The sequence below is a fragment of the Pithys albifrons genome, chromosome 14, assembly GCF_047495875.1.
Source record: "Pithys albifrons albifrons isolate INPA30051 chromosome 14, PitAlb_v1, whole genome shotgun sequence".
Lineage (NCBI taxonomy): Eukaryota > Metazoa > Chordata > Aves > Passeriformes > Thamnophilidae > Pithys > Pithys albifrons.
In genome coordinates, this window is record NC_092471.1 from 12,855,969 (window position 1) to 13,128,470 (window position 272,502).

The window sequence follows — 272,502 nt, forward strand, 5'->3', positions numbered from 1 at the left end:
TGGTGGCAGTTTGGAAGAGATTAAAGAAAATCTACTGGCTTTGGCAATTTAATTTTGGTTTCAAGAGAAACTTGAAACCAAATTGCAGCATTCCTGCACTGGTTGTTCAACTGTTAGTTATATAGAGTGAAGCCAACATTTATTTATACAGCTATTTATATTACCTTGACTATGGTTATTTGAGAGAAGTAATTTACAATTTCTAGCAGGTCTTTAAGAAGTAAAAGAAAAATTCTGCAGTACTAAATCAATCTTTGTTGCTGTAGAATGCATTGATTAGACTGTACTGTGATTATGCATTGATTAAGAAAATTTTCAAGTGCTTATAAATAAATTTCTGCAAGCTGATAGAGGGGCACTCTTTGCATCTTAACAGTATTTGATTAAGAATGAAATGCCTGAGGGAACTGGAAAAAAGGAAGACATCCAAGACCTTGAAACAAGGAGAGGAAAGCAGAACAGACATTTTCCAAGCAGTAGCATTTTACTGTTAAGTATTTATCCAGTTAACAAAGTCTGAATCTTACATAAGCAAGCAATGTATGTCCTAACCTGTCCAGCACGTGCGAGTCACCAAAAGGCAAGCAAAAAGGGTAGGAATTGCCAAGGGCATCTCTCCTTACAATTAGCATCAAAAAATCTGCATTAGGTCTTTAATTTCTTATATCCAAGGGCTTGTCTAATTGGGGAAAATTAGATGGTAAACACTCTCTCTGGGAATGCTCTTAGTTCCATGCAGGAACCGTTCTGTTGGTTCAGCTGGTAAATCTCCTGCAATGTTACTGGGTTCCTTCAGGTGGGGGATGGAAGAAACTGCCTCATGAAGAGCTGTATGCCAGTGTATGTGGGAGTTGTTTGCCTTGTCTCATTAATGTTTGAGCTGTGTTAGTTACCACATGCTGGCTAATGACTCTTATTCAACTCTTCCTTTCTAGTAAAGCTAGAGCACAGAAATTTGTTGCTTCCTATTCTGTTATAAAGGCAGGTAAAAGAATAATGTTGGTTGAATCTATATTTAGTCCCAAAGGCAAAACTTATTAATACTACAGCTTCTCTTGCTGTGGTGCAACGAGTGATGGGAAGAAAAGAAAAAGAAAGTTTCATGCCAGTGCAATTCACCCAGTTTCAAAGGCTCCCCATGAGCTAAATGCGACTGCACACTCGGGTCCCCTTTCACACCGGTGCCTTTGGGTTGCTTATGCAGCTGGAACTGGATGGGCATTGCCAAACAGTTTCTGTGAGCACTTGGCAAAACCTCTCTGTGCCTGTGAGTACAAATAGACCAGTGCTGGCACCAGCATTTTTGGAAGTGAAGTGCTATTGAGAGGCATGAAGGAAGGCAGGAGAGAGCAAAAGTGCCAAGATTGCAACCTGTCGTTAGTGCATGATGTGCATAATTTTTTTTTTTAGAAAGAGCTCAAATTAGAGGCTGAGTTTAAACAATTGTGTGCTGACTTTTTTGTATGATACACAATCAATAAAGCATTATCCTTGAAAGTCTTAGGGAGGTCAGTTATGCTGGAGAGTGCTAAGGGAAGGACTGCAGGGAAGTTTCTGGGAAACAGGAAATTTACTCCCTCCAGTTGTAGTGAATGACAGGTTCTGTCACCAGGAGTGAATCCTGCACAGAGGTGGGAAGTTTCCAGCAACAACAACCTTGGGCAGAGGACTCACTGGGGCTTCCATCCCTCTGAAGCTTTTCGTTGTGCTTTTGTGAGCACCAAAAGGCAAATATAAGGCCTCAGGGAGACACTTGGAACATCTTGGGACATAGTGAAGAGATTGGGGAAGAACCAGCACGAGCAGGGGCAGCCTGACCAGCTAGGTAGCTGTGACTCTGACTTCATGGGAAGCTGGAGCTTGTGCTGTGCTGACCAGTGCACATGGAAAGCAAGTCCTGAGGTCATCCCACAGCCTCAGGAAATCCTTGGCTGCCGGGTATGTGTGACAGAATAGTCCTCACACCTGTTTTTTTTTAAATTAGGATGTGAGCGAGCTACTCTTTAAATCTACTTTTTTGCTGGTGGATGAGAGGCTGGACATGATCTGGCCACATGCACTTGGAGCCCAGACAGCCAAATTTGTCCTGGGCTGCAGCCAAAGCAGTGTGGGCAGCAGGTCAAGGGAGGACATTCTGCTCTGCTCTGGTGAGACCCCACCTGCAGCGCTGCATCCAGCACTGAGGGCCCCAGCACAGGAAGGACATCGACCTATTTGGAGGAGAAGGAGGTCAACAAGGTGATTAGAGAGGGACAGAGCACCTCTCCTACAGGGAAGAGCTGCGAGAATTGGGGTTGTTCAGCTTGGCTTCACGGGGACATAATTGGGGCCTTCCAGTACTTAAAGGGAGCCTACAGGAAAGATGGAAGGGGACTTTTTACAAGGGAGTGTAGTGACAGGACAAGAGGCAATGGCTTTAAAGTGACAGAGAGCAGATATACAGTAGATGTTAGGAAGAAATTCTTCCCTGTGAGTGTGGTGAGGCACTGGCACAGGTTGCTCAGAGAAGCTGTTGCTGCCCAGTCCCTGGAAGAGTTCAAGGCCAGGCTGGATGGGGCTTGGAGCAACTTTGTCTAGTGGAAGGTGTTCCTGCCCATGACAGGAGGGTTGGAAGTGGATGATTTTAAAGGTCCCTTCCACCCTAAACCATTTTATGATGATTCTGTGAAATCAGGAGAAGACATGAAGGCAGTACTACAGTAAGAGCTGATCAGCAAGTGCAGTCCCTATAGGTATGAAAGGCACTGTCTTGTTCCTTAATGGGATAAATTGAACAATTGGTAAAGTCAGCCAGTAAATAATCTGAAGAGCCAGTCATTGAGGACAAACACTGAAGGTCTTGCAGGTAAATCATGAAAATACTGAGACCCCGAGCCCAGCTTTTGTTAAGGCAATTGTAAAGTCCACTTTACACGAAACGGTGTTGTGTGACAGAAGCGGTGAGGCCGATTGCCATTTTATAATGTGAAGGGTAAATAGACAGGTTGCTCCCGGCTGGGTCTGGGGTGCCGTGTGGGTCCCCTTCTTGCTCCAGTCTCCGCGGCACACCCGGGAGCCAAACACCGCCCGTGGTGCCGTCTGTGCTGCGGGAATGGAGCCAGGATTGCCCAGGACTGAGCGCGGGACTCGTGCCACGGGCAGAGCGGCCACAGCAGCGCGGGCAGGGCAGGGGCGGCGAGCGGGAGCGGCACAAGAGCCTCTGCCCGCACCGGGGGCAGGGCCGGGACGGCCCGATCTCCGCAGCGGGGCAGCGCCGGGACCCCCCCGATCCCCGCAAAGGGGGTAGTGCCGGGATCTCCCCACCGATCCCCGCACCGAGGGCAGTCCCAGGGTCTCCCCCCGCATCGAGGGCAGTGCCGGGACCCCCCGACGGGCCCCGAGCGGTGCCCCCCCCGCTGCTCCCCCCGCCCCGTCAGCGCCGCCACGCGGCCGGACCGCGCAGGGCCCGCCGGGAGCTGTAGTTCTGAGACAGCGGCGCTGTGCGGCGCCTCCGGCAGCAGTGACTACAACTCCCAGAATGCCTCGGAACGGAGCCGCCCCCCGCTCTCCGCTCCTGGCACCGCGGCAGCGGACGCGGAGCGGGTCCGGGTCCGGGGCGAAGGGAAACGCCGTCAGGGGCCGCGCGATGTGGCTGAAGCCCGAGGAGGTGCTGCTGAAAAATGCTCTCAAGCTGTGGGTGCAGGAGCGCTCCAACCAGTATTTCGTGCTGCAGCGGCGGCGGGGCTACGGCGAGGAGGGCGGCGGCGGACTGGCAGGTACAGCCGAGGTCGGGGCAGGGCTGGCGGTGAGGGGACTCTGCCGGCCCTGGGACACCCGGGCAGAGGGGCCGAAAGGGCGCCTGGCCGAGTTCGGGAGCCCTGGACCCTCCTGGGTGTCTCATGGGGCTGTGCTGTCGCGGTTTTCCCCGCGGGGCGCGGCCGCAGGTGCAGCAGTGCCCGGCGGGGCCGGAGGGTGCGGGCGGCACAGCCCGCACAGCCCCGCATAGTCTGTGACAGCCCCGCACAGGCTGTGACAGCCCCGCACAGCTCCTCGGAGGTCCTCACAGCCCCGCACAGGCTGTGACAGCTGCGCACAGCTCCTCGCAGGTCCTCACAGCCCCGCAAAGGCTGTGACAGCCCCGCACAGCCCCGCACAGCCCTGCACAGGCTGTGAGAGCTCCGCACAGCCCCACACAGCCCCACGGCAGCTCCGCCTGCAGAACGGCTACTCGGCCTTGTTTTGGCAAAGTGCTCGTTTCCAAGTGCCTTTTTCTGTGTGCCTCTGGGGCTGCTGGTGATGAGCTCCTACTCAGGCATTTCTGACCACTTATTTTAAAAGCAGGTATATGATGTGATGGAGAGGTGGGTCAGGAAAGTGGCATTGAGCACGGTATAATAAACTTTATTCCACAACGACCTCAAAGTACGGAGCTGAGTTCCTGTTTTTAATTGTTTGTATCATTCAGCACCGCAGGGGCCCCTGCTATCATCCAGACCTCAGTGTGGCAGTGGCTGTTCTGACTAGCATTGACTCCTTCATAGCCTGGTGGAGTCTGGCATTGACCCTGTCAAGGAGTAAAGAGCTACAGGGAATCAGCACAAAGTTATTCTGTGGTGGATGTGGTTCTTGAGTGTTTTGCAGGAGTTGCATCCCTCTGGGTTCTCTGGGTTCTAATTGTGCCATCCTAAAGCAAGCTATGTTGAAAATGAGCCTGATTGTCTTGTGGAAACATTTATTAATTCTGCTGGGCAGAATCAAAAAGTCCAAACTTCTGACTGGTGAATTTCACAGGTAGAAATGGACCTCACAGCTGGAGGTGGGACCTTCTTCATTGGCATCTGAACCCCTGGCAGGGTGCAGTGTGAAAAGAAAGCATCCCAAAATCCCTGGTTGTCTTACAGGCATATCATAGTATTATAGATAGATAATGTCAGACTTTGGCTTAGAACCAAGGGTGATACATTGCAAGCTTGGAAGTCTTGTGAGGATCAGGCTTGATGGTCTGTTCTCTGCCTTGATACATTTGGAAGGCAAGGAAATGGATTTGATATGAAGGTTGTCTTTTTGTGTGATAAAATTAAGGACTGTGATTAAAATGGAACAATGAGAGCTGGAATTAGTTGTTCGTCTGAAAACCTCTTCATAGACTCACAGCTGGGCAGGCAGCTGAGTCTTCCTAGTGCCCTTCAGATTTTGGTCTCTGCTTTCCCATCCTTAGTGGCTTTTGGCACTGTGGGACAACACTCGGATGGGGTAGTTGCTGTGCTATGTTTTTTTTTATGTGGCATTGCATGGTTCATTTCTTTAGCTTTTCTTACAGACTTACAGATTTCATCTGAGAAAGTCAAGTTTTTCACTGGACAGAAACAAAAAGAATGAGACGTTCTTAAGAAAGACTAACAGGACAATAGGATAAAAATGCAGTTACATTTGTGATGGCAGGTTTTGAAATAGTCAAACCTCCTAGACAGATCTATGCCAGCATGATTTGCTGTGCCTAAGTTTAATTTAATGTTGCTGTGTGTCACTTGAGAAAATTAGCACTTCCTTCAGGAAAAAGAAAAGCACAGCTGTTGCCTTAGGAAGTCCTCACAAATGTGCAGTGAAATTGTGTTCTGAAGAGCACTTTGCAGCTGGTGAGACAAGGCTGGAGGTGACTGGTGAGGGATTAAGAGCGAAAGGGGCAGGCAGCAGTGCAAGACTGAGTCGTGAGGGAAGAGAGGGGCAGTGCCTCAGGACAGGAGTGGGGAGAAGGATGGGCAGTGCTGCAGGGTTTGAGTAGCAGTTGTGGGGACTGATTGAGGAGGTGGTAGCATAGGATTCCCAGAAATGCAGGAATACACTTGGTTGGACAAGCTTTAAGGAGGGGAGATGTGAGTTTTGAGGAAGCAGCCAGTGCTTGGAGAAGGGTACAGAGCAAGAAGGAAAAGATAAACGACAGCAGAGGTGCTTACCTGAGGGAAGGCTGGCCATTCCGGGGCAGTTCTAGGTGTGGAATGAAGGCTGCAGTTGGATTGGTTTGTAGGAGCCCTCTGGACTGACAGCAGGACCAGTTTGTGATCTGGAGGTGACACAGGGAGCTGTTGTGGCCTGAGTGCACACCCTGCACAGCTCTGAGCTGGCTCAGTGGGTAACACTGTACAGAAACACCTTGTGCAGGTTGTGCTCAGTCTCAACCCTCTTCCCACAGGTGTGCACCTGCTTAACTTTACATTTCATTGTGTTTCCATTTTAGACCTCCCCTAAGGATACAGATGCTGTACCCTGTCTGACTGGTTCTCTGGATAATTCATCACGTGATGGACTGTCCCAGTGTGTGCTCCTGCATGTCTGGCAGTGAAACTGTGTGGCTGTCCTCTGGTTGTTCTGTCTTCTGGAGAGCCACTCTGGGAGAGCTGCTCAGGTTTTCCAGAGTGTATGGATAAGAATATAGTTGGGAATGCATGTGGTAAACCAAGGTCTAGTGAGATTAAGCATGCTGGTCACAAAGCTTTTGCTTTGGTTTTAATTTAGGCAGGACCTTAATTAGAAGATGGGCATTCCAGGAGTAGTGATGTGAATGAGCATGTGGTGTCATAAAATTCCAGTATTTCATGTAAATGTGAGCAAGCAAATTGTTTGTTTTCTGCTTCCACTGTTTCAATTTGCCTCTTTCTGCTTGAGAAAGATAAGTAAAATGCAGGTCTAAGAGAAGAACTTATCAGTGAAATGTATGGTTGGAACTCATCTTCCCTGCCTGTTGTATATGCCATGCTTAAAAAGGTAGGGAAAAACCTGTGACTCTCCCAAGTCCTGGATCTCCTGGGGTGGTTATTGCCATCCTGAATCTGGGAAAGGCCCATGCTGGTGTTCCCACTGTTTAGAAGCTTGTTGGCTGAGCCCCTGCCAGCTGGCTTGCACACACAGGGATTTGGGAGAAAGGGGGACAGAGCTGGGCAGGGATGTGGGCTCTGGGGAGATCTTCCTTCTCTGCCATCTGATAGAAGTTGCCGTATCGGTTGTGGATGTCAATGGCAAGGACCTTGTCTAACAAAATTTCGTGGTGGACCAATTGAAAAAGTACTTGGTGATCTTGTACAAATGGAAAGAAAGTAATTTTGGTAGGAACTGCAGAATGGGAGAGGAACTTTGTGATGTAGCCAGGCCCAGTCTACAGCACAAAGACATTATTTCCTTTTCCACCCCCCCCCGTCTGGGCTGTGACATCACTAAATATACAGTGGTAGAATATGACTGAAATAATTTATACCTGCTGGTGCACACAGAGCTTTTGGTGTGGCTTCCTTGCTGCCAGCCCTCAACTGTGACAGGAATCAAACGGGAAACATACTGGTTAGTGAAGGTCTGAAACTATCTTGGCTGCATTTTTTTTTCAGCAGCTGTTGCAGAGATTATTTTGCAGTGCATGTATTGGTGAGACACATAACACCACTCTTTTAAGATTCATGTTTACATTTGGGGATGACAGGTGGAAAAATGACCAGCATGTGCTTCCCAGTTCCTGTCAGACAGCTTTTTAGCTGTACAGCAGGAAAAACAAAGAGGAGCTGTGAGACTTGCAATACTTTTCTGTGTACCTACCAAGTAGACCAATAGTTACCTTTTTTCACAGTTGTGCTTCTGATTTTCTCTTCTTTCAAGGATGTTTTTATTGCCACGTAGAAGCAAGGTAGGTGGCCACATGAGGGCTTGGATACACACCTTAGTTTAGTAGAATTACTGTTGTCTTACCTGAGTCATAACCAGTGACCATAATGCACTTGAGTTACTGTAAATGGACATGAAATCATTTGGCACTGAAGGCTTAAACTGACATGTTTTACATCTGAATTTACTAGGATTATTTCTGTCTTGGGCCATGCTCAGTATTTCCTTAAGCTGAAGTTTCTTAGTCATGAGATCAGACTCACTTAGGAAATAAAATTAAGTCAAAAAAGAGTTCTGTGCTTAATTTGAGAATGTTGGAAAAGGGGTATTATTTACAAATTGTTCACAAGTGTTTTTAATCAAATACACAGAGACAATGTCTTTTCATGGTTTAGATGCTCTGTATTTTTTACCTTTATTGTATGAAAACTGGGACTTCAGTCTATTAAAAAAAAAAAAGGAACCAAAATGCTCTGTGAAAGTAGTTCCTGTTACAGAGTGAAGCTTTATCCTGTCTCTGTAAAGAAATATTTACTGTAGTAAGGATTGACAGTTTAGGTCTCCTGCCTTGAATTTAGCAGTTCACTCTGGAGTGTTCCTCCCCTGGTGCTGGATCCTGCACTGGAGAAGCCTGTGTAGAAGTTCCGGTGCATCTGCTGTAGTTTGGTTTGGATGAACCTGCATTTTTGAGCTTCTGTCATATTTTTTCTCCCCCTGTTCAGCTGGTGAGGGAACTGATAGAGCACCTTGGTGGGTACGTGACATCGGGCCAGGGCCAGCCCACTGTGGCTCTCTATCACAAACTTGGTTTACAGTCTTTTTTCTTCTTTGGTTCTGCTGTGATGACCCTGTGAATTCTTCAGGTTGTAGAAGGGAGCAGTGTTGGCTGCAGCTGTAGATTGTCACTTTCTGCAGTTGTGGCCACTCAGGGAGACCTTTTACAGTATTTTCCAACAGCTCCTGTTTATGACGATGTAAATAAAGAGCGAGAACTCAATTGCACATCAACGTGTCTGCTGTTCCAAATCCTTGCTGTAATGGAGCTGCCCAGGGTTGTGCTGATAGAACATTTCTGTTAGTACAGAACTCTTACAGTAAGTCATATAAATATTTTATGTTCCTTAACACTTTTAATGTAGCAAATCAGGGGACTGTCTGATCCACTTTTAATGTAGTTAATTACTGACCTCAAAGGCACTGTTATGTATTAGAAGAGAGACCAGGCCTGTGCTGTCTTTGCTTCAGAAGAATGGTGCTCTTTTTAAAAAAAGACAGAAGCATGTTTTCTTTGCTTCTGATCATTCATCTGTAGAAGGAAACTGATATTAGTATTTGCATTACACTCGTCCCACAAGGAATAGGAAGGAGTAAGATGGTTATAAATAAAGCAGATCCATAACAGTAAAAAAGCTGGAAACTGATGCTATTCCAGGAGAAATTACCTTTGAGATTGTGAGTTGAAAATGACCAAAAACCCCTGCCAATATTAGTACTCTCTTGATGTATTTGTTGAAATAAATATAGAAGAACAAAGTGGTGTTGCTTCCAAATGGCAAAATGCTGGCTAGTTATTGATGAGTAACGTATCGATTTATTGTCCTAACTTGGTACGACTGAGAGCAGAATTCATTTGTGATAGGTTTGGGGGCATATCTCTGAGCAAATGTTGGTATTATGCTAATCAAGTCTTTTATAGACTCCAGGGAAGAACACATCCTTATTCCAAAGCTATTCTGGATTCCTAGAGTCATAGAATTGATTGGGTTGGAAAAGACCTCCGAGATCATCAAGTCCAACCCTTGGTCCAACTCCAGTCCCTTTACCAGATCATGGCACTCAGTGCCACGGCCAAGCTCAGGTTAAAAACCTCCAGGGATGGGGAATCCACCCCCTCTCTGGGCAGTCCATTCCAATGCCTGATTACTCTCTCTGGAAAGAATTTTTTCTGATCTTCAACTTAAATTTCTCCTGGCAGAGCTTGATCCCCTGACCCCTTGTCCTATTGCTGAGTGCCTGGTTCCTTGCCCTCTGTTTTGTTTCCTAGGGTATTTTATCCTATTTACTGAAGGAAACAGGGTATTTCCCAGTATTTTTACTCAAACAGCTATGGAACTGAAAATGTTTTCTAAAAGCAGAGTCCTTTTTCCATTTAAATGTGCATCACCTTCACAGCTGAAGTCATTCCCTGAGCAAGGCAGGAGGATGATTTAGGTGGAATCCTGGGGGAAACTGGGATCTTGCTTAGAGCAGAGATGAAAGAAAGTAAGTGACCCTCTGTAGCTTGTTCCTAAAGTTGGTTCCCATTGGGAAATAGCAATCCAATGAAGTGCTTTCTGAGAGGAACCCAAGAACTTGAGTGTAGAGAAACCCTGATTGGTAATAAAGTATTCCAAACTCATGGAACTTTCAGGACTAGGGTAAGGAGGTGAGGGAGCCTCTGCTTATTCCTCACAGTTGTGCCAGCAGACACAGCCATGGAATTTGTGCTGTGCTGAGGGGAGGTTGATTGGCTGAAGCACAAACCTGTTTGTTGTCTCAGATCCCATTCCTGGACACAGCAGCACTGTCTGGTGGGACTGCTGAAGTGACAGATACCCACCTGGCACAACTTATTGTGTCTAAAATCTGATGTCCTTACAAGTAGACAGAAGCTGTGATGGCATTTTGAGGAGTGCTGCTTTCTTTTTTGTAAATGCTCAAAAATATCCTTGTACTGTGTATTATAACAGAAAATGTTATTAGGAGAATTGTGAATGAAATGATGCAACATCTGCTGAAGCAAAGCCAACTATGAGATCCAATCACAGTCATGACCCATTCAGTGAGCCAAAGCTCTTTAAACAGACATGAATGTTGTTACTTATTCAATGTCTTTCTTCAGTCAGGAACTACAAAATAATTTTACTTTCCAACAGCAACTTGCAATCCATGAATTGCAGAAATACCAGAGAGTGTTTTTGTTTGAAGTAATGTACTGGTCTGTTTTGGGTTTTGTTGCTGTTTTTGTTTGTCTGTTTGTTTGTTTGTGTGTGTTTCTTATAATTTTTTACTTCTATGTGTTTGTAGAGAAGCAAAAACATTCTGGAACTTGGATTGTCATAGGAAGGTAGTCCCACAGGCTTTATGCTGGAAGTGTATCCTTAGGAAAACAGAGGATGAGTGTCTAGACTTCTCAACTTTGCCTTATTTTACTTTCTAGTATTCTTTCACCACTGATATTTTTCAGAATTTGAGAAGGCTTTATTGGAAGGATAATGGAATGCAAAGTACAAGAAGCCAACCTGAAATTTTTGAAATAACTTCAGGAGTGCATTTGAAATTGTCTAAATCTAGGGTCTCTATGGTATATTAAAAGCCAGAATCAAAAGATTATTTCCCAATAAACAGAGAAGGAATTTAAAGATTTGAAGTGCTATAAGGGATAACTTTGCATGCCAGGTCTCTGCCGTAATAACATTTTTCTGGGAATGCTTTGCATCCATGATCTCAGCAGGTTTGTGGAACAGATTTTACAGCATCTCTTTGGGTAATTTGTGTCATGCTTTTTTAGGTAATCTCATCTCTTACTGGGTTGTTCTTCTTCAGGAGAACCAGAGCCTTGTGTTGTGTTGCTTCAGGTGAACTTTCCAATTAGGAGGACACAAACATAGGAAATACAGGAAAGAAGCATAAAATCCTCTTGCTTGGATTTTTGTTTCTGTTGGAAGAAGAAAAGGTTTTATTGTGCATCAGGAACCTAAAGCTTGTATCATTTCTTCAGTATGGATTTTTCTTTTAGAATTCCCTGATTCTTAGATTTTAAAGGAACTGTTAAGATATCTGGGCTAATAATATTATTGCTGTGCAGCGAGAGAGAATGATTTTGCTCACCAATACCAAATGCACACTCATTTTCCCAGGAAACATCTCCCAGTTCTGGAGAGATAAAATCTGACAACCTAATGAAATTAGTGTATTTTGTTCTGAACTCTGTTTAATGGATGCTAATTCAACACTTAGTGGCAGGGAGGTGACATAGCCAATTACAGTGTTCTAAGGCTCTTTCCTGTGACTGGAAAACAGAACAACAGTAAATGACTAATTAAGAGGTGGTTCAATTACTGCTTGTGCTCACTGAAGGCTGGGAGCTGCCCTGTTACGTTTACAGTTGTCCTCTGGTTTCCCATCCTGCGTGGGTTTGCTTCCATAGGTGTCATATGAAAAACCTTCTTCACCCTTATTGTGTGTCTGCAAAGCCTTTTACTGGCCCTAAATATCATCAGCTCCCAAAGAAGTTCTTCTGGGAGTACTTTGCCCTTGACTTGGTTGTGTTGCTTATTTACTCAGAGTCCTTGCGTCCTTACGTGGGCAGCATTCCCATTCCTTAAGATACGAATCCGAGGGGAGTGTACCTTTCAAACCTTTAGTTTCACTGTGCTGTGTCCATTTTCTTGAATGCAACAGGTCTTCTTGTGGGAACGTTGGATGCAGTGCTGGACTCGACATCGAAAGTGGCCCCGTTTCGCATCCTGCACCAGACCCCCGACTCTCAGGTCTACTGGTCCATCGCGTGTGGTACGTGCTGTGCCCCCGGAGCCGCGGGGGCTGTGCAGGGAGAGGGGAGGGCACGTTTTGGGTTAATCCGCCTGTATCCAGTATTCATTCTTGTTACCTCTAATTGGTTTGAAATCATTTGTGAACCTGAGATTGACAGCAATGTGTGGTTCCAGTTGTTCAGAATAGATCTATGGACTCTTCCTATTACACCTTTTGATCTCCTTTCTGCAGGTGGTCCACTCCCTGAAGGGAAGTTCTAGCCAGGTGGGGATGGTCTCTTCTCTCAGGCACTCAGCAATAGGACAAGGGGGCACAGGCTCAAGCTCTGCCAGGGGAAATTTAAGTTGGAAATCAGAAAAAAATTCTTTCCAGAGAGAGTGCTCAGGCATTGGAATGGCCTGCCCAGAGAGGGGGTGGATTCCCCACCCCTGGAGGTTTTTCAACTGAGATTGGCCATGGCACTGAGTGCCATGATCTGATAAAGGGACTGGAGTTGGACCAAGGGTTGGACTTGATGATCTAAGAGGTCTTTTCCAACCCAATTCATTCTATGATTCTGTGATCAGCTACCAAGACCTTTGGGCACTGATGAATGATGGAGGCACAATCTTTTTTTCTGTACGCTGCAATTATAACTTGACACAGTTCAGGATGGACTCCCAAGGGTCAAGTTTATCCCAAAGTGTACTCTAGGTAGGGATAACAGTAGCTGCTTATCCAAATACTTTTGTCTGCTTTGCCTTTGCATGTTAAAACAAGCCAGGTTCTCAGTCATGGCCAGAGCTGAATTGTTGCTCCTGTAGTGTTAGAAGTTCTTTTTCATGTTGCATTATTAATCAGTAGGAGTGGAAAGGTAAATTAACCTTGAGGGTAGAGTATATGATTTTTTCTAGACCATGACTTTTGATAGAGTGCCACAGAGGGTTTATTTTGTTGTGTTGTTGGGAGATGGTTGTTTGCTTTGTTTTGATTTCTTTTTTTAAACTTTTTTATTTTCGTTTTAAGTTTTTTACCTTCTCCTGAAAATGAAGTCTTAATTGTATTATGCATGCTGCTTAACTAGTGGGTGTCCAAAGAGACCTCCATTCCTAAATTTGACAGGAGTCTTTTATTCTTTGCATTCATCATTGATTTTTCTTCTGAGTCATGGTCTTGTCTTCATATTGATATCAATTAATATTGACATGGGGTCTAATGCTAAAGAGTAATTGTTGTGGAATTAATCTATTTATTGGGCTTTTTGAAAACTCTGAATGCATCTACATTGCAGGGAAAGAGAACCATGTATTTTAATTAATTTTTCCATGCTTTGATGTTTCTTAATTAGTAGTGTTCTTTAAGGAAGCAAGACTCCATCTAAACTTTTCTGTGCTCTCAGCCTTCCTTTTAGTTGCCTGTGGCAAAAGATGAGTTTTTCAGGAAATCTCCCATTTTGCAAACACTTATGTGCATGAGTAATTGGATTTTGCTGTTACCTCTTTTTTAGGAATCTTCATTGCATCACCTTAAATGAAACCTTGTGCCTCTTGCTGTCTTTTGTATGTAGTTAGCTGTCTTCTAAATATAGATTTGTTCTTGTAGCTTTAATTTAATGTAATTCACTGCATGTCACTTGAAAAGGGCAGCCTTATGAAGTGGATGGAATTTGAACAGTCTGTAAATTGACAGTAAATAACATTTCAGGACCACTTCTGAGTTAGTCAGAACCGATGGTGACATGCTATCAAAAAGGTACTTGTTACGTGTGTTGGGAGTATATTCTGGGGAATTCCACTGCCATCAGGTCAGCCCTTGGGAAATGACAAAGGGTGATCTTCATTTTAGGACTGAATTTATATAAATTCTGTGCTGCCTAAATATACTTCACAAAAATGGCTAAATAATATAATTGTACTTTGTGTTGGCAAACAGATTGTTTCTTCCTTGCAGGAGTTGATGAGATGACACCGTTTCTGCTGTTACGGGTAAAGGATCCAAACAGGGCTTCTGAATAATTTAAACAATTATTAAATAGTTTCATCTTTCCTGTGTCATCTCTGTCTTTGTGATTCACACTGTGGTCCACACGTGTAGTCTGAGAAAAATAATTACTTTTGGTATTTAATTGCTACGTTAATTACTCTTCATACAATTTTTTAAGTGTTGTGCAAATCCACCCAGTGTAACACAGTCTGACTGTTTAACTGTATTTAGAGCAATTTCTATTTATTCTCAAGGACGCTTTAATTAATTCTGTGGAGTCTGTTGAAAGTTGTTTAATTAGCTTTTAAAAGTAAGCTGAGAAAAAAGCAATTGTTAAAGGTGTGTTCTTGCTTGGGGGTATGGGTAGTGTGTAATTACACTGACTGATTTGATTTGTGAGCATTCTTGTGGAGGATGAAGCTGCCAAATAATTTATATTCTAGAATGCTTTTTTTCAAACCTGTGTAAATTCTTCTCTTTCTTTCCCTCTCCTTGTCCCCCAGCATCTGATGGGGAGTCACTGTCTTTAAAGCACTGACCTGGGTATTGAATTTGCTCAGTCTCTGCTGTTTCACTCGTGTCATCTCAATCTTTGCTGCCTCCCAGTGATGTTTGCTTTGCATCCACACACGTGTTAGAAGGGATTTTGCACAGTGGGTCCCAGTCTTGAAGTTCTGCTCTGGAAACTGTTACGGGCCAGGGATCAAAGCTGATGATATCTAAGACCTAGATGTCGTTTTCCTCTGAGTCTCCTGTGTTTGCTCTCACCTCTCCCACATGCCAGACTGTTGGACTGGGAGTGTTGCAGTGATGCTGAGTCCGTGTTGGGGAGGCGCTGCTGGAAGGAAGGACCTGTCAGTCCAAGGGAGGCTTCAGCACTGAGCCACACAGTGTTGACAAAGCTACAATGCTTCTGGATCTAAAGGCCAGAAACAGAGCTGCATGAAGGACTTGAGAGATAAAAACACAGCATTGCACACGTTTAATGTACAATGAGTACCTTTGCAGTGCACACAAGAGGAACAAGGAATTTGAGACTTGTGATTTGGACTTGTGTATCTAAATTACTCTGCAACTGGGGAGTTTGCTAAGTGTTCTCTTCATTAATACTTCTAATGAAATGATTAAGGTCTATTCTAATTTTAAGGAATACTAATTTTCTTGTTTAATCAGGATCCAGCAGAGAAGAAATAACAGAGCACTGGGAGTGGTTAGAACACAATGTTATGAAGACTTTATCAGTATTTGATTCAAATGAAGATATTACAAGCTTTGTTCAAGGAAAGATAAGAGTAAGTAACAGGCACATGACGTCATTGGGAAAGGCTAAGTGGTTTTTTTCCTCTAACCATACATGAATAATATGTCCTCTGTAGAATATCCAAGGGCAGCATTGTAATGCTGCCTACTTCTGGTTGAATAGTATGTGATTGTTAACTTTAACATGCACAATTGTTCGTGTTTCTCTGCCCTACAACTAAGTTAGGTTGTTTGACATAAACTCCTCTTGGTAAATGATAAATGCCTTTAGATAGGTGTCTAAAATGGTTGATAAATTATTTCATGATAATTTAACTGTGCCTGGGAAGTATATGGTCTATTTTTGTGAAGGTGCAACGATCCACTCTATATATGCTGGATATTTAGCCTAGGAACTCATGGGATTAGGTGAGGAAAATATGTCTGTTTTAGAAGAGGAGGCCTGGGAATGTGTGTCTTGCTTAAGTTGTGTGGGAGGCTTGGTGAGTGAGTCTGAAATAGCACATTTGATTTGTGACCTGTGTTCTGATCCTTAGGCTGTTCTTCCTGTTCTGAACTTAACTCTCCTGTTTGGAGAATGCTGTACTGTGTGTGGGCAAGTGCATATATGACACCCACCCACATGGATGCAAATATAAAATAACAGGATTTTTTTCTTTTAGGGGTTGATTGCTGAAGAGGGAAAAGGTTCTTTTGTAAAAGAAGATGATCCTGAGAAGTTTCGTGAAGGTCTTATGAAGTTTGAGAAGTGTTTTGGATTACCGGAGCAGGAGAAGTTGATTACCTATTACTCATGCAGTTACTGGAAGGGCAGAGTGCCCTGTCAAGGATGGCTTTATCTCAGTACTAACTTCCTCAGCTTTTACTCATTTTTGCTTGGAGCAGAAAGTACGTAAGCCTGGATGCTAAGCCTGGTCCCTTCATGCTTTACTGCTGTCTTTCAGATTAGGAAGAATCTTTCCTAAGGGGAGCTATTTTGCCATGTGAGCAGTTTTCAACACAGAAGAGAAAAAAACTGCCAACATAAAATAATTTATGGAAATGAATACATTTGTGTAACCATTAGTTTACTTCCTCCATACAAGCATCAGGAAGAAGACAGACAGTTGCAGCTGACTGTAGCTAAAAGCTGTCCATCATCTTTAGTTCAGTCTGTGATGATAACAGTAACTTCTTCACACACAGGCTTAATATTTCACACGAGTGCACTGCACACTGGTGGTAATTCCACATACCTTGTTTTTCCTGTGTAACATCAGTTTTAAATGCCCAAACAAATGCCTCAAATATTGTGAACTATAACTGTATTTATGTGAAAAATGTAGAGCAAAAGAAAGTAGGATCCTTTCAAAGCTAATTTTGATCTGTACTAGGAAATGCCATAGCTAATGAGCACAGTTTCTCTACATGCCAATACATAATTGATTTAATTTAATTTAAGCAGCTCTCTTTGTGAGCTGTTGGAGGGGGTTGGCTCATGTGATGGGGTGTTGGCCATTTGCAGTTTCACATAAGAGCAAAGAATAGGTACTGTAAGCTTGTATTGTCATACATGGTCTGTCTTCTAATGTTTTTCTTTCTATAAAGCTATCTCTAATGGAATTATTTTTTAGGAAATGTGAGGAGAATGAGTTTTGTGCTTGTTAGTTTGTAGCCCTTTCCAAGTGTGCTTTCATTTAACTGTGTTTCTTAATTGTATTTTACTAGTGCTGCTGACTACTGCTTTGCTTCTTTTAATATAAGGGTAGTAGCTACTGGCAAGTGACTCACATCTCCTTATATTTTTATTTGCAGTAAAACTTATTATCTCCTGGGATGAAATATCAAAACTGGAGAAAACTTCTAATGTGATTCTGACAGAGAGCATTCATGTGTGCTCTCGTGGGGAAGATCATTATTTTTCCATGTTTTTGCACATCAGTGAAACATTCCTCCTCATGGAGCAGCTGGCAAACTATGCTGTTAGGAGACTTTTTGACAAGGAGACATTCGAGAATGATCTAGTCCTTCATGACCCTCTGCAGATCACCAAGAGGTAATCTTGGAGTTTATCTGCTCAGGGCCCACTACTTGTTTAGGCAAAGCAGAAGAGAATCCTTGTCTCAGGTTGATCTGTGAATCTCAGCAAAGGTGATGTTCTCTTAACCAAGTGTTTCATGAAAATGTTGGACCAAAGCCATGTGGGCAATTGTAATTTATTTTTACAGGATCCAAGGTCTATATGAAGGCAGGGTGTGATCAAACCTTAAGAACTGATTTTCCAACTGTAACGTTTATAGTAGTTTGAAAAGTGTGTTCTTGCAGCATTTAGGGTTAGAAAATTCAGAATGGAGCTACAGTGTCACCAGAGAGACCTGATGAGGAAGGATCAGGTGGACAATAAATCATTTAATAAACATGTCTAAATGATAAGTTCATGGCTTTTCTACCTCTGGAGGTGGGTGATGAAACCAATGAGTTGCAGATGTGTGCATGGCTGTCCTTATTTACAACAGTTTTTTGGGCAGTGGGAAAGCCATGATTGTAAATAAATAACTCAGTGGTCAGGGTCCTTGCTTCTCATGGAAGGTGTGTAATTATGCCTTGTAGTAGCTTTATGATTCCACTTCAGTTCTGGTTTCTGTTGAAGGAAATATTGCCTTTTCCTTAAAGAGCTGTTCAAATTCTCAGTCAAATGTTCTGGTTTTTATCTGTGGACTGCAGCTATTTACTGTGAAGTGTAACCAGGAAAAGAAAGTGTTTTGTTAGGTGATTTTTATATTCACCTAAGGGAACTAAACTGGAAAATGGAAAGGGACACTGTTGGAAAATGTTACCTATCTGCAAATTAGAAATGATGATAAAACACTTTTCTAAGAAATGTTTCTGCTTAAAGCTGCATGCACCTATGACATAAGAATAAAAAAGCCATTTAGTTTTATAGTACCAAGGTAGTAAAGCCTGGTTTAGGTTATGTTTCCTGGGTAATTGATCCCTCAGTTTGGTAGCAATGCTGGAGTGGGTTGTTTCTGTACAACCAAAACATCATTTCTGGGTGCAGTTATCTGTGAAGAATTAGCCCATGGCAGATGTTTACAACGTGTGCTACATTTCTGCCTAATTAACCCTCTGTCAAGCCAAAACTTGTTTTAATTTTAAATGGATTATTCTGCTGTGTGGGGAAAGAGAGCAGATTAGGCTGTTAGCATCTTTTTCTGCACTACATGTAGGCCCTGGTTCAGCAAAGTGCTTTACTGTGCAAGAACATGATTGAATTTATTCCTATTGAGTGATGTATTTAAGTGTTTTGTTAAGTGGCTGTACAGGTAGGTGTGGTCTTACTCTTTGTTGCCTCTTCACACAAAACATTGAACCCTCCAGATTAATGCCATGGATTATGGGAAAGCCTGATGTTTTACTGTCTTTTCCCAAGATATTTTTGATTTTTGTATTTGTAAAGGCATTTAAAAACTTATTTTTGCCCCTTTCCTATCTTTTTATTTTGTTTTAATCCAGAGGCCTCGAGAGCCGTGCCCACAGTGAGCAGTTCAGTGCATTCTTCAGGCTGCCTAAAGAAGAGACCCTGAAGGAAGTTCATGAGTGCTTCTTATGGGTTCCTTTCATTCATTACAACACTCATGGGAAAATGTGCATTTCAGAAAACTACATCTGCTTTGCCAGCCAGGATGGCAGCCTGTGCAGTGTAATCATTCCCCTGAGAGAGGTAACGTGAACTACAGGTCAGCCAGTTACACCACCAGTTTTGCACTTGTGCAGTTTGATGCCATTTTAGCAGATTTTTGTTAGAATCTTCTTGCTTTATGTGATGTCACATGTTTTCCCCTATCCTGGATACTGCATGTAGGAGTTCTGTTTGTAGGTTTACAGAACTGCTTTCATGTTTCAGATTTGTTTCTGTATCCTCTTTTCCTCTATTTACTTTATATCTGTAGGTGGGTACAGAATCCAAACTTTTTAAAAAAAATTTGTTTGTTCTTGAGTTACTGAGAGATTCTGGAGATAAAAAGTAAAGATTTGTAGAGGTTGGAGCATCTTGGAGATTAGTACTCACTCTGCCATGTTTCTTGGCTCAGTAGTGCAATTCTTTTTGCAGCAGCTGAGCAGTGCTGTCTGTTCAACAGTCTGTAGGAAAATCCAGTTGTCAAGTGACTAAGTAGCAATGCCATTACCCTGATAGTCCCAACATACTGAATAAGGACTGTAAAGTAAAGGACACAGCACCGGTATTTCTGTAGAGTTCTATAACAGACTGCAGAATGACTTGGGGGGAAAAAATCAAACAAGTCTCCATCCCTGTCCTGACTTCATGTGATCTGGAACATTGCCACAGTCCAGTCTTCCAGTGTTAAATGCTTTTCATCAATATCCAGATACATTTTACAGTAGCCTAGAAATTAATGAGGTTCCATAATTGCTTTGTAATTGCCTTACTTGCTCTGTGTACACACTGCCTGACATAAGACACCTGGCATAGGGGGTGAACTGTACTAATTCAGCAATACACTTTGTGTTCCCCACCTTGATAAAGCAGTTTATTTGATTATCTCTAAATAGTCCTGCAAGCAATACAGGCTTCCATAACCTGTGAAAAACAAGAAGAGGCTGCATGAAAGGAGCTGACTCTAAATTTATTTTTGTGGACTGTCAGGCCCTCACCATTTGTTCTACAGTACTGCAGGGTTGCCTCATTTCAGTGGGTTTCCATTCTTTACCTTTAGCAATGTGAATGCATCAGCAATGCCAGTCAGTCTCTATCTTTATGATTGTCACACTTGTACTTGCAGCATTAAAGTGTATTTAACTGCTCTAATCTGTAACTGTTCCATCATGGCAATTAAAGTCAGCTCCAGCTGTCATGTGTTATGACAGCTGCCTTTGACAGGCTGTTCCCAGTGGAAATTCAGTCTTGTAAAACTTGTTTCATTTGATTACTTGCAAAAGTCATGTTTTGTCTGCTTTTGGATGGTAAGAAAAAAAAGAAACAGCTTCAGCAGGTAGAAGGAGACAAGATTCTCAGGCTGAGTGCTCACAGCTGGGAAAACCTTTTTGAAGATATCTGGTACTCTGTCAAAAATCTATTTTGTAATACTTAGTACCTTGTGCTAAAATAGCTCCAGGCCACTAAGCTTTCTACTTGTAACTTGTGTTCCTAATTCTGCTTGTGTGGTGCTTCATACTATTGTTTCATTTACACATGTATTTTTAACAACTTTGTCTTTTAGAAGTAAGCTGGTAAAATGTCTTGCCTGATTTACGTATCCCTGGTTCATAGGTCACAGGGGTGGATAAGGCAGATCCAGCCACCAGAGGAGTCAGCATCAGTACCAAAGGAAAAACAGCTTTTCGTTTCACGGAGGTGAGAGATTTTGAACAGCTTGTGGCAAAGCTCAGAATGAAATGCAATGCAACTGCAAGTCCACAACACATCGTAGCTACCGAGGTAACTGCTCTGGTAATTCTAATCTCTTAAACCTGTTTCTAGGAGTAAGGTTATGTAGTCTTACTCAGAGTTTATGTATCATTATCAGTGTTTTGCTGTGTAATGCAATACACTTAGACTTAAGCCTGACTCTGGACACAAGATGGGTAACAATCTCCCTTATACCTCTGGATTTCAAGTTGTCTAAACTTTTTAATTTTCTCTTCTCAAAAACCATGTTCTCATTTCTTGCCATCAGACCATTTACATTAAAACAAAATTCCAGCAGTGTGATATAAAATTACAGATAACTGTGTTGGGTTTTGCCAGCTAACTATTGGACTCAGGAAGCTGACGGAATGACTGTAAGGTTGTTTCTAGATATGAAGTCTGTATGTGTAGTTTCATGTGTGAAAAATAAGAAAGCAATGATAAAACATCCCTAAGAAGCATTATTTATTATAGTTGCAGTATCTTTTCCTTGAAAAATTTACCCTGAAAAAGAATTAAGTATGATCAGCTGGAGTAGCCCCTAAAGAGACATTTGTAAGATTGCAGAAGTGAACAAATAAATACCTTTTGGTAGAAAATAATTAGTGAATCAGAAAGATCTCTGTCTTGAGGTTTAGATTCTTAAGGATTAAAAGCAAGATAATTTGATAGATATCAACAGAAATGCTGGGCTGATGAGGGTGCAGCAGAGCCCTGGACACCCAGGTGGTGAGGTTTGCTGCTCAGGGGTATTCCCTTTTAGATTACTTTATTTTGAGTTATATCTTCATTGTTTTGACATACTAATGCTAAGTGATGTACCTCTGGTTTGAAGATTTGGAAAAATAACTGTGCCCATATGAAAGAGAATGGGTTAAACAGTGGTGCTGCTGTGAATGCATTGTATTTTGGATTCTTTTACCTTGTTTTTCATCAGGTTTTGAAAACAATCCTAGTTCTAATGCTGACTTTTAAGTCTTCTCAGCTTTTCTGGATAGTTCACTGTATGAATGTTTTTCTTTTGGTGGTGATGTTCAGACTTCCCCGTGTATTTTTCCCATCATTTTTTCAGTTGTCATTGTCAATATTCTTTCAAAATTCAGTTTTTGGCTGTAGAGATGCGTTTTTTTTCTCCCAAGTCCTGCCTCCTAAAACCCACGTGTATGGAGCAGGAATTGCTGGTTTTCTGTATTTTGGAAGTCTGTATCTGGTATCTGTAATTTAATATAATAAACAGTGATGGTCTGGCATCAGTGCTGCTTCTTGGAGGATTGTTTGCCACTTATAACTACCACTGTTAAACTTTTTTCAAGGTTGCAGCTGGTTCTGCCTCTGACAATCCAAAGGATTTTGATGAAGGACCGTCAAAGATGGGTCAGAGAGACAACAGCAAAACTGTCGGTACAGAAGCCCTGATGACTGTGTACCATCCTCAGGATGCTGAGAATCTTGACTCTAAAATGGTAAGGGTAAAAACTGTCAACAGTTTTGGGAATCTAATTGGAAAGGACTGAAGTATACCGAGATGTATTCTAGCAAGGCTGCTGATTTCCTCTGGGGCTTTGCCAGTCTCCTTTCATCTGCATTTTCTGTGTTTGGAGTCCACAGGGTGCTTCTTCATAGCTCCATTCAATTTTCTGCTCATCTTGTTTAATAATGATATGCCTTATCTTCATGGGGCTAATTTCTCCTGCTCTTCCATCCCCCAGGGAAGAGTTGGCTGTTTGTTTTATGATGGTGAGCATGTTCTATTTCTGTATGAATTGTCAAGATACAAAGTCACTACAAACTCTTTGGGACCAAGAGAAAGTTATAAGAAAGTGACGTGATTTCTTCTTTACTTCATTCTTTTGCACTGCTGTCTAACAAAGTTATGCTCTGGAGAATGTTTATTTAATTGTTTTTGCTGTAGGACATCCAATTTTTGCTTTTCCATAGTGTGTGCAAGAAGACAGATTTTATTTCAAAATAAGTCTTTCAGTAGAACTGGGTAAATTAAGATATAATTTTTTTTATATTAGAAATATCAGAAAATAAACACCCTTTGGACAGGACAAAAGCGAGTAGAGATTTTTAAATTCTGCTTTTGTAGTATTTTGAACAAAAGTGGACAAAATCTAATTTTCCTTTCCACATCTTTAATTGCTTTAACAATGTTAAATCTTAGGGCTGCATGCACAGAAAATGTGTCAGTGTTCACCTGCTCTCGGCCCTGGAGCCTCAGATGAGCAGGGGCACCTGATCAGCATTTGTTTTGCTTCAGACAAATGTTTGTTTGCCCTTATTGTGCTGTGACACTTGTTGTTGGTTCCTGTCAGGTGGGAAACTGAATTAGATTTACCTTTTGTCTGAGCTGGTATAGACTTGTAATAATATACTTTAAGGAATAGTAGGTCATGTAGGAGATGGCATTTTGTGCCAGACTTGGGCTATGCATAGGCTGGGTTTTGCTGATTGACTTCACCACTCATTTCACACATCAATACAGATGCAACTCTGTAATTTCCAGTTCATATGAATATAACTGGGGCAAAATTTACTTTTTCTCCTGAAACCTGAGGAGAGTCTACCAGTGTACTTAGTGCTTGATGTCTTCTACTTTTCATAGTTGAAAGAAAAAATGAAGGAGCAGTCGTGGCACATCCTCTTTGCCGAGCGGGGACACGGTGTCAGTATGTTTCGAACAAAGAAGACCCGAGACCTGGTTGTAAGAGGGATCCCAGAGGCATTAAGAGGAGAGCTCTGGCTACTTTTCTCAGGTATTCCATAGCGAGTATAATTGATTCTTTTGGGAACTCTACTGTATGAATGTTCTAGTTACTGACAGTAGTCTAGTTACTGACTTCTAGTCTGACAAAAAGTGCTCTTACCTGTGGCACTTTGTCCAAATCTTTCTGAAGAAAGACACTTTAAAGTTATGAACAAGAATTTTCTTTTTTTACAGCAAACTCAATTGAAACATAATAATAGTAATACTTGCTGTTCCAGGGGACAGTCAGTTTCAGCAAAGCCTCTTGCTAAAAAGAAAAGCGTGTTTGTGGGACTGTTGTTTTGGTTTAAGCTTTCTGAGATGATAGTGTTACCAGACACACAGAAAACGTTTTGGCCCCAGTTACAAGCAGCTATTTGCTACATGCTTGATTTAAACAGTGAGATGTACAGGAATTTTGGGCTGTCTTATGAGATCTCTTGTTCACATTCTGAGTGTGCTTTTGTGGCCTGCTGCTGTTGAACACAGCTGTGTCACAGCACTTAACTTGAGGAAATAGAGGGAAAACACTGCTCTGCAACACCTCTGTGCTCTTCTGTTTCTGTTCATTGAACTACTTGGAAAAGCAGCAGCGACTGGCTTGATCAGGGTCACAGGAAACCTGTGGAGGTTTGGAAAATAAGCTGCAGATTTGGAAGAGCTGCCCAGGACTTTACCTGCTAACTGTACTCGGAATGTGTTCCTGGGAAGAGCTTTCTCCTCTTCTAGAGGATCTGTTTATTATAACAAATACATTTTATCCTCCTCATTCAGCCGACTGTATGGTTGTTCCTTTTGAGGATGTGTGATTGTGGAGCTGTCTTTGCTAGTGTTCTTTGAGAGCTGCATCAGCATTTATACTCCTGTTTCCAACCCAGTATCTCTGTCTTAGAAGGTGTTGACATAACAGATAGGGAATTAATTAGGTAAGTATCAGTCCTTTGCCTAGTTTTTCTAATCTGTTCTCAGTTCTACAAATGAAAATATATTGTGTCTGTCAGAAACATTGGGCAAAAATTATAGGTGAGGGGAAGGCCTCCACCCAAAACAAACCAACAATAAGTCAAAATCAACTTTATAATAGAAAGTGACTTAGATTTTCTCCAAGCTTTATTTTATTTTGCTTTTCTGTTTTAATTTCAGAGGACTTCCATTAAGTTCAGTAGAATGACTCTGTTAAATTACTACAGTAGTATCTGGAGGTTCATGAAGTACCTCAATAGTGGCCAAAACCTTTTCTATAAATTGCAGACAAGCACACAGCTCCTTTACTGTTGTGCTCTAATATCACACAATGCTGTGTATTGACAGGTGCTGTAAATGATATGGCATCCAACCCTGGGTATTACACTGAGTTGGTGGAAAAGTCCTTGGGAACGTGCACTTTGGCTACTGATGAAATCGAACGAGATTTGCGTCGCTCCCTACCCGAGCATCCTGCTTTTCAAAGTGACACAGGAATTTCTGCACTCAGGAGAGTTCTTACAGCTTATGCATACAGGAATCCTCAGATTGGATATTGTCAGGTACTGCAGTTTTGAGAGTCCTAGTGTTGGTTGTCAAAGTATTAGCCCATGATGGCAGAATAGTAGCACCTGATAAAGTCAGTCATAGAACGTGTAATGGTTTCTTGCTCATTGGTTCACTGACTTTGCCTATTTCATCCTGCTGTGTAACATGAGTTTTTACATTGTACTTGAATTTGTCATGTCCACTTCATATATGCATTTGCATTCTAACTAAACATGTAACACTTAAATATATTTTTATATAGTTTAAATACTTTGTTCTGTATTTAATAATACAGAAGTAAAAATCTTATACTGGATATGGCTGTAGGTTATCCCAGCACACTAAAAACACTCAGTAAAATGCTTTCAGAAATGTAAATTCTAACAAATGGTAACAGTTGTGTTTTCACCATCTTTCCCTGTAAGTGTTTCCTTTCTTGTTTAAATGTTACAGGCAATGAATATTCTGACATCAGTGCTTCTGCTGTATGCTAAAGAGGAGGAAGCCTTCTGGCTTTTGGTTGCTGTCTGTGAAAGGATGCTCCCCGATTATTTCAATCGTCGAATCATTGGTAACATCCATCTCTCTGTTTATCTGTCTAAAATTGAATGTAAATCGTCATTAATTAAGAACAAATGTAAGGAACGAGCTGAGGACTGACCACTGGAGAGAAACTGTTGCATTTGGTTCAGTATTGTGAAGCAGAAAAGGGAGGTTACAGAGAACATCCCATGGCTCCTCCTTAAATAGGAGTGGGTGTGATTTTCACATATTTTCATTACTCTAGGCATAACTACTCGGGAAGTATCAATTAGACTATTATATTGGGTTTTTTTAATTATAACTGCAATTCATACTATTTATTTGAAACTCAGACAGCTTAAATAAAGGAAAAGGAGTTACTCCAGGTCCAGACTTAGTCTTTGATCTCATATGCAGTTCTTATGGGTGTATATGCCTTTCTTCTAGAAAGTTGGATATGAAGTTTCTGTCTCATTGCAGAGAGGGTGTTTTGGCTGTCAGGAGAGTCACTGGAATTAACCACACACTCACCAAAGTGCTGACACACTTTAAGCATGGAGTGAGGCTCTGGACCCATGCGTGGAGTGCACAGCTTCCAGCTGGGCCCCTGTGTGCTTTTGTAACAAAGCTGCATTAGGACAGGGACTTTATTTCTGGCTGGTGCTCTGAGAAAAGTGTATTAAGATTTGGGTGGTGGTTTTGTTATCCTTTCCCTGCAGGTGCCTTGGTAGATCAGGCAGTGTTTGAGGAGCTCATCAGGGTTCACCTGCCTCAGTTGACAGACCACATGACGGACATGACTTTTTTCTCCTCGGTCTCTCTCTCCTGGTTCCTTACCCTTTTTATCAGTGTGCTGCCTATTGAAAGTGCAGTCAATGTGGTGGACTGTTTCTTCTATGATGGAATAAAGGCAATCTTGCAGCTGGGCCTTGCAGTGCTGGAAAACAACATGGAGAAGTTGCTCACTTGTAAGGATGATGCAGAAGCAGTCACTGTTCTGAACAGGTATCAGTGTAACTGTGATTCTTTTGGGCTGTGTAGTAGCTGTTATAATTGCATATGTTCTATAAGTCATTGTGGGGCAGCTGAGAAGACATCTGGTCAAGACTTCCAAAGGCTTCAAAGGAATTAAGTGTTATCTCTGGCTGAAATTCTGGAAGAGGTGGCTGGAAAGAGAGCCTGGATCCTCTGAAAATGTCATCCTCCATTCAAGTTCTTCTAAAAGCATTATTATTTTGTGAATTTCAAAGCAAATGCAATGTGCTTTTTACTTGGAATTTATATTATATATAGAAGGCAGTTTTCCTTATTAATCATAAGATAATCTAGAACACACTGACTATTCCAAACAGTTCAGGTATCAGTTTACAGACAGCATATTCTTCAGCTCAGTTCTTGTAGTTTAGGCTACTAAATCCTCTGCTGCTAATGGCAGTAAAATAATACCAACCCCCCCCCCCCCAAACTGATGAGGATTATCATGACCAGGTGTTTGTTCTGTATTAGCAACATAAAGTGCTTTTTAAATTGATTGCAAAGAAAAATTGCACAGTTTTTGCTACACTGCCTAAATTCTGTTGTTGATGCTGTGGTTGTGTATCATGGAGTGTTAAAACAGCAAAGCAACTGTGCTATAGGAGTTAAAGAATTATGACTGTTAAGAACTGGTGATAAGAATTTCTGTTTAGTGAGGCTTTTTTTAAATGTTACATGTTTGAATGGGGTAGGGGCTGTAGAATTATTCAGGAAAATGTAATTTCTGTTACACAAGGCCATGCAGCCTGGTTTGTTGTAAAATCTGCATCTGTTTAGGCTGGTTATGCAGGTCTGCCAAACAGGTGCAGATCAGGCACGTCTTTGGCTTATGAGTCTGGGGGAATTAAGATTGCCTCATTCACAGTTCAGGACAAGCCTTTTTCTCTCTCACAGTTCTGTAGTACAACTTTGCTAGATGGGTCAGAGAACCAGAGAAAGGGAAGGGACCTTGGCAAGAGTGTAGTTTAACTTTGCACTCCAGAGAGGATTACTGCTAGCACTGGATTACATCAGCCATGCTACTGACTAGCTCAGTCTTAAAACCTCCCAAGGCTGGAACCTTCTCTGGGTGGGCAGTTCTGATGTTTGTATATCTCTGTTACTATTACAGGACATCTTTGCTGCTGATCCTCATATTCTTTGCCATTTCCCATTCCCTGTGCACTTCAGTAGATGCCAATGCTGTTGTTTTCTGGTGATAAGCTGGTTCCTGCTGACTTCTCGTGTGTTTGCTTTGTGCAGATTTTTTGACAGTGTCACCAACAAGGACAGTCCTTTGCCTGCAGCTGTTCAGCAGGGCTCCAGCCTCAGCGATGCAAAGGGGCACCATCCCAAGGTGGACATCACTGATTTGATCCGAGAGTCAAATGAAGTATGTGTTCTTGTGGGTATGTTTTTGCATCTCATGCAGTGTTTGTTTCATGGGCTTATTTTTTTCATGCACTCTAAAAATAGTGCAGGTGCATTGTACAAACTAGGGTAGAAAATCTGTCTGGATTGGTTGAAATGGGGCTCTGTATTTTACTGAACCTCACTGAAATATGTTACAGGGATAGGTTTGCTTTTCAATTGCTTTGTGTTTTAATTGCTTGAGATGTGCTTTCTAGTCTGTCCTTTTTAGTTTCCTGCTGAATCTCAGAGTTCTCTAGATTCGTCACAGGTCATGCATTACCATCCCTCACTCACATTATTAGTATGTCAACTAAATGACAAGGTACAGGAGAAACAGCCTTTGCATTTACTAATTTGAGACTGATGACTGCACAGTGCAGATAGTGGTAGCATTTGATATAACAATGTGTACAGGAAACTATACTTGAGTAGTTACTGTATGGTTAAATGACCATATAGGAATGTGCTTGGTGAAAACCAGTTATGCTCTTTTAGCACTTTCTTTCAGTTTGCAAGTTTGGTGTATGCCATGTTAAGATTTGAAGCTCTGCATTGGGAAGGAAAGATACCCAGCTTCTCCTTTTTGTCCCCAGATTTTCATGAGGCATCCTTTTCCTTGGCACTATTTCTATCAGAATATTAATGTATGGGTAGATAGATTTCTGCTTATCCCAGAGCTTCTGCTCAGAAGTGAAAGGAAGATGAGAGAAGATTTGTTCACATTTTGGGTTTTTGCTATTAACTGGTTTCTTTTATCTGTATAATACTACTTTTCTTTTCTTATTCTTAGTCATATGTTTCTAGTCAAACATCCACATTACATCTCCTTTAGAAAAATGTCCTGACCTTGACTCAGAAAAGATTAACTGTAATTTGTATAATTTAGAAACTGTCCTTTTTGATTTTTTACTGAGAAGAGGGCATTGCTTTTAATGGCATGAACTGTGACAAGAATCAGAAATTCAATTTCTCTTGAACTGTCTTTGTAGCATTGGGCTAATCACGTGGAAGTCTGTTCTGCTGTCAGTATTGTTTTACAAGAATGTTATACTGAAAAATCAAGTTTGGAACATGCTTTAAGGTTCTTGAAGAAAAGTAAGAAACTATTATGGGTCTTTTTTGTCATGGTGAGATCTCAAAGTGAGGATGAATAACTTGCAGAATGGAGACCAGGGAAGGTCAATAATGAAGTGCTGTATGTTGCATTCAGAAGTGGAAGGTGAAGCTTTCACAGAGATGGAATCATGACTGAAAGACAAAGCAGAAGAAACTCCTTTTCTTCTTCCTTTGCCTTTGCAGGCAGGGAACTGCACCAAAGCACTAGTCTCTGATTTGGTGTGGCTTTTGAACAGTTTTGGGCAGATCTTCGAACTTGAATCTCCCAGTTCCAAGTTTACAGTCCTTCTCTTAGGCCCTGTTTCTCCCTCATAGCCCCTTTTTCAGATGAAATTTTTAATCTTCAGTGCCAGCAATTGCCACAATCTCGTGTTTGAGAACTGCTGATATGAACTGAGACTCAATTTCCTTCTTCCCATTTTGACCAGACAGTTAATTTCAACACAGTTCTGGTCTGGTGAAGGTTTTTATTTTCATATCACTATGGAAATAAAATAAAAGTCAGAATGGGAAGATTGCTGCAATGGAGAATCGTCATTCTGCAGATAGGTCTGGGTACAAATTACAAAGAAGTAAACAGAGATATTTTCTGCGATACTGTTGATTTGTGTGGGTGTTCTCAAGGTAAGTGAGAATATGTGAAAGGATAGAGAGTTGGATTTTAAAACGCAGTTCAGATTCATACCTTTGACTCAGGCACAAATGCAAGACTCATTCTTTGGCAGTCTAATCAGGAATGAAGAAGTCATGTTTAACTAGAGAACAGAAGGTTGTGTAACCTTTTATCACATCACACTAATTCAGAGTTAGTTATGCATCATATTTATACTCTTAGTAGGGTCGTTGGACAATATTGGTGCCCAGAAGCCAGACCATTGAACGAGTTATGATTTTCTCTGCTTTCTCTTTTTTTCTAGCCAGAAGGATGTTGATAGTGGTCTTCATAGGAACATAGGAATACATTTCTGGAAGAAAACTGCATGTCATACAGTTCAGTTCCCTGTTCAGCATCCACTCAGATATCCTTTAAAATGTCGTGTTATTAAAACACTTCAACAAAAGAGAATCTGCAAAAACTGTAGGCCATTGTAGGGTTTCTCTGCTCATGTGGGAAAATATCCTTATATCCAGTATAATTTCTCTTGGGTGCTTACAAAGCACTATTGGGAATATTCAGTTGTGGTTTTGTCCTCCTTGTTGCTACTGGGTTCATCATTTACCTCTTTAAGTCTGATCATTGAATCAGGGAATAGTTTGGATTGGAAGGGACCTTTGAGGACCATTTAGTCCAACAATCCTGCAGTGGGCAAGAACGTTTTCAGCTGCATCAGGCTGCTCAGTTGGAGTCTTCCCTCATCATGACTTTTAAAAGAGAAGAATGAGTCTTGCAGATTGCTCTCCCAAAAGGGTGTTCTAGATCTAACACAACCAGTTCCTCTAACCTTTCATTGACGTCAGTGTGCTCAGACTCTTTGTCTGTGTTGTGGTTTTTCATATCTGTTTAAAGTATGTTGCTGATAATGGGAACAAAACACACTGCAGAAAAACTTCTGAAAGTCCTGCCCAGTTTGGTTGTTTATCACTAATTTGTTCTCAAAGTTTGTTATTAGAACCAGTTGTGCCCATGGTGCATGGTGATTGTGGTTAGGCCATGTCTTGCTGGTTGCATGCATTGCTGAAGTGTGTCAGAAAATTTAAAACTTACAGAAGTGAAGTTGTGTCCTGTCTGCTGTTTCAGTTCTACACACTAGACTCAATTTCCTAATAGAAGGAAATTGAATTGTTTTGATATGGTCTTGAGAAAAAATATTGGCCTGCTTTGATTTATCAGTCTCTGTTTAGATTTTAGTTGTTTAATAATTTGTTGCATGATTTTCTGGGAATTTGTCTTTAGTTTTTGCCTACCATCCCACTTTTCCTTGAGTGCTGTGTTCAGTTCTGGGCCCCTCAGTTCAGGAAAGAGATTGAGGGGCTGGAGCGGGGCCAGAGAAGAGCAACAAGGCTGGAGAAGGGACTGGAGCACAAGTGCTGTGGGGAGAGGCTGAGGGAGCTGGGGGTCTTTAGCCTGGAGAAGAGGAGGCTCAGAGGTGACCTCATCACTGTCTAGAACTACCTGAAGGGAAGTTCCAGCCTGGTGGGAGTTGGTCTCTTCTCCCAGGCACTCAGCAATAGGACAAGGGGGCACGGGGTCAAGCTCTGCCAGGGGAAAGTTAAGTTGAATATTAAAAAAAAACCTTTCCAGAGAAAGTGCTCAGGCATTGGAATGGCCTGCCCAGAGAGGGAGTGGATTCCCCATCCCTGGAGGTTTTTAACCTGAGATTGGCCGTGGCACTGAGTGCCATGATCTGGTAAAGGGACTGGAGTTGGACCAAGGGTTGGACTTGATGATCTTGGAGGTCTTTTCCAACCCAATCCATTCTATGATTCTGTGAAAGGTAAATGTATTTATTCTACTCCAGTGCTCAGACACCTTCCCTGTCCTTCAGAAATTCCAGAGGTAGCTACAATGGTTCAGAAATTACTTAGCTTATTTCTAAATTTCACTAGAGTGAACTTCAAGCCCTGAAAACATGCATGTCTCAGACTTTGCTGCCCTGCAGTAGTAGTCACCTTGTGATAGCAGAGTTGGATATAAAGCCAACACACAGTAAAATCCCTTCCTTTGTCTTCCTGCACACTGAACTACTCCAGTTTCTTCTTTCTCCATCACTCTTTGAAACACCTTTTAAACAACCCTTTTAGAAGTTACACTGTTAGGGAGAAGATTAGTGCTCTAATAAATTATTTTTTTCTCAGAGTTTCTGGGATCTTCCTTTGTATCCATACTCGTATTGTACTTAGGTGCAAGAAAGGCAAGAATATCTGCTTAGATGTGTCTGGCAACAGCTGATTGCATGGAATGTGCTTTTCCTCCTAGAGATACGGTGATATTCGCTATGAGGATGTTGAGAGCATGCGCTGCAGGAACAGGCTGTATGTGATCCAGACTTTGGAAGCTACGACCAAACAGAATGTGGTGAGTGACTTGGAAGAGCTTAACCCTTCCCTCTGCTAAAATTCATTCCCTTTTGGAAAGTTCTGTAAAGAGGTACATTTTCCAGGGCCAAATATATAATTTTATAGGCTGAAGCCCCTCTTGTCTGCAGGGTGTCTGTTAACTGAGGTTTGGCTGTGACGTATGTGAATCACAGCATGACCTTCTGGTCTCATTAAAGTAGCAGCATCACTGACCACTTCTGAAGGCTGGAATATCTCACACTTTGCGTGGGTTGGAACAGGCTGACCTGTATTTCTATCTGCTGTTGCCAAATTGTAAATACATTTCTGTTAGAGGCATAGAGCACTGTACAGCAAAGCAATTAATCACCTGCATTTTTGCTGTGGGAAGCAGCACTGAAGAGGTTATTGTACTGCATTCAGCAGGGGTTGGTTGCTCTTTGTGTGTGATGTGTGTGGATGTCTGGTAACATGGCAGCTCTTCATCTGCCTGTATTATCCTTTGAGTTCACCCTGCTGGGTGAAGGTGGAGGTTGCAAGATGCTTCCTTGGTTTGCCTGTTTGCTTCAGTGGCTTGTTTCCAAAAACTGATGATAATACTAGTCTGTTCAACAGCCAGTGCTTCTTTCTGTAGAAAATGTGGCTTATTGCAACTGATACTAAATGCTAATGGTTATGCTAAGATGGTAAATGTTGTATTTCATTTTATTAAACATACATATTGTAAAGATGGAAGCTGGTCTTGTAGCAAACTTTGTTTTACAAGACTGAACAATTTTTTTCAGAAATGAGGATTCAGCTTCACTGTTGAGACCTGAACATGCATTTGTCCATTTAAAGGAATTATAAATAATTGAGTTTTATCTCCTGGCTTTCATAGTCCTACATGCATGCAAGTAATGTGACTTTAGTTTTAAGTTTTCTTTTTGAGAAATTATTTCTTTTGTTCTAGAATCTTCTGATTGCTTTTAAAAAGAAGTGCTATACTTACTTCTAACTGTAACATGCCAAAACCTGGAATGTGCAAAGTGTCTTTTAATATAATGTTAAGTCTCCCATAATTTTATTCTATGGGCTTATTTCAAAGAAGGAAGACTCTTTAATTAATTTTTTCTTAATTTCTTTTCAGCTACGTGTTGTGTCTCAAGAAGTAAAATTCAATCCTAGTGATCTTGAAGAGCTTTATGATTTATTCAAGGTAATGTGCCATTTTCCTCCCTTACCAAACAGCCATCTTAATGGTAGACTGGGAAATGGTTTTAATAAATTAAGGTCAAAGTTAGATTCAATACATGTTTTACATGCCAACTTTAAATCTAATTACATAGTTAACATCTCACATGTTTCACTCAGAGAGACTTCTTGTTTCAGAAAACTCCATGTTTTCTCTTTCCTTTGCAGAAGGAGCACTTTCTTTCCTGTTACTGGAATGTAAACAGTCCTGTCTTGCATCATCATGATGCCAGCCTGCCATATCTGGACCAGTATCGGATTGATTGCCAACAGTTCAGGGTTCTCTGTCATCTCCTGAGCCCCTGGTCACACTGTGCCAACAGAGACTCACTTGCATTGTGGACATTCAGACTGATGGATGAGAGCTCTGATTGCCTTATAAACTTCAAACAATTTGCCTGTGTTCTTGGTATGGGATCAACACAGATACGGGCACATTCACAAGGGAGCTCCATCTTGGGAGCAGTCCTGGAGTGTTTCATCTTGCACACACTGTAGAAAGAGCCTGAGGAGACTGGCCTCTTAACTTAGGGTCAAGTAGTCTGATTGTTATCATGTGACAGAATAATGCTGTTTGAGATTAAATTTAAATATGGCTTGGCTGTCAAAGTATCCAAAAATTAGGAAATGGTATGATCTCATCACTCAGCTTGTTTGGTTGATGATAAGTGTTTCCTCATACTAAGTAATTTCACACACAGATCATGCAAGATGACCAATGCCTCATATCTCTGGGGAGGTGAAAGTTTTCTTGACTCACTGCTCTGTTCCTCTCATCTTGTTTTCAAAGTGGTATTGTTCAGGAAACAAAAACTTAAGGGAAACTCTAAGAAGACATTAGTGCTATATTTATTTGGTGCTGTGGTTTTACTTTAGTAAGTCATAGACATTATTAGCGTCCTTTCCTCAGTGTAGGCAAACCCCAGGCTCAGCACAGGTGATACTGCTTTCCTTAAGCTTCATCTCTAATTAAACTCACTATAAGGAAGGGGACACATCCAGTTTCATTCTCTCTGGGTTGTACTTGTTTTGGTCAAGAGAGTGTTTTAAAGTTTGCTCCAGTTGAACAGACTGTCTTGCCTCTTTCCTCTAACAGATATCATGTATAATGGAAGCTTCACTGACAAACTCAAGCTTCTTTTTAAGTTGCACATCCCTCCAGGTAAGTGAGAGGCAGTGGCATTTCAGGAGAGCTGTTCCTGGCCTTTGTTGTCTTTATCACTGCTTTGCTAATGCTTGGGAGCCCCAAACCTACTTTATTCAATTATTTATTGCAGCTTTTACTGAAGTAGAATCTTTAAGCCCTTCCAAAGGAGATGATCTTTCAAAAGAGGAACTGATCCACTTCAGCCAACTCAATGGTAAGCCCCAGAGTGTGAGGCTTTACCTGCAGCATATTAGAAGGAATCTATTAATTATCTCATGAAAAATGGGGAGCTCTCTTATGAAAACTCTTAAATCCAGTAAATCATATCACCATTAACAGAATCCTCTGCAAAGACCTTCTGTAGCAGTTACAGTTTAATAAAGTAGCGCAGGATTTGTGGGTAGCTCATCCCATGGTTGAATTTAAAGGCCGCAGGTGTTTACATGGAAATGGAGAACTGTGTGTGGTCACTGCTTCTCAGCATAGTGGGCAGCCTTTGCTTTTGCATCTCAGGCATAAAGGGATGGTGTTTTACTGCCTCAAGAAATAAAATACCCAAATCCATAATGATTTTAAGGCACATAAGCAAGTGTTTCAAAATCCTTTGCTTTCATTTCAAAGCAAATGAGCTGACATTTTGTGGGATCTAAGTTTATGGCATTGATAAAATATTGTTTCAAATACTCTGTTTGGAAAGCTGTGTGATTTTACTTTGGAAGACAGATGCTTTTTGATTTTTGAAAACTACCCACAGTACCTTCTCTGTAATATACAGGTACTGATCAAGTTGTGGACCATGAACATTGTGCAGATTATTTGTTTGATATAACTGATGACAGTTTCTTTTGTGATCTCCTTCCTCACAATGGTTTCTATTTTATGGAAAGCATACAAAGCTTACCATATGGTTTCTTCTTGACCTAGTCTGTGCTTCCATAAGGAGGGCATTTGTGATAAAGGAAATTAACCATTGGTCCTCTTTTCTCAAATAAATAACTATTCCTTCTTTTTCTTCTCCTAAACTGTAGTTTCATCTCTTGGGGATAGCCTTGGAAGTGATTCTTTGAAGAGCAGCCCAGAAAAAGGTAAAGAATCCTGGTGGCACATTTAGTAACTGTGTCTTTTGGGGGAGTAGAGCTGGGAAGGTGTGTGGTGACAAAATGTGTTAATTAACATCATCCTTAGCATACTCCTAACATCCTATCCACTTTTGTAAGTACAGTCCTGGTGGGGAAAGGGTAATGTAAACTCTAATCTTGTTTAGTCCTTGGCCTCACTACTCTGTTGAGAGGGAATGACACTGAGGATGCCAGTTCCTTTTGCTCATCATGGGAATCTCTTAGTTCTTATTTGTTCAATTTTTTTTTTTTGGTCAAATAGCAAAGGGGAAGGTTGATATTCAGGCATATCTGAAGCAATGGCAAGATGAACTTCTTAAAAAAGAAGAAAACATAAAGGATTTGCCAAGAATGAATCAGGTAAACTATCTGTATGACTCTTATTTAAGTCTATTTTTCACTTGAAAATTTATCCTTTAAGTACCATTACAATATTTCTAAAGGATTTGTAGGATCCCATAAATTCCAGGCCTTCACATTAATCATTAGACTGTGACTTTCTTTTTAAAAGTGTTGTAACTTACAAAGAGAGGAACTTTGAGACGCACATGGGTTTATCAGGGCAGGTCCATGCCGTGCTGTCCTAGAGCAGCTGTACCAGGTGCAGCAGGCACTGCAGTGAGAGCACAGCGTGTAGTGAAACAGGATGGTTGTGTTGCTGTTCTCTGAATAGTCTCCTCCATATCTCTCTGTAGTCTCAGTTCATCCAGTTCTCAAAAACTCTGTACAATCTGTTCCACGGGGATCCTGAGGAGGAGCTGTTGTATCGGGCTATCGCGGTGGTCACCAGCCTCCTGCTGAAAATGGAAGAAGTTGGGAGAAAGCTGCAGTGTCCCACATCACCAGTCCAAAGTCCAGTTGTCATTACAGAGGTGCCTGCTGGAATCCCCAGGGAAGGGCAGGAGGAAAGCTGCTCTGAGCAGACTGAAGGCAGTGGAGCACAGAGTTTGAGAGGGAACCATGAGTGGTCTTTTGCCTTTGAACAGATTCTGGCATCCTTATTAAATGAGCCAGCCTTTGTGAGGTTTTTTGAAAAACCTCGTGACATAAAAGTTAAAATAGAGAGTGCTAAAAACTTACAAATTAAAGCAAGAACCAGAGTTTAATTTTCTTCATCTTTGACTGAATTAACCACAAAGCGCTTACAAATGAAGGTTGCAACTAAGGAACTCAAGTCTGGTGTTTACATAGGGAATGAAGTTTGCAGAGTTAGCTTTAAATATCAGATTACTGGTATGTAATGTAAATAAAAATAGTTTGAAGCACAATCACTTTCTTGCATTGTTCATAAGTTTCATTCCAAAAAAAGGGACTGAATAATAAACAGTCTTTACTATGTTATTGAAATATGCAACGTTGTGTGGAAATACTGGGTGTGACCTGTTGCAAACCTATCTGACTGTTGTTACAGTGTGTGCTCTTCAGGTTCATTTCTGTTACTGTGATAAGAGAAATTACTTCCTGCCATTTTCACTTAAATGGAGTATCAACAGCTTAAAGATTGTCTTCCACATCAGTTTACATAGCAATTTCCAAACTTGCATGTGGATTGGGGTCAAAGCAGGGTGAAGGTAAGAAGAGAGGCCATGGTAGGCACAAGAGCCTGAGATTAGACAAGGAGGTGCCCTGCTCTCAATTCCTGTGCTTTGATGATACCCATAGGCTGGACTCTTGCAGATACCAGCCCCTCATCAGCAGTTTGCAGACTTCATTCTCCCAGCCCACATCTGGTTTTGCAACTAACTGGTTTCCTGCCTTTCAGCCTACAGTTCTCTTTCCCATTTTCATAGCAATCCTCCTACAGTACAGGTGAAAAGGATGGAAGGTTATTTGGTCATCCAGGCTGCACATGGATGCAAAAGCTAATCTTGAATGTTGAAATCAAGGGAAACCAGTGGCTAAATCTGTCTGACTACATGGTGATTGTCCTTTATCTGGCAAGAGGAGCCGTTGTGGCTTCCTAGGAGCATGTTGATGAAATGCAGAGTTTTGCTGGTGTTTGCAAAGACCAAACACAGACCATCTTTAGCTGAATGCTAAAGGGACAGATTGCAGTTGCTCCTTTGCTACTCTAAGTCCATACCTCTACCTAGTAATTACTATTGCTTTTCTATAGCACTCTGGATTGTTGCTGCTGTATTATTTTCCATCTGCCAGGATTCAAGGCAGCAAGAAAATCCCCTTGAATCTGACATGAAATTTTAATAAATAAAAAATGTTGTAGGAGAGATCCTGTGGAGGCAAGCTCTGCCAGCATTAAACCTGAGAAATGCTGAGCTTGAATCTTTGGTACCTGGTGCTAGAAGGGGTTTAGAGAAAGGCTAGGAGCTTGTCTTTTAAAAACAACAGCAAAGTAAACTGGGACTATGTGCAAACTAGTTAAAAATGTCTGTTTCTAAAACCTCTATGACAATCTTTCTCTGCAGAGCAGCATTATTTTTATACTGTGCATGTTTTTTGTAAAGGAGAACAGGGATGGTATAATTCACTGAGGCTTTTCTTGCAATACTAATATGAATGAAGAATAAAATGAAGTTCTGACTTGTGTTACAGGCACTTTATGAAGCACTGTCATTGCAGTTGGTAAATACAGTTTTGACCAGAAGCAATGATGAATTATGTCTTACACTTTCCCCCATACACTCAGGTATTAATGTAAAATAAAGTTTTATTGAATGAACAGTAAGTCCAAAAGCTCTATGTAAGGAATGAGGAAGCTATTTCCAAAAGCCTTTACAAAGTAATTACATTTGGTACAATATAGGGCTGAATTGTATTTTTATGTGTAAAATATAAAACTAATTAATCCATTTATGTGGATATGAGTAAGTAGGGCCACACTGTGTTACTTTCTTTAAAATGTACTTACTCACTGTTTTCCCAGAGTTGCAAAGCAGATGATATGCAAAGAAATGCAAAGTAGATGATACTGCAGTTCTAGTCCAGAACGTACTCAGATAAGGTTTGATCAGTAATTCTTCTGCAAAGAGCTGTAATGAAATTAGTGGAGCCCCATAAGAATAAATACAGCTGCCCATTCCAAAAGCTTTTGTAGTTTTATGATGAATATTGTTTATGTCAAGAAGTAGTCAAAGCTCCAAACTCTTTGATGGGCAAGGTAACAGAGATAGGGAAGTCTTAAGGACATTTTTTTGATTGAGAGCCAAGATGTTACAATCCAAGTACACAAGACTGTAGTGAAGGAACTTGCAGAGTACAACAGCCCTCTGTCATTACCTGGTTATGCAAACTGAGCACCTTTTTACAACACCCTTTTCTATTAGTGCCAATCCAAGGGGTTGTGGAGCCATTGCCAGTTAGGCAGTAGTAGCTCTTGTTAGCTATCATATCTATGTATAAAGGGAGATTACCAGCACAGATATATGTGTATATATATATGAAAATAGATTTAAGATGAGAAGTTAGGATATATAGGGGAACACTAACTTTTATTAACTGCATGGATTTTCTGTTCAATTTGTTTCTATTTTTCCCCCAAAGTGTGATGTCTTTTCCATAATACAGGACAGCCTGTAGGTTGATCCACGAAGACTGGTCACAGTGGCCAGGCATCCAGTCTCAAGCAGGATGGAGGGTGGAGCAAGGTCACTTTCAGCAGGCTGACAGCACTCAGGCAACTGCCCAACAGGCAGGTTCTTCCTTTTGGAATATCTGGATTATGGGCTGATCCTTTGGGGAGATCTAGATGTAGCAAGTGCCAGTTATTTCCAGGGATTGTGACCCAGTGGTGTGTTTGCTGGGCTGCTTCCACAGTGAGGGACACTTGAGCTCTGTTTGTGACAGAGTAACTCTGGAGTTAGTGTCAGGCTGATTTCCTTCCCTTTGCTATTCTAGCCCCTTCTATTCCTATTCCAGATGGGTTGGCTAATGAATAAATGCTGGTTTAGTTGAGTTTGGTGGAGACACAGCAACAGCAGCTTTTTTCCTCTCCCCTCCCAAAGGCCTTGGCTTCAAAGCCCTGCCTAGGCAGGGACAGAGATCCCTGTGTCATACAGCATTTTGGCCAGCTGAAGTTGGTGATGCAAAGATGAGCCCATACTCACCTTGCATCTCATGAGGAAGCTGAGGTGTGACATTTGTGTTGCAGGAGGGCAGCTCCCACATACAGCTGGGAATTAGGCAGAAGTGCCATCAAGGAGTCTGGTTGTTGCAGAGCATCTGACTCACAATTACTCAGCTGCTTCCCAAGGGGGGGCTTTCCATTCAAACTGTAACTTGGAAATTTTTTGAAGTGTGTTTGAACTTTGAACAGTTCATTAATGACCAGGAAACAGCGTTAAAGTGAGTTCTGATGTGTTGCTTCACTCATCTGTGTTACCTTTTTCTGTAAATTTCCATGAAGTTTTCTGTGTTTTTATTTTTCTGGTTTACTCATAGGAAATAAATGAAGGTGCATCATTCAGTACAAAATAGACAGTTGTAGGTAGGGTATAGATTGCTAAAATTAGTGGTGCTCTTCGTATAGTTTGAGTATTGCACTACCTGCTGCAGCATCACTGGTGTCACTTGGCAGCGGTGTTGTGGTTACCCCAAAGCGTTGGCAGTGGCTGTTGGTGAATGCTGTGCAGTCCTTTCTCGTGGCTGGACTGTCACTGTTGTTGCTGTGCACATGAGATGCCTTTTTTCAGATGTAGTTGTTAGCCCAGGCTGTGATGACCCCTCGGTCTTGCAACACGGACTGTGCTGCTCAGGAGCCTGGTGCCATTGCCTGTGCTCCGGGTGACTGGTGGCAGCCCTGACCACCATGAGGAGCTCACTGTCTGACCTCTTTGTGTGCTGAGCTCAGGGCTCGGGCACACGAGGGGAGGGAATAGCTCAAATAATAAAAATATTGGCTCTTTCCACCTTGGGGAGAAGTGATGGCAGTTCCACTGGTAGCATTTCCCAGGACAGGGAAATGGCCACTGCCATGTCATACAGAAATCCACTCTCTGTTTCCATCCATTCTTAAAACAAGTCACTTGGTCATCAGTCTAATGGCTGGATAATAATGTAATCTTAGAATTCTGAGTTTGCTACCATAGTGACTAAGAAATAGCTGTGTGTTGATTTTACTAGAAATTTCTCATCCAGTTGTATCATACAAGGTTCTTGATTGCAATTTCAGTTGTTATCTGGACTAGACCAGAAGGAAATATTCCAATTTGTTTCCAGAAATACAGGCTATTTTGTCTTTTTTGCTATAGCTTTGTCACTTTACCAAGAAGGCAACACGTTTGTGTTGACAGATTGGCTTTTATACAATGTGTTGTATGAAGAAGTATTGTAAGACAAATGAGGTGTTAAATAAAGTATTGTTTCACTTAAGAAAAAACCCCCTGTGTTTGAGGCACTATTATTTCTTGTGATGGCCTGTTGCAAAAGTTCCTTCAAGAACATTGGTCATGTTAAAGCCACATTTAGTCTGAAACAAGGACCAAGGCAAAACCCACGCTGGTACGTCAGCCTGCCAGAAATGGAGGAAGAATGGAGACCCAGATTTTGAAGCCTGGGATTTGTTTAGTCTGAGCAGAGATCAGTGCCGAGATGGTGAGTGAGCAAGCCCAGTACTGTCCCTCGCTTTTTGCATCCAAATGAAACATTAACAGTGTGCAGATGTGTCTACACTGACCCTGATGTCTCGTTCTTTATAATTTGTGCATTCCCCTTATTGCTTCTGGCACTGGTCATGGAAATCCCAGTCTCCTTCTTGAGGCCCATCCCTTCAGCTGTTCATGCACATGAATACATGATGATACTGGTCTTGTGCTTCCTGGAGAGCAGGGGTCAGATTCTCATCCCTAATGGACCCCCCCACCTAGGGAGTAACAACAGTTCATGGTGTGTAAGAGGTCTTACAAGTATTATTTTATTTCTTCTTATTTTTTTTTTAAATACTATGTACAATCTGTTTAAAGCTTGTCAAAATGCACAGGTTCCCATTCAATGGAGCTGTGCAGGGTCATAGATTCAAAACAAGAATAAAATCTTTACTGTTCATCTTCATAAGACACTTTCTTTTTTCCCATTACAAAATACTTTTAAGAATAGTAACATTTATAAATGTATTTATATTCAACATCATATAAAATAAACCAAGATTTATACGCAATTCTAGACTTCTTTTCTTTTTTCTTCTTGTTTTTTCTTTTTGCATGGAATATATACAATATATACAGTAACTTTTCATTGTGTCTGTCAAACCAGCCTGATTATACCCACCAGGCTTTAGCTTATATGTACAAATACGCTAAAAGTGCAAGACTTTATTAATTAAAGCTGCCTGTGTTTTCAGAGGTCTGGAATTGTGTGGCCTATATATATTTATATATAGATATACATGTGCATACATGTATATGTATATTAAAAGTACGTATATCTATATATAGAGAGATAGAGTATGTATGTACTTGTGTACTAGAAAACCTCAAACATTAATGACTAACAGGTCGACACCAACACTGGAGCCCAACCCTGCTTGTAGGTGCCATCGATCCTGTTCCTGCCTCTGTCACCAACAAGTCACACTTGTGTTTTCTTGTTGCAGCTGGGGGTGTGTGAACCAAACTCACCAGCAACCCTCAATTCCAAATGAGTCCTAAAAACACAGGTCATAGCTAATACCGAGGTAAACAAATACAAATCAACCTGAATAAAGAGATTTATTTATCCGTATATTTTTTTGAGAGTGAGTGACAATGTAAGGCAAAAACCCCATGGCCCTGACTCAGCCTTCTCTCCAGCTGGAGGCAGACTGAGCAAGGACCAAGCAAGCCCCAGAAAGGGATGGTGGGATTTTGTCCTTTGGAGCATGTCTAGAAAACAAGGCTCTACCCGTGAGGCAGTGCCTGGGACTGTGCAGCCCCCCTGCCCACCAGCAGCGAGGGGTGAGCACTGGGACTGGGGGGGCACATGATAAAGTGCGTTTTTAGGTCTCTTGTTTCAGCAAGGCTGATCTGACATGTAAACATCCTCGCGAAGTTCCTGTGCTCCTTGCTGAGAGGCTGCAAGCAGGGGGCAGTGCCCCCCCGCCCTCCCTGCCCGTGCAGCCCAGTGCTGCCATCAGAAGGGCTGTGTCCATGGCACGGCCCCATCCAGCACACCCACCACCCCCCATCTCCCCCCAGCCCCTTCCCAACCCTCTTGTTTTCACTGTCAAAGCCACAGCAATGCTGAAAAACTGCTCTGCCTCAGCTACCTCCCGAGCAAGCACTGTTAAAAAAATACACCCCCAAAGCCCCCGACCCCAACCACCACCACGTCTGAGACAGATTTGGTTGGCACCTGCCACATCTGGGCTCTTGTGTGGTGATGGGACACTGCAGATCAGCCCTGGTGGTGCATTGGGATGATGCAGGTTTAATGGCCAAGCCAGGAAAATTCACAGCTTCTGCCTCCTGCCAGCCACCCCGAGCCACAAACCGTGCAATGGTGGACCCCTAACACAAAAGTATGTGTTTGTTCCCCTCTAACATTGTGTTCCATGGCAGAAAAAAAACCCCAACAACTCCTAAAAATACAGCAAGGCCTTCCTGCTCCAGCCTCATGAGCAACCCTACTGTCTTGGAATGGGGAGAGGGAGATTCTAAAAGTAATAGTGCTTTGGAAAAAAAATAAAAAAGTTACCTACCCCAAAGGCTCTGTGCTGGCCTTTCCTGCAGCACAAACACCAGGGCAGAAAAGCCCCCATGCTCTCCCCAGGGAATGCTCTAAGCTCTATGATCCAATGGATAAGGGAATATTATTTCAGCTCCAGATTGCTCTGCAAAGGCAGGTGATCCACATCCCACTACCAGCAGTGAGGTGGCCCTGGGCCATGGCTCTGCTGTAGCCACGATTTCTCTTGCTTTGAAATGGGGGGACAGGTTCAGGCTGTGACTGAGCAGCTGCTCAGCTGCCCAGTGTCCAGGGCTGCATGTGCTGGCTAGGCTCGGCCCAGCCAGCAACTGTGCTGACAACGAATGAGCCCAGGTATCATTCATACCCCCAGGGCTAAGGGCTGTTGGGCACCTCGTTGTCTTCATGCCATGTGCCACTATGCCCCCCAAAATGCAGCATGTGGCTGGGAGGCTGCACCTCCCCTGCCTGCTCTGCAAACCACAATCCATCACGTCTGGTACCCCTGGGAGCTGTGTGCCCAGTGTCCCAGTTAAAGCCAACCCGTGCAGATGGTTTTGCCAAGAGAGGGGACCTGTGGAAAGCTGGGGCTGGCACAGCTTCTGTTTACATGTCCACCCCTGCCCCAGCTAAAGCACCAAAGCACCCCAGTGCCTTACACCAGCCCTCTGAAAGCTCCTGGCTGCCCCCTGCTCCAGCAGCATGTCCTCTCACCATCACCACCCTGGGCAATGTGGCACACCAAAACCTTGCCCCTCTCCCAGGAAAATTGCTGGGAAACGGCTCCTGGTGTACCGGGGCTGGGGAAGCCTTGCTGCACCCTGCCGGGCAGCAGGGAGGCTGCCGACAAAATCCTGCCTGAGGCAGAGCTGTGCCGGTTCTGTTTCACTCCTGAGCTCCCCAGAAAACTGCAGCTGCCATAACCTTGTTCACTCAGGCTGAAACAGTCATGCTTTTCTGGCCCCAAGCTCAGCCTGGACCCAAAGTTAACAAAATCCTCCCAGTGGTGTAGCACAGAAAATGTGTGGCTGCTGGGGATATATAGATAGAGATATATAGACAGAACTATAGATAGATCTGTGCTTATGGCATTGGATAGCTCAAGGTACCATCACCTACGGCTATTGCTTTGACACGTTCCCACTTTCCTCTTCTTGAAACACAGGGCTGCTTGTGCCAAAAGGCTACTCCATCAGTAACACCAGTGGCACCTGCTGCAGTGCTACAAAGAGCCAAGCAAGCAGCTTGCACAAGGTAAAAAAGGAAACAAATGCCAAAAAAAAGGCAAAAAAGAAAAGCACAGTTTGCTTGGTTTTGATGTTACAAACTAACCCCTTCCTAACCTGTGCTCTGACTGCCAGGTGGAGCTTTACTGCTGGGTGGACCTGGTCCTAACTAATCCTTATTATGCAAAGTATTGGCCAAACCCATCTCCTGTGTTTGGGCTCCAACAGTGCCCAAAGTTAGTACTCAGCTACTAACGCCCCAAAAATGTACATTTACATTTTTCCTTTGGAAAGATACAAACAGTAGGGACACTTAACTATACACCCACTGAGGAATAAACTGGTTTTTCAATTCATAAATATAAACTTATAGTTAAAAAGTGACAATTTACAAAAATACAATTTATTGCTGACCCTATGGGCTTGTAACATCGCTTGTGTCACGATCATACATTTTTGGGTTTGCCAAATTGAAACATGACCTAGCAAACCCATAAAGTTTGCTGTCATATGCCAGTCTCTGCATGTTTGTTTGTTTTTATGTATAGAAACATACAACTACATCACTTGAAACAGAACAAACAAACAAAAAAAGGAGGAGTAATGATTCTTTGTCTGTAACCTGAAAAATGTTTGGCTACAGGGAATAAAAACCCTATAAATTTATCTGCACTTGTTAACCAAAAATAAAACATGACAAATATTGTATTAGCTGCGATGTGAGCTGGTATAACAACAGTAAGAAATTCAGGCAAAAGTGGTGTTATGTAAATTAGCAGCATTATCCAATCTCCTGGAAAACAAAAAACCGTGGGACTGAGGTATAGAAAAAATGGGGGAAAAGTTCACAATGGACCTACTACATCAAAACAAGTTATGTACATGGCAATCCAACAGTGTCCTGCGGACTGGTACAGTCTGTCTATGTGCTTCAAATGCTGGGCTTAAATTCACAGTGACTTTCAGCACTGAAGTCCTGACTGGAAAAGGATTTGCTCCATTGCAAACCAAGACTCATGGCAACCTGATAACTAACCTCCCTGCAGCCAGACAGCCACCGCTTCCACTTGTACCGCGGTGCTGGGCCAGGGCACCAACAGCTTCCGGAGCAGCGTCACAGACCGGCTGCATGGAAATCCCAACAGATGAGGTGCCTCTGGAGCCATCCATCCCCACTGGAGACTGTTTCTCCAGCCACCACCTTCCCACGGAGCCCGAGCTCACCCGCCCTGTGCTCTCACAGCATCGTGCACTCTGCGTGCGCCCGGGGTGCTGAGCAGCTGCAGCCATGGGGTCCCTGCCTCCCAGAGCCAACATTCAGGGCAGCTGCATCTCGGGCAGGTCAGGCAGGTTGCAGGGCTGGCCCTGCGTGTGGTGACTCTGCTGCTGTGGGTGGAGGAAGTAGCTCAGGGGGTTCTGCTGCGGGGCATGGGGTGGCTGGAAGATGCGCTGTGTCGGACCCCCAGGCACCAGCTCAGGACCTTGCATCTGTTGGGAGACAAATGAGACAGGTTAGACCTGCCCCATCACCCAGCCACTCCCCCTCTTGCTGCAGGGCTGATGCTGAGACTCCTACCCAGCAGTGTGTACTGAGGTCACCTCTACCTACTGAGGGTACAAGTTGTGTCCCTTGGGATGCTGGTACCTTCAGCACAACTAACAATAATGGAGAGTATGGAGGCAAAGCCCCATGGAGGGCCCAGCAGGAATGGAGACCTTCAAAAGCTACTGAGATGCAAGGTACAATCTGCAGGATTTGGAATTTTCATCTCCATGGGAAGGACCTTCAGGCAACCAATGAAGAGGTTGTAGAGTGACCTTGCCCATGGAACACCCCGTGGCCAATATCCTGAAGACTGAGACTTGCTGGTTCACCCCCTGTTAAAGGCACAGCAACACCAAAGCCTGGTTTTCTGCTGCCCTGGAACTATTTATCTTTCCCAGCATCATTCTGCCATCCATATTGCTGGTCCTCTGGACCTCAGTGCAGCCCATGAGGACATGTACCCAAAGTGGGGACACTCATGCCCACATTTGCTGACAACAACAATTCACTTCTCACTCTAAATCCAGTCCTGCTGTGTGGCTGCTTTCAGCTTCTCCTGCTTTCTTTTCTACCATCTTTGCCTGGAGGACTGTAACTTACCTTGGCCAGCCAGGAAAGGCTTGGAGAGTGTTACTAATTAAAGACTAGTTTCAACAACCCCCCTCCTTGGTAGCATCACTGGTTCAGCATGCACTGATGAAAACTGTGCTGGAAAACCAAAATCACCTTCTCTAGAGATCTGTGTTGCGAATACCCATTTATTAAAAGAAAGTTATGACAGCAGCTGGTAAAAAACTGTGCTCTGCTGAGACACAACAGCAGGAGGCATGTTTTAAAAAGAGCTTATTTCTTATCATGCTTTATGCCTACAGCAAGCTTCCCACCTGAGCTCCTCTGGATGAAAAGCTCTGTTTGAAAAACTGAATATTTCTTCTGGACACTACACGATAACTGAGTTTGTTGGAAAATAATGGCCTTTAGCGGGTGCAGAGTCAGCCTAGACAGACTGAGCATGTGGCTACATGCAGATACAATGGGAGTGGAGGATGTGCAAGTGCATTGGCCGGCTTTGATCAGGCAAGTAAGCCCCATTCCTTGAAAAAAAAACCCAACCATCCCCAAAGCCATCCCTGTGCCTCCTCAGAAACCTGCTGCTGACCTGAAGGTAGAGACGATGCTGCTGAACCTGTTGCTGTGGCCACTGGTGGAGGTGAACCGGTGTGTTGGCCTGGTGGGATGTGAAGCTGGTGTGTGGGATCATCAGAGATGGGGAGAAAATGGGCGACGGGGCCGGAGGTCGGACGGTGCTGCAGGTAACTGGTTGTACCTGCACTGGGGGAGGCAAGGGCTGCTGCTCCGCAACGAATCTGCCACGAGGAGGAAAATCAGGCATGAGAACCCAAACCCAGACCCACCACCAGAATGGGTGCTGAGGATCCTACAGGGTGCAGGAACCACACTGGAGCAGGACTTGTCAAACCATGCAGACTCTGGTGACAATAGACCTCAGATTTCCCCCTCTCCACCAAACGTGGACTGAAAATGCAGAAAATTAAGATTTTCAAGGTTGTATATCTCCTTCATGTCTTGGTAAAGCATTTTATGATTTGCAAAAGCCAGAAAATGGTTGATTTCTTTTTCTGAAGGACTTTATTTATCATAAAGTTCTTTGTAATTAAAAAATATTCTCATTATTTATTCCCCTAACCAGCTGAACTTTTGTTTCATTTCAGACTGAGACTGTTCGTGTTTCCATGATCAGCTACAAATTTTTCCAAGTCATTTACAGTGCCATAAAGTGCCCTGCTAAAGCACGGCAGGAAAACAAGACTCACTTTCCTTGCTGCCTGCTGGCACTGCTCTGCACAGCCTGGCCACTGCTGTTGGCTGTGGGCATCATGGCTTGGATGGACTGATCCAACAGCATCCTGCAGTGGAAGGAAAACAGAGGATGGTCAAGGAAGAGAGAGGTCCAAGGTCCTGTCAGTCTCTAGAAACAAATCTCTGAAAATCCTCCATGAAAGCAGGCAAATCACCACCTTGAAAACAAGCTAATGAAATAGGATGCTTCTTATCCCATCTCTCCTATGGAGAAAGGCTGAGAAAGCTGGGGTTGTTCAGCCTGGAGAAGAGAGGGCTCCAGGGAGACTTTTGAGCCCCTTCCAGTGCCTAAATGGGCTACAAGGGAGCTGGAGAGGGGCTTTTTATGAAGGCTTATAGTGACAGGACAAGGGGGGGATGGCTTCAAGCTGAGAGAAGGCAGTGTCAGATTAGATCTTAGGAAGAAACTTTTCACTGTGAGGGTGGTGAGGCACTGGGAAGCTGTGGCTGCCAAAGCCCTGGAAGTGTTTGAGGCCAGATTGGACAGGGCTCTGAGCCACCTGATCTAGTAGTGGAAGGTGTCCCTGCCCATGGCATAGGGGTGGAACTACATTTACTCCCCCTGGAAGTAGCAGGTGTCCTAAGGAGATCAGTGTCCTGAAGGCAGGGCTGTGGGTACCTGAGGCTCCTGTCCTGGCTGTAGTCGGACTGTGGCTGCCTCTCGCTGCTGTCAGCTGGCATCTGTGCAGCCACTGCAACGGGGTGTGCTTGGGAAAACACCATGGGGTTGTTGTAGAGGGGCACTGAAATGCTTGCCTGCCCTGGCAGACACGTTTGCTGGCCTTGGCTTCCTCTCATTAGCTGCTGCTGCTGCTGCTGCTGCTGTACCTGAAACAAAGACAGATACATCCACGTAAGTTCTAAAGCTCCCTAACAAAAGGCTAAAATAACTGCTTACAGTGTGCAGGTGGGAAAAGGAGAAGGAGCAATAGGGTAGTGTTCCTGAAAACAGCAGTAGGAATAGTGTATCTATTCAGGACAACCAACCCATTGGCATTTATCATCCCTGCAGGGCAGCTGCTGGCATTGCCAGCTGCAGCAACAGTCCTTTGAGAACTCAGAGTAAGGGTACAAGGGTAAGGGCACAAAAGGATTCAGAGGGATGAGAACAACTTAAGAAGTGTAAATCTGAAGTCCTCAAGGAAAGCACCTCATCTGTCCTTTAAACTAGCAGTTTTAACCTTTTTTGGTTTTTGGACAACTCAAGTCTTTCCCAAAGGAGAAGTGACTAGAAGTGACCATTTTAATAATGGATTTAGGTTTAGTGATGACAAGACAGTTTTTCAAAACTGCCTTCCAAGACTCCTCTGGCAGAGGAACATTAATCTCTCAAAACGATGCCTACTTTCCTGTGTTATGAAGCCAGAACTCTCACTTGGCTACAAACAAGCATCGTGTTGCAATCACAAACACAAGCAACTGAGAGCCCAGACTCAGTCCCTCCCCAGGGTCATCGGGAGGGCTCCAGCAGTCTCTGGGGTTTAAAGGCTTTTCAGCTACCTGGCTTTTACTTTCACAGTTGAAGTTGAATGACATCTCTTGCAATTGACTCTCAGCACAAATTCCATAATGCCAGCTACGCAGTAAAACCAGCACAGAGCGGGATGCACGGGACCATGGTGAGGAGGGATGTGACAGACAAGTATTTAGAAGCCAGGGATGGGAATGATGAAAACAACAAGGGAGGCAGTGACCTGGGTGGCCGTGCCGTGGGGGTCCCTGAGGAACTGGCGCGGTAACGACAGGTGGGTGCTGCAGTAGTGCTTTGTCCCCACAGGGCCTGGCTGTTGTGACTTCTTGGCTGTGGCCTGCCTGGGTGTCCCCTGTGGCGGTGGCCTCCGCGGGCTCGGGTGCTGCACATTGTTAAAGACGACAGGAATCGGCTGCTGCATCAGCATCTTTAAGTGAAACAGGCACATGAGTTGGTGGTGGTACTGCCTGGAAGAAATAGCACTGCAGCAGCAACATCTCTAAATCCAAGGGCAAAGTGAGCCATGAGTAATAGAAAATCAAATGTTAGCTTGTGTCAAATATTTATTCAGACCCATGACTGTTCTGGCTCCACCGTGTCTGCTCTGTTGTTCAGGAGTGGCACTGGAGATCCAGCAGCACTAATCAGACACCGAACCACCAAGCTTTTTGTTCAGATGGGACTTGGGATTAATTTGGATTTGCTTTTTTCTATATCATGAATATTACTGATTCAATACTTAGCCCAATACTCATCTCTTGGGAGACATCACTCCCATATCTGAGACCAAATTACCAATTTGTCCAGAGTTCATTTCTGAATGCTTTTGTCACAGACAATTTTGCTATTGATCTATGTGCTCAAAGGAAAAGCAAATGGTTGCCCTAGTCCCTGGGGCAGCAAGTACCTGCAGGTTGGAGTCCTGCACTAGCTGGAGCTGTTCCTTGATGACGTGGAGCTCTTCTTGCTGTGTCTTGATGTCAGCTTGCAGTATGCGAGTCCTCTCCTCCAGCTGCTCTTTCAGCTGATGCATCATCCCCAGCTGGGCTGGGAAATGGTACACTGGCTGCAGAGAACAGAGAAAAAGGATCACAGGGTAGGACCAGTCCTGCTACTCACATTCACAGTGATGTTGGCTTCAGAAAAAAGTACTGCTTTTCAGCTTTTGCCATAGAAAAAATGCTGACAAAAAATGGCAATTGCATATTTAACCAAAGTACCACAGTAGTTCCAGCACAGCAGCACATCTGGCTCACACTCAGAGCCTCCCTCCAGGTGTTGGCCTATTAAATTGCTACACAGATGCAGTGTCTATGCATGGGCAACACAACTGCTGGTTTTGGGCCACCGCATCCAAACCCTTGTCACACCTCCCAGCTGGGCTTTCAGTTGTGCTGCTATTGATATTTGTCAAATGTCAGGCCCAAGTTACACTGCAATCCCACCTGGGGATCCACCCTTCACACCTACACTGACCATCTTAAATTCCTGTTTTATAATCTGAATAATTCCTACACTGACAACAAAGCCCTGTGAGGATGGACCTCATCGTTAGGGTCCATGACTCCCATATTTTTCTCATGGGTTTTATTTTTTCTTTTCCTGGCCTAACTCAAACCTTTCATGAAATCCCCATCCTTTACCAGGAGAATAAAACTTCAGCACCGTATCAGCCTGTAGTTAGTCACTACAGATTCAGGGAGGAGCCTTCAGTGACCTCCAGTGCTTTTGACAAGTGTAAAACTTCTATGCTATTTCTTCGGGTGTCCCAGCTGCTCTATCTGCTCTCTGAAATAAGTGGTTGCAATAATTTGGTTGCAGGTAAATCTCAGTAACAGCAACAGAAAGGGCACAAGCTTGTCCCCACTCCAGGACAAGCCAGTAGGAAGGTGAGGGCATTGAACCAGAGCCACCAAGGCTGCCCCACTGACTGGTCACACCAGTGCACTTAACAAAGATAAACCACGTACCATGACAGGGTGCTGGGAGGGGACTGTCAGCTGAGTCACAGGGTGCTGAGGGAGGTGTTCACCAGGGGCTTGAGGAGTGGCTATGCCCTAGAAATGAAAACTTTGCCTTACTGAAGGTCCATAGCACCTCTAGTGCAGAGCTGGTGCTATACCAGCTCATACTGGAATAAACAAGTGCAGGGAATTAGACAACTCCATGCAGAGATCTGAGAACGAGTCTGAAGGGAGAATTTAGGCTTGTGCATGCCCCTGCTAATTGCAAGTCCTTGGTGTCAGCATCCACTTTTGATAAAGCCCATTTCATGGATACAAACAGAAAGAAAAACGGGTTGGCAGTGTGAGAAGGCATTTAGCCTGAAGGAGCAAACAGAATCCTGAAAGGAGGCAGCAGAGGAGCCTCTGGCATCTTTCCACTGGCTCTGCCACCAATGGTGCTCCCCACAGCCCCAGGAAATCCCAGCACACTCGCAGTGGGGGATCCAGCATCTCTGAGGAAGAGATCAAGGTTTCTTTAACAGCCTCCGAAAGGCCACTGACCTGAGCGCTTCCAACTGATGCCAGTCGCAGGGCTGCCTTCTCTGCCTGACCCCCTGGCACTGACGGCCGGGTGGGAGTGCTGGTGTCTGTGCGCCGCATGGATGACGTGGCTGGAAAAGAGACAATTCACTGGTACAGCAGAACCAGGCCTGGGTGCCCTGGGTAACCCTGAGATCTGCATACACAGATGAGCAGTGACCCAAAAGCTGCCAAAGTGGGTCCCAAACTGCTTCCCTGTGGCCCCTCTGGCTTCCTGCATGACTTGCTGGGGTCCCTTCTGATTCTAACCCCACGTTTCAGTCTGCCCTCCAGGGGTGTTTCCAGATGAGATTCCCACTCACCCCACAGCAAGTAATTCAAGAAAAGCCTCCTGAGTCCTTTCCTACACACAGCCCTGTATGGGCACTGTGGTCACCCATACAGTGGGCTGGGATGAAGATTCCAGCAAGGAAGAAATCCTTCTACAGGGATTAAGCATCAGAGACCGCATAATAAAATTATATTACCCCAAAATAAAACTTTAGTCAGTGAGGTTAGGGGCTCAGTCAACCGAGCGAGTCACCTCGTGTCCAATGAGCCACTGTAAACAGCCATGACCCTCAGCTGGTGACAGACCAGGGGAAAGCTGCTCTCACACTAGCAGTGGGCTCACAGGGAGGAGGTGGCACGTGGCCGTGGCTCTGGTTTTGCCCCATAACTTGATATGACACTGTATGTTGGTCCCAATGCTGAGCATTCCCCTCCCACCCCGACTCAGTCACTTCTAGCCGAACCCCAGTATTCTGGAGGCTGTTCTACCCTCCAGCCCACTCGTTGCCCCCACGCCGGGCAGTGCCCAGGCTCTCTGGCACCTACACGTGGAGTCGGAGAGGGCGGTGTGCGAGGAGCGCCGGGAGCTGTGGGATGACAGTGACACTCCCTCCCGGCTGGCGTCCTGGCTGCTGCCACACTGCCCCACATCCAGGTAGCTGCTGTGGCTCTGCGGGGAGAGAAGCACAAGCGGTGAGATCGTCAGCAGGAGGAGACGGCACTGGAGGGGACCCCCACCTGCCTGAGCCTCTCTTTGCAGAGCAAAACATCAGGCTGGGTGTGCAGCACCAAACGCTGCTCGCTCTGCCCCTCTGAGTTCACCCTAAAGTCTTCAGGTAGACAGGACCCTTGGAATCACGCCCGAGGCACCCCGGCTGGGGTGGGGCTGGGACACCCCTCTGATGGCAGTGAGCAGTGCTGGAGGGGACAAACGCCATGGGGATTGCTGCCTGTGCTCCAGCTGCCGCCCTCCTGCTTCCCCACCCTCAGAGCTTCTATAGTCAGCTTCTTTCTGTCCAATTTTTTCAGCAATGTCACAGCTCGTTGGCTGTGGCACACAGGGGAATGGTGGCAGGGGGGAATGAATGAAGGCAGCAGGAGGGACTGGCTGGGGAATGGTTTTATCCGTTGCAGAGATGGAGAGAGATGACTGGGAAGGGACATGGAGCAGTGGCATGGGACACCACCTGCAGCGCCGGGAGAACCTCCAGCAAATATCGCCTGAGGTGGCCAGATGGTGGGCAATGCTGGGAGCTGCAACCCCTCTCGCTGCTCCCTGGGGAGCATTGGCTCCCAGCAGGCTGTTCTGGGCAGGAAGGGGGCAGCAGGTCCACAGAGGAGAACAGCTTGAGCTCCCATAAAATAATGTTTGAAGAGCAGTGAAGCTAATGGAATGATAACTACACAACAATCCACTTGAAATGACTGGTCTTATCTGTAAACTACTAAGAGGGAGAACTTGAAAGTAATTAAAATGATCTTGTTAATTGGGCAGGCATGTTGAGATGCCAGACTGATTTAAGCCATGGAAATTAATGCTCTGGTCATGATCCTATACTTGATGTGATCCAGCAATAGAACTGAAATCTTGGATAAGCATTTTTCCCTTCACTTCCACTCTTTATCTGAGTATCAGTGATGAGCTAGCACTAGCAAAACAGGTACCCTGTAATATTGTCCTGCACCTGGATCCTCTGTATCTTACTAAAAATGACAGGCACAGCAATCCAGCCTCCATCTCCAGCTCTGCTTTTCTGTCTCTTAGCCAGGGCAGTTTAACCTGTTGTTTGTGTAACAGTCTCAGAAAGACAACACAGAGTAAAACAGAGCAATGTAACTGCTGAATTTGCAGTTATTATAGAATCAGAGAATGCTTGGAGTTGGAAGGGACTTTAAAGATCATCCAGTTACAATCCCCAGGCCAAGGGCAGAGACACCTTCCACTAGACCAGGTTGCTCAAAGCTCATCCAGCCTAGCCTGAACCAAGATGGGCAGTGTAGAGCTATGCAGAGGAAAACTCAGGGTCTGCCTGAGTCATAACCCAGCTGAAGGCTTGGAATGAGATGGGAGTAAAGGAGAAGGAGAACAAATCTTTTCCTCAGATTGGTAAGCAATTGCTCAGTTTGGTTTAAACACCTTCTTATTCAATTGTGAAGGGACATGGTACCTTTAGAGAAGAGGATGCCAGTTCAATTGATGACTCTTCAAGGTCAAGATCTCGCCTTCTCTCAGCCCGAACTTCAGCATAACTAAAAAACAAAAAAACCCAAACCCAATTTCAAATCCAGTTTTTCAGTCTAGATACTGGTTACTGTATGGTAACTATCCTACTACACAGGCCACTATGAAGTTTTCATGTTAAGTCCCAAGGTTTGCACAACACACAAACACATACACTCTCTCAATAGAGAAAGTAGTTAAAAGAACATCACATAGAGCCTCACAGTCTGTAAGTAATTCCACAGGTCAAAAGAACAGGGCAGGGTCACATTCCACTGCAGCCAGGACTACAGAGCCTGTAGGACTAACTGCACTAATCATTCCAAGCACAAGAGTGGACACTCCTCTGCAAATTTTGGCCCTGGATGCCTTCAAGTGAAACTAATCTAAAAGCAAAGTGCAGTTGGCTATTGAAGACAAAATAGGTGTCTTTGTCCTCAGTACAATTTTCCTAATAAAGGAGTTTCCCATTGAACATAATAAGGCAGAAAAGTGACCCTACAGCTTCTGTGCAGGTAAACTGCCACAACAGGAGTACATTCATTTTCTAACCTGATAAGGATCATGAATCAATTTTTCCTACATGGTACAGTAGTTCACTGATCCCTATTCGAGGGCCTTGAGGAGGAGGAGCTCAGGTCCCTCTTTCTGAGGGTGCACACAACATGCTTGCATCAGAGTTAACACCCTGCACTCCACTGGAAGCTTTGAATACAAACCAGCAGCTGTCCAGGTCCAGGAATCCCCAGGAATGTGCCTCTAAAAGTGTACATTTACCTTTTTATCTCTTAAATAATAAAATCTTTACAGTGAACAATGACACATGATTCACCACTGGGACAAAACAGAGAGGATGTTTTAAAGACTCTCTGAGTGCTCATTAGGTTTAAGAGGCACTGGAGCAGTTAGAAAAAACAAATTTATGCACAATAAAGTCAGACCTTATAGCGGAGCTAAATTCTCTAAAGGATGGCAGAAACAACACAACTGAGAAGCAATCTCTCTGTGTAACATTTGCTTATGTTAACATTTGACATGTAACAGATCATAGAATCATAGACTCAACAGAATTTGGTTTGAAAGGGACCTTAAAAATTACCTAGTTCCAACCCCCTGCTGTGGGCAGAGACACTTTCCCCTAGACCAGGTGGCTCAGAGCTTTATCCAGCCTGGCCTCGAACACTTCTAGGGATGGGACACCCACAGCTTCTCTGGACATGTTCCAGTGCCTCAACAACCTCACAGGGAAGAATTTCTACCTAATACCTAATCTAAACTTCCTCTCTGTCAGTTTAAAGCCACTCCCCTTGTCTTGTCACTACACACCCCTGTAAAAAGCCCCTCTTCAGCTCTCTTGTAGTTTAGGCACTGGAAGGGGCTTGAATGTCTCCCTGGTCTCAGCCTGCCTGTCTCAATAGGAGAGATGCTCCAGCTCTCTGATCATCTCCATGGCCCTCCTCTGACTCACTCCAACAGGTCCACGCCTTTCCAGTTTACTGGTGTTTGCTCTTCCAGATGTTTGACAAGAAAAAGCAGGGGAGCAGAAAAATATCACAAATTGATTACTGACAGTAAAGAAATACACAGGGAGCAGTAAGTTTACTCAAGTTAATAGAGCAAACCACTACGTAATTATCTTTTTCAAGCCCTTAGTAAATATATTCTCACTCTTAACACAGTCTTTTTTGAGATGGCAATGGTAATCAAGCAGATTTCCCCTCCAGGAGGTGTGTATCATAGAGCATCCACATATGCACTGCCTTCCAGAACAGGGTTGCACCTCATCATAAGCAGCTTTCCACTAGGGGGGGATCCTGGGCTGGATTTGGGAGGGTGAGGAGTAAGGCTTGAAAGGCAGCAGCTAACTTCAAGTTATAAATATTTAAAACCCTGATCAAAAGGTTTTGTAGGAGATATATGATCCCATTCATGACCATAAAACTGTCTGATTCTTAACACCTTTAATTCTTTCAATGGCCATGTCATCACTAAACATAAAAAGGGAATGTAACACACTGGTAAATCTGGCCAATGGTGACTTCCAGGCTGATGAAAAAGGAAAAAGAGTAATGAAAATACATACTCCTTGTCATAATAGTTTTATGGAATTACGTACCATCTTAGCATGTCAGTAGGCACAGCAAGTATTTGGTTAACACAAAATAGAAGTAGAAAAAGTAACGGCTGAACACTGAGACATACTTTGTGAAGGGTTTGGTGCTTGCTCCTACCTAACTACCAGGTGAGTGCAAACGATGAATTCGGGCTTGGAATTCCACTGGTGGTAGGTGATGTAGTAGTGTGTCTGCAGCCATATCCACTGCTGGCCTTTGGTCAGGAACCGGTAGTAACACGACTTTCCTTTTCCAAACTGCATCACTGTTTAACAAAAATAAAGCAATTTATAGCAAACAGGGAGTTCTTGGTGCAAAGGTGATTAGAAAAATCATTCAGTCCCCCACACCTCTCACAGACTGTGGCAGTGTCAAATTGGCTTTTGAGCTTTATAAACACAACAGATGATACACAACCATGCACTCAGCTTTTGTTTGGGTTCTTTTCCAGGAGTGCCCTTTGGTATTTTGAGATTGCTGTATAATTATATAACTAGCTATAATGTTATAACTTATTCGTGGGCTCCCCTGAAATAAACAGAAATAACATTATTAAACAAAGTATTTGCCTTTCACATGTCTATGAGAATGCATTTCACACACTGAAGGTGTGAGGTCAGAATACCAATAATGGTACAAACCAACAAGATAGTGGAGTTTTAGCAGTTTTGCTGGGTTTCCTTCCAAGAGATGACCTAAATACATCAGACCTGGTACATATTATCAGCCTATGTCCAGAAAAATCTCAAGTGCTGTAATACAACTGGAAAATAATGAGGGCAACTACATTAACCACACTAATTGTTCTGAACTCCTGAGACTACAAAATGAAACACGCTTGCTTAAAGGATTTACAATTAATTAAAGTAATATATGAATGTGGTTTAAGCAAATCCATTTCACTTGTCAATAGGCAAGATGTCTGCCCAGAGTGGCCAACCTGACAAACAAGCCACACTAACCCAAGTGTTTTTGCTCACTGTCACACCTATACTTTGTTAAAATATCAGGAGTAACTTCTTTAGTGATCGCATTAACAGTGTGGGCTTTAAACGAACCGCTTAGCAGAGATATTCTGGCTAACATGCCATGCACGGGATCCCTCAGCTCCTAGTCCTGGCAGAGAGTCCTGATCAACTTCTCTAATTCCCTTTGCCAACACCTTACTTTGTTCTCTGTGCAGTAAAATTAAAAGATTCTTTCCTATAGGTGTGTTGTGCAAATACACTTTTAATATGTAAGAGAAATCCACAGCTAGTAGAGATGTGGAACGTAAATCATCAAATCAATTCTCTGTTGAATGATCTGACCCACTCTCAATACAGTTTGTACCTATATCAAACTGCAGGCATACATTACCAAAAAGACACTGTCTGGTTAAGTGGATAACTTCTTTAAGCAAATGGAACTAAGAAGCAATGTACTTAAGAGCAATTAAAATGCTCCATTAATATTTTCATCTACACTTTGCTGCACTTGACACAACTTGCATCTACCCCTTTAACAGCCTCCTCCGTGTGCTCAGCCAGGCAACCCACCTCCCTGACAGCTGCTGTGCCAGTGCTTGGCCTTGACGGGGCAGAGAACTCAGCAGGGAAATGGAGTAGGGAAAGTTGACAATCAGAAGTAATGTTCTTCATACTCTACTAGGTCCTTCAGAACCTCATACATATATGTGGTAGAGGGTACATGGTAGAGATGGGGGTGGTTTGCAACTCAGAGATGAAGCAGCAGGTCTTGCTCCATTGGGCTGTGGAGTTTCTTGGTCCCTGCATTGCACTGCTCTGCATCTTAGAGTAATTACAGCATCCCACTTGCTCCACTCTCTGGGGTGTCCTTGTTTCCTTTTGACAAAACTCTCCTTTCAAGCAGAGATAACAGAGAGAAAAGCAGTTTCCCAACAGGAAACCTGTAAGTAATATTTCTTAGCAAAATATCTGATTACCTAGATGGATTTTACAAAGTATGTAGTTATTTTTCATTGTAGTGCTTGGCCATGCAAAACCACTGGAGGACAGACATAATTCTGGCTTAGCATCTCAGTCTGAAATGCACCTAATAAAATGGGAAAATCATGATCTTGGGGATAAAGCATCTCACATCTGGTAGGAACAGCACACTGATTAAGAGTAGACCACATGTACAGGCACCTTTTGTCCTGCCTCACATCAGTGCCAGCTTTCAGGACGTGGTTCTGAAACACTGCCATCATAATCCAGTGCAGTGCTCCTTGTACCTTGGCTCCTACAGGTCACACTGTTTCTACTTGCAGAAAGATGAACTTAATGGATCTTCCTTTGTGCTCACAAAGCAGCCTGAACTGGGACTCTTCTGCTTTGCTGCTTTAATTTCAGGTCAACCAAACAAGAGCTGCCTTCACCCACAGGGAAACTGCATTCGCTACTTTTGTATTAAAAAAAATCTGAATCTTCAGAAGCATTTTATTAATGAGTGAGTGAGGTTCACAACATCTAATTGCACAAGTAGGTGATCAAAATGCTGCTCTCAGAAGGCATTTTGGTGAGCTGAGCTTCCTGGCTAACTTTGGAGCCCAGAAGGAAGAGCAAGAACCCATGAACTGTGACAAGCAACAAAACTCACAGTGTTTGGGGCTACCCTCACAAACTGGGAGCAGAGGGGGGGAAATTCTGACTTCCAATCTATTAATCTCAGACAACCTGTGCTCAAACAAGCTATCTGCCAAATTAGGAAACCTGCACAGTTCCTGATCTGAGAAAATTCGGCGAATTTCAACCTCCTGGGTAAGTGTTAGCTGTGACAGTCTGTCATGGGAAGAGAGAATTTCCTGGTGCTCCTGAAGAAGATTCCTTTTGTGATGACAGTAAAGGGTTTTGCACAAGTGACAAATGAGATCAAAGAGAGACTGACTGCAGAGGAAGGGGAACTTACAGTGTTCATGGCACCTAGCAAGAAGCTCCAGGTCATCTGCGTGGTAGTAATCATACCCTGACGTTCCCAGAACCTCAAAGGGTAAATACCCTATAATAGGTGGAGCCCTAGAAAGGAAGCAAAGGGCAGGGAGTGAGCACAAAACCTGATGCTTTGACATCCTGGCAGATAAACTGTGATACCAGCGACAAAAACCTCTTTCATTCACTTGGCAGGGAAATCAGGAGTGGATTTTCATATACACAACAATGCACTCTCATATACAAACAACAAAAAAACCCAAAAAACAGTGAGACAGAGAGGTAAAAACTGAGAAAATGAAAAGGTGTGTGTTTACTGTTTCAAAGCCTATTCATTACGTGGGTGGAGAGAAAGGCATGTACGTATGTGAGTGACTCAATTCATTAAGGATGCTTGTGAGACACACAGCTTGAGAAACGCTACAGCTGCTCCTGTGCATAACAACTTGGAGCCAGAGTAAAATTATCCAGTAGGTTGGATGTAAATGTCATCTGGGTAGTAACTCTAAAAGAAAGAGTAAGTGGGAATCTGCAGTGTGTGTCAGGACCAGCTTGGATAAAAGAAAAATTATTTGTTCACATGGAAAAGCTTGGGAAACTAAAGCCAGCAAAACTTTCTATGTCGGTAGTATAGTTAGCAATAGGCATGGGGCTGATTTAGGACTGCTTTTGGTTTGGCAGCAGATAAGGAATCAGTGAAGTATTTAGATTGGCACATTGCAATGACCTAGCTCACTATTTTGCAGTCAATTCTAGATTTTCCATTTCCTAGGCAAAATATGAGATTTTTTTAAGCAGGTGTCCTAACAACACAGAGTGTGTGTAGAGCCTTCACTGGAGCCTGATAGCTTATGAAATACTAAAATGTGAGGAGACCACCACTGGTTTTGACTCTCCTCCCTGTGCCAGCATGCCCCCCTCCATCCTCCAGCACTCAGGTACACACACTCCAGCTTGCACCAACTGCACTCCCTCAGGGAGGTGGGACCTGTGGTAATGTGGCTCCACCTGTTTGTTCTGGCTGCAGGATGTGCTGATAGTGCGGGGCTCACCTGCCAAGCCAAGCTCAGCGTATTCTCAGGAGTGAGGTGGTGGTATGTTAGTGAAATGGTTAATGACTCAAAATGGGACGGGCTGGCAGGGACGGTGCCTATCAGTCCTGCCTCCCCCGCTGCCTTTCTCTTGGTGTGCTGAGTGCTCTTAAGGAAGGTGAATGCCACAAAGTGGCCAAGAATAGAAGCAAAAAGTGATTTAAATGTAGTACATTTCAACTGGGATGGATCAGCTCTGAGTTTCATGGTTATTAACGTGGGAAGTTCTCTCTTGACTGAGCCACTCAGCTCTACATTTGTACTCTTGAGAGACATGGTGCACATAGATTATTCAACTAAAGAGAGCCCAGACAGGCCTATAACCTCCTTCTTCCCTACAACTACAGGCAGTCTGGCACCAAATGGGAAACAGGGGGAAAAGGAGGACAGCTAGGGGCCTGCCCAACAGCAGCCCCAGGAGGATCAAGGTGTGAGCAGGAGCTCCTGAGTCCCAGTACAACGGGTTAGCTGGGAAAGCCAGTCCTCCACTCAACAGCAAATCTCTTGAAGCAGTGTGCTGAGTACACTGTGGTCTCTGCCACAATACAGCTTTATTTATTCAAGTAACTTTTCATGGAGCACTGTGTTCCTTTTCCTCACGTGACCCAGATTTCTGTTAATGATGATAATATGTGTATTTATTAAAGTGTCCTTCCTGGCTGTCTCTTTGGCAGAACACATCACTGTCTCTCCTATTTTTAATGACATGCTTATATTCAAGACAATAATGTCTTTCAGCTGCACATCAATAAACATTTAGGCTGATCAGTAAAGTATTGTGCTTTCAGGAATATTGCCAGGCCTCTTTATATGAGAAAGCAACCACAAAATGTTCCTCATCTGTCATTTGACAAGGAGCTGCCTTGCCTGTGGAGCAATTTAAAAATGTCTTGTTAGCTTAAGTTCCAGCCTTGAGACCTGCACCTTGCTGTGCAAATGGGAATGCACAGTCTTCAGAGAGCCTTTAGGATGCAGGCTTTTAATAAATGAAGGGAAAATAAGAACAGTAGCACAGTGCAGAAGAGAAACACATCATAATCAAAGCCGACAGGTTTTCTTTCTCTACATATATATACATACAGACCCAGAAAACAGATTTTTCCTATTTTTCTCATGTTTTTCCAGATCTATAGAATTCTTTTTGCACTATCCATCTTTACTCTGCTTTAAGTTGTGATCATGATAGCAAAGCCCCTGCCAGGAACCCTCTGCCCCTGCTGATGGCACATCTCAGCATCACGCAGCCTGTGTTGATACAAATAAGCAAGAAACAGCAACATTTCACAGTGTCCTGCAGACTGTACTGGAGAGAGGTTTGAATCGATGATTAAATGCGACAACCCCCATGATCTCATGCTCATTCTTTGGTCTGAGCTCCCCGCTGGCATCTGGGGTTGCCACAAACTCTACCTCAGTGACAATGGTTTCCTTGCTGGGGATATCAGTGGGACTGGAGTGGCTGCGAGCACCTGGCATGGAAATTCCTCTCTGAGTCATAACCCAGATTCATCAAAAGACTCTTTGACAGGTTTCACAGTATCTCCTGCTCACCTTAATCACAGAAGCTGCTGGGACACAGCCCTGTGGAAAAGCAGCTCACTCCATCAGTGAAGTAGGAGGCTTAGGGCTCCTCTACAAATCTTAACATTAATCAGTTGATTCTGAAAACATGCATTATTGGACAGGCCAATTGTCTAACAAAGCCAGTGCAGCAAGATTTCGATACACAAATAATGATATGACTGTCCCAAACCCCACAGCAGGGCTGTCACAGGGTCAGCTCCTCCATGCTTCAAAACATGATGTGTGAGGTACACATATGTACTACAGATATGAGTGATTACTAATTTATATTTGCTCCCAGAATTTTTATATGATTTCTTACCTGCCTAAAATACAGAAAAGAGTGAAGCATTTAAGGATGCCTAATAACTAAGTTCACAACATTGCTACTTACTCAATTGTCCTTAATTAGAACTATTCTACTTGGGATCTCAGGCAATAACTGCACAAAGTTTTCTATTTTAGAACTACAGTTTATTCATTCTTCAGTGACCAAAGCCAAATCTCTTACCTGTGGTCCAAGAATAAAAACTTCCATTCTAAACTATGCCTTGATGTAAATTCTTCACATGGCTCTTCAACGTTGCAGAGCTCCTGAAAAACAGTTGGCACATTCAGACACTTAATTTTATGAAATGACTAAAGCAGCCTGCTGTCAAGACCAAGGATGCACCTTGTTGATATAATAAACCATAGCAGAATATAGTGCTTTTAAAGTACTTGACTTATTTTCCTCTAAGGAATATATAGGCCTTTTTATAGGTATGCATGGACTGAGGAAAAGTGGCCGAATAATTTACCCTGAGCTGAATTTCAGTCCAAGGGTCTCATCTTGCACTCTGTAGGCAAAATTTCCCAGCTTTTTGCAAATATTGGTATTTGAGTATGGGTGACAGCTCCAGGTCCAGCCTCTCTAACTGAGCTGGCTAATGCCCTCTTGAGCAAGCAGTCCCTAAGGTCGTTATCCCTGACATCACTGCCCTGCACTATGGGACATTTACAGACCAGCAGAAAGAGTCCATGAAACATGGTGTTCATTGTGCTTCAAGGTGCAGGTGGCTTCCTTACATCATGGGGTGGGGGGATGTATGCCTTTCAAGGCTCCCAATTCCCAAGCTGGTCACCTTCTCTTGGCACTTCCAGGGCTGCCTGCACTGAGAGACCTCATCACACAACAACCTCTCCTCAAAAGCAGCTCCTGTTTTATACCTCATCTTTCCAAAATACATACTCATGTCGTCTCCCGCTCCCAAACATGGCCATGTCCTCTCTTCCTCACTAACCCTCTGCACAACCAACCTGTGCTGCCACTGAGAGGCTGCTGCAGCATGGCCCCCACACACCCACCGAGCGCCCGGCTCGTGGCACCCGCGGCAGCCACACCAGCTGAGCCCCAGCTGAGCCCCACAGAGAGGGGAGATGCAGTCACAGGGATCTCACCTTTAAGAACTGTGGTGTGACAAGACGAACAGTTGCTACGAGGCAAATCTGCTCCTCCGTGGCTGACCTGAAAGCTCGTGCAATAGCTGACTCAAAGCCATTACAGGAGGGTGTAGGCACTAGACACAACCAGACAATTTATTTAAGAAGAAGAGGAAGGAGAGTTTTCTTTTCATGTTAAGACAGATACAATGACTGATGAAACCCCAGCAATAAGTGCCTCCTACCCACAAAGTGATGCCACACTGATACACACTGACGTTATTTAAAGCATGACCCTTTAAGCTCTGAGTTACACAGCTGTAACCACCTACCCCTGATTTGCAGGGGAGCTTCATAGGACAGCTTTGAGTAGCTCACAGTGTGCAGCTGCAGTCTCCTTGTCAGCCTTTCTCCAGGTCAACATTTCCAAGATTCATGATTTTACAGATATCTCAAAGTATTTAAGCTTTGTAAAGTGTCATTTCATTGCCACGAGTAAAACAGAATAGCATATTTTACTGGTTATTTGAATAAGTAGGCTGCTTTACAATTGGCAGTGGGTCAAATGGAGGTATTATCAGCCTGGTATCAGCTTTAGGCACAGCATGCAAGAGAGTGCACTCTTCTGATCAACAGCCTCATCATCACTTTTGTACAAAGAACATATTCAATGTATCCACAGCTCGTTCCATCCCTGACAATTATGAGATGTTTTCAGACAAAACAAGGTCTTTAGGATGCTATGGATCAGGACATAATTTAAAGGAGAGACGTGGAGATGTAAAGGTAGGCTGGAGCAGTAACTTACCATGAGTAAAATATTTAAAATCCACTACAAATTTCACATATTCATACATCAGAGGTTCATTTGGATCTAAACTGCCTCTTGCTAAATGGCAGCAAAACTCTATTTGTTTTTCTGCTGAAACGAGAGAAAGAGAGGGAGACAGGCAATGTTACTAGAAGTCTGCACTTTAGTACACTCACATATTGAATTGATCTGGGTGCTTACACCAACCTTGTTGCTGTGGTATATGAGCACACCCTGCTGGGATGCTCCTGAAACCCAAAAGTAAATATATAAATACTGGGGGTAATTATCAGCTGGTTCTGTTTAAGGAAATGTATTCTCACCCTTTCTCCCATGGCTTTGCAGTCACTCCATGGGTGTGAGGCCCTGGCTATACCCATCAGTGGGATTTTCCCGACTTCACAGTTGTAGGATTTCATGCAAGGTAGTTACATGACAATGCACTACCCGGCTCTGGCACAGCTCAGTAGGACCCAGATCCAAAGGGCACTGAACTCACCCTAAGCCTTTCCATTAACAGTAGAGGGCACCATGCCAAGCTCTCATGCAATTTTCTGCCCCAAGTCTGAATTCTATGGATTAGACCACATAGCCTTCAGACAGAGGGAAACCACCCTCAGGGCAGAGCATCATCAGCACAAGGGCTGCTCAGTTTCCATGGATCCTCATGGGGAAGCAGGGAGGGAAAGCCAGTGCTTCTCAGCCATGGAAAACTCACTAGGAACACTGGACAATGTGATGCACCAAACCCCACAAATACAGCAAAACAGAAGTGGCAGCCAGGAGAATTAAATAGCTGGAGAACCCTGTGCAGGTTCCCCTGGGAGCTGTTTGCCTTTGGCAAACAGCCCTGACCAACAGAAAAGAGCAGAGCTTACCATTTAGAAAATCAGCTGCAACAGGATCTGTCATGAGCACGTGTGGAAAAAGGAGCTTGTACACTTCGCTCTGTTCCCGCTCAGGCAAAAAGTTTAATATATTTTGGTCCACCAAATCTGACTGATACAAAAGAATGCTTTGTCATGTTCAGCAGTACAGCCTGACACAATCACATGTCTTTTCATCCTGCAGCAGAGCACAGATGCTGCCAGTCTAGTGTGGTTGCCTAAGACAAGGCAACCCAGTCAATCTTCAGATGAATCTAGGGCAGAACACAACCCTTAGGCTATTCTGCCCCAGCATTACTATCTATTTGCAAAAGGTCCAATAAGTCCCAGAGCCTGCCCCCTCAATTCAGAGAGGTGTAAGCAGGAGAAGAAATCCTGGTGCCACAGGAATGTAACATGATGGCAAGTATAATTTCAAAATGAAAATGTGAGATGTTTTCCTTTGGAAGCATGATAGAAGTGGGAGAGCTCCTCCTCACATCCTCTGTTTGTCTTCTAGGCTGAACATCTGGCAAAATCAGCTTGACCTGCAAATGATTCAGTGCTGATCAACCCACACATCCTGACTAAAGGGGTTCTACCAAAATGTCAGTACAGATTTGTTCTTTGCACACCAGGACATTCAGCTGTGTGCTCAATTTTGCCCTCTTACATAGCACTGTTGGTGTCTACACTTGGCACCAGATAAATAGAAAAATGTTTTTGAGAGGCCAAGCTTAAATTCCTGCACCTCACAGCTCTCTTGTTTCTAGAAATTCTCCAGAAAACTCTGAGGCCACATGTTTGTTACTAAAGACTCCAAGTAGAAAAACCCAATGCCATTAGAAGAGCACAGATTCAGTCTTGAAATGATATTTACATTATCTAAGAAGAGCTTCAGCACAGATTTCACAACCATAAGATTTTCCATATACCTGGAAGGACAAATACCTCCCAGACCATCCTTTAGACCTGCAGCCATGTGATGAGTTATGGTACAGTGATTTTGCATAGTTGATTTTTTTTAGATAACTCATAGACTTTGAGAGAGAATCTGTCATTCACAGGAACTAGAGACACATTTGTTGGTTGACCCCCACCCAGAGCGAGTAGCCTTTGTGGTTGGACAAAATCAATCCCCAGCCCCTCACTGACAGGTTGCATTAAGGAGGGGAATGAGCCTCATATTAAGCGGTCAGGTCAGAACTTACCGGTAAGTGTCCCAGCAGAGATGAAACACTATCAGATACATAAATAATAATCCCATCAGTGGTGAGAGCAATGAGAAAGCCATCTAATGCCTAACAATAATAGGCAGACAAAAAGGAAGAAAATAAAAGAATTATGCAAGGTAACAATTAGAATATAATATGCTAATTGATTCTTTGGTGATGCTTCCAACAGCCTAAACTTGGCAGGAATTAACCACAGAAATGATAGTTCAATGTGGAAACAAAAATTATACATGTTGTCTAATTCAACATTCTTTTTATATTCTTATTTGCTGCTTATTATTAAATTGACTTACATTTTTCACCCAGTGAGTATTTATTTAACATGAAGCGAAACAGTGATGCTTAGAATTTTGACACCCACACAATCCCAGTGACTTCAGTGCCTTCATTATGTGTTCTGAGTTGCACAACAGTTAACAAACTCCGTGCGTAAGGAGATGTTAGATATCATCATGGCAAACCCAGCACTGTGGATGGATGGATGGATGGATGGATGGATGGATGGATGGATGGATGGATAAGCAGAGACAGAAGAATGATACAATGATGTATTTTTAGCAATTTATGGACAGTATGGAGAAGGTCTAAAGCCTTATTTATTTTGTCTAAAGCCCCGATTTGTAAGGCTATCAACAAAACAATTTTAAGGCTTGTTTTATGTCCCCTTTTTTGTTCACAATGGTTCATGTCCCAGAGTAAAAGCTCTCTGTCCCTTTTAAGTCACTGCTTGTTCTTTCCTTTTGGGTGTTCTCCCTATTCTTTACAACATCTCCTCGTACCATTTACTCAGTGTCTGTCCCTATTCTTCAGTAACATCAAGATCTGGGATGTTTAATAGCTGGTCAGCACCGTGCACAAAGCCAGCTCTTCTAACAACGCTGTTAGGCTGCTTTGCAACTTAGCTACAGGGATGCAGCATTCACCATCTCCCCCACCTCACTACCATACTCTGCCTTTCCTCAAAATAAGATCTCTCTGAGAAAAACCCACCAATTTTAAGCAAACTGCCTAACTGGTTAAATCTAACAAAGTCCAGCAAGCCAGCAGTTACTAAAGGGCTCGTTCTCCCCCGCCACTTCCAATCTAAGGGGGGAATTTGTTTTGATTCAGCTGGAACAAGCTAGCTTGTTTGGTGAGAGAGATTCCCAGAAAGAATGAGCAGACTTTTCCAGGGAGGTGAGTCATGACATCCTGATGAAAAGGAGTAGCTAAGACACTGCAGCACCTCCCAGCTTGGCCCAGCATACACCCTTATTTTGGTGGGGCAAAGCTGCCCACACAGGGGGCGAGATGTCCTTGCTAGAGGAGCATGAACCACAAACCCAGAGTCTCATCCTTAAGAAAGGAGAAATGTAAGCTTGTGGGGTATTTCTAGACCAGCGAAGCATTTTAGAGGTGGGAGTATCAGAGCTGTTCTCCTAAATGCACTTAAAGGCAATCCAAGCAAAAGAGACAGCACTCACATCACAAGTACAGCAGCGCACAGCAAGCAGCTGCAGAGGCAGCAGAGGCGATGCTGCCTGGCTAATGGGATGTGGGAGGAAGAGAGCTGCTCTGCTTTTTTCAGGTCCTTTCAAGTTTTTCCTAAAACTGCTAGCTCTAGCAACTCTTCTGAGAAGAGAAATTCTTATCCTCTCTCACCAGGCCGAATCTGGGCCAAATCAATCTCCATTCCTAAATGAAAAGCTGTTTATCTTTAAGGGGAAGCAATCATATTTTTAATTCTGTGTCTGCAAAGCATTTACCACAACATTGGTCTCTGTCAGATTTGTATTGTATGTGCCAGCAGAGTAGAAATCATTAGCATTTGGACCTACAGGTGAAAAGGAACTATACATCTCTGAACAACTCCATTGAACTGATTACTTCTCACTAATCTATGCAGCTTTAATTTCTTCTTACCTCTAACATCAACTGGGTGAACTCCTCGTTGCTAAGAAATGAAGGCTTCCAGTCTTGTCTAATCTCACAGGCTTCTGTCTGTGCTGTGATTTCTTAAAGAGAAAACATCAAAAAAGCAACATGACTCATGCTACTTGGACTTTTTTTTTCCTTTTCAAGTAACACTACATTTCTTTAAAGAGAGCTTTCAGAGAAATCATCCTCAAATCATTCTTCACACAAAGCTTTCTTGAACTCAAGAGTCATTTTCTATGCCATCACAACACAAATACATCAGAAATCAAGACAGGGAAATGGAGACATTTTGGGTCGTCTGAAGACATCTTTCAAAAATTATGATCAATGGGTTAATTTCAGACTGGTAGAACACTCCCATGAGCAGAGGGTGCCTGAGACTGAAACTGTTTCAGGAAGGCTCCTAGGAGTGCCCAGGCAGCAGGACAGGCTGCACCCAGTCATAATACAGGAGACCTGGGAGCATGGCATAGAATCCCCTTTCCCCTGGCTTCTGTAGCGGGAACTGTTCCTCAGCTCTTCCTCCCTCATGCTCTGAGAGTGTACAAAGCAGGCCAGGGGATCTGGAGGCCAGTGAGGGAAATGATATCTCTACATTAAAGAGCATATAGCACTGCATCTTTTCAAATCTATCTGTGTTTCACTGGTCAGTGCTGTATTCAACTCTAGCCCATTTCCTGAGACCAACTGCTGTGCCTTATTCTGCCCCTCACTTAAGCTCATGTCCTCTCTGGAGGTCTGAGATGCTTGGGAAAAACAGTTTTCCTTTTCTGAGTAGAAACTGGCTGCTGGGCAGATGAAGAGCCAGCATCCTCCGGTACCTTTTTGTTTCTGTAGGAAGTCGATGGTCCTCTGCAGTATTGTGGACTTGTCCATCTTGAGAGGGTGGCCATGACCCTGCAACATCGTGCAAAGCTCTTTAATGAGGACATTGAACTGGTCTCTCCTCTTCTTTTCAGATTTGTTGCGTGATGCCCTGGGCAACAGAAACATAAATGCCACTAAGCAGAATGAAAAACCTGCAGCTCAAACCAGGATGAGGTAAAGTGAACTGCCCCAGCAAAACACTTCAAATACAAGAATCTAAACTCTGCTGGGAATGTTCATTTGCTTAAAGCTAGGATTGTGCTTAAGTATTTTGCTGGTGTTTAGAGACTTGCAGCAGGACAGAACTCACCAGCAGCAAGGAACAGCTGGGGGTAACAAATAAAATTTAGGTTCAGTTGAGCAGGACCGTATCAGTACATACATTTCAGCAGCAGCTCCCATTGTTTCAAATGCATTGTCAGTGAAGGTGTTACGGCCGAAATTTCTCCAGGAAGAGAAAAATCCTGGCATCGACAGTATGTTCATGTTTTGCCCACTTAATTTGTATAAACTTTTGTTTTGCAGTTAGTACACACACACACACACACATATAAAGGCCAAAATGCGAAGGATTCCTCATTCCCTGATCTGTACTTGCAAAAGGAGCTTATCAATAGACAATACTGTGCAGAGACAACTCAAGTGCAGAATAAACTGTTGTATCTGGTTTCGAAAACCTGCTGCTGTAATGTATAAAACTGGGAATGTTAAGTCTATCTGCAGAACCACAGACTACTTTCCAGCCTACATTAATACAATTCAATAATGTTTTATTAGGGTTTTCCCCTCCATTAAAGACAATAAAGGAGAAAGCAAATGCATTCAGTTTCTTCCTAAGTGTTCTTTCCAGTGCTCGTATCTGAGATAACCCTATTCTCACACAACATCTTCCAGGAGTAATTAATTTGCTTTACAAGTGCATTCGTGATGATACATACTTTCTGAGATCTAGACTGAGTGTGGTATGCAGTAAGTATTTCCATTCATATTCAGGTTGGCATTTGGAGGTTCTCAGATCCAGCATTTACATTCACAGCCATCTCTGTTTTGGCACTTGTATAAGATGACTAATTAGAATTGAGCCAAATGCTCCTCTGACAGGAGATTAACTCATACCTGCGCTAAAGCAGGACTGCTCTCTAAGTTTCACAGGGAACTCTATCTCAGGTGGGCAGTACTGCTTGATGCCAATAAAATCACAGGTTAGGAGTCCTGCATCAAGATAATAAACAGCCATGGGAGAACACAAGATCCTGAGGGCACAACAATGTAATTTAGGAAGGACTCAGCTGATTAACTCATTGTAGGAGTAGTCAAACACTATAAGAAGCCTGAAAATGATGACTTAATTATGTTGCTTATGGTATGCTACACACAGCCTGTAAACTGCAGAAGGGCTTTGCCTCTGACATCAATTGAGTCAGGTACTTTGTTAAGCACTGGACAACACAGTATTTTCAGTTCTCCTCCAGGTTGGAATCCCAACATACCTCTTTGCCCTGTCCTTCTCATCTTCATCCATCAGTTCGTTTACACAGCACAGGGCTCTGGAGGGACAAGACAGAAGCACTTACTGAAATATATTCTCTGATTTTGCTAAGAATGTCAAAAGATGGAGCTTACTGGTTTGTACTTTAAGACATCCTGGATGCTTCAATCTTCCCCTTCCCAAACTCCACTCTTGTTATGTACTTTCTTGCTTGTTCAGTTATCTGCTGAGGCTTGAGAAGTGAAACCATTGCTACACACCCAAAGACAAAGCCACAGCAAGCACAACTCTAGACTTTAGAGGGAAAGAGGCCCCTCAGCCTGCCTCTATACTCCTCTCTGCACCACGATAGGGAATCCTACTGAAGCACTCAACTCTGCACAGGAATCAGCATCTTCCCTGCAGATGTGAGAGCCGATTTGACACTGATGTCTGTATCAGGCAGCACCTTGGCAGGTCCTGTTTTGGGAAATCACAGGCTGCTGGTTGAGTTCAAGCACTGCACTTCTTGAAATACACCTAAGATTTCTTCCCCAGTGGAAGGACATAGGAGACAGAAAGAAACTATGCTAATCCCCTAAAGGATTAGTACTAGGCAACAGCAGGGTACTATCAGGATATCTAAGAGATGATAGGACAGACAGGTTCATCCAAAGCATCCTGCAGCCAATGATCACTCCTTGCACTGGTGGATTTCCCCCACATCATCTGAGCTGCATCCTACCACTGGGATTCACACCTAAGACTTCAAATTAAAACTTCCTTACCTGGCACTGGACAGGGAAAAGGGAATGTGACCTGGGTTCCCTTAGTTCTATATATTCCTGCATCAGAACAGCCATTCTGTGCTGCTGTCTTCATCTTACCTGTTCTTGCAGCACAGGTAAGGAGAACCATTGGCAACAACTCCTATTAAGGACACAGTACTCTCAGGCCCCATTAAATTCAACACAAGGGTAACTTCTTCACTGGTGCCTTCTTTTCTGGGACTCAGCAGGGCTCAGTCTGAGGGATGGGGAGCCAGGTGAGACGGCTGCTGTCATTCCACAGTGTCACCTGGGTCAGTCCTGCTGGATTGCACCCCCCTGACACCTCCAAAGAGGAAACTGCACCCATCCCCAGCATCAGCACTAATCTGCCTCCATCTCTAGCGAGCACTTCCCCTGCAAAACCCTCCCAAGCTGCCCAGTACCCAATGAGCATTTTTCAATAGGTACATCCAAAAGATTTTCTCTGTTTTGAGACTACTCCAAGCTCAAACAACTTGTTGACTATAAAAGTAACATGAAAAAAAACCACCCACAACTGACAGGAAGCCAAAGAAGCTGCTCAAAGTAAAAGCTACAAAATTTTATGCTTCCTTCCCTTCTCCAGGGCAAGGATCTCTCTCCCTGTAGATAACCTGGGCAGAACAAACTGTATGAATTCCTTGGTTCCAAAATATGAACACACTCCATGGGAAAGGAGTGGTTGTCACTGCCCAAGTCAGCAAAAGCTAAAAGTCAAATTAGAAATTACCTGTTCTATTCCTCAGATTCATCAGTCCAGACTGACAGAGTGGGATTAGCACTTCTTATCACCATGTAAATAGAGATGGAGAAAAATTAATCCTGGAAGGAAAAGCAAGTCCAGTTAAAACAAAGTTGCAGGCAAGAGAGCCTACAGAGCAGCATCACGTCAAGCTGCAAAAGTCTACCACCACAAATTAGAAAGATACTCAAGTATGAGTGATGAAAACTCAGCAAAGCCTCCAGCAATGGGAGCTGGACCAAATTCTGGGGCTCCTGGCTCTGTGGGCACTCTCTGCTGCCACAGAAGCAGCCTGGGAAGGCCAACATGACTTCTCCTGCCCAAAAAGCCATGTGGCCCAGCAGGGTGGTGAAATGGCCCTATTAGCCTGGAATCACTCAGGATTGATTGGAGCTCTTCCAAAGTATGACAGTTTACCTGGTATGTGTGCTGTAAAAGCCAGCATGACTTGTACCTCATCTACCAAATCTTGCAACCAAAACCTCCTTTGAGACAAACATGATCAGCAAAAGTCAGTGCAAGCCACAAACACTCACCTATAGATTGACTTAAGGTTTCCCATTAAAATTTGCTACTGGTGGGACACAGAAAGTTTCCTTTTTGTTTGGGATTTAAATGCTTACTAATGCACACCCTGAACTCCTGGCCATAGCCACACCACAGGGCTGCCCTCTCTGAATCCATCACTGCTGAAACTTGTTAGGCTTCAGATAAGCTTCACTGGCATGGCATAGATGCAACCAGACTGTTCATGGCCGGCAGTAATATCTTCAACAACAGCCAAGTGCTGGGCTTCCAAATTTAACAAGTTTTTAATGACCTCGAAGGGCCTCCTCACTGTGAGTCCAGGTTCATGGCTGTTTCTCCTGTTACCATTTGCTCCAACATCAGCTCAGGATGCTGCAAAAAGCTCACTGCCACTACCAGGGATTGAATTTTTGTAACCGTGGTGGACAAGGAAACACACACCTCATTTTGATCATCTAAAGGATTTGCAAGAGCTTGCTTTTTCCTCCAACTAGTGAAAATACCTGAAAGGGAAGGACACACAAGAAGGTGGCTGGAAAATTGCTACAAGGGACACATGTCAGGTGAGCACACTGGAGAGAGCAGCTGGGACGGGGTGGGGGCATTGTATGACTGATGCTAAATACCATGAGCAACACAGATCCTGAACAGTGATACAGTGATAGGGCTCTGTAGGGGAGGTTTAGGTGAGTAACTCAAGACAACAGGCCAAATTTCTGCTCATGCCTGATAAATGAAATTATGTTGGTCCATGAGCTCAAAAAAACCCCAACATTGGCTTAGATAAAATGATACAGTCACTGTAAACAGTAATATGGAAGTTACCTGCAAGAGGTTTGAGCCTGCTGACAGAGCAGAACTACAAGGGTAAGATATAAAATACCTGATGTGTTTCACTGGTAAGTAAACCAATAAAAAATGCAGCTGGGTTGAAGGGATTATTTTCAGTTTGGAACATGAACTTTCATGGAAAATATCATGCAACTCTTGACACCCTCAGTGAAGCTGCAACTGAAAACACCTGTGCATATAGCAAGCTTAAAGTCAGTGGATGTGCTCTGTGTCTGTTCTCACAGCAGTCGTGTGCTGGTTGTTAAACACTTTTATTCCAGTTCAAAAGGAGCCTGTGATCTTATTTGTTGCCCTATTGAGCTACCATAAAACCAAGGTGCTTATCATAGTCACTGCTGCTCATTCATCAGTGCTGTTCTATCAAAATCATACAGCTGTTTCTCCTCTAGAAGAATGATCCCCACAGAAGTTTTGGAGACTTGTGATAAGTTCAGAGATTCATAGGTATAAAGAAAACTCTTTTTAAAGTAACACGTTAAATTATAAAAAAAAAATGCTTGTGGATGCACAAACAGATCTATCACAATGTTTTAGGGAATGTTCTTTGTATACAGACTTAGGCATGCAAAAATTCAGTCAAAGAAAAGGAGTTTTCCTGAGGTTGGAGTGCAAAGCTTTATGTAGAGACTTCCCACAGGTTGTCCAACAACTTAAAACTCCTGGGAAGCCTGGTGGGTTTTGTGCCTCATTCACATGGTTGGCCTCCCAGCCAGCTTGAAGAGCAGCAAGTTGAAGGAAGTTGGTTGGTCACCAAGAGAGTCAACAGTCCAGTTAGTGCTGAGTCTACACTGGGAAATGAAGCCCGGACTCTGCAGTCTCCAGCAGCAGCTCTCACCCCCCGCTGCAGTGCAGCTGATGGAGCTGCCAGGGGCAGGACAATGAGGCTTCCTGATGAACATGAGTGATGTCCTCAGACAACACCAGACTTGGAGGTGCTAACAGAATAAATGGCTATAAAAGAATTCACAGGCCCAAACACATAGAGAAGCTTTTTGCATGATGCAGCAGGATGGTGAGCTAGAAAAAGTCTTAGTAGAAGACACCTGAGGACAGAATATTCTTAATCGGATTAAGCACTTCAGGACTACATTTAGCTAAGTGCTTTTTGTCTTGTTATGAGACAGAGCTAAATATAGTAACCAGAATACTTAAGAATAGTTTCATAAGGGTTGTATATACTCCTCAGCCAGATAAGGCACTTAGCACTACTGACAGCAGTATGTCTGCAGGTTAAGAGTCCTTTAAATAGCTCCAGATAGAATCTCTTTGACCTTAGCTGTATTAACTAGAGGGATCAAAATTTATTTATTGCCTCCCGAAAATCCTCTCCCTCCTTTAGACAGAGGGATTCCTGAACTCCGTGGGCAGGTTAGGAGGAAGCTTGTCAGTGCTGCTGGCATTGCTTCTCACCCCACCTACAGCAGGTGAGGATCAGCTTTCTCACAAAGCAATGCACATACATCATGCTTAATGCCCTCTGCAAAAGGAAAAGATTTTTTTCTTTCTTTGTACAGGGAGTATCAAAAAACACTCACAGCTTTTTAAGGGCATGTTATGTTTTAGACTTTTCAGATATCACAGTATGTGAAGTTGTTTCCAGGGTTACAGAAAGGGTAATGCAGTCAAATGACAGTCTTAACAAGACAAATGGACTTCACAGACACACAGCTAATAGCTAAAGCATTACTCCGTCCTATCTGCAATATTCTGGCACATTTTTACAGAAGAGAGAATGGAAGGAGGAATTTATTTTTTTCTAACTCTTTGTCTTGCCGAACTGTCTGACTTCAGGAGCTACCTAAAACTGCAAACTTTTGACTAAAGAAAATGTATATTTGTTGACTTGCTGCAAATCATTAAAGTATTAACGTTACCTCAGGAAAACTCTTACTGGAACATCACATTAGTAACAATTATGCCCTGAAACCAACACTTCCTATGAATGCTTCATTATAGGTTGAATTTTAATTATTTGGCTTTGTCAGTGATGGCAAGGTAAAGATCATTCTGTGTATGATGCTGCCATTTCTTCGTGATCAGCAATGAATAAAGCTTTCATTGGTCACCTAAAAATGTCCCCGAACCCAGATACTTTGATAGCTTTTCTCAACTATAACAACTGATCTAATGAAAAACATTCTCTGTGCATCAATCTTTGTTGTGCTTGTATTTAATTTTTCAAGGAATTCTGCATTTGAGTAACATACAACAGTTGGAGACTCTTCAAATCTATTCTGTCAGAAATATTTTAACTGTGGAAATGTGCTGTGCTAATAATTCCCACAGATTTTACATTCAATGAATTCATCAGAGAGCCCTCAGTTACAAGATCCAGCACTTTGTGGCACATAAGTAAGAAAGTTAATACATTCCTCAGCGATATGGTTTATATGTCAGTATGTCAGTGTTTCGTTCTTCTTGAGGCAACAGGAGGGCATGACTGTGGCTGGCAGCAAAACAGCTGATGTAGTTTTTAAAAGGCAGAATTTAACCTCTTAAGTAAAGTGCTACTGATTCAACAATAAGATACTTAATGCAAATGGCATTTGAAAAAACAAACAGTGTGGCTGGATCTTCACTGGCTGTTTAGCACAGAAAGGATCAGCAGCTCTGCTGATGTCCAGGAGCACCAAAGCCCTGGCTGGTCCAGTGCCACCCACGTCTGGCACTCCCCTGCCACATGGAGGAAGGCAGCAGTTCTCACAGCCCTTCCCTGCAGAGGCCTTTCTCTTACACTGAGCAGTCTCCACAACAACCCACCCACATTTGGGACAAATGTTAGTCCCTGTGCCGTCCCTGTGCCACAGTGAGTGGGCAATACCAGTACCAGCTGCTTGGCACAGCTGTGGCCTTCCCCTCGGCCACAGTGTCCCACAGGGCACAGCCTCACCACTGCTCCGTCACAGCTCAGGTGAAAGCACCACACAGAAATGCAGAGACTAAAGCAGGCATGCCAAAGGAGTTTGTGATATTGGATCTACTTGCTTAATTTTTTCTGCTTGCATTTCACCCTCTCCTTTCCTTGCCATACCTTGCCTTCTGTTGTTCTTCACTCTTTCCGGCCCTTCTTTCACTTGTCCCACTTAACATTTATTGGATCACAATTCAGAGGATTGGATCCTTCTTGAATGTGGTTTCTCTCCATCCTGTTGTTTCTTATATCATCTGCCTTCATCTTTCTATTCCTTCTCCCTGTTCTTCACTTTGCTCTTCTCAAAAGAGAAAGAAAATGTTACAATGATCTCCGTTTTGACAATCACTCAGCCATTCCACTGTGGGCCCTTGGCTTGCTCAGGTCTGAGGCACACATGACTGTCAGGTTCTGTTTAGGGACACACTGCTTTGGGGATCGTGCTGGTGGGGATCCAGTGAGTGTTGGCTCCCATGTCACCTTGGTCCAGCTTCAGGAACACTGGGTCCTGTCCTGCCTGACAGCTCCCAGTCCCAGTTTCAGATTCTCTTTTAAGGAACTGGGATCTCCCTCAGTTCAGTGGTAGTGTTGTACAGCTCCAAACTTTACAGAAACACCACTCTATATCCACACCATGGGCTGGCTGAGAAAAGTGGTCCAGCACAGCACACCCCTCCATGGCAGCCAACAAACCCTGTCAGTCTTTTGGGGTGTCAAAGCAAGGTGACATGCCATGACTGTACTTATATTTTCAGACAGCATCTTTGTTTACTGGAACATGGGTGATGGTGTTCAGTGGGTGAGTGAACCAAATGTTCTGTGTTCCCCCTTTGTTAACCTGTCAGAAGTGGACTTTTTGTGCCACTATTGTAACTACTGCATCTCAACGTGCTCCCTTACCTACAGCATACTCTTCCCTGGTTTATTGAGCTCTAAATTTAGCCTGTTACCTGTGACAGATTTATGACTACATTCATTATAACAGTAACAGCTTCAGACAGAAGCTAAGAGGAGCCCAAAGAAAATGGATTATACAAAACAATTACACCATAAAAAAGGCTGTATTGGAACACTGTGATTCAGCACAGAAGTGAAATGAAAGATACAGGAAGGAACAGGGGTGATGTGTTGGGTTTTTTGTGGTTGGGGTTTTTTTACCAGTATATGGTGCTTCTGACAAAAGAAAGGCAAAAAGAGATTAAAAACTAACAGACACTTGAAATGAAAAGATGATTACTGGAACATTTTGTTCTCTAGGATTTCTGTCAGATCCTGGAGAAAATAGCTGGCCAAGTTTGTTCTGTTCTAGTAAATTACCAAACCTTGCAAGGTAAAGAGACAACATTGTAGAATATTATTCACAATGTCTCTGGGGTTTCTGTAACAAGAAGATCATGCATCTAATTAATTCTACCAATTTGTCTAATAGCCCCTTAAAATTCACTAAACATGGCAAAATGCAGAACTGCTGATTCACAACCCTAAGCTGTAGAAAACTATACTTTTCCTGGCACGAGAAGGGTAGGATAAAAACACATATGCAAATAATACTTCTTCTGCAGTCTTGGATGAATACCTGCACTCATTTGCAGCCATTCAGTTACTACAGGAAAGGTAAATGTGTACTGTAGTATGACATGATGATATCCAACTTATAAGCAATTCTTTTAACACACCTGACTCAGAGAGTCGAAGAATTCTCAAATAATAACATGGCTTTTCCTCATGTAAAATGGGAGCAAAACCAGTTGTTCACAATTAATCCTTCAGCAGTAGTTGGGATGTGTGTTTTCATGGGACTACTTCCAGGGAAGGTACACAGAGCTAAAGAGACAGCAGGAATATTAAAAGCGAATGGTCAGAAGTCTTTTGAACAGAATGTTCTCCAAAATCTGCAGCTCTTAAAGCTCTGCTTCTGTTTCTGGCTGATCCCAATGATGCATGTGTGTGCGTGTGAGTGCACAGACAAACATACAAACTCATTTTACTTCAGAGCAATATGCAAAAAAAACCCAAACCAAAACTGAGAGCAATTTCTACCCAGGAAAGCAGTGCTGATGTTCAGGACAACTCCAGCAGCACTCACCTCCTGGTGTCGGGAGTTAAGTAACCCTTCCTGCTGCGTGCATGGCTTGGAAGGGAGGTGAGCAGAGCTCCCTTTCTCCTTCCTCAGGCCACTTCCTATCATGTTCACTTCTCTGGCAAATCACAAAGGAGCAGGAGGTGTGGGAAGGTTAACCCAATAAATTTCAGCAAGGAAAACGGTGGTTTAACAAGCTAAAAAATCAGTCCCAAAGCTATTGATTCTGCAGCTTTAACAATTTGAACAGCATCTGATCATAAACCCAGTGTGAAATTCCAGTTCACTTCAGGGTTTCATTTGGAATAGTTTTACACTATCAGAGCATACCAGCTAGAAACATTTATAAAAGAAGCCAACACTGCTATGTCAGCAGTGTTATCTTCTGCAGAACTCCCTGTGAAGGGTGCTGGGCACGACACCTCCTGCTCTGTTTTCAGGGATCACCAGCTGGAGCGTCTCCCTGGGAGGTGCTGTGCGTTACTCCCACCAAGAGGACACAGTTTGCATCAACGGCATTGACGGCACTAAAGTGAGGTCATCGGCTCCTTTTTCGGGTTTGGATTTTGTTTTGGCAACTGTGTAGACACTAGGACAAACATTTAAAGCTGCCTTTTTGGATGCGTTACCCTGAAATTCCTCTTGCAATTCCTCTTCTGTTTACTAGGCAGAGAGCTACAGAAAGTCTGTATGTCATTATACTGCCTACTTTTATGCCTTATGCTCTCCCTGTGCACAGAATAAATGTAATCAGTAGACAGCAAAGAAAATCAGTGATCTAATTAAACTAAATACCTTCTCCTCTACTTTTCTCAGTAGGAGAACACTTCCAGCACCAGTTCATTGAAAGAGGCAATAGTGGCACTCATGTCTTTAGCTGTTCTTTTTTTCTCCTCAAAGCATACATTTTTGCTTTGTTTCTTTGCCTTTATTTTGTACATAAAATGCATTTCAGATGCTCGAGGATGGCATAGATGAGGAGATGAGCACTTGTGCTTTGTGATTGCTTGTGCTGGAGGTCGAACACATATTACAAAAATAAATGTAAGGCCCGAAGGCTGCTTGCCTTACACAGTAAAAGCAGGGGTCAGGAATGGGTCCTAGGTGGTTCCAGGAACACACTTCCAAAGTGCTCTGCTCCAGAAAGGGAAAAACATTGTGTATGACTTGGTTTCACATTCCATCTACTCCCGGCTTGCAGGACTAGCAGATGGTGGGAGCTATTTATGGACTGGAGGATTTTCTTTCAAACTTGAACATCTTCTGTCTACAATCATTACCCCCTGGCTATCACTCTATAAATATTCTTTAGCTCACTCCAAAGTCCCACAGCAACCATAGTTTTCGTGGAGTCAGGATGCGCCCATGGAAGTGATGTACTTATCATCCATGAAAGTAAGAAGAGTTTGGCAGCTCCACAGCCCATTTCATGAAAAGAGCCTGACACTATCAGGACTCTTCCACTACCTGACCAGGCATTTAGCACCGATGCTCCACACCTGCACAGCAGGTCTGCCCCTCTCTTGCATGCACAGATTGACTGTATGTGACACAAATCAGAGCCTGCTGGAGGCACGTGGCTTGCTACACCTGTGCTGCCCTGACCATAGTCAATGCTGTCTCTGGATCCCCCTTCCAAGAAAGGCAAATTCAGCTGCTCCTTTGGTGCCATTGGGCAGCAGGTGTGAAGGCAGCTGGATGGGCTGGAAGCTGCACAGACAGTCTGTAGACAACTGACAACCTTTGCTCTGTTATTTCTGCACTTCCTTAGATCTGCTTGGTCCTCTACACAGTCTGGGGAGCCCTTCAGCAGGTGAAGAGGGAGGTCTTGGAAGTCTGGTCCTTGTTCAGCATCCTTTGATTTCTCCTGAACAATGTCTACTTTTCTGATGCCTTACAAGCAGCTTCCTGCCATCCTTTTTGTCTCTAGTGCTTTTAACATCAGGAAGTCTTGGTACACTCTACAAACACAGTTATCCATCCTTGCTGCACAAGTGAGGAAATGGGCACACATTTTACTTCCGTCTCTTTTGTACAAGTGTCCCAGTTTTGGGAAGCTGAATTTGAAACAGTAAATGCAGTTACAGCCTAATTTTCAGTAATACTGGAGCCCAGCATAAGCACCTACAAACACTGAACATTTGGGAAAAGCTCAACCTAAATCATTGACCCAAGGTCACACAGCAGAGTTAAGAAGTGAATCCAGATGTCCTGATGATTAGCTCTGTCTATTGGCATTCAGTCAAGTCTTTGCTCCTAAAATAAGCTTCCTGAAGTATCTAAGACTACAGTCTTAGAACTCCCTTAAATATGCAGCACTGGTAAGACCTGATTTTCAAATGAAGGAGGGGGGAAAAAAGCCCAGTTCATTATTTTTCCCTCAAGTGATCACTGACCTACCAATCAAAGGGCAGCTCAGAGTCATTTGATCTCAAACTTCTTCCTATAAATAAAAAAGGGAAGATTCTTCTCCCTTTTCAAACAACATGAAGAAAAAAAATTCTGCTTCAGTAATCCTAGACCTGAGTAATTAAATCTGCTCTCTGTTGCAATCTGTTTCCCATGTATATCACCAGCCTGGAATTTCTGGAACTTAATACATAAGGAAGCTGTTCAATAAAAGGAAATACTATGGCAAAAGGATTATAGATAGGTCTGAATCAGACTGAAAGTCTCTCTACACCAGAGAAGAATCCTGATCCAGATTTCAACATTTTGATTTCAGCCAAAATCTCAAATCCAAAGACTGCCAAAATAATGGATCTCCTAGAGCCAGATCACCTCTCACCTCTTGTTCAGAGGCAGAAGAGATTAGAAAACAGGTTGAGGAGACCTGCAGTGGTACTGCAGCAGAAGTGGAACAGCACTAGGTGTCTGTACTCTTTAGCTGCTGAATAGAATGGAATGGAATAGAATGGAATGGAATAGAATAGAATGGAATGGAACGAAACAGAACAGAACATTTCAGTTAGAAAGGTGTTAAAATGATCATCCAGTCCATGTGTCTGACCAAAAGTTAAAGTATGGTATTACAGGCATTGCCCAAATGCCTCCTAAATGCTGACAGGTTTGGGGAATTGACCACCTCTCTGAGTGGTCTCTCTAGAAAGCCTCTTCCAGTGTTTGACCACCCTCTCCAGTCAATGTAAAAGACCCGTGAGAAAATTATAAAGAGCTTTAGTAGTTAAAATTCAGTCTCCCATGCAAGCTTACTTAGAGTTTTATCTACTTATCCATTAAATGAATATCAAAGGATTCACTGCAGCTGAGCTAACTGACCTCATTTTACATCTTTGGCTTCACGTGTTCAAGTTCAAGAAACTTCTTTACCATCTTGGTGTGTTTAATTCTGGAGCATTCCAGGTATAATGTGCACCTAAATCAAAAGGAACTCAAACAAAACCCTTAGATTTCACAATTTGTCTTATTCTCATTTGGCTCCCAGAATTTCAGCTGCTTTCCTTAAATGATCTGCTCACATCTGCTCTCCAGCTGTGCCATGTTCATGCCCCACTGACCTTACCGCTGCCATCCTCTGTAATCTTGCAGCTGAGAATAACCAGCAATGCCCTCAGTCCCTGTAAGCGTCAAGAGCCTTTCAAGAAGGAGGAGGTATAAAGAACCAGCCTTTATATAACAGGGAAAAGGAGGATTTCAGAGAAAAAACATTGTTCAACTAAGGTGAGTAATGGAAGCTGCACGCCTGAAGTGCCCTGGTCCAGGTCCCTCAGGCAATGGGAACTGAAGGCGTCAGCATCTTGCAGGATTATACTCTGCAATGGCAGCTGGCAGATATTTTTCTAATAGAGAGCACAGCAGCATCGTTCACACTCATTTGATTCTATTTGCTGCTGTTCCTATTCAAACTCAGCTAATCCGATCAAGTTATTTCTTGGCCTGTGCCTTAAAGCTGAGTAAGTAAACACCTTTCGTAAGGTCTGAGCCCACTTGTTTCAAGTGTATGCTTAAGGGCTAGACTTGAGCAGTATTGTGAGAGAATTCCCCTCATTACTCGCTGTTTCCAAAATCACTCATGGGTGTCTTGAAGTAGCACTTTTCCATCCAGTGTTCCACTTCCTGTACTACAAGTAAAAAATATGGTCGCAAAGGGGCCCAAACATCAAATACACATTTGTATTTCAGCTGCCCTAAAGAACTCCTCTGTGAGCTGAGAATAGCTCATAATGGCACCACTTACACAGTATGATGCAAAATATTTTCTGTGGCTACCAGACCTTCTCCACAGATGTCTCTTGTTCACTATGAAGAAGACAGATGATAAATATAGGTCAGCAAGTGCATTTTGGACAAAGCCATACTCATTTGTAGTATTTGCATTAAGTAACATGAGAAGACTTATGCAACAGAGAAGATGTTGATCCAACTGTAATTCCATTGCTGTTATACAAAGGATGGATTTGAACTATTGAAATTTACAAGTTTTTTTTTGAGAAGAATTGCTGCCACTTATGCTGATATTGCTAATAATATAACTGGTATATTGCTAATAATATAACTGGTATTGTATTAATATAACTGGGTTTTGTCCCTTTTTAAAACATCCACCCACACACACTTCTCTTTCTCTTTTCTAAAGCACTTCTAACTTCACATTCAATATTCTCTTTTGCACTACCTTGCCCACATCACTTCTCAACTAGCTCCTCAAAAGATGGTTACTTGTTTTGAAGGCTTCAGGAATAAAGGAATATTTAAACAATTAACTGCAATCATATTAATCATTCTGCATGGTACCCTTGATATGCACTAGAAATATAATGAGAAAGTAAAACTTCCCTTTGGAAAGAAGAAAAGAGAAGATAAACATCCACAGATCTCTCTCTTATTACTTTGTTATCTTTTTTAGACTGCAAATATGTCAGTCACTGGAACACTTTTCTACTAGGTCATTCTTGTTACACATATTATGCACAAAGACCCAAGGCCTCATTCTGTCGTTGATAAGCTATTCACACACATCCTTTTTTCTCCTCTGCAGTTTATTTGCATGGCTGGCTGGATAATCAGCCATAATAACAAAATATGACTCAGCATGACTGAATGTCCAATTTGCTCTGGGGATTCTCGTGAAAGTTGATTTTAGTTTGGTTTTTTTATAACTACTGAAGATTGGAAAAGATGTGTCCCTCCCAGATAATGTAAAAAAGATCTGAGTAAACACAGCGGTCAAGAGAAAGGGAATGGATCAAACAGCAACATTTCTGCTGCCATGCCCTCAAAGAGGCTCTGGTCTCATCAGCTGCTCTGACAGTGCTGCAGAGTGCAGGGTCCCTTGTCACCCACTGTCATGGACAGAGGGGGATTTGTCACTGATGGCCGGGGGAAGATGCAGGACAGACAACTGGTCATGTTCTGCAAGGGTGGACATCCCTGCAATTAAGGACACAGGTGTTTTCTGGACACCTAAGCACTGTCTATGGGTTATTTCTACGTGCAAGCATGCACAACATTTTAAAATGCGCTTTATTTCACACCTACAATAGTCTAGTACTAAGAATCCTCCTAGTATCAGTCAAAATCAAGACTCCAATAAGATCACTAAATGAAATACATGGGTCCATGTCTCCCAAAGAATAAGTCTCCTCTACTAAGTAAGCTAATGGCAGTAGCAATGGACAATGCCATCCTGCTGAACAATCCTGGCTGTGTGAATGTGACTGACAAGGATGGTGTTGCCTGCTTTTCAAGTAAGAGACCACGCCAGCAGAAAAGGCTGCAACACAAGAACATATTTCACCTGGGAAACAGTGAAAGGAGCATTGAAGAGTTTGGTTTTCATTTACCCAGATCCACTGGCACATGCCTCTAATTTTAACCATCTGTGTAACTCTTGGGTGAAATCAGCAGGATTTATTTGTGTTTTCTGAACTGTGGTAAACATGAATTTATTACCTAGGGCTTTCCTGACCAAAGCATGTTAAATTGTATGTCCATATACTCACAATGTCTGTTAGTGTAACTAACAGAATGAAATCAGACTGGCTGAGAAAATACACATTAAAACCAGTTAATGGAAAGAATCACACTGTAACTTACATGAATAAAAACCACATGGAGCTTGTTTCTGTGATAATCTGACAACGTAATACCACCAAGGCCAGCAAGATCCCTGTCAAATACCTACGCAGTAGTATGAAGCCAGCAGCAGAAGTTAAAAATGCCCATGACCTTTAGCTAGCAGTCCCAGTTTCCTCAGAATTCCACACCATGTTTGAGAAGCAAATATCATCTGTACTCCCAGCCTCCTTCCTCCATGCACTGCTTTTGTGCACATCTGCTAAAAATCACAAGCAAACTACACAGTAGTTTAACTGAAATTCAGACAGGGAAAACATTCAATTAGGCAGAGAGAAAAGCCAGCTTCCTCCCTCCTTTCCTTCCTCTCATTAGCCCTTCTGCAAAAGATCAGTAGTGAAACTCTTAACTACTTCACTGAAACTGGTATTACAGCGACCCTGATTTAATGCCAAAGTTTCTTCCAATTTAATTCAGTCTTGCTTTCAGCAAGTGAGAAGTGCAAAACAAACAAGAAATTAAAACTGTGTTTTAAATTTTTGCTTATTTAGTGCAAATGCTTCAAAGAGCCAGCAGAGATACCAAGTAGCAACTGCCTGAAGGGGCACAGAGCACCCAATTCTGGCTCAACCACTACCCGAGCACTGCGCTCACCACCAGAGCCTGGCACCAACTGGGCAGTGCAAAACTGAGGCCGAGGTTGGGCATTTTGGTGCTCAGGCTGTGATCTTCCTGCCAAAGTCAAAATTCATTTGCCATGAACATCTCCCAGGGCAGAATCTCCAGCTTGGTGCTCATCCTGTGGACAATTGCTCATCCTGTGCTGCACATTGTAAACTGAGATTGAGTTGATCGTGTTTATTAGAGTTAGGGATGTTAAGGATTGTGATTCTCCCCCTCTACTCTGCCCTCATGAGACCCAGCTGGACTACTGCATCCAGCTCTGGGGTCCTCAGCACAAGAAAGACGTGGACCTGTTGGAGCTCCTCCAGAGGAGGGCCATAAAAATTATGAGAGGGCTGGAGCACCTGTGTTATGGACACAGGCTGAGGGAGATGGAGTTATTCAGCATGGAGAAGAGAAGGCTCTGCAAAGACCTCACTGCAACATTCAAAGACTAAAGGGAGCTTATAAAAAAAGGGGAAGAGCAACTTTTTACATAGGCAGACAGTCACAGGACAAGGGTGAATGTTTGTAACTAGAAGAAAAGAGATTTAGATTAGACATTAGGAAGCAATTCTTCCCTGTGAAGTTGGTGAGGCACTGGCACTGGTTGACTAGAGAAGCTGTGAATGCCCCATCCCTGGGTGTTCATGGCCAGGCTGGAATGGGGCCCTGGGTGGAAGGGATTGGAAGGGGTTTCCTTTAGTGGAATGTGTCCCTGCCCATGGCAAGGGGTTGGAACTGGATGATTTTTAAGGTTCCTTCCAACCCAAACCTTTCAATTTTTCTGTGTTTGGCTGTCTTCAAAGTGAGACCCTGGTTATGATCAGTGCAGTCACAAACTCTAATTCAAAATACTTCCTTCTACACTAAAGTTGAAATGAATAAGAAATCAACTACAGCACCACAAAATGCTTCTCTTCAGCCTCAGAAGCTTGTTTACCATTGCCGTAGTAGCTGAATTGCTGAATGAAATATTTACAACTATTCATGCAATCAAACTCATTTTCCTTAGGAAATAACTGATTAGGTATCTCACATCTGTTCCTGACAATGATTTAAGCCTCTGCTGATCCCTATCTAGACCTGACATGAATGTTAATGTGTTAGAAACAGTCATCCTGAATAGGAGGGTGACGACAGACTCTCTGGGTCTGGCAATGATTGTCTGCAATGGGGAAGCTCTGCGTCTACAGGTGAAGGATGACACAATCAGCCCACAATTTTCTCTAACCTTATGACCCAGGGCTTGGGAAGCCTGGCAGGAGATAGAAGTTAGAGCAGAGCTTGACGCAGAATTATCTTGAGAATTATCTTCCTATCCATGTCAAAAGTTTTTAATATCTCCCAGATGATTCCTCTATGCAGAGCAGCAATCCTGCTCTGCCAGGCTCCGGCACTGCATGTCAACCTTCCAGCAACGCTTCCCCATCAGGGCCATTGGATTGAAATGCTGTGAGTGTTGCAAGGCTGGGAGAAAAATGAGATGTTCCTAAAGCTGATTGAGATTCCCTCACAAAGCATAACGTTCATGTTTGGAAACACACAAAAATAAATTCCATGTTTTTTTCTCAAATAAAAGCAATCAATGCCAATGCATTATTAGAGAGAGAAATCTATTGTTTAGTTAAACTGATTTAATTCATCCAGCAACCCTCTTTTCCATAGGAAACTTATCACAAGAACTTAGAAAAAAAACCTGGAAAGGATGCATTTATCTCAATATAATCTTCATTTCTGCACAGAACAAGGGAGAAATTCTGGTCTCTCCCAGGTCAACTGCAAAGCTCTGCCACATTGCGTCAAAGATGGAAACGACACAAGAGCTCATCTATGTTACTGCTCCTTCTGGTAAGGTGCATCAAGAGGGATGACAGGGCTTCCTAAATCCTGACAAGAGCAACTAGGTGAGAAGAAAAATTTTGGCAACACTTACAATCACTAAAACTTTTGCTTCAATGTCAAGGAACTAAATAAAAACAACTGAAGTAAATGAACATTTGTCTACAAAGGACCTTGTAGAGTTGTAATTCAAATAGAAATGAAGTCTGTGTAAGTATCTGAACAGTAATCTCTGGAACAGCCAGAAATGCCACATAAAAGTAGATTTCAAATACATTCCAAAGGAGATTAAACTGGCAATTCATCTCTCCTAGGACTTCTATACATCATAAATAGGCATTATGCCTTCTATGTAAAGCAGCTCATTATCTGATTTATTCACCAGTATATCTTCTTATTCAAACAATTCAATCCAGACTATATTAGAAAATGCCAGAATAGTTTCATTGGCACTGCAACTGTTGAAATAAGTCGATGATTTATATTTATAAAATTTTACTGTACAACCAAATTCATGTTTGTTAATATAATACACTATCTCTAAGGACAATTTTTAAGAAAGATGCTATCTCAGCTGGATAATTTATTAATATGCTTTCCTTCCAAAAAAATCAAAACAGAGTTGTTCTTCCTGGTGTTAGTCTTTTCATCATCCCTCAAGTGAAAACAGAAATCCCGCTCCAGTGACAACAGCCTACGACCAACAAACCAATCATTCTAACACTCCAGATCTTGATAGCTCTACTAGTTGCCTTTTTAACTATGAATATATCCAATATAAGGAATTCAGCTCCAGGTCCAAAACATGTGCCCTAGATAAGATGAAGTTCTGACTCAGCCTCATTTCTAGTTTCTGAATCGTTTAGTGGCAATTTCAGTCCATTGCATTTATTCTCCGATTTTAAACACTGGATCTTTCTCCTTTCCAGACAATATACCAGGACTATTGCAGAATCATATGCACTTTCCTACTCTAACAACCTTCTTCTGAGACCCTCTCCTTCCATACTCTGAATTATTTCTAGAAAGTTGAAAAGTAGAGTTGTAGACAATTTTCCCATGTAACATAATTTTTAGCAAGGCTTCCCAAGTTGTGTAGACTTCCCCAAATAATGGACTTCGGCTCCAGGCCCAGTGACACACCAGGAGGTCGTGCAGTTGAAAAATCAAGTTGCAAGAGATGTGGAGATGCCCCAGACAAGAAGGTGATTTAGCTTCACACAAGTCCATGCTTCAGCAGAATGAGCAATGAGAATTGTCTGTCCCAGGACTGGCACCCAAGGGCCAATGTGTGCTCCATCTGCAATTACACATCTCACATTACCACTGCCATGTGGGAGGTTGACACCAGAGTTCATGACAGAGAGAAAATACAGTAACTTGCTCTTCTTATGTGGACACATTGTCTCCACTAATGAAAAGGCTCAGCCCTCTGCCCAGGCAAAATTAAACAGAAAATGTGGGTGTTAAGATTAGCACAAAGAGTTTGTTTTATTAATACTTCCTGCTGTGCCCTTTCCATTAAAAGCCTGCCCCAAAAGGAAGCCATTATGACTATTCTGTTTGAGAGAAAAGGCAAACTGTTAATACTCATCTTTAATATATACATCAGTAGCGGAGTCAACCAAAGTCCCGCCTTTTTTCCTCATATGACTCACTTAACACACACTTAACACATCACTTAATAAAATTTAATTGGAAACAATTTGATCAGTGTGAATATTTTTAAGTCACTGTAAATCGAGCCAGTGTACATTGCACTCAGAGACAGGACAAACAGGTTTATGGTCAAACTTCCTCAGCAAGGGGTGTAACCCTCCCCAGCTATTACAGCCTCTCTAATTGCTGCCTTTGCTGTCACAAGCCAACAGTGGACCAAACACACAGCATCCTCCTCTATACATAAACATGTATTTGCAGTTTGAGCAGGAGAGCTTCAAACTGCCTAAACCCAAGGACTGACTCCAAGGGACATTTATTTTTCCCTTCAGCTGATACCTTGGGAGAGGTCCTCACTGCGCAGAAGCTGGTGGAAGTTCAGCCTCTGCCTTCCTCAGGGCCAGGGGTTCATCTCATCCCCTTCACATAAAGCCTCTGCACTGGCTTAAGAATCTTCCTTGTCTATGCAAAGTAATTATTAGCAATGGGAGCTCTTATCAGCTCATGTATTGTTCATTAATTACTAAAAAAAAAAAGGTTTACTTAGCATGTCGATTATGGTCAAAACTGTACTGTCCTGAAGCAACATGCTTCAGTGTGCCATGCGTTAAACCAAGATTAAAGCAGGCTGAACCCAGAAAAGAACAAACAAACCTTATTAGTTTTTTTAAGCATGTGTGTATGTGTGTGTTTGTGGGCTGAACACATGAAGCAAGAGAGAAGATTAACATTTTTATGGATATGATTCCTGCCATTGCTACACACTCAAAAATCTTGCCTAAGCTTGGGCAGTTTGTAAACAAGAATAAACACACCTACAAATATCTCTGTATTTATCTAGTCAATCAATTAATCAATCTGTCTATAGCTGACACTCAGCAAAGGACCTCACATTTACTTACAGGTGAGAAGGAAAACTAATTGTGGACAGACAGAGGCCCAGGGCAAGTGTCTGCTGAGCTGTGATGCTGCTGTTGGGTACAGAAGGGCTGAAACCCTGCCCAGAGCCAGGGCACAGAGAGCAGTGCAGGTACAACTGCAGGTACCACACAGTGGCCAGCCAAGCCCTGGGAACTCAGTGTATAACTCAGAAAACACACTTCTATTTCACACAACAGGCCACTCGCAGAGCAGCCCTCAGAGGACTGAGGTCCCAGAAGCTGATGGAGGATCAGATGCAGGGTGGCACAGCCCTCCATGCCATGGGAGTAGTGGTGCAGGGAAAACCAAGCCCTTTGCTGTCTCTGCCTGCTCAGGACCCCAGGTGTCAGGGATCCAGCATGAGGGTGCTGTTGTCCCCAGCCCATCTGCTCTGGCAAGATCAGATAGCACCAGTATTCAAGACAGTGATTGGCCAGTGTCACCTCTTCAATCACACCCAGAACATGCACATCACCAGCAAATGCCCCCGTTCACCTTCCACCACCATCAACAGGAGGCCAACTCCAACTGCTCAGATGTGCACTTGGGCATGTTTCTGTGCACACCAGTCCTCCTAAGGCAGAGCTCCAAGGTCTCACTCTGCCTCCTTCCTAAAGAAAGATGTATTTTGCAGTGCTCTCCATGGCAATGTTTAGTGAGCCTCTTGGTTACCATAGTGTTATGCACTAAAGGAATGTGGACAAATTAATCAATTATACAATTGTGTTTGCCTAAGTCACAGTCAGATGATTCAATGCATTTCAACAGCTCCATGGAGTTTGGTTAACACACTTCCTCTTCTACCACCTCAGTGTTATCCTCCTCTGCACTGCCTTTTTTCCATATTTCAATTTCCCTTTACAGGCAGCTTAGTAGGTGACCTGTGCTGCAGGCTAAGTTGAACTGCTTTCCTTTTCCTTGCCTGCTTCCTTTCTGTCTTATTTCTTTCCTTATCTCTTTCATGTAATAAGATGGTCACTATACATTTGACTTTCCTTTAACCATTTCTAAAATTACTGGGTTACCATCACTAATGGTCAGCAATCACTTCTTTCTTCTAGAGACTATTCTGCATGATTTACAGAATTTTGCTTTAATCAGCACCAGAGCAGAGCTGATATTAAGCCCAGGTTACTCCCTTATTTTACGAATATCAGGTCAAAAGGGAACACCAACACCAGCGCTCCAGTCTTGGAAAACAACGCTGTTAATGGCTCCTTAATAACATCTCTTCAACCTGCTGAGAAGCACCAGAAGGCCCAGAACACATCCTCATCATACAACAACCTTATGATACACATCAAAAGCATGCAAGATTAAACTGTGCTGTGACACAGCACAGCGCATGTGAAGATCACTGCCAGCACTGCCTATCCTTGCAGCCACACCAAGTTCATTAACGCTAGCAACAGATCACACAAAATACACCGTGAAGTACAATATGGTTATTTGTAACACAATATGAAGGAAAAACATCTCTCTGGCCCAAAATCTGATGAACAGGTTAAACGAAGGAGCATGCCAGAAAAATCTGCAGTCAATTGTGCCTGTCTAATGCTACAAGGAGTCTCTGCACTGCACATTTGCAATGCCTAGTGCTTGACAGGAAAGCAGACAGGGGAGAAAAAAGATTCAAATTTGCAGCAACAGGGAAAATTATTTATTTTCTCAGCTCCCATGAAAACAGCAGAAGCCTTAATTTATGGAGTTAAAAGTGTAAAGAAACCAGGTTCATTCTGCTTTCAACCCTACATTAAAAATATGACTATATTGCAGACCAAAGAACTAACTCTGCAAACGTAATTTCCTATCTCTGGGAACTTTCTAATTTAATTGTATAATCTCTTTCATAAGATTATCAAGATCTATCTCAAAACTACCCTAATTGAAAGACTCTTACACAACTCCAATCCTTAGGTAGCTGGAAGCTTTCTTCTAATTTGCCATCCAAATATATTCATGACCAATTTAGACAATTTGATCTTGTGCAGATGCTATATTTTACCTTTTTTTTTCTGCCTTCTTGTTATTTAGTGCCAATTGTGTGTAAAAAAAAATATTGTAACCTGTCCCTTCATTTGTTCAATTGGACAGAGCTAAAGAAATGATGGTGTTTAACCTCACTTTGTACAACAGATGGTCCGTTTGTGTAACCACATCTTGGGCCTCCTACTGCTGTAATTTAACATTTTCTTGACAGGGTGTCTGGAGCTATGCAAAATCCAATGAGCTACTCTATGAGCAATGGAAAGCTCTTGCACTGATGCCCCGTATGATGATTGGCACAGTGATCGTATCTCATTTCCCTGAATCTCTCAGACTATTTTCCATTGGTATCCAAAGATGTCAGTGGCCTCCTTCATAGCTGCGTATCACTGCTTGCTCACAGGTATCTCCGGAGCAGCCAGTACATTCACATCTCTCCCTTCTGTAATGGGCAGCTGATGAGCTCATATTTCACACTGGAAATCCTTGTTAGTGGTCTCCATGCTTTAAACTTCCACACTTAGCACTATTAAATGTCATTTTATGTCTATCACTCTGATCAATAAGACATCTAAGTTCCTTTCATATGATAATCTGATTGCATTGACAATATCTCCCAAGTTTTTTGATTCTGCACAGCTCCTGGACCCTGCACACAGGTCAGAGTGGATCCATTCAACAGTCCAACCCTCATTCCAATGGAGCAACACCACGAATTTCCCTCCATGCTGGTGACTTTCTCTGAATTCCTCTTTTCATACAGACAGTTTTATTTCCATGCAACAGTTGCATCTTTTCCTTGGCCAGCTCCTTTTCCAACTTTCAACTCTTGTCTTGAACCACCATCTTCATTTTAAGCAATAATGTCCTGTGGGGCATGGTATAAAATGTTTGGCTTTAGATAAATTGCGTTCCTGCCTTACCCCACCTAAATAATCTGCTATATAAAAGAGATGTGAGATTAGTTGAGCACAATCCATCTTCGATAAAATCTTGTTGCAACTTAGCCTGCTTCCTCATTATTTCCATGTTTAATTATTCTTTCCTACAAAATACGTCATCAGATGCTGGGTACTATTGCATTCAAACCAGCTGGCCTAGAGTTTCCTGCATTGCTTTTAATTTTTTGACTCCATAGTAACCCCCTATGTAGAACACAAATGTTTGCCCTCTTCTGCATCTGAATAGCCATGGAAGAGTCTTGTTGCAAGCCATGCAAGTCTTGTGCCACTGCTTTCAGTATTCCAGAACTGGGATTATTGGCACTTCTTCATCTGTCTCACTAAGATATTTAAGTTTTGCCTGTTTTCCATTTTTTTTAAACTTTGCTATGAATAGTTTTCAGTTGCCTGCAGATTTGTTAGTAATTACACTCTGTTCCAGATTCTACAGAAGGTTCTGCTTTCATGAGAAAGTTGTGTCATTATTTAGAGACATCAGTTCTCCTTTCAGTTTAGGCACATCTAATTTCGGTTCTGTGCAAATTGACTAAGTGCAGGTTTTGGTTGAACCCAAATAAGCTCATTCGAACCAAAATAAGAATGTCCTTATGCAAGGTCACATGAGGTTAATCAAATCACTTTAAAAACAGACTTAAACTAAATTGGTGTAATCTCCCCATGTAGACAAGGCCAAAGCCAATAAAGGAATATGAAGTAGGTCAAAGTCTCTCATTAATTGCACACACATCTGTGGTTTGACTGAATCTGGTGGTTCTGAAGCTGGGCAGATGCACAGTCAGCAAGCCCAGCTGTGCAGAAGGTGCTTCTTGGGGCCCACCATCACATCGACCTCACTTAAACCTGGGCTTAAGTGAGACTGGAGTAAGAATAAATAGGGTCTTGCAGGACTTCTGCACAGGGGCATTGCTCCTTCAGCATACAGGAGCAGGGCAAGAAATCATGCCATGCTGCACAGTCCTGTGAGCACCAAAAGTAGCAGAGAAACCAGGAAAAAAGAGAAATGGCCTCAGCCCGGGTGGCAGAATGGGGCAGACCCAGCAGGGCTGCAGCCAGGCGAGCCCCTCCATCAAGGCTGTGCCAATGGGCACAGAGTTGCTATTGCAGTGGGACAACGTGCAGCATATCGAGCTGAGCATGGCCCCAAATGAGCCAGGATTCACGTGAAAGAAGGGTGTCATCCAAGTCATAACAAATAAATACTGTTGTTGTTGTACCTGCCTGACTTCTTTAATAAAGATTCGGAATTGAAGTGAAAAGAGAGCTCTATCATTTCAATAGTACCAGGAAAGACTGCTTCATACTATTTTGGTTTTTATAGGTCTTATTATTTTGGTTTAAGCCATATTATTCCACTAGCATACATAACTGTCCCAGTAAAAGCCTAAATTCAGTTGTTCTGGTATAGGCACGTAGCCTATTCCTCCAGGCTTGAAGGAATGAGCTATGCTGGCATTAAACCTTTGTACCATTACATGAGAATCTTGGGAGGTTGCACAATTTAGGGCAAAACAATGCAACTTCTGTGCACAGACAAGCCCTGGCTCCAAACTGTAAAGACATCCTATCAATTTTTTGATACTACTAATGAGCAGAAATTGGATTCAACATCAGTATCTCTGCAATGTAATGCCACTTCCTCCATCATGAGACTTTAATTATGAACTACTCATTTGCTAATTTTAATCTTTAACTGTGAGCTATTTTTGTTTACTTGATGTGTGTCTTAAACCAAAAAATAATTTAATATAGACATACTGTCAGTGGCTAAAACACAGCAACCATCATGTATCTCACTGAAGTTTGCAGTTATAATAAAATTTCAAATCAATTTTACTTTTTCTTTTAGATCAAGTAACTGTAATCCACAGCTTGGTTGGAACAAGATATATGAGCAACAAACAACCACTCCAAAAGCTGTTTGCATTTTTCCTACTACATTTTTCAGAAAAATTCTAAAGATTCAGTAGTAAACATATTTAGCCCAAGAGATATCCATGCCTCCCTTGCACACAAACTTCCACTTTTGGCTTACTCTGGAGCCTCCTCATTAGTGGCTGCTGCACTTGTCAGGGCTCTGTCAGCTGCAGAGCCCCGACTGCCGTTGTTACGGTGCATCAGTGCACAGGGCTCTGTTCCTCATCGGTGCAGCACTGACACACTGCCTTACTCTGATTAAGGAAAATTATCTTCTTTTTCTTCTTTTTTTAAAAATATTTTTAAATACAGTTTCTAAAAAAACCAAAAAGTCCAAATGTATTTTTCTGACTGGATAACTATGGCGAGGCATTGCAGCCTAGGAAGTTTATAGAAATTCACAAATTCCCAAGTAAAACAGCATGTCAGCTTTTCAGTACCAAGACTTCACACTGTATACTCTTGAAATTATCTGCTGCTTCAAACATCTGTAGGACCTGTGAGGACTGTAAAGCCTACATATCAAACCCACGAAGCTGTCTCTTTAAGGCAAATTCCCATTTCCAGAGCTAGGGATTAGCCAGCAGTGATCCAGCAAAATAAGGACAGGGGAGCACTGGCATTCTGCTCAAAAATGAAGAGACTCCTAACATTTTCTCATGTCTACACCAGAACGTCTTATCCCATTAGTGAAACCAGCACCACCTGCTTTCACTGCACACAACAAAATAAACTTCAGGTAATAAAAAACCCTGCCCTCCTCGGTGATCCTGCACCTTCCCAGGGTAAAGCATGGCGCATTTCAAGAGCTTTGATTTCAGGGACATTATCTCCAGGACCACTTCACTACTGAAGGAGACAACTTCATTCAGAAATCAGGGGTAGTTGGCACTTAGGTGTCCCAACAGGGACTTCTCCAAAATCTACTCAAGAGAGACCTGCTCTGCGATGGCTCAGGATCCTCCTGCCTTCGGGGACTATGGCACCTTACAAAGGACAATAGCTCTCCGAAGCGCGTGTGACACCTCACTGATGAATCACACAGGGCTCAGCTCCGACCTGTGCTTCCAGTGTGAGCTACCCAGAGCAATCAGTTCACAATTTCTGCCACTAAGGACCAAGGCTTGGAGTTATCATTCACAAATCCAGGGCTGAAACATAGGAGGGACTTTCAAAGCCTTCGTAATTCCCCTTTTATAATGTAAACATTCTGTAAAATCAAACCACATAATAACCCTGGTGGGAGGAGTAACTTTTCAACCTGGATTTCAAATGCTATCTTTAGCCGCAAGACTCATTTCGGAGGTTTCCCCCCCACACTGTTTTCAGCCAAACATATTTCCTGAACGACGGAACTTGCCGACAGAACGAGATGACTGTGACCAGATCCATTTCAGACTCTGGAAAATCGGTTTCCTCCAACTCCAAATCTCCGCAGCTCTCAGCAGCGCTCAACCCATGGCTATTCCCGAGCCCCTCCATGTCCCAGGGTCCGCAGGCACTAAGGGACGGGGATGTCGGTACCCACACTCGGGATGCGCCGAGCTCCAGCATCCCCAGCCCAGAGTCCCCTTGCCGCCTGCCCTCTACAGCCAGACCCCCTCGGGCAACCTGCCCGGCGTCCCGTGCCCAGCTTGCTGATACACGGATTTTTTCAGGGAGAAATCAGAGGACCTAACTTGGGCTGTCAATTTTCCTCTCCAGAACTTACCTGGGACGGTCCTGGCAGTGCCGGACGAGGGCAGGGCGGAGCGGCGGGTGCCGCGCACCGGCCCTGCACCTCTCCCCGGGCTTGCCCCCGCGCCCCGCGGGCTGCAAGTGCGGGGGGACCGCCCCCCTCCCGCCCCCGTCACTCCGCCAAGGCCCGCGCCCCCCGCGGCCGTACGTACCGTCTAGGGGGATGCGCGTCCCGGAGCCACTCTCACTGCCATGCCCAGCCCCGGCGCGGTGCCCTCCCGGCGACAGGGGTTACCGCTGGCCGCGGGGTCCCGCTGCTCGGCGATGACATGGCATGAGCGCGGGCAGGGCAGGAGCGGCAGTGCCGGCGGTGCGTGGCGCGGGCCGGGGGTGAGCGCACGGCGGGCGCCGGCTGCGGGGCGGCCGCGGCGGGACTTGTGAAACTCGCCTGTCGCGGCTGCCGGTTGTGTAACGCGGAGGGCTGGGCCCGGCCCCCCAGCACTGCACAGGCGCGCTGCTCCCCCGCCCCGCCGCCACCGGCACCTCCGCCGCCACCGGCACCCGCGACGACAGCGCGGGTACAGCGGGGGGACAACGCCGGAGCGGAGCGCGCTGAGGGAGCGCGCACCTCCGCGGGCAGGGCCGGGCAGGTGGCGCGGGGAGCGGCGGTGCCGGGAGGAGCCGGCGGAAAGTAGGTCACCGCTGCCGGTCCGCGGGCACCGGCTGCGGGGTGGCCTCGGCCGCGGAGCCTGGCCGGGACCGGCCCTTCCTCGCTCCCTGCGCGGGTCTCGCCGGGCCTCGCAGCCGTTCGGCGCTCCCCGCGCGGCACCGATTCCCTGCGCGGCACCGATTCCCTGCGCGGCACGAGCTGTGCCCTGACGGGATTAGTCATCCCGTACCGTGACTCACCCATTTAACATTTGCTGCTTCCTTCCTCATAGTTTTTTGGAGTTTTTAAAATTCCCTTTCTCCACTGTAACTGTTTGCCCTCCTATCGAAGGACAGCGCGCTGCTCCTTCTCCCCTTGCCCAGGCGGGTGCGGACCCACAGCTGGCGGCGGGAGCAGCGGGTCCCACCGGCGCTGCCGCGGGGCCGCCAGAGTGGCGGGGTGACATCGCTTCTCACTCGTGCCATGGGGTCCTACCTATCTCCCGGCTTTGGTTTATGCCCCTTTTTGTATCTGGAAGCAGTAGGCACCAAAGCTGGGGCATCAAGACTGATCTGCAGCCCCTCCTCTCGCACTGCCAGGAGGCGCTGCGGTGGGAAACCACAGTTGGGGCGACCTGAGCGAACATCGCTTGGTCCCTAACCTCGGCCCCCGGCTGCTGCAAGCAGCTGCATCTCGTAATCGCCTTTCAAAACTGAGTGCGCTCTCTTACCAACAAGTTAGATTTTTTGCTGGTGTGTTTTTTTTTTTTTTTGGTTTTTTTTTTTTTTTTTTTGCTTGGTAATTTTCTTTGGGTTTTGTTTGTTTGGGGGTTCTGCGGTTTTTTTTGTTTGGTTGGGGTTTTTTTTCCCCTTCGGCTCCTCTTGGAGAGCTGTTCCTTAACCTATGCAATGCTAGGAAGATCAGCTCCCTCTGGGAGCACGTTACTGTCCACTAGCCCTTTCCCACAGCTGGCATCCTCGCCCCTGGTTTTCTCTTCTCTGCCAAATTTCCTGTTCCAGCCCTCGTTCTGCTGGAGGAAGGGGGCAGGCAGGCAGCCTGCATGGCCCCTTCCCCATGCGTGCCAATGACCCAAAGCACAGCACGGGAGACAAAAGCAGAACTAAAAGGAACAGCAGACCAAAGACTTTGCTTTGAATTTTTTAATATAAACCTCATGCCGGTGAGAAAGGGAAGTGACCTTGTTACAGCAATAACCCTGAGTAACATCAGCTGTTATTGATGAGGATAATCAAAGGGCACCTTTGCATGCAGTTAGTATTTCTTACTAATTTTCTTATCAGAGGCAAAGCAAATAGCTTGGTTGTGCTGCCTGCCACAAGTGGCAAATCTCTTTTTCCCACTTAATGTTTTTTTGAGGCATGCAGCCTTGTCACACAAAACACAGCAACCCTTTCCTCGTTCATGTAGGAAAAATCCTTCTTGTTCCTTTTCAGGCAAGATACAAACAGGTATGAAATGCTGCATTTCTCTCCACTTTGACTGGATTTAAGCTGTGTCTCTGCAGCCTGCAGTGCAGCCCTGTCACCCCTGTGACATTCACTGAGGGGATGTCATTGCCCCCTGTGTGGGCATAGAGATACACATTTGGGGTAGTAGATTGGGAATAACGAAAACACCGCACTCTGCAACTGAGGCACTTAAGATTAAGCACCCACAGACGGATGCTGTGGGCAGCACAGGCAGGCAGGATGTGGCCCCAAGGGGGCTGTGCCAGGTTTCCCCACAAGGTACAAGTGCTACAGCCATTGCCCTGAGCTGTGCTGGCAGCCGACTAGATGTGCTGGCACTGCTGGGACACTTCCATGGCCCTCAAGCATGGCAGGCACAGCAAACAGCATCGACACTGATCTAATACAGCAAACCACGCAGAAATACCATGTTACCAGATAATGGCAAAAAACCTGACTAGAAATCGTGTTTTATTTGAGGGGTTTCAGCCAACTCCCTTGCAGCCCCCAGCAGAGCCAGCAGGCTGGGCATGCATAGGGGCCTCCTCCTCCAGCAATGGTGAAGGAGTTTTTATGTCAATTACTTTAATTATCTCATTTAGAAAAACACACTTTCTGCCAAGATCTTTCCAAAAGCTAGAAAAGAATAGGGAAACAGACATTTCTGCCACAACAAAATTCACACACTGCTAAGCAAGTTGCAGTGTTGGGTAGTTTTGGCTTTGCTCAGTGATGGTTGGCATAGCCTCAAATTTGTTTATATTGTTAGTTTTTAACAATGCTGCATTGCAAAGATATATCAGCAGCAATAAAACCAAGGGAGAGCTGATTTTGGCTGGAAAATAAGAATAACAAAGACTATACATATATAGATATAATCTTTGTTGTTCTTATATATATTCTTATACACATTGTTTTATACATTCTTGCGTGTGTATATATATATATATATATATATACACGTATATATATATGAAATCTAGCCTGTCCATGCTGCACTCACCCAGTGGACTGGTGAATCCTGCAGGCTGGCAGGCACCATTAAGGACTAATACAAATAAATGATGAACTAGAAGGATAACTTTGGTTGTATTTTGGAAGATCATACTCTCATTCACAACCTCATCTGAAGCAAAGCGTTGTCCAAACTAGCTTTTAAATTACACACTGCAAAAATTTTGGCCCAGGAAATTCTTGCATTGAGCAGTGCTAAGTCAAGAACCAGGTCTGAATCAGAATCAGCTTTGCCTCACTCCAAAGTGTGCCCCGATGTTTTCCCTTTTCTCATAGTAGTAACCATGAGGCTTGGGACAATGCAGACTAAAAGGAAAGAGAAGAATAGAGATAAAAATATGGAAAAAGCATCCTTGCCTTGCTCCGAAGTGGCTGGTTTTGTGCAGGCTTCGCTGTGGCTCTGGGATGTGGCAACAAGTGGAGAGCTGGAGCGGCGGAGCCCACCCAGCGCTCGCCATGGGAGCAGGCGGGCGAGGCCAGAGGGAACCCAGCTCTACCCAAGGCAGGGACACAGCGTTAATTGTGTCAGTGCTATTGCACAACACTGTTGCCTTGACACTGTGTCATGTAAAGATTTTAAACTGCCTCTTTATTAGTCATCCTCTATTCATTTTAATTGTGCCTGATAAGCAGGGCCATTTCACCTTTGTGTTCTCTGTACACACTTATCGTGCGTATTTATGTCACCCAAGAGACTTTCAATCTCTTCCTGTACCATCGGTAGATGCAGGGGAATGAGGAGCCATTGCCATCAAAGCCTGCTGGGGTTGCTGCCTGTTTGCTTGCTGCCTTTTCAGACCCCTGCTCTCCCAGTGTTGACATCTCCACAGGTCCTTGCTCCTGGCATGGAAAATGTTCAGGCAGAAGCTTATATTAATGCATGGGAACCAGTAAGAAGGGATAGGCTGATTGAAACATGCACTTAATTTTTTTCAGGATCAAGTACTGTAGGTGTGAGCTTAACACCACAGGACTCACTTTGATCTTCTCCAAGGGCAGAATTTTCTGTGGATTAAATTCTTGAGTCTGAATTACAGTATTGGTTATTTAACAAAATCAAAGCTGGAACATGAATAACTAAATATTGGATTTAATGTAAAGAATATAGTCAAAGTTTATGGAACATTTTAGTCTCACTTGCAACATAAAAACATACTGCCCGTTTGAACTCTGTTCCCTGCAATTCCTTATCTAGCCTTATCTTTGTGAAGTCTGAACTTTCACTGAATACTCCTGGAAATAGAAGTATATTTTCCTTCCTGTGGTATTATGACCTTCTCCTCATCCTAAACATCAATTACACTTGTAGTGCGGAGAAGGAAGGGCACTTTGGCACTGCCACCTGTAAGCACAGCGCAGTCAGGTGACGCAGCAGCTTCCCCAGCACCCGGAGCGCTGCTGGCACTGCTGCTGTGCTGCAGGGACTGTTTGCTTAGGGCTCCTGTCTCTGCTTCAGGCAACACCCAATAGTTATTACAGTCCTTCTCCATCTGGAGATGTATCTGCACTTATTTAGTTTCACCTTAATTTTCCCCACCTAAAAAGACTCAAAAATAGAATTCAGGTCTGTGCCACAGTCATGTGAGGAAATGGGTAAAATCCCATTCTCATTTAAGTTCAGAAAAAGGAACGGAAACTCCATTAAAAACAGAGCAAAAACCACATTTACTCCAGTGTGAACAGGATTTCCCCCTTAGCACAAAATTTTGCATCCCTGTGGGCTGGAAGGACCTACTTCTTGTCCTACCCAGCATCTTCGAGGGCCACTTGGAATCTTCATACAACTGCTTTAAAGGATTAGGAATATACATAAGTTAATCACCATTTAGGACAAAATTCTACCTATTTTGAGAACCAACTAGCATATTAGCATTTCCATAATCCAGCACTTTATTCTGTAGAAAATGGTTTAAAGAGTTCTTAAAGAGGCAAGACTGGTATCCAAATTCTGTGTGTATTTAAGGCCCTGTATTTCCTTGTGCTGGAGTAATACCATGACCAGATAAATGAATGTATTTATCTGGAAATCTGAGAGGTGCCCAAGTCAGATTTTTGGCCTGGAAAAAGCGTAAAGAATAATTTTAATATGGATGACCATACTTCCAACAATAATTACTATTTTTATAAAGGAAAAAGTGTTCTCTCTTAACCGCAGTACAATATTTTTAGATAAGTATGGTTGTGGTCTGTTACTTTACCTAACTCCAAGAAGACAGGGGGGAAACTTACACAAAAAAGAGCTTGGCTGCCTTCTACCCATATTCTTTCACAAAAGCGTACAACCTAAAGCTAAAGCTCTCTGACCACATTTTAGCTTGATCCCATAGGATAATGTACCTAAGAATTAATTTTTTTTGGTGCTGGGTTTATGTCTTCTGAAATCTGTGCTGAAGACAAATTCAGACTGCTGCATTTAAATATGGGTTAAGTCACCTCTCATTAGTATAATCAGCTACCAAGGGGCCTCTTGAACAGGGACGCAAAATAGAAACTTAATAATAATTATGTTAAAGGCCCAAATCCCCCTGAATTCAGCAGGCAGAGGACAAATGGCAGAGGGAGCACCAGGCAACAGCAACAGCTGTAGTATTGCACATGGGTGAAGCACAGAGGAAGAACAGACAAGTCAGTGCAGAATTACTGTCCATCATCTGCAAGTGCATCCTTCCTAATAAATCACAACAGTTACTACTTAGCATATTAAATCCACATTGATAAACATGGATATTTCCTATTAATTCTCATGCTGATGCTAAGATTTACCCATACATGGTGGTAATGCTTCAAAGCTTCTCTCCTGTGCTTGTCCATTGGTAGTTGCTTGATCCCATGCATAGCAACTGGCAATTGTGCAGGTCAAATATTCTTTGCACTGAAAGTTTCCACTTCTCCTCCTGGGTCTTTACCCAGAGAAGATGCAATAGTAAGATCATCATCTTCTGGAGTTTTCAACATCTTGGGTTAGAGCAGCAATGACTGATTTGAAGGCAAGATCCAGTGGGCTCCTGACCAAATGTGGCAGAGGGAAAGCTGTCCTTGTCACCTGAACTTCCTACTATAGCCCAAGGTCTGACCAGACCCCCAAGTCGGACATTTAGGTAACAAAGGACACACGTGTTGGGAAGCCTGTGCTGGGGCAGGAGTTGCCTCCATCCATACCTTCCCATCTACTGCCAGCTACTGCCACTCACCTCCTCTGTTCTGCCTGGACCGGGCTGCAGGCAGAGGGCTCCCAACTACATCCTAATCTCCTTCTAAAATTGGGTAACAGAGTCAGAGAGTGGCATTATGATGGCTGTGACTTGCAGGCACAAAGTATGGCTGTTCCAGTGGCCCCTTGTGCAGCCTTGCTGGTGGGGGCACCTCCTTCAGCAGAACCACCTGCAATGGGGGACTGAGAGAAGCTACTGCCTGATTTCACTTGGTAAGGAAAGTAACATCTTCCTTTCCAAGACAAAGTGACCAGTGCGGCCCTTTCCCAGCTCTGTACAAGAAGACATTAAAATCAAGACTCTTGAGGATGACAGAAGGATGCAGCAGAAAGCAGACAGGGCATTTGTGTTGAGAAGATGGTGGGACTCAAAGTCCTTCTACCACACCCTGATTGGGAAAGACTGAAAAAACAATGTATACACACACACACACACACACACACACACACACACACACACACATATATATATAAATAAATGTACCTAACACCGTGCACACTCACCTCAAACAGCCACATGTATTTAACCCCTATGGAAAGACCAGGCATAGTTTGACAGTTGGATACAGCTGGATTGTAAATGTCAAGCAATGGCTTTTTAAGTACAGGCTGTGCAGGTGGTTCTTTAGAAGAACTAAGCAGCCTGATTGTCTTGAGGGACCACTGAAAACACAACCCAGACACTGAAAAGGACAGAAGCCTGGAGCACAAGCCCCAGGGCAGACCTCTCTAAACACCTGCCTTAATGGTCAGGAAAGAAAATGTGTTCTTCATGCCAAGTACACCAAAGTCAACAGGGTTCTAGGGTAACTTCCATTCCTTTCCACTGGATTTTTTCTACCTTTTTAAAAAACACAGAAACCTTCTAAATAAGTTCATGAATGCATAAAACAAGTGACCTGACATTCAACAGAGATTTTACCTGGGAGGCAGGATGGACTGAAATCATCACATGTTGCTGAGGCTGTGCCACTCTGCTCATTCCTAAACAAAAGCAAGTTAAATTGCAAGTTTGTGAGACTTTATCACTGTATTGTACCACAAAATGATACTGAAATGTGTCGAAAATTATTCAGAACTGTGTGGGATGTTACTGTACTCTGTACTCACAGAAAAGCACACGGTTTTTCTGGGCACAGGGGAGGTGCTGAACACCATCAATGAATTGACTTTGATACTGGAAACTAATATGTGACAGTTTTTCTACAAGCAGTGTTGCAAAAAGTCACTCCTATTAAGTGGAAATGAACCTCTAACTAACCTGGTGAAATCAGGTTTAATTATGCAGCTCTAGGTGGATCTCTGTGTGTCTATAGAAAATTAATATACAAGACAGTTGGAGTTTCCTCATCTAAAGAGGAATATAAGATCCATTTTGGTCAGGGGTTGTGAATGAAGGGCTGGGATTGGAGAGAGGAGCTGCCTAATGAACATGCTTGTTATGAAACTTGGGAAATGTATTGCAGAAGTAAGACATGTGGATTAAATTTTTTTTCTTTGAAGAACTTGTTTCTTTACTTGGCCTAGATATGGTGGTGACCATGTGGGCAGTTACGTACTGACACACTTCTCATCCTGACCCCAAACCTTTCATTGCACCTCTGACTGTCTTAGCATCAAGTTCTTCTGGTCCTCTCCACATCAAGAAATCCCTTCTGCCTTCTTACTCCAGGCAAGCATCCATTCTCTCTGGCGAGCCAAGCAGCACCTTCCTGGTACACTGGCAGGCAGTCAGATGAGCCTGAGGAGGTGAGGTTTGGGTTGGGTTGGGGTTTTTATTTTTTTGTTGCTTCTTTTTTGCATTCAGCAGAGTATACTAACAATGTGGTTCTGCAGAGCAGAGAGCAAGGGTTCTCAGAGCACTGAAAACCACTGTTTAGGAAAATGCTACCTTACAACAAATTACTTTTCATTAAAGCAAAAGACTGTTCTTCTTTGGAGCATCATTGCTGTCATAGTGACATTTAGTTCCCCCAAATTTTCATCTTTCCCTTGTCCATTTAAAACATCTGCCTGGTGGCAGTGCTGGTTCACAGAATAAGTAATTTCAACCAAGGGAAAACAAGAGCGAGAGACTTTGAAAATAAATTTTTAAAAGTACATTGTTTCTTGTAGAGCTTCACTCCTTTCACTTGGAGAACTTCGGGTGACCTGCATTAGACAGCACTCACACAAAGCTCTACAAAAGCAGAACTCACTGCGGGTTTGCTGCCCTGTCATCATCTCCTTCAGTTAATTCAGACACCATGCAGTACTACATCCATGGCACAGATAGTGTCGCTAGCGCAGCAGCTGCTGGGTGAATCATAATGAAACCATGAAGAGGAAACATGTCACAAGCCAAAGGAAATGCTTGCTTTTCAGTGGAATGTTTCATCTCCAGAAGAGTGTTGAAGTTAAGGATACTGATGAAAGAATTAACTTGCGCACTGGTCACTAAATGTAGCTTTTTATGCAGTTATTTACTGGTTCTGTTGCCATGGTAAATATGAATACTTGCCATGACAACTGAAGCTGTCTGGCACAGAATCCACTTCACACAGAGCATCTTCCTAAGGACCTGCTCCCATTCATACATCGTACAAAATTCTGTGTCCTTGAGAGCAATTCAGTGTGGGTGTTTCAGGCACAGTGATTAATTCTTCTGCATTTTATGGTGGGATATTTCCTGGTGTCTAATATTATTTGGTGCTTGTATACCCTTTTCAGTATGACATCTGAAAGTACTTTGCAAAGGTAAACCTTACAAAAACCTCTGCTTATTTTATGATGAGCAATTCAGGTAAAAAAAAATCACACGAGGCCCCACAGCACCGCCAGGTCAGGGCTGGTATTTGCACCCACCTCTTGGGCCAGTATCTGAGTGTAACAGGACATGGCTCTCACTGCAAGCAGATGGAATGAACTCTGCAGCCAAAATCTGCACCATCAGGGCAGAACAGCTGCTGGGGAAAACTTCACTGAGTGCACTGCATCTGTACCTCTATTTAAACAGGAACAACTCACCACAGTGCTCTTCTTGAACTCCTGTTTGTGGTCTACCCAGGTGGCTGCATGACTGGTGGACACTGTAGACAGTTTGGGGATGGAGAACACTCCCTGTGCCAGCCAGTCCACTGCAGGGAAAGGATTACATGCTCTGCAGCATTTTTTCCAGAAGATGCTTCTGAAAACATCTTTCCCCATTCTCACGGAGAGGTTGTGCATGCTGCTGCCCATCATTGCTGTGCACACTAAAACAAAGCACGTGCTGTGTTCATCCTGGTCAACCTGCAGCTCCAAACACCCTGGAAGCCTGTGCTTCCCTTTGACAGATGGGCTTCCTCATTCTCCCCAGAAGTCACAGCCAGGGACACAGGGTTAGCAAAAGCCACCAAGTTCTATTGAGGTTTGCATTTACTTTATCATAAGAACTCATTGAAGTTCTGCCCTGCCTGGGCCACCGGTAGAGCATGGTGTTTTCTAAAGTTATTTGCCTTAAAATAATTTCTGGAGGGAAAAAACCACAATGAATTGTGATCAAGAATTATGAGTAACCTGGAACACCAAGAATGTGCTCAGAGTAAATATGTGGCTGAGAAAACCATTACCAACTCAGACGATAATTATTCTGTCTATTTACCTCTTAACCTTGCCAGACATGTTCAAAAGTGCATAGCAAGTGACATCTCTCCTTTATCACAAGGTTTAGCCCAGAGGGAAATTCTCTCCCTTTTAGTTACCGACTTTAATGATGTTTCTTTTGGCTTTGGATCTATTTCCTTACTTTAAAAAACAGCATTGAAAACTTTTTTCCACTGTTTAATTCACGTAGTCACAGTAATTAAATATGAATCTTCAAATATTTCTTGACATACTGTAGATTTATCATCAGTGAAACAGTCTTCTGCCCATTTCCATAATTGCTGCTGTTCAGAACAAAATGGTTATGTGCTGAAAGACTGACAATTTTCTCCTTTTGGTTAAGTTCTCGGTTGTTTGCCCTTTTGGCAGTGCTGTATAGAAGTTTCATTTCATAATCAAATTAGTTTCTACTCACATATGAAAGCAATAGTTTACAATTTTTTTTTAATTTTGAAGTGTTTCTTAAGATGTGGAGTCCAATATATACTGCAAGGAGTCAACATATCCTTTAACAGCATTTTAGGAATTGCTGCTCATTTGTGGCCCCACATGAGGAACAGAACCATATTAATCACTTAGATATTTAGGTTGAATACAGTGGCCTTGATGGCCAAGAAGGAGTTTTGCCTGATCAGTGTCTTTGACCCTCCCTGCTTCCATGGGTGGTAAATTTTGCAAAGAATTAACAGTGACTTCAGGCCCTTATTCAGGTTGAAAGGTTGGGGGTTTTCCATCTCCACACTGAACACTTTTACATGATGACTGCCCACCAGCTCCGTGTGTTTGCTTTGATTTGTATGCCCTGGACAGACCAGTTTTGCAGTGAAGAGGAAAGATGAAAGGAGAAATACTTTTGGGCACTCATAAACCTTGGCAGAAGCAGCCTGTGTGCTTTCCATGCCTCAGAAAGTGCTGGGACAAAGTGCTCTCCACCCCAACTCCCCAAGCAGGTGGCTGACTAAATGTTACCTGTCCATCAATCATGCTGTTACACAAGCTGGTCTAATAGTCTCTGCTTAACTGTTCACACATTACTGTCTGCTTAGAAACCCTTCTGGCTGTCTTCCCTTCTGCAAACAAATATGTAGCTGCTTGTGAATAAAGACTTATCAGATTGAAGAAGCCTCTTAAGACTTGTTGAAGAATGAGAACCAGTACAAAAAACTGCAGACAGGTAGAAGAACTGAAAGCCATAAGAAGTCCCAATTAAGTTTTACACTGAAAATCAGTGTTTCATTCTAGGGGCCAGGTTACCCTTTTATCTATAAAGATGAGAAAGGAACAGGCTGCTCCTGTTGCACATGCCTTTCATAAATCCTCAGCAAGGACAGCTCTCTGTGTCTCACCACCCCACTGTTTCTGTGCACTCCCAGGTGAGCCCCAGTATGGGAGCTGCAGTCACTCCTCAGCACATCTGGTGACAGTGCTGAGAATGCAGGTGCCTCCAGGGACAGTGGTGGAACTGAAGAAGAACAGAGTTTAAATTATGACCATTATGTTATGAGGAAGCAAAGAGTTTTTCCCAGCCATAATTAAGCCCAAACTTTTCACTGCCTGCCTGCATATACCCAGGACCCACTGCAGGTGCCTGACCTGGAGGAACAGCCCTCCTGATTTGGCCAGACCTGTAGCTCCTGCCCTTCTGGTGGCAAGATACAGCATATGGTCTCATGCAGGAGCTGCACTCCTCATCACATATCTCAGGGTTTCATCACAGCCCCTGAGAGCTCGGAGAGCATCTCTTAATTTCACGGAAGTCAGATCAGTCCTCTTTGAAAAGCAGCTTTCATCACAGGTTAGTAACTGTGAGACTACAGCTTTGTGTTTTTTTGTACCTTCATACTTCAGTACAGGAGAGGTTGGAGCCACAGCCAGTGGTGAGGATGGGCAAGACAGGTTTCATCTAAAAGAAGGACTTACAGTGTGAGGTGCTGAACTGTCTTTGTAATTTCCCGCTTGCCACAGGCAAAACCCACTCTCCATGTGAACATCAGGTGCTTTTGCTATCAGTGACCAAAACATGCTGAGGCCAGGGAGCAATGAGATGATCTCTGAGTAAGGCATCCTCCTCCTCTCTCCATGAGGACATGGAGATCTCCCTGGGCACGGCCAACATTCAGCTGTGCGTTTCTATTTCAGGTCTGGGCTGCTGGAGCTGGCTGAAGCAGTTGATCGGCTTACCTACTGTCTTGCCAGGATCAGGGCTTGAATGAGGGCAAGCTGGCTGTGACCCAACCCAGATAAGTCTAAGGGTGTGCTCACAGGCTGGGGAAGAGAGGGAACTGGGAGAACTTCTGCTCTCCATGACAATTATTTGCTTTCTATTGCTTTGATTTTCAGCCCCAGGGATCTTAATGTCCTGGCTTCTGCCCACCAATTAATTATAAGAAGAATGAAAGACGGTCTGTTTGGGTTTCTTTGGGGCTGTTTTCTGGATCAGAAGGTGGAACCCACTCTTCTGAATGTGGGTCTTTCCTATACTAAGTCACCTAGAGAGTGGACTTCAAAAGTCCAGGCCACCCTTCTGCACCAGGAGTGATGAGAGCTTTCCTCTGCCCAGGACAAAGCAGCTGTTTGAATGTGCAACTTCCCCTGCTCACAGTGGCTGCAGCACCAACACAGAGCACAGTAAATGGAAATAAGATGCAAAATCACTTGGATCCTGTGCAGTGGGTGTTGGAAATCCGGATATTCACAGGACAGGCTCTTCATCCTGAGTCTGACTGTCAGAGCCAAGACATCTCAGATAGTGCTTGTTTGTCATCCTTGAAGAATCATTGCCTCCTTTTTGTAGCTTTTCTGCTGCTCACAGCTACAAAGGGCCCTTTTAGCAAGGCCTGTTGTAACGGAACAAAGAGCAAGGGCTTTAAACTAAAACAGCCTTGACTGAGACTACAAGTTTTTTACAATGAGGATGGTGAAACACTGGCACAGGCTGCCCAGAGAGGTGGTAGGTGCTCCATCCCCAGAAACATTCAAGGTTAGGTTAGACAGGCCTCTGAGCCACCCAATCTACTTGAAGATGCCCCTGCTTAGTGCAGGGGGGTTGGACAAGATGACCTTTAAAGGTCCTTTGCAACCAAAACTATTCCATGATTCAATGATCCTATGACTTAATGTCTCTGTATGGTGACCTTTCCTCATTCAGATGAGTGTATGCAAATGAACATTTTTCTTGATCTAACAAACAAGAGCCTGGATGGAAATCCTAGAAACAAATACTGATTTTTTTTTCACAGAGCAAAACTGCCTGGGTGGGATTCATGGCCTCCTCATAGTGGCTCATTTAAGCATGACCTCTAAGGCTGAAAAGAGTTGCCTTGGAGAGTGTTTTGGAATAATAGACATTACTGATCAGTCAAGGTGAGACACTGAACTTTGCATAAGTCTGACACTTGTAAAAATGAAGCTGAATTCCTAGAGCGAGAGAAGAGGTATTCCTTCCTTCATGAAGTCTGGTGGGGACAGAACTTACTCATATTTTCTTAAAATTCTCTCAGAACAGTAATAGAAGGGATCTTTACTTCCATGTTCTCATAAAACATATAATGGTCAAAATTTTAAAGGAAACTTAGACGTTGTGAATATCAATTTTCTTTCCTGGTGAGGGGAGATAACTGTGCTGTGAAGAAGCTCACTTCTTATGCTCCCCTGCATGTTGGAGCACTGGATTTAATTTTTTGGGACTGCAGGGCATGAGTTGTATTTTTAGATTACCTTGGAAGGTACAACCAAGATTTCCAGCCAGGCATATGACTGCATTTTGTATGCAGTTCAAAATGGGAGAAATTAATGCTATATCCTTCGATGGAACAAAAAGACAACAGAAATCTTCAGGCAGAATTCTCTTTTAGATCTACCTACGCTGTGCACAGTGATGGCAAAGAACAGCATCTTCAGTGCTGCCTACAGGGAAAATGTAGCTTGAAAACAGATGCCCAAAGCACATATCTTAGAAGAATATATTTAGCCTAGAAGTGTTTCAGACTGAGAAGTGATCGTGCAAAATACATTTTCCTTGCCAGCATAATTTTAGTAAATAAGGAGGAAAATTTTATCCTACTTACTATCATAGATAATCTGGTAAAAGTGGGATGAAAGAGTAGCTTTGGGTGTGTATTGGAGATCATATAGTCCAACCCCCTTGCTAAAGCAGGTTCACTCAGAGTAGGCTGCACAGGATCACATTCAGAACAGCCCTGAGCATCCCCACAGGAGACTCAAGCTCTCTGGCCAGCATAACATAGATTTAGAAAAGAACACACATTTTCCAGTTATTTGATCCACTCCATTACAGAATAAAGCAAATAGACTCAATCCAAATATGTCATGGATCAGGCAGCACTGTGGCAAACCAGAAGTGTAGGGTCTGGCAGAGAAGCAGCATCACTGAACATTTGAAAACTCAGCTACGTCAGGAAAACATCCTTTCTGCTGGTAATAGAGGAATATGGTGAGGTTTGGCATGATAAAATGGGCTGGTTTGGTTTGGATGACTCTTCATCTAAACACATTAAGTGGTCTGGCAATTGTATTTTTAGCACTCATTACATGTATTGCTCAAAAGTTGCTCCCTTCATCACTGAGTACTGTCTAAGGGGATACTCCACCAGACCCAGCTCAGGAACTTCTGCTGCTTAACATCCATTCTCCAAACCAAGAGCCAACCTTCTTTGCAAAACCAGATCACTTGCACACCAAGAGGACTTGGAGCTGCATTTCTTTTCCCTTTGCCAGGTCTCTGGGGATCTCCATCTCCATGTGCCTCCTAAGTCAAACTTGCTTCCCAGCTCCACTGGGGAAAATGATTACACTACATAGGGAGATCCTGGGTTTCCCTGCTCAGGCACTGCCTGTGCCACAGGTGAGTGCCCTCAGCCAGAGGTGGCACTTCCCATGCTCCATCACTTGAGCAGGTTCCCAAATCTTCATGTCCCACCCGAGTGCGTAACAGCCCTTGGCACAGCATCTGCTGCATGCAGAGTGGCAGGGAAGGAAGCAGTTTGCTTCATGTCAGAAAGTCACATGAATTTGCAGGCATTTAAGGCACCATGCACAGGTGGGGTTTGCACTGCTTCTTCACCTGCACCAAATGACAGCTGAAGTGTTTGTGTTTGGACAGATCCATATGTGCCCAAAAGACATCACAGTGAAAAATCAGGTTGGGGGACTCTGGGCAAACCACCATGTGAGTTGTGGGGTGGCAAGTGACTGTCAGCTTTATATATTACAATATATCACTTGCCAACACTTGACACTTGACATTATTCTCTAGGATAAACTCCTCTCCTCCTTGATGATTCTGCAAACACTTCCTGGGTGGGAAAGTGGATTTCAGGAAGACAACAATGATGCATATGATTAAAGCAATTTATGAATTGCTTAGCATAGAGTGAAGGACACAAGTACTCATATGAAGATTGAAACAGTACTGTAATAATTAAGAACACAAGTCAGAGGAGTCTTTTCCTTGTATCACTGCAAAAGGCTTCCTGTCTATCAGATGGCTATGTTAAAGTCAGTTTTGCACTGGGAATGGCCACTGGCAGGATGACAGCCAACACTTCGCTCCTTAATCTGATTGGCACACTTAGTTGGCCAGAGTTTAATTAATACTTGATGGATTCATGGCTGCAATCAATCATGAAGGACATGAAAATTCTAAGAAGGACTTGCATAGTGTAGACCCATGAGATTTCTTCTCATTTTTTTTGTCCAAAATTACTTTCAAAGCCTTCAAACATCCCTGACCACTCTGGGTTGAAATGTGGAGGCAGTATGACTCCATAAATGCATTGGGAAATAATACTTAGTAATGGACAAACCTGAATCAATGTGTCCTCTCAGCTCCTTTGGGATGTGGGTTAGCCAGCAGAGCCAGAAATTGTGCAATGCCCTGGATTGCCTGGCTGCAACTCTGCCCAAGCCCAGCATGCAGGAAGGTTTATGCCTGTGCAATGGGGAGAAGTGTCCATCCTGGATCAAATTAAAAAGCTCCCTCTCAGCACTTCCAGGGCACGCTTGGTGATGACTGTGCCTGATGGCTTATGCACAGCTTTGAAAGCGGGTGGGACAAACCTGGGAAGGAACTGACCCACAAGTGCCCTTGCACTATGAGCGGTGCAAGTCAAACCCCAACGACAGCACCCTCCTCTCTGTTCCACGTCTGTGAGTGATGATACCACCAATGGACAGCACAAGTACCAGCCTAAACCCCAGCCACTCCCTTCCTGCTCGTTCCCCTGACTGTGCATCCCCATGTCTGATGGCAGCTGTTTTTTTCAGTATTACAGCACATACAAGTGCCCTGTTGAATACAGATGAGATGGACAGGGTCCCAAGTATACCAGCCTTATGCATAGAAAAAAGTGAAGTTGGTTCTACCAACCAGCAGAGGTTATGGTCTGAATAATTCATTTAACTACAGCACAACTCTACTGTGACATGGATTTCAAGCCAATAATGAGTAATGTTTTGAAGGGCCTCCATGGCAGGGGAACTTGGGTTGTCTCTGTAAATCACAAGGGGCTGCATCCGTCTGAGGGCAGGGATGTACGTTCTTCTGAGGAAAGAAAATCGTTGCTTTTTGGAAATGTCACACATTACTTTTGCTTTTTCAAGCACATAAAGACACAGCCAGAGAAAGAACTATCTAGGAGGAAAATTTTGACTATGTTGAAAACTGTCTAGCCAATAGCGTCTCATATAAACAGTTATTCAGATATGCCCTGTTCACACCTATCACCAACTAATTGCAACATGACTATAAGATCACCAGGACCGTATTGACATGTGAGGAAGTGATTATGAACACAGAGCTTCCTAAGAAGCAAGAGCTGTCCCACTTTTCACAATGATGTTGAAGAACAGAAATCTCTGTGGAGCTCTAATGGGCTACAGGGGTGAGCTGACAATAAGCACTCTTTAATTAAGCTCTTTGAGAAAGTCAGACTCCCACTGGGCTTGTTGTGAGAGCAGCAAAGCTCCTGATTTATAGCAATTCAATGCCCAAGCTTCCTAATACTGATGTAGGACACCAAATCACCAAGACCTCTCCAGTATAATTAAAGGCAGGATGTGCTCCCGGTTGGCATATCACAGCTCCAAATGGGAATGTAGTCAGGTATACTCTTGGGGTTTGTCCTGTATCTTATATGGTCTATGCTACATAAAAGGTTGTATTGATGATGGTAAAAGCTCAGTTAATTACAAAGGGGGAAGAAGTATTGATGGGAAGATTATTCAGGATCTGAGTTTTGACTATGCCCTAAACTTGATGCAAAGTTTTGAGAAGCCTGAAGTTTCTCTTTTTTAAATCAAGTGGAAAAAATAATTAAGCACATGGGTATGGAGGGGTTAATTAGTTATGGCTTGATTTTTGGAAATGCTAAGGAAATTTCAACTCATTCTTGACACTCTTTATCTTTGAAAAAATCAGGCCAAACAGTGCTATATTTCTTGCAGCATTTCTTTGTAAAGGGTAATATTGCTCCTGTAACCTAAATCTATCTTGGCCATCTCATCAGGGCTCCATGCATTGATGCAGCACATGCAATGTCTGGATTGACGCCTGTCTAAACTAGTGCTCAAGCACACAAAGAGTGTTAGAAATGCCACCAGTCTGTGTGGCCCATGACCCATAACCACTCTATGCTGTCCTTATGTGGAGATACATGAGGTGGTACTGCCACTGTCCATGGCTGGGAGCACCTTGGAGCCAACCACCAGCATGGCAGAAAGTCTGTCAGTCTGCCTTGAAACTGCCCTGCGAGTGAGGATCTCTGATGAGCCACAACAATCTGTGCAAATTGAATTTATTTAGGAATTCTAACTTCAACTTCCAGCCACTTACTCTCATTATGCCTTTACATGCTAAACAGGAGGACTCCCTGTTCATAAGAGTTTATCCTTGGGAATATTAGCTCTTTTCTAGACTGCAGTCAAGTCAGCCCTAAACCTTTCCCTTGGCAAGCCAAGCTGGTGGAAGTTGTGCACACCTTCACCAAAACATGAATTTTCCAGTCCCTCTGTCACTCTTGTTCCTCTGCAGCTTTTAATCATCCTTCTTGAATTAAAGGAAGGCTTGCACCAACAGAGGTAATGCAACTTTACATCCCTGATTGGAGTCCTTCTGACTAATGCACTGTGACTATTTAACTGTGACTCTTAAAGTCTCATTCAGAGCCATTACTTTCAATTCTGTGAGCCTGCCTTCCCATCTGTGCCCTTTGATGCATGACTCTCTATCAGTCCATACCAAAACAATAGCAATGTGTTTGCCATAGGTAGCTATTCCATATGTATTATCATTCAGGGCTGAAAAAAACCAAGAAGAAAGTAACTGCACAATTTGAAGCACTATTATTCTTACTTTTTCATCAGAAAAACTGAGTCAATATTTTTTAAATAAAATAGATTTTCAGTTTTCTGCTTTGGTGCAAAAATACCATAGGAACGAGAATGCCGACAACAAAAATATCTAGATACAACCCTCAAGGTCACAACTGTGCTGTAGAGGCAGTGGGACGCTTTAGAGGGTGAAGTTACTCCCTCTGTGGAGACCAATCTGAGGTCTTTGTCCCCCAAACTCTTCAAAAATAAGTTCCCCTGCAGCAGGTAGGTCACTCTTTTACTCAGGATGGAATTTTAGTCTGTATGCATATCAGATGAGTAAGATTTGATTCAATGAAAGAGTCTGAAGGGAAATTATTTTCAATCTGTGTGATGTGCAAAAACACCCAAACCATCAAGAAGAAAGACATGAAAAAAACAATAGAGACACCAAAAGCATAAAGGAGGAATAAAGACATCCTTTGGGATAAGGCAATGGAACACGTGTGGGTGGAAAAGCACGCAGGAGAGATATGGAAAGTATTCAAAGAGAAATTACTGTATGCCCAATGGTTATGTGTGCCATTGAGCTATAAATACTTCAGGACTGGAGACAAGGGTAAAATTTATACAAGGAAGTGGAAAAAGTCATCTGATGTAAGGAAAAGCTTTCCAAAAGCACAGGAAAATTTACAAAATTGAGGTGGAGAATGGCAAAAAAAGGACCTGTTATTGATGCAAAGAGAGCAGGACCAAAGACACATTTGGTTTTTCTACCTATGGGTGTTTATTAAAATTCTACTGTTTGCAATGCTGATGTCACTGTGAAAGAGCTTATTTCAGAAGGAGCTGTATCACAAAGGCTTAGCATAGTCCTTCAGAGCCACCCTGGCCAAACCTCCTGGCCATCCTGCCTTTCTCCCATTGCTCACTGGATTCATCACTGCCTCCAGCACCACGTTACATTTGACATTCCGGTGGGTCCTGACTGCTGTTCTCTACTGTGTTTGCTCAGCATCAAAGGAGTCCAGTGCCTCCATGCACCAGAGACCAAACAGAGCTACAAATCACACCCCCAGTGCCAACGCTGGCTCTTAGCATGTCCACCGCTGACATACACTCATTTCTGTTTGTCCAGCAACATACCTGTCTATTGATACTTAATAAGCAGGAATTTCATGTCCTCAGGCGATGGATGTGAGTATACAAATAAAATGTTGCAAATCCTGTAACTACCACTACACATTGAGAACCATGTACAAGACCTATGCTCAGAGGTGTGAATAACTTCCAGCAAGGGTAATTATGCATTACCTCGAGTAACTCAGCTTCCCCAGGGCACGATTCATCTCAATCAAGTTCAGTTATTTAAGAGCTCAGTGCTGACTCCCAGCTAGTTAGGCTGGCTTGTTTCTAGAAACAGTGAAGGGAGGGAGGCTCCTTCAAAGATAGGCTCCAATGTGAGGATATAGATTGCCTGAAAGGGTCCATCTCTAACCCTGGACAAGCAGTTTTTTGAGCAAGGCATGGGTGACTTCACCCTCATTGTAGGAAATTCTGTTTTCCAGAAATAGTCGTGCTGTTGTAATATTTTGGGAATGGGTGCCTTGAGCTCAAAAGGAGTATTTTACACAAGGGTTTGAACTATACCTTCACAACACCCTTGACCTACCACAAGCAGCTGTGCACTGAAATGCTGTGAAAGTCCATCCCAACAGGAGGCATTTTCCAGCTGCTGTCATTTCACAATGAGCAGATACATTTGCACTCTTTTTAGTCACACAGACTCTGATGGGGGTATTCGGCCCCCGGTATGGAATGAATGTCAACCACACGTGCAGTTGCGCTTTGTGAGGAGTGGGCACTCAAACACGGGCATGACTGCCTGCTCCCTCCTCTGTCCTACTTGCTCTGCCACGATTACATAAGCAGCATTTGCCTCGCTCCTGCTTTCTCGTTTCCTCCACTTGTTTTCTGATTTTTAGGACACTCTTTTGCTCGAGTTACACTGACCTCTTTTGCGAGAGAGGGTACCATATTTTCTGACTAAAGCCTCTTATCTTTAATAACCCAGCACATTTACTGCCCAAGTCAATAGTTAGACTTGGGAATTCTCTTCATTAGAAAAGCAACCACTCTAATCAATAGTGAAATCTGAAAGCCCCATGTAACACAGAAGCAGCTACGCAGAAATCTAGACCATCTGCAAACAAGGCAGACACCACCAACAAATATCACACTCATTTTTTCCTTTTCATTCAGCAGTGGAAAATATGTAAACGTATTGCAGAGCATCCAAATGACCCTAAACACAGTCATCTATGACGAGTTCTGCTTTAGTTATAGTGGAATAAAAAAATGGCATCACCACTAAAAGAACTGCGTGCCAGTTAATAAATTCCACAATGCTTCCTCCACTCTGGCCACTGTGGTTTAAACCTGTGGCTGTGGGAGACCACTGGGAGCACAGTGGCTTATCTGCCATGGCTGGGAGCTTACAAACATGAGCTGAGGGTTTCCTTCTCAGCTCTCCTCAGATATGTGATATGAGTGGCAGCTGATGCAAAGGCACAGGTAGCCAAACTTCCACTCCAGACATCTGGCATGGCAATGGATTTTCTCTTTAATCCATGACAGAGCCAGGGTAATTTAAAAACTATTTTACTGAGTATATAAGAAAACCTTTCATGTGGAGGGCAGAGGTGAACATGGGAGCAGAAGACACGTGGTAAGGGGAGACAGGAGAGAAATGGATTAAATCAGAAGGTAACAAAGTGCAGAAGGTACAGCTTGGTCCAGAGTTCTCCATCTCACCCCACCACCCATCAGGCAAGCAGCACAGGGACCCAGTGCATGCAGGGCATATGGGTCATGCTTTGTGTACATCCTAGGTACATTAGGATGCCAGAGGATTGCTTTAAAATCTAGTTGTCATGGGCTTCTATGGAATAAAATCTGTTCCCCCAGGTTTAATCTAAGGAGCTGCCAACCTCCTGACTGTCAAAGCTGAACACCAACACCAGGGATTTTGCTTGCAAGCCTTTACAGAGGACACTGGTTAGTGAGTGCTGAGAACCTTCTGCACCTAGCCCAGCATGATGGTGCTTCTCTGCTCAAACAGAATGGAAGATTAATCAGATGTTAAAAATTACTATTCAAAAGACATTCTGTGACATAAATACCCAGACTTACATCAGAGCATTCAGCAACATGTCCAAATCCCCTTCCTCTTCACGAGAGGAACAGAAACTACTTCTCAAACAAATAAGAACAAGAGTTTTGTTTTGCTTTGTTACAAGGAAGAATCAACTGATCATAGCAGACATCAAAAACCCAATCCTGCTCTTAATTATAATCTTTCTGGAGCAACCAGGATGGCTTTAGATTATTTTACATAACTGTGTTAAATCCCCCCTGAGAATTATTCGCCTCCTACACTCCAGGGTGCCTGAGCTTAAAAGATGGTCAGTTATTTAACAGGCTTGTCAGTAGCTTAAAAATGTACCAGCACTTGCTGCAAAAGAACAATTGTGAGTGGGTTACTTCACTATCTTCACAGACCCCTTGTGATGGGCAGAAGAGGGCTTTTTGATGGTGCATTTTATTTTGAAATGCATATTGCACTTGTGTATTCAAATTATTATGAACATAAAAAAATATATATGGCCAAGGATTGGAGTCTCTGTTTGAGCAGAATTTTCAGTAGCACCCTTACAAACCTTTACTAGTCATCTTGCATAGAGACAGCACTTTTTGCTTCTGTAATTTGGAAAAGGAATATTTTTCCTACATTGCCTTTCCAGAAAAAACAAGCCATCTGACTATTGAATAGGCTACCATTTTGTTGGAGACTTAGAAATGCAACCGGGAAAAAGTGACATGATTCATCCTCCACTGTGCTGTGATCTTTCCCTCTTGGGTTGCATTTATTTCTTTTGATTTTTGGTCTTTAAGGTGTGTTTTTAACCACAATTCTCTATGTTCAGTCAACAGTAATGATGAAGATACATAGCAAAGTTAAGGAGTGAATTTTTGTTCATAGACTTTTAAGCCCAGTAAACATCCAAAAGAGTTTACATGCAGACCTTTGTGCCACTCAAGTATCCCCACTAGAAGACAAGCCTCTTGCTGGGCTTGAGCAGGCAGAAGGAGAATTTATGTTTTCTCTCCCTTCTCTGGGCCGTTTTTTCTGAGTAAAGACAGGACTCAGAGAAGGTAAGAAAAGGATTAAGCAGTGCATGTGCTTTAGCATGGCCCAGGCATTCTCTTCACTGCCACAGAGGTAACAAATGAGGGCACTGGTAACGTCTTACTGTTCCTTTCCCACTGATGATGTGGCAGCAAAGTATGTCTTCTGTTAATTAAATTCTCAGTGAGGTACACAGGGACAAAAGTGGCTATTGGCTGCAACCATGAAGATGGAAGAAGTGCAAGGTAAGATGCAGCAGCTCTTTCTCAGCTGCTGACCAACCCAAATGTCCCTTGGAGATGTAAATGGGAGCTGAAGCCCTTCCTCAGCATTCCTGCACTGCCTTCAGCACCCTTGGTACTGCACCTGTGATGGCTGCAGAAGTCTTTTCTATTATAATTTTTCATGGCTAATTCATCTGAGGGTTGGATGAGTGGCATCATGCTGATGGCAGCCAGCCAGCCCCAGGAGTAGTCTCTGGAGTGACATGATAAAACTGCCAGCACTGACTCTCAGTTCAGAAATCTTTTCATATAACCACAGCCCTAACTTCTTCCAGCAACAAGAGAGCTGTAAGGACTGGAGTTATTGCTGCTGCCCTCAGGGTTAAATCTCACACTGGGAGGTTCAGAGGAAGGTCTCTCTGTGCCTGATCATTTCAGTCCCTTCCACCAGGCCCCTCCATCCCAGGAATCTCTGTCCTGCTCTTGCATAGGGAAGCTGGAGCAGGTCAGGGAGTGGAAGGAGGAGTCATTTTGTGCAGTCAGTGTTACCTCTTCTTTATGCCCTGCTGCTACATTTCCTGTGCTTGTGGCAGAGTAGAAAGGAAAACAGCCCTGAGCATGATGACAGCAATCCTTGTAACTGGAGACTGATGTGAAACCTTTAGCACCGAAATTAAAACCAGAGGATCCGCAAGCTGGTCATCATGTGTAAAAACAATCCTCTGCAAACTGGCCAGAAAGGAGCGTAGAGCTCAGTCACTAATTAAAAACCAGCTGAGAAGGACAGAAGTTCATCGTGTCCTAGGCAAGACTAGACTACACCCAGTCAGCATCCCAGAGCAGTAGATGGACTCCAATGCTTAGCAAAAGGGTGAATTGAACCTTGATGCAAACCCAACTGTATGGGAACCCGCAGGGTCATGTCTGCTGCAAGGAATCCCTTGGCACTGCAGCACTGCAGATCAGTGCTACGCCTCCCTTCACGCTTGGTTGAAGCTGTTCAAGAGAATGTACCAAAACATGGATCTCTAAGCTCAGAAGGGAAAAAGTACAAGCAGAGTTCAAACTGACAGAGAGACTATGCCACAGCAGCTGAGATGAGCACCAGGACAAATGGAGGATGGGTTGGAGTGAGAGTAGTCCTGTGGTGAACAGTGGACCAGGCAGTGGCTAAAATGCAGCCCATTTCTCGTGAAAGCTCTTTGCAGAGCTGGAGATGGCAGCAGTGGGCAGCTCACTGAGCTGGCTTAGATGAATGGATGAGCAGCACGAAGGGACTGATCAATCCACACTGGGACTTACATCACGATCTTGGAAAATGCCACTGTCTGGTCCCCACATCTCTCTGCTTCCTGACCCATCCCATATACTGTGGGCTGTGTCCAGCTCTGCGCCCCAACTTGCCCAGGGTCTTGAGACTGTAGGTAGGAAAGAGGAACTTTCCTATCCTTTCTCTTTCTCTGTACTTGCAAAAAATTTCCTCTGAAATAATGTAAGTGAACTCATCTAGAAACATGAAACTCAAGTTTTCCGAGAACAGTTTGGAGAGATTGATTTTGTGTTTCCGAGGGTGTAAATTTGGGCTTTGTGACTTCAGCGGAACTATTTTGAATTTGCCCCATATAGTGAAGCTGGCCATTTTTGAATACAAATAGAAAATACCACAATTGATATTAAATACCTTCAATCCTATTTTAATGAGCTCTGTATTTCAGAGCTGGGATAAGTGCCTTCACTCTCTGCTGTTAGTATAAAAGCTACATGACTATCCAGTATTATTATATGACAGAACTGATAGGGGGTAAAAAACTTCATCATAATTTGTAGAAAGAAATTTAAAAGTACATAGTTGATGAACTTATTCACCCTCTGGGTTTGCCACTTATTCATTTCAGGGGAATATAAACATACACCATTTACACTTGTAAGTACATTATGTCCTTTCTTCCCCTTAAGTCAGTCTCAGTAGGGAGCACGGCAACTGAGTGCCAAAAAGAAAACTTTGGGAAAAGTCAAAACAGACAATTTTAAAACTTGAGTACATTAAAAATCTACATTGTCACTGTGACAGATTTGTACTTTATAAATCAGGCTTCTAACTAGCTTTTTAAAATATAATGGAGCAGTCCCAATGACTACTGGCAGCTCAGTGAGCAGGGAGTGGGGCTACGTGGGGTACCACAAGAACAGTGCTAAGACCAGCCCGAAGCAGCTGCCCCATGCAAGAACAACATCACTGCCACAGCACCTGTGCCACTCACCACAGGGAAAAACCTGCACCTGGGGTAGCCATAAAGTGCCTGAGGAAAATTTTAATCTACTCTGCAACTTCTCAAAAAGAGTTCTAGCAGCATTCCAAAAGTCAGGTCCTGTTTCTCTGAAATATGCTGCCCTGCCATGTGGCTGAGCTGAGGCTTGGGTTTAAAATAGGAGAGGCAATCCATCCCTCAGTGGGAAGGTGCAAGTGGCCTGGTTGTCTCCCCTTTTCTCTGTAGTCACCTGGCAGGGATGGTCCAGGAAAGCCTGCAAAGGGACTGTCACTGGGACGCTGACCCAGATGCAGACTGTGGTGAGGCCCTGGGCATCTGCTGTACCAAACCCAAGAGGATCACCAGCCCAGGGCTGCATGCTGTTACTTCCCTGCTCAGAAACAAGGAGATGGGATACACTCAAAGCACATACTCCAAAAAGCTAATTTAGGTGGTCGCCTGTAGTACATGGGCACCCAAAGTATCTCCATTGGCCAGACCTTAAAAGGCTGAAACACAGAGTCCATAGCGGGTGCTGAAGTTGATCTCTGGTAGCATGAAGACTGTTTAAATAAGTGTCAAGGAGAAAGGACTTCTAAAGGATGTCCTAAAATCATCCCCAGGTGAACTAGATGAGATGAACCAACCAGGTTGAGATGATTTCCATAGCACAGAAGGAATACCATCCCTTCCTCAGTACAACCAAATGCTACACCAGAAAATAAAGTTGAAATGTTCTTGAGCACTAGATGAGTAGTGGAGGGTTAGGCTAGGCAGGTGAAATTTCCATTGAAAACAATATATTTAATGTTTATGTAACTTAAACTTTGCTGCTGTTCAATGGACTGAAGAGATTAAAGAGTAAAAAAAAAAACCAAGAACCAAACCTGCATCAAGCCATCTGTGCCTACTGTCTGTTCAGCGTGGGGTAGAGTCTTAAAGAAAGATTAATGTGTGGAAATGGAAAGAACCTTGTACAGAAAAATGCAAATAAGTGGCAGGACTGCAGAGCCAGAGCAGGGGCTGAAGACAAATGGAGACAAATGGATAGGGTGGCTCTTTCCTGGATCATCAGGAGTCAAACTATGTGTCAACTAAACCTTTCCATCCATGAATTGAGAATTAAGGAAGGCCAGAGAGGGAGAGAATGTCGTTCTGCACAGAAGAATTGCATCTCTCAGGCTGCAAACATCTCAAGGCTGGGTTATGGGAAATGTTAGGAAGGATGCAGGGAAAATAGATATAAGGAACATATATATAAGAAAGGCTTCCCTACAGCACCTTTTCCTAAATGGGGACACAGGAGACCTGTGTAGGGACCTTGGATAAGGGCATGGAGTGATAGGACAAGGGGCAGTGCTTCAAACTGAAAAAGAACAGGGTTAGATTAGACACTGGAAGAAATTCTTTCCAGTGAGGGTGCTGAGGCCCTGGCACAGGTTGCCCAGAAGCTGTGGATGCTTCATCTGTGGAAGAGTTCAAGACTAGGTTGGATGGGGACCTGAGCTACCAGATCTAGTGGAAGGTGTCCCTGCCTTTAGCAGGGAGTTAAAACTAGATGATCTTTAAGGTCCCCTTCCAATCCAAACCATTCTATGATTCTATGAAAGTGTCAGGAAAACAACAGAGAGAAGAAAAACTTTTCCTGCTCTGGGCCTGAACCTCATGGAAAGACAAAAGGGACAAATGACCTGCAGGCATCATGGCATCACAGGATACTCAGAACAGCCCCTTGCTAGTGTGGAGCTGATGTCTGTGTGAATCACACCTCCTGCAGAGCCAGTCCCTCCTTGCATCCTCCATGTATTGCTATTCGTATAAACCATCCAAGACCAGCCTCATTGTCCAGGCTAGAAGAACCTGTCCTTACTTCTTCATGGGGCATGTGTAGAAATAACAAAAGAACATTTTTACTTGAAACCTAAAGCAAAACTCCATGACATCTTTTGGTTACATTTCTCACTGAAAAGTAACAAACCCAACAAACCCATTTCCATGGCACTGAGGCTCAGTTTAATTTGTTCCCTTTCCCAGGGAAGCTCTGACCTCAAAATCCCCGAGGGTTTTGGAACTGATCAGGATCCGTATTTTCCAGGAGAATGCCTTATTTAAAAAGCATCTGAAAGCTGACTCTCAGCTAATCCCTTCACTACAAAAAGGCACCTTATTTTAATGCTTTCTTCTCTCTGCTATTTTTTCTCTCTCCTTGCCACTTCCTACATTTTAATTTATATCCAAATTTTCTGATTCCTCTCTGTCCCCTTCTCTGTGGTCAGTTCTTACTAAAACAGTAAGTAAAAGACATGGGTATTTTGTGCTCCTTGGGATGGGCAGACCACAGGAAAGAAAGAAGTGGGTGAGTGAGCCATGCATCCCCTCTTCATCAGCAAGCATTTCAACAGGATGGCACCTCTGATCTCAGAGTACAGAAATACCAACAGCCACTGTCTGGAAAAAGTGAATTTTCCTAAAGGCTTGGGTAAACCAAAGGTTTTGGAGCTGTTATTAATAGACTGGGATAGCTGGTAGAAAACACACTGTACACACTAACGAAAACGTGTCTAAGTACTTTGGGGCTGTAAATTTCTATTTTTAGAGGATGTGGGTAGTTAAGTAACCCCTGCCTGCTTGTGTCAGAGCAAGAGTGGCAAATGCCCTGCCTACAGAAAACCCCAGGCCACAGAGGACTGAAATAATGTCCTAAAAGACTGAAACAGCCTTTCAGCTGAGGGAGACCCAGAGTGCCATGAAAAATCTAGATAGAAGGACAACCACACATTGCTAGGGAAATTCCAGTTAAGTCTGGGGTAGAAGGCAGCAGTGAAGTAGCAGAAATGCAAGATGCACTGACCTGGGGCAGGAGGTGTGGGAGAGCTGCTCTCCCATCAAAATCACAGGGGGCTCTTCAGTAGGCACTGTGCAATAATTCCTATTGAGATTCAGGCACGGAGCTGTAATTAACAGCCCTTCCTCAGCCAGCAAATCCTGCAACAAGCCAGAGCCCATCAGTCCAGGAAGAGCAGGGCTTCACCAGCCATAAGCTGTTGCACATCGGCTTGGTTGTGGCTCTGGAAGCAGAATGTCCATGTGCAGCTTCAGAGGCTGCAGCCCTCTAAGTTGCACAGTCCACCTTGAACTCATGCCCTGAAGGCCAGACCCATATCAAACCTTGTTATCAAGTAGCACAAAATTGAAAAGAGAAGCCAGAGTAGAAAAGAGAACAATTTCTGTAATTTCAGGTGAAATATAGATAAAACTGGCTTTTGTTGCCACACAGGGAAGAGGCTCTTCAGGCCTTGCTGTGCTTGGCTGCAGAGAGCACAGTGTTCACTTCTCCTTAGCTGTGGGCCTTGGCAAGTCTGGGGTCAAGGTGACTATGTTCTCCAAACATGTTCAAACACTCCTGAAAATGGCTGATTTGCCCACTTTCCAGGTAACCTTCCTAACTTGGTGTCTCTTGGGGGACAATTAAATAGCCATAAGCAACAGCCATGAAGACAGCCTGCTGTGGGCTCTCAAGACTTTTCTACGAGTCTAGTATTTAAATGATTAATCACTCCCTGTGGTGGCCAAAAACCACCAAAAAGCCGACTGTAGAATTCATTTGCCTCAATAATTTCCTATTCATAAGACACCCAGACCCTCCCCCCACCCTCCTCAGCCGCATCCCACTGAAATATATTTTGCTGCAATTAAGAGAATGTGGCTCATGTTCAGGCTTGGCTTTGTCCACTTCATTCACCTGGAGCAGTACCACTGAGTGCCTGGGGTGCTGCAGAGAGATGAGCAGGCCAAGTGCTGATAAGAATCTGGGGATTTGATCTGTGTCACAGTTTTCTTCAGTCTTTAAAAAGAGCTGAATGTTTTACTAAGGGCATCCAAGAGGATGCCTGTGACCCTTCTGTGTACAGTGCAGGTGCTTATCTTACGGGTATCTCTGTCCATCATCAGCTCAGACTGTTAAACACAAAAAGGGAAAACTGCAAGAGCAGCCTGAGAAGTCTCTGTATGGATGGGTGGATAGCAAACCCAGAAAGGAAGAAAATCAAATCTCTAGTTCATTCAAAGTAGAGATTATCAATCTCCTCTTCTTTGGCACCTTTCAAAATATGAAACAAAAATATTCAGTGAGGAATTCTCCCTCTATAGATATTCATTATATTCTGACGCAAATTCTGCAAACTCTCTCCCACACCATAGACAGATATTCTAGGCATTAGCTGACTTGCATTTCAAACACCAGAGAGGAAGTGGACATAGTGGGACTCCCATCTTGAGGAGTATCACTCAGCATCATGTCAGGTACCTGCAGGCAATCAATCCATGTTTGGGATTAGCCACACTGTGGTAATGGAGGCAACAGGGCTCCTGTCTACCTGCAATATTTGGATCAGGCTCAATTTACCTTCTTTAAAAAGTTTTACTACTCCAAGTACAGAGTCCTGGGGAGCAGATGGAGAAGTGGAACAAGACCAATGAGTGGGTGCACCACAGAGATAATTGAGGTGCTGGGCATGGAAGCAGCACAGATTTGGTGTGGCCACTATTGAGCTTAAAACACAAGGCTGAATCCAGCCTTGATTTCTGCAAAGTTCCCAAATAAGCCCATGATTCCTCCTGGGATTCAAAGGTAGGGCAGGGTTTCTCCATGTGAGAAGACCTCACACAGCTCCAGCAGTCACCATGCTCTGCACATAAGCTAATCTTTTTCCCTGAATCTGGCAGGTACACCAGGCCAGTGCTTACATAAAGAAATGACCCAAAGCAATTTGTTAGAAACTGCTCTCTATAAACTTAGGGAGGTTGTATTAGCTACTGCCTTCACTTGCTATAACAGGGTTCTTTGTTACTAATACAGAAGGAAAACACTTGCCAATTTTTAGAATATCACAATGTATTATAAATACCTGGGAAAGGGAGATATCTCCAGCTCTCATACCTTGCTCCCATGAAGCTAAAAGTTCTGGGCCAAAATTTGAGGTCCTAGATGACAAATGGTAACACCTCAGTAACTGTGGAATTTACTGGAGAGCAGGGGCAGCTGTGTCATGATTTTAATCGGTGTGAACCACCACGACCAGACCAATAGCAACACACCTCAGTCAGTGATCTGGCTCACAGATTCTGTTTCCATTTCCTTCCTGCTAGATTAAGGCTGTGCTGATGGACATGCTGGTGCTTGTCTGAGAGAGGACGTAAACTCTGACAAAAGAATTCAAAGCTCTCAAAGTCATTGAGAAAAGGGAAGTGGGAGATCCCTACTCCTGCTGGTCTGACATGCCACTTTGCAAATGTTCCTTAGGACCTATGTCTGGCAATAGGAGCAATGTCCTGCTACTGTAATATTTCCAGTTGGAGGGAATCTCCCAGGACTGAGATCTCCATTGAGGAAGACACTGTTCAAGAGCTCTTTGGAATTGGCAGCCTTTGCTAAAATATTCCAGGCAACTGGGGTTCAGTCGTGTCCTCTCTTTCCCAGCTTTCCATTTTCCTCCAAAACTGGTGATGTTTCACAGGAGCCTGGAGTTGGGTGAGGACTGTGGCAGCAGGCTGGTTTGTGGGTAGCTGTGGGCTGGGGAGGTCAGTGCCAGGCTCACCATCCTGCTGGGAGGAGCAGTGATGAATCCTCCTTGGTGTTCCCAGCGGGGTGGGGGTAGGTGACAGAGGAACCAAGATGGGGCTGCCCAGCCCCTTAGAAGCCCCAGTTCCCATCGCTTAGAGGGGACTGTTCAAAGCACATCTGCAAGTCACAGACCTGTGTTCAGCTTGCAGAGAATTTGAATTCTGTGCTTGACCAGCCATTGATAACAATGGTCTTTGCTGCTATAAAATTCTCTCAGACACAAACATCTGTGTGTGAACATTAGCGTGGCCTTGTTTTGAGGACAGAAAAAGAAAATGCTTCCTTCCCCACAGCTCTTGTCACAGTGAATGGTAACTAGGGAGCCTTTCACACTCATTGGCTGTTTTCAGATGGAAAAAAGTAAACCTTAGCAAGTATAAATAAATGGCAAAGATAAATATATATATATATATAATATAAAACTTTGGCATAAATTAACAGAATACAAACATGTCTGTGTCTGAATGAAAATGCAGCAATAAGTAAAGGTTTTCTTCATTCTCTCCCATTTTTTTAAATAATTCTTGAAAATAAATATTTGGAGTATTTTTCATATGAGAAACAGAAAGAGAGGAAACCTATGCATCATACTTTAGGAGCTATTATTTTTATATGCCTAAATAGCTGCTGTATTAAGAAGCCAAGAAAAAAACAACTGTATATTTAGTCCCAAAACAAACTCAGTATGAGTAGAGCCAGTGCTGGCTGCTCTCCCAAGGGCCTCACTCTAATATACTTCAGTTTTGGTTTGGAAAACTGTCTCTAGGGAAGGAAAACACCACAGCCCCATGTCTGCCTGGCTGCTTGCCTGCCTACAAACAGCTGGCCATGGTGCTAAAGAAGGCAGAGATGGGATTGCAAAAGAAGTTTCCCCACTTCAAAAGAAAAAAAAAAAAGAAAATAAGATATCCAGCAACCTCAAACCTGAAAAGTTTATGCAGTGGTTGCTGAGCTGAGGCTCCTTTTGCACAGGTCACTGACCAGACATCAGATGGTAAGACCTTTTAATTGCTAACGGCCTCGTCTGGATTTCAATGCAGGACACAGAGATAAAGGACTCTATATCCTATTATCAGTCCCCTGAGACACTGTTGCATCTTATTAAGTGTAACTGTAGATTCATAGGTCAAAATCCCTTACATGGAGAGTATCATGGAACCACAGAATGGTTTGGGTTGAAAGAGACCATAAAGATCATCCAGTTTTAAAACCCCTGCCAAGGGCAGGGACACCTTCCACTAGACCTGGTTACTCAGGGCCCCATCCAACCTGGTCTTGAATACTTCCACGAGTGGGGCAGCCACCGCTTCTCTGGGCAATCTATGCCAATGCTTCATCACTCTCATAGGGAAGAATTTCTTCCTAATGTCCAGTCTAACCCTGCCCTTTGTTAGTTTGAAGCCATTCCTCCTTGTCTATCACTCCATGCCCTTGTCAAAAGTCCTCCCCAGCTCTCCTGCAGCCCTTTCAGCTACTGGAAGCTCTCCATGGAGCCTTCTCTTCTGCAGGCTGAACAGTCCCAGCTTTTTCAATTTGCCTCCAAATGAGAGGTGTCCCAGCTCTCTGAGCATCTTTGCAGCCTCCTTTGGACTTGCTCCAACAGGTCCATGTCCTTTTTAGGTTGGATGACCAAGAGCTGGATGCAGCACTCAAGGTGGGGCCTTACATGAACAGTGTAGAGGAGCAGAATCATCTACCTTGACATGCTGGCCTCAATGCTTTTGATGCAGTCCAGGACACAACTGGCTTTCTGGGCTGCCAGCACACGTGACTGGCTCAGGGCCAGCCTCTCATCTACAAACTTCCCCAAGTCCTTCTTGGCAGGGGCTCTCAATTAATTCTCTGCTTGTGCTTGGGATTTCTCTGAACCACGTGCCGAACCTTGCACTTGGCTTTGTTGAAATTTGTGAGGTTCTCACAGGCCCAGTTCTCAAGACTGTCCAGGTCCCTCTGGATGATATCCCTTCTCTCCAGTGTGTCAACCACACCACACGGCTTGGTGTTAGCACACTTGCTGAGGGTGCCCTTGATCCTGCTTTCCATGTCACCAACAAAGATGTTAACCAGCACTGGACCCAGCACTGAGCCTTGAGAAATGCCACGCATTGCTGGTCTCCACTTGGACACTGAGTCACTGACCACAACTGAGCCATTGACCACAGCTCTTGAGTGTGACCATCCAGGCAGTTCCTTACCACTGATCCATCCACCAAGTCCATATCTCTCCAATTTAGAAAGCAGATATATCTTCTTTGACGAGAAGCAGAGTATTATTAGGACATTCCTATAATAATGGTTTGTGAGTTCCAAAGCAGAACTTTTTTATCAGGCTTTGATATTTTTACTTTCATGTTACAGCTGTTGAAGTGGGCTGGAGAGCTATTTGTGCTGTAGGAATGAAGAGCAGACAGAGATTTCTGCTCTTTTATGTCACTTTCCACACCAATAAAAGGATAGGTAAAAGAACTCACGTAGTGCTGTCGTCACTGTTTTTCAGAGAGAGAAATCAAGGCCAGGCACAGCTACAGGCTTTGCATAAGATCACATCCCAAAGCAGTGCACGGGCAGAAGCAGAAGTGAGCACATGTGCTGTGGCAGCACTCTCTAATCAGCAGACCATCACTTCCTTCACTAACCCTGCAATGGGACAGGAGAAGGCAGGATCAAGCTGCACAGTGTCTGCAAACTGACCGAGGACTTGGAGCACAAGGGAAAGATGTGGGTTTTCATACAGAACAACTTCCAAGACAACTTAGCATCAACATGATCCCCTAAGAACCCAGCATCCCATAAGAGACCTGCAAGGATTAATGCTGGGTATTTTGTACCTTAAATGCGTGCCTCTGCTTAAAGCTTTAGAGCTTTTTCTTCTCAATAGACACCTGTCCAGATTCTGCACCAGCATCAGCACAGCTCTGCTAAAGGCAACAGAGCCATGTCTACTTTTATCAGCTAAGAATCTGATCCAGCCTTCTAAGAAAGAGGGGGCATGCAGGGGGTGAGCTGTTCACCTCCTTGCTGCCTCTTGTAATGCTGCTTCCTGCACCAAACACTGGGCACCTCACAGGACTGGGGTCTGTGGGGTGAGGCTTAACATATATTCTCTGGTAGTAGCTGAACTGATTGCCAGCAGAGAGGGAACTGTAAGTCAGCTGTGATAACCAGGGCCCTGCTGAGCCATCGCCAGTGGGGGACCTTTGCAACTCTGAGAGGCTGATAGTCTCATAAATAACAGGTCTTCTAAGAGGTGCTGCAGTTTGAGTGCATTTCGTTAACTGGTAAGAAAATGAGGTGATCCCTGCTTTGAAATATGGAGATTTGTGGATGTATTAGGTGCATTACTCACCTCACCCTTCTTTGAGCAACACAGTTTTCCTCCAGTTGTAGAAAGTCAGATACTTTCAAGCTGTGGACAAGAAACATGAAGAGGCATGTGCAAACCTCAGTGCTGAGGGTGGCCTTTATGGGCTGCACAGACCATTTTCTGGGAGTGCTGCTGATGCATTGTGATTAGATGCCATTTTAGCTCCGCAATGAGCATTAAGAGATGCTGTTCTTTCTCTGTCCTGCTGCATCTGGTCTGGCAGCAGAAAGCTCTCTCTGATTTAAGACAGAGATTTTGAGGGGTGCAATCTCTTTGAATTTTGCCTTTTTTTTCTTTATTTTTTTTAGAAGAGTTTTTGGAAGCACTGAAAGCTTGATGAATCACTTGACTGAATGGCCCACATAGTTTCCTCTTAAGTCAGCTTTGGCAGTGAGCCACTGAACATATTTTGAGGCTTTACTTTGAGTAATATTTTTGTTGGTGAGATTATTCAAATATTTGAAGCCAGGCCACCCATCCCACTCTTTGCACTTAACCAGAGGGAGGAGTACTGCAGTATCAGAGTCTAGAAATCTGGGAACAAAGGCATTGAGCAAGAGGAAAACTTGCCTCCTACCCCAAAGAATTTCCTTTGGATGTAACATTGTATGTCCAGCTGCAAGGCTGGGCAATCCAGCTGTGTGCCACTGCTGTTAATGGCAGCCGGAGGCAACCAAGCCCAGAAAGGGCTTATGCCAGCCCTGCAGATAAAGCTGCTGTTGTCCTCACACTCCACTCTTTGGGTGATGGAGCCAACAGCAGCAACAGGATGAGCAATCTGCTCCCAGGCTGCCATCACCCAGCACATGAGAGACCATGGGCTCTGATGCCTGGGACAGGTACAAACCCTCATGCAGTCTGAGTCAGCTGCACCTCTGCAGTCATACAAACATATAACATTTAGGATGCAGCTTTAGAATTTTAAGATCATCAAGTCTACCTGTCATCCTCCTGCCCCTGTACTCCTGCTGGGAAGAAGGCTGCAATTCCTTGTCAGGTTTCCCACCCTCAGCCTGGCACTTTACTCCCTTTCAGGGATTCAATGTTGTCAGCAGCTGCCCTCTGTCCTCATGCCCTGCAGCATGGCCTTGAGCTCTGGCTTTGGGGAGGCTTAAAAGGACAGAACACCTGTGGGGGGAGGATGCAGTTCAGTGGACAAAGGAGTGCAAAGATCTGGGAGGCATTTCAAACTGATCATAGCCAGAATCAAAACTCCATTATTCCAAAATTCACTGTTCTGAGCTAGATTCCAATTCTGCAGATGTCCCAAGGGATGTTCTCTAACACAACTCTGGATCTGGAAGTAAATTCTCCTAGTACTGAATTCTGTGTGACCTCACATCTCTTCACTCTCCAGTGAGTTTAGAAAGTTTTTTGGCTTCAAGCTAATAATTTTAAAAGGATGGTCTTTTCTTCTAGCCACTGGATTCCAATCAGCCTTACTTTTCCTTTCAAAAAATGAAACCACCATACAGAAAGCATCCTGTGAACTGATAATCTGATGCAAGTACAGAAGGACAAGTTCAATCAAACCCATCTCTCTGGTTTGAAGCGTTGCTCGCGTTCATTTTAGACTCATTTCAGCGTGGCAGGTCACAGCAGTATAAACATCACGGGGGAAAAAAAAGGCCAAGCTGGCAAACAGTCAGAACTTGCTGTTCCTGACCCAGTAACCTACTTTTGGAGCACCACGTAACATGAAAGCCACCCCTAGCTCAGACTGCGACGTCACCTCTTACTTAACTTTTTAGAGGGGAAATAGTGGGTCCAGTTGGGAAGAGTTAGATGAGATGGGGTCATCGTTTTTTACTTCATGCTGACCACAAAAATCAGTTTGGGTTAGACAGAAGCACAGAGACCTCAAGTCCTTGACAGCCACCACCTGAGCATGTATGTTCCATGCAGCAGAGTTTGGATGTGGGAGTCCATCACGCCAACACATGGAGCAACCCTGAATTTTGTCTACAGCACCAGTGCCACCATCAGCATCACAGCCATAGGCATAGAAACTGTCCAAGGAAACACTTCATGAGGGACACCTGTTTCATCTCTGCAGTGCCGCTCTAGCTGTTTTCAATCCAACTCCCTCAGCCTGACCTGATGAGATGTTCAGAGAGCACATAGCTCAGTCTTTAAAGGCAGAGAAGACATAAAAACATCTGTGAGCAGCAAAAGCTGCTTTCTGTGCCTGTTTCTCCCTTCAACTGGGCAACAGCAACAGCCATCAACACCTAGAAGTCTGGCAAAACCAAATTGTAGCCACAAGACTTCCAGGAGTGCCAGGGTACCTCAGCACAGCCCCGACATTTCAGAGCTTAATGAGGACCCAGCCCACAAAAACATCTACATTTTCAAAGTATTTAGTTTTCCTAGAGCCATCAGGAGTTTTCCAATCAAAAAACAACTGGAGATGGACTAGGAGTAAAGTTTGCAGGCAGTTTTCTACTAGAAATAAAAGAAATACAGAAATTATACTTATCCAATGCTCTTTGCAACTACATTTGCTGCTGTGAATGTCCTTAGAAATCAAGTTTAATACTTGCCATTAAGAAGCAAAAGATAAACAAAAAACTAAACTCAAGCTTAACTTTTGAAAGGATTAATATTTTACTGTACATCAGGGAAAAGAAATAAGAGTAGTAAGACAGAGTGAGCAACATTACAGAGTGAGCTCTTTAGGGAAATGACTCTTAGCCGGAATATGCCTGTTTTTGCAGGCAGTTGCTTCCAGTGCATCTCTCAGCTGAAACACATGCACACAAAATAGGAAGAGGTGGAAATGAAATCACTTTTAGTTGAACATTCCTGCTACATGCAAAAAGAAGTGGTGAAATAATCAGAACAAAATGTCTTGAAGTTATTCCACCTTCCAGCTGGCTCAAACTGACTAAGATTTTATTTCTGTTGACACTTGCACTTCCCCGTTGCAGAGCAGGAGAGGACAAGGCACTGCAGTATCTTAAAAATTCTAGCTACGTTTTCTTGCATCATCACAAACAATTTTCCCACCAGCTCCTTTTACCAGCAGTTTTAACCTAACCTAAGATTAAAAACATATGGAAGTATTTCACTCTGGCTGACATAAACACAACACAAAAGTAAATGTTTTAGAAGACATAAAAAGTCATTTTTCTTTACCACAATGTCTAATTTAGATCTCTGAAATTGTAAAATTAAAATCTATTCTAATCCATACTTACACAAAAAACTGCATCTCTAGCAAATTATAATATCTAACTGCTTATTACACAAAGATCTCAGAATGACTGTATTGTAAAAAATAATAATTGCCTAATTATGAAATCTTGATGATAAAGACACCATTGTCATGAAAACATCTGGGCTACCAGCCCCTCAGAATCCATGAAATTTCAATAGGCAGAGTGAAATCAGAAGGCAGATGAAAGAGGAGTTTTAAAGAGGTCCAGAGAAAAACCATCATCCACTGCAATTTCTCTGTCGAAGTGCAGGGGATGGCTACAAACAAACCAATCAGTAACAACCTATTCACAGTGGCAGAGTAGTAAATATGTACGGGGAGATGAGGGACAATTAACAAACACTGTGCCTATTCTTGCACAACCCTGGAGAAAATAGGCATCTACTCTACTCCTCTATAATGACAACCTGGAAAAATACTCATTGTATCAGGGTGATAGAAAACTATTTATCTATCTGATGCCTTAGAATGACAGAGTTGACAAATCTGAGCATACAGCAATCAATAGTGTTTCTATAGCATTTAACGTGCACAAAATACCGTTTAAATTATATTTGAAGCACAAAACTTGAAGAGGAATATGAATGAAGGAGGCAGAAAGGTTAGTTATGTGCAAACAGAAGTATTGAGAAAGGTAAGAGAAGTTTGACTGTTCTGTTCAGCTCGGCCAAACAGGGCTGATCATGAACAAAAAACCTGTTTCTTGTTGTTAAACCTGTTGTAAATGTTATGCTAATAGTGACGTTAGTGGCTGTGCATATTTTAGCTGCTTATGAAATGATGGAAGCTCTTCTTGAAAAAAAGGGGAATACAAACACATTGTTATCTTAGATGTAAGATGCTACAACAAAAGGACTAGAGAAAGCGTGAGAGCATCTCCAGTGGACCGGGAGATGCAGTCTACGGAGAACAGACCTTGCCTGTGAGCCAGGATATGATCACGTTGGAGGGACCCCTCTCAAAGCAGGGCTTTTCTCCTTTCTAGTTGATTCCAAGTCCTGAAGACGCATACATCTACAGGAGATAATGAGGACTCCTTGTTCAGATAGTTAAAAGTTCACAGGGCAGCATTCACAGTAAGGTGTGATTTTTTACCTCTAACTAGAGCTCCTACCACTGGCAGTGACTTTTCACCACTGTTCAGCTCGTACCTTGGAATTCCCAATGGAAACCTCACATGTAAACAATCTGCAAGGCCCTGGAACCAGACTCTATGGATGAGACATCGGAGGATGATACATCACTTATGGGATATGACACATTGGTTATGGGAGCAGTTACACTGCAGACAGCATCAAAAGCACAGTAACCTTCTCACATGGTTGCCATCTGTGGTTCTCTGCTAAAGGTTATATTAGGACTCTATTGCAAAATGCTGCTGGCTGAGACTTATAATTCAGTGGACAGCCAAGTCCTTAGCCAAGAAGTCCTTCCAAATGAAAGCAGCTCAGTTGTGGATATTCTGCTCATGTTGGATATTTTTGATCACTAACACGATAAAATGCACAAAGCAGTGTCAGCCAGTGTATCTGACATGTTTTCCATAAACAGCTCTGCACAACAGCCAAACTGATGAAGCTGATGATCTCCTTCAGTGTTGCTCATTTGCGTGGTGTTCAGATGGTAGGATGAAACTCACTCCCTGTACAAAGGCGAACCATGAGATCTATACAGCACTTAATTCTCTCTTAAGCCTGATATTTGGGTTTTCAGGGATTTAAGAAGAGTGTGACCTGCGGAATGGACTGTAGGGTACCAGTGAATAGAGTTGCATGGAGTACAAAAAGCTTTCACATCTTCTTCTAAAGAAGCAGCACTCTCCTGCCAGGTAAATAAAGATGCACCTGCTATTTACTTTCCAGCACATATTGCAAAGCTCACATTAATTAAACTCGTAAAACATACAGCAGAATAAATCTTCATTGACGTAATGCCAACAATTTATATATGAACTCTCCCCCACTATTTACTTAGCAAATATTTGCTTGGAAAGAATAACTTTCGCTGTCCTGGACAAAGGACAAGCCAGTTAGGGCACTGGAGCCAAGAGCATCCTTTCTCCTCTCCTGGGCTCCAGACTTGAAACTCTAGGATCTTCTGAGTCAGTTTACACTGAGTTCAAACACATTAGGAAGGAGACAGCCAGGAAAAATCCCACAGTCCTGGTGCCAGGCTCACCTTTACAGTGGCCACTGGTAGCTTTGTGGCACCAGAGAACTTTGGTACAACATTAAAGATCTTAGGGTTTTCCCTGGGTGGTTTGTAGGATGTAATATAGGGGTATGTCTCTGGTTGAAAGGATGATTCAAATAAAAAAACATCTCCAAAGCTCAGTGTACATCACAGCAAAAAGTCTTGTTTTCTTAGAGAATCCAGTCCTTTAAAATACTCTGCAGCTCTCAAAATCCAAGCACTAGAAACCTAGGAATATTGAGTATTTTACTCATTTACCTTTAGGTGAATTTCTAAAGTATTCCACATATGAATAGATTTCTAAAATCGAGTCTCCAAACCCTTGTTACTCACAAAATAATGCACAAGAAACCCCAGTCAAACCTTGCCTGACATTTACCAGAATGCCCTTTAGGTAAGTCTAGTCTATTAAGGCAATTGCACTGTTAGACTATGCAGTGAATAAGTACCCTTGTTAATGGCAAAGCTGCCTCTGACTTCAGCAGATAGAGGTTCATCCCTAAAATCCCATGAAATGTCAATCTGTTAGTATTTCTCTTATTATTAATATACATATATTTGTTTTTAAAGCAGATGGACTAATTGCACAAGGCTGAAAAGTTGTCCAAAAGAGAAGTGTCTTCTACTGGGGAACAGAGTATAAGGCACAAACACTCCCAAAATATGTCCCTCATGCTGGCAGGCTATCACGGCCCTTTTCTAACATTGAACCAAAACAAGCAGAGATCCTTTTCCTTGGTGTCAAACTGTATTTTATTTCTTGCCAATTTTCACTGGCCATCTACAACTTGGTTCAGACAAATTCCAAGAAAATTGCAACTATACTAACAAACCCTCTTAACCTTCACATTGACTCCCTGCTGAAGTACATGCAGAGATACATACCAGCAAAAAAAAAAAAAAGAAAAAAAAAGGAAAAAAATATTATTTTAAACTCACCTGTTATTCAGACTCTCATACATGTCTTTCAAATACAGATTACATAGCATTGCCATCCTGGACTAGAGGGTCTGGCACTTTGTTAAAGTTTCCAAATAACTGTCATGAGGAATTGCTTTTAGTTGGTTTCTTGTCCTCTGTCATCCACAGAGATAGTGGATACATGCAATGCTGCTTATCAAAATACTATACTCTGCACCTACATCTGAAAGACAGAGGCATTACTATTGCTTCCTCTATATGAATAAGATAAACACAGATTATAAGAAGGCATATTTACATAAGTTTTGATGACTCATGCAACAGACAGAGAATCCCTAATGCACGTTTTTCCTCTCCTACACACTACCTGTGCTCAGTGCTTTGTCTGGAATTATTTCAAAGAATATCTTAGATTTTTTTTCTCCCATAGAAGAGCTGTTCCCAAACACCAATGGTAGCTTCTATCCCAACAGCATTGACATGCAGTGCATTGTTACTGAGCTGTTTTTCAATGCAAATTCTTTGCAACCCACCAAATTTTGGCACTAGTGGGTGCAAAGTGAATTCTTCATTTTGGTGCTGCAATGCAATGTGCTTCTGTGCTTGAGAAATACAGCACTGTATTTCCTACATAGCTGAAGGCAGTTCTTGCATCAGTTATTACGTGATGTTATTAATTTAGACCCTTATTCAGCAAGTGCTGTAGTGAAACTTGAACTCATGTTTAGGTTCATTTCTGTTCAGCAAAGTGCTGCTGCACAAGTTAAAAATTCAGTCACAGCTTTTCACAGCTTTTGTGTTTCAGCAGTTTGTCTTCAGCAGAGGCAAGATGGCAAACGGTACCTGTGTTGTTTCTAACATGGCTCAGTTTCCTTGGTAAGCACCTTTAAGGAAGGAACCTTAACCACAGCACCCAGATCAAAAAGATCAAACCCACCTCAGCTATTCTCCACCAAAACAACCCAATAAAAACACTCCAAATAAAATTAACAGCTTTAGCATGCATTTATGGGTAGCTGGAGGATGTTAGACTGTGAGAATTGTTGCAGAAACACCCTCTCGTGGAGCCCAATGAGAACTTACAGCTAAGCGATAAAGATGAGCTGCAGAACTGTCCCCTGCAACACAGAGGTGGGAGAAGGGCCTCCCTACATAAGGGGAGAGCCATGCTTGTGAGAGCCAGCAGTAGCTCACATGCAATCCCTTCTAACAATGATAAAGATCTAGATGGGAAATGTTAGTTAAAACTAAATTCCTCCAAAAACCCCAACACCCACGGCCAGATTCACTTGAGATAAATAGTATTAAACTTCTGAAAAGTGGCTCAGGACATCCCAACTGAAGTGTCTCAAAAAGGCCCAGTTTCCAAGAAGTCACTTATTTGTGTGGATCTCCTGTCTGGTACGTGGGCTAATCTGGGGGGTATGTTTTAGCCTAAATGCCTCATTAGATCTCTCCAGTGGCAATCCAGCTTGCTCAGCCTCATAGGCCTTGTACTAAAGAGTCATCTAAAGAGTATTCAAAATCTTACACTGTCCATCATCTCCTAAGTAACTGCCATTCAAAACCCCCCACTCAATTCTACGGAGGTGACGACTGCAGAGAACACAAACCAAATATATAACCCTACTGAAAACATTTTTCTACCTTCAAAAAAAGTTACATGTACTCACAGATACCATTCCAATTAGAAATGTCTTGAACTTTGGGAAACCAAAAGGTAATTTCAACATATACTTTCTCAGGAAGATAAAAATAAGTGCTGTGATGGCAACAGAGCTGTGTTTTTCAACAGCTTCTGTATTACAGCTGGTTAAAGCTACCAGTGATGGGCTTTCCAGTAAGACACAACAAACTTCTTGAAATTTGGTAGGGTGATAATACAGCTCCAGCTTTGCTATGTTTAGCAGTCAGTAACCAAAACACATCCCGAGGTAAGCACCAGAGGAGCCAGGCATGCACTTCCCTGGGGCTCCATTCTATGACCCTCTTTAACTGATGCTATCGCTGTAGCCTCATTATAACACTTCAAGAAAGAACATAAACGTCTTGTACATTAAAATGCTCTTGACTTTTACAAGCAACCTGATTCAGCAGCCCTCAGGGTACACTTTTATGACCAGCTCAAGCAAATCTTTCCCTTGAAAACACACTTCTGCCACTCCCAAATCCTTTGTGTGAAAAATCTCACTTGCATGTTTGAAAGCCAATGCTTGGAGAAACATTTTAAAAAGTCAGCTTTCAGCTACTTTGCCATTACTGTGCCAAAGTGGTAGAGATTGAAAGGAACTGAAGACAAAACTGCCTTCTTTGGTCTTAAACCAGCTACTCATGACTTGTTATTCTTGGTGGCAAAACCCATTGTCTGTGATGGCCACCAAGGAGTCTCATACGCTCCCTAGTATCTGCAGGAAATGGAGGGACCTTATTTCTGTATCTTGGAGGCATGTGATTGTTGTTGGCATCAGTGGGCTGACTGCCAGGAATTCCACACTGAACCTCCAGCCCTCCCACTAAGTAATTTTAATAAGGCATTTATCTTCCACCTCCTTTTCCTCATAGCATTAAAACCACTTTCCTATCTTGTTTTCTTAAGCTTTAATTCTTGAAGTCGCATAGGCACATCTCAACCTTTGACTGTTGTGGATTTCCTTGTGGGGACCCACAAAGCTAAAGGTCTCCTGAAGCTCATTCCAAGCATATTTTGTATAGCCACATCATTGCAAAATGCATATTGTAATTGACAGCTTTCAAACTTTATGCACAGTCTACTGTCCCAGCTTAATACAGCATCCCAACTTCATGTGGAGCTTCTCACGCAACTACAGGAAAGATCACAGTACCAGCAAACACCCTCACGTGGAGCACTGTGCAAGTGACAGGATAATTTCAGGGGAATGAGGATATTCTTAAACACTATTAAATGCTGCTGAAGATTAGTTGTCAAAGCAGATATAAAGACCTGTGAAGAGGAAACTATTCACAGCATTCAGCACTGAGTTTTATTGCCCTATAAAGTTCAGCCCTGTGCCCCATATGCTGCAGCGTTATCTGAAGAAACTGTAGCTACAATCTAATGTTTACATGTATAAATACTTCTGTAGCACAAAGGTTGCCAAAGATCAAGGAGCTGATTCAGCAACACACTTAGTTTAATATTAAGCACCACTTCCATCAACATGATTATTTATCTACTCAAATGCAGGGAACTACTATGCACTTTGGCCAAATGAGGCCAAAATGGGAGATTACTTCTGAAAAATATGTTGGGTCTTGTGATACATGGGTGAAGTCTCACCTGTAAAAAGAGAGGAAGAAACATTGTTTTCCTACTACAGATGCATGAAGGGAGAGTCAAACATAGCAACAAGGAAGAATGACCTGGGGCTGAATGTCAGTGAGAGGTGGTGCAGGAAGTTGTCAGCAGAAGCTGGTGCCCACGCCTTTCTTCCTCCCTCCCCAAACTCATCCTACAGCCACCACAGAGCCCATAGGCTGCACTCAAAGTACTGTGAGGTCCCAGTGGGATCTCTAGGTTAGGAATTGGCATCTTTCTCCACTGGAAAGAGAGATAACCAAGAGCCTCTTTGCATGCTACTTTCCCAGCTCCCACCCATGAAAGCTTTACTAGGAGTCCTGTACTGCTGATCAAGTCTCACAGTATTCCCCTTTTCTATATAAGAAAATCCTCAGATTTGCTTGCACATCTGTGCTGCATTGCTAAGAAATGTACAAAGATATGTTTTCTGACAAATTCTATGCCACTTCTATTCCTTGGAAGTTATTTTATCATTGCTTAGGGATGAGGGTCTAGAAGCCTTTTAGCAGACACATAGATGGAGTTTATTCAGCAAAGCAAATGCTTGTTCTGCTCTTTAGCCTTCTTTGTGCCTCTGATACAACAGTTTCCAAGGGACAACTACGTTCTTGAGAAAAGCAGACTCCACATTTCACTTTGGGTAGAGCCCTAAGGTAGATTAGACTGCCATTCTGCCCACCTTCACTACATGCTGTAAGCAGCTTACTTGCAATATGACAGATTTAGCAAAAGCGACAGTTGCTTGCAGTCCAGTATCATTAGCTATTCCTGCCACGAGAGCTCAGACATGATGCTCCATCTCCTTATAGAATCAGCTTATTAATAAACATACAGCCTGACACAATATTTTTCAGACAGCTGAAGCAATGCTTTGGGCAGGGGGTTGCCCAATCCACCCACCTACGGAGACTCAAAATCAAATTCTAGCCAAGATGAGGTCAGAACAGAAAATAGGTTCAATAGACTGGCATGTCAGAAGGACTGGGATAGCTAAGCATCTGTGCTTACCTTTATTACTTATCATTCATTTAATTACCTTTATTACTCTGGTCCATGAGTCTGTGAAGGGAATGGCAATCTAATAAAAAGGCTACCAGAGTCAATGAAAACAATGCAGCTTATTGGTGTGCCCTAGGCTCAGCTGCCCAAGGTGTCAGACAACATCAGCGCTCCCTTTCTCAGCTGACAGGGCTCAGCTCCCTCCCCAAGGTGCTCTGCAGCAGCAGTTAAAAGCTGGACTGCTCTTGCAGGTAGGCAGAGAAGGATGCACACAGAGGAACACCTCTGCTTCCTGTGTATATGTGTTTGTGTTACAATGCTAAAACAAATTTGGTATTAATAAAGTATCTGTTAATTTCTGCAACAAAATACTTTGACTAGGAAGAAAATTGGCTGAATCAATCAGATTGTGGCAAACAATACCATTTATAGTAAACCCTCCCTCTTCTAAAAAGTACAAGTTAAAGAACAGAACCAGTTTTCACTGCTGATGATGGAAAGGTTTACATGGAACCCCAGTCTAATACATTTTTCTCCTTTACAACCACGTGGGCAAGACCACATGCTGGACTGCTGCCTCCCCTGCTATACAAAACCATGGACCAGTGTGGCAGTAGAACATCTCATGTAGGGCAGCCCAGGCGAATGATTTCCCAAAGATCTTCACAGTAATCCCAAGACCTATATCTATAATCACTCCAAGAGAAATGTTTTTATTTTAACATATACCTGTGGGAAAAGAACATCCAACTATTTTACATTAAGCTCTTTAAAGATATCCTGGGAAATTTTCCAAGACCTACAATGAAATGGAAGAACACTTATATACTTTAGGAGGCTTAGTACAATGTTTGGAATAATTCTCGTTCTCTCCACCTCCCCCCCGCTCCAAAAAAAACCCAAAACAACAAAAACCAGAAACACCTTTATTTACTTTTTCTATTTGACAGATCTGGCTCTGATTCTGCCACTGAAGTTGGGATGTGGAGAGTGCCACTTTGCTGCAGCCTTGGAATTTAACTCTGAGGGCTCAGCCTGCCCCAAAGGCAGCAGGGGGACAGTCATAGGGGGGCACAGATCCATCACTTCATCCCAAGAAACTCAAAGCTATGTAGAGATCCCATGGCCCTTGCCTTGGCCAGGCTCCTCCAACTACAGCTGATCTTTGCAGGCAGTTTCTGTTATAGCCACAAAATCGAAAATCAAGGGCCAAAATGTTCAGCCTAGGGACTGAAAACTGGTGGGAACCATGCACACAGGGCTGTGTGCTGGTTTCTTGCTGCAGACTTGCTGGGCTGGTTTCCTCCTTGGGGCACAGAAAGTCAAAGTTTCTCCACTGGGCATCTCTCCTCCAGATGGAAGAAAAGGAAACTACCTGCAAGTACGTTTGGTAGGATGGCTGTCAACTTAACAGATGCAGAGATACATCAGCCCTGTGCTGTAACACAGTGCCATACCTCTGCTTTCTCCAAGCACTATTCTTGCAGCTGCACCAGTGATAGAGATTGCCCAGTGGCTTTAAGTTATCTCCATGGAGATTTTCTCAGAATGGGTACCAGTGTCAGGAAGTCAATGGAGTCCTCATGACCCTTCTCTACATCAAAGTAACCCTCCTTCAAGAAGCAACAGTTACTCCTCAGGCAAAGCACTGCTCTTGCTGAGGTATCTGCTAGTAGGAGTTTTAACCAGGCTAAATTTCTGTCATTAGAAAGAGTTGCTGACACAGTCATATCCAGGCAAGTCAGTGCCAAACAACATGAGCCACATCAGCCTGCTCAGAGAATGTTTACAGCAGGGAACAACTTTCCAGTGGCAGAGCTCAGACAAATTTGAGTCAGCTTTGCCAATAGGAGACTTGCAGTTGGACTGCAAATCCCAGCTCCACACCACATAGTAATGACATTTTAAATTTTTTATTACCATTTCGTAATTAAACACAGGCATGCACACAGAGAAGTCTGCTTGATATATAGGGCAAGGCTCATCATTTGCAAGTGGCAGCCAGGACTCTGTGGGCTCAGCTGTGGGGCTTCAAAAGTTCCAAAGCCACCAGCACCCCAATGATCATGTATAAAAACCTAGGAAGCTATGTGATATTTCTCTACTTATGGTCACTTACGGCCTTCTACTTAGCCTCAATGATACACCCAGCACTCAAGGACTTGCAGCATTAGATGGCCTGGCCTAACTCCATTGCTGTCTTTGCCATTCTGGGGGTACTGCTGCATTGCTTATGCACACAAGACTAACTTATCTCTTCCTTCTGGAAAGGAAAAGCAGAGGTTTTTGCCCATCCTCCTGCCCAGCAAGACAGAAATTAGCAGAAAGAGACAGTGGAGCATAGTTTTTGAGGCATGGTTAACTCTTGGCATCTATGTTTCAGTTCCCAACAAGGCTGCCCACCACTTCCAATTATTAGAATGACTTTTATGACTATGTGCATTTAGCAGTCTTTGTTTGCTGTCCAGTTCTGTCCTGCTTCTATTCCATTATACCCTATCCCAGAACTAGAGAGCCTGGTAGACTGAAGCTGAACTTTCCAGCTTTGGTGTCACTGAAGCTGTTGTGGCTCAGTTTTAAGTCAAGGACCAAACTGGATGATTAGCTTCCACCTGGCTTAAGCCAGCTCACATGGAGAAAGACAATGTGGATGAAACAGAGGCAGCATATCCCCAAGTACCTCCTTTCACTGTGCCAAAGCACAGCACCACTTGAAACCTCAACGTAGTCCACTGCTCCTGGTTTCTACATCTGGCTTGAATGATGTGTGATGTAGCGCAAGTGAGGGAGAGACAGAATGGTCAGGAGGGTGCAGTATGACACCACGCCTTGGGCTCTGGGAGTCCTTCTGGGGAACAGGTTTAACAGCTACTAGTTTTCAGTTACATGGCTATTCCAGATCAAAAACAAACTGTGTTTTGTTTCAGTGTGGGTTTAGATTAAAAATTTTAAAAATCAAACCAAGCCAAAAAAACTTCACCCAAATCCATCCTAGTTCCTGCCTGGGGGATAAAAAAAGCAACAATCCCAGCTAGCTTGTGGTTCAGTGACATCCTATAAGCACTACCTAGGAAGAACCCTGCTCAGGGTTCTGTTCATCTGAACGGCTTCTTCCATTCTGTCCAGTTCTGCCCATAGACAGCTGTTACTGCTGTAACCTGAGCCATTAAAACTCTTGCACTTTGTTTGCCTGTGGCTGGTATCAGTCAGAAACTGGTCAGCGAGCGAGATCTTTATATATAAATGCTATTCATATTTTCAAATTTGGGATCCATTTCTGGCCCAGACAATGAGCCCAGTGAGATTCAGAAGGGACCTTCAAGCCAGGTCATAACAGACCCATCATGCCATATATGTGGTTATTCCTTGCCCTTCTTCCCTACCTTTTGGAGCACAGCAAACGCTCACGAGGTGTGATCTGAGGAACACATTCAGAGTAATAAAAGCATGAATTGCACCTTTCCAAATGGTATTAGAAGTACCACGTGCCCACTATCCTCCCTAGGGCATAATCTAGAGCAAGCAGAGGCCCAAACAGGGTCATGCTTGTAGGCCCGTTGTGGAGCAATCTTTATTGCACCATATATAGCTTGTAGTAAGGGAAAGTTCCTGCCTCAACCTGCCTGCAATCTTCATGGTTTTTACTAGTTGCACCCACTTAGAGTGGACAATTAACAATCTATCCCCAAGTGATGGGGTGTTCCTGCAGCACAGAGAAGCCACTTCCCCTCGTGCAAAGACATTTATATGCCCCGCTTGCCACCAAGGTGGGACTTCATCTGCTCATTTCCCTTCCTGACATCCAAGTCCTGGGCACTGCAGGCAACAGTCTCAGCCAGCCCTGCCACACCCCTCCCAGGGTGGGGGTACAAAAGATCAGGGAGCTGCTCCCTGCTAAACTTCTGCAACAAAGCAGAAGCACTGGCAATGGGAAGATGCAAGAGAAGTGGCCACCACATATCTGACTGCCCATAACCCCCAAGACCCTGTGTGAATTGTTTGGCCACCAGTCCTTGAGCAGCCCACCTGAGTCTGGAACAAGACACCACTCTCGGGTTAAGTCCCCTCTTCTTACACTCATCTTATTACACAAGGGCCACACAATCAACCATGGACCAGCCAGATCCATGGGGCCACTGGTTTCATACCCAGCGAGAGAAGGAGAACAAAGACGAAATAGGATGTGGGCTCAGCAAACTGCTATTCCAGCTGAATATTGCAAGGAACAAATACAAAACCCAAAGTGACAGGAATTGTGGCATCAAGTACCTTTTAGATAATAACAAAAAAGAGTCTAAAAATTCAGTACAAGAGATTCACAGTCCCAGGGGAATACAAGCCTGCATCTCATACCAAGTGATTTTTCTGTTGCACAGTTCATTTTAGGACAACACTCACCCTCACAATGCCAGTCCCACGGCCTGAGGCTGCTCCGGATTCAGGCACCTGACTGCTGAGGAACAAACACTTCTGTTTCTGAATAATTCAGATCCCTCACTTATTTAAGTCCATTTAAGCTCCATTTATTGCTGTTTGAATCTTTTGAGCTTACAGCTAACAGGGCTGTGGATTCACAGCCCCAGTCTACAGCCCTTTTGTCTCTGTAAGGCAACCACCAGTTTCCCCAGTAACTCCTGCATACTTTAAGCACATACAGCACTTAGAGTGCAAACATAATCCCAAATGCTTAGGCATTCTCTTTGTTCATCTTGCTGCAAACCAAGACTGCTTTCTGCTCTGAGACACACATTTGACAGGAGCTCCATGAGAGTGCTACTCTCATGAGTAGCTCTTCCCTGACAGAGGTACGCACATCCAGATCTATAGTTCCAGTCTTAAATCAAAACAGACATGGATATCCTGTACTAATGAACACAATCATCCAGCATCCACTCACCAGTCAACATAAACATTTGCACTCAGACAAACAAATGTAGCAGCTGAGCTGCAAGCAGACACTGCTCTGCAAGTGCAAAAAACAACAGCAAAGCCCCAGCAAGTTACATTCTGAACAGTGTCAGCATCTTGAATTGTTAGATATAAACCATTTCACTGCCTGAGCACAGCCTTTTCTCACAAAGTATTATTACCACTGTTAAGGGAAAGCCATTGTGGCTTAAAGACAGCTTATTCTTAATTGTGTTTCAGGCATGTTAGAGGAAAACAGACAAACAACGCAAACAAGTTACAGAGCTCTTTCACAAAGCACCAATACCTTTAAATGATGTGTTTCAGGCAAGATGATAACTATGCAGAGTAGCTGGGTTTGCTTGAGGTATCATTGCCTGCACTCACATTTCAGCTCGTAGTTCTGGAGCATCTTTTCAGCACTGTACACACTCACACCTGTGTGTGTACCCCACTACACCCCCCACCCTGAGGAACACTCTCTGACTTACCCTTCAGCCAGCCAGCAGCCCAAAACCCTCTGAAAGCTCCTGCAGAAGAGTTGACAGAGTTTCACCTCGTTACCCAGCGAGGGCGTTATATAACCGGCACCGTTTCTGCAGGCAGCGAGGATGCACCCCGTGCGCATCCCTCTCCTTCCCATCCCACACGGACACATCTCCCAACAACCACGGACAGCCGGGGGGGCAAGGTGGGCTTCAGGGTACTTGTGAAAAGCAATGCTAACGACATCAAAGAAAGTTCAAAAGGTGCCTGACGTTTATTAAGAGGCATTGCTACTATGAAAGGAAGCGGTGCAATGGTGTAATGTTCCTCAGCCTGCTGAAAGCAGCTTGGCCTAGATTTTCCTGTACCATTTGATGTGACCATTCATGCAAACAAGAGTAAAACTTTCTCTTGGCTTTTAATTAAGCAACAAAACAAACAAAACAATAAAAAAAACAAGGAAAGAAAAAGTGACACATACAAAAGGCCTTTTTTTGCTGTCATCTGGGTCTTCTAGGCTACTGTCAGATGGAGAATATGCAGAAATCAGCCCCATTGATTAAACTATTATTAGCAGCAAACAAACAGATGTGCACAACTAAAGACAGGACAAACCCCACGTCTGGTACTTCTGGACTAGATACAGAAAAAACCCTCATTACTCTAGAAAAGGCTTATTTGTTTCTTTTCCAAAGAATTCTCTAGCACAATGTGCAGAAGCAAAGCATACAGCATTTTAATATGCAGTAATTAATATAAATAAATAACATTACTGCCTTTTTACTATTCCCAGAGACAAAACCTCACCAGTTGCAGAGTACTGGTCCTGTACCTGAAATAATCTTAAAATGTGGTTTGTAGTCATTCAGGACATTCTGGTGTCCATGAATCACTGGCAGACACAGAACACAGTGCACAAATGCATAGGGGCTGTAGCTTTAGTACAGACATAAAACTCTTATGTAAGCCATAATCCTCTCACAGACTCCTTATTCAGTGATTTTAAGAACCACGCTGTAGGACCCTGCTGGCATCCCAATGGTTTTTAACCAATTTGACAATGGGGAGACTCCAGCCCCAGCACAGTCCCCTCTCTGACACCCGTGCTACCGTTGGTACTGGGACCTACCTTGCAGGGTTTTGGGGTGCAGAGCATTGCTGTTCACTAATATTTTGGTCCTCCACAGAGCTGCTGCTGTTGCTTTCTGTGCTGAGTGAATCACCAGGATTAATCTCCTGCAGAGTTCACTGAGGCTAATGATAATCAAGTTAAATTTACACTACATGATCGGAGTTTAATTAGGTACTGTTATACAACTCATATTAATTACAGCGGTAATACCCTTATGAAATACAGATGGGAGGGTGGGGCTGTGGTCAGAGGGGGTTTGGCCACTCAGATGATTTCAGGAAAAAGCCCCATTAAAATGCTCTGTGTGTACCTTTAGTTACCTGCTTGTCTGCCAGTGCTCAAGATGAAACAAAAAGCTTTGAAAACCATTATAATCCTACAAAATGTAATAAATCCAGAAGATTAAAGACCTCCCACATGCTACACTATCACTTTCCATTTATGCCAAGAAGCAAGAATTCCATTTTAAATCCCAATGTGCCAGAGTAATTATTAGTTTGCTCTGCTCAAATTCCTATACAGAGAAGTCCCAGGTGACAGAAGTTAACTACTTTGCACTGAGATATTAACTCACTTGAAACCAAGGCAGGTCTTCCTAGTATTAAAAAAATAAATTTCTCTTTTCCTCCCCTACTTTCCTCTTCTGGATTACCTAGTAGGCCAGGGAGACATCAGCTCATGCTCTTTATTTACTTTGTACTATCACAACCTCCCCTGGCACCCAGACCTACCTGTACCCAGGTACCTCCTTGTCTCTGTGCCCCTGTAGTGCTTGCAGTGCATCAGGAGAATGCTGTGGAAAGACACAGCTGATCTGAATCCCTTGATAAATTACTTCATCTGGAAACTGGGGTGCCTCTGCCAACAAGGTGCAGCTGGGGAAGCGCTGGGTCTTGAGAGGCAAACTCCAGCTTTCAGTGCACAGTAGGGCCTGCATTAGGAGACACTGCACAGTGTGTCATTCCAGGTCCAAGGTGGTCTTTGCTTTTGGTAGGAACAGCAAAGCTTGTGGCTCCCATTAGCATCTGCTATATATGCCATTGGATGTCTTTGGTGAAACCTGCCAGGGATTGTGTACTGTTACTGTTACTCATGTGAAAACACCCAAACCCTGGCCTTGCACCCACATGGTCAAAGACACAGGTAAGGGTCTCTTCTTCATTAATTAAAGTAAATCATCAACACAAAGAGTGAGCTTGTTAGCCAGAACAGATGCTGCTCTTGAAAACAGACACTTGTATGAGCCTTCTGCACCCAGGCTGCCTCTCTGCAAAGTGGTTGCTCAGTCTCAGAAGTCCGAGACTTTGCAGCCATTGCTGCCACTGCAGATAATATGGGAAGCACATTTCATTCTTCCTGTAGGACTTTTCACTCTCTCTCCACCAGACAGCAACAAATGAGCACACCTCAGCACTCCCACTTTGCAGAAGACACATGTAAAAGCAGCAGGTATGCCACAGCAGATTGTATGAAACATTAATTACCAAACCCTGCCAACTATAAATACCACGTTAAGTTTTGGCCATAGACACTGAATTGGCCCTTTACAACACAGCCTGGAGGACACAGCTGCAAAGCATACAGGAGCAGAGTCCTCTTCATGAAGGCCCTCTTGGTCCCACCCCACCATTACAGACAGCCAAAATGTACATGAAGGAGTTATTTTGATCAAATGGCAATTTCAAAGCAGTCTGCATGGCCCTGTGTGTGTGTGTACTCTGAAACCCCTCTCTGTCTCTCGATGGAAAGCACAGGAACTCCAGCAGGAGTGAGATATGATTGTTTCCTCACAGCTCCTTGCTCTGTAGGCAGACTGAGGTGGGCTCCAGGCCCATACAGTTCTCTTACGGTTCAGATGTGGATGCTTTAGTCTCTCTCAGCTCTGGCAGTTCCTAGCCAAGACTATGAAAGGACTTTTGCTTTTCTGAAAGCACAGGGCTAGCAGAACACCTCGGATCCTTTGCTGGGATTTTTGCTTGATTTAGGCACAAAGGACTCACTATTTCCCTTCATTCCTTGTGCATTCCACCATAGCTGCTAGGACTAGGGCATCCCCCAAAAGTGATGCCTTAAGGATCTCCACATTCTGATCTCAGCACAGTAGTGCTCTGAGAGGAGAGGCAACAGGCTCTGGACAGGACCTTCAGGCCTTTTTCTGCTTTTGTGACACTTTTTGATCCCTCACTGCTGAGAACGGCACTTGTGACACACTAGCGGGAGCGTGGCTCTGCTTCTGCAGCAAGGCTTTGATTTAGGAAGCAGAGCTGCTCAGCCCACTCTGCTCTTGCTGATGTAGTGACCTGGTTTTGTCAAGACTGTTTTTCTCCTTTCATCTTTGATGTCATTTTGGAAGGCAAGTCATGAGATTTTCATGGAAGCATTGACTCAAAGTTGGACTAAAACAAAGCCAATCATAATACCATTATAAATGAATGAGGTGCAATTTCCCCTTAGAGGATTATTACACTATTTAGGGTTCTAGCACATTTATTTCCACAGTTTAGTAATCACTTTCATCCTTCTCATCAGACTATAATCCATTTATATTTTAATGTAACAAGTTACAAGGATGATCAGCTCATAATAAATATGTTCATCCCCTAAAGCATTTAAACAGCCCCTACACTTTGTAAAGAAGATCTTCCTTAATGAGCAGACACTTACAAATGAACGAGGAAACTAATATTGTGTTATATGGAACACTATCAAACTGAAAAATACATGCTGGTTAATTTATTTTTCTGTGAAATTCGGTATTTTTCAGCACACAGATACTTTGAAATTACTTTTATCACAAGAGAAGCTTTGGAAGTCTCCAAGATTGCCTTTTGCTTTGGGAATTTACCTTGTGTTCTTAAATTTGGAATATTACATTCAGACCATGCACAGAATTATGTCAAACCAACATATCACTCATGAAAATCAAAAACTAAGGAAAGGTGTTGACATCAGCTAAGGGAAATCCAGCCAAAACAACCCCCCCTAACTTGCACTTAGGTCAGTCCTAGTGCTAAAGTGCCCATGAAATGAAATCCACTCTGTTAGGAGAAATGTAAAAATCTCTCTTGGCCTACTGGCCTGCAGTCAATCACAGTATTTTTCTCTTGTATCTGTCTGGAGATGGGGTGGAAGAAAGGAACCTGTCAATCTATAAGGACATTCCTTGCCTATTCATAGAGCTGTCTAACATTTTTTGGCAGAATTGTCTCACCTAAGCTTCTGGTGCTTGCTGTGCTTGCAACCATAATCCTAACTGAGTTGTAAGGCAGGAGTGTGACTTACCTTATGGGGCCTTCAATCTTTGAGCTTCAATGCATAGTTCAACTCCCCATTTCTGCCATGGTGCAGTTTCTTCCTCCTGTATGCTGTGTCTACTCAAAGTGTTCTTCTCCATAAGAAAATGTGAAGTTGATGGTGTAGGTTGCTTGCATCCTTCATTCTTGCAGATGCATGTTCTGTTAACCCTTTGCTGTACAAATTGCTGTTCAATCACATGCACTTCTGCAGGTTCATCTGTCAAGAACTCCATAATTGCAGTGGAGAGTTCCACAAAAACAGAAATGCTGCAAACTCTCCAAAACCCTTTTAACAGGAATCCATAGATAGTCTGGCGTTAGTCGGAGTTACACAGGAAGGGGCTTATAGCTCTGGCTGACTGAATGGACATGTCTATTGTGCAGTCTCTGTAATTTCAGCCCATCCCTCCCACCCTAGGGAAAGGTGAAGGGAGGGGATAGTTACTGTGAAGTTTTTATTGTTTCTAGAAAATCAGTCTCATGTCTCTTCTTTGTTAAGTACCAATCATCTCAATACCTGCAATGCAGTATTGCACGTGCAGTGTCCAAATAGGAACAAGCTGATGCACAGTGTGAAATTCTTTCTGGAAATTCTTTCGCTGTACTTCTCCAAACTTCACTAAAAAGGAGTACTTCAATGCTCAGAAGATTTTATTATTTAAGAAAACTCAATGCAAAATCGACAGCTTTGCAGAGAAACTGGTTATTTCTTATGCAGTGAATTGTACTGATAAGGCTAAACCCCATCCACACCATGGAGCTGTAAGGCCATACTTATTTTAGCTTTAAACACGTATAACATGCTGCATTAACATGGAATCAGCTCCAGCTAAGGCTGCCTTCTCACCACACAGGGATTCAGCAGCAGCACTGAGTTGTAGTACCTGTACCCATCCCCATGTTCCACGCTCCCTTCTTAGTTACAGCAGCCCAATCCTTTGCAGGACTGTTTCAGTCAGCATGAAAATAGAGGGTGTTTTGATCCTAGATCAGTGTAGCATCTTGTGCATCCTGATACTCTTCATCTGCAGGATCAACAGGCCCAAAGACAAACTATTACAGGTCTCTGCCTTCTGCTGTCTCTTTATGTATCAGCCACAAACCTTCTGGCATCACCATGAAGACTTACAAACACACCAGACTAGTTTCACTATAAATGTGGGCAATGAATTAAATCTAATGCTGTTTTCTTCACTTGGGGAGCAAACTTTGCAAAGCTCCTTAATGCTCAGAGAGCAGTTTTACTGTGGCAAGGAATTTTTCTCTTGCAAACTCCATGTTCAAACAAGCTCCCTGGTGAGGTAAGCACAGGCTGTCTTTTAATACAAACACAAAACTCACATTTAACTTATTAGCTGGGGGAGGAATACAGATGAGGGTTGGATGAATCTCATGAGTCATCATTTCTGTAGGATCAAAAGCAAGCTTGTCTCAAAAAAATCAATTCATTTGTTTCTATTGTGTATTGCAGATAGAAGTGCTTAAATAATAGAAAGATTAATAGAAACACTCCAACCAATTGTTCTAGAAAAAAATGAAAAATAGCTTTTGGATTATGAAAGAATATTCTTTAAATACAGAAAAATAAAACATTTTAAATGAAACAATGTTTTGGGAGAAGGAGACAAATGCAGATTAGTCATGCTTGAATGTACTTTCCCAAATAATACACTGCTTAGAGCCAAGACTAAGACATCTACATAGTCCAAGGCATACATGAAAAATTATGGTCTGTATATTAGTCTAATTCCTTTATCATTTGCTCACTGATGTATTCTTCCAGTCTTGTGCCAACCCTTCCCCTAGATATTCTGCATCCTGACCACTGAACTCATTTGCAGCTCAAACTTTTGGGCAAATGAAGTGATGTGCTCTTGAAGTGTGAGGCAGGACAAAAGCACATTGAAAGGATAATGGAATCATACAGTTCAAGTGCAGCACCATGCTCCAGTGGTGTGCAAATTTCAATAAACCTTTTTTATTACTTTTATTTAAGATTTTAGAAGGAGGTGGAAGGAAATGATGAGGCAGAAAAAGGTATACCCAAAAGAAATGCAGTTTAAAGCCAGCTGAACAATGTCAAAAAAGTGCTGAAACAGGGGTTTAATGGAATACTCAGATGAACAGACAAAGAAGAAAAGCATGGGCTACAATGTGAGCTACACAGACTTTGAAGAGAACATCAACTGCACAAAATTAAGTAACAGTCGAAGTAGAGACTAACTCAAGAAACAATCCCTAGAAAACCTCTGTGGATGGATGGAGGTGAATGGTAGATATTTCTAGCGGAGCAGTGGGTCAAAAAGTTCCAGTCCCTTCCCCCATCTGCCCTTCATTTCTGAACCTGGGACCCGCCATAGCAGGGTAAGCAAGGTGAACCCACCATACTCTGCGAGGGTAGATGTGCTACAGCTCCCACGCCAGGCCCAACTACCCCAGGAATTTACCTGCACTAAACGCCTCTCTACTTCCACTTGGGCATGTTTGCTGTGTTTGATGCCCAAAACCCCTTTAGCCTGACCAATGTCATACGGTGACTTCTTCAAGTGAGTGATCATCTCTCCCTGTGCGCTCACAAAGACTGAGTGCAGCTGGATCCCACCTTGTTCTTTGGGAACAGCTGCAAGAAGAGCAGACAGTGCATGCCAAAGAAAGCACTACAAAGGGTGGTATCTGGATACCTTGTGGTATCTAGTAAGATTAAATACCCCGTTGCAACACAGTGAACCTGAGGATGCCAGCACACAGTATTCTGTGAATATTCACCCTCTTTTTGCACAAAAGGAATATGCAGGGTATTCTGAGAAAGAAAATGCATCAAAACCATCACCTGTTTTATCAAAAAGCTCTTTTTTTTTAGTTAAAGCAGCTTAAATTTGTACCAAGTCTCAAAGGCCTAGTTTAAGCAAAGTCTCTTTCCTGGGGAAACATACAGATTGTGTTTTTCAAAGACTGTTAAGTGATGGCTTTATACTGATTTCCCAGTGCAAATGAGAAAAAGAAGAGTCAGGTGTCATCCTATTACTGTTGGGTAACTTTACTTACCCATCCAAACCACTGTACCCCTGGAATAGTTATCTTCAATGTCTCATTTTCTCCATTTCAATTGTCATCTGATTTGGGACCAGCCCTTGTCTATTCCCCCAAAGCCAGTATCACAGGAGAGGGGACTTCCATTATGATGCAAAGCCTCACCTGTTCTTCACAGGAACAAAGCCTTACCTGTTCTTCACAGGAATATGGAGCACACTGGCTTCTACAGACACAGCAATTCCTTTTACTGGTCAATCAGTCTGTACAGGCATCTGAGTCTGAACAAACTGCTGAGGTTGAAGTGAAATAAACTGTCCTGGCAGAATTCAAGGAGACAAGACAAAATAAATTACTCTGTCTGCTTTACTGGTCAATCAGTTCACATATTATATCCACATACAGATGTGATCAACTGAACTTGTGCTTATGTTAAAAGACATGTTATTGCATTGCTTCATCTTTAACTGACTAAAATTGTAGCAAATTAGTTCTGGTGCTGTGCAGAATTACCTGCTGTGATGAATTACCTGTTCACTCTTTGAAAAAAACTCCATAAAAAGCACACAAAAGTAATTTATCCCATCAAATTGCAGTTTGGACCATGCAGCTAGAGCACAGTTGACCTGAGGTAGAAAGTTCACAAGCCACTCAGCTCTGCTTCCAAAATAATCCCTTGCATAAGTCTGATATAAAGCAAACACAGCATTCTGGCACGGGCAAGCTTCTTGAAGAGCTGCATCCATCACACATTCCCAAGGGGCTCTCTAAGATTTCCCAACCAAAAGGCTCAATGTTGTTTTCTTTCAGAGCCTAGATCCCACTGCCAACGCTACTCTGTGTACTTACGTGTTCTCAAGGTTTGTAATATGCTAAAATAAAACTCTATTTGACTACAGAGTTGGACTGTTCTGAATCTAATAAGCAAATGACAACACAGAAACTTGCTGCTATTCTGGTGTTGTTAATTACTCCTCCAAAGGCCCATGAGAAATATAGGAATTGTCTACAAAATCAGGAATTTTTTTCCTCTGACATTACTGTTTTCATACCTCAGGTATCACAGCTGATAGCACAAACAATTCTGAAAGTATATGGGTAGGAAAGCAAAATCCCTACTAAGTGGTACAACCCCCTTATCACTCCCTTCAAAACTCAATGTAAACTTAACTAAGGATCACAGGAGATCTCACCCTACAGAAAATATTTGGTTCCATGGAAAGCACTTGGTATGGAAAGGTAAAAAAGGACAAGTGGTAAACAGAGTGAGGAACTTGCTGCTGCTTGTAGAAGTATAACAGGTTAGAAATAGAAGCTATATAGGAATACAGGTACTGCCTTAACCTAAGATAAGAGTCATTACCATGTGGAGAGATGCCTTTATAATTCAAATAGAAAAACCAAAGTCCGGTTTTCACCTAGTAAAACTGGGAGCTATGTTAAAGCCACTAAGCATTAAGACAAACAGAAGATTCCTCTATTAAACACAAGGCACACAGAATTCCATATCTACCCAGCAAGTCTCTGGGATGTTGTGAAAGAGCCATCAAAACAGTTTCAACATCAAAATCATCAGAATCACCTTTGGTTTGGACTTTTTGGGGAGGGTGTACTTGACACCGGAGAAAAAAAACACTGTATTGCAAACATAACACAAGTTTGTAAAGAAAATTGCTCTACTATAATGCTTTACATTAAGACTTATTCAATGCTTGCTAATGCTGTAGGAATTATTCTAAAAAAGAGCTCAAAGTGTGACATGGTTTGAGAGCAGTGGGTTCTTCTGTCTTCTCTTTCAGACATGAAACCACCTACATGTCAAAGACTCATTACCTTGAAATGAGCAGTATGAAGCATTCCAGCTGTAAAGCTGAAGTTCCAGTTGATCTCCAACATCAGCATAACCATGTTAATGACTCAAGCATTCTAAGAGAAACTGTATCTTGAGGATGAAAAATTGCAAAAGTATTAAATGGCTCCCAGTGGTGCCTGCAGCAGGAGCCCACACCCACAGCAGTGTTTGTTCTTCAACTCTGACTGCTGTTACTCTCACTCATAAATCATCCTTCAATTAAAAACAGTTTTAATTAATAACATAAGCCCTATGCCTATGCCCTGGGCCGTTTCCACCAAAACTATAAAACCACACTGTGTCATATGCCATCTATAAGCATCAACAGCTTCTTTTGCAGGTCCGTGACTATTTTGTACTGTTGTACAAGCACAGTTGCAGATAAGCACCTGATCACCCCTCGAAACACTGGGCACAGGGGAATCACCTTGGCAAGCAGGACAAAGAGGGTTGTGAAGTGACAAAGAGGGTTGTGACAGCAAACCAGCACCAAAAAACCTCAGCCCTCCCCATTCAGCCAGTCACCAAATTAACAACAATTTTCCTAGCTCTTCACCCTGGGCATCCTGCCCCATAAAGCTTCCCAGCCAGTATCCCTGCCTTCTGAAAGAGGATGTCCATTGGCTCTGTCTCGTGCTTTCAGAACTGGGAGACCAGCACCTAAAAAAAGCTGCTTTCTGCAGAAATCCACACACATTTCCCCCAGTGCTTTTTCTTACTGCTTTAGGTCCAAACAGAATTCAAGTCCCAAGAGTTTACCTCCATCTTTTGTCTTACAACTATACCTCAGCATTGTCACAAAACACAGTGATTTGTTTCTCCCAACAAAGAGCCTCAAGCTCTACTTCACCATCTGAGAAATTCAGACACTGGCATATCTTTGGAGAAGAGAAGGACTCTGGGGGCCCTGAATCACACAGCAATTTCTTGTTGTAAGCCCCATTCAAGTGCCTGTGGGCCTCCTCTTGCAGTGACACAGCAAGCACTGCTCTCTGTCAACTTCAAACAAGCAGCTTCTATGTTTCCCTTAAACTGACAGTTGATTGGAGTTAATGAAACATTAGAGTGGCAGTTGCTCTTTAGTATTTTTCAAAAAATATTTACACTCCAAGGGCTTGACCCTGCCCTGAGAGATGACTCAAAACTAGTAACAATCCTCGTTTGTACAAGACAAAATGAGTAAATGTGTCCCAGATCTCACACAGCAAAGCTGTCAACTTATTAATAACTTCAGCTGGAAGTTAAAAATGGAATTAGTTAAAAATGATTTACATTTGATATTTCAGATCAATGGTTCTGCATAATCCCCTGGAAAAGTGGAATAAACACTTCCAAACAAAACATATCGTGCCTCAGTCATCATGTCTCAAGCCATGCAAGCACATTCCAACCCTCACCCCATCTTCACCCCATCTCCTCAAGTGGCATCTTTTCTTCACAGGACCCCTTTCTCCTCTTGCCCTATGGGCTGCAGTTTATCTAAATTTCATTCATACCCATATTAGGCTATTTTATAATAATACATGTGTGGCTCAGTTTGCTATTTAAGAGTCCTTTGCTTTCCCATCTCTTACTCATCTGAACCATCACCAACCATACCTCTGCCTGAGGCTCCTGGCACACAGTGCCCCACTTTGTTGACTGTTAGAAGCCTAAGCAGTTTTTAAACTACAATAATAATTGTATACAATAATACAGCAGTCTAAAAGCCATCACAATTGCAATAACATCAAACATTTTACTGACCACCAAGGTAGAGAATATAGTTTTACATCCAGCACCACACCTTCCCTCGCCCATCACGGTGATCAGGGAGCCAAGCCTGCCCTCTAGTTTGTCCTGCTGCCTTAGCAGTGTGGCAGAATCAGCCTTAGCATCAGCTTCACAGCGAAAGTAACACAGGAGGTTGGGCCTTTTGGGGAGGGGCCCTTTGTTATTTTTGTGTTAGGCAATTTTCTTGAGGATTTGTTTGGGTTTTTTTTTAATCTTAAGTGAGAGTTATTACTAGGCTCTCTCTTGCTAAGCAGAAAACGGGCAGCGTTTTATTTTGTTTCAATGTATTATAAAGACTGTTTCAAGTTCTTGTACCTTCAGCAATGCTAGGACATGACAAAAAATTCCTAACAGCACAATTACCAACATCACCATTCATTCTACAGACTTCCTACTCAGTGCTGGCAGTTTACAGTAATGCTTTAAGTCAGGCATCCCTAAGCTCAAGCCAAAGCCACTCATCTGTACACTTCCACAGACTTGGTATTCACCAGGACAACGTCCTGCAGTTATTTTTAAAAATAGAGAGATGATAGGAAGTACAGCAGACAAGAATCAGTGAAAAGTCACTGATATTCCACTTCTCAATCCCCTCACTGTCTTCACTATTTATAGTGTTGGAAAACATTCCAGAAAATTTCTGCCACAATCTGTCTCAAGGTATCTTGCTTTAGCTAAATTGCTTAATTGTCAACCTATGCAAACACATGATGGACCACTAAATGAGAGGCAACTGGGAAGTACTGAATGGCTTAGACAATTTCCCCAATTTTGTCTTTTTAACTGTTGTCTCAAATCCGTTCCCAGCAATAAAATGAACAAACTTACAGCACAACTTTGGACTACCACCCTATGAAAAATTTTACATCACCAGTAAATAGAAAATTAAAAAATCAAAGCAACAAGAATACTGATCTCTCCAATTTTTATCAGTTTACATGTGGTGGGCTGACCATGTGCCCATCAATGTTGCTCTGTTGCTCCCCTTTCTCAGCTGGACAGGGGACAGAAAATATAATGAAAAGCTTGTGGGTTGAGACTAGAACAGGGAGATCACTCAACAGTTACTGTCATGGGCAAAATAGACTTGGGGAAATTAATTTAAATTTATTAACAATCAAATCAGTATAGAGTAATGAGAAATAAAATCATAACCTACATTCCCTCCACTCCTCCTCTCTTCCCATGTTCAACTTTAATCCCAAATTCTCCACCTCCTCTCAAGCGGCACAGTGGGACAGGGAATGGGTGTTGTGGTCAGTTCTTCACACATTGTTCCTGCCAGTCCCTTCCTCCTGAGCAAGAACTCCTCACACGCTTCCCCTGCTCCAGTGTAGGGTCTCTCCCACTGAAAAATCCCTCACGACCTGCTCCAGGGTGGGTCCCCATCGCTGGCAAAGATGGAGGGAAGAGAACGCTCCCCATGGACCTCCAAGGGCTGCAGGGGCACAGCTGTCTCTCCATAGTCTTCACCATAGGCTACACTGGAATCTCTGCTCCAGTACCTCCTCCTCACTCTCCTTCACTGACCTGGGTGATTGCAGAGCTGTTGCTCCCATATTTTCAGTACTGTCTCTGGCTCCAGTTGCACAGGATTTTTTCCGCTTTCCAGAAGTGGTATAGCCCCTACCACTACCAAAACCTTGAAATGCAAATCCAATACAGTACAGTATGATTTAAACACTAATACAATGACCATTCAACAATTTTAAAATTGCCGTGACAATCAGCTTTGACATTAACAGGGACATCCAGTGCATGAAAGGAAACTCAACCTAAAGATGCCACATCAAAGCTCTTGAAATATAATACATCTTAGTAACTGTAAGGCACAACAGGAGTCCCAGCAGGGTCTCTGCTCAGTGTACTCCCCACACCACATGGCTGCAGTTTCTGTTCTCTGAGCTCCCCCGACATTCCATCATTCCATCGGTTCAGGGACTGTTTTCATTGCCCTGTTCGCCTGAGTGGTTTTCTCCACTCCCAAGCACAGGCAACATCCAACGAGCACCTGGCTGTGACTCTGCAGTGACTCAGGCAGTGCCTCCTATCCTGAGGAGAATGTTGTGGAGCAAAGCATTATCTTCAAAGATCTTCAATGAATGGATTAATGCGCAGCTTGTTATCCCACAACTGCTGAGACACTGTAGTGCCTATCCTTACAGCAGAGGTCAGATTTTTGTAACTAACCACTTATAATAAGGAATTATTAATTCTTAGGAAATTAATTTATTGTCTAGGGATTCTGCTACATGAAACATAAAATAGATGTAGAGCACAGGACCCAGCTAGTAAAGCATGACAGGTGTGCTCCCACTGACATCAACTTCGTAAGAGTTCTAGAACATTCAGTTTTTCTGTTACTGTCTTCCAGCACAAAATAAACCTTTTACCTTAGGTTTAACTCTCCATTTATTCTGCACTGTGAGCAGTGCTATATATTTGTTTTATGCTGTTATACATGAGAAGGATTAAACACATTATTCAGAAACTGTTACGCACAAGGCCTTGTTTACTGGATCTTGTATTGTGGGTAGTTCTTTATTAAAAGGCAGTATTTGTTCCTACAAGGTACAGTTCACACACTGGAGAATGGGAAGCCAATAAGACCACGTACAAACTAACATTGTATTTCAAGTACTCTGAGACGATTCTTTAGTTTGCTGGCAGCAACCTGACAATGGGGCTCAATGAGAAAAGCAACATGTCAGAAACAAAGTGTAAAAATTGATTTGCATTAGTGTGACACGGTGTGTATGATTGTGAACACCTGACACTGGGGTGGACAAAGGAGGAATGAGACTTGGGAACACGTTCCTCAAGACACTGGGCACAGACAACCAATTTTTGTCCCATTTATGCCTAAGTTTTACCAAAGACACGTGCAGCACCAAAACCATGCCAAGCCCCATATTAAGCAAAACACTTTCAAAAAAGGCTAAACTAATACAACAAACTGGAAAACTCAAACTAACAGAACAATCTCAAGCACAACAGCTAGCAGCCACCATCAGTGTTGGGAAAGTTTTATGCATTGCTGGAACCTTCAGAAAATGTTTTATCCAGAGACTAAAGAGCTTGCTAACAACAGCACAGAAGTGGAATGAAATGCACACAAAAATCTCACTGTGGTTTGACTACAGAAAGTTCTACATACAACCAAGGAAAAAAGAAAACAATCAACATATTGAATCATTTCACAGTGTACAAGTATTCAGGAAGAGAAGCCAATTTTTCATGTGGTCACTTGTGTTCTCTGCTTCATAAAGGGCACCACTTGCAGATGGCTACAGATTGTTTCCAATGCTCCTTCTCCCACCATCCATTCCAGCAGCCTACAGCTGTTACTGACAGTGTTTACCAAAGAAATTCAACTGCAACCTTTAGCAAGTATCAAGGAGACACATACCTGTGTAAAGACATACAAAAAATATGCTATGCCCTTTCCTTTGCATCATAAAGGTAAAGGAAATTAAAGATTGAATTTTACACTGCAATAAAAAATGTATTTGAAAACAAACAAGTAATTGTATTTCACATTAGAATGGCATCACCTGAGTTTCTAAACAATTCTGTTTTTGAAATTACTCTCAACTCAGAAATATATTAATTATGCCTGTCCCATTGTGATAGTTTTGGCTGGGACAGAGCTAATTTTCTTCATAATAGCTACCATGGGGCTGTGGTTTGGATCTGTGCTGAAAACAAACACACCTGAGTGTGCAGCTTTTGTTTTACCTATTAAACTGTCTTTATCTCAACCCATGAGTTTTCTCACTTTGCTTTACTTCTTCCTCCACTCATCTCACTGAGGGGTCAGAGTGAGTGAGCAGCTGCACTGTGCTCAACTGGGGTTAATTGACTACACCCATAAATCAGGAAACTGCACAGCAAAGTGAAGTTCCATCTTTTCCACTGTAGTTGAACAGTAAGTCATGTAGCTTTTTTAACTTGCAATTTAATTCCTTTAAAATGTAATCCTTGCTTCATGCCAGTATTATTTTTGGAGCAAGCCAGAAAAATAGTAGGAATGGCAGACATAGCTATAGGGTTTTTCAAAAATATGTAATTATTCCATTCTAATTGCAGGTGAAGACCTCCTCAGCTTGACATAGTACAGTCTAGTTAGAGAACAATTTCCATCAACATTAAACACTGGTACACAGTCCAGATGAGCACAAGTCTTACTTTAAGCACAGCTGAAGCACCAGCCTTCTTTTTGTACATGCGTATCATACATTTGGAAGAATGATTTTCCTTCAGTTCACAAAAGATTTGATTTACAGTCTGTAGACACCAGAGGACATGATCTTGGTCCTAGTCCTGTTTGCCTTCCCGCCACTGCCGCGACCCCTCATTCCACGCCACGTACACAAAGAGAGCCAGTACCACGTGAACAGTAACCACGGCCACGATGGCAGCGTAGAAATAGCTGTCTCTGTCGGACATTCCCAAGGAACCTGGGAAAACAAAGAAAGGTAAGAATGTCAGTTATTAGGAATTCTGACATGGCAAGTCACAATTTTTCCTAAAGACCAAAGTTACAACTGCTCCTGTTGACTGAACTCAAAACAACTCACAGGAAAGAATCCACAGTTAAAGGCCTTGAAACTGCAACACTGCAATATTCAATATTTAAGATAAAACACCATGGATTTGACATCAACAGCTTAGAGTTCTACAACACTCATTGTTTCTGTTACTATCTTCCAGCACCAAATAAACCTCAACATCCTTTTTTTCCTAACTGTTTTTACGGGGCAGGAAAAAGAGGGAATGGGGACAGAGAAGAAGGGAGAGAATTCTGTAATTTATTTGCCACTGTAACAGGAGAAAATAGTAGAACAATTAAAGGACTGTTACCTTCTATATTTAGACTGTAAAACAATAATTCCCCACCAGTTAAATTACATGAATGCATCTCATATGAAATAAGCCTTCAAATATCAGAAGACCAAACACTGAAATGCTGTTTCCCTTAATTAACTTTATAAAACCTCAACAAAATCCCCCAAAGAGCAAAACAAAACCCACATATTACAGCACTTCAAAAATACCACCCTTCAAACACAAGCTCAGTCCTTTCAGTGCTGACAGATCTTGTCATTAACTGACACAGTGAAGTTAAGGCTCAGTTTGCTACACCTCAGATAAAGAAAAAAACCTAAAAAGGATCTTGGAAGTTGCTTAACAAGCTTTGAGCCTGCCATGTGCTACGCACAGCAGAACACACCAAAGAGAATAGGCTTGGAAAAACTCAGTTACGTACAAACTGCTCTTAGAAGCAGCTGCTCCCTCCTCCCCACTGCTGAAGGAGGTAGCTTTTAGTGTGTGGCTCGGCTTCCCTGAACGAAGATTTGGGAAGGGCTGTCCCCACGTGGGTGTGCCTTTCCAGCCTGCGCAGTGGATGTTTTAGGTGAGGCTCAGCGTGCACAGAACTGGCCCCACCGTTTAAGTCCTGAGGTTCAGCTGCCACGGCCGAGCGAACTTGGATGGTGACAGTGAAGTCCTCAGGACTAGAACCTACAGCACCCGGCATTTCCCAAGAGGTCTCCCATCCAAGTACTAATCCGGGGCTGACCCTGCTGAGCTTCCGAGATCTGACGGGATCGGATGTCAGGGAGGCATTTAACTGCCTTGGTAACTTTTAGTACTGCAGGAGAAAAGTATTAAAGCCTTGCAGAATTGAGACTACAACATAACTAGTTGTTCAAACAAAGAGCACTTACAAATACAGATACATTTTAAAAAACAAAAAACAAATGCTGTAAACAACATTATTCTGTCTTGAACACACCATTAGTTTGCAGCACCTGCAGGAAACACATCCATGGTGATTCTGACAAAGGTCTGCTGCAGTGTGGTGTTAAGACACCCTTTAGGTAAGGGGAGCAAGGCACCTCTGCACTGTATAAACCACTGTATAACAAGAAGCAAATACTGGATTGCAGACCACAATGCAGGGAAGGATGAACTGACCATTGATATAATTTTCTGTTCTAATCAGACATTACAAAACCTTACAAAACAAATATTCAAAACAGGAAGAACAAAGATACTATTAAAGCATTGTGCTTTTCCTCCTTTTTTGGTAATAATAATGCTAATTGGCAGAAGCAGAATTACCTTCAAATACATAAGCCTTTGATGAAAAATACAGCCCAACAGGTAATGTAATCATTAGAGCTGTGAAGAATAGAAGCGTTCTTAAAGTTGATGTTAATGAACCCTCATTTCTGAAATAAATAAGAGAAGTTACACAAAGAAAGTCACAATAAACATGCCTGAAACAGGACAACAACTTGTCCCAAACCAAAGCCCACCACTTTTCAAGACCAAACCCCTTTTTTTGCCTTCACAGACCTAAACCCAGAGAAACACCATGAAAGATTAAGTACCTGGTAAGATCTCCCTGAACTAAGTGTATTGTTTGGAAGAATAAAGACTTGGAGTTTGCATTTGTTGGCTGTGACAAAAATGACAGTATTCAAAATAATGTAATGACTCTGCCAGTCAAAGCTCACAAGATAAAAGCAATCCTTAGAATTTTACCTTGTTATTGCTTTCCAAACATTAACAACATAGGGGGGTTATGTTAATATGTTTGTCAGTGGCTATTACATAATTATTAAACATCTAATATTAGATACACATGCACTTGTCACATGACAGTGTTTTACATTAAAACTTGCCAAGTTCTTTTTTTTTTAAATAACTACAAGTCTAGGAAAATGACAAATCCTACAAGCGAGGATATAGTGGGAAGTGCACAGAATTACTTTAACTGCTTACTACTGGAAGTTCCTTTTTATTAGGTATTGTTCCTCTTTTTCAAAACAATTTTTCAGCTGCCACTAAAAAAGCTGGAATAACAGTAGCAACACTCAGAACACAAAGCCAACAATCCAAAGCCTTCTTTTGCCTTCACAGACCTAAACCCAGAGAACCACCAGGAAGGATTAAGTACATGGTAAGATCTCCCTGAACTTTATCAGCTAGAACAGGTTTTGTGTTTACAAAACACCACATACAGCTTGTTTTGTGTGTGCTTCCGCCAGTTCTCACTCACTCTGCCTGGCTGACCACATCATTTTATGCTCAAATAAACATGCCAGCCAGGCAATACCCTTCTGACTTTCAAAGATTACCCAATTCAAGGGCATGTGTCCTTTGGGCTTTGAAATACAAATATGTATAAAACCAAATTCAAGACAGGGATTCATAAATCTTAAAAGTCTCAGGCACCTTGAAAGCACTTTTTGCATAAGTAGCTTCAAAAGTTTTATCAAGACATATTTGTGCCATAATGTATTGCCTGAAATCACATTTTAACCTTGACATTTCTCTGAAAAAAAAAGTGGAAGTGGGTAAAAGAATTCTCATCCTCTGACAGTCACGTGCAGCCGTGCACAGCTTCTCCACTGCAGCCCACAGCACCCTTTGCTGGCCATGGATTGCCACACATTTATGTAGCAGAAAAAGACAAAATCATTCAAAATCTTTTCCTTTACTGGCGTCTGCCTCGGGGGCTCGGAGTGGAGAGCACAACCCCAGTAAAGATTTCCCTAAGGAAATCAGAAACTATTCTATCAGCACTTACCCACAGCAGAGTAAGACGACCTCCAGCTTACCACCAAAGTTAAAAACTCCACTGCTGACAAATACTTTCCTTACACTGACATACTCTCATCGCTTTCCCCACGCAGCAAAAACAAACATTCGCGTGTAAGCCCAGCCTAGTTCGGAGCTCAGTTTAGCTGCGGCTGGGCAGCCTCCCCGCCCGGGTTTCGAGGGGTCTGGACAACCTCGGGGCCTCCTCCTCTTCCTCCTCCTCCCGTCGCTGCGGCTCCTCCAGGCCCTCCCGCCCCGGGGCTGGGCCCTCCCCGCGGGCCGCGGCCCGAGGCCACAGCCTTCCCTACGGCCCGGTCCTCCCGCCCCGCCACCGCCGGGCCCTCCCCCTGCCCGTCCCGGCACTCACGGCCTGAACTCGGCCACGGGCACGGCGCTCACAGGCCCGAACCGCTCCATGGCGGCCCCGCCGCGTCCGCGCCGCAACACCCACGGAAGCGCCAAGCGCGCCGCGCATGCGCGCCGGAGGCAGCATCACCGTAGCCATGGCAACCGCGGGGGTGGCGCGGCCTAGCGGCGGGAGGTGGGAACTGCAGCCTGGAGGTGGGGATGGGAGGGAGGGAGGGAGGGAGGGAGGGAGGGAGGGAGGGAGGGAGGGAGGGAGGGAGGGAGGAAGGAAGGAAGGAAGGAAGGAAGGAAGGAAGGAAGGAAGGAAGGAAGGAAGGAAGGAAGGAAGGAAGGAAGGAAGGAAGGAAGGAAGGAGGGAGGGAGGGAAGGAGGGAAGGAGGGAAGGAAGGAAGGAAGGAAGGAAGGAAGGAAGGAAGGAAGGAAGGAAGGAAGGAAGGAAGGAAGGAAGGAAGGAAGGAAGGAAGGAAGGAAGGAAGGAAGGAAGGAAGGAAGGAAGGAAGGAAGGAGGGAGGGAGGGAGGGAGGGAGGGAGGGAGGGAGGGAGGGAGGGAGGGAGGGAGGGAAGGAGGGAGGGAGGGAGGGAGGGAGGGAAGGAGGGAAGGAAGGGAAGAACGCAGGGATAGAGGGATGCAGGGAGGGATGCAGGAAGGGAGAGAGGGATAGAAGGATGGAGGCATGCAGGGATGGAGGCATGCAGGGATGGAGGTATGCAGGGATGGAGGCATGCAGGGATGGAGGCATGGAGGGTTTCAGAGAGGTAGGGATGGAGCGATGCAGGGATGGAGAGATGCAGGGTTGGAGGGAAGAATGAGGATGGAGGGATAGAGGGATTCAGGGACAGAGAGATGCAGGGATACAAGAATACCAGAATACAGGGATGGAGAGTTGCAGAGATGGAAGGATAAAGGGATTCAGGGATGGAAGGACAAAGAGATGGAGTGATCACGGGATGGAGAGTCAGAGGGATGAGGGGATGGAGGAATGGAGGGCAGCCTGGGGTCTGGACCACGACAGTGGATTTGGCTGGACTTAAGCAGGGCTGTCTCTACAGGGAAAAAACACCCTGTGCATGTTCACTGCTGGCTTGAAACGGCAGCACAATCAGTGCCACTTTGCAGGTACTTTCCTCGAGGGAGATGGAGAGTGCCTGTGCATGGAAAAATTGCTGTCAAATGTCTTGGGTAAAGGTCGAGGCTTTCCAGTGAATGGCAGTGGCCTCAGAGCCAGTAAAACCCATGGTATTGACACATTTTAATGAACTCACCACTATGAAACACTATAAAGATTTAAATATTTTCTGCTCTTATGGCACTAAATCAAAATTCTTTCTCCAGACAAAGAAAAAAATTCTGGACAAAATCTGAGAAAGAGTCCCCAACACAACTAGCAAGTGCTGGAAATGAGAGCCCAAGGACTCAGACAGATTTCACTTTCTTCTAGCCTGCTGGGCAATAACCCCTTCCAAGGTGACACAGTGTTCAAGCTATTCCTTCATGTTCCTGTTGAAACTGCTCTACTTAAATACTCACCAAGGGATGGACTTGAACCCAGCTTTTCAAAGGAAGCCCAGAGTATTGCAGTTTCTGATACACAATCAGTCTCATTTGCAGGGGAACTAATTGTTAATACTCGACAAACAGCTTTAGCAGGAAACAAAGCCTTGTGAGCTTCCAAACAAAAGCTCTGGAAGCCGTTTAATTGATGTTGCCATTTAATTGAATCTCATTTACCACGGCAATAACATACTTGCCCCTTTTATGGTAAAACCAACTTGCTATTTGCCACTCAGCCATGCCAAATCTTAATTGTGTGAGTCACTAACTCCACACATGACTCCTTCCTCATGTTTTCCTGCAGTGTGCAGATATCCAGCATTCCAGCAGCCCAGCATGGAGCCTCTGCCCTGCTTCTTGCTGCAGTGCCACATAGCATGTGGCATGGCAAAGTGGCCTCTTCTTTCCCTCCTGGGCCAGCATGGCATCCTGCTGCCCTGTAAGAGAAGAAATATGAGAGGGTTATTTTCCTGGCAATCAGTAAGCTCAGGAAATGAGCACTTTGTTCTTGGTAGTTCCTGCTTTGAGCTTGCCCCTCAGACCTTACTCAGAGTGACTTTCCCCTGCCTGTTCTGGAGGCAATGGACACTGACTTGCACTGGCAGCTGTAGAGTGTAGAAGTGGAAGGCAAGGAGCAGCACTGTCTGCAGCACTGATTTGCTACTCTGTGATGCTGAATAGTGAGGCCCTTTATTATGTTTACCCCAGTATATGTGAGAAAGAAGGTGAATATTGTTAGAAGCATTTTTTTTCCCGGCAGTGAATGTAGCTCAGCCAGCCACTCCCTCCTCGTTAAGATGCAGCACAGTTCAGGCACAGTGCAGGCTGTTCAGCACTTACAGGGTCAGGGCTGGCTCTTGTGGGCACACTTGCACTGTAAACTAACAAATTTTATGCTCTTCTAAAATAGAACAGTTCTCCTCATGTTTGATTCCACTGCCAGCTGAGCCAGAAGGAGAGACAGTTTGCATGAGGAGGGAGAAGGGGCCTGGTGTGGACAAGGGGGTGGCTTTGTAGCCCCCACTCAGCTGGAAAGGGACACAAAGAGGGTTTGCTGTGTAACATTAGCTTAAAACTTCCAACTACTTCTTCAAAACATCTAATTAAATTCTGACTAGCCACTCACAGAATTCAAACTAAATGGAGGAGCTAGTTTTGTTTAGTCAACAAATTGAGTTTATTTCTCAAAAATAAAAATAATTTATCAAAAAATAATCAGTGAAGATATAAATCAGATGACAGAAAAAGTAAGAACGTGGTTGTGGAGAACATTTAATTGCTAGATTATCTTTTTCCCACTTCTGGTTTGACTTTTCTGTCCGTTTCCCCAGAAGAAAAAGCAATGACATAAGATAGTTTAATAACAAAACAAGAAAACAAGGAAACATAAAAGTGGAATAAGTCTCTCACCATATAAACTTACCATAAAGATGGGCATTAAGAATTAGAAAGCAGTGAAACCCTTAAGACTGAACAGTCCAAGTCATTAACTTTAAACATAAAATTACTTCATATCTCATCACACTGATGTTTTCATCTACTAGACTTATAAAAATTTTGCTGAATGACTTCCTGTCTGTTGAGCTGCTTTTCTTTTTTGAGCACATAAAGGAAATACAAAACTATTAGAAAAAATTTGCAACTGTGAGAGAAACAGAAGCTTTTTATTTACATTTTCATGTTAGTTGTTTAAAAGACCCAAAGCATACAAAGTTTTCTCTGTTTGCTTCAGGTTTTATATCTGAATTCTGAAATTTCAGGCAGACCACAGACCCGTCTTACCCTCTGGACTGCAGAGCAAATAGAAAACTTGCCCTTAAGCAGAAACTGTGCTGCAAGCACAAGAAGCTGCCAATTCTGAGACTAAATATCTGGTGTTCTAAGACATTGTCCTCTACATTTTCCAGGACACGCTTGAAGAATATAAAAAATAAAGCCAGCTCCTGCTTTTCTGGGGGTCTGTGTCTCACCAAGGGTGCAGAGCAGGTGAGAAGGTGTCTGCTGAAGCAACACCATCTAGTGGCAGATGGGGATAGACAATCCCCCCAACACGAGCAGAGCTGCAAAGATGGAAACTGAAAAGACGGTATTCAAAACCAAAACCACCTGCTTGTGAATATTTTTTTTCAAGATTTGTTTCCATGATGACGTATCAAAAAGGAAGATGACCAGAATGAAACAGATGGCCAGAAAGGAAACAGGAGCAGGGAACGCACCGTGGTTACCGAGGCCAGTAACAGGCTCAGGTTACATGGCCTGATCTTGCAGAAGTGCCAAGTGATCCAATGGGCTGGGGCTTGAAATGAGATTTCCCAGCAGCAAACAAGCAGTGTAGTGCAGACTCAGCCTTGAAACTGTTATCCAGTCTCTTAGAGTTGGTAAGTGTTTGTATGTGGTTAGATCTTACCCTCAGGAGATGATGTAGAACAGCAGAAAACTGTCAGGCAGGGCTTCATTTTAAGTCATGGTTTGCGATGGCTGGGGGAAGGATATATAATGTTTATGACCAGAATTGCAGTGTAGAGGGACAATTCCTATATAAGAAAACTGGCATTTGTAGGGAGCAATAAAGTCTTTTACTACCCTATCTGATAGAGTTTGGACAACTGTAGGAACCCTGAGTCTCTTTTGATGAATAATGAGGACTTCTGTGCTAGAACACAGTCTATTTTTTTAACTGGTCTAACTAAAGATGTTGGCTTTTCCTACCAACTCCCTTCTTTTTCAGTTTCTTCATGTTTTTGGTTCCAGCATTACTGTAAATATTCAGTTTATCTGTTCTGTTAACCTCTACACGGCAGAAAAAGAGGTTTTATGAAAAGAGAAATGAATGGATTGGCTGACTCAGCTTAAAACTCTTCATAATGATCCAGGCTGAAGCCCCAACAAGCACAGAGCATGTTGCATACTTGGCCACCCAGGTGCTGTAGAAATAGAACCACGGTAACCTTAATGCTTGGGGTCGCAAAGAAACCATTTATTTAGGCATTATAGGGCTATATTCCCTGTTATTGCACATTCCAGGATAAGTTAAAACGAGGAGTTTAGGCATCTCCATTAGCTAATGGAGCTTAGAAGTCTCACAGTGTAATTTTCACCTCCTGCTATTATTGATGTCATTTTGCAATGAAAACATTGGGCTACTGATGGAAGCGGCTGCCTTCCACACGCATTGTGAAATACCTGAGGCACCTAAATTAACAGAGTGGGAAAGGCTTCGTTCCCACAGCTGATTCAAGTCAACTAATACTTACACATTTCAGGTGAGACCCTAGATACTGAATAAAAAAGAAATCCTCTTTTTCTGTAGAGGCAAATGTAGTATAAGGCTTACATGTTACGTGCAATTAAAGCAGTATATGACATTCTGTACCTCTGCCCAAACAGTGCTGACTACAGAGTTGATGTTGTAAAATGTTTTTGCAGCATTGAGTGGGTGCTTTACTAAGAAATAGTGTATGTTAGCACAAAACATACTAGCTATTTGGGCTATAGTTAGCTTTGGAAAATACAAAATGTTTTTGTGAAGATGGAGAGTTATAGGACTGATATTTCTGATGGCCTCAGCCTTGACCAGTAGTGGGTTCATCTTGGACCTGGCAGGCATTGGCTTTGTTGGGGATGGGGGAAGCTTCTGATATCCTTTACACCTGCAGCCTCCTCTCCCAAAAGTTTGAAATGCAAACCCAACACAACACAATATTATTTAAATTCTAGAAAACTTAAAAAGCCCATTAAACAATTTTAAAATTGTCACGACAATTAGCTTTGACATTAACAGGAAAATCTGGTGCATGAAAGGAAACTCAGCCTGAGGATACCACAACAAGGCTCTTAAAATATAATAAAACTTGCTATTTATAAGGCATGACAGGATTTTCAGTAGGGTCTCTGTTCTGTGTACTCCCCACACTGCATGGCTGCAGTTTCTGTTCTTGCAGCTCCCCAGACATGACATCATTCCACTGGTTAATGGATTGTTTTCATTGCACTGTTCACCTGAGTGGTTGTTTCCACTCCCAAGCACAGGCAACATCAAACCAGCACCTGGCTGTGACTGTGCAGAGACTCAGGCAGTGCCTCTGGTGTGGAGCAAAGCATTATCTTCAAAAAGGATCTTCCAATGAATGGATTAATGATGCTCAGCTTGTTACCTCTGACTGCTGAGACAATATAGCACCTATACTTATAGCAGAGGTCAGACTTCAGATTTTTGTAACTAACCATTTATAATAAGGAATTATTAATTCTTAGAAAACTAATTTATTGTCTAGGGATTCTGCTATGTGAAACATAAAATAGATATAGAACACAGGACCAAGCTAGTAAAGCATGACAGGTGTGCTCCCATTGAACTCTACAGCTTAGGGTTCCATAACATTCAGTTTTTCTGTTACTGCCTTCCATCACCAAATAAACCTCAGCATCCTTTTTCCAGGAGTGTGATTCTCTTTGTGGGGCAGGGAAATGTGGGGTTGGTGGGGTGGATAATTCTATAATTTATTTGCCACTACATCAGGATAAAACAGTAGAATAACAACCACTTAGTGAAATTCTACTTGGTCATTTGATGAAAATTTGTTCTTCAGCTGTAACTTGATAATTTGCAAAAAATCCATGTCTGACTAATTTGACACTATTAGATTGCACATTGATTAGACAAAATTTCACACTATTGTTTACCTGACACAGACCACAAACACTGTCCGCCTTTGCCAAAAGGTTTAGTCACAAAGGGAAGATTATTTTTTAGTTAACAGTAGAAATTTTCAAAAAAAAACCCAACTTCAGCAAGTGCAGAACAATTGGGTGTCTCTAAGTGCGCAGAAAAGCAATAGAAAACTGTGGAGATATTTCTACTTTTATATACAAACACAGAAGCACAAAACTGTTCGTCTAGGGTTATGTGGGATCTTCTATGTTTATTCTTTCTTAGGTGTTTATCTTCCTTATCTGATTCTCTAAGACATTTACCTGCACCTATACTAGAAAACCACTTAGGACTGAGGCACAGGCATGAGCTCTACCTGCCATCATCCCTGTTACATCTTTGCCAAGCTTGCTCCTCCACTGGGTAGTCCTGTGGCCACCAGCACTCTGCAGGTACCAGCTGGGGACAGCTGAGCAGCACCAAGTCCCAGCAGGTGACACAGTACCTGCCCTGTTCTCTTGCTGAATTCACAGGCACCATTGGAAGCAATACAGTGGGTAGAGGAAACACAACCAGACAATACCATGAATCAGCAGAGCAAGTTTTGGGGTTGGCATGCTCAGCCCTAGGCTGGCAGGGATGTGGCCAGGGCTGCAGTGCACTGGGAGCAACAGGGGAAGAGCAATCCACGTCTGGATAGCAGGAGATTGTGCAACAAACATTAAGTGTGTTCCTCAACTCCATTAATGCAAATAAACTGGAAAAGCAGTCGTTCCCTGGACAGATCTAGAGACACATTTTACAGAGGTTGGAAACATATGCATGGGTTTTATGGCTTGAATAATGTCTGCTCATAAAAAGGATGCTGTTTTTATGCAATGGGAATTGTAATACTTTATGCCTACTAGCTCTGGGATGACAGACCTTTTCTTTCGAAAGATACCCTCAGCAGCTCAATTGCAGCCATTCCTCACTTGCAGGTGAGTGCAGAAGAAGCAGGAAGAAGCCCAAGGCCCCAGTAAGTTCTTCAGAAGGGCTTGGTGTGAAACCTTCCCCTTGGCTTTGAGAGTAATACTTTTAGTGGAGAATAAGAGGGAAGGGGTCCTTTGCTATGGGGCAGGATCATCGCCATATCCATGTGGCTTTCCTTCTGTTCCGGAGGGTATTTCTGGTGTCTGGCAGTCAGGTTGGACAAGTGGTTACATTACAGCTTTCTTACCCAACACCTGGGGTCATATAACAACAGTCTGATGCTGTTTGCATTCCCTTCCCCATGGTACATCTGACAGTGCAAGACTCACAGCACCCAAGCTGCTTCAGCACTGGCCCTCAGGATCTCATACTGCTATTTCAAGAAAGAATTAGACAGTGTCATGTTTGTCTTGCAGTGCTGGAAACAAAACAGAAAAAATCAAAACCTCACATACTTGAAAAGGATAACTGAAAAAAACTGATGGTTATAAAAGTGACCTGGTGAACAAAAACATTACTTCTCAGTGCTATGACTGTAGTCAATCAGAAATGGGCTGAGTATGAGAGTGAAAACAGAAAATAATCCAATTTATGAAATAAATACACCATTTTGATTAGCTCTCAAAGTCACAAACTCCTTTAAAATTAATTAGAAATCAAAGGTTTCTGGCTCTAACCATGTCTTATCAGACCTCTTACCATCTTTTTACAACCAGAATTGAGGAAGTCTTTGCCCAGGTACTGTAAGTAGCTGACACTTTAACGAGTTATTAAGGGAGCAGTCAAACCCCAGCAAATTCAGCTAAATACTTCAAGGACCCTCATTCCCATATCTGATACTAAAAAGCCTGCCCAAGTCATAGAAGGTTGTCCAGATTGTGGCAAAGGAGGAACTTAAACTTGCATTTTTCATGTCATGGTTATGTGCAGGAAATAGAATTTTTTTTTCCTTCAATGAGAGGGAATCAGTCTTCTGAGGACCTTTTACCTGAAACTACTGTGTTAATGATAAATAAGTAAAAACAAAGCAAGTAGAATAAATGCATGCATTTAATTATTTTTTGCCCCTGTTTTCTGTTGCTGTCCTTGAAGATAATTTTGCATATATGAGATAAAGTTAGGGGCTTTGAATATTCGTATGCAGGTGCTAAACATAGAAGGTAGGGTGGAAAGAAAAGATGCTGTATTCAGAGTAGCCCCTGCAATAGTCATTGGTTGATTTGGTTAGTCACCAGAGTTCAAACAATTAGGATTACCAAGTGAGATCTACAAACCATCTGTGTCCATGCTGTATAGACAGTCAAACTGGGAATAAAGCTAAAACAAAATAAAAATCACCCTGTTTGGCTGACCAGGTAAAGAGTGTGCTTTGCGGGACAGTGTTTCTATGCATCACCATAGAGAAGAAAGAATTAAAACTGTCTCCATGCTCCAGAAAAAAACTTGTCAGAAATACAGATTTCAGATTCTCCTAGGCACCACAGAGCTGGATTTCTCCACTTTCTAAAACCTTTGCCTTTGTGGTGGAAGTATCCACTCCCAAAAGAAGAGAAAGAACACCTTCAGCTGAGCAGTAGCTCTGATGTTGCTGGTCAACATTCCCCTTGGTGCTGCAGCACAGGTTGAGTGCAGGAGAACCACAGAACTCTCAAGCCAAGCAGAAAGATTTGATTTAGACAGAAGATTGATAGATACAAACACATATATACATGTGTACTCTAAACCAGGGATAAGCAAGACAGTGCTTGGGAGTAAATAACACTGTATCACAACAATTAGTGATACTACTATATAACTGCATTTGTGGGAGGATTTAAAAACCTGTCACATCGTTGTTGGAACAGTCCTAAAACTGAGGAATTTCTGATAAGCTTCACAACATCAGTTACATGAAAATTGCTTTCCCTTCTCCCTGCTCCAGAGAATCTCTATGTTATTTTAGCTGCAATAACACAAGAAATAGTCCCTGTTCATCCTGGAAAGCATTGCAGAGATTCAACTCACTGGGCCATCCACATAATAAAATTTATAAACTTTTATAAAACTACCAGCTTTTCCACCATCCTGTTACATGCTAAGCCATCCATCAGTATGACAATTATGTTATTTGCATTCTCCAGTAAAATGAATGGTAATATTCTAAGAGCCATACAGAATGCCAGCAGTTTATGATGTAAGCCAGACTTCCTCAACTCAATTAACAGAGTAGCTAAATTTTAACTGACACTGTGGCTTCAGTTCTGTCCTTTACATTTGGCACCTTAATTAACTAATAATATTCTGCAAGGTCAGCTACAGAGACAGAAGTTCTTTGTTTGAATTCACTACTCATCCAAAAGATGATTGCAGCCAGTTAGAGCCTCAGTTTGGCTTTCAGATGAATGAACTTCTCAAAGCAGCACACTTCATATTTTCTCCACCAAGAAGGATGGAGAGGTGCAAGTCAGGCTTCTGTCTCTGCCCAGATTTCCTGTTAGGCACAAGGAGGAGCAAGTCACCAGGAGATGCTGCAGAGTGAATCAACAGCATGTCCTTGCTCTCAGTGAAACTCTTTGCTTTATCCAAAGAACACATGTTTGCTTTGCTCCAGGAAAAAGGCAAGCACAGAATGTGTCACTGAGCAGCAGCTGCTGCACAACTGTGATATGAGGGTGATTTGTTTCTACACTTTAAAAGTGCAAATATGTCTCTCATTTTTAACCACAGAAGGGATATGGAATATGAAAATCTGGATCTTTAGAGATTTTTATATCTGGAGATATCAAAAAGAGAGGCAACAGTCACCACTTTATCTGCACATCAGAACTGGTGACCCTGTCCCTTAAATGTGTGGAAGCCCTGCCTGGAACTCCTCTGAGAGCTCATCAGGGACACAAGTTGCAGCCTTTAAAACTTACATGGGAAAACAGCTGAAATCTCAGATGGTGCCAGGATTCAGACCTAATCTTTTCTGATTTTCTACATAAAGTACCAAAAAAAGACAAAATACTAAAGCCTGCCACTGAAGACCCCTTGATGAACACAGGGACAGATCTTTGGAGCAGCTCTGGGCAGGCAGTGAAGGACCATGCTCCACAGACCCTGGCTGGATGGGATGCAGTCACAAGGAGGTATGAAGGGGGGAAAGTACCCTGAGTGCTGCAGTATTTCTCAACCTTTCCTTTAGATGTGATGGCCCCTCCTTTCAGGTGAAGACTTCTCATTATCTCTAGTCTCAGCACACAGGCAAACACATCAGTGCTCCTCTGTAATTGGTTTGCATGTAGGGACTTGTGTGTTTTGAGAAGCTGCTAAAGAACAGGGAGCCTTAGAGGATCTGGAGGTGCAGAAGTCTGGGCAGGATTCTGTTTGCTTTCCAATTGCATAATTTTCCATTACCTCATGTCTCTGCCCCATGACTTCCCTCCTCATACAGGCACACACTCCTGCTATCCGTGTGAAAATGAGAAAACACCCCTTTCTCTCTGTCAGGCCTTTCACCAAAGGATCGCTACCCCTTTTCCCCATCATCCACAACTAAACTGGCTGCTTCAGTGGCAATAGCAGCCCCACAGTAGTTACCCACTCGGTGCTGTGTGAAAGGTCTCTGCTCTATCATCCCCACATGGTAAAATTTGCAGACATAGTGAAGATATTAATTTTAAGCATGTTAGAAAATATAAAACACAAAAAGCTTTGCTTCAAGGCTGCAATGAACAGCACCTGCCTCCTTCTTACAAGATGTTTTGCTTGCTGGTCACTCCTTTTGTTGTTACTATTTCTGCTGAGGTTAATAGGAGTTTGGCCATTAATGAAATCTTATGTTAAGACATGGTGACTCTTGCATACAGAAGAGAAAAGGTCTCTTTTTCTGACCAATGCCACAGGATTTCCTTTTTCTTTCCCTTCATGCCACCGGTGAAAGGCTGCACTATCCCACTCCTCCCCAGAATCCAACATTGTTAATGTTTTCCTCCCCCTGAACAGGTTCGTGGAACATGAGCAACACAGAGACTCCTGAGGAGCTGAAAAACAAGGTCCTCCTCAGAGAACCTCAGACCTGGTTCTCACTAAAGTCCTTTCTACATAGTCCAACAAAGAAAACCATACCAGAAACTTTCCCCGTCAGCATCCCAAGCCTCACTATGTTTAACCGTAGTAGGTCACTATCTGCAAAATAAGTGGCCCTGAAGACACCAAAGCTTCACCTTAGCTGGAGCTCAGGAGGCACGGGGGTGACTGGCTGCTGTGCTGCCAGAGCCCAGCTGCCACTCTCCTGTTCCTCACTGTAAGCAATACCTCCTCTGAGGGGGAACTGCAAGCGCTCGAGCCTGCTTCCCAACTCCTGGATTTCACAGCTCCATGAGGGTCAGGGGATCAGAGGATCAGTGTGAATCGCACCAAATGAGGCTCAACTCGAGTTAAGCCTGTGTTGACTTAGAATCATAGAATTGTTCAGTCCAACCATTAATATCATAGTGGCATGTCCACCACTAAACCATGTCCCCAAGCACCACATCCACACATTTTTTGAACACTTTGAGGGATAATGATTCTATTGCTTTCCTGGGCAGCCTGTCCAATGTTTGACCACCCTTCCAGTGAAGAAATTTACTCAGATTAAGCTCAAGAAGAGAAAAGAGGGAATTCCTCTAAGAGCCCATGTCCAGTGCCATTGCAAAGTGAAGTCACCTCTGCCTGCCCAAAACACTGCATCCTGTTTGTGCTTTCCAGGCTCAACTCCTGCTGGCTGCAGCACGTTAGATAACAAAGCCCTTCTCGCTCCCGTGCCCCAGAGCAGGGCTGGAGGCAACTCCAGAGCTGGCACATTGTGGGCCTTCTGCAGCCACTTCATCTCCGTGCCCAGAGCAGAGCCCTTTCCCGGAATCCTGCTGTTGGGAAATGCTGGGCTCTGACTGGTCCCGGGCAGGCAGCAGCCCCTAGATGGAGCTGCGCAGCAGGGAATGAGTACCCTGGAATGGGGAGCCCACCCGGCAGCATCCCACTCACCCACCCGTGTCCGCGATCCACCGGCTGCGGGGTCCTGTGTTCAGCATCACTGTGCAGAGCCCTCTGCTTGGGGGCCGTGAAAAGTTCAGCAGTGGGGCAGCCCTGGGTGGGAAGGATACCTGGTCCTGGGAGTTATTTAACTCTGTTTCATTAACAGCCCAGTTTTAAGGCTGTTTCTAGAAGCAGGCTGCACTTTTCTGAAATTGTTCTAGTAAGAAGGAAACTCAGGTGAGTCCTAGTCAAAGAAGTTTATTTCTGGCTACTAAAGGGGGAAAAAAAGGTTTGTTTAATTGCATAATATTTTATAATCCAGCATCTATTTTTCATTTTCACACTGAAGCTTACCTTCCCTGCTCATCAGTGAACTGGGAGATAGCCAAACACAGGCTCAAACTGCAGCAGCACCTGTGAGGACCCAGCTGCCAGCAGAGCCCCCAGCACGTGGCTGACCTTGCACTGGGACCGAGCGTGCTGGGCACAGCCATTTCTGCAGCAGACCTGGGGCACGTCCAGGAGTGCCAAGGAAAGGCTGGACATGAGTTCAGAAAGAGCAGGAGCTGGTGATGTTCGCATCAATTCAGACTTCAGTACAGGTAATTATCCTGTATCTAAATTATGTCTGTGTTTTGCTGGAATACTAATACTTTTTTAATGAAGTTTATGCTATATAATGGAAATCACAGTGAGCTTTGAAGAATCTGCATTAGCATCATTTGTCAGGCCAGAATCTGACCTATAGGCTGTGAAAGCAGAGAAAACTGCTGTTGCCTTGGGTGAACATTGGCAGGTTGCTACAACTACACTCTGGGGGAAAATGGTACTCTGCATGAGCTGTGTGAGAGCAGCCAGCCTGAAGGTGACAATTTCCCAAGACAGAACATCTCATCTACCCAGAGACTAGGTCGGGTGTAAACACCCTCCTCCCTTGAGACACAAAAGCATAATTACAGTCCCTGGAATTGCTCTGGTAAGAGCACTGACTCTCCCCTGCTAAGAAAATGAAACTCACAGGAATGCCTTTTTCTTCTCCCTTTGTTCCATAAAATGAGGGCCAGAAACTCCCTCAGATATGTATTTTTTCACTCAGCACATGCCACTTCAGATCAGTTGGGCTGGATCCATCCACAAAAGATGCTGAACAGTTGGTGTTTAGCCCACACAAAATCCTATCCACATCCACAAAAAAAGGTCTTCCTCTGCTTTTCTCACCTACAGGACTCGATTCAGCTGATATTTTCAGAACATGCAGAAGCCAGAGAAGCAAGTATTGTCTTCAGCCCATTTACCCAGTTTCAGTGGTTGGATGCTCATCCCAAACTGAGAAGAAATGGGCTTTTCTTCTGGGATACACTGTTAAAGTTCAATTCCCTCCTGACTCCCAGGGCACTGTCCACAGGTATGCAGCAGCAGATGAATCTGGGATGGCTACTCTCTCAGGCACTTCACTGTTCTGTTGATTTTATGTAAGGAATTACTTACTACTTTTAAATTTCTAGCATTTCCCCAAGAAAACCTGCAACCCACTGAAAGATTTTTCAGAGAACCAAGATTTGTCTTACAAGTGTGAAGGTCTAAAGATCACCAAGAATGTTCCAGTAGCACTTCCAAGTGCCGCATTCCCTCCTCTGTAGCCACCTCCAGGACAAGAGCAGAGAGAGGGGTAGCACTATTGGAAGGGAAGATTGCATGTCCAGATGGTACAGAGTGGAAACCACTCCTGAAAATATAAAAAGTATGATGTGTAATCCAAGCAATGCAGTGAGAGAAATGAACCTTTATTTTTTTTCTCTACTATATGGTAGTTGTGAAATTTTTTATAATCGAAAGTAATGACGGTGGTGTCATGCCTCATTCAACACACCATGCCCCAAATACTTCAACTTGTTCCTCTCACAACAGCCAAAGAAACATTGTGTTCTGCAAGTCAGGTTTTAATTTTGCTGCCTCCTATCCCAATACAAGCCTGGGCTGGTTTTATGAATTCTGATGATGTTGCAGCCTAATGTGGCAGACTGAAGGAAGGGAAGGGGGGATTTAATAGCCCTGGCCCAAGCACTGAGATGGTAATGAAGAAGGGTTGTTATTAGTTTGCATAACATAAAAAGGAGATCCAGATCTAGGCTTAATAAATTCTTCCTTGTATGAAATAACACAGTTATAGCCATTTCTATAAAAATGTCAAAGCCTTTATGTGAAGTAAGTGTTCCTTCAGAGCATAAAATACAGTTCTACGACTCAATAAAAATCACTTGTGTCACTACATGGATTCTTTGCAGTGTCACTCAGAAGGCGAGGGGTGTGAACTGAGGCATCGTGCGCATTCTCACCTGAGGTGTGAGACAACATGGGGACAAGAAGAGCTAAAGTTAGGGAGCAAGAACTAACTGGGGGACAGTGAGGAGCAGGCATGGGGAAGCAATGCCCTGGGTGTGGATCTACTAAAAAGGCATGCTGCTTTTCCTGTTCTGGTTGTATTTTGGCCCTGCAAAACTTTAGGTCATCCCCCAAGATTAGGAGATAACAATGGTCTCAGAGGTGGGTCAAACCCCAGCCAGTGGGAAGTGGATGGATTGGGTGGCCAGGCAGCAAACAGCAACCCAGCACTGTGGAGTTTGTTTTTGGTACTGGGCACAACCTACAGAAGACAGATTCAGGTCTGCCTCAAAGACAGCTGGTTATGTTCCATGTGGAAAAAGTCACCACAGCAGTGGGGAAGGTGCAGCTGCAAGCACCCAGACTGCATGGTGGTGTCACAGGAGCCTCAGCCAAATGTTTCATGTAGTTCCCTGTCTGGCATTGTCGCCTTGGAGAGCTGCACATGCCCCATACTTGGACCAGTGTCTGTCTGGGTTGGTATGCAGTGCTCTGATCCCTTCAAGCACAGCTCCTGTGGAGTAACAGGAGGAGCTCGGGAGGTCTGGCCATACCCTGCACAGAGCCCCAGGATGGCCGTCAGCACTAGCACAACGGTCCACGAGTTTCATTCATCTTCTCCTTGGGCAGTCCAAGGAGCTGAACCCTGTCTGAATCACAAGTAGCAACTAGTTTCCCTTGAAGACAGATACAATTTTCATACTTTGAGATGTTGAGACTCAGGGATCATGGTGACCCTGGAAGAATCATCACACCACAGCAGGAGTGTGAGTGCTATTTCTCAATGAACTAGCTGAGGTGCCAGCAGCTGTGTTAAGTGCAAATTCAGTGTTCCTTTTGGGTTATAATAACCTCTGAAAGGGTATGCACAGCTGCAGAGCAGTGAGCAGTTTGAAGAAGCAATCGTTTGTTAGCTTTGTTAGAAAAAACTTTTACCAAGGGGAAAAATAGACGACCTGTAATTTTAAAAGTAATTTTCTCTAGTCCTGTAAGATATTCTCAGGTGTAATAATACTCCAGCAACAAGGTCATGCTGCACACTACAGAGCCTTTCCATCCCAAGTGCCTTAAAAGCTGCTTCACCCTTCTCTGTCCCCTCAGATTCTGGCAGAATTTCAGACCACACAAGGAGAACATGGTTATTTCATCCATCCCATAGTCAAGACCCATGGCTGGGAGGTGGCCAACTGGAAAGCAAGTCATGACTTTGTTTGGAAGTGGACAGACTGAGTCCAGCTGTCTGCCACGCACACAGGCCTGTTATTACATTCACAAATATTCAGAAATCATGGGGGATTCAGGCTGTGTTCTGCAAGATGTGAGAAATTTGTTTTTAGGTTTAATGAAAAACAACACAGTCATTCAACCCAGCCCAGTGGCTGGGTATCAAGCTAGCCAGCCAACTCCGATCTGCTCAAGACTTTCCAAGGAGTGACTTTGGAATAGAAGATTTCATGCCAGATTGAATACCAGCTGTGGTCCTGTAGCCAGCATAAAGCACAGAAGTTTAACACATGCTTGCATGGATATGTGTGGCATTCGACTTACAGTATCTGGAATGGAAAAAGTCCTGTCAGAAGTGGACTGGTGAAGGAAATGAAGAAGCTAACTAATGCCTTAAAAACTGAGGTCTTTAATGTTGTTTAAATGGACAAAATGGAGTCTATTGCTCTTTTTTGCTAAATCACCCTTCTTCCCAAAATCCCCTGAGTTACCCTTATCTTCCACTTTGGAATGTCTGCAATGTCCTTGAGGAAGGCTCAGAAAGTTTTCTCATTGGCTTATGTCTAACCCTTTCTATTGGTTGTTAACCCTTGCATTCTATTGGTGAAAATCCAAAGCCCCTCGGGATCCCTGTTGGTCAGATTCTGATCCTCCTTGAACCTATAAATATCCTCTTCTGTTATCAATAAAGCTCTCTCTCTCATCCTTCTCCTGTGGTACCTGTGTGGTCTTTGCAGGCTCCCTGGGGGCTACATGATCAGGGGCAGTGGTGGGAGCACACCCCTCTAGGTAATGGGCTAATCCCTGGACCTGGAGACCCACTCAACCATTGCAGATATGCTTGTATGAAGACACTTGACCATGGACAATGTTCATCCAGTTGGAGATCTGTAATCACGCGGATCCAATACTTAACTGAAATTTTCCAACATCTTGAGTTCTGCTCCCATGTACCACACAGAGTATAATGAATTTCTGTGTTCATATTTGGCTGAGTTTGAGGAACCTGAAAAATAACAGTCTGGATTTGACACAATTTCCATAAATAATCCTGTACTCCAAAATGCCAGCCAAAGTGAAGATTTTCAGGCTGTCCCAAAGCTTGGAAAATCTTCTCGGACAAACTGCATGGCTCCAATGAGACGTGTGCTCCTCGTTTGACTAAAGAATGCTGAACCAGTAATTTTCTCTCCTGCACTTTTAAAAGGAGTATGTGTAAAACCACATACACACATGTAAAGTATAGCTGTGATTAGCACCACAGTGATTAGCAGATATTCTGTACAAGAAAAGAGGAGAACACAGCCAGTTACATACACACTGACTTCCTCTTGCGTCTAAGACATCCTCTTTGAAGGGGGAATTATGGTGCATGGGGAGCATAAATCATCCCAGGCATATCTGGGGATGTCCCATACTCCCTCACCACTCCCTCAGGAAACAGAATGTAGAGGAGCTAAAATAAATTGGAGAGATGAGCAGTAATTTATTTTCCCGTCTGGAAAAGATAATTTAACTACTCAATTAAACATTGCCTGAAGCCATACTATTAGAGTTGCACATCCCATCTGTAATACAGATGGATTTTGCTCTCTTATTACTGGCCTTCATGCTGTCTGGTACTTAAAAATTCTGGTTTAATTAGATGACACCTTCCACAAATGCTGAGCTATTGGCACATAATTCAAGTAGTATCTAGGAATTTTTGCAATTCAAGAAACCTTCTGTAGGAATCATATGTTTTCATATCTCTGACACATAAGAGTAGGTTACAAGCAATACTGAATAAACTGATGATATCTTATTTCTTACTTAGTGTTATTTTTAAGCAGAGGGCTTCAGTCTGGGCTCTTTTCTCTTATTTTTCAATAGTTTCAGTCCAAAACCATCCACAAATCAGTTTTACAATGTATTTTTCATTGATTTTTCTAAAGTGTTGATTCAATATTGAAATAGATTTTAATACTGAATTAAGAAGGAAGTATCCCCATTATAAGGAGATTTCATTACAATTGCATTCATTACACCCAGTTATAGCTGTCTTGAAACTATGCAGTCATTTGGAGAGTTTGTGAGCGATGACTGGATGGGCAGTCAACTCTTTGATGTGCTGAAATGTGTTCAATCATTTCCCCATCAAGTGTGATGCTGAGGAACTCCATCAGTGCCTTAAACCAGCACATCTAACACACTCCTTAAAGACTTGCTGCAACACCCTTTCAGAGGAGGTGTGCTGGGCAGCCTCCCTCACTGAGAGCTGCCAGCAAGCACAGAGCAGAAACACCCTTCAGCCCTGGAGTACCACCAGCTCTTCACCCACTTCTAGGTGAGACCAAGCAACCTCATCTTCCTACCACAGCTTCCCTCTGGGTAAGGACTGGTATGTGTGGAGTACTTCCCGAGTGCCTGGCAATGCCCCAGTCACCTTGCCTGCCTTTGCCCCCTCTGTGTCCACAGCACAGCAGGCAGCTCCCTGCAGCAAGAGCAAACCATGCAAGTTTAAGGAATTAAAACCCACAAAGCTTCCTGGTGGTCCCACCTGAGACATGGAAACAACTGAGACGCACAGACTTGTGGATGTGTACTTAGGGACATGGCAGCACTGGGTTAAGAGTTGGACTTGACCATCCTACAGTTCTTTTTCAATCTAAATGATTCTGTGATTCTATGACTTCTGCCTGAAAAATTCTGGGGAATTTACATGTGGTTGATAATTTTGCACCACAACTGAATGAGTGGGAACTCTTTGCTTTTACGTGGAAAGCTCTATCTATCCAGGAGAAGCACTTTGTGCCTCAGATCACCATGGCATCTTCCTAGCTCAATGGGGAATTAAACGAGTATCACTTTATTCTCTAACACGTGGCATTTCCCCTAACCCTTTTAGTCTAACAACTTTTTCCAGGATGGGAGATTCCCTTGTGCTGGGTGCTCTATGAACATAACACAAGATCAGTGTTTATAAATTCCGTCTTGATGAAGACACTGTTACTTTGGGGAAAATGGAAGGAATTCCATACATGATGAACAGCTCTCCTATGACCACTGGTCCTGGATGCTTTATATTAACTAGCCAGATGGGCTATCAGTGACATCTTTAAGCATGAGAGCAGTTTTCTTTATCCCATTTAATCTAAACTATAACTGCAGATTTTGTTTTCATTGTCCACCCTATTTTTGTAGCTCTATTACATTCTTTACCCTAACTACGTCACCACTGGATGCACAGAACACTGTGATTTCTTTATGCTGTACTACTTTTATGAGTCATAGGAAGCAGACAGAGACCAAAAGGATGATGGTGCAAAAACATCTGTACCATCTCTGTGCACCAGTCTCTGTAGGTTTCATTAAATCCCATGAAGACAAAGCTGAGGCTGACTTCCCTGAAAGAGCCTAAGAGAGTTTTTAAATAAATGAATAAAAAAAAATCCAAAAGATAATTCCTTCACTGTTAGATTTGTAACAGAAACTCATCACATATCAGATCCCTAGTTACATATGCAGATGTTTCAGCCATATGCAACAACATATGGCACGTTTCTCACAATAACTAGTCTTTTTTTCCCTGTGTAAGGCTACAAAAACAAACATAGAGTGTCTCAGCCTACTTAGGACAGAGTATCTCTGCTGGCTCCATCTTCCCCTGCCAGACCAACTGCCCACCAGCAAACACTGGTTCAGCTACCCCTTGCTCTCCAGTCCACTTCCCAGTTATCCTGGTACAAGTCAAGCTCTGCAGCAAGGATCTTTCTCCCAGACCAGGGTGCCAGTTGAGTCACAGAATGGGTCAGGTTGGAAGGGACCACAGTGGGTCACCTGGTCCAAACTCCCTGCTCAAGCAGGGTCATCCCAGAGCACATTGCATAGAGTTGCCCCCAGATGAATCTGGAATAACTCCAGTGAGGGAGGCTCCACAGCCTCTCTGGGCAGCCTGTTTCAGTGCCCAGTCACTGGACAGAAAATATGTTCTTTCTTGTGTTCAGGTGAAATTTCCTGTGCTTTTCCTAATGCACCATGGGATACCTTCAGCCTTTTTGGCACAAGGGCACTGCTGGCTCATGGAATGCTTGTTGTCCACCAGGATCCCCAGGTCCTTCCCTGCAGAGCTGCTCTCCAGCAGGTCTGTCCCCAGCCTGTACTGGTGCCTGGGGTTATTCATCCCCAGGTGCAGGACCCTGCATTTGCTTTTTTTGAATTTCAGAGGATTCTTTTCTGCCCATCACGTCAAGGTCCTTCTGAAGGACTGCACAGCCCTCTGTGGTACCAGCCACTCCCCCCAGCTTTGTGTTGTCAGCAAACTTGCTGGGGAGGCATCTACGCCTTCATCAAAGTCACTGACAACTAAGTTATACAATACTGGGCACAGTATTGAACCTTGGGAGACACCACTAGTGACAGGCCCCCAACTAGGTCCTGTGGCACTGATTACAACCCTCTGGGATGTGCTGTTCAGCCAGTTTTCAATCCACCTCGCTATCTACTCATCCTGAAACCCAAGGCATTCTCCTTGCCATCTTCCCACATGGTATGTGAAGGTTTTGTCCACCACAACAAGCTCAGCTATGTTATTAGCAAAGGAAATTAGAAGTAGGCACCTTTTATCTTGGTTGAACAGCCTGGTGTTTTATCACAGTGTCTGGTGCCTCTGCTGGAAGATCAATAGCAACAAATTAAGTGCTGGTTAAGCTCTACTGATCAGATCACATCCCTGCCCCAGATGTTCCTGTGGTGGAAGAGGTTGATTGCAAATACCAGCTCACCTCCTTCCCAGGTACCTCTAACAGCAGCATATGTTGAGAGCCACCAGCTTAACAAGTCTCACCATATGCCAAACATTTCTCTGTCTGATTAGTGACCAGTTTTTGCACTTGTGAAAGTTATCTCTAGGGCAGTGAGTTTTTTTCTGGGTGCTGAAGGAAAAAATTGCTAACTCAGATGGAATTCAGTACAAGTACTTGAGATTGAAAAGGCCATGGCTGTTAGAGTGGGCAAAATTTATTCCTTTTTGGTTATAACAGCTGCAAACATGGAAAGAGAAACTTAGAGGTTTCAATCTGACTTGCAAGGCAATAAAGACAAACTTACAAGATATTTTAAGCTAATAAACCAAAAAGCAGATCACTGTGCTTGGTGATACAGGATCACAGAGAGATGTTTCAAACTGTTCCAAAATTCCCAAAGCAGAGAAATTCAGAGCAGCTGTTGGAATAGGGAAGGCCTTTGTCCAAAATAATGCAAGTGGTGAACACATCACATATATCAGAGAGGATGGAAGACTTTACAACCAAAAGCCTGTCAGGAGGGTCCCTGCTCACTACAACAAAAACTTGTGGTGGCTTCAAGAAGCTGAAATTTAAGAGTGTGGAGCATAAGTCTGATGAGGAATAGCTGAGGGAGCTGGGGGAAGGCTCAACCTGACGAAAAGCAGGCTCAGGGGGACCTTATTTCTCTACAACTACCTGAAAGGATCATGTAGCCAGATAAGTGTTGGTCTCTTCTCCCATTTAGCAAGTTTTAGAACCAGAGGAAATGGCCTCAAGTTGTTCCAGAGAAGGTTTAGATTGTATATTAGGAAAAATTTCTTCTTGGTTGTCAAGCATTGAAAGAGACTGCTCAGGGCAGTTGTGAGGTCACCATCACTGGAGGGATTTAAAAGATATGTAAATGTGGCACTTGGCAACAAGGGTTAGTGGTGAACTTGGCAGTGCTGAGTTAATGGTTGGACTTGACAATCCTAAAGGTCTTTTCCAATGTAAATGATTCTATGATTCTAAGCATGCATCTTCAGTCAGGTAATAGTGGGTGGCTGATGGATGTGCCAATCAAAAAGTGCAGCCCTCTTAAAGTGAAACATTTCTGGATATTTTGATTCACAAAACAGTTATGAAATTTTACATTTCCCCACCCCCCACTCCCCCCCCAAATATATTAAAACTTTGCTGCTATCCTGGGATTACAGTTCCCTTTCCCACTTGCTCTACACGACTTGCAACATCAACATTTTGCTTGCTACTAAACAGTTTGACAACTCCATAAACACAAAATTGTCATTTCCAGGAGAAATGCGAATGCAGCATAAGCACAGCTATAAAAATCATGAATCTTTGAGAGTTTTAATCTTCAAAGTATTGCTTTTTTCACTGCAGAAGAAGGGGAATGCTTTACTCACAGACAACTTTGTTTCCTAAACGCCTGTCTGAAGCAGGAATTATTAAAATAATGTGAATTTCTGGAGAGACATAGCTATTTCAGACCTCTGCTGGAAGTTTATTGAAGGAAATATTGGTGTTTACATGTAAGAAAGAATGTTTGTTTGCATAAGTAATCAGATATGAAAGGATAAAACCTGTTTATTTTCAGGTTTTGCTTCTCAGTTCCTTGTCCAAATAAAGATTCTGCAGCTCTAAAGGAACATGACAGTGAGGCCCTGAACCTCTGCCCACTTTCTCTCTGATCCCAGCAGGAGAAGTAGCTGTGGAGGACATGGAGCTGTGAATGAGTACTCTTCTCATTTGAGAGCTATGGAGGAACACACTTGGTTATGGAAATTGGACAATATCTCCAGCTGGTCCCCAGCCCCAACAACTCATAGGGTGCAGTCTGGAAGGAGCCCATCCTGTGTGGCAGAGCCTGACAGCTCTGGCACTATTTTCCGTGATTCTTTTCAACGGCCAACCCCTTGCTTTGAGCTCTTTTTGGGAATAATGGAGCTCTGCAAGCATCAGCTCCAGGGCACACACTGAGCTCCTGAGGGGAGCAGGACTGCAATGCCAACTCTGTGCCTGGTTTAAAATGATTATTCTATTATTTAAACTATTTAATTCTTTTATGACCTAGAGGCTTAGCAGTTTACTGTGCTAGATGAAGAATGCCTCCTTCTATTACAAAACAGAAAAAAAATACCCCAAACCCACATATTTCACTTTTCTCCTGAGTTCTTCTTGGCAGCTTTGCAGTTGCTGCCTTACTGAACATATGTACTAGGGAAATTCAAGTTTATCTTCTTCTTCTCCTCAAGAAAAATACTCCATTTCTGGCTAAAGACCTGGCCACCTTCTGGGTACCTAACTTGAAGCAGGCCACCAAACGACAAACACCCTTTTGCCCAGGAGCCAACATGCCACACATGCCACAGGTGACAGAATGATGTGAAGGGCACAGAAGGCTGACTGGCATCCAGGGAAAATATCCAGTCCTCTAGAAGATGATGATGGCAAATAGAGCAACAGCTGGCAAGAAAAGAACAATAAAAATGTGATGTTGGGGGATGAGAGGGGAAAAGATGGATATAACAATCTATGTTTTTAGAAGTTTGGCAGCTGAACTCCATATTCTGGAAAAGATAAAAATACATCCAGACTTGAAGTGTCTCCCCAGGGGATGCTACACCCAATGGAGTGACAACTAAGAACTCTGCTCCATGGGCTCTTCTGAGCAAAGTGACAGGATAAAATTCAAATACAAGCAGTTTTGTTTAAAAGTTAAATCTTTTGTTTATTTTTTACTATGAGGGTAGTAAAACACATGAACTGGTTGCCCTGTCTTTGGACATACTCAGCACTCAAGTGGGGATGGCACTGGACAGCCTGCTCTAGTGGTTCTGCTCTGATCAGGGCTGGACTGTCAGACCTCCAGAGGTGCCTGCTCACCTCAACTGTTCTGTGATGCTAAATTAGACACAATCCATAGAACAGCCTAAGGACAACCTCTTGCCTGGCATGTATATGCTATACCATCTTTTGAGAGAGCATGGAAGGCACCCTTCACCTCTACTTAGACAAAGAACAAACTTAGTGAAAGACATTATTTGCATATTGAAAAAAACCCCTTCCACATCTTCTGGGCATACTTTGTTCTTCTCAGTGAGACAGACAAAGGCTTCAGAATAACCAGTGAAATCAGAGACCTGATTTCTTCAAACAAAACAGCTCAAATGAGTCATCTCATATTCCTGGCACAAACTGCTGCTAGCTCTTGGATGTTAAGTGAGATGGGCAGGATATACTAGGCAGTAGCCTGACTGTACATGAATTGAGAGCTGGGTTTGATCATGCCAATTATTTTCAGAGATTAGCCTTTGCAAACACGCTTTCTACAGCCAAATCAATTGCTGTCCCTGTTCAGGCATCCTTGTTCTCTCACCTCCTCTGTCAGCCACCATCTTTCAGTAAAGCAACCAGCCTCTTCACACGCTGTGCTCATCTAATGACTATCTCACCTGAATTTTCATTTCCACCTGTGTCTCTTTGCAAGCTAGTACATACCTAGCACAGAGCTCCTATTTGTTTTAAATGCTGTCTGCTGTATTTTAACAAACTGAACCCAGAGCACACAAAGGCAAAGTCTTCATTCTGGGCAGGACAAAGACATGACACATTTCTGTGCTTACCATCAACCTTTGCACGCTGACAGTAATAATTTACATTTTGTCACTCTAGAACAAGAATAAAACAAGTCAATGACCCCTGTTTGACTCAAAATTGTTTTCTACATTGTCAAAACACACAGATTTAGAAAGATAATTACCCCGCTACTTCTGGATGACAATCTTGAGTTGAACTACAAGATCTCTGTGGTCCATTAATCTCTTTGCAGCTGAACTCACTCCCGATGCACATAAACCAGAAAGACAGAAAAGGAGGAAGGCTCCACAGGGCTTGTTCCTCTACCTCTCACTACAGAGAGGAAGGGCCAGGTAGTACCCCCATCCATACAGGCAGTGTGAGTGTGAAAGCTCATGCAGCCTGTATGGCCCTTGAAGCACACACATCCTCCCATGGCACCGCCACAGCTCTTTCACAAAGACCAATCAGCCTGACTGCCCTGTGACAGAATAGGAAGAGCAAAGCTAAAAAACATCCACCTGCTGAGGTCATCTTCCCAGGAAAACTGCTAGAAAGACACAGACTTGCACTTACCTTACTTTCTACCTGAACTTGGGGAGCAAATCTTATCCTCACTCCATATCTCTTGGCTGCTGGCTGAGCTGATCCAGAGGAGCCAGGCTGCTGTGGAAGTGTGACAGCTTGCAGGGCCAAAGGCACCCCAGGGTGTCCAGAGAGCCAGGAACCCCTAAAAATGCCACTATAAAATGGCAGAACAGAGTAGCCCAAACAAGAGAAACTGCAGCCCAGCAAGCAGAGCTTGCCAGTCACAGAGCCACAAACCTCCAGCTGCCCCTAATTAAGTGAAACTCATTTAACAAGGAGCAATAGGGGAATTTGCTGGGTCCAGTTTGGCTAATTAGGGCAATGGTGTGAGTAATGCAGATAGTGAGGAATAGGTTGGAAACTTGGAGTCATTTGGGAACCTGACAGAGGTTAAAACCAGTGCTGCCCTTGAGCATTTTCTCAAAAATTTGTGTGACTCACTAGTTGTCTGTTTTTCCTACAGGGATTTGGGCTCCAATAAACCCAGCCCTTTCTCTGAGTGCAGCACAGCTCAACACCTCTTACCATGCCTCTAGCAATACTTGTTTATGTGATCTTGCAGTTGCTTTCTGTCAAGTAATCCCTCATCAGTGTCATTTCTGCAATGGGTTGTCACTGAGATCTGTCCATTCAATCATTCTTTTATCGGTGAGAAAACATCGCATGTTCTTGCATAGGTTTGTCAGGTGTGGAATCCGACCTGGCACACTCTGTCACAGTAGGAGTGAAGCCAGGAGCCTCTGTGCAGGTCACTGCAAGCCATGGATCCAGCTCAGAATGCACGAAACCATGTCCAGACTCCCATCTTCTTGTTAGATTCACTGCCATGCACCTCACCTGCTGTCAGAGCCCCAACCTGACATGGTCTATACCAAAAGGTGCTGAAATTGTAGGTAATAATCCACACATAGAACAACTATCAGCCTCCAAATTGTCACTTTTAGCCTCAAAACACAATGCGTCACCAGCTGTCACCTTGCCTGAGTCGGAGCTCACAGATGTTCAGCATAATGGTACACATGTAGCATAGATACGTATTTCCCTTATTTTTTTCTATCATAATTGTAGAACAATTAGAAAATAATCCAGGTATGTTTTACTCTAGGTAAAAACCAGCACTTATCAATACAAGCAGGTATGATATGTCTTTCAAGAAAAAACTGGTTTCAATTCAGTTTTTTTCCAAATTAGGAAATGTATCCTTACATTTCTGCTGGACCCATATGGAAGCCAATGAGAGCTAGCCCTCTCTATCTATGTTCCCTTATTTTGCTTATAATATATTATTGCAGTCTGCCCCTTAGCCAAGGCCAAGATGTAAGGTGCTATTGTGCTCTCCTCAGGATGCTAATTCTGCCCTGAGTGCTCTTGCTAGTGCTGCACAAATCAGGTGGTCAATCACATCTGAGATAACTGGTCTCAGGACTCCCAGGGATGGAGCCACCTTGTTGTTGTTGTTGGGGAATTTTATGTTTTGAGGTAATGTAGCAGGGTTGGATGTGGAACACTGCAGAGATTAACTAGGCTATTCACTGTTGGACATCCAGCTTGAGGGTGAGCTGTGGAAAACCAGCGCAATTAACCAGCGGTAATCTCTGACATAAGATCTGAGACCAGAGGCTGATTCAGGATTTGAGAGTAGGAAGAAATATTTCTTTGACTAGTGAGCACAACATTGGTCTGGGCTCTGAAAACATTTGAAGCCCTTTAAGATTTGTGTTCCAAAACAAATATCTGCTTCTGAGTTCTGGAGCTGAAAAGGCCAGAAGGTGAGTCTGTCCCTCCGGCGAGCTGCCCACACAGGGACAGACCATGGGGCAGGGTGGCCAACAGCTCACTGATCCTTCACACACAGCACCATGTTTTGCAGTCAGAACATCAGTGATGTCAGTATCTTCCTGCTGCCCTTAGATAGATAAATAAAACTTTTTTTTAATCCCTTCACTCAATTTTTTTTATTGCTGTACAATGAAATTTTCTGGTTTGTTTCAGTGGCCTTAACATTTAATTACTTAAATTAGGGAAACATTTTTACTTCTCTCTTGGATAATCAGCTTTCTTTGAACTGCGAGGCAAAGCAGAAATGTCCTGTGGGGAACACCAAGAGAGGATGGATTAGATGAATGCTAAAAGGTGTAGCTTTGGGATCTTTTTCTGGGATTTGCCCATTGCCCTTCACTAATGAGGGATGCAGGAGAGATCATATTGTTGGTGTCATGAGGAGCTGAGGGACCCTTATGTCACCATCCTCAAAGTGTTCAAAAACCATGTGGATATGGCCCTAGAGGGTGTGATTTAATGGTGAACATGGTGGTGGTGGTGCTGGGTTGGTGGTTGGATTTGATGTCTTAAAGGACTTTTCCAACCTTAACAATTCCATGATTAGAAATGAGCTCCACTTGTTCCCCTAGTAGTACCTACTGTAAATGTTTTTGTTTTATTATAGGCTCTAATTATCTGCTTTGGTTTCAGTTGTGTTGGTGATGATTGATACAAATGTGTGATTACCATCTTCCAATGCTCTGTCAGCAATCTAGCCCTGAGTAAAATATCTCTCTGTTGCAAAACCAGGCTAGCACTAAAGCAGTCTCTACTTTAGCTCTCAGAAACACAACCAAAAAGTGTCCAAACACACAATGCCCATAAAGAACACCTTCCCCATCCAGTAAGGATAAGCATCACGCTCTTGCCCTAGACAGAACCATTTAAGTAGTTACTGATCTGCAAATAAAATCCATAACAGCTTTTAAAACGTTGTTCAAATTAGTGCTTGATTATCTACCATCCTCTTGGAGATCAGATCACATGTTTATTGAATTATTCCTTTAGAAAGGCTTTAAATGGCCTGGCAGTCTGGAACACTGAGGTTAGTGGGAATTTTGAGAAAGAAAGCTGGAAGAACAAGCAAATGCCAGGATTCCCTGGGAAGGGCTGTCCCTCTGTGGCCACCAATCCCCTAGAAGGACTTGGTCTTCTCAGTGGGTGAAGTCCTGGCCATGTCTGTCAGATGAGTGGCCCAGCCCTGGCTGCCACATCCAGGTGCCACAGGAAGGTTTGGGTAGAGGGAAAACTACTTCTTTCATTCATATCCTTAAGCTGCCTTTTCTGAGAGCAGTCCAGGGGATCCTCTTCCTCTGCTGGGGTGCCAGTGTGTCCTCTTCCCAAGGGTGTGGGAGGTGGGTCCTCACAGTTTCCACTCACCCATTTGCTATTTTTCCCCTCCTGGCTGAACTGGAGCAGTTGTGATTCACAGCAAAGGGGGTATCAGCAGAGCAACACATGCCTGGAGGACACTCGTTTTGAAGAATGTACTCCAGTTCCCAACACAAGTGAGGAAGCTGAAATGCAGCATTAAGCTGCTTGCGTCTACCATCAATTCCCATTAGATGCAGTCAAGCTATTGACTTAAAACCTCAATTCCCCTCTTACGAAAAAATGAAGCTGGAATTGGAAGAGGAAAAAGAAATCTGCATTTTCATGAGCCAGTGCCTGTGATTTTTCAGTGCACTGATGAAAACTGAGAGGAACGCAGTGCAATACACCAGGAGAGGAAACAGCCCAGTTGTGAAGTTGTCATCAGGAAAACCTCAGGCAAAGGTTGTACAGCCTCTGCAAATCTGCTGCTGCCTCTCCAGTGAGAGGCAATGAGGTTCAAACAACCCATGAAAAGACATCAAGGTGATGACAGGGAATTAAAAACAAGTCTGGAAGACGAGTGAGCCGAGGAGAGACCTCAGATGTTCTTTCTGCCTGTGTCTGGCCAGGCCTCTGCTCTTGGCAAGGAGGCTGCCTGCTCCTTGCCTGGTTTGGGTCTGTTGGGATCCTCAGAGCTCTGAGATGATGAAGTTTCCATGGATGCCTGTAACTGGATCCTAATTCCTGTTTCCTCCAGAGTGTGGGTGGGAAATTTTAATAGTTGTGACAGCATTTGGGGTATTAATCCTTGGGAAATGATCACCCCACAGTGTTTGCAAAATCCACCATAGTCCATTCACTTGAGCAGATTATTCCTTAAAAAACCCTATAACCTGTATTCTTGTTTTATGTTACACTGAAATTGATGAATCTAAAATATCTATATAGTAACTGCTATGATTATTCCACATGCTGGTATAGAGCTTTATATTTATTTAATATAAAATTTTAAAAGGTTCCAAGAAGACCCCAGTGGAGATATGTGTCTCTTAGCAAACTGAGGTGTGACTAAGATTTATGCAAATTAAATACAGGAATAAAGTCCAGAAAGTAATCAAAAGCATATTTAGTGGGCTCTCAGATGATTAACCAACATGTTCACAGAGCCAAACCTCTATATCAGTTTTTTAACTGGTTCATTAGTTTCTCTTGGCATGAACTAATTTACAAACCTCTAGCTGACCTTGACATTTGAGAAGAGTGAATTCTGACAACTCCTTTATTTATATCAAGAAAAATTTATTTGTCAGGGAGTAGTTTGAAATAGGGATTCAATCATTGTTGCTTTTTTCCCCCTTCAACCAGAATTACAGAATGAAAGCATCACTGTCCTCATACAGCACATACAATACTATGAAAACGAAATTGTTGTGAATTAAAGGAACATTTAATGCAAGGTATTTCTTCTATTTAATTGCAATAGCTAGTTAATTCAGAATGACCTGGTTATGAAACTTTGGCACTGAGTAAGGAGCTCTGAAAGTGCATGAGTAATTTCTGTACCCTTACAAGCAGGCTCAGAACTTCTTACCTGTATTAGTAAAAGTGTTGATTGTGCCCTGTGCTTGTAACTGAAGTGGTATAATGCTGGCTCTCTTCCTTGCCTGAATGAAACTTGCTGCTGTTCAAGGTAGTCTGTAACAACTACACACACTACCTGAACTTTCTTTTCACCCCTGGTGGTATAAAAAACACCCGGAAACCATGAACTTGAGTTAAACCAAATTAATCCAGCATTGCTCACCACACTCTCGACATGCTAACACTCATCAGGTAAAGCTGCGTAAGTGTGAGTCCAAGCAAAAACTGTGCTGGAATATATCCCCTATTCAATTTTGCCTAGTACAAACCCTACTTTACAGAAAGCAGAATATTGGGCAACCCTGAGCAATGCTCAATAACTTCCTTCAAACTCAGGATTTAATGCAGGACAGTCTGCCTAACCAGAAAATAGAGTTTTAAAGTGTTTTGCAAAATTAGGGCCTAGATCCTACAACTGTTCAATTTCTGGTCACATCAGTTCATATTGGATCTATCTGACCATATTTCTTTAATCGTCTTGTATTAGGTATATTACTTTGATAATATAAAATTATCTTATATTAGTTTCTCATAAATATAAATTGCAATAAAAAGCCAAACTCTTTATATCACTTAAAGTTCTTCTGTGACAGCATACGCTTCCCTATCTCATCATTTAGAAAAAATCCAGGCACTTATGAACAGGAAAATTAATAATTAAGGACATAATAAATCATATATGCCAACTTAATAAACACATTAAAAAGTAGAAAGCACATTTCAACTCAGTGTAACAACCCAATTAAAATTTCAAGGGCAGCTTATGGTTGGAGGTGGCATTATTTCTACCTTGATATCTGTGTTACCCACGGCCAGGCAGCTGCAGGGCCCTGTGACAGCCTGGAGGGTAGGGGGGGGTTTCCCCTCCTGCCTCAGGGGGCTGTTGAGGAAATGCAGGTGATGTGTAGGAAGCAAGTGAGGAGAGCTGAGTCTGATCTCTTTTCTGGCCACTGCATCTCCCCCAGGGACCTGTGACAATGTCCTCACCTGCCATTGCCCTGAGCTGGCTGTAGGTGAGTCTTTGTTTCTGAATACGCAGGGCCAAGAGAGGACATAGCAGAGCAAGCTGGTTTAGGGCACAGAGCCTGTTTCCCCTTTCAAGGGGACACACCAGCTTTCCCAGAGTGTGAGATAAAAAGCAGCCTGGCAAGCATAAAAGGGTCTGGGACATCATGAAGAGAAGGAGAAGTGTTTCATTGGAAAGGCTACCAGGAATTGTTTTGCATGCACTGCAGCCCTTTGTAAAGCTCATTGCTATTTTTAGATTAAAAAAAAAAGATATTTCAGACTCTTAGGAGGAAAAATAGTGGATAAAGAAGCTCCATTTTTTATTTGAGCTATTCCTATAATTGAAAAGATAAATAAGTTTATCCAGATAAAGCTTTAGAAAATATCATTGACTAATATGCTTCTTAGGTTTAGCTGAATTACCCTTTAATTAATCAGGTGACTTGTCATTGCTGAGAGCAGTGAAGCAGGAATACTCAAAAGACCTCTCTGTTTTGAACAAGCTGTTTGAGTTACAGGATTGCAACAACACACTCATCCCCACGGGCAAACAAAACCCACACACTGTGATACCCACTCTACTGCAGCGAACTGCAAGGTTCCCTCTCGTTTATCTGGGAAGAGATTTATACTTTAACAAGATACTTGAGGCAGGAAGAAGCTCTCTGGAGGCCAGTTTTGAATCCCCAGCCGGGATTCACCTTAAGTCATGAGTACTTATGGACACTGCTAGAGCCATCTGACAGAGATATGGGTAAAAGTCGAGGTTTTTTTCTCTCCAAGCCAAAAACATAGCTCCTGATGGTCAGAGTGGGAGCTGTGTCTGGAGGGCATGGTCAGCATCTCTGGGCCAGGGTAATGTCCTGCAAGAAGGAGGAGAACAGAAGCTGGAGGAAATCTCTGCTGGTTGCAAAAGTTACCCATGTGCAATAGACATCTTTTCCACTGCCATAATAGATTATAGAGACTACATTTTCCTTGGACTGATGAAGTGCAATTATTTTTTTATTTATTACTTTTGGACAGTTCCATTTTGCTGTAACAAATCACTCCAAGGTAGACATGGTAAGGACTATCTGCTGGCTAATTTCTGCCTTTCACAGGACTGTTTGGGGCAGCTTTGAACAAGAGTTTCCAGTTCTGCATGATAAAGCATTCAGGCTAAATTTAAAGATGAATCACTTTGCTATCACACTTAAACCATTTGAAGAAATCTTGCTAAAAAGATTGACTGATGTGGGCATACCTAGGCAGCAGAACTGTGTTCCCACTTAGCAATATAGGTACAGTTCCAGTAGACACCAGAAGAGAGAGAAAATTAAACTTATGGGATAAACCTTACTTTGCCACTTCAGTTCTCACCATGACAAGCCTTCTGGCCTCCACCTCAAGCCCCCATTAGAAAGGAGCCTGAACCATACACATGTGCCAGGGTGTGTTCCCAATTTCAGAAAAGTTATTTTAGAAAATCCAACCAAAAACCCCAAAGAAAGCCAGATGGGAACCCTGATTACTTGCACAAGGCAGCCATCCTCAACAGAATCTCCTCTTAAACATTCATCTCTTGTAAGCTCTTTTCATAAGCAGATGGAAAATGAGAAAGATATCCAAGTGTGGCTTCGACACCATAAGAGCTTATTAAAAATGATGGGGAGGTTACAAAGAAAACCACCTTATTAAAAAGAAAGGACAAGTCCTTTTGAGAGCCTGCCACCACTCCTAATTCATCAGCACATTTCCCCTTTCTAAAGCAAAGCTACCCCAGCACTCCTCAACAGGACACAATGAGCAGCAATGCCAAAGGATTGCTGGATTCCTTGCCTGAAGGTGGGCAATGAGTCCCTCATCCTCAGGCTGGCACTGCATAGCCCAATAGCTGAATGAATCTCAGTAAACTGCAGCCTAACCTAGAAAACACCTGCTCAAGGGACCAAACCAGCACCAAATAGGTGGCAGGAGGGATGGGAAGGCCACCGTATCCTGTCTCTGCTATGTGTGGTCCGAGCAGATCTGAGCCCAACCTCTCCATAAAGTGCTACAGACCCAGCAACAAAACATAAATATCATGGAAGGCTGGAGGAAAGGTGCATAAACTGTTTAATACTTCTCCATAGGCAGGCTATGAAAGGCTTGAGTTGCTAACATCATCTCCAGAACATTCTTGAAATGACTCAAAGTAACCTTATATGGTTGCTGAGCAGGGTGGGAAGGAGAGAGCTTGCTCAGCACCCAAAGCCAAACCTGTCCATGGATAGCTGCTGATCCCTACCTCCTACTATCCCTCCATGCCTGGGATGCCTACACTGCTGGTGGCAATCCTGAGACTTTCCAAAATGAGACCCAGCCAAGCACATTTCCACTGCCTGGCCACCAGCAAGGGTTCACTCTTCAGCCTTCACTGTGCCAAAATACAACAATCCTGCCAAGCAATTTCTCGCTTCCCAGCAATTTCAAAGCCCTTTAATTAAATTCTGAAAAAAAAAAAAATTGCCTCAGAAATCCTTTCTGGTACCCTTGAACAGGATTGAGTTTGAAATGCTGCTATTTTATCTCCTCATTTGTGGGCATTTTTGCTAGCCTGAGTTAGACACCCCCATTCCATATCTGCTCCCAGCCACGGTCAGGCAGCCAACAGTTTAGTAGGGCTGTTGATTACTGCTGATGCTGTAACAACTCAACCATTTCACCAACTGCTTTTCAATAACTTTTATTTTATCTTTTCCCCAGAAGTCTACACTTGGGTTTCATTACTTCTTTCTAGTCTCATAAAGTGCTGCAGGTTAAATACCTTCCCCTCAGAATCAGGCTGTAGATCACACAGCAGAAGTTACCAGCAGTTATCAGATAATGTACTTGATCAGCCAAATGCTGCTCTAACATATGCTTTCTGACAGATTAGCCACCATAAATTTTAATCACTTGGAACTACAATCATGCCAAGTTGGCCTTGAGCTGTGTCTGAGCCCTGGGAAAGGATGTCTAAAAGCAGTCTTTGAATGGTGTGCACGTTTCAAAAGGGCCTTTGGGGAACTGGGGAATTACGGACTTTACCAAAACTTAAAGATGTCATTTCCCAGATAGAAAGGGGAGGTGCAGGGAAGGGGTTTGCCATTAAATTGCAGATTAAAAGCATATGATGCAAGCAAGCTCAGCATCAAGTCCCATGGTACCCAATGGTACATGCCAGCAAAGGGACTTAAGAGTTTTGTCCCATCCAGCCACAAGACTCAATCCTGTTCCAAAATTAAATTACAGATTTTAATCAAATGAAGCAGCCCCATTTCATTCAGTTCTCACTTCAACTATTGCAGTAATTTAAACTGTCACTTGCTTTTTTTTTTTTAAACCAAATGGTAGATTTCAATTAAAGGGTATTTGGGGTTGTTCCAGGAGCTTCTGTTGGGTGTTGCTCAGGTGAGAAATGTCTGCCAGCACCAGAACAATATTGGCCCTTTAAGTCCCAGAACCCAGCAGCTGAGTCCCTGCCCATGTGCCAGGACCTGACCTTTCCATAGGAGCACTGCCAACAGGATCCAAAGAAAATCCTTAGGTGTAGGCTGTGCAAATATTTCCAGCTCCTGTGCAGCTGCCAGAAGCAGCATTACTCACCCTCTGGTTAAATTACCATATTGTTTTACCTCACAGTACCATTTGAGAACTCACAGGAACCTTTGGCAGGTGGCCATTTCACATTTCTTTAGTGTCATAAACAAGAAATCTGTCTGTTTGCTCTTGTTTCAGGCATAATCCCAGCAGTTTTAAACTCTGTTCTTCTCTTTGGCATTTACATACACTCATTTTCAAAAAGCAGCAGAGTTTAGTCTCAGGACATTATATTCAGAGATTTCAACTCAGTAGGAAGAATGGTAACTTCCAAAACATAGAGACCAGTAAACCTGCAAGGAGCCTATACCACATTATTAACTGCTTCATAAACATTACATTGCTCTCAAGTTAACTGAAAGCATCCTAAAACCTGGAGTCCTTTTCTGAAGTTTGCTCTATTGTTTACTAACTGTTCTATAGTACTACAGCTTTTCCCAGTCCTCTCTTAGGGAAAACCTCCTGGCAATGGAAAAGCAAAGCAAGGAAATATTTGGTAGCATGGCAGGAGAGATTCTGGAGCAGTTCTGGAGCAAGAGGGTTCACATCACACCTCCTGGGAGACCTTAAACTTAGCCCTCAGCCTGACATATTCTGTGAGCTGAGGTTGTTCTTTCCAGACACCCTCTGAGCTGCAGAGCAGCAAGTTCCCAGACTGGACAGTAACCATAGGTGAGTCATTAGTCGAGTCCATAATACGTCATAACGGCCCAAGTCATCTTCACCAAAAAAGTGCAAAAATAAACACATTTCTACAGAACAGTTATGATTTGTATATCAATTTTCTCTGCACATTCTTGGTCCAAGGGAAAAGGTTCCTTGTTGGGGAACATACAGTTCCTCATGTGGCAATTCTACCACAGTATTTCTTGGTTTAGGATTTATAACAAATTTCTAGAACAGGTGGGGCCTAAACTGTGATAAAGAATGCTTTGAGTCATGAGAAAAACACACTCACGAGGCACAGAAGGGCAGAAAGAAGTGGAAGGCTGTGTCTCATGTCCTGTGACATGTGGATGAGAGGGCACATCTGGAAGGGCTCTGACTGGTGCTGTTATGCTGCCCATGGCTGTGCCTGTGTGGGCAGTGGTGGGACTCCAGTCATCCCAGGGGAATCTTGGGCCAAACACAATGCATCTCCATTAAGGGTCTATACCAGTTTATGTGACCTCTTGGTGGGTTAGAAGCTCAATTTCAGAGAACATTTGTTGTATTTGTTGAAGCACTTCCTGTAACATAGCAGGGATGTGCATCCCTTCCACTGGCACGCTGGAAATACTCTATACCCTGCTGAGTAGTGATACTTATGAACACACCCTGTCAGTCACAGGCCTATGGACCCTCCTGCACCGTGGGTAAGAGGCTGCACTGGCAAAGGAACGACAGGCTGCTCACTTTTTGCAGCATTTCTGTTCAGTTCTGGTGTGTATCAGGCACTAAACAGAGGTGGCTCCAGCCTTGCAACCATGCTGGGACCAACTCCCAGCTGCACAGGTAGATTTACAGTAAATACAAAAAATGTGGCCCTATATGGATGACATGCTACTTTCCATATTTAACTTCTATTAGGAAAATAGGAGAAGACAAAACAAGGGCTTGCAGGTGTAAACCTGTGACTTTCCTCATCTTGGCTCATTCCTGCCATGTCCCTGCCTCAGTCAGTTCTTGATGTGGCTCATTCCCAGCCCATTTCTTTCCCCACAGCTCACCCACACCCTGTCCCTTCACTCATCCAGTGTCAGTCTCCATCCCACAAAGCTTAAATCATTAATAAAGCAAAATTCTCCTGAGAGTCTGCCTGCAAGTGATGAGCAGAGAGGCCCTGGGAAGTGGCAGCACTCCCAGGGAAAGGCAGCAGCTTCCAGAAGCTGCTTGTACTTTGTGTGGAGCAGATCCAAACCAAAGGAAGACAAACTCAGACCTTCTGCACCCCAGAGGCACCACAGCATTACCAGCCAGCATGGGACAGTGTCACAGTGCCTCCTGCTTTCCCCTCCACTATTCAATTTTTGAGGAAACAGGATTGTCTAAGAGAAGGAGCATGTAGATGCTGGTTTAGCAGAGTTCCTGCATTCTGGCAGGCAGCCTGGTATCTGCATCCCCTTCTCAGGGAGCCTTGTCCAGTACATCCATTGCTTGCTGTGAGGGCACAACCTTGGCTGTCCACTGTGCTGCACATCCTGGGGCTCAAGAGAGCAGCTGAATTTTTTCTATCTTTGACCCCTACGTGGGTTGGATTTTATGGAAAATGAGTTAGTTTAGCAGTTAGAAAACAAATGGGATTTTATTATTATTATTTTAGAGCAGTGTCAACATACCTATCTGTGCACAGGCACAGCAATGTCTGCTGGCAGATGATGAGTCTGCGGCTGAAAACTGCTCCTAGGAGAACCTTTTTGGGCAGGGGGAGAGCAGCAGTGTTCAAGGTGATTGCCAGACTGAGGAGTCACTGCCCTTGTCTAAAGCCCACCTAGCTGTTATAACCAACTCCACAGTTCTGAAACAGACGGTCAATTGAAGCACCAGGGCTGAGTGGGAAAGAGTTTCCCAACCATATTGTATTTGAGACTTGGAAGATTTGCCATATTCCAAGACCAAAGACAGTCAAAAATTTCTGCAAACTAAAAAGTCAAAAAGTTCTTTTGCAGCCTGAAACTGATTAATTCAAACTGAAGCCCTAACAAAATTACTGAACATTTTTACTTTGACCTTGGAAGTATTCTTTTTCTTACTTCAAAGGCAAAACATTATTATTCCCACTATTTCAAAACAATTCCTTTTAATTTAAAGAGCTGCCATTTCCCCCACACACTGTCTTAACATTTGAATGATAAAGAAATTTCAGAAACGCCAATAATCCAAATAGCTCACAAGCTTTATTTTTAGTTTGCAGAGAGATTAAATATCCTTCACATTAATGAATCTTCTATGTTTTACTCCAGTTCATACATTTTCTTCCCTTAGTGAATAGCAGGCCTCTCAGAAATCAACACAGCTTGTTAGAAAAAAGACAAAATGCCTATTAAATTATCAAGTGTGTTTCTCATCAGAGTGCAGCCATCATTCTCTGTAAAGAAGCACTATAGCTTAATTGACTTCCTAGAAAAAGCACTGTTTAGGCAGATGGTACTGAGAATCATCTGAGTGTTATTCTTTAAATTGACGTGGTTAAGTGATGGGAACATTTGGGAAACATGGGAAGGCAAGAGCAGGAGCATCACAGAGGATTTTTGCATGATGTGGTGGGGCTCAGTGTCCACAGTGTGGCATGGAGCTGGGCAAAGAGCAGGGGCTGCTGGGTTGGATAGGGGGACAGACAGGTCACTGCTTTAAAAATGGCAAGTGAACTTTTTCAGAAAAATAAATTCTGAAAAAAATCGTACTTCCATCCAGCTATGAAATAAAAGTCTATGAAGATAGATTCCTAAGGGCCTGAGGTGGTATGGAGCTGGCAGGCTGTAACTGAGCCAGCTGACCATCTCTGAGCACTTGCATGCCCAGTTTGAAGCAGGACACTCAGAAGTTCAAATGCTGGTGCAGGGACCTGAAGTATCCCCTTGAGAAGCCTGTGTGTCCCTCTGCCACCACGCAGAAATAACCTGAAGCATTTCCCAGCAAAGAACAACCTTTTAACTGCTTGTTCATCTAAAAACTAAAGATGCTTGAGGTAAATTAAGATTTAAGGCAGGTGAGTTAAAATAGAAATCCTATTACCAAACTTTTCAAGGCCCATTCCTAAAGTGAATATCAATAACAGACTCATTAACAGAATTCTGTGGAAACAAAGTCCATTTGCTTCAATTCTTTTAAATTTCATTGTCATTAATCTGGTTGTGCATTCTAATTATATAAAAAATAGAAATAAAATAAATCCTCAACAATTTTAGACTTGTGACTTTTGGAGAAGTGCTGATATTGGTGATCAACTCCAGAACTTTTTTCCTATGATTATAGAAACAGAAAACGTTTCTTCAAGTTACAATTCTATTAAGAAACTTTTCAGAATAAGAAAGATAGCTGCCTTTGAATTATTTAGGCTTAGCCTTGCTGGGAAATTGAGTGGTAGAATCAATGGTAAGCACAGAAGAACAACAATATTTTAGGATCAAGGGCCATCCTGCCCTTTTCCTGCCACTTTTCACTGCTGAAGCTGCCAGAAGAGCCTGTCAAACAGCTAAGGCTGTTGCTTAGGACTGTCTCCCTGCAAAGCAGAGAAGAAATCCTGTAAATGGGATTTTAAGAGCAGTTGGAGTCAGACCGCAGCTGCTGAAACACTTTTATGGCAATGTGACAGGTTCAGTGAGCATCAGGAGATGTACCAGCCAGCACAGGAGCTTCAACTGGGAGCTGGTAATGCAGGCAGGGTTACTGGGATGAGACAACTGGTTGCTTGTCTGGTTGCCAAACCACCCAATGGCTTTTATGATGTGCCAAAACAAAGCTTTTAGAGTGGCTCAGGGAGCAAGATGGAAAGAACCCTGGAAATTACTCCAAAAATCTTCCTTCTCAATGCACTCCACAGCAGCTTCAGTTACTGTAATACAAGCCTGCTCTGATAAATGTCACACGTGGCTTTGCAGTACAAAAGCTGAGCTTACCTGGGTTTGAAAGATAAGGGCCCAGGCACGGACTCTTATTCAGGCTGGATGTGCTCAATGTGTTAATACGTAGGCAAACCCAGGGAATCACAGCCAGGACTTGCAGAGAGGTGATGAGCGGCTGGAAGCAGGTTGAGGAACAGCAGGACAACAGGCAATGCAAGGCTGCCCTCGCTGGACCAGCAGCCAGATGAGTCCCACTGGACTCTGCTGGGATAGACTGAACAGCAGTGGTGCCACACACTCTGCCCTGTGGCATGGAGCCTGCTCCCCAGCAGGGAAACAGTGCAGAGGCTGGCACATTTTAAAAAGCCTCCCTCCCTCTGTAAATCTGCCTGGGCTGTGGTGAAACATTAGAGACAGCTAAAGATAGGCACAAGAGGCTTATGACACCCTTTTCTTAACCTAGCTTTACTCTGTTTGTTGGTGACACTTCCAGAGTGCCCATCCATCAGTGGGCATGGGGTCTTGGATGAAGATTGCAAGGATCTGACAACCAGGCTGCTTTCTTCTTCCCAAACCCCAGCAGGTAACACTTGCCAAACAGGGCTCTCCTCAAACAGCAGCTCTCCCTATCTGTGACAGCAGTAACAAAACACAGGAGAAGCACCATCTGTTCATCTAGATGGGTACCAGTGGAACCAATCTTCACTACAGCAGTTGCAGCCTTTAATAAATACATATAACTCATTTTTTCTAAGTATTGGAAAGGGCATAACCACAGAATTGTTATTCCAGCAGGATATATTGCTATTTATGTTGCACCAACAACCCGCCACTGTAAAGAACATCCCAGGCTGGGATAACAGTGTTAAGTGAGTCCTGTAATAAATCTTTAGTGCTCAGCTGCCCACTCCTTGCTCTGTGCCCAGGGCAAGTGGAGCGTGAGATGTGGAGAAGGTGCTTCTGCTCCAGGTACCACCACCAGCAGCCAGGAGAGGAGACATTCCTCTCCAGAATCTTTCTCTCACAAAACTTCACAGCCTGGATCTCATGGGCACCTTGTGTATTCTCAGTCCTGCATGCACAGCATTCTTTCTTTGACCCCAGCACTCTCATTGCAGGGAATTTGGATTGTTTCCTAGTTTTACAAATGTCAGCAAAAGCCATACAGACTGTAGTTATTTTGGAGTAGAGAAAAATAAAGTCCCATCCTAAGCTGCCAGGGTTGCTCTCTACATTCAACCTCACTGGCCAGCCAGGAAGCAGAGCAGAGTCTGTCCTGTGGCCTTGTTGCTCCCTGGAGTTGGCTGTAAGACAAGCACTGTTTTAATGGAACTTTTTCTGGCAACAGTGATTTGCTCTAAATAGGGATGCGAGATTAATAACCTTGCCTTGTTTCCTGAATCTTCTCTATAAACCACCCACCAGAGGTGGACTCTAGTGGCAGAGACAACAACAGGTAAGTTGAGGGTTTCACACCCCAAATTTACATAGTTTGGAGCAAGTGGGGAGCATTACTGAAAGGAAATTTGGGTCCCAGTAGCCAAAGCAGGGAGCCGTGAGGCCAGCTGTACCCTCAGATACTGCTATTTTTCTCGCTTTACTAACAGATGGTACCTCAGGCTTTTGAAATAAATAATGTTTTGTTGCCTAAGCTACAAATGCTGGCATGAGCTTTAAAATAAAAAGAAAATACCCATATATGGGGCTGTACTATGAGTATGTTTTAAAGATGCTGGAAATTACCAGGAAGGGGAGGGCCATTCCATTGACAGTAGCAGGGATTGCTGAATGGGCCTCTCTCATCTGACAGGTGCTGAGCAGGGCTGGCTCCAGGAGCACAGGATGGCTGAGCAGGGCTGTATCCACCAGACTGCTCACTAATGACAGACCTACCAGATAACTGTGTGGGCACTGCCTCATGGCTGTTTTAGTCTATGAACCCCACTGGGTGAAACTACCAGCATGTTTATTACAAATAATATTTGACAGGATGAAATTAGCACATAGAGGCTCTTATGTTGGTTAATGAGGTCTGAAATACAATCCTATAAATCATCAACAACAGCCATCTGGTGACAGACAGATGAAAAGAAGAGCAGGCAGCTACAACACATCCACATCACTGCAGTGACGAGGGTTTAAAATAGCAGCGTACCTTTATGCAGGACAGCACTAATTAGGAAATGATCAGGTATGTACCCTGGTTGCACAGTTTCCCTTTCAAGCACACATCATGCTGGGAAGCTGGGATGCAGTTCACAGCTGCTGAAGCGATTGAACTTTCCACCACTACATCCAGATGCAGCATGATGGGTCCTTCAGTTGCACTGTTGAGTGAGAAAGAACCGGTTATGTTGTCCCTCCAACAAAGAAGCAGCAAGTTGCATCTGCTCTGGCTGAATGGGCTAGATTTGCGTTTACAGAGTCAAACAAAGACAAGTCTCTGTGTGCTTCCCAACCCTAACCGTGCAAGGGTTAAGGGCCTATTAAGGGCCCTGCTTTGGTACCAGTGAAAATAAAGGAAAATCATGGCCAGTCTAAAAGTGTTAAACATTTACAAGAGAGGCATGCTTTAATTTGCAGTATTTATTACCCAATAGAATTCCTCATTCTCATGATTTAGGAGGCAGTCAGGCTTTCCAAATGTACATCTATTCTTATCCAAGTTTTATAGTAAACACAGAAGGAATGAGTAAATTATTTTATTACAGCAATTTACATTTACTGTCCCATATTTTTTATACAGGAAGTAAATCTACTTGGAAGACCCCCACAGGTAACAGAAGAACAGGAGGTAAGAGTGTGTAGGAGGCATCACAACCCCACTCCACCTCCTGCATACAGCTGAATCACGGGTGCAAGCAGATCTTGGCACAGAGTTCTCCTCATAGCTGGGTTTGTTTTACAGGCACACACATCTCCTGCTTTAATACCCAATTCGCAACATATTCAGTGTTGGGAGCAAATTCCAGGACTATTTATTTATTGGTTTTATTTATGACCTTCAGTCATCACCTGGGGTCATATTGGACTGTTCTAGACAGTCCCTTTCCACCTGCCTCTCCTAGCAAGCATCACAATCTTTTCATAGAGGGTAAACAAGCACCTCCTGACTTGTTTTCTCACTTAGACAAGCAATTTCCACAGAAGTAGAATATTCCCTGTAGGCTGGGTTCTGGGAAAGGAGTATATTGTAAATATTTAATATATGACTAAATGCTGTGTAAAAATTATATCCCTGAATCTTTTCTCACTGCTGCTTCCCCAGTGCTTTAAATTATCCTATGATGGAGTTATAAAGTATCCATACATATTTAAGCTTTCTCCTAATTTGTAACCTACTACAATCTTCTGTATCGCTGCAGTTTTTACTTCAATTTTAACTGTTCATTTGGTTTTCCCACCTATGCAAATGTGCTGCTTACAGTTCACCTTGCCTCTGTCATTTCAGTATTTAACAGCATCCTACAACAGTGTAAGATTTGCTATGGTGAGTGAGCTGGGGGTGTTAATCCTGGAGAAAAGAAGGGTTTGGGGGGATCTTATTCATCTCTACAACTGCTCAAAAGGAGGTTGTAGTGACATGGGAGTCAGTCCCTTCTTTTAATTAGCAAGCAATAGAGTGAGAGGAAATGGCCTCCAGTTGTGTCAGGGAGGTTTAGATTGGATATTAGGAAGAAATTCTTCACAGAAAGGGTACTGCAACAGGCTGCTCAGGGAAGTTGTGGAGTCACCATCCCTGTACGGGTTTAAAACACATGTAGATGTGGCATTTGGGGATAGGGTTCAGTGGTGGACTAGGAGGCGCTGGGTTAATGGTTGAACTCAATGGTCTTTTCCAATCTGAGTCTATGAATTTTGACAATAACAGATATATTTACCCATTCCTTATATATTCCTCAGTACTTCGGTATTTTAAGTCATGTCAGCCTCCCATTGGGGACCAAAACCTCTAGGCTGGATGCTGAAAGTATTTCCCTTGGAATCAAACAGGAAACACAGGAAGAATGTGTGCAAATTACTCATATGCACCAAGCAAATATCTGTGCTCTGAAAATTTGGGATAAAGTAATATCTAATAAACAATACTCATTTCTGCAAAAAAAGAACAGCCCACTGATGCACTGCACTATTCTAGTGTAAGATTATAAGTGCTGTCCCCATATTATAAGAAAGAAACATCATTTCAGGTCTCCAAGAGCCAGCACATTACAGCAACACCTGTGACTATTCCTCCTACTTAGTGAACTGGGAAACCAAACATAACTGGGTGTGTAAGAGACTTTGTACTCTAGGTAATTTTTGAACTTCCCCTGCTTGGCACTAATAGACAGCAAGAAACTTAGTACCAGCAGTTACAGTAATCCTGAGACTTTGACCCTGGAGTTGATCTTAAGTGTATAACTGCTTTATCATACATCATCAAGCAAGGGCAAGCTGATCAGACTTCTCACACAAACTACACAGAAGAACAAGAAACCTAAGAAGAAAACAAAAATGTGTGACACATGTAAAACCACTGTTGAAGTGCAGAACTTCAGATAGGGGCAGAGCTGCAGAAGACCAGGTGCATCAGCCTCAGTTTATGCAACTCTGGTAATCCCCTGGGTGGCACTCAGGCTTTTAGGACATAGGCAGGAACTAACTTAAAGTGCCAGGAGGTGCTTGGACTGTGGTAAATGAACCGTCAGCAGTGGCAGGAAACATCCTTGAAAAAGCTGGGCACTACTTCCAAGTATGAGGCACAGAGAAAAGAATGTGATCTGGTCACATTTTTTTTACATCTAGATATCAAACTGCCTTCCAACCCACAAACAATAATAGATTTTGCTCAGTTGTTTGCTCTGCTGATCCAACTTTATCACTTCCAAAACAAAGTGCAGAGATGACTTTGCTGCTGCAGTCACTATCCTTTACAGCAGTAGTTATATGCCATAAGATTAACCTCCAAGCATTCCTTGCAAGTCTTTTAATGCAAATAACACACTCCTTGCAGTCATTTCATGGAAAACATTATATTTACAGAAAGATACAGGGCTTTAAAACATTGTCACATCTTGCAGTATATGGATGCAATGTGTTTCTAAGTCAGCTTTGTCATAGAAAGCAGACACAACATTCAATTACAGGAACCTGCCACTGTTAGTTTTAGAGGTGACAAAAAGAGGAATATTTTCCTTGATATAAGACCAGAGGGAAGAAGAATTCTGCTCAAATCATCATTTCTGTGCATGCAGTAATGCTAATGAGTCACAAGTGCACTTCTAGGAAAATGTACCCTGACTTAGCAAACAGAGAGCTGTGGTGATCACCCAGCTGACATGGAGAAGATCCTTGCTTGGCATATGAAACGTGGAAGAGAACCCACTTCCCACTCTGCAGGGACAGTCCTTGGGATTGGGAAAGTCCAGCCTCGGTTCTCGCACCTGGGATGTCACTACTGCAATGATCCCCTGTCTGTCATCCAGTATTTGGGATGTGCTCTGACATTCCTAATCCTTACAGAAGTCTAGGATTCAATTCTTCTTTCTGGCCTTCACAGGCTTTTCTGTGGGCCCCATCCCCCAGAACTGATCACTGCTGTTTCACAAAAGCCACACCTTTAAGTATTTGATCACCTAACCTCAGGAGAGCCTCAAGATCACAGCAATTCTCAAAGCTGCAATGACTGCCTCTGCTAGAGAGGAAAAAGCAATTACTCAAACTACACTGATGGCAGAATATTCAGGCTGAATATTTAAGCAGTTTTAGAAGCTTATCAGTGATCTCAGTTTTGTGACTTGTTTTCAAATTTCCTCTGTAAGTCATGTGTCAAAAAATGCAAATAAACAATGAAAAAGATATTGAAAATATTATTTCAGTCAACAGTAAAATGAAACAATGCAATGGAAGCTTAATTTCCCCTCAGAGCATACTGAGTGATGACACAAATACTCATTTCAAAAGATGCAAAAGGCATTGTGCCCCAAAAGATGGAGCGTGATTATGAGCTTAATGGGTTGTTTAACTTGATAAAGTGCCAGTTTCTAAATAGAAACTGTGCTTTAAATATTTAATCACATTTTGAACAGTCTCCCATTTTATCTTTGGCTAAAAACAGACACCAAAAAATTGCATTTTTCTTTAAGCATCCAGAAATGTTGGTACAGAAATCAGTCAAAAGGAAGATTTAGTTAAATTTGAACCTATTTGGGTGCCTTATAGTCAAAGCAGTGAAGCTTCAGCACAGATCCCAGCCCCTAGTCAAACACATGCCACCCAATAAAGGGATTTACCTGTGCCTTTTGTCTTTCCAATGGCTTACACACCTGCAAGTGAACACATTAGGGTCTATTCCTTGCAGCCCTATGGATGCAATGCCTCACATCAAGCATCAGTGTGGTACCACAGCCCAGTGTCCTCTCACTGCCCTTGCCCAGGGAATTGAAAGCCCTATCATGAGGCTGGCAGCAGGACATGCCAAATTCACTGCATCCCACTGTCTGTGTGCTAACTCCACCAGGCAGGGATTCTCTGCCACCAAGCACAGCTTCTGCACTGCTGCCCTCTCCCATCAGCTTTAGTTTCCACCAATATTTCATTCCCTTCTCATCTGCAGCCCCATGGCACTTCAGGACATCCCCTGTCTGTCTTCCCTTCTGCCCACATGAACATTGGAAAACCTATGGATTTCCATCAAAAGATGTAGTAAATGCTTAAAAGAACTAGAAAGGAGATGTCAAACATTCCTGCTGGAACCCAAACCAAGGCTGTTGGCTGCTATTTCATCACCTTGAAAAAGACAAGGTAAAAGGAGGATGGCCAAGAAGTCTGAAGGCCCCTACAAGCCAAAGGGATCCTCAATCTGCCTCTGAAGAACCTGGGTGCCCACATTGTGCAAACTGCAAGCTGATGGCACCAGAAAGTTCCTGGTTGCTTTAGCTTTGAGCCCGCCAGGGCTGGATCACCTACACTGACATGCCCACACTCATTGTGTCAACTCTGTTGTTCCCTATCAGGTTCTGGCCAAGGACCAGGGTACATCACAGCAGCCCAGCTCCAAAAACTCAAGAGGCTTTTTCCTATCCAAATATTCCCCTGTTCCCTCTCCAGTTTTCACTTCCCATGAGAGAGAAAAGCTACTGTCCTTTACTTTCGCTGAGGTCACAGCATTGCACTTTGAAAGAAGGAAACGTCTTTGTGGCTGCGGGATTTATATCCCAGTGACAGACTGCAGATCCCTGACTGCAACAATCCAAAGTCCCCGACACGTGCCTCCAACCTCAGCCTGGCAGAGCAGGGGTGGGAACAACCCCTGCAGCAGCCACAGGGCTCTGCTTTTTGCAGAGTTGGGTCCTTGGCAGCCAGGAACAAATTAACATTCAAGTGAGTCTGTTTGGATAACAGAAAATGCAAAAACGCTGAATGGCAAGTGATCCCTTTTAGAGCAGCATTACAAGCCTGGCAGTTGTCCAACTGGCACAGTAGCTCTGAACAGCAAGCACACACCACTTAGCTGGTGATGTGTAAAGGGCACCTCTTAACAATTTCTGCCTTGAAAAACTGTCTTGTGAAATTTTCGAGCTTGGTTTGTATTCATACATCACCCGAATCAGCTATATATCATTCAGCATAGCTGTTAGTTCCAGGTTCTAAATAAATCTAGCATCTGTGTCACTCACCAGCAGTAACAGTGTGACATTTCTTTTTTTCAGTTTGCCTGTTTTCCCTTCTTTTTGCACAGACAGCTGGTTGATGAAGTTATGGATACTTCCTAGAGTGACTATTTTTGCACTTTTCATTGTTTTAGCTGTCAGAAGCTTCCTGTGTCTGAAGCTATAAAACCCAATGCATCTCCATCTTTAGATTAAGCTTCCCTAAAAGCTCCCTTTTCCAATTCCACTTCCACTAATGCCTTCACTGTATCAAACTCCACAGTCAACTATCTGAGGTATGTTGTTCCCTTGTTTTATCACAGAGTATTTGAACCAAACAATAGGTACCTCACAGCCCAGCCTGACTTTCATTGAAGTGACCTGTTGGGATCACATCTCTCCTCCACTGAGCTTCATGAGCACAGTAGGCCAAATCCAGATGCAAGCATCCTCCACAAAGCAGTTGCCTTGAGCCCATGTTTCCTTTCCCAGGTGCCAGAACACTGGCCATGCTCCTTATGGCAGGAGTAAACATTCATCTTGGAGTCCCATGTAGACTTGACTTGCTCCTGACTGAAGGCTATCACTTTTAATTTAATTTAGACCTCGAAGTTGTGTAGAGAGGCATACACAGGCAGAGAACATAGCAAATGTGGCTTTTCCTGCTGGAAGACGCCACAGGAAAATGTCAAGCACAGCATGGATCCTTCTTTGCCTCCTGATGGTAGCCCAGTCTCAGCTCTCCCTCTAACACTCTTCCAACCCACAGACATTGCTCTTGGAGTTGCAGCCCAACTCCTTCACTGCCAGCTGGACCTTGCTCTTTCCCAGTAGGTTTTGTTCAGCTTTGCACTCCCACTGCTTTTTAGGGTCCTTAGGAATTTCACAGATCAAACACAATCAAAAACCAAGCAATCAACCCAACCTCCAGCAGTAGCTTATTTTTCTCTGCAAAGAGGTGGTGAGGGGGATTTTGACAAATCCAAATTTCATTGCTGTCACAGGGTTGTGGAACCCCACAAGAGGACCCTGCCATTTAGAGAGAAGAGAAAAAGCTGATTATCTCTGCATAGGCAGAGATGTCACTCACACAGGTGTAAGTGGGACACAGTCATGCAGAGTAGCTGTGGAGACCTCCAACCCCTTGGAGCATACTGACAGAGGGAACCACCATCGTTCAGAAAGGCTGCTGGGAGACAAGGAATTCCAAACAAGAAAACCAGAAGCATATTCTTCTGTAGGTCAGGTTGCACTTACACTGACCATACTCACCCCATTGATACCAGCAAGGTTTCCTACAGGATAAATTCCTGATTGGCATGAGCTGGAGAGAAAATCTGCCCTTCATGGTTTTTTTTTGCCACTGTTTATCTTTCTGGGACCTTTTTCACTTCTGATCTCAATGCTTCTATTCTGGAGCCCATTATTTTCTCTTGACTTGCAGCTATCCTGACAACAGCCAATTTAAAAGACCAAAAATTTAATGTAAGTGAAAAAACCTCAAAAATAACAACTGGCAATCTGAACAAAAGAAAAATTCTAATGAAATATCTATATGCAAATAAGAAAAATACTGAACTACCTTATTGTGCTGGCCTGATCAAGGCTAATGGGAGCACATCGGGAACAGTCAGAATCACTTATATTTGTAGACATTCAAGCGCAGGAGGAACGTTTACTGTAAGTGCTGTTTAGGATTGGATTTAGAGCACAGAGCAAAAGGGCACACAGGGTGGTGGCACTGAGGGGACACCAGATCTGATGGTGAACACAACAAATGCAGAAGCCACTCTGCTGGGCTGGGAAGACTGGGCTCCTGGCAGGGGCTGCCTGCACAGCCTGGTCACAGACTGCACCGCCTCCCAGAGATAGATTTTCTCCTGAGAGCATATTTGAGCTTGTTTAGCTAAGTGCATCAAAAGTAAAAAATAATAGACAAAACCATCAAGAAATATAAGACAAAATTAGTTAGGATAAAACCTGTCTGATGGGTGGCATTATAAATACCCAGGAATAAATACAGCCCACCCAAGACTATTTTCAAAGGAAAGTAGCTCAGCTTTGATGCCTTTGCAGTCCAAGGACTTTGGCTCCTTGCTTAAACTCCTTCCATTGTGTTTCATGTTTTCTCAGGGGAAAACACCCTTTTTAAGTAGGCTGCAGCTGAAGAGATGGCTTCATCTCCCGTGCAGAGATAAGAAGTGCTTTGCTTTTCAAGAGGTTGAAGTAAACAAAAATCAGCAATCAAGGGAATCAAAGTGCCCAGAGTCTTCGCTCACTGCTTGTCGGTGCTGAACAAGTTCCATTAAAACCAAAAAAACCCAGACCAAGCCACAGTTCCAGAATCACAACAGATGTTCAGGCACTCACGCTGCCGTCTGGCTACTAGAATAAAGGACATAGCAAGAAGAGGTGCTGAAGTGTACTTTTTCCCAGGAAAATAAAAAAAGCTCTGTGAGAGACACATGCAAGACTTGCACCCTGTGGAGCACAGTGGGAACGCTGCTTGTGCTCACCACTCCATCTCTGTTCCCCAAAGTCCTGTGTGAGGATGCATCAGGAGTCTCAGGGCTTTTCTTCCTCTTGTGAGGGCTGATGTTTATCTCCAGACCCTGCTCCAACTGCATGTTAGAGGTCCCTTGTGAGCTGTGACTATTGCTCACCCTTCCATCCTATTCCCCCTGTGGTGGTAAAGGTTTGCTCCTGGCCCTCCAGTGTCACTACATTCTCCCACACCCCTAACCATCCCCACATCCCATCCCCAGTTGCCACTGTACCCATAGAAGCCTCCAGGCTCTGGCTTGGACAATTCCCAGCAGCCCTCCCACAAACCATCAGCCTTAGGTTGGAGGCCACACGGGGGTGAAGGGGCAGGTTGATGACACCCGAGGGCTCATGGGTAGCACTCAAACACTCAAGCAAGGAGCAGGCAGTGTCTCAGGAAGCATGACACGTACCTGGCCAGGGGCCAGAAACGCGCTGGCTGCAACACTAACTTATCAGCAACAGACAACTCCACAAGCAGCCAGCAGACAACCTTCTGTGTAAATCACAGAGCCTCAGGCAGGGTGAGGAACCCCAGCCACAAGGTTCAGGGCAGTGAGGTGCTGCTTCCTAAGCAAGGCAAGGCTGCAGACAGCAGCAGCAGGCAATGGGAGCAGAACAGCCCTGGGAGCAGCAAGCTGGGGGAAGGTATGTCAGAGACCTGCCTGCCACCCCCATCCTCCCAGTAGAGTTGGACTCCAGTTGCTGAAGTCCAGCATTTGTATTTTGCCTTTGTATTTTCCCTAGGCTGACCACATTCTTATTTCCCTCATAGAAACACAGCTCCCAGGTTTGTCTCACCTCCTCACAGTGCTTCCACTAATAAATTCATATTGCACAAACCTCAGCCACTGCTGCAGACTACAAGCCAGTGCACCCAGACAGCCCTGGAAAAGCAGCAGAAGGATAAAATTCTCTCACTGCTGTAGCAGAAAGACTACAGAATAAGTCAAGCCCTGCTTTATCATTCACCACAGGATTTGCTTCCACATCTTCAGGCAATTCAGATTTCAGGTTTCTGCAATAATCAGACAGACTGTGATATTTTTTATGATCAAATGGAAGTATCATGCAGGGCCCTTTTAGATAAAGGGGCATTCAATTAAAAGGTTGTTTCTAGTTCTGTAAATGATGGCATTATTTGAAATAGGATAGTTACTAGCAAACCTTTGTCAATCAGCATTTAATGAATAAGAGCACAAGAAAACTATTACCATAATTATCTGCTGTGGTAATTTTACATTTTCTTTTACTAAGTGAATGAAAAACAAAGTGTCAACTATTATCTGAGATTTTAAGTGGAGTCTTGTGGCCCTACCACAATTACTCAACTACATGATGCTATAGTTTCCCCTGGCTGCACAGATGACAAGAGGAGGCCACTCTGGGGTGCAGCACCACTTAAAATGCATAGACAAACAGAAAAGAGAGGCAGTTTTACCTACCACAGTGTATGGGTACAGATATTTTGTAGGCAGGGACCAGATCTTGTCTTCACCAGCACCACTGAGCTCCAGTGAATTGCCATCAGCTTAAACCTGGTGCCAGCCAGAATATACCATCAGTATATACAGTCAGTGCCATCAGTAATATACAGTCAGTGCCAGTCTCCTGGGTGGCAGGTGGGCCCATGCTGGCCCAGAAACACTGCAAAGCTCCCGAAAATACCCAGGGAAACAAGGACATCCCCTTTCAGCAGCATAGGACTCTGCTAAGCTGGAAAGATGTCAGTGAAGGGAGTCTCCTCAGTTGTGGTACATGTGATACCACATGAATTAAAGGTGACTCCACTGCTGTCTCCCAGGAATGCCACCATGGTTATCAAGGTTGTGCTACTGCAGCCAGGAGGGCACTGAAACACTCCAGACTTCTCTGTGGTGAAGTCTATAAACCCAGTGACCTGGCACTGTTTGACAGACAGAGAAGACATCCAGCATATTGAGGCTGTTAGCAAGAGCCAGGGAACAACAAACAGCATCGTGCTATGAAATTAAATTGAAATGCAATAAAAGTCCCACACGGAAAAATATGCAGATCAACCTGAACTTTGTCACTTCACTGAATTACAGCACGTTTCATGACAGAGATTGCTTTTCAACTGGAAAGTAACAGATTTTTCTCTCTGATGTTGCTGAAATCTGGACATAAAAAGCAGTTTTCTTGGGAAGTGACAGTGGAAATACAATAGAACTTCTAGAGGATGTTGCTTCCTTTCATTCAAAGGGACATCGTTTTTAAGGAAAATTGAAGTTTTAATCAAAGATCTTTCTTATGTTTGTCAGAAGCAGGGAAAAGTGACAACCGCTTGTTGGCTGTGAGCTCACGCTGAGCCAACCCTTTGAATATTATTCCAGTTGATTAAATTTGCATTGCTAATAGGGGAGAAGCCATATGTCTCTCACACCTGTAGAATACAGCTCTGGGTTCTGAAAGGTTATTAACACACTATTGTGTTCAGGCAAGGCAGGATTTCATCGGAGTGGGATGAAGAGCTGCTGGGAGTGCGGAGTGTCCCCTGTTGCTGCTCCCTTTCCATGCTGTGCAGGTATTGTCTCCATGGCTCACCCCACAGCCAGCTACAATAGTGTAGCAGCAGGGGAGAGGAGAAACCTGCATCTTCCTGGGCAAAAACCTTTAGGCTTTAGCAGGAAAGTGTCTATAAGGGCAGCATGAAATCTCATCAAGAAAAGGAAAAGAAAAGGAGCATGCCTGAGATTTAAATCTTACAGAATGGCTTATAAAGATAATGGAATTGCTGCTCTCTGTCTGGCTTCAGCTCAGGTTTAAATGTCTTGGGTAAAACTGAGGGGTTTGTTTTTCCTCTTGTCCAGTTAAGGTTTTTATCATCACTAGACATTGCTGAAATTATTGTTTTCTCCTCCAGGTTAAATTCAAAAAGCTAAACAGATTACTCCTACTCTCCTTAAGACTGTGTAGAGGGATTTTAGCCTGATTAAAGCATTAAAAATTAATGCCACTCAGACAAGTCCCTTTGGATTCTACAGACTGCAGCTATTGCCTGTCTCCTCTAGGTATTTCAGTCGACATTATCTGTAATTAACATTATGTGTCTTAGCCACTGGGTTTTTGTCAGAGAATTTTCAGCAGTGTAAATGGGATCCAGTCCTGCCTGCTGTGAAAACCAGCCTTGAATGCCAGGCAGATCTAGTCTTGTCCTCTTTTTTGGCATGCAGCTTTATCAGTGCAGAAGTAAACACTATATTGAGACAATTTAGAGTTCATTTAACTTTTCAGGCTAAGGATCCTGCTGGGAATCGGCTCTCACAATACTCACTTCCCCCCCCCCCCCCCCCCCCCCATATCCAGGCTTGGAGACACCATTTGCTTTTTCCACTTAAAAGCTGTTGCCTGGGGACAGGACAAAGCATTCCAGGAAACCCAGCTAAGCTTACTCTGTGTTCCATACAGGTGGGAACGTGTTTGGTCTCAGGATAGAAAATCTCTGTCAGGAACTCCCATCCACCACCAAAAGAGCCTTCAGCGAGCATTACTTTCACCAGTTACCGACCCCACCCACCCAGCCTCAGCATTTGGGAATTACAAGTTTCACTCTCCCCTGAATTTCCAAAACTTTATTGGGCTAGTTGAGAACCCTTTAAGGACAGCCAGGCATAGGAGCTCTTCGCAGCAACATTGCAGAAAGTGTGATAAAGACACAAACATGAGCTGGTATTTGTTCATGGGCACATATGTGCCTTGTCCTTACTCCATGGGCATGTTTGGAAAGACAGAAGGACACAGAGTTCTGAGTGTTCTTTTTCCCAAGCATGCTGATAAATCCTGATGCAGAAAAGAGGATTCAACAGGAAAAACACTGCTTTTTGTTCAAAAATATAAACTAAATTCCTGTCAACGAGCTCAGGGATGAATTCAGGCAGCATTCAGAGAACAGCCAAATGGTGCTGGAGAGCAAGAGCCAGAGAGGCCCCCACCACAGGAACTGAAAAATTGCCCTGTGAGGCAAAAGGACATGGGGAGGGAGGTGCAGTGGCAGGAGGGGACTCCCCTGGCCCAGAATTTGTGAAAATCAATGCTTCGCTGAAAATACCTAAGGAAAAATTTGGCACATGAGACATTTAAACCCCAAGTTGGAGAATTGCCTTATTTCCCACCCATATCAATGAGTGTATTTAACCTGCATTGGTTCCTTCTGCACTGATTGGAGAGAGGTGGCATTGGTTGCACCCTCTTCTGATGCATTATGTCAGTCCCTTTCCACCTGCATTTCTCTGGAGGTTTTAAAAGCACACCTGCATCAGGACAGTTACTTCCTGTCATGGTTCCTGGAATTGCAGGTTGTCTTAAATAAAGGACTTTTTTCAGAGCTGGCATGAACACTGTTACTGTGGTCAGTCTGTCAGAATGTTTTATTTGGGTTCATTAGCAATTTGCCTTTCTTAATTGCAAAGCCATTTAGATTTTGATAAAACTTGCTGTCAATTTTCCAGAAATGTCTGAGGTGATAATTGCCATTTTAAAAACATTCTTCAGGGAAACTTCCATTTCAAGTCATTTGTCAAATTATGAGGTCCTTTTAAAACTGACAAAACATTTTTTTTCTTTTACATTTACAAAACAAAAGTATCTGGGATAACAGACAGGATGATGGAGGCAGTGCTGGCATGAAAATGCTTTAAAAATTCAAAGTTCTTGACCTTACACAAAACAAACATCAAACCCTCAAAATTATTTGTAGGACAAGAAAAATGCCACCCAAAGGAACCTATATTGATGCCTCAGTTCAGCTGTTCTCTCAGAGCTCTTCACCAGAACATCAGTCACAGGCAGGATGTTGTTGGCTACCTGCTTTTCCTAGAGTCAAATGACTTGGTCACCCAAGCACAGGTGAGATGCCTCCTCTTGTGACAGCCCACCCCAGTGTGGCTCAGGGGTCTGGCACGGAGGCACAGGCTATTCCTATTGTCTTTCCTGAAGCTGTAAAGGTGCCCACGTGGCTGGAAAAGGCTTGCTACAGCAAAGGGCAGCTCTCCTCAGTGTTGAGAAGGGCACAGATTCCTACTAGAGGATTTTCTCTAAGCTTCCCCAGTGTTTACTCCTTCCCAGGCAAGAGATCACTACGAAACACAGCAATTGCAACCTAATTGCAGTATTCTGAAAACAATCAACTTTCTCTGATAAAAGAGCATGTTACTAACAAAAACATACAGGACTAAAGTGTGAAATTAGGTAAAGATAATGAAAATTGTGCAAGGACTCTGAAACAATTGCCCACAGAACAACAGAGCCTCTTCCAGGCTCAGCACTGACATTTCATATGTGGGACAGCCACACCTACGGAACAGAGCAATGCCTGAGCTGGGGACAGGAGCAAAAGCTTAGCAGAAGACAAGAGGTTGGAGCATTCTCTAAGGTGAAAAAGAACAGTTCAAGTGGTGTGCAATGAAGAAGCCATTGGCACAGTCAGCCTTAAGAGACAATTATCAAGGCACAAACTGATCCCTTTGGGAGCAAAGGCAACCCCTCCTCAGCCAAGCTGCACAGTAAACTCAAGGACGTGGTGTGTGAGCATGCAGAGCTCTGCTCTCTACTCTCTAATTTGGAAAGGACCTTGAATGCTCTGTTTAAATTTAATTTATAGACAAGAAGCCCAAAGTTTCTTAAAAGAGCACATCAATAAATTAGCATCAAATTTTGCTGCCTTGTCAAGGATTAGCAGTTTTAATCCATTTCAAGTATGAATTGGGAATTAGAAAATAGTGCTGAGATATTAATAACAAGAAGTTCACTGTGTGCCCTTAATTTGCTTAAATTTAAAAGGGCTGGTAGGAATTTTTATGTAGTGAAGCTGAGCAGATAGAATAAAAATGTCTTAATGGCACAACATACCTAGAGCTTCTAGGCTAAAGCTCTGTTTTTCTATTGCTTTTTATATCAGACATTTTCTGGCTGAACCTGTTAGTACCTGAGGTGTATATTAAGAGTACCTGAGTCAGCACAACTAACTGCTATGGACAGCTGCTGGGCTTTGGCAGCAGACTGCACCTTCAACTTTTACCTTTAAACAAAATCATCCTGGATTGCTCCTCTGAATCTACCAGTAGGCTTCACAGTTTGACAAATTAGTCATCTTGACGAACTAGTCAACTAACTTTAGTCCCAAAGGCTACAAAGCCCAGTTTTCCAGAAGGGGCTGGAAACGGTGTCTCTCCAGCATGAATACCAAAAAGAGATCTAAATTTAAATTGGTGAGTGGATCTGAAACAGACATCCTCATATGACATGAAAATAATTGTTTGCATCCATGCAATGCCCACCGGTTAGTCAAAATGTGCATTTAAACATGGAGTGGAAGGACCCCTATATTGTACACCTTAATACTGTTAATGCAGAATGTGTCTGCATGACTTACGGTATAGACGAGCATGAAGAAGTGAAATCCTACACATAAATCAACTAAAAGGCAAGAAGATCCAGGGTTACAGTTGGTTCCTGCCCTCCCAAGTCCATGCACCACAGCAGTCCATGCTGAGATCTGTACAGCAAATGTGGCATTTGGGGTCCTCTGAAACAAAAAGGAAAAAAACCCCACCAAACACAGAGGTTTTCAGTATGATGGGCCTCTGCCTCTCAAATCTTTTACATGCCTGGAATAATTTTGCAAAATCACTCTCCTGGTGCAATATACCATACACCTCATACACTCTTTAAATGTATCCATCTACACACATGCTGGCTGTGGATACGCTTTTGAGCCTGTGTTAAGCCATGTTTGGTCTGTGGGTGAATAGCAAACAATGAAAGGCCAAGGCCCAGAGATCTGGCTGAGGTCTTCTGCTAAACCCTTCTGTCACTGATGGCTACTGTCTCCAATCATTCACCTCTTTCCATCAGCAACTGGAAAGGCAATTGAACATGTGCTTGAATAATCAGAATTTACCTGTTAGACCCCATAGTACAAAGTGTCAGGGTCAGCCCATGCAGAGGGTACTCACACACCCCTTTAAGCACTTCCACCCTCTCTTGGGACATGGAAGCCATTCAGCCACAGTGCTGTACTGTGAATGGAACAGGTGGGGATAAAGAAGGTAAGATACACCAAAGGTGTTTTTTACTGACTGCCAGCACCTCAGGGATAAAATTAACATACCCCAAGCTGTTGGAGAATGCCCATAAAGCCTCCTCTCTAGCACAGCCCCATATATCATCAATTTAATGGGTGTTAATGGGCTGGTGCCTTCAAAGCTTTTCAGTGAGCACAGACATTTTCTCTTTGACAAACCACTTTGATCATTTATGCTACTAGTTATTTTTAATTCAGAAATTGTCATATTAATTGTTTGAAATGTGATGTACAACAGGGCATGGTATTGTTGATTATCACCCCTAAACTTCTGCAAAATTTGGTCCAGGTATGTAAAAAGAAAATGCAACTACTGTAAATGGAGCTGAAAGCTAAGCTCCACTTTTTCCTCCCAGATAACAGTAGATGTTATTAGGATAAGTTGTGCAAAGAAGTCAAGGCAAGACCGTGATATTATGGTCATAAATCACAGGGTCTTGACATAACCTCATTTGCAATCTGCACCTCATTCCTATATCCCTTGCACAACTAAAGTAAAGAGTGCAGAGACCATGCTCATCTATAGTTATATTCCAGTAGCAAAAAACAGTCTTTTTTTCTAGGCAGAATGACAACAGTAGAAATCTCATCATGCCACACTGTGACTGTACATTACATCTACAATCCTGTCTGTCCAAAATTTTTCAACAGCTCAGTATATTTTCCCTTTAAAAAGAACTGCTGTAGTTTGTCTGGAGCATAACAAGTAGGGTGAAAGAAACCAAAGTTACATCCAATAGTTGTGGATCAACCAAAACTACTGGTATTAAGAACACTTAATCTGATGCAAAGTTAATTTTTTATGGTTTCCATTTCATTAGGAACAGAAAAAATATCAGTGTTTGTAACTCTGGACAGTTCAGCCACCCATTGGCAAAAATAATAACAAGCTGTGAACACAATTTTACATGTAACATTTGTCATGGACCAACGCATGCAGATTGCTTCTACACCGCCCCGGCTTAAGACTTCTCTGAAATCTTTGTTTACAAAGCCTAGCCATGATGACGATGAGAAAAGTTCCTGTGACACATCAACTCCATGCAAAGTGGGACAGATGACTTCCTCAGGTACTCTCAGTAGTACTGGATGTTGGTCAGGAGAAAAGCTTCCATCACAGCACATGCAGGACTGCTGACTGGTTACAAATCTCTTCTAGATAATAAACTGTTCTTAAGTAAAATTTTCATGATAATTTAAGATTGTTTTTGCCTGCTAAAATTAAAAATGTTTGCAGTGTTTCCTATCAACCACTATGTATGTTTCGCTAGGACGTCTTAGGCTAAGACAAAGTAAATCACAAAAACATTAGGAAATATGGTAAGGTGTATTTTGTCCTCAGTTTGACCTTATTTAAGTGATAATAAAGTGAAAGTAAATCTTTCAAAATGGAGACACAGGTTTTAACTTCTCCTAATTAAAGAAAATAGTTGTAAACAATCTATTTAAATGAAACAGCTTGAATGGATGAGGGGAGGAGGTGCATCCCACCTCCTCCCTTCCTTTGCAACAGGCCAAGTCATCTTACTGCACTTCCAAATTGTTGACATTATCCCAGAAGTAATCATGTTGCTGTCTAGCCAGGGAAGATTGATGCCTATCTGTGCTGACAGACATGCTGATGCCTCTCCTCCTTAGGTTTCCAAGGTTATGGTTTGACAGTCAATTAAGAAGTTCTCTCTTCCCTGACAAACTGCTGGGCTCCACTGACTTCCTCCCACCCCTTCTCTTCCTATAAAACACCTCCACATTCTCCCCTTGATCATGGGGATTTTACTAGAATCCTGTTTCAGCAGCCTGGTTTTGGATGACTTTCTTCAATCTATTCTGTACCATGGAGGAGCACCAGGGCACCCACAACTGGGCATCCCTCACCTCTCCTGCCAAGGTGACAGAGGAAGACAAACCTCACAGCTGCTCTCACTTACACAATCCCAGCCATATACTGCAAAACCTGCTGTTGCCCTGCTGCCTACACCAGCCCTGCCAGATATGGACCCATGGGGATCCATATCCAGGGTGATGCCCTTGCCCCTTCCTGCTGGTCACTGCAACCTATGGCAGAGTTTATTTCCGCCCCCCCCAGCAGATGCAAGGGAGCAAACCCAGACAGCATGGGAGATGACAAAGTTGCACATTCCCAACTTCATTCTTCTACCTGTAGATGGCATGGATATACCTTGCTATCTCAAGCAGCTCTTCCCTTCTGTTCACTTGCTTAGTAAGCAGCATTCTAGAGATCAGCACTTTTAAATATGAAGCACTACCTAGTGGGCGAAATTAACCCCCAACAGATGATAGAGAATATCTATATAAAGTATCTGCTTGGAACACCAATGCTTTTATGGGCATTAAAAGTTATACTCAAATGAGAAACAACTAATGTACTTGACTTTACAATGATGTCTTTATGCAGTGAAGATTTCCCATGGCAAATGGAGTTGTGCACAGAGTGAAAAACCAAACGCAACACAGTTCCAAAGAAACAATCAATCATGAGGAAACTGTCTAAGCAACATCCAAACTACACAAATTGTAGGACTATGCCTGTGAACTTCATCCACCAAGACATCCCTCAGCAAATACTACCTCTGAGACAAGTTGTAGGAGCCTGTTGCCAGGAGAAGGCACATATCTGGCTAAATTTGCAACCATGCCTGTGTAGCTTTGGGCTGCTTATGCAAAAGCATTTAATTCTCTCAAGGTTCAGAGCAGTGCTTAAGTGAGAATGACAGGAAAAGTCAAACATCCTAGTGAGTGTGACTGCAAAAAGAATGAGGTAACCTTTGCATTTCTGTAACTCCCAGTAACCCTCCCTCCATAATTTAACCAGTTAAACACCCTTACAAATCAGATCCACAGCATCTTTTCGTAGGTACTCCTGAAAAGTTTATCCTTCACTAAAACCCACTTAGATTATTTCCAAAACCTTGCATTTGACTAGAGGAAAATATTTACTCCATTCAGAAAGCAGATTGCAAACAGAACTCAATGCCTTCCCAAAAGTGACTTTCTGTCTGCAGGAAGCTGGAGGTTGTCTGTAAAAACCTGCTTGCTGCAATGACTGTCCTCCACAGAAAAATAATAATGATATTAATTTGGGGCATTTTGTACAGCTACAGTGTTCAGAAGCCATTCCTGCAAAGCCTTCTCACATGGTGCCATTAGAACCTACTTGCAATGCACCAAATTAAGTGTGTAGGCAGGACTGTGGAGAAGTAAAGTCAAAATAATTCATATGTGCCGCTACCTAAGACACTGCTTAGAAGACACAACAGAAATCCTGCACATAACTTAATACTTCTCACAGTAATTTCAGTAAGACACCAAAATTTTCCCCTATACTTAGAACACCAAACAACTTCAGGTCCGCTCTACTCTTGACTTGGACAAGTAACCTCATCTTAGAGCAACAGCTATTTGCTGAGAGTATATCCTTATTTTACCTCTCCCCCTACCTGAGGGCAGCTCTGCTGTTCGTTGTAGAACATATAAATCATACACCATTTTGGAAATGAAAATACATTTGAAATCTGAGCTGACTTCACACTGCAGACATGCCAAAAGTTAGAAGAATTAAGTTGGCAAAGAAACAATAAGCATTAAATCATGCCTGCATTAGGAACAAGGGCTCACTCTGAAAGAACTATTAATATGTTATTTTATTTTCTACCTCTTTTTAGAGTTGAGGAAGGGGGCAAAAATTACTTAAAAAATGGCAGAGGATATTTTAATAGTAGCTTTTGTATTTTGAGCTTTGAAAACATACTCATACTCTTCAATGGGTTTGAGAAATGCTAACCTTCATTGTTAAGTGACTGAGAAGATCTCATTCACATTCATAATAATCCTGATTTACTCTGGGGCATGAACCATAATGTACCGTGTTTATTCTGTAAGAAAGATGTTATGAAACAACTAGCAATGCAATTAACTTCCTCTTAATGCATAAGAAAACACAGAGGCAATTTCTCTGAGTGTGAAGAGATTCTATGTGTATTTAGAATCCTGCACCAAAATTCAACCTTGTTTAAAATAGAAAGCCACGTGAGGAAATTCGACTGGAGCACAACACCCTTTAAAGACCTGTGAAATAACCAGAGCTGTTTTACAGCCAACTAAGATGTTTCAGTTCAAATCAGAACATTGCAGGACAGTGCCAGAAGCAGAGTTTCATCTTGTGTACCTAGACTTCATATCGATTTAATCAAGATAAATTAGTATTTCCTTATAATTTACAATATATGACAGTTCCAAAAACACCTCTAATTTGTGCTATGCAAATCACTAAATGAATATAGAAAGGAAAACAAGCCTCTCCAAGATGTTCTAAGTACTGAAAACAATAATTAAATTTGATCTTAGCTCTGTATTTTGATGCTTAATTTTTCAACTTTTAATACCAAAACAATCCCTCCCTCCATATTTATAAATCATACTTGTTCTCCAGTTCTGTCCCTCCTAAAGATAAGTAATTGCACAAGCCATTGTCCTCTGCATTCATTAAGCTGAGAACTAGTTCCTGGTTTTACTTTGAGTTTCAGTTGGACAATGTTTCCACACTGCCTTCCTCTGCATTAAAATACCTGTCCTAAGCTGCCTTTCCAAAGTGGCATCTTTTTTGCTCCATTGCCTTCAGCTTCTTATAATCCTTCTAGTTCTACCAGACTGGATTTTCTGAAGTACATCTGCTTTTCTAGAAGACACACTGATTTGTCTGAAAGCACCCAGTGAAGACAACTGCAGGTCTATCTGGGGGAGCGGCTCCACAGTCCTTTAGGTACCTTCACTGGGAATATTGTCCATGGCCTTGGGGTCCTGTGCATTTCTCAGCACTGCTGCCACATTTCACACTCATCTGGTAGCACTAGCAGGGTGCTACTATAAGAAAGCCAACAATCATTGCTAATCACTCTAAAGGTTGAACACACTTGAGATGCAGAGGAGTTTCACGTCATGCAAATGCCTGGGCAATAAGGGTACAGGTTCTTTAGGAAGGACAGGCAAGGAAGAGGAGGAGGGGCTTGCTCTCTATGTCAGTGATCATTTGGAGTGTATGGAGCTCCATCTGGAGCCATCCAAGAGCTTATGGGTCAGGACTGATTAAAAAGAGGGCAGGGACAGGTAACATGATAGTGGGAATTTGCTACAGGGCACCCAACCAGGAAGACTGACTGAGTGGGGCCCTCCATACACAGAAGGGAGTGGCCTTGCATTCATAAGCTCTGATCTTCAAGGGGGGACTTCAACCACCCTGATATCTGCTGGAGGGACAACACAGCAATTCTGGAAGTTCCTGGAATGCCTCAGTGATAACTTCCTTCTCCAAGTGACAGGGAAGCCAATGAAGAGAGGTGCTATGGTGGACCTTATTTTCACCAACAAGGGAAAGCTGGTGGGGAATGTGAAGTTCAAGGGCAGCCTTGGCTACAGGGACCATGAGATGGTGGAAACCAAGGTCATTCGGGCAGTGAGGAGGGCACAAATATTTGATGGCCTTCTATGATGGGGTTACAGCATTGATGGACAAAGGAAGACGAAGACCAACTGACATCTACCTGGACTTGCTCAAAATACTTGACACTGTTCTGCACAACATCCTGGTTTCTAAACTGGAGAAATATGGATTTGATTGATGTGATTGGTCTGGTGGAACTTGTCCCTGCCCATGACAATGGGGGTAGAACTAGAACTAGTCCCTTCCAACCTGAACCATTCTATGATTCTATGATTACTTATGCCAAGTGTCCATTTTGATACTGGATCCCCAGCAACTGGAAACAACATCTCTTCTATCCTCCAGTCCCATCCCAAAGCTCATATTTAAATATATTTGGCCAAGTTGTCCTATCATTCCCCTAACAGAGCTGGAAAATAACTTTTATTTTTTAAAATCACGCTATTTTTAGTAAGGTACAGAGAGTCCTTTGGATTCAGGCATTCCCCATTTCTGCACATTCTCCACCCTCAATGCAGCTATATCAAAACAACACAAGTGCTAAGGGCACACAAGGTCTTGACTACTTGGGGTGAGCCAAGCTCTAACTCATTTGCTTCTTAGGCACACTCATTGTGCCTTGTGATGTTTACAGCTGTATACACAGGGCTCTCCTGGAGTTTCTGAAGAGCTTGACCAGTATGGCCAGGGCAACTGTTTATCAGGGGTCGACACAAGGGAAGCAGTTTGCTCTTGGTGCCTCTTCCTGGGCTCCTCACGCCACAGAGGTGACTCATTACAGTCAAACTTATGCTAATAGTTCAGACTAAGTAAATTTGTAGACAATCAAACTGCAGTAGTTGTCTCCTCAACCAATAACTTAGTCAAATACTTCCCTATAATTAATGATCTAAAAATCTCCCAAACCCAGCTACAGGTTGCTGTGAAGAAATCACCTTTAGGGAGCTTTAATGGAAAATAAATGTCAAACTTGTAACACCCTTATAAAGTTGATAGGCTAGAGTTGCCAGAAAAATAAAATCTTAGGAGAACTGCCCAGAGGAAGCTGACATTGGCATTAATACCCTAAATCAAAGGACTGCTGTGAAGTCCATGAGCCTCAAAGGATCATTTTTGCACAAGGGTCTGTAGAATGAGATTTTGCTAACAGTGCATTTCACTGAACCTGATCATTTCTGGGTCTCACAGCAGAATAACTTGGCTGAAGAAAGATAGCTACAGGCAATAATTATGCCACTTCCCCTGACACCCACTAGCATCATTTAGTGTTGACTTCTGATGAAGCTTGGAATGTTCTGGGTGTTCCAGAGGGCTGGAAGGAAATAGATGGCCAGAATAAGTAGATGGACATGAACCCATAATCTTGCACGAACTCACAGAAAGGCTAATATGCTACACCAACTAATTAAAATATTGTAACATAGCTGAATGTCCCATCAAGATAACTCTGTTGTGAACTTGTCAGCTCTGGCTGATTAAGATCCTCATGTTGGTTCAATATGGTTTTTCACTTAAGTGAGTGACTTTATGACTCCTTCAATTGCAGGACATTATGGTCTGAAATCAGTATAGATACATAAACGTAGATCAAAGTTAATTGAAAGACCATTAACTGATAAATCAAAAGAAGCAGTTGTAACATCAGAAATCCACTCACACTGCAAGTTGAACTCAGGCAAGTCACTCTTGATTTCCCAGCAATAAGGAGATTTACACAGAAACAGACACCATCAGTCTCTCCCAGTTGTGCTGCCAATGGAGGAACTTCTGTAGAGTCTCATTTCCAGCTTTGTAAACCAGGAAATAAAAAAGTAAGCAATTTCCTGGCCATATCCAAATGTCTGAGTTGCAACTTTCACAGTAATTTCTTGATCCACTATGACTGTATTTGCTACTCATGTGAGTGTTAACACAGCAGGAGTGATAAGCCTGTCCTAACCAACACTGCTGCTTCTCATTTGCAGAAGGTCTGATGGACAAAACTGAACATGCCTCCTGACTGCCAGAGCTGTATGACACACTGTTCTTCCAGCTTTCAAAAAAAACCCCAAAATCTCATTAAGGATTTATTCATATATCAGAAGTTGGGACACATGAGAATTGCCCAATGCTGGAACACCAACACCACATATTTGTCTGACTCTCATATTCCAACTAACTACATCCTTCCTAAAGTGACAGGCTCTCTTCCCTCTTGTATCCCAGGACATGCGGATGCACACTAGCAAGCAGAAATGCATGATCCAATGGTCCTCAGTGACTGTCACCTGCTGGAAGACTCCTCTGCCCCAGAGCTGCTTTGTGTGGAACCAACCAGAAGAACCTGGAACCAACCAGGAGTCTATAAACAACACAGGAGTTCACCTGTCCAAGAGGCATTAGGGCCCAGGTCAGGCCTGTTCCTCACACACAAGTGTATCTGCATCCTGAACACAACATGCAGGACAAAGCAGCGTGGCTGCCTGAAGAGCTGTCTCTGATAACCTCAGGAGGAGGCACTGTGCAGATTTGAAGACCAGACTTGTCAAGAGTACATTCAAGATTTAGAGGTGCACATTTTTACTGGGAAATATCATCTGAGGCCAGTAAAGGCTCTGATACTATTTCACTGCTGTTCTCCTTTCCTTGTGTAAGTCTGGTCCACATTAAAATCCCTCTGAGAGTAAATTCAAGTAGCCCTGAAGGAAGAAACAGACTTATCAAAAAAAAGAAGAGAACCTGTTAAATCTAGTTAAAACTTTAAAAGAGTGGCAATTCCTGGCCTGAAGCAATTTTATGCCTAGCCTGGAGGCTCACATTCTTAATCACAGCAAGACAGCACAATGGCAGTTTTTTAGAAAATACAGGAAAACATGTAATCCTGCCTCAGAAGGGAATAAAGATGAGCCATGTAAATACAGTCTCTTGGACACCAACTGATACACATCTGTCCAGACACAACCTCGCACCTCCCTGATGGCAGCATCCCTCTGTCCCCACCTTCATCTGGCAACTGGCCTTTTCCAAGAAGTCCTGTTGATTCGGCAGCTGCAGACCTGCGCTATCTTCAAATAATTTTCTTTATATGTAGTCCTGGTAGAAACAAAGCACATTTTATTTACCAACAGCAACCAAAGAGGCAGGAGTCAGAGCTACTAGTGTGGAAGAAAGCAAATTCAGCACACAATTTCAATTACTTGGGTTAAGACAACTGATTTCCATTACTGCTAATGGGATTTATGCCTCTGTTTGGCTGAGCATGGTACTGAAAATCTGTGCCTCATTCTGACCCCATAAGTTTTTCTTCCCCTTATGGCTTTAAAAGAATACAATAAAATGCATATAAAATTAATGCTGTGTTAATCACTGCCTTAGTTTTGGACCATTAGCAATGCCTCTGCCTTTCTGGAGTTGCACATTTTATTTTCGATAGACACCCCACTCAGTGATGAAGTCATTGTCTCAGGTAGTCTGTCTACCCTGGGTTTATATGATGTCTGCACTGGTGATTTGCCCCTTTCATACCTCTCAACTGCTTTGACCTTCTTGGTTTTGCCAGATGTCTTCAGGAACTTGATTTTTCACTCCTGTTCTCGAATTAATACTGCATGAGGAACCTCTTCCCTCTGCTGTTTCCTACATGGAAGGCACAGGTCTGGAGGAGTGCTCCTCCCTGAGAGGTGCTGGCATAGGAAGTCTGCTTAATAACACTGTGCTGCCCCTGATGCTCAAAAAGCTCACCATATTTTATGGTGGTAAGAAACAGTTAAAACTTTAAATGCAGCAATGAAAATGAGAATGTCAACACCTCTCTGCCTCTTGGATGATTTCCAGACTAGCTCTATTTATTTAATAAGAAACCATGACATGGCCACCTGTTTGGCAAAGTCTCTGCAAGTCTCTTGCTAACCTTTACATTTCATTTTTCTTAAACTGTTTATAGACACAAGAGGGCTCAATCCCAACCAGAGCCTTGGGGCTTCCTGGTAGTTTTAATAAAATGTCAAACTAAGAAAGGAGTGATTGTGTAATGAAGCAGGAGGCGAAGCCTGCAAGAGTGATATCCTGCACGGGATGCAGCACAGAGGGATGACGTCAAGGAAGTTCTAGAGATTTTATTCTTGTTGCTTAGTTTGGTCAGGTTTTCAGATCAAGGAATCTGTGAAGCAGGTAATGGAGTATGACAGGATGTTAGAATTTATGAATTGGATAAAATGGTTACAGGTGAAATCACATGGAACCACAGATCTCTACAGGAATCTCCCATGAGGCTGAACTCCCACATCCCAGCTGCTGACAGGAAAATGGTTTTGAAAGAACACCATCCTCCCTCTTTACTTTGACTTGTGCTCCTCAGACACAGCCTTTTCCCCCTTTCCAGCCAGTTTGGTCACTCCAAGAGCATTCTGACATCTTCAATCTCTTAAAAGCACTAAACCATTTTCATTTAAATGTCATCAGGATTAAATTTATGTTTGCAAGACACAATATCACACAGCACTGTACTATGTCATCTACTGATGGAAGCTGTCCCCAATGACACATTTTATGTAGATGGTCCTCCTGACCCCCCTGAACTGGGACATCTGAACAGTCTTCTCCATCCTACAAGCTGCTCCTGGGATCTGTCAGAGGGCATAGAGAGATTTCTCCAGTTTCTTCTAAATAACAAGCTATCCTAATTTGGCCTCAGTGTAACAATCACCACAGACCAATGCTTAAGCTGATGTTTTAAGGTAGCTAATGAAGATCTAATGAAGAGCTTGAAATAGCTACAGGCGAAATTGCAACAGCCTGAATACCAGTTTAGCAGGAATGAAGAAACAGACTAGCTTCTGCTCTAGCTTGTACTTCAGGTAAATTATATTTCCAGGGCAGCCAAAAATGAAGCGACCACATCTTTGGCTATGGCATTAAGAGGAAAGGCTTCTTGCCCATATGTCATATATGAATGGGGCCTGGGCTCCTTGGAGAATCAACTCAGCAGCAACCACTACAGGGCCTAAAGGAAGCCCTTATCGTTCAGGCTGAGCAGTTGATCTCCCTCTGTGAAATATAAGCAATAATTTAAGCCCAAAGCCACCAGAGGTGGCTGAAGCAAAGGCTAAGAAGGTTCTGTCTCAAATCCTGCTCCCCGTTGGATATGTCCAGCCTAGCAGTTTTGCTGTAGCAATGCAGACCCCTCCACAGCACAAGGGTAGGACAGCTGACGTGAGCCTTTCTGTGCTTAGTTACCTTCCATTTACTCTTCAGAGACAGTCTGTGACTCCTGGTAGATCTCTGATTCCTGGTAGTTTTGAGAAATTGGGAAAAAACCCCAAAAGAGCAGGAAGGTGACTGAAACCAGGCTGGGGAACCAGCTAATATAGAGTTTGTTTGGGAATGGGAGAAACAACTGTGAGAGCGAGATACAACAGGCAGAGGAGATCAAAAGAGAAGGAACAAGAATTCAGAGGGGCCAGAAGACCCAATTCTTCCCCCAGATTTCCCTGTACTTGCTGTATGACCTTGAGTATGTTGCCTTACTCCTGCACTTCCATTTCTTCAGAGAAAGAGCAACCACCATGGATCCCTTAAGGATGAAGTATAATCAGAATTCACTTGCTACTCTCCCTCTGGACATGCTGTGCCTGGAAAGAACACTGTGGAATAACTGATGGCCTCTCTCCAGGGCAGAGAAGGAAAACACACAGCAAAGACTCTGGCTATGATGCAACCAGTTGTTAAGTTTCTTTTGGTGAGAAATGGAAAGTAAAGAAACAAACAGCACTTCCATTTGTCACCCAGTGCAATGCATGGCAGCTGCTACAGCCAAATCCTGCAGGAGAGGGTCAGGACACTCGGCATGACTGTGCAGACCACCCTCTGTAAAGAGCACCACCTTCACACTGAGGGCTTTCACTTGGAAACCTATCTTGGGCAGCTCATGCCATATCAAACCTCAGATCCTCCCAGCACTCCTGTGGCCCCACTGGTGCACAGCAAGTAAGGAATTGGATCATAATTTAAGATTAGTTTAGTGGATATAAAGGACTGTTGCCATTAGTTTCATGCAGGTGTTAGAGATTCCTTCTGCACTCCAAAATAGATCCTGCACAGAGGGACTTTGAAAGTCCTTAGTCCTCCTCACACTCATGTCCTTCAGGTCACAGAAATCTCTTTAAAGTCAGCAAGGAAAAAAACACCCTGCTGTCTTCTGACAACTAAATGGGGCATACCCTAGTGCTGTCAGCAAGATTGAATGTAGCCTCTGTGCTCTGTGAGACCATAAATCCCTTTATTGGCACAGATTACCAACCTGATTGCTTGCATACAGATTAATGCAGCAGCATGAGTCCTCTGGGTGACTGCTGAGCAGGGAAAGCAGGAGGGGGGAATTTATTTGCTCGGAAACTTGTGATATTTATCTATCAATCACCAAGGAAAAAACATTTCATGAGCTTAATTCCAAAAATATCTTTGTATACAGAGAACAGAGAGCTGGGAAAATTACCCAGATTAAATAGGAAAGGAAGGAGCTCCATGGTTGCATACATGAAAACCCACAGTTGTGCCACCTGCCCAGGGTCAGCACACCCTGACACCATACCTGAGGTCTCCTCTCCAGCCATGCGATTTCCTAACCTATTTCACTTGAGCAGCAAGTAGCAATAACAAGAAGACCATGGCTGAAAGGGGTGTGGTAATACATGAAACAATCATTTGTCTTTTTGAGAGCTGAAAATTGTTTCCATTTTTAAGTCACCACCTAAATATGGTGAGTTAAAGGGAGGCTTCAAAACCTTTCTTATGGCAAGGAAGATGAGGGAGCAGGACCCTCACATTTTTAATTAACTCTGCATTAGATAGTGACAATTGACAGTTTGTCACCCATATTCCATGCTCCTTATCCAGTCCCTGTCTTTCTGATGCAATTATGCATGGGGCACAGTGAGTCACAGTTCCTCACCCCAGGGAGGGGTCCATCCTCCCCAGTCCACTGCCCAGCAAATCCCAGAGATGCTGTTGCTATTGATGACAGACCACTTGTGCACAGCACATTCCCAAGCAGAGCCAGGTCCCAGCCCTGCGACACACTGCACCCATAACAAAAATTCACCTCTGAAAAGATTCCAGCTATTTCCAGGGACCTCACAAAGAACCATGCCAGGAGCTCAGAACTTTTCTCCCTTGCCAAGAGGCTTCCAAGAATCAGGGACCTACTGCTTAATCAACCAACCCTATTTAAAGACCTGTCTACTTAGTGAAATATTGCTCTAATACTCGAAAGCAAGTAGGTGCCTGGCTGGCACCCAAGCCAATTTGGGGTCCCAGACCTGGCCTGCCTGATGCCAACATTTTTTGGCAGCTGGCTGTACTAGCTTGGCACCCCTGGGAAACTCAGTCCCCACTTTTGAAAACCGGCCTCAGATAAGAAAACATGTCTTAAAAAGAAAAGACATACAAGCTGTGCTAAACTAAGACAGCCCAGTACATTCTCTTATCTCTTTTTTTTTTAATTTCTATTTTCCTGAGCTTGCCTATCCCTGAAGTCTTTTACTAATGAAATTACTTAAGCAAATTTCTCAGGAGATAATAAACATCACAGCCTTATTTAGCATAAGGGAATTCTTCTAAGATTAATTGACTCTCATACATTAAAATTGAGATTTGCTGCTAAACATTTTGTCTCCTCCAAAGAACAGAACAGAAAGCCAATAATAAACACAATGATATATTTACTAAAGAACTAAAGAGCAAAAATAATTGAAATAACCTGTTCCTAAATAAATTTGTGTTGGAAAAAGTCTGGTTCCATTTTTGATGCACATACTTTTCCGTCCAGTCCTAGTATTCCTCAGGAACCACTTTAGAACATGGTGGGAACAAGTACCAGCCTGCAAGTGCCAAAAGTTTGGGAGTTTGTCACCAGCTCTCTGCGTGCTCTGGGAGAGGCAGCTCCTGATCAGAACACCCACAGTCATCAGGGAATCTGGCATGGGGCAGGCTCATGCCAGGGACTGGGATGCCCTACGTGCAGATGCTGGGGAGCTTTGCACGCTTCCCTCCTGCCTCCCTGCTTCTCTCCTGCTTGAATTGGCTGTACACTGGCTGAGCTGCTCTTGTCTTTATTATCTTCCCATGCTTGGAGACTGGCAAATGAAATTGTTTAAACTGGATGTTCACCAGCTCATGTGGGGTTAGTGGAGCCTCCGAGCCTCCATGAGGTTGGAATTACACTACTGTTCACACCACCTGGGTTTTACCCAGCTCAGTGCAGCTCACAGAATCAGAATGGTTTGGGGTTTGAAGGGACCTTTAAAGGTCATCTAGTCAAACCCCCTGCAATAAGCCAGAACATCTTCAACTCAGACAGGTTGCTCAGAGCCCAATTTAACCTGACCTTGAATATTTCCACAATAACTCATGGTTTCAGCTTTCTGAACACAACAGGAGCAATAACAAAACAAAAAATCTCAACCATTAGCACAAAAATATTCTAGCCATCACCTTATACACTGGACTACAGAAAATATTTATTATTTATACTTGCTACAGTCAATTTTTGCAGGCCATAAAACTGGGTTTACTTGGGAGAAAAGAAAATATTACCTATGGGAAGTCATTGCTAATTGAAAAAAAAATCTTCTAAAATAACTTCAAATTATTTGTGTTCAGGCAACAGGCCACCATTTTTAAGTAATTTGATTTAAAGATAAAACAACATAACAGCACTATCTGGATACAATCTAGTCAAGTGGATTTAATTCAGTATTTGAATGTAAAATTGAGTGGAAAGCTTGAAAGGGAAATTCACTATGGACTTAGAGTATTTGCAATTATTTTACTGATTAATTAATTAACAAGGATTGGTTAGCACAACCTAATGGGGCTGCACCAGTGCCCCAGGGTGATTTGGAACACACTTCTGAGAGCACCCACCCATCCACAGCAATCCATACAAGGGAAACAGGTCAGGAAGTTGGTATCAAATGGAAATAGAACTATGAAAAGTAGGAACAGTAAGAAAACTACACCTGAGCAATTGGGCAAAATAAAGGGACCATCCCCATCCTTATTTTCCCTCCTTTCCCAGGAACACAGGGGAAGGAAAAGCATATCTGAGTGTGGCATCACAGTTCCTCTGGGCCTGTTTTGCTGGAGGAGATTGATGAGGTGGCTGCAAAGAGCAAGGTTAAGAAGACAAATCAGAACTTTAGCTTGAAGTCAAATGCAGAGCCCTGTACAGTCACGCTTTGCTTATTGCCTGCACAGCCCTCAGGATGCCCTTTCCAGAGAGCTGATGCTTGGTATTGGTGAGACAGGGAGAGCCAGATCTCTGCTGAGGAAACCTTAGGAAGAAGAGAAGAGAGGAAGATGGTGAAAGTCCCAGGCACACAGCAAGCCTTTTCTGACACTGTGACAAATACGCAGCCAGTTTGAGTCTCACAAGGACAAAACTGCAGCCAGTTTGGGTTGAATAAATAAAAATTAAGAGGCAATTAAAAAAAAAAAAGGCATATTAAAGGAAAAGTAGAGCACAAAGTTGCTTCTGCCCTGTAGTCCATGCTGGATGCAGTGAAGCTGCCCAGGTGGACTAGAGCAATGCTGCCAGGATGTTGCACAGGCCTTCTGCAGCCACACAGCACACAGGATCATGACAATAAGAGAAGAGAATCTATTTGGAAGGACTTGCATGGATCTTCCACGCTCCTGAGCACTGTCCCCTGCTACTGCACACAGCCAGGCAATGTGCTTTCATGACAGTAAAACAGCTCTTTCATTTCCCAGAAAGAAGTGAGCTATTCCATACTAAGAGCAAACTCATTCCTAACACAACATTTGTGAAACATAGCAAAGCATGCTGAGGGTGGGAAGAGAGTTCTCTGTAACCCTATGACCTATGCATTTATGATCTGTGCTCTGATCATATTCTCCAAACCATATATAGAAAACCTAACTAAACAGCTGTCAGGATGTGCTAAACCCAAAGCTTGTTCCCTGTCAGTTTTCTTGAATACAAGGGATTTAACCTTTTCTTTCTCTAAATTGTCCTTAAAATAAAACCATGTCCAGTAGAAATACGCTGCCCACTTTAATATGCAAGTGTGTTATTAAAAGCTGTATTCATTTTTGTAGACAATAAACTAATTTAATTGGAGAGATGCATTTCCTCTTCTTTTTTGTGCTTCCAGCCACGAATACCAAGTGTCACCACAGCTCTCCTTGGTCCCCCTCTGCAGTTGCAGGCAGAGTCAGCCCTCAAGTCCTTCAGCAGCCACGTACTGCTGTGTGCCCACCTCATGAGCGAGTGAGGCACTTGGATAGTTCATGTGCAGCAAGTGAATCCACCAATGCTGGACCAAAGACTGCATTTTCAGCCCTTGCACACACTGGAGCACTAGAAGCACACCCACCAAGGCTGCCACAAGCCTCCCTAACCTTCTCAAAGATGACATTTTTTGCAAATTTCCTTGATCTGTGTCCTGTGCTGGCAGCAGGCAGGGCAGTTCCCACACACAGCCACATACATTTACCTACACTGTAATTTCCTGAGTGACTTAAGCTGTCATAAATCATCACTTAAAGGAAAGAGCTGGTCCCTCTCTGCTCCTATCCTTCTCTCCTGCACTCCAAGAAAAGCAGCACTGAAGGACTGGCTTAGAACAAAAGTGGTTTTTTTTCTGCAGGCTGATTTTCATGTAGGCTCTTAACCCAGCCCTGGCCCCGGCACAGCCTCACAACACCCCTGCCAGTGCCAGGGGAGGCTGAGGGTTACCAGGCAAGAATGAGTAGCTCATGCAGCAGAGAAATGACTCTGCAGCATTCCCACTTTGAGTTTTGACATTAGTTTCATCTGACCTTGGCTGCCCTCACTGCTGGAACAGGTATCCCAGTGACTTATCCCTACATCCCAGCCCATATTTCCATCACCATCTTTGTGCCAACACCAGACTGCCTGAAAAATAAACTGACGAATAAAATGCCTTTACTTATTATCCAACCAAGAAAGAGGTGTTACCCTCAACTAAAGTGGTAATTATATCACTGCATTAGGCTCAAGCACATTATTTCAGCTGAGATCCTGCAAGGCTTGAAACCTCCCAGGGTAAGTTCAACACCAAGTTTGTCTCCCGACACCAACCTGAGGGAGCACAACACACCACTGGGGTGGAGCGTCCCTCGGACCCTTATGTCACTGCTTGTTGGGCTCTTCCGTTTGAGCTGCTTTTACTTCATCTAAACATAAATACACTAATGAATCCTTCGTTTCATGTGCTCTGAGAGCAGGGAGCACACTCAGGCCTCGGTGCTGAAGCAAGCAGGAAGGAGGTCAGGGAAAGCTGAGCCAGTGTTGTTCTACCAGAGCTCAGGCAACTCAGAACCTTTCCCAATCAAAAGAGTCTTATCTTCGCTCCCAGAGAAAACAAAAAGCATGTGCTGGCTTTGGCCAACAACTTTGCAAAAGAGCATTGATAAAATCTTACAAAAGGAGCCTTCTTACTCATGACAGTTTGATGGATACCACAGTGTTATCAGGAGAGCCACCCTCCAGGCACAATGCCAGCTGATGCACTTGGCAGTGGCAGCACCCCCTACACCCCGAACAGATGAGGACAGCCATCACACACTTGCCAGGACACAGGAGCCCAGAGACCTTGTAACAGCAAACAAAGGGCAGTCTGAAGATAACCTGTTTGGAAGAACACTAAGTGGTTAATTAGCCAAAAGTAAGCAAATTGACTCAGAAAACCAAAGTGATTATCATCAAAAAGCTGTTACAGCTCGCAGGTCTCAGCTAACACCACCACAGGACAGGAGAACAGGGAAAAGCAGTTGTTCTTTAGCTTTGTCCCCCATGTCATGTACTTCACTAAGCAGTTCAAGACATCCTGCCTCCAGTGTCTGCATAGCAAAAATGACAGAGGGAGATGATGTGTGCAAATACCTCTGTCATTGTCTGTTCTGGCTCACAGACTTCACTGGATCACAGCAACACCCACCCCAGAGGGAAACTAAGCTCAGCTATGCAGGTGTAGGGAAAAGAGCTGCCTCTGCCCAGCCCTGACCTGAGAGGAACAATCACAGGGAAGGGATGAAAATGCAGCAGAATTAATGAAGAGTAAAATACTTGCTTAATGTACAGTTTAATTTTTTCATATTGGCAAAAAAGTTTTGTGCATTTTTTGGGGTTGTTCCCAAGTACATAACTTTTGCTTTGAGAAGTGCTTCTATAAATTGACTTTTAGGGTCTGTCTAAACTCAGAAGTATTTCTAGCTTCTTTTATAGCCAGTTCTGCCTAAATGATTTCTAAATTGGTTAAAGTCATAATATAGATTTCAGATAGTATAAAGCATACAGCCAATATTTTTCCTGCACTATGTTCAAGGTAACTTTGAAAAGTCCATTAGAGCTAATGCAATAAAAATGCTCAGATCATCTGGAGCCCTGTTTTGCTTGTTTGGGCTCGGGTAGAGTTCATTATCTTCATAGTAACTGGTATGGGGCTGTATTTGGGATTTGTGTTGAATGTTGTTCCTGAGCAGGGCTCATACAGAGCCAAGGCCTTTCCTGCTTCTCACCCCACCCCACCAGAGAGAAGCTCAGGGTGCGCAAGGAGGTGGAAGGGGACACAGTCCGGACAGCTGAGCCAAACTGACCCAACGGATTTCCCAGACCACATCACATCATAAAGCTGAGGAGAAGGAAGGGGGGACACATTTGGAGTGATGGTGTTTGTCTTCCCAAGTCATCCATCATTACATGTGATGGAACCTTGCTGTTCTGGGGATGGCTGAACACCTGCCTGGCCCTTGGGAAATGGTGGATGAATTCCTTGTTTCCTTTGCTTGTGTACACAGCTCATTTTACCTGTTAAACTGTCATCTCAACCCACAAGTTCTCTCACTTTTACCCTTCTGATTCTCTCCCCTATCCCAACATGGGGGAAGTGAATAAGCAGCTGCAGGGGCTGAGTTGCCAGCCAGGATTAGACCACAACAGCTGTACACACAAGTCAGTGCTGTGGCTTTAGTATGAATTTTGGTTGTAGTTTTAAGCCTTGTAGAGGAATTCCTCCAGTCAGGAAATCCATGCACACCAAATGTTAAATAAACAGGTGATTTCCTTTCATGTTTTACTGACAGTTTCATATACATCACATGTTCAAAATGTATGGCAAGAAATTAACATAAAGCAAAGTCTGATGTCATGCTAGTTACTAAAAATTTAACAACTAGAGCAGAAATTACTAAAAGTCTCAGGTAATTCTTACCACTGGAAGGTAGAGGTTTATGTCTGATTCTTTCTTATGTTTTTTCTTTTAAGTGACCTAAAACCAGGTGTACATCAGCCTTCAAAACATTCCTCTAGGTTTATTCAAACGTAGAAAGACTAGACAAGTCTTTACCCACCCAATTTTTAAATCATTGCAAATAAAACACTTAGGAAAAGCTTTGGCTTGCCAAAACTGAGATCCACGCAGGTATTGAGTTACCTGGTAAGAAATCACCATATTCCTTCCTTTCAACTAAACAAGAGAAGGTTAAAGTTAGTGTCTGGAAATATGGGGTCAGCTGGAGCCTGACTATTGCCTGAGAGAGTTGCTGAGAACAGGCTATCAAAAAAGGGCTTCCATTGTTGCCTACATTCATCTGCATCTTGTGATTTATCTCACCGTGTTGTGATCTCAAGCCTTGGGGCCCCAGCCTACACATGGCAATTCTTTTCCTGCTCTGTAACTCCCTGTTCCCTCTCTGCAAAGCCCATCAGTCAGGAGGAGCTGGGACCAGCACCGAGTCTTATTTACTAGCTCAGCAGCCAGCTCCTGTTGTTGCTCCATGTGGGCTGACTTGAGACTATATTTAGAGTATGAAATCCCTCTTACCTCTATAAATGCTTTCAGTGACTCATCATGGGGAAATTAGCAGCCCTACACAACCATGAAAACAGAGAAAAGGATACTTTTGGGAAAACTGCCAACACCCTTTTTCTCCAATGGGAGTTTTAATTGGCACAAGCATTTGTGTTCATTTTGATCCACACTCTTTTACACTCACCAGTATTTAGGCATGAGAAGGCGTAGAAACAGTACAGATTAGGCATGTGACCATGAAAGCCATCTGGGAAAGCACTGATCCCTTCTCTCACTAGTATCAGCCTGTATTTATTGCAGTGTCTCTGTTTGCAACTCCAGGTTTACTCAAACTCAGCAAAGAGGGTATTTTCAGTCAGTTAGGGGCACACAAACAGCTGCTGCACCTCACCTGATGGGCAGTAACATCCACTCATGCTCTGATGCCATAATTTGGCACATGGCAGGAAAATGTTCTGTTCAAAATGCCATACCCAGGATGGCAGAGAGATGTCTACTCAAGCACTGATGCCAGTAGGAGGCAACAATCTTCTACAAGGAGCAAAAAGTCTGGTTCTTGTCTTTCTCACTAGGCATGGATAGATCTGCAACATGCACAGCCTTTGTATAGGTCAGCCACACCAAGAGAAGCCACTTGCTGGAACATGCAAACCCTTTCTCTTCAGTTCTGAACTGAGTAGAAGCTGTAGGCACCATCCACCTCTGCTATTTCAGAGTTCTTGGCAAAGAAGAGAATATGCAGAAGAATATGGAAATACAAAACAATCTTGTCAATAGTGGTGTGTTAATGATTGGAATAAGTTTTGATAGCAAAAAGACATTTTGCAAGCAAATAGCCCATCTTGCAGTCCAGTACATTTGGTTGATTTTCAAAATAACAAAATACACTGAAAAAAAGCTGCAGCATGAGCTCTGTCTGTCCTGTTTGCCCAATAAACAATAAAGATGAAATTTTACATGTAATTCAACTAAATGCATACTTAAGGATTACACCTGATAGAATATGCTGGATCTATAAATGTGAGGTTGTTTTTTTTTTTTAAAGTGTGCTTGTGCTCTCCCTATGGGTTCTCCACCTTGTCAACCTGGGTGCCAGGACTGGACATTAGGAGCTGATTCTCCCACCTGCTCTGTAAGCTTGGTTGCACCTCCTCTAAACTGCATTTGCCACCCTCTCTGCCCTCTCCTACTCCTGGTACATGTTCTCCAAGAAGGGCTGCCAGCCTCGTGTCCTGGCTAGGTCATGTCCTGCCTGTGGATTCCAGAGAGGTCACCATGTATCTTGGCCAGGCATTCCCAACCATAAGGCACCCCCTTCAAAGTCTTGCTTTGGCTGGATTCAGGCCCCTGAGACTGATTGTATTGATTAATTCCTCCTCCACATCACAGAAAGATGAGGCAAGACTTAGCTGAATACACCCAGAAAAGGGTTATGAAAAATCAACCATACTTCTGAGGACCCCTCAGAAAGCCAAAAATACAACCACTGTGTCACAGAGAAGGGGCAAAACAGTCCCACCACAACTGGTGGGACAGATGACCAATACCCCAGGACTCCTGCACTGCAGTTCTGGATAGACAGGTCTCAGCTTTTCCCTAGGAGCACAATTAAGAGGTTCATCTTCCTCCAAACATCTTTCACACAAGCAGTTTCTTTCTTCCACAGTCTCCTAAGCGTAGCTGAGCTCTCACAGCTCAAGGGCTGGCCCAAGTTTTTATGTCTCAGCACTGTTAATAACAAAAAAAAAAATCCTGGGGAGGGGGAAGAATCTTGTGGAAAGTACTAATTGGTATCATTCAGTTTTTGTATGGCAGGACTCTAACTGTCATCTCTGAGGGAAACTTGGGCTTGTCATGGTTAACTCTTCCTCTTGTTAAAAACCACTTAAATCAATGTCATTAGTTACCATTCATGGCTGATCAATTAAAGTGGGAATCAGCACTCCAAAAGGGCAAAATTAAATTCAGTAATATTCATCTTTTGTATAAGGATATATTATAGAGATGATAAAGTTGTTGAAGTGGATGCCTCTTTTTCTGCTGTTCATTTTTCCCCAGTAGGTTGCTCTGAGCATCAGGGCTTCCTGAATCTGCCATGGTGGGTAACACAATCCAGTTTAATGTAGGGAGCGTTGGGAGCTTAGTAAAAGAGTTTACCCAAAGTCACCTGTATTTCTACTTAGCAGGGCTGAAAGAGAAGAAAGAGCTGGCTGGCCATAGATAACCTGCACAAGGGCACGGGCACCAAGCACAAAATACAGACATTGCAATTACAGCTTCTAGTGTCTTAGTGTGCCCCACTGCTGAGCCAAGGCAGCTCCCTAACATCACCATCCTACCAGTGACCACGGGAGCCAAGACAGGAATGGGAGCTGCAGCTCCTCCAGCATTGCCAATCTCCAAAACAGGTGCCCCGAGACAGGCTGTCACCAGGCAGATAGGGCAGGAACCCGAGCTGGCAGTCCCAAGCACCACCACACACTCCTGGCCAGCTCCTGAGGCAAATGGGTTTGAATGAGATCAGCACACAGTATAAACTCCTGGCTCTGAGAAATGGCAATCCTAGACTGTTCAAGGAGCACTGTGCAGAATCTGCAGCTGCTTCAAGCATCCCAGCTTGGGTGGCCTCAAGGGCAGTCCTGAGATGGTGGTGGCAGACAGACATGGAGATGCAAGTGATGCTGCCACTGCCATGGGAGGCTGTTCACACCTCTGCAGTCAGTGCAGATACTCCATTAGGTCTGAATACAGACTTCCACTAAACTTCCTTGTGTCATCAACATGGAAAATTTATTGCAGAAAATGTGCACAGCAGGGGTTAAGATGAAAGTATATCAAGATCTGTTCTACCTTCTAAGACTCAGTGAGAATTTGCTTTCTCAAAGAGCAGCTCATTTACCCATGGATGGCTAACAGACCACTCCTGCCCCAGTGCAGTGGGGCACATGCTGTCCCAGTGCAGGAGCTGCTGGTGTTGGCACTGCGCAGGGCACAGGAGGGCTGGCAGCAGCATCTGACGAGCCCAGCTTCCCTTCTTGCCCCAGCAGAGGAGATGATTATGCTCCACACACTCCTGTACCGTTAATCTTGTTATCCTATTTCACAAGACTGGAATCTAATTCAGCTTTTTCACTGCAGGCCTGATGTCACACCAGGGCTGTTCCTGCTACAGGGTATGTTAGGAAGAAGGTGTGTCAACTCTGTCAGATCTATGCATGGCCCCAGATGGGTTACATCACTGCACAAAATGATGCAGCAGCCCTGCACCATGACAGCCAGTGCTCTGTTGAGCCAGAGCATGGCTGCTGTGGTCCATGGATACCACTAGCACAGGACATGCTGGCTGACACCAAGAGAGCAGGAGTATTGGCAAAGAGGAAAGTGTTTCTTCCCAAAAATCTCCATTTCCCTCCTCAGGTGCTCAGATCTACCTGCAAAGAACTGACTGGGCCCCATACAGCCCCACTAAAACCTTAGTAATAGAAGTTTTAGTATTCTTGAACATATAAATGCTCCAGAAATATCAGAGTTCAGAGCATGCCTTGCTCTTTCATCACTTACCAGCTATTTCACCCTGCACTAAGAACTGCAACAATCCATAACAAGAGAGCCACTCCTGTGGGCTATTATCCATGCCAGAAGCCTGGCTGAGACTATGGAAAACAGCAGCTCAGGAGACACAATTCAGCCCCCAAAATTACTTCACTAACATCATTGATAATAATAAGCAGACACAGGCGATTAGCAGCTGGGGAAAAGCTCTGTGGTTTCATTCAGTCCTCATGAAATTAAGAACCCTACAGTGAAAAAGTCTCTCAAAAACAGCTGAGTTTGTGTTTGGGTTTTGTTTCCCAGTGTGCAGAAATTAGGAAAGAAATACTGCTGTAAATCAGGCTGTTAGAACAGCTCCCCCAGCCCTTTACTCACATCAATCATCTGATTGCCTCCAGTGAGAGTGCTTCCATGAGTGAGGACTTTTGGCAGGAGTAAAGTTGGAAAGATGAAGCACTTGCACATAATGACAGATTCATGGAATAATATGAATATTTATATACACTGGCATGGGAGCACTAAGCTTCCCATACAATTATTTATGCGCTGTGTTCAGACATGCCATTCATCTCAGCTATTCTCAACTGAGCAGGTTTGTGGCTCACAGAGGCAGCCGACACACACTTGACCATGCTTTTTTAGGTTTGTATCACCACCAATTCCATGCTGCAGTTCCTGCAGAGCAATGACAAGGCAGCGAAGGCAGATTTCACACCAGCATTATTGCAAGGACCTCTATGAGCTTCACTGGCTGGGTCTCTCCTACCTACAGCTCTGCTTCCTCCTTGCTTTTGCATGAAGCCAGAGGGGCTCCCCCACACCCCACTTGACATCCTGAAATTACTTTCTGAGGCCTGAGAGACAGAGCTTGAGAGCACTGTACTCTCTCTACAGGTTTGTCCATGTGGCAAACACCTTTTTCTGGTGCCGAAGCAGTATTTTCAAGAGCATCATGTCAGCTGCAGAGAGGCAAGCAGTTAAGAACAGACACTGCAGACCTGGGGGACCAGCCTGGTGTGCTGCAGGAGAAGAAATTATTTTGCAATAATATCAACACTTGCACCAGGAGTGAATCCATCAAATGCATCGTGAAACAGCGGAATACAAATGTTACACGGAAAAGCTACAAGATAAGTCACAGAGTAAGGGATATGAGCAGGCACAGCATGGAAATGGTGTGGACCTCCTACCCAAGAAAACCAGTCCAAGAGAGGCATTCAATGTATGAGGTAAGAAGCCTTACATACTTGTGGTAGTTACTGAGGTTTTCTTCTACCTGCAGTATTTTTCTTTATGGAACAGAAATCAGCAGAGAAACACTCCTAAGCCCATGTTGTGGGTGGCAGCCCAGAGACTGACTTACATGCTGCCAGAGCTGAACTGTGAACTCCTAAGCCCAGAGTGCTAGGAAAAGGTGTTCCCAGGGAAGACTGCTTTCTAGCAGCATTTCCCCCGTTTCTAAATAGTACTGTATGAGGGAATCACAGCCTGCCCCTCTCATGTAATGCCTTCCCCATTACTCCAGCCATTTTGCACAATCAATACTAATTACAGTCACACTGTCACTCAGCTAGCAAGGAGTAAAATGGCGATGATAACGATGATGGGGTAATAGAAACATTCATCCTCTGCACATCAGTAATCCAAACTCACTCATGTGTTCCAAAGGCATTAGGATGGATGTGTCCTGAATCCAGAAAGATTCAGATCAGATCATGGAATAGCTGTGTCAACCATTCTGACCATAACCCCTCTAAGTTAATTAAAATATCAAGTGCTTTCAAACCAGTGGCCTATAAATAAACATTTTTCACAGGCACTCTCACTCATGAAAACAGGAAGACAGACTGCATCAGTAGCAGCAAGGTATCTGCCATTCCTTGAGGGGAAGCAAGCCCTGGCTCTTTCTCTTTCAGTGCCAAATGTTGAACAGTGGTTTGACAGCATGAGATCCAGCACCTCTGCTGTGGGACTCATCACCAGAAGCTTCTTGTGTGTAACCCCACTCCTAGCACCAAGAAGCCAATTGTAGAGGGCAGGGCAAGTTTTCTTGCCAGAGGGCAATCTGAACACTGTCCCATAGGCAGGGATTCAGTGGTGTCCCAAGAGCACAGTTTATCCCTGATTCTCACAGTACCTTCATGGCCACGATACAGCATAACACCCTGAGCCCTGAAAAATCTCATGCACACAGTTGTCTGTTTCTAAATCGTTCATGCCCAAAAATCAAACATAAGCTTTCATGGGCATTTGAGTGCCAGACTTATCTTTGCAAAGCTCATTTAATTCACACAATTCAGAAACATTGGGATTGCCTTTTTTTTCCCCAGTGCTACACATACCAAACTCAGATGCTGAACCAGAAGCAATTAGCAGCATGCTCAGCAGTATCCTGACAGAACAAATGCATTAGTACAAATGTACCTATGGACACTGCACCATTTGGTAAAACACATGGGGAAAGTTGGTCTGTATGCCCAGCAAGGTCTGCCTCTCAAGATGCAGCATTTAACTAAGAAAATCAAATAGACAAAGACTGAAAACAGGTTAAAAAGCCACCAACAAAAGTTGTGCTGCATGGTACAGTCTGGAATAGAGCCCCAGTGTCCCCCAAGTCCACTGGTTTCTGCTCCATACCAAAACTCAATTAGTGTCTTTCCCCTCTCACTGGGGAGAAGATTTATGCAAGACCCAAGCAGGCCTGTGAAGTCCAAAGGCATACAGAACACCGCTTTACCTATCACAATGCAAATTATATCAGCCACAAACCATAAAAGAGCTTGTTTCAAATAACAGTAATCTAACAAAGTTATTCCAAGGAGAATTAGTGGCCATATTTGTTTTCTTTCTGATATTGCAATAGCAAACCATGCATGAAGTTTATTAAGCCATGCTAATTGTCTTTCTGTTCCAGTACATTTTAGCCATATGGAGAATCTGGCTGGTGCTCAAAATACAATTTATTTGGGGGAAAATATCCTGAAAAGCTTCAGCTGTTTCAATTGTTAATTTCTTCGACAATGTGAATAATACATAATCAAAATGTCAGCCTGGATGTGGTACAACATGTTGGAATCCATCAGAGAAAGTTAATTTGCAGAACCCGAGGAGATACACGTAGGAAGACAGCTGAGTTCACACAAAACATTGGCCATTAACCTGAATGGTTCCCACTCCCCGGGGAGAGCAGTGACTGACTGCGCTGGGTGCAGTGCCCATCCAGATGCACATGCCAGTGCCGTGACTTGGAGGAATCCCCACAGCAGGCAGGTCTCTGAGTCAAAGGCTGGAGATACGAAATCCATGGGAAGAAACTCAGGTCATGTTCAGATCCTCAAGTCTACTTTTCACCATGACCCTGGGAGAAGCCCCAGAAAATACACAGCTCATCGAGGGACACAACCCCTTCCCAGGCACTGGGCACTGAATGGGAGAGAGAGATTCAAAGGGAAGGAGGTTCATACTGGAGTCATTGACACTATTTCCAGGAATCATCAGTTCAAACAGTTTACATGCAGAAATAAAAGCCTGGAAGAAACCTTCTCAGCATAAAGAACTCTCCAAATATCACATGCAAGTGACTTTTCAGGTGGACAACCTATTTCAGGTGATAAATCCTCATTTAGCTACAATGCACAAGGGAAAATCCAGTAAAGGCTGAGACTTTAATAAAGCTCATCACTATAAACTATCTTTGTTAAACTTTCCAAACCCTTTCAAGCCACATAACAAATCAGTATCAATACACAAGATTTGGATTTTGCAATCACTTGCAGGCCTTGCTTAATTATTTTTCATATAAATATATGATTTTTATTTCATTGAGAGATGACAACATCAATAAATTAATTCTAAGAAACATTTTTCATGCTATGATTTTTTTCCCATCCTCAGGGCACACTGCTCTTGTGCTGCTGTAATTCATGTTACCATTTGAAACAGTGACTTTCAGTAAGGTTAGCCATAAACCAAGCCACTGTTGATGGTCTTATGATACAATCCAGTTATTTATGAAAAAGGAAATTTTACTTTATTACTCTCTTCTATCCTAAACAATAAAATGTAATGACTTGCTGTTGAGAGGGAAGACAAGATCACCAAATCATGACATGTAAGATACAGCTAATATGAATGATATGGTTATATTTTTAAATATTTAAAATACTACTGAGCTTGGATTAACAGAATTTATGGTTGCAGGTTTCTCAGCTTTTTCGTTACCTGGCTCTGAACCCCCCAAACAGCAGAATAATTGCTGTATTATGCAGATCTTCATAACTCATGGATTACATAAGGTGCATATTAATAACAAGGTAAAATGTACAAAACACCCTAAAGCAAATTATTATCTAGGGGAGCTTGAGGAAAATCCACATGCAGTTGCAACGCTGTTACCAACTGTTTTAACTGTTGCTTTGAAAAAAATAATAGAATATCTCAGAAGCAGAGAGTAGGCTATATCAAAGCCTTCATCCAGATTGCCCAGGGGGATGCTTTGGGATGGGCACCACAGCCGTGCCTGGAAGTGTGGCCATTCTCCACCAGACCTCATCAGAACCTAAGGGAAAAGTGGATGCTTTCCTACAAATCCAGCATGCTGCAAGCCAGAAAGGATGGGCAGGCAAGGCTGGCCTCCCACACCTCTGCAAAGACAGCTCCTGCCAGCTCCTCCTCAAGCATGTCCCACTCCAGAGCCTCTTGGCATCAAAAGTTGGTTTGTTGTTGTTTTTTTTAACCCTAATGCAATCAGTTCTTTTGGAAAGTATCAGTTGAAGATTTAGTAGTGAACACAGCAATGGCTGGGTTAATAATTGGACTTGGTGATCTTAGAGGTAATTTTCAACTTTAACAGTTCTATGACTCTACGAAAAAAAATCAATATCAAATATTTTGTTGTTTCTCATTTTTTACATGTCTTGCTGTATGACAGAATAAGGATTTCCTTTAACACAAAAATTCACATATTGCTACTGGACTAAGAACAGTTGGTCCTGAATATGACCACACTCCAAAGAAGCTCATAAATCCATGTTTCCCCTGCCTGATGGAACTTCCTTCCAAACAGAAACTGCTCAAGGCAATTGTTCTATGGATCTTGAGTGACACACACACACAAAAAGCCAAACAGAATGGAATGAACTATCTCCCAGGAAAAGATAGAAGTTGCTGTACAGTGAGAAATGTTAGAGGGCAAACAAGCCCACTCCCCCCACCCCCATGCTTGACACATCTTCCCCACATCAAAACAAACCCTTCATTTTGCTTGCTGAAAATCAGCAGACACAAAAAGTTTAAAAAACCCCACCAATAATTAGATGTTATCACATAGGCTCTCCTGCTTAAGCTACATGGGAAGCTGGCATGACTCACTTCTACAGTCACGCAGCAGAGGAATGAGAGAAGTTGCAGTGAGGAAGAGTAACTTCCATGACAACTTTTTCTTTCCCCAATAAAGTTATATTTTCAGCATTAGAAGGAGATTATTCTCTCCAGAGTACTCATATGCAGGCATGCACTGCAACCAGATGGAGCCAAGCCCCACATCATTTTAACACCTTTATAAATGCATGGGAGTGGTTTACTAATCCCAGCGCTTGACAAGGGCTTGCTAAACAAAGGGAATTAAGAACTTATGGTTCTCATCTCCATCGAGCAGTTTTGGAAAGCCAGATGCAAAGAAAGTCTTGTAAGGCCTCAGGAAGAGTTGGCTTCAGAACTGACCTTGGTGGAATCTCCAGGAGTTAGTCCTCCCTCCACTAAGCTAATTCATAGCATCACAGAGTTACAGAATGGTTTGGATTGGAAAGGATCTTTAAAGGTCATCTAGTCCATCCTCATTGCCATGAGCAGTGACATCTTCAACTAGGTCAGGTTGCTCAGTCCCCTCCAACCTGACTTTGAATGTTTACAGGGGAGGGACACCTGTCACCTCTCTGGGCAACCTGAGTATCCCAGCACCTACAAGGGGAAAGGACTTACAGTCCAAACCACCAGACATGCACAGAGGATTCTTGGGCAGCCTCCTGTTACCCCCTGTTTATTCCAGTTTTGCTGTTTTTCCTCATTTTTGCCAACTCCCAAGCATGCCTACACCCTACAGGTGTCATTGCACCACACTCCACCTTATGCCTGTGTGTGCCTACCAAGTGAAGGAGCTGCCCTGGGATGTTTCTCTCCCCTCTCTCTCCTTCCATTTATTCCACAAATGACACATTGAAGTGAGAGAGGGTTTACAGCCCTAGAATTTTGCAAATGGTCAAGGTAAGTTCTAACGAGGGAGAAGTAGGAATATTTTTACATCAAACAGCAATTACTGAACACACTGTCTTCTGAAGATTAAAAGGGACTTTTAAAAAATAGTGAATACACCTGGGCTTCAGCATTGAATTGAGTCCTAAAACTCAAAGAATCTGAATTAGCCTCATTTTGTCAGGGAAGACTTTTTTATACAGTTTATACATTCTAGAGACTTAATCTGGACGTCCACAGGAAAGTCTGGGAGAAAAAAAATTGAGTAGAACATGTTTTCAATGCCTCTTTTTTGTTGTTAAGCTTTGGAAATCCAGAAAGTAAAGAGTAGCAGAGAGTAAAAAGGTAAGCAAGTCTTCTTCATATGTCCCCCTTTACTCGTGGCACACATCAGCATCTTCTCACCTGCACAACCTTCATTGTTATTTGCATTTTAATTAGCTTTGTGTGCCTAATTGTGCAGTCAATGAAGCACAGAACTCGGTAGCAACCTGATCATCAGAGACATTAACCCTAGGTTTATCTGAGAATATAAGCAATAATAAAATTAAAACATTAAATAATAATCATTAATATTGAGTTCACCTGCTAGCACTGAAAGAGTATTTTTATCAGAATCAAGTGCAAAAGAACAAACTCCCCTTACAACAAGAGGGATGCCCTGTGCTGCATGTGTGGAGTGTGCAGCATCTTATTCCTTGGCCTTGAATGGTCATTTCTTCTCAAAGAGGTGTGGCTGCTGCAAGTCAATCTTGAAAACTGGTAGAGAGAAATAAATCACTGCTTTCTGTCTGGCATCCCTAAAACCTTACTCTCTGCTCCAGAGTCCACCACAGATGAGCTTTCCAAAATCTTCCCCACATTTCTGGTTCACTTCCCAAAGCAGGTCCCACATATTGTGTTGCAGGCAACTGACATTGGGGACATCACATGGCAAAGGGGCACCTCTCTGGGTACATCCCAGGAATGCTGTCCCACCACCACAACCATACCTACAGGACTGGGCATGTATGTATGGCCAGACGTTGCGAACAAAGATTTGGGAAGGGCTCTCCCGATATGGGTGAGCCCTTCCAGCCTGCACAGTGGGTGTTTTAGGTCAGGCACAGCATGCGCAGAACTGGCCCCACCGTTTAAGTCCTGAGGTCCATTTTCCACGGCCGAGAGAGCTTGGACAGTGACAGGGAAGTCCTCAGGACTGTCACAGCACCCGGTACTAACCGGGGCTGACCCTGCTGAGCATCCAAGATCTGACGGGATCGGATGGCAAGGAGGCTTTAACTGCCAGAGAAGGGTCCCTACTGAGACTGGAACTCAGGTCTTTAGGATTCAGAGTCCACAGTACTCTCCTTTACACCACAGAACCACCCTAGGACTGGGCATATGCACAGACAATCTTTGCTTCCTCTTATTGCCAAATACAACTCAGACAAGGGAGCCCTCTTTGAGGGGCCCACCAGCTGCCTTGTGGTTCTGTTGTATCAGCTCTGTGCATTGCTTTGCTCCTCTACTCCACGCTCATGAAGCTCTACCTGGCATACTGTGTCTGGTTCCAGGGTCCTCAGCACAAAAAAGACATGGACCTGTTGGAGTGAGTCCAGAGAAGGCCATGAAGATAATTAGCAGGATGAAACATCTCTCCTATGGAAAGAGGCTGAGAGAGTTGGGGCCGTACAGTCTGAAAAAAGAGAAGGTTTCAGGGAGACCTTAAAGCAAGTTCTAGTACCTAAAGAGGCTGTGAAAAAAACTGGAAATAGACTTTTTAAAAGGGCATGGAGTGATAAAGCAAGGGGGAAACAACTTTTAACTGACAGAGGACATACTCAGAAAAAAAATTAGGAAGAAATTCTTCACTGTGAGCATGGGGAGACACTGACACAGGTTGCCCAGAGAAGCTCTACATGTCTCACCCCTAGAAGTGTTCAAAGTCAGGTTGAATAGGGCTTGGAACAACATGGTTTAGGGGAAGACATTCCTACACATGGCAGGGAGTTTGAAACTAGATGATCTTTAAGGTTCCCTCCAACCCAAACCATTCTGTGATTCTATGACTCCACACAAGCTGAGCTATGGTAACCACATGTGCTCTTCTTACTCCGAAAGAAACACGGGGGGGGGGGGCGCAGCAGGGGGGAAGAGGCTTTTAAGTCACTGTGTTGGGGAGAATTCCTCATAGAGTCATGCCAGGATGAGATAGAGAAGCTGTAGAAAAGCTACAAACTAATGCCAGATCTCCTTCCTCCCACTCTGATACTTTTAGCTATAAAGGCCATCTGGTAAGAGGGATCTAAAGTAAATTTGTAAATTTTAACTTGTGCTCACAACACAAGCATACTTGAAAACTAGATTAACTGTAATCCATTTGAGTTCACTGGAGACATACCAACCACTAAATTAGATTGATCACCACTAATCTGTATCTTCATCACTGCTGGTTTCTGGTTGAGGTCAGGCAAAGAACCAGTAGAGCCAAATGAGAAGAAATTGAATCAAGAGTTTGATTGTATTTCTTTGATAATTTTCATGGAAGGAAGGGATACCAGGCCACTCTGAGCTCCCAACCTCTTGTGATGACGCTGCAGAGAGTGAATTTGCAGAAAGTTTGTCCAAAATTTTGAACCATGACTAAAAATGGTGATTTTAGGATCATTAACTCAGTCAAGCAATTTCTTCCAAGTCTGACTCTCAAATGCATTTCAGTAAAATACAAGGATCTTTTACTTAATCTGTCTGAAAACAAGACATCCTATACATTTTAGAAAACAACTCTTAGATATTCCTCAATTGTCAGATGCAGAGGCTTTTCTTTATACTCTTCAATCCATGTGATTTTCTCTGTTCCCATGGCCAAGTTTTCCTGTGAGCAAGGTGAGGGTTCAGATTCCAGGTCTTAAACAGCACCAGGATCTTTATCCAAGACCTAGTCAGGATTTGCTAGGATTGTGGATGTTGTTGACAGACAGACACAGCTATGCCAGTGCCATTGGTTACCACGAGCAGTTAAAAGGCTTCAGTAGGGCTCCACCTCTGCTTTATGCTTGCTCCTGTCTCCTTTGGGCTGAGACCAGGGCAAACACCAAGGAGAAATTGCTCAGGAAAAACACAGCACAAAGCCTGTTCATTCTTCCATGTCTGCAGCCAGTATCTCTCAGAGAGAGCAGTCTCCATCACCATGAAGCTGCATCCACACCTGGGAACAAAGCTGTTTGCCAGCCTCAGAGCTCCCAGAAAATGGACTCCTTGAGGCTTCCCTGGGGATTAAAACTTGCAAATCAGAATCATAACTATCACTGAAAAGACAAGAGAAGGGAAAAGACAAGACTTCTCTCACCCATGGACTAAATCATGTTTCTGACTGCACTAAAAACTACTTGGAGACAAGAGTAGTCTAGGAAACACCTTCAGAATTATCTGGGGGAAGAAATTTATGCAGATTTTCTGAGCCAGACTTAGTTATTTTAGGCACTCCATATGCAGTCCCATGATAAGGGTTAGGTCAGAGCCACCAGCAGTTTGTGGGTGACCTCATTCAAGTTGTTCAGCTGACTCCTTCATGGTCCCACAGGAAAGAGGAGAATTTTTACTCTACTTTCTTCAGATTCACTAATTCAAGCCTGTGACTAACAAATTCCCAGGATGCAAACATACAATGGATGTATACTACAAGGTATTCACATCAAGTTCTGCTGCTCTTATTGTTTTTTAAAAAATTAGTCTATACAAATCTTCTCCACTGTACAGGTTATATGTACACCATGGAAAGAGGTCCTGCAAATTCCAGACAATGGAGAAAGGTCCTGCATGTTTGTGACATTCAAATGCAGAGCTGTTTGAAATGACAGTTACCTCCCCTATAACAGAAAGGTCTGCCTGTGATGAAAATTTCCATAAGAAAAAACAAGCCACTTCCTGATATTTAAATTCCTCATAGAAGAGCCAAGGGGAAAAAACAATACAACAACAAAATATGTCACTGTTGGTTTACATTAACCTCACTTTTTAATCACAAGGTCATGATCCTTCCCTGCTGTGCCCAACTTGAGGATGAGCAACATTTAAACCCCAATCCTAAATCAAGTATCCATGAACTAACCATGTCAGTAAACACAAAGTGTCCTTATTTACTGAGTGATTCAGGGGTTAAGTATCATGGGTCAATGTAGTCTTCATTTAGACACAGCTTTCTAGCATTAATAGCATTCCTCAAACATATTATGTTGTATACTTCTACATCTCGCTGACTCTGAGCCATATCTTTATTTTTCAGCTGCCTTTCTCCTTGCTACTGCTCTATTTCCTTCCTAAGTTTTGAAATAAATCTCAAGTCATTGACGTAATCCAGGCATTTTGAGGGCAAAACAACACCCACCCTTGATCCTGATCCAGAAGTCTTTAAAAACTATACTGAAGTCAACCCATTAGGATTGCTCAGCTGGCCAGGAACCATGTGGAAGGAGCATCCAGGTGCTGAACAGCTCAGAAATGCTGTTTCTTAGGCTACAACAGCTTCTACTGTACTACACCAAGAGCCTCAGCAGCTGCCAACACTAGTTGCTAAAGAATCTTTCCCAGTCTAACAGAGCAAAGTTGGATTGAACTTCTGTAGCACTTGTAAACATGAGAAAAAAAATAAGACCTTAAAAGCCTCTCACTTCAGAAAATGATGTATGAACCAGTGTTAAAAGTTTAAACTGCATTTCCAGAAAATCCTGTTCCTTTCTTCATTTCAAGTAAAAGAAAAATTATCCTCAGGGACTCCCCATTTGACATTTCTGAGAGATTATCAGCACTAAAGCCAGAATCTAAACGATGCCACATTTTAGGTTCAAATGTTGTTGGCCTCTGCTTGCATCTTCTAGCTTCGAATTTTTGATATCTGCCTTCAGAAAGATATATACCTGGTGTCATTATTAACAATACCCTGCTTTGAATATGATTTGAGCTGTTAAGAAAACTTGAGGTATCTGCCAGGTAAAACACCAGAGAACAAGAAAAGCAGTAGCTAGCATTCAGAAAGAATTAGAAAATTTGTAATTGAACAGTAGTTAGAAAATAGCAGCATCCAACCCACACTGTAATGACACACCCCCACTTCTAAGAAGATATCACTATACAATTTTTTAGAATCTTGGCTATTAGCAGCATTACATGTGCAAAGCTGGTTATGAAACAAAGATTTAAACCAGCAGCATTTCAGTAGTCTCATATCTCCAGTATTACTTGCAAATTATCTAAATCTGCAGTGTTTTTAGCAATCTGTCAGTCTTTGCTTCACTACCTCTAGTAATTAAATACAACACCACTAGAAATATTAACCTTGGAAAACTGCACGAAATGCAAAACTGGGCATATATTTTGGCAAATTAACTGCATTTTACCCAGCAGTGATTTCCATCTGCTTTCTGTGACCAGCATGCTGGACAGCTGTTAGAACACATATTTTCTGAATCTGGTAGATGGATTCCATGCTCCACCCAGTCATGAACCAAGATCTTCACCAAGGTGCCAGTACTTTGCCAAAACCAGAGTGCTGACAATAGATGAGCTGAGCTCCTCTCAGCTTTTCTCAATTCATGGCCAATTTCAAAATCAGCAATAACAATAACACAGAACTTCATACATTAAGAAACTGAGCCAGAAAATAATGCTCTTATTTGCAATTCCATGAGAAAAAGACAGTTTCTCCTATGTAAGTTTTAGGAGCGTCTTCCAGTTACTTTTGCTGAGGCTTAAACTATCCAGCTCATAAACACATTAAGCTTGCTGTTAGCTGGCCATGTTACAGCCCATGGGCTGCTTGCCAGAACTCATTCAGAATAAAGCAGTCAGCAAGTGCAGCTTTAGACTGCATCCCAGTGTGACTTGTCAACTGGATTGCACTACCACAGTGGGATAAGAGATTGGGGAAAAAATTTTCTCAGAATAAAGCAGTGGTTCCACCAATCCCAGACACCAGCTGCAGCACTCAGGGAGCTAAAGGCACCTGGGTCTATGAAGCCCTCTTTGCTCCAAAGCTGCCCTCTTCCCTGATGAGTGATGTTACTCAGTTATACCCCAGAAACACAGTGCAGCTCTAAAAAGAGCTGCGTGCTCACAGCAGCCTGCAGCAGCCAAGCTGTTACTGTTATTATTACTGTGATAACATCCAGGTTTCACATTACCTGCTTTCTGGTGCAAAAAATTCAGATCCCAATAGGTCACAGCTGGGAGAAGGCAGTGAGAAGAGGGACACAGCTTGTAAGAAAGGCAGACAGACTCCAGCCTGCTCTGCCTCTCACACAGTAGCGTCTCCCTCCATCAATCCCAAAGACTATCCTTGCCAACAGCTCCACTCATCACTCACTCACCCAGGCCAGAGAGAGCCCAGCCCTGTGTCATGTGTGGGAATCCTGTCCCTACTGTATTCCTTACCCAAGTTCAACTCAGATGGTGCTGAAAGGACAGAGTTTTGATACAGTAATTTTCACTTGAGATTTCACTCTTTCTTAAAACAGACTTCTTTCCCATTGGCTTTAATGTGATATTAATTGTTAGAGTGGTACGGGCTCACATCACATTGTTAGCTGCTGCCAAAAAACAAAAAGCTTTTATTTACCATTGCTGAAACTGGTAAACTGTGGCAAAGTTGGAAGTGCCCAGGCAACTCCCTTAGATCTGTGCTCACCTGTTTCAAAAATGTACAGTAGCAAGGGTGCACTGTCAACAGAGAAAGCTTTTCCAGTAGATAAGGATCGGATCTTTACCAACAATTACAGGTTAATTGCACCAATCCCTTGGTGATCAGTAGCATAAAGTCTGGTACACTTGTACTATGTGATTCCCTGGAAATGGGCTCAAGTCACATGGGGCTTCACTTGGAACAGAATCCATGCCCAAAGGGTTACGAAAAATGCATTTGCAGCAGGTTTAATCTCCTCAATTCTTTATTCAATATTCTAAACTCCTGTTCGAGCATCATTGCCACACTCTAAGGGATGTGTTAATAAGAGCCTTGGCCTGAATTTCACTATTGCATCTCAAGTGACAAGAAGTGGACTCATGCTGGCTCACCTCTGCTTTTTCACAGCTCTGATAGTGTCCCCCTCAGGCAGCTCAGGTGGTAGGAACAGCAGTGACTCACCAGCACAGGTTAGATCTGACCTGGGTGGCAGTGATAGTGCCTGCACAAGCAGACAACCCTCATGTCCCACGCAGAGTTTCTCCTGCAAGTCCAGAGTGGGGACTTGGTTTCCACAAGAAGAAGGTTGCAGATCAGTGTCCCCAGTGTCTCCCATGGTCTCACTTCAGTCGGGTTGCTAATCACCACTTTGCCTTTCAAGACATCTGATTTTCCACGTCTCAGTGCAGCTCATTTCATATTCCAGACTTGGACTTCAGAAACTGCAACTGGCACCAATCCAGCCCTGCATCTGGCCTTCAATTCTCATTTGAAAAACACAGATATTTCATTCACCCCGCAGAAGCCCAGACATTAAAAAAAAAAGGGAGCCATTTTTTGCCTGCCCATCCAAGTGTCATCTGTGGAAATAGATTATACCAGCCTGCTTCCCTGGAGTGTTATGGAGCCTCTGTCAAGTGCCTTGTGTCCCAGAAAGCTTGTTTACAAGAGTTTTAGTCTAAACATTCAACAAGAAGTATGAATCTAGTTAAAAAGAAACTTTCTCTCTCTTGAAAGTTCATTCCCAAGCTACAGGCAAGTCAAAACATTTCAGCCACTGCGATAAGCTACAGGGGTTCAGGAAGAAGGAAGGAGCATTGGATTTTCTTAAACCATATACAAGCGAAACATGAGCAATAGGATTTTCCTGAGTAGTACTCCACCATGACAATGAGAAAACAGGGTTTGATTTGGAGGAAGTAAAGGCAATGGCTTTCTTTCCCAGTAGCCTTTGCTTCCCAGACAAACAGGACAGGCAGTAGAGTAAGAATAGGGACTGTTCCAGCACTCAGCAACTCACTGGGCACTGAAGCTGACACAGTGATGGGTCCCAGGGGTGGCTTAAAGAGTAAGAGCCACAAGAAAGAATGAGTATTTTGAAAAGTGGTGGGAGAGTCTTCACGAAATACACAAAAAAGGAAACATATAAATAGTAACTATCATTAGCAGTGCATACAGACTGAAAGGGAATACAAAGCACTGATCATTGTACCACAAAGGCTTTTTAAAGACATGATCAGAGTATTTTTGATGTATCTTTGTATTAAAAAAGGTTTATGCATGCTAGGGTTGTAGTGAACACAAGGTGTCTATCCACACAGGAAATAATTTTGTTCTTAGCATCTACATGTCTCACCATCAAGGAAAAGCACTTCACCAAATAAGTGTAGGCATTTAGCTCTTATTGGGCCAATCAGCAGAAAACCATCAGCACCACCACAATGCACTGGAAATGATGCAGTGCTCTGTGTTGGAAGAAAACCAGATCTAAACTAAAAAACTCGTCAAGTTTTTATGATAATTAGGTGCCTGTAACACCTTCTGCCTCCCAGGGAGGGAGGGAAAGAAGTAATTATCAGCCATCCAAACTCCCTGCTACACAAAAAGGGCTCCCACGCTCCTGTCAGCTATGACAACAGCCAGTACTCTGTGGGCAGCACCTGCCCTCTCCCCCTGCCAAATAGCAGCTGAAAGAGGCTGCTTTCACTGCTCTCTCTGTACTGACACGTGCAATACTCCTGTAGAATACAAACTGTGAGGCTCAAACCCAAGTGCTCCTCCTGAGCAATCTCTAGAGCACCGTGAAGAGACAGAGCTGATCACTACGAGTCCCAACAATTACATGTGATCCCAACAAGCTGATCTCTTCAGATTGCATATCTGGCCAAAGACCATCTACCAGCAGGTAACACCAAGCCAACTCCTGGCAAGTGCAGCACAGCAGCTTCGAAAGCAAGCTAGGAGTCCACATTGCTGTCCTTCCCCCATGGAAAACAGTTCTGCTCTCTGAAGTCACGGGTGGCTGACTCCTGCCTTAAGGAAAAGCAAAAGCGGAGCAGGGAGCTTCATTCTGTACTCATTGATTTCAGTAATCATGTTTCAGTCAGCTTCAACAAAGGCAGAAAAGCTTTTTCTTAGTTTTTCTTCTGCTTAAAAATAGGTGACATCAATTTGACTTGTCAGTTTTAATTAGTATTTGCATTATGTTCTGCTCTAAAGAAGTTGTTCTGTTTTGACAAATAAGGGGGAAGAAAATCTAATACATAACTCAAGCCTAGAATTTAGGATGTCAACATGAAAGGCAAAACTAATTAAGATGCTTCACAGGAGATTCCAGCACTTCCCACAAACACCAGTGACATGATGTTTTAGACAGGCATTCTGTATACTTGTATATATACAAACACATCCAAATAGTCAGGGACTCACAAAATTAAAACTGACATCAATTAGTACTAGCAATGGAACACAGACCAAGACTTGCAGCTAACTTCAAGCCTAATGATTCTGGATATTGCTGCAAGAACACAGCAAGTACCAATCCCTCTTTCAAATAACAATATAGTGACTCAGGATAAGGATGTAACGAAAGTCTTGTCATCAGCAGTAAGTAACGAATGGAAAATTGACAGAAAATTGTGGAGTGTACTGTTGTAGTCAGTCTATTACATACAGATACACCTCAAGGGACAGCAGCAAAAATAAGCATGATTTTTAAAAAGGTTAGACTTATTAGGCATTTCAATTGACTCTGAAGCAAGTTGACAGCAGATGTTTCCTTTTTTGAAGCATCTAATTTGACCAAACTTAGAGGTAAAATGTGAGCCAGGACAAACTCCTATGCAAATTTCAATGATTCTGTTTCATGTTTAGTGCCATTTCTGACAAAGCAGAGTGTTGCTGGAAGCATGAATGATGCAGAGCACTGAGCAGCGTCACTGGAAAGTCACAGTCAAAGCACATGGGAGGCTTCCACACAGGACTTCTCCAACACTTTAAGAAGCCTTCAGCTTTGCAAAAGGAAGAGGGTCAAAAATATAGGAGCCATTTTCAGCCCTAGAGCAACACAAGTTGGAATCTTTTTTTCACTTATCATATTTTTTTAGATGGCATTGATCCTTTTAAAACAGAGTGAAACATGCACAGGACCGCTCTACACAACAGAAAAAGGCCACATTCCCAGCAGCATGTATTCCCTTCTGTTCCCTCACCTCTTCCTGAAGGCAGGGAAAGATGCTGCTCCAAGCAAGGCTTCCCACAGCATTGGGAGGCAGAGCTGAACACAGCACAAGAACTTCATTTGTCCTATTTTATATTTCTGGCATTATTTGACCTGGAAACAGAACCTGCCAGTATTAACCAAGACACAAAGGATAGACATAGTAACTATACTGAAATACAGCACTAAGGTAACCGCGTATAAAGGGGGGGGGAAGCCAGATAAGAACAGTGCAACAAAAACATTGACATATACAGGCAAGTTTTTCATTTTGACTGGAAATTAAGAGTCACTAGAACAGCCTTCTAGGAACTGGAAAGTGAACAACACCCTTTCTGGTTTTAAGATAGAGCTTTGCTCTGCTTATGGTAGCTCATGTGACATAGCTGGCTGCAGCTGTGAGTGGTGGGGACAGAGGCAGGTTCCTCCAGGACCAGTGAGACCTTTTGTTCATTCCTTCTGCCAACATGAACTGTTTGTAGTATGCTTAAATTTGAGCAGCAGTATTGGGGGAGGCCTCGATGGTGTGAGGGATGAGGCAAACAAAGGAAAAGGAGGCAGAAGGCATGAATACTTCTAAGAGAATACTGCAGTTTTATAAGACAACAGCTATCTACTTGTTTTACAGGCAAGTTACAAGACTCATGGGAATCAAGGTTTGTACTGAAGTACCAGCTGGCCTTTGATTATATGAACTCTGCTGCTCTAATAAAACATCAAAAGCAAAGCTGAACCATGCCACAAAGGGAAGATTTCAGAAAGGGATTTCTTTTGTTTGGTTGTTTATTTTTTCTTTTGAATGACTGGGCCCCATCATAATCAGATTAACTTAAAAACAGGTGGGTTTGGGAGGTTTCTCAACACAACAGGGAGAAGAGCACAGACAAGAAAGGTAACTCAAACAATGGGAAATGTGAGGGTTAATAGCTGTGCTGTAGTGGAAGAGGCCAAGTGTTTTGGGTCATTTTCCTCTTCTGTCACAAGCTCTTCCCTCAACAGACCACTGTGTTAGGAGCAGGGCATGCCCCATTGTTGGGCTGCAACACCACAAGTCCTCCAGTGAAAGCTCTTTGCCTTCATGAACCTTGCCCCTGCAGAAATCACCAGGTTTTTATTCCCTTGGGTTTTCTGAAATGCTCTTTCCCTTTATTTAGTTTTGATTATGGTGCTGACCCATAGAGGAATTCAGGCTACTCCAAGTATTTGTATCTCTCCTCCCCAGAGCTACTCAGATTCAAGTTTAGGCTTGTAAGTTTGAACACAGGAGAGCCAAGATGGGACCACTAAGAACCTTTGCACTTGGGCAGTGCAACCAACATCATCTCACTTGTCAGATGGGAACAACTGACATCCTCCAAGGTTATAGCCTAAAGATTAACAAGGTAAGGCATCTGAAAAAGGCTGCTGGGCTCTGTGACTTGTATTTCAGTGAAGCTTCCCTCTGGACACCTGCATAATTTGTAGTTGTGTGCACAAAATCCTCAGAACTGAGGTGTTGAGTTGAACATCACCCACATGGAATCCACTCCAGCATCCTGCTAAGTAAACAGCAAGACTTCCCATCATGTCCCAAGAGCTCCATGTCCCACACCATATCCACAAAAGAGATCTGCACTACAATGAGGATCAAGCACAGCATGATCCCATCATTTTGTTTTAAAGCTCCAACTGAGCAGGACAACTTCAGTGGATTAAGTCCATGCATCAGTCAATAGGCCCATTTCCAGATTTAAAGTCTCCCTAAATATAACACAAAAATAAAGGAGGCTAAAAAAAATCTCACCAGGCTCATATAAATGCCTTTTCTTATGCATGAAATTGATACTAGTATAGAACATGAACAACTGAGCTTCTGATTTCTCTGAGAAGTTTAGCCTTGCCAAATTTTACAGGACACATAATTTATATTATTTGGACAGTAGAGGAATTAACAAATGGTTTCACCTCCTAACCCTGTCTCATAGGCAGCCTCAAGAACACCAAAGTACAGTAATTGCTATAATGGCAGTTTGCCCAAGTTAAGGCTTAATAAAGTTATAATAAAATAGTCTTTTTGGCTCTTCTTCTGAAGATTGGTTCACTCTAAAAAGTAATCAATAAATGCATTTTTTCACCTCATCATTGCAAATATCTGCTTGGTATTTCTTAGCTTTTCTTGCACTCATCTTTGCTGGAGTCCTACAACAATGAGCTACCTGCTCACTGATGCTCTAGTCATCCTTTCAGCCTGGAACTGGCCAGGTACAGACAATGGGACAGAAGTGGAAACAGGGTAAGACAGGAACAGTAATCCTGGTGTGTTTTGCTTTTCCCTCCAGACTCATTAGTCCCCATTTCATATCACCAGACTCCCAAACATATTTCATCCTGACAAGAAAATATCGAGCATGTAGACCCCATGAGCAGGGGGTCCTCAGAGCAATCACTGCTCATTTACTCTTTGCAGACTTTATTGGTGTTACTTTTCCCTTTTGACTCACACCCTCCACTGTTAACAGAATAGAAAGCCAAAACCAAAATACCTTCATTTCACCTGATTTAATAGCGAATTTAACCAGCTTGTTATTAGAAATAAGTCAAAGGAAGAAGTGATGGCACTTTCCTTTACAGAAATACTATTACCATAATCATTCTTTACTGGCATAAAAATATTCATCTAAAGCCAAAAGCAGACCAGTGGCAGCCAATAGGTGCTCAAAGATCCCCATGGACAGAAAAGTCCAGTGATGAGGTGGTCTCCTAACCCAGGTCCACATTTGTCAGGATTCCTGCCTAGCTCCATTGTATGACATCATTTTAGGGCTGTATTTGAGCACTGAAATCATCCGTGTCCCAGTAACAGGGCAATGGAAAGAAACAGGTACCTAAGGCACATGGCAAAGAGCCAGGATGTCACTGTATAAGCAGCTTGCCTGAACCTGGCCAAGGGATGAGCATTTAGGTGGAATTTCACACAGCTGGCAATAGTCCTAAAGTCAGATAAATAATTTAGAAAAGGATGTTACAAACGCCTTAGATATCTTTCCAAATAATGAAATCCAGCAGATAATATAACTGACTATCTAATTTCACAGCAGCTGTGAAATTGTCTGCAAAACATTTACCCCTTGTGAGTCTTGTCCCATCTACATAAAATTCATTTCAAGTGAATTAGTAGCAGTATGGACTCAGTCTAGCTGACAAACTGAAGTAGTGGATGCAATTTTACAGCTAATTGTGCCAAGTATTGTAGGGGCCCAGTGCTGTTTATCGTCTTCATCAATTATCTGGGTGAGGGGACTGAGGGCACCCTCAGTCAGTCGGTTCATAACACAAAGTTGTGTGGGAGTATTGATCTGTGAGGGTGTAGAAAGACTCTGCAGCAGCATCTGAACAGGCTGGATTGATGGACCAAGGCCAAATGTATGAGGTTCAACAAGGCAAAAGGCCAGGTCCTGCCCTTTGCAGGGCTCCAGGCTTGGGGCAGTGTGTCTTGAAAGGTTCTCAGGGAAAAAGGACCTGGGAGTGTTGTTTGACAACAGCTGAACATAAGCCAGTGTGTGCCCAGGTGGCCAGAAAGGCCAGTGGCACCTGGCCTGTACCTGCAATAGTGTGGCCAGCAGGACAGGGGAGTGACCATCCCCTGTGCTGGGCACTGGGGAGGCCACACCTCAAGTCCTGGGGTCAGTTTAGGGCCCCTCATAACAAGAAAAAAATTGAGGTGCTAGAGTGTGTTCAGAGAAGAGCAAGGGAGCTGGAAGAGACTCTGGAGCACAAGTCTGATGAAGAGCTGAGAGTGTTTAGCCTGGAGAAAAGGAGGCTCAGGGGGGACCTTTTCACTCTACAACTCCTTGAAAGGAGGTTGCAGACAGTTGAGGATCAGTCTCTTCTTCCAGGCAACAAGTGATAGGACTAGGAGAAATGACCTCAAGCTGCTCCAGTGGATGTTTTAGAATGGATATGAGGAAAAATCTCTTCTCTGAAAGGATGATCAAGCACTGGAACAAGCTCTCAAGGGAAGTGGTGGAGTCACCATCCCTGGAGGGATTTAAAAAAACACAGACATGGTACTTGGGGACATGGATTAGTGCTGGACTTGGCAGTGCTTGGTTGGACTTGGTGTTCTTAAAGGTCTTTTCCAAGCTAAATGATTCTAATCTAAGTGATAATATATTCTTGTTGAGAGCACAAGCTATTATACTTCAGTTTTGACAGGTCTTCACTGTAGCTTAAAATATACATTTTCTACATGAATGTAGCTCTCACTAGCTCACACAGCCACTGCTATTTTTCCTCAAATTGAGGGACTCTAGCAGTAATATTACTACCTGTGTGTGCTTATATATATGTTAATGCAGTATCTCTGATTTCTCTCTCCAAATAGTCTTCCTTTGGATTTAGGAATTTTCAATTCAGACACAATGTATCTCTGTAGAGTTCAGAAATTATTTCTTAATACCAGAAGGAGTCAATATAGTGAGACATTGACCCCCAGCCTCACACACAGACAATTATTCCTGCATTGCCTTCTTAAAGGGCCTGCTGCTTTTGCCTGCCAACTCCATCTAAATCCCTAGCTCCATGTCAGCTGAACACAGTACTTTTTTCCCCCACCACAAACATATTGCCAATTTTGCCTACACATGAATTCATGGATCAATCTTTGATTTTTTTAAAAATCTGTTTATACTTAGACCATTAAGTCATTTCTCAATTTCATTTTTGTTGCCACTTAAAAAACCTCCAACAGCCCTAATTTCTAACTGATAAAAGCAAACCATACTGGATTGGGCCCAGTTCTCCTCCTACACTACTGTTACATTAGCATAACCACAGCTTTCAGTGAAATTGGTCCCGTTGGTTTTGCTGGGAAACAACAGGAAAAGGTCAGTCTACTGTTTCCTCCCTACTACACTCACAGGAGGAGTTTAGTCCACAAGTACATATGCATGACCCAGCCCTGGAGGGAGTATTACTCAGTATGGCCATGGGGTATTGCAGCATATCTGATGTTTCATTGCCATTAGTCATTTTCACCAAGTAAACTGGCTCACTTAAGTTATCACAACCCCTGCATACAGTAGAATTAGACAGTACTCATTAGTATGAACACCAAATAAAGCAAAATAAAATCAGTCCTATGTCTGCACTAAAACTCAACAACAACAACCAATTCTATGAGAGAAATGATGACTTAGCTTGACTGGACTCTAATGTGCTACTGATAATTGCACATTTAATCAAATTAAACATGACCTGCAGATCTAGTCTTTCCCTCACTGGTTTTGACTGTTCTCACAACACTTGCTCTGTTAACAGAAAAAAGTATCCCATCCCTTTCAAGGCTGAGCAGATCACAACTCCATTTTGGTACTTGGGGATGTTTCTGGCCACAGTGTTTGACATCCAAGAGTCCTGCTAAGATAACTCCCCCCCCCCATTAACAAGTTTTTATTCTTTCAAGCAAACTCACGTCCAACCTACACAAGAAGCATCAATAGCAAAGTTCACATATTCCTGCCTTTCACACATCACATGCAGGGGGGAATCATGAGCTAAAAGACCAGATCAAAACTCAGATGGCTCTACTTCTTTGTTGTTAGTTTTTCTGCCACATGGTATTTGGGGCATGTGGGTTGTGGATTTTTTCCTCTCTCCCCCCATATCAGCCACCACACAGTGGCACTATCTGATACCCAGGACAATATAAGACAAAAGGCTATGCAAACCCTTGTCACAGATTACTTATTCAGGCTTCTACACTTCTAAGAACGATATTCACCTTAGATTTTTGTTTCAAAAGTCCTGCTTCAGCAGGGTTAATGAAAAACAAAGAAATCCCATATCAAATTAAGGCTTCATCATTATGCAATTCCCTTAGATAACTTAATTGTCTCATCCTCAGTGCTTTGCAGTGTAATTAACTATACCTCTGAACCAAAGGTAAAACACACTTCATTTCAAGGTCACAAAGCGAGCAGAAAGCAGGCAAGATATCCTGACTTGTCACCTCTCCTCAGTCCTCTGCTTCAGCCACTAGGTAGCACCCACTCTTCAAGCTGACACAAAACCTGGAACACCAAGTCAATGCCAGCTGCTCACTGAACACAGCTTAAATCAGTGTTTGATATGCAGTAACTCTAATAAATAGACTTGTATACAAAGTTATCTAGCTCTTTTTATACACCCTTGTAATAACTTACAGCAACTATGAACTTGAAGGTTCAAGTACCACCCCTGAGCTCAGCTGTAATTTACTCTTCCTTGACAGCCATTTATCATCCTAATGGCCCTGCCAAAACAAAAATAAATTCTACAAGACATATCATTAAAGTATTTAGTAATCAGTACAAAACAGTGACATAATTTACTAAACCAAAATACCCCAAAATGATGCTGCTGTCCCTTTACTGATACTAAAGTGCCTTAATGAAATTCTATTTGGCTGCAAAGTGAAGATATGAACGGATTTACACATAACATAGAAACAGTCCATTTTAATTAGCAGCTGAGAGGTTTAATGGCTAATCTTAATTGCTGTTAAACACTAAGACATAACTCTCAGCTAAAAACTCAGGATTCAGTCAGTTGTTCAGGATTCATTTTACTTCAAAGGCTCCAAGTCAATTTCAGGTGTAACTGCACAGTGAAGTCCAAGTTAGAAGCAAATCAAGAAACCAATATTCAGAACTGAGAAGACCTATGAAAACTGCTACAATGTGGCCATCACCATCACAGGCTGTAACAAGCACTCTCTGCTGCAGCCCCAGGGGACAGTGCAGTTGGGGAGGTGAAATTTGTTACTTAACCAAAACCTTGATTACCGTACTCCACAAAGCTTGAAGATGGAGAGATTACACAATTACGATTCCAGCTATTATCACCAGCTCTGCTGTTCCAACCCAGCTATGTACCCCTTCAAAGCGGCCCCTTATAATGTAACAGCAATTCCTCAAATAATACCCACGAACACACTCCAAGGCAAGCAACCAGACACTTGCAAGATGCTGCCCCAGGGTGGGAGCAGCAAAAGTATTCATCGTTTTCCAAAATCTCAGCATCAGAGAACAGAGCAAAGGAAAGGTCAGGCATCCAAAACGACACAGTCTGTCAGCCTGAGAAACCCCAGTTACAAATAAAGTCTTTATTTCCTTCTTGGAATAAAGCCTGGCCAAATCTCTCCACTTCTCAGTTGGGATCAGCAGGGGAGAAGCATCCCCACTTTTGGGCTCTTACAAAGGGACTGAGCTGTGCTGATTCCCACTGCAAAGCAGGATCCATGCAGACCAGTTAGCAGGACTGACCTTGCTTTTTAACTTCTACAAACTTCACTTTTCAAACATCCTGAGCACAGAAATCCTTCAGAGCCTGTATTACCAACCTCCTAATCATTTTTCTGAGCAGTCCTAAGAACATGGTAAAAATAAACAAAGGCTTCCATCACCTATTGAAAAAAGAAGAGAAAGCATGTGTATGGCAGCTAAAGCAAATCTCATTTCACACCTTCCAGTCACTAATAACAAAAACCTGCATTCCCTAATGGGAATACTGGGTCTCCAAGGATGCCTTAGAACAATTTCCTGTACCTGAAGGAGCTATAATCGAGCTGGAGAGGGTTGTTTACATGGACACAGAATGACAGCACAAGGAAGAATGGCTTCAAACTGATAGAGGACAGGTTTAGATTAGATATAAGGAAGAAATTCTTCCCTGTGAGGGTGGTGAGGACTGGCACAGGTTGACCAGAGCAGCTGTGGATGCCCAGTCCCCGAAGTGTTCAGGGCCAGATGGACGGGGGGCCCCAGATGGGGCTCTGAGCAACCTGTTTTAGTGGAAGGTGCCTCTGCCCATGTGACAGGGGTGTTGGGCCTGCATGAGCATTTATGGTCCCTTCCAACACAAACCATACTGTGATTCCACGTGTTTCCTCAGTGGAAATAAAGATACCAAGCTTCCTCCACATGCACAGAAAAAGATTTTTTTTTGCTTTAGCTTATTGATTTTCAGTTGTTCAAGTGAATCTGTAAGACTTCACCTCTAACCGCCCTGCATGTGCTTTTCTGTTACAGAGCAGTTTCAGGCAGTAAAACGTCAAAATAAACAAGATAAACAGGTAACTGTGACAAGTTTTCCCAAGGGTAGAAAAACATTAGCAGCACCTGCTGCATTTTCCATCTGCTCTGAAGCACCCAGGAGAAAAAACCAGAACTTTTATGCAGTCAGAGTAAGGTATGACTGGTCTTGATTACTTTAAGAAAGCCCAGACTGTGTAAATATATACACACACATAAATATTTGTATATAATGAATAGAGCAGTATAAGATCTCCTCTGGAATTTAAAGGGCTTCAGGTAAAAGTGTAGCTCTTTTTCCTTCACGTGCCTATTCCTCTGGTTCAGTGATGGCCTGCAGGAAGGGCATGAGCCCTCGGCGGGAGGGAAGGAGGGAAATTTCTGGTCTAAGACATAGCAGGAGAGAGTCTTATGTGGAAACAATCACCCTCAAGGTGTGAAAACAACCTCTGGCCCAGCTACCACTTTCATGAACAGCTTGGTCTAGCCTAAAGAGGACTCAACCTGTCTCATTACCTACATCAATACCTACATTCTATGATTATATGGAGAAGAGAAGGCTCAGAGGTGACCTCATCACTGTCTAGAACTACCTGAAGGGAAGTTCTAGCCAGACTGGGGGTTGGTCTCTTCTCCCCGGCACTCAGCAATAGGACAAGGGGGCACGGGCTCAAGCTCTGCCAGGGGAAATTTAAGTTGGAGATCAGAAAAAAATTCTTTCCAGAGAGAGTAATCAGGTATTGGAATGGGCTGTCCAGAGAGGGGGTGGATTCACCATTCCTGGAGGTTTTTAAACTGAGATTGGCCGTGGCACTGAGTGCCATGATCTAGTAAATGGATTGGAGTTGGACAAGGGTTGGACTTGATGATCCCAGAGGTCTGTTCCAACCCGATTGATTCTATGATCGTTATCATTTCTCACCCCCTCCAGGCTGGGCTGGATGTACTGGGGCTCCGTGACATCATCTCAATCATGAATACAGCAGCTCTAAGGGGACAGGTACTGTGGGGCAGGGGTGGGCTGTGCAGCAACACTGCCAATGCAGGACAGCCACAAGGACAGGGTCTGCTTGTGAAAAAAAGCCCATTTTTGTCACCTTAATTTCTGCATCACCACAAATAGGGCAGGGAAAGGAACAAGGTAGCAGGATAGAGTAGCGCTGTTTTTCCACAGGAGTCATCTGCTTTCCAGAACATCTTTTGACTTTTCCACAAAAAAAGAGCATTATGCCAAGGAAGGAAGCCTCACACCCCCAGCACCCCCACTCCTGCACACAACAGCCCCCTCCTACCTCAGTGAAGCATCTCTCATGGCTTAGTCTCACCAGTCTCCATTGCAACTAGATATGGCCCCTTTCACTAGCTGCAGGAGCCCTGTAGTGTTCCCAGGTCCCCTCTGGCAGCCACAGCACAACACTTTCCTCCTCTTCCAGCCATACACTTCCCAGGAAAGCACCTCCTCTCCCCAAATGGATTTAAGCCCATGGAGGTGGGTGTGACACCCCAGCCCAGGTGTAGCTCATCAGCCCCTCATCAGCCCCATCCTATGCCTGCCTGGCCCAGCTGTGCCCAGGTTGCCATCCCTACAGCTTACGGCTGTCCAAAGCTGCCACCAAACCAAACCAGTCATTTGGGAGCATTTGACAGTAATCATTTTATTTACAACTAAATTGCAGGTGGGGAGGGAAACAAAAAAAGGAACAAAAAGGAAAATCTTACTAAAGTTTTATATTAACTACAAATACATGTGTACAGCTAAGTATTTTCAGATGTATGCTCTGATTTTCTGTAGGTTTCTTTAGTTTTCTTCAGTGCAATTCCTGTTTCTCTGCTCGTGTCATAAGGGCTCCTGCAGCCAGACACCTGGCTCTATACCTGTGCCATAAAATCCCTTTTATATTAAGGGGTTCATCAACTTCATTGTCCTGGCCAGGTCCCAGTTTGAATAGGTACAATCCCTTCAAATATTCCTCTCTTCCTTCAACTAGAAATGTCTATTTCAATTACTTCCAGCAAAATATTTTGGTCTTTTTTCCAGGCCTTTTTTTCTCTGATTGTAAAACAGGTGTCACTTTTCACCCAGGAGATGGTTGTATTTTGATGCCACATTAATACCATTAATACCTCTACCTCACACAGTTATCAAAACCAGTAGAAACCTACCTCAAGGCAAAGCAACCTGTTTACAGTTGAGGAAAAAATTTTGCAGTCTATTTCCAGGGAAACTCAAAAATTTTGTGCACAGGAGGAGTATAATGCAGAAGGAAAGACATAACCATTTCTTAAAAGTGCTATGTATAAAATATTCTACAGACAAAATAAATTATTTGCTGCAACTGGACAGACGTATAAAACGGTTTGATGACTCAAATCTATTTAAAAGATAATCTAAGCAAGCTGTGACTGCACAGATATTGCAACTAATCTAAAAGAAATAAAATTTTCCTTGACCTCTTAGAAGCAATCATTTGAAAACCTTATGAGGAGATCATGCCTGAAAGAAAACTCAGAAACATTTTTCAGTTAATGGTTCAGACCCACCTTGGTTGCTCTGGAAACTGACCCTGTACTTTAAATTCTGGCTCTTCTGTACAGTGCATTACTTAGCACATGAATAATGCATATTATAAACAAGCATTACAAAGTGAAAATTCAGTTAACAATATTATGGGGCTTTCATTCACAACTGTAGTTCATGAGTGATACAAATTTTATGGTTCTTATCACCAGCAAAAAAATTTGCATATTCCATCACAGAGTTCTTGCAAGAACCTATTCTGCATTTCTTATCTCAGGGTTTTTATGGTAAGAAATATTGCATTAGGTCCAGTAATTTACATTTTTCCAATAAAACTCTAAATACATATGCAGTAGCTCTTTACTGAGTGGCTTCATGTTATAAATTATAAGCTTGAAGTAAATACATTAGGACAAATACTGATTTCTAAATAGTCACAATGAGTAAGATTTTATCCTGGTGTTATCACACCTCTTGTCTTTTATAGTTCTGTCTTATCTCCCAGTTACTATACTTTGTGGCAAGTAAGTAAATAAATAATACTGCCTCACTTCTGACAGTTCAATTCATTCAGTTCCACATGGTAGAAACAGCAGGTACGAGTCCGTGTAAGGGTTTTCCAGCAGGTCTGTTCAGACAGACATTTTGGCATCTGCAACTATAATAAACTCTGCTTTCAGGGTGTCACATCACAGAGCATTGCAGGCTTTAGTGTGGAAGCAGTAGGTGAAGTCCAGTGCCTGTTGGAAAAGATTAGCAAAAAAAAGTAGCAGTACTGCTCAGGGGTGTCATTGAATGAACAGTGCTCATTCATTCAACACGTCTGCTCCATGTTTTTTCAGCAACTCTTTTTCTTAATGGATAATCTCAGTCTTTACTACCTTAACACCACGGTTACATACGACATCTTGTTAGGAAACAGGAGCTCAATTTGCAGTTATAACTGCATGACTCCATACTACCATCCATACCGCTTTGGAAGCAGCACTGAGAGTCCCCAAAAAACAGCTCTGGTCAAGTCAGTGTGGAAATACAATTGGTGGAACCCGTGGACAGAACCTGTTGGCTGAAGAACTGCATGAATAGAGAACAATCTGTCCCAAAACAGAGGTGAGGAAAAGAACACAGATAGAACATCTTGGATACAGCAGTCTTGATCCTCACAAAGCTCCTTGATGGAGACCGAGTGTGTGTCAGCCCACACTGTGCCTCCAGCTCAGGCTGATTCTCTCCGACCCAAGTCCTTCCCTACAACCCAATGCCACCAATGCCTTCCCTACAACCCAATGCCCTGACTTGTGACCACCCTGGCTCCCACACCCTCCTGTTCACAGTTTGGCTGTGCTTTCCTTCCCAGGAAAGGGCAAGGAAATGGATGTGACAAACTCTGCTGCCATAGCCCCCAGTGGATAGATGTGGGACAAGAAAGGCAAAGGGCCTTGGAGGGACACACGTGAAGAGACCA

At 43.3% G+C, this 272,502-nt stretch overlaps 3 protein-coding genes across 13 annotated transcripts; 1 reads left to right on the top strand and 2 right to left on the bottom strand.

The window, feature by feature from the left end:
- Positions 1-3,554: 3,554 nt before the first annotated feature.
- Positions 3,555-41,834, top strand: TBC1D8B (TBC1 domain family member 8B). Of its 3 annotated transcripts, none has more exons than XM_071569535.1 (21): positions 3,555-3,755; positions 12,070-12,180; positions 15,298-15,416; positions 16,047-16,272; positions 17,179-17,419; positions 18,880-19,087; positions 20,657-20,824; positions 22,108-22,257; positions 23,403-23,553; positions 24,855-25,069; positions 25,509-25,626; positions 26,297-26,582; positions 27,855-27,996; positions 32,038-32,136; positions 33,247-33,315; positions 33,519-33,759; positions 34,447-34,512; positions 34,628-34,711; positions 35,526-35,582; positions 35,878-35,975; positions 36,311-41,834. In XM_071569535.1, exons 1-21 carry the CDS (start codon positions 3,626-3,628, stop codon positions 36,719-36,721), a joined length of 3,390 nt encoding a protein of 1,129 aa, XP_071425636.1. In that variant the 5' UTR covers positions 3,555-3,625; the 3' UTR covers positions 36,722-41,834. The 3 variants fall into 3 exon arrangements, with proteins under 3 accessions (XP_071425636.1, XP_071425638.1, XP_071425639.1); XM_071569537.1 differs by having other exon boundaries at positions 27,855-27,984; XM_071569538.1 differs by lacking the exons at positions 33,247-33,315; positions 33,519-33,759; positions 34,447-34,512; ... (2 more) ...; positions 35,878-35,975; positions 36,311-41,834 and having other exon boundaries at positions 27,855-28,000; positions 32,038-32,130.
- On the bottom strand, positions 41,466-146,322 carry PASD1 (PAS domain containing repressor 1). Of its 9 annotated transcripts, none has more exons than XM_071569540.1 (22): positions 146,258-146,322; positions 72,217-72,308; positions 70,700-70,756; positions 69,164-69,318; positions 68,328-68,419; positions 66,402-66,491; positions 65,203-65,323; positions 64,322-64,435; positions 63,532-63,650; positions 62,603-62,685; positions 59,418-59,524; positions 56,625-56,772; positions 54,341-54,422; positions 52,719-52,842; positions 51,864-51,973; positions 51,327-51,413; positions 50,264-50,422; positions 49,580-49,783; positions 48,505-48,713; positions 47,840-47,932; positions 47,164-47,371; positions 41,466-45,946 (listed from the first exon to the last, which is right to left on the bottom strand). In XM_071569540.1, exons 3-22 carry the CDS (start codon positions 70,729-70,731, stop codon positions 45,776-45,778), a joined length of 2,508 nt encoding a protein of 835 aa, XP_071425641.1. In that variant the 5' UTR covers positions 70,732-70,756; positions 72,217-72,308; positions 146,258-146,322; the 3' UTR covers positions 41,466-45,775. The 9 variants fall into 9 exon arrangements, with proteins under 9 accessions (XP_071425641.1, XP_071425646.1, XP_071425640.1 ...); XM_071569545.1 differs by lacking the exon at positions 146,258-146,322 and adding an exon at positions 96,472-97,128 and having other exon boundaries at positions 64,322-64,432; XM_071569539.1 differs by lacking the exon at positions 146,258-146,322 and adding an exon at positions 96,472-97,128.
- A 13,521-nt stretch (positions 146,323-159,843) lies between these two features.
- On the bottom strand, positions 159,844-165,423 carry VMA21 (vacuolar ATPase assembly factor VMA21). Its single transcript, XM_071569417.1, has 3 exons — positions 165,314-165,423; positions 163,462-163,571; positions 159,844-161,795 (listed from the first exon to the last, which is right to left on the bottom strand). Exons 1-3 carry the CDS (start codon positions 165,361-165,363, stop codon positions 161,653-161,655), a joined length of 303 nt encoding a protein of 100 aa, XP_071425518.1. The 5' UTR covers positions 165,364-165,423; the 3' UTR covers positions 159,844-161,652.
- Between the last annotated feature and the right edge of the window lie 107,079 nt (positions 165,424-272,502).

Bases quoted from the DNA above. Each gene is read 5' to 3' on its own strand.
- TBC1D8B (XM_071569535.1), top strand. From the start codon at position 3,626: ATGTGGCTGAAGCCCGAGGAGGTGCTGCTGAAAAATGCTCTCAAGCTG. The intron at 16,273-17,178 runs GTACGTAAGCCT...TTTTATTTGCAG, and splicing joins ATTTTTGCTTGGAGCAGAAA to TAAAACTTATTATCTCCTGG. The intron at 26,583-27,854 runs GTATCAGTGTAA...TGCTTTGTGCAG, and splicing joins GCAGTCACTGTTCTGAACAG to ATTTTTTGACAGTGTCACCA.
- VMA21 (XM_071569417.1), bottom strand. From the start codon at position 165,363: ATGGAGCGGTTCGGGCCTGTGAGCGCCGTGCCCGTGGCCGAGTTCAGG. The intron at 163,572-165,313 runs GTGAGTGCCGGG...TATTTATTTCAG, and splicing joins CCCGTGGCCGAGTTCAGGCC to AAATGAGGGTTCATTAACAT. The intron at 161,796-163,461 runs GTAATTCTGCTT...TTGTTTTCCCAG, and splicing joins AAAGGCTTATGTATTTGAAG to GTTCCTTGGGAATGTCCGAC.
- PASD1 (XM_071569540.1), bottom strand. From the start codon at position 70,731: ATGGATGAAGATGAGAAGGACAGGGCAAAGAG. The intron at 65,324-66,401 runs GTAAGTTCTGAC...CTTTTGTATCAG, and splicing joins CTCTGCTGGGACACTTACCG to TCAGATTTGGTGGACCAAAA. The intron at 51,974-52,718 runs GTAGGTGCCAGA...TCTCTTTTCCAG, and splicing joins CGCCCTCTCCGACTCCACGT to CCACGTCATCCATGCGGCGC.